This window comes from Nipponia nippon, unplaced genomic scaffold (assembly GCF_047370975.1).
Source record: "Nipponia nippon isolate SJK-2023a ecotype South Korea unplaced genomic scaffold, ASM4737097v1 scaffold_5, whole genome shotgun sequence".
Lineage (NCBI taxonomy): Eukaryota > Metazoa > Chordata > Aves > Pelecaniformes > Threskiornithidae > Nipponia > Nipponia nippon.
Genome location: NW_028262369.1, coordinates 76,407,198 through 76,695,555, shown reverse-complemented (window position 1 = coordinate 76,695,555; position 288,358 = coordinate 76,407,198). Strand labels below are relative to the sequence as shown.

At 40.6% G+C, this 288,358-nt stretch overlaps 6 protein-coding genes and 1 long non-coding RNA gene across 16 annotated transcripts; 3 read left to right on the top strand and 4 right to left on the bottom strand.

Annotated features, from left to right (window-relative positions):
- Positions 1 to 7,669: 7,669 nt before the first annotated feature.
- On the bottom strand, positions 7,670 to 111,643 carry OLA1 (Obg like ATPase 1). 2 transcript variants are annotated; one of them, XM_087733777.1, is made up of 11 exons: positions 111,512 to 111,643; positions 111,168 to 111,268; positions 109,170 to 109,313; positions 99,067 to 99,194; positions 61,155 to 61,330; positions 48,465 to 48,545; positions 48,104 to 48,201; positions 15,207 to 15,347; positions 14,418 to 14,514; positions 12,220 to 12,342; positions 7,670 to 8,194 (listed from the first exon to the last, which is right to left on the bottom strand). In XM_087733777.1, the coding sequence occupies exons 1-11, from the start codon at positions 111,617 to 111,619 to the stop codon at positions 8,093 to 8,095; spliced, it is 1,299 nt and encodes a 432-aa protein (XP_087589903.1). In that variant the 5' UTR covers positions 111,620 to 111,643; the 3' UTR covers positions 7,670 to 8,092. The 2 variants fall into 2 exon arrangements, with proteins under 2 accessions (XP_087589903.1, XP_087589904.1); XM_087733778.1 differs by having other exon boundaries at positions 111,447 to 111,581.
- A 30,214-nt stretch (positions 111,644 to 141,857) lies between these two features.
- Positions 141,858 to 144,131, top strand: SP9 (Sp9 transcription factor). Its single transcript, XM_087732704.1, has 2 exons — positions 141,858 to 141,991; positions 142,742 to 144,131. Exons 1-2 carry the CDS (start codon positions 141,971 to 141,973, stop codon positions 144,092 to 144,094), a joined length of 1,374 nt encoding a protein of 457 aa, XP_087588830.1. The 5' UTR covers positions 141,858 to 141,970; the 3' UTR covers positions 144,095 to 144,131.
- Positions 144,132 to 151,279: 7,148 nt separating this feature from the next.
- On the bottom strand, positions 151,280 to 173,983 carry CIRSR (corepressor of RBPJ and splicing regulator). Of its 2 annotated transcripts, XM_087733516.1 has the most exons (11): positions 173,825 to 173,956; positions 173,282 to 173,474; positions 172,867 to 172,961; positions 172,260 to 172,333; positions 171,040 to 171,053; positions 170,888 to 170,943; positions 170,471 to 170,519; positions 170,139 to 170,256; positions 155,528 to 155,634; positions 153,975 to 154,060; positions 151,280 to 152,237 (listed from the first exon to the last, which is right to left on the bottom strand). In XM_087733516.1, exons 3-11 carry the CDS (start codon positions 172,953 to 172,955, stop codon positions 151,508 to 151,510), a joined length of 1,323 nt encoding a protein of 440 aa, XP_087589642.1. In that variant the 5' UTR covers positions 172,956 to 172,961; positions 173,282 to 173,474; positions 173,825 to 173,956; the 3' UTR covers positions 151,280 to 151,507. The 2 variants fall into 2 exon arrangements, with proteins under 2 accessions (XP_087589642.1, XP_087589643.1); XM_087733517.1 differs by lacking the exon at positions 173,282 to 173,474 and having other exon boundaries at positions 173,825 to 173,983.
- Positions 173,984 to 174,004: 21 nt separating this feature from the next.
- On the top strand, positions 174,005 to 181,490 carry SCRN3 (secernin 3). Its single transcript, XM_009462094.2, has 7 exons — positions 174,005 to 174,226; positions 174,408 to 174,589; positions 175,364 to 175,563; positions 176,253 to 176,465; positions 179,098 to 179,260; positions 179,609 to 179,789; positions 180,593 to 181,490. The coding sequence occupies exons 1-7, from the start codon at positions 174,059 to 174,061 to the stop codon at positions 180,746 to 180,748; spliced, it is 1,263 nt and encodes a 420-aa protein (XP_009460369.2). The 5' UTR covers positions 174,005 to 174,058; the 3' UTR covers positions 180,749 to 181,490.
- Positions 175,593 to 217,651, bottom strand: GPR155 (G protein-coupled receptor 155). Of its 6 annotated transcripts, none has more exons than XM_087733513.1 (16): positions 217,017 to 217,651; positions 210,451 to 210,956; positions 203,185 to 203,584; positions 201,643 to 201,808; positions 200,209 to 200,364; positions 199,048 to 199,131; positions 197,604 to 197,718; positions 196,208 to 196,292; positions 196,037 to 196,127; positions 194,674 to 194,923; positions 194,004 to 194,105; positions 192,099 to 192,232; positions 190,449 to 190,544; positions 189,362 to 189,426; positions 188,480 to 188,617; positions 175,593 to 175,980 (listed from the first exon to the last, which is right to left on the bottom strand). In XM_087733513.1, the coding sequence occupies exons 2-16, from the start codon at positions 210,908 to 210,910 to the stop codon at positions 175,965 to 175,967; spliced, it is 2,358 nt and encodes a 785-aa protein (XP_087589639.1). In that variant the 5' UTR covers positions 210,911 to 210,956; positions 217,017 to 217,651; the 3' UTR covers positions 175,593 to 175,964. The 6 variants fall into 6 exon arrangements, with proteins under 6 accessions (XP_087589639.1, XP_087589640.1, XP_087589635.1 ...); XM_087733514.1 differs by lacking the exon at positions 175,593 to 175,980 and adding an exon at positions 184,276 to 186,300 and having other exon boundaries at positions 203,185 to 203,368; positions 217,017 to 217,642; XM_087733509.1 differs by lacking the exon at positions 175,593 to 175,980 and adding an exon at positions 184,276 to 186,300 and having other exon boundaries at positions 217,017 to 217,641.
- Positions 217,652 to 222,932: 5,281 nt separating this feature from the next.
- LOC148052343 (uncharacterized) lies at positions 222,933 to 229,939 on the top strand. The gene is made up of 2 exons (XR_015698813.1): positions 222,933 to 223,016; positions 229,722 to 229,939. It is a non-coding gene; the product is annotated as an uncharacterized LOC148052343 (long non-coding RNA).
- Positions 229,920 to 287,425, bottom strand: WIPF1 (WAS/WASL interacting protein family member 1). Of its 3 annotated transcripts, none has more exons than XM_087732034.1 (9): positions 287,258 to 287,425; positions 265,784 to 265,897; positions 246,645 to 246,733; positions 244,985 to 245,114; positions 242,547 to 242,726; positions 240,593 to 241,360; positions 237,642 to 237,854; positions 236,136 to 236,249; positions 229,920 to 234,818 (listed from the first exon to the last, which is right to left on the bottom strand). In XM_087732034.1, the coding sequence occupies exons 3-9, from the start codon at positions 246,693 to 246,695 to the stop codon at positions 234,763 to 234,765; spliced, it is 1,512 nt and encodes a 503-aa protein (XP_087588160.1). In that variant the 5' UTR covers positions 246,696 to 246,733; positions 265,784 to 265,897; positions 287,258 to 287,425; the 3' UTR covers positions 229,920 to 234,762. The 3 variants fall into 3 exon arrangements, with proteins under 3 accessions (XP_087588160.1, XP_087588161.1, XP_087588163.1); XM_087732035.1 differs by lacking the exon at positions 287,258 to 287,425 and adding an exon at positions 269,329 to 269,369; XM_087732037.1 differs by lacking the exon at positions 287,258 to 287,425 and adding an exon at positions 266,820 to 266,899.
- Between the last annotated feature and the right edge of the window lie 933 nt (positions 287,426 to 288,358).

The following is a 288,358-nucleotide window of genomic DNA, read 5'->3' as shown; positions in this document are numbered from 1 at the left end:
AGCGAGGCCACACCACCGCGCTGCTCGGGCACAAGCCTGAGCTACAGGCAGCCCTGGACGCCCCAGCTCTGTACCCTGCTGAGGGACCACGAGTTGGACACTCTGGGGAATTTGACTGAAACCTGATAAGCAAAGGAGACATCAGGGTTTGGCTGCCAGTCAGGCAGTAAAAACCTCTTTGTAGAAACTTTTTCACCCTAACACGGCAAGTGAAGAGGGACTTTAAAAATAATTTTTAATTTTGATTAGTCTTTATCCTTGCTTACCTCATGGTGTACCTGTTTGCGTAGCCAGATGGTTGCAACCATTTGGTTCATCAGGGTGGAGCTGCGTCAAGGGATGCAAGCTGTCTGTGCCGGAAAGTCTAAAGACTGTCACAGACTTCCCGTCCTTCTCCAGAAGGATTCCCACCGCTCTTCCCCCGCCACGACACTCCACAGGCAGATGGGGCGAAGGCTATTTGAGATCCAAGTGGTCAGAAGGGTTGTAGGTGACACATCAAATATCGTCTCCTGAAGTCTGGGAGTTTATACCAGCAGCGACTATTGTCGAGCAGCTGTGAGATTTACGCCACATTTCCAAAAAAATATGATTTCTCAGTGTGATCTCTATCTGAATTTGGCAGAAAAATATTTAATGGCTGGCAAAACATTAGTAAATAAAAGCAGATCAAGACGATGTTGTTACAATAACAGATTACGTTACCATTCTCTGTCCTTAGAAAAACCCTGATTAAACCAAGATCCTCATGGGGTCTTATGAATAAGTCAGGAAGGGGCTCTAATGACCCCGCGTGAGAGCGTACGAGCTGCAGCGCAGCCAGTGAGGTGCCAGGTGCCTCTCAGAAACAGGCGCTAGCCTGGATGACTAACAGCAGTTATCACAGGGAGTTTGTTGATTTTCCTTAATAATTTGGGCCAGATTTTCTGCTCGTATAAACTAGTACTGCTCTACTGAAGCCAAGAGAGTGCTGCCAATTTATATCAGCAAAACCTGACCCTTAGTCTATTTTTAATCCCTTTTTTATGCAAGTCTTCATTATCTTATTGAAGAATTGTACCTCAGTCAGAATATTCCCCACTACAGGGACAAGCAACAGACTTTTCTTGTTAATCCATGTATGGGAAACTCCAAGAGCTGAAGTACCCTTCCACCTTTGCAAGCACACCTAGCATTGATTGCTGATCTTAGATCTTGAATTGCATAATTACCAAACTAAGAGAAAATTACTTTTTGCTTGCGAGTTTCAGGACAGCTCTGAATCCATGAATGACTCACCCTCAGGCACTGGTGTTTAATTTATGAGCTATTTATCTCCTTGCACACACTCCAGCACAAACAATTATACTTAGTAATTTGTTGATCTTATCAAGGCTGTTTGATGTTACTATTGCTACCTCCAATAATGCTGCGCTTTGAAACTTAAACAGGATTTATAACCAAATTTGGATACTTCGCACACGATTCAGATTTCACAGAAGTTTAACTCTTTGGCAGCTAAAAGGTTTTGTGTGCAATTCTCAAAGGACAGCAAATGTTGCATCTTTTGCTGACAAATTTGGCGAGGTGGCCCTTCAGCAGCACCAGAGCCCCTGGTAAGAGCTAGTTCTGTCCTTGCACGGCGCGGGTGAGTTTTCTTGGCAGAGGAGGAGAGAGGGGCGTGGGTCCCTGTCCCAGGCCAGGGCACCCGCCTCACCTCCGTCCCGTCCGCGCTTCGGGCAGGCTGCAGCGTCTGGCTGCGGTTACAGCCGCGCGCTGGCGTTCACAGGCTGAGCCGTGGCGTCCCCCCTCAGAACCCGCCCTGCTGCTCCAGCTCGCTCCTGGGAACCCTTTTATGTGGGGAACAGCCTTCCTCATTACTGAACGAGGACTTTATTAACCTTTAAATTATTACATGTTTACCATAAATCCAACTGTATGGACCCCTCTGCGCGCTCTAGCTCTCTTTCTTTGGTGTCGGAGTAGGTACCATACTTGGGGCCACCCGCGCTTACCTCAGGCTGCACGTCGGGTGCAGGCAGCTTCGCCATGCGCCCGTGGCCGTGAGGTGGCGAAGGTCCTCACAAACAGGTTTCCCAAATCCTCTTCACAAACGTTTCTTTCTCCTTGCATGCTGCCATGATCATCAGGCTCACGGAAATACAGCAAGTGAACTCGATGTAAGAGGTACAAGCAGTGCAGGGGTTTAACTCTGCGCTTTCAAGTCCAGGCTTAAATCAGCCGTAAGGTCAGACCTGGAGGTGCTGCCACGGGCGAGGCGGAGGATTGCTGCCGGTGGCTGTGGCGGCAGGGGCTCTGCAGGCAGCACAGCCAGCGCACGCCGCACCTGGCTCTCCTTGAGCTGAAGGGTCTGGGTCACTGGAGATAAAAACATCGTCAACACAGAGCGGTACTTCTTCCATCCCTAGCCTCACCGAAATAGCCCTTGGCGTGCTATTTATCTGTGTTCGGACATACCCCCATACGTGATCTTTGCCTTTTCAATTCCCCTGTTGTGCAGAGTTCCTGCCCCGCAGGGCCCAGCAGTGCCGAAGCCAGAGACCTTCCCCTCCCGCAGCAGCGGCGGAGCCGCAAAGGGCAGGGAAACCCCCGTGTTCCTGTTCGGCCAGCTCAGGTCTGCCAGCCCGCATACTTTCCGAGACTCCGGTGAATGTTTTGTTAATTTACACATTGCATGTGCTCTTGCAACAGCCACAGATTTTATTTTCTATACGGTTTATAAAGTTTTTCTGTGCTGAGCACATACATTTTGCATGTAGAAAATAAAACGCTACAGGCATTCTGTAACTGCGCAGAGCCGTAATGAGCTCTGATGAGCAGGCACCTACCAAATCATCGGTTTATGACGGCAAGCACACACATGTAACTTATTTCACAATATGCAACACGCTGCCATATGTGTCTGTTCCCATGGATCGGGAATGGGCACTACCTGTAGGTAGAAGCCAAGAAATAACTGCTTCAAAGACAGCCTTGAAACGCAGAATTTACTTTAAAACTTTCAAAGCCCAACCAGCACACCGCTATTTCAGTCTGTTGGGAGACTGTGATGAATACCACTACTTTGATTATTATTTTTTCAAAGCCTCCGGTGGTTTTCCTGGTTTAATTGAAGCGAAATGGTGGATTAGCATAATCAAACATATGGAATTAGTGTGGGGGGAGTAAAAATTAAAACAAGTGATTATTAGTTTTAAACAATTACTAACTTCTAATGATTTCCCTTCCTTCACCCTCTGTGAGCGGAGTTCATGAGTGGAGAGAAATGTTAAAATTTACCTAAAGTTTTTTAAACTCAAAACCTTGCCATACACGTTGCTCTTTCAAAATGCAATTTTACAGTCCTACTCTGCACCTGGTAGAAGAAACATTCAGTGTTTAAACCACCCGACGGAACAGGGCATGCAGCATCGCTGCCGACCACCACGGTAAGGACCAACAGAGCTCTGCAAGGACGGTTGGAACAAGCCTGGCAGCCACAAGAACAGAAAACGCTGCACCAAGAAAGCACGTTGCTGACGCTTTTGAAACTACGAGGGTTATTTGCCAGCTTGCTGGCGCAGAGGCGGGAGGAGCGGAGCACACGGCCACCGGGCTGAATGCCTGGGGGCTGCCGCTGCCACCCGGCTAGGAGCCCCGCGCGGGGCTGCGCCGTGCCGGCAGGGCTGCCCCGGCCCACGGCAGGCACCGCCGGGCAATCGCCGGCAGCATCAATAAAGCGCCGGGAGGTGTTCGGCTAAGCTACCCCCGCTGCAGTGCAGCCACTCCAGCTGGAAACTTGTTCCATGGGAGACAAGGAAGAAAAATAACGGCTTACGACCTGGCGTTGTCGAAGCAGGTGCTCTGGCATACAGACTCCTTGACCAACCAGGCCCTGTGGTCTGGGAGGAGATCAGGGTGAACTTGGGCGATGAAGGGGAGAAGGTAGATGGAAACCTGCAGCGGGTAAGAAAGGATCCTTCAGGAAGGGTAAATAATTTAAAACAGTTACGATAATGTTACCATCTCTACAGGGCTGGACACAGTCAGTGACAGAGCAAATAAACATGCATTTAAGACAATACTATTTTTTTTTAAATAAAGATTTTAATCAAAATGCAGAACTGGGAAGGACAGTAAAGAGATCATGCTCTTTACTGGTGTTTGGGGATAGCCTTTGAAGAAAAGTTGTTTTGGAGAGGAGGCAAGAATGGGGGTATTGGGTCAGATCAGAGGCCCATCCAGTCCAGCATCCTGGTTTTTGACAGCGGCCAACAGATGCCTGACCGAGACAAGGTATACATACCAGTTTTTCTTCTCGCATCCAGCAATTTGTGACTTAAGGACACTCCCAGTGCAGAGGTGACCCCTTTCTTTTTAACAGTTTTTTTTTTCCCCAATCAGCCCCCTTTTTCTTCCCCCATGGCTTTGTCCAAGCATTTCTGAACCCTTGCCAACCTTCAGCATCCACATCATCTTGTGGCAAGAAGTGCACAGCTGAAACCACGTGAAATAAGTATTTGTTTTAGAGCCTGTCACCCACAGTAGCCTGAGCACTGAATTTATGAAGACATGGAAACCCTTCAATTCCTCTGTGGAATATTCTGACCCCAAAGATGCTTAAACGGCAGCCGAGAGATGGCCACCTACATCTTGGTGGCTCTTATCCTACTAAAATGTTTACATCAATGTTCAAACAGCCGGATGAACACACCTGAGTGTCAGGCAGTTAGCTGGCTATTTCTAGTTCATCGCTGGCCACTTGAGCACGCCCACTATCTGTTTTACTTTAGGTAACATACTATGGAAACAATATTATGTTTTACATGATACATTAATCCACACAGAAAGCCCAAGCCTGCTCCCCTTGTGTTGTTCAGGGAGACGCTGATTAGGACAGAAAACTATGTTTTACACGAGAGGTATTTGTGGGTAGAATCATCTTCAAAAGTTAAATTTCCATTCTTCCTTGTGCTTCCCAGTGGTCGGAAATGTCACGTATCGGGGTGCCGAAGCACATCACCTAGATATTGCTGTTGATGCTGCCAATAAAAGACAGCAGTAAGCCCTTACTTGTCTACAGCCGTGTTTTCATTTGACCAGGAACGTACCTTTAAAAGTGAATCTCCTGATCGCGCCTCTTCACGCACACGCACTCTCCCTGCTTTGCTCCGCGTCGCACGGGAGTCTCGCAGCAGGCAAACTGGTTATCCCTTCGGTATCGAAGCGTTTGTTTAATCCCAGAAACATGCCATCAACACCAGGGCTATCAGGCACTGGGGAAGGCAAGGTAGGAGGATGGGTCAGTGCTCCCCTCCTTTGCAAAACTCCCTACTGTCCGGATTTTGGAAGAGCAGTGCCTGCAATGTTTTCTCTCCCTTCTCCAGCTGGAGAAACAAAATGTCTCCTACTCACCATCGTCATTGCCAGTGAGTACAGGCCACTGAGACGGAGTGAAGAGCACGCAGGCAGATTTCACTTTTTTTTTTTTTTCTTAAATAGCAAATGTGAATAGGATGGCTACATTGCACCTGGAGTCACCTATGCAGGCTGAAATGCATGAATAATGTGTGCTTGGCTTCAGTTAAATCACAATTCTATTTAAAACAGGGTGCTTGAAACTTGCTACATGTCTGCAAGTTTTTAGGAGTTGTACATCTTAAATGCATAGACCCGCTGAGGAGAAACCCAGGCGGCACATATTTAACGTGGTAGTTGCCACAGGTCACCAGTGACAGGAGTAACAGAGCTTATCAGATTATTCTTTCTTTTAATAAAACTTGTTTTTATTCTGGAATAATTGATTAGCTTCAGTCATTAAAACAACAATAGTTTTAACTATTTTAAGAGCTGAAGAGATATACTATTCAGGCAAGTTAATAAGCTGAAACATAAAACGTTATAGAATATATATTTTTAAAGATAATGCGTCGAATATTTTAAGTTCATTTTCTATTTTCAGAATACTGTAATAACTTCAAAACCCTCTGTCTGTCAAGAACAACTTCGTTCAATTTTTAATTACTTTTATTTTTAGAACAGGGAGGTATCATGAGTACACACATTCAAATCTAAACAATTATGGCTTATTAAACGTAACTAAGAGATGCAAAATCAAAAAGCAATCCATTGTGCTGCCCTTTCCAACAACTTCTTCACTGACATGTAAAAATTGGGGAGCGTGGGGATACTTTGGAAACCAGGATGAGTTTCAGACAGGACAAGAGAACACGTTTCAGCAGGTATTAGTGCAGTAAAGAGGTTACTTCTCTTTCACCAACACGCATACTTACTCCACTTCTCTCTCACCTTTCATTGCGTCTCAAACCCGGCACGAGCCCTTCTCTGTTACTGGCGCCTTGCTGACTTCCAAGAAAAACAGGTAGGCTCTGTTTTCTTTTGGATTCGACTTTTAACACAAGATTTGGTGGTCCTAATCTCTTCTCAATTATGTAACATCAAAATAACGCCAAGAACAAACACTAGCTGCACCAGGGAGACGACACAAAAGAGAATTTCAAGGGTTCCAAAACATCTGAAGTCCTCATTTCCCTGCTTTACAATACTCTCCCCCCTCCTGCCACCATGAAAAAGGGAGACGCTCTTTAAAACAAAATCAACAACTACGTATTGAAGTCGTCTGCCCTCCCTCTTTCTCCTCAGTGCAATTAAAGGCACGATGCCAACTTTTCAACAATGAGCCTCGTGGCTCCGGCTGACCCATGTCTTACTCTTTCAGAAACAAGCGATGAAGCTCAAAGGCGGCGTCTCAAGGGAAGCCTTCGAGCAGGACATGACCGGCGCTCCAGATATCTTAAACACAGAGGGGAGGATAGCCAGCGATAAGTTGCCTTTTCAAAGTTTACAGCAAGTAAATTTATCACAGCGACGTGAGAGGTCTGGCACGCCAACGAGCCACAGGTAACCTCAGCATCTCTCCCAGCCCCGAGCCCACTGAATCTGTAGCTGAAACCACAGGCGCTTCAGAAAAAGGGAGGCTGTTTTAAATACATTAAACATACCGCAAGTAAGGGCAGTTCTACAGCTTGCATTAAAAGTACAAACTTGGTTTTATTTTTGCCAACTTCTTCTCCTGTGTTACCCAAAGAGACTGGCTCTCCCTCATGGTTAACGGGGTAAAAAGGACTCACAGCTGCAGCCTTATTTTGGCAGAACAACTTACCTATCCAGCACGGCGGGACCTCTTCCTTCACAACACTATCTGTGTCACGCTCCGCTGGCCTGAAAACCAGACCCGAGAGGACAACACACAACAGGCACCGCTGCTCCAGCCGCCACAATTTAATAATTTCAAGGCAAGAATGCAATACTTTTTCAAAATTATTTGAACAAAAAAGCTTCAGTCTCAAAGAGAACATGGTTTTTCTACATATACTTCCTCTCTCCAGTAAAAATCATTTACGCTGCATCGTTCTTATTATCCTTACTATCATCTTTCAGCGAAATGTCCATCTACAAATTCATTAATGTTTTTGAGACAAATCATTGGCATCCTAATCTGCTGATTCCCATGAAAGACTCACTTTCGAGATACAATTGCAGCTGCCCCACACTGCCAGTTACTGTATCATACACGTCTTAAAATTCTGTAATCAGCATCCACCAGGTGCCGTATCGCATTCAGCACACCACAGTCAGTCAATACAGACATCCCCAAACACACCAAGGCTGGTTTTGTCAAATGTTTTATTGAGTGTAGACATCTGGAGTACTGTAAAACATGCATTATCTGTAGATTCAAAAAGGAGCAAGCCACATTGTCCTCACTGTCAAACGTGTCAGGCTTGGCATACATGATGGAGATTAATGAAGTATCATGAGAGTAATATGGTTCCTGAAAAGCTTCCACAATTTGGAGTAGGGTCTTAATCGTTTGAAATGCAAAGCTGTTCACATTTAGTGAACTTGCATGTTCGCTGGAGGTGCCATATTTTAATTCAAAACAAACAAGAATAATTTGACTGGGGGGAGGGGAAGTTCCCTAGGTAGAAACTGTATGCTTTTTGTTTCCAGATATTCCATCCTAAATAAAAATTCGTATGCTTTTTGAAGCAGCACAGTTTATTTCTGAGCAACGGACAACATCTGATATTCATTTCTTCTTGGGTTGTTGAGGTGTATTAAACTTAAAGAAGATAATATCTCCATCCTCCACTATGTAATTTCTGCCTTGTTGTCTGTATTTTCCAGCAGCCTGTAAATGGGACAGACAAAAGGAAAATGGGTTATTTCATTAGACATTTTATAGTATTTTCAAATTGTACTCATTTAAATACATTTTGGTAAAGAAATGGTACTACTTCAGCTTCAGAATTTGACAGCCACAGTACTCCTCAGATTGACATGATTTGGTTTTACATCCATATAAAATATATACAAAAATAATTTAACCTCCACTGAATCGGTGGTGCTTAAATGCCATCGGCATTATGTAGTGGTAAATCTGTAAATCCTGGCAAGCCTTAAGATAAAGGACACTAAAACAACTCAATTTTTTTTTCCAGCTTTCAGGCTTTCTTTTTCTTCATCTAAAAAACCTGCAGATGGCAAACACCAGCGGCAGGAATCCAAAACAGTATTGCTGGAAAGGGCGTTCAACAACAGTTTGCATCATGGCTGCACGGCTATTAAACTGGTATACGAACTACTTCTGAGTGGCGCCAGCAAAGGACGAGCGAGTACTGTCAAAACTAAAGATGGGAACACAACGCGAAAGTCACAACTGTACACGCCTCGTGCTTCGAGCAGGGCTCTCTTGTCTGCTTGTGCCCAGATAATGAAGGGCTGAGGAGCACAAAATACAGGCTCCGTTTTTCTGTCAGAAATTTCCTTTAGAAGAAATTTGCTTCAGAAGGACAGATATAAGAGCAGATAGGCCGTGAAACCAGGATACAGGAGGAGGCATACAGACCAAAGACATGAAAAGGAAATTCGTTATGAAAATGCAGTACTTGAGGAGAGCAAAAAATAGGCAAGAAATCTATTAAATATCAGTACTCTCCGCATTAGAATTTATTATTATATTTTTCTATCTTTATCTCGTCATAATTAAACCTCGTATTATAGAGGCTACTAAGAAGCTGTGGTGTTAGGACTGACAGACTGGGCGGGAGGTGGTCTGCAGAAGCATTTATCTTGACAAGTGATCTACAATATGGAAAAGTTGAGAGCTTCTGCTTTAGTTCAATAACCATTCCTGTTTTGAAGTTTCCTCTTGCAGGAGAAAGTGCTTCCATGCAAGACCTCACTGTGCCATTATTCTCAATGACACTATCACAGTGGTGGCATGCTAAGATCCCATTACAGGAAAGCTGTTAACTAATGACCTTAGTTGCAGTAGAACAGATCAGATTAATGGTACATAGTTAACTTAGACACCTTTCTTTGACAAAACCTGCTCTGTAGAGCAACGTATTTCCCCATATTGCTGTCCAGGAATTCAGAGGCTCGATAACCTTGTTGCTGTCGTTCCTTATTTAAATGTTGTCACCAGTGATGCTAGCCTACAGAAAGTTGCAGATAAAATAGCCTCGACAATAAATATGTAGTGCAATAGCAATTGACCTTATCCCATATGACGCTATCGATAAATAATAAATAGGACTTTGCAAATGTTTTTATATCTCCCCCCCCCCCCGCCCCGGAAATTTGTTTAGACTATAAAAGGTTTACTTTCAAGTAGACTTAGTAGTTCTTTCCTTTGAAGATCCTAATAATGCTCAAAGTCAAGAGTAATTAGACTAATTGATGGCATAAACACTAATAAAACAGTGCTGTAAAAATCACAGGTACAGAGACATTTTACAGTCAAATACATTTATTACTTACAAATATTTGTAGAAAAAACTGACCTCCACAAAGTAACAATGCGGATTTTTTTTAGCACACTATTGCACGCTGTCAAAGTGGCATAGACTTGTTTAATTAAATACATTTTGACACACTAATGCAAGTTTATGTATTTTTGTTACCAGTTTACAGTTAATTAAAAGTGACAGTGTTCCTTTAAATTCTCTAGAGACCATTTAATCCATTTCCATTGCTATCAGAAACACTGGTTGAAAAAATCAATACCCATTTGTGAATCTTGAGTATGTATTAAACAAGACACGTCTAACCAGTTCATTTGCACTTGAAAGCAGCCATCTGTAGAAGCCAGCTTTGCCTAAGCAGATATGATTGCTAATAATGTGATATCCCTGTAGACTACAAAGCCCACACAGAGCTATTCAGTGTATAGTTCACAGCACTGGCATTAAATTAGTTATGCTGTACTGGTGTTAGACACACACAAAATCAAACTTAAAAATCGATCAACTTGATAACATACAAAGCAAGCAACTCCCATTACCACTGTTATTTCAGTTGACTCCTAAAAGCTCCCAAATTTAATTTTGAAATTTACCAGCAATATAAAAGTAATTAGTATTGTGTATGGCACGAAACATTGTATTACATGCAAATTAGAAAAGACTAGAGTAATATAACACATTTTTCTAAAAGCAAGGGTTTTTTTTTCTAATCTTGATTTAAAAACTGAGTAACAAATGCAAATATGCGTGTTTTACAGATACTTCAAAACAATAAACATTTTATCATTAAATATAATTTGAACACAGAAGCTTGACATCTAGAATCTTACATTGTGAAAAGCAGAAATATATAAGCAAAATACTTATAGATTAATTTAATAGGTATTAACTGATGCAGCTTCTCAGGAAAAACACTCAGATTTGAGCTTCAAAAACTGTTGCTGGCAAAATTTGAATCTTGGTTACATAAAGTGGTTTCTGGCTGCAGAATATTAGATTTATTTATAGCTGTGGTTTCACTTTACAACTACAACTCTACTTCCCTTTTCATAAGGCAGTTCACATGCCGCAACGAACCAATTATACTGGGATTTTTTTCCCCTCACTTCCTGGGGTTCAAACAAACCTATTAAAGTCCCGCTGCTCAGTATGATCTTCCTTAGTGATACCACTGAGAATAAGCTGAATCCGAAATCATAGTTTTGCATACCTTTCAAGCTATCAAATAGCAAACAATAAAGCTGAACCTTTTAAATTCTTTAACACATTATAGTGTGTAGGAACCTTCAAATACTGAGATTGATTAAATCAAACTAATGTGCTTTGTAATGGCAATTTTATAAAATACAAATCTTAATAAAACATCAAAAATGCCAAACGAGAAATCAAATGTGTATGAAATAAAGGGAAGTTTCTCTGCTTAAAGTAGGTGGAAATAATGCAATAGCAACACAGAGAAGAACAGCTTTTCTTATTACATTTATTTGCCATGTACAAGTTCATTTCCTATTTAATAACTTCAAATCAGATATAATTTGTCAGCTATAAGAAGGGCACAACTTTGGGCACCCAATCAGTCTCTGCCCTCTAGTGTTGAGAAAGCAGATAAACCTCTTCTTAATAGAAGTGTCACTACAAAGAAGTGTGAGCTCAAGAAAAAAGTTTTTCATTATCTTCACTGTCTATTCAGTAGACAGTAGCTAGGAAACTTTACCTATTGTAATATATTTTCATGGACTACATACAACTATTACTGGCACTCTGAACAATCAAAGTAAGGCATGGCATTTTTGAATAAGACAGCAAAGGGCGATTGAATTAAACGCTGGAATGGCAAATTTTAAGATTCTAATTATGCCTATCAGAGTCTAGGAGTGGAATCCACTCATCTTGGGGAAAAAAAGGTACACTTTTATAATATGATATTTTCTTAACCATTTGCATCTGACATTTGTAGTATCTTCACTGCAAACACAAACCAAGATGACACATTATTAGAAGAAACAGATTTTCTGTGTTTCTTGCATTTCCTTTTAGAGGTGATTCAAAAATATGCTATCTCATCCTAAAAATTTGCTTTTTCAAAAACAAGTTCATTTTAAAGCTTATGAAATTCTGAACACTAACATGTAAACAGAAAAAAAATTAGCACAGCATTTGGTCTTAGTGCCGACATTTAGTCCATAAACTATCGTATCTTGGATACTGAAATAGTTGCATTCCTGTTCAGTAAGTTGGTGCACTTGAATTCCTTCCTAAGTAAAAAATGAAAATATATTTGGTCTATTGCTAGAGGTGACTGTTAAGATTCACTTAGCATCAAGAACTTCTTCCCAGTGAAAAACAGACTTGAAATGGAAAAATGGCACATATGGAAGAAGGGAGAAGAAAAAGATGGGGAGCTCACCTTGACAGCAGCTTCTGAACCTCCTTCTTTAAAATCTTCATATTTCATTACTTCAGCCATAATGAATCCCTTTTCAAAATCTGTGTGAATCTTCCCTGCTGCCTGAGGAGCCTTCGTCCCTTTCTGTCAAAGGAAAGACCGGAAGAAAATTAATTGCATTTAAGAAGATTGATTGCAGGAAACAGGCTTCTCCTTTTTGATATGCTTTCAGGATCTGCTGAAACTTTGTTTCGTATCAGTTAAAATGTCACGCATACAGCTGGGTAATTCTCAGTATTGGGACATACAGATAGATGCCTTCGCCACAGATAAACCAACTGATATTAAAGAAGGGCAGCTTTGTTTTTCCTAATAGGTATCAACAGCAGTATTGATTTTAGAAGCTATGATTGTGTTTTGTTGTGAGATTCACTTCGATCCCTAGCTCTCCACACAGAAAGTGAGAAAAATAAAGATTTTTAAATAACTTTAAAATCTGAATTACTCAAGACTTTTACTTCTGTCCAAATAATTTCAATTAAATGATAACATTCATTAGCGAACCAAATTTGTAAGCAAAAATGATTTATGGATCTCAAGCCCTACACATTAGCTTATTTTTATTTCAGAAAAATTTTAGGAAGTCTAATATAGAACAAAATGAGTATTCTTACCACAATGTCAACAATTGAATCACTAAAAGATAAAAAATCACAGGCAACTGTTATAAGATAATTTCAGTTTATGCAATAGAGAAGAATGCATTATAACTGCATGCCTTAAATTACAAGGACATACATTCTGTGCACATACAACCATGGAGAGAAATTTGAGAAATAATGATGACCTAAAGGCTGCTTAATAAAGCATGTTAAAGTGCTAAGGAGTCTGACAGTGTAAAGCACAGTTTTTACAATAAAAGATGTATTGGGTTAATATGGCTACTCACTGATGCTTACCTGACTAAATATCTTTGCACATTAAATCAAAGATACTTACAATCAGTCTTAAGATAAACCAGCTTTCAAATTTTCTAATAAAGAGCAAGCATTTCTCCTACTGAAAACAGTGGAGTTTCACAATGTGCGTTTAAAAACCATGGCAAAAATCAGAACAACAAAACTTATGCTTTTATATCATTTTGGTAGCTATTTCAGGGACTTTAGCTAGCAGTTATCATGTAAAAGGAGATGAGATGAAAAGGTTAAAAAATAAACGTGCTTTTAGGAAAATAAGTTTAACGTGCTAAAACATATACACAAACATCTGTAGCAGTATTAATAAAAATATAAATTTACTGGAAATTATGTTGATTAATGAAAACAAATTAATTCCATTGAATGAAATTAAATGCAGCACTGAAATTCACTGCATAGCACTAAATACACTGATGCAAAAAATAAAAGCTCAATGACAGATTTGCACCTCCAAAAGTTGACATTTTTGTAATTTTTAAGATAGACTTTGTAACTACATGCATTTCAAAATATTTTTCAATACTAATCTTTATATTATAACATATTTACATTAAAAGGCAAACCACTACAGCTCAGCTCTTACTGTCCTCTGGGAATAAATTAGTCGATCTCTATGGCTATAATCATTCTACATCAATATTTAGAATACGTAATATAATTTTAGGCATTACATAAGTTCCCGGATAAACACACAAACTACCAAAATAAACTAGGTCTAAATATTAAAGTCAGTAAAAGACCTGAATTACTGCACACTGACTTTAGGTTTTTGAGCCCAACTGTGTATCCATGAGGAATATAATGATGTTATATTGCTTTTATTGCTGAAAATGTAATCCGAGCAGAGCAAAGGAGGAATGAACCACCCGCAACCCAAACAAACTTAGTGAATACAAAATGAAAAGCAACATCAATTTCACTGCAGACAAACCCAGTCACACAGATTAAGCAAGCACAATACTGGTACGTCTTATCTCTGACCACAGGAGGAGGGTAGACAGATTCTACAGGATGAAGAAATTCAGACTATGTAATAGGCAGAATCAATTGTTACCTGCCTCAATCAATGCAGCTCCACTTTCACTGTTCAGCAGCTCACAAATAATTAAAGTTATCCTGGACAAAAACCTCATCTGTAATGACTAGCTAACCGCCACCATGACAAACTTCAAAGTCAGTGATATCAATCTGAATTCAATAGTGTGGAACTGGATATAGCTGATGAATAAGTATGAATCTTACCCTGATGGTCCATGCACGCACTTCATCTGGGCCTGCAGTGAAAAAGTATTCTAGTTGGAGTGCTGCATATCCAGCCTTAATGATCTTTGCTAAAGCACTGAAAAAAAAAAAAAAAAAAAATGAATCCAGTTCATTCAACATATACACATAAAACAGCTAAATGCCCCAAGTAATCAATTTACATGGAAAGACATCACATATTTTGAAGACACTGGGTCTACTTTTAAACACAGCAATAATCACAGTAGCCTTTTTCTTTGAACTCTCTTCAGAAGAACTACTTTTTTACTGCAGCATCATAAAGACAGTATTTTGATTTGTTTATTCGGCAGGATACAGAAATACGGGATAAATTTAAATCACCCTATCAGGCAGCACTTTTGGTCTCATGCAATTTTCAGGACTCCAGGTCATGAAAGCATAACTGTTTGACTGAAATTCAATATTGAAACAATTTATTATAGTTCTTCAGAAAAATTAGGGCAATTTTTTCTCCACCGTCCCTATTCCCCATGGATGACGAAACAGTTTTGGTGATCATTCCTTCTCAAAAATATACATAACTAATACCTATGTTATAATTAAAACACTGTACAGAGATGACAGATGACAGTTAAAAACTTAATTTAAAATAAATCTTTTCACTCTGTCTCATGGTAAAGAAAGGAGAAGATTCTCTCTTTATAATGGTAATTACTCTGTCATTTATTATTCTATCAGCGCAAGCAATTAAATTACTGCAAGGAAATAGTTGATAATAAAGTGTAGGGAAAATGAATGCTAATTAACCTTTGTGTCATGTTCTCTTCCAGATACTTCTGTTTCTCCTCAGCACTCATATCTTGCAACTTGAGTTCCAAGGCCCCACTAAAAGGAATGACCAAAGCACCCGGGTCGTGCTTGTCCACCCACTCTTTAATTTTTATCAACCTGTACACAACAAAGGGCACAACATTATCTTGTAGTGCATGCATGGCTGTACCACATTCATTATTATCAAGTAGCACATACATATTCATAAGAATTGCACGGTTTTATGATGCCATCTTTTTGTGTATTGCTTTCCAAGGTCAAGGCATTAACAGGCAGCAATTGCTTCAGGTGTACTCCATTAACATTTCACTGTTTCTTGGTTTCTGTTTGGCATTTAATCTATCAGAAATAGGCATAATTTGAGACAATAACTAGGTTTTTGGTAGAGGTTAAATACTTGCAATCTAAAATGCTAACTGAATAAAACTTTGTAGATCTGTGGACGTACATTTTTCTGAGACTTCCAATAGTGATATTTATCAAATGCAGCAAAACTGGGAGTCTTCAGTTCTTCCTCTGACTTTTTTTTTTTTTTTTTTTTTTTTTTAAAGCATCTCAGTGGCTAGAGCAGCTGACATTAGCAGACGGAACAGAACACTACACTCCATAAACTCCTAGACAGCAAGCAGCACCCAGCTTTTTCTGGCTATTGATCTTGGAGTATGCATTGCTAGTGAATGCAGGGCCGTGTTTCTACTAGTTTCTCCCACCTTTCTACTCAGGACAAAGCTTCTAGATATTATACTACCATTATTTTTAACATAAAGAATTAAATTTCCTATTTCTCTTCATCTTCAATAACTGGCAGCATCAGTAATAGTTTGCTGTACATCTAATATTTTTTTTTTTTTAGTTGAACGAAACTACAAATTTAGAGCTACAGATTTATGGTGCTAGTTTTTGGATGTTCAATATCCTATTACAAATTAAGGAAATCTTTGCAGCAATAGCTGATGTTTAAACAATCTTTAAACACAGGCATCACATTCATGATTGCAAATACTATTTATTTTAAACTTAAGGGAGACATTCATAAATTACCTGTAAGGAGTTCAATGTTATTTATAGGGCACTATTTCTGAACAGGTGCAAATGGTAAGAAGGACAACTCTGTATGCTCAGCAAGAAAACACAAGAGGCATGGGAATACCTCCTGTACACTAAGACACAAAATACAAAATACAGTACTTTGGGTGCCGTAGATGTTTCAGACCTGAAGCACCCACCATACAGCACAGGGTTTTATGCTTGCTGAGTTCTTTTTCTTAGTCCTGCTAATCTCCAAGATTTAGACTAAGGTTTTAACTGCTATTATACTAAAGTGCTTTGAAACTGTGGCCTGCAAACCTTTAAATAATCAATGCAAATGTCACTTCAGAAAAAAATGAACTGAACCACAAGTTCATCAACACACATTTGTCAAAGAAAATAGCAGGGGATCAGAGCTATTATGAGATTAAGTGCATGGCCCACTGAGTAGGGTTTTAGATGGGACAAAGAATATAAAAGTTCACTCAATAGTTTTCACACGTTTGTTATATAAGGCTGGTCTTCTATCACTTACTTATGTAAATACCCCATCAGTGGTTTTCAATCCTCATTATACTAATCTTTTTTTTCCTCCAGATATCCAATGAAAATATAGTCTGGTATCCAGGACTGATATTGAAACACTATTGCCTTCAAAAACGCCTGAACTGAAAATCACAATTAAGGTGCATTTCTGAATGAGACATGTGACATTTAACAGCACTTCTAAAACTGACATTTGTAGTTAACTAATTTATTTTGGCTAACAAACTGGATATCAAAGTTCAGAGCTTATAAATGCCAACCTTTTACAGAAAATGGATCTGCTGTTCATAAGTGTACTTCAACATCTGTGCATACATCCTTTTTATTTTTTTTTAAGAAAGTATCTAACACTGGCCTCTAGACTAATTAAATGATGTATCAAGCGAAAGACAGAATGAAACCTGCAAACTTGAAAAAGTGAAATGAGCATGAAAGTAATGTCAAAAATTGGATTCAAATTCTGTTTGGTAAATATGGTCATCGTAACTAATAAACTAAGAACTATTGTGGAACAACAAGATAAGAAATAATTACTTTGGCTAAAACACCAATTCAGAATAATAATAGTCTTAGACTGTCATTTTAACAGCTTTTCTATTGAGTCCTTAGAGGGATTATTTGCATTCCTCAGGTATTCCATTGTACAATTCAGATGAATAAAGACTTACAAATCATTCCTCTACCGCCAGTGTGAGACTTTGATCCAGTGAATACACCATTGTACCTTAACTATAATTGGCAAAAAACCTGACAGTGTAGAGCATCACAAGCTTAATAACAAAGGAGAATATCTCAAAGTGTTGACAGATGATCTTCATAATGCAGGAGCAGAGCTGGTACATTTTAGCGATAAATGAGCACTGAGGTCTAAAGGTCTCTGAAGTGACTGACATCAGACCTGCTACAGCCTCACTAAAAGAATAAGGTACTGCATCCCACTCTGTACAGACAGTCGGGTTCTCTGCCTGAGTCTTTCACTTCTGTGACTTTCAATGTCACAGGAATTACTAAAAACTACCAAGGAATTCCCCTAATGGTGATCAAAATAAACAAAAAAAAGTAAATACTCAAATATAAATACTGATATATTTCTAAATGAAATTTTCCCCAAAAGAAAAATGCTTGACTCATAATCAATAAAGTAACAGTGCAAGTTTCTTTCCTGTTAGGGATAACCAAGCGTGCTAAACAGAACAAAATTCTCTTAACAAACGGTAACAATTAATGTCAAATCTGTTTTATTTGAGCACATAATTTTTCCACGGAAATGCTCTACGTCTGTAAAAGGACAGCATTAGTACACTCATTTGGGCCTGAGTTAAGATAAGCAAATCCCAGAGTATCTCTCCATTATTTCACGCTATACTTGATAATGAATGATGAAGGGTATTGGATTTTAGGCTGAGAGAAAAGACTATTAACACTTAAGAAAATCTCAGTTAAAAAAACCCAAGCCACTAAAATGCAACAAAACGAGAAGGAAAAAAAAACCAACAGTAAAACTGGCAGAACCAATGACCATGACTAACAGCTGAAACTATTTTAAGAAACAAGAAAGTATGAAAACGCTTCTTGACAAAGTAAACTGAAAACTATGTGAAAACAGTGTACACACTAAAAGCAATTAAAAATATCCTCTTTCGTAATTAGGTTTCTAAAAATGCCATTATTAGTAGAGTTAAAACTAATTTCTGATTATAAAACATAGAGCAGAAAGAAGAAAGGCTGCTTCTAGTAGTACTCAGTCATAAGCGCATAAGGCTCTCGGAGCCTTTCTGGACACCCAACAGCCTCCTGAGGTGGCTTGGTTCTTCCCTCCAGGTGGCTCTGTGGAGAGGAGGGGTGTGCCAACAGAGGGTTCCTGAATTGAAATTTGATTCTACTCACCACAAATGGACAAAATATCCTTTCTGGAAAAAGATACAGACCCAAGAGACAGTAAGACAACCATTCATTCTGTGTTGGCAAAAAGAAAATCTTAAATAAAAGTTGAATTGAAAACTCAATTAAAAAGACAACTGTGTAAACACCTGACAAAAGAACAAAACCAAAACTAGAACAAAACCAGATCTGAACAACTTGCAAGTGAAGGAAGCACTCAAAATTCTGACCATGGAAAACGGCCAAGACGAATTAAGATGCTCACTTCCCCCTAACACTGTTACTGTTGGCTGATAAGGAGATAAGGAAGGACAAAAGCATGTCAGCATATCTACTACTAATTCAGAAAAGCTGTGAAGACCGAGATGTTTTCTTGCCACTACTAGATTCCAAAATTTGAAGAAGACATCATTTAAGGGCATTCTAGTTTTTAACTCAGCATCAGCCTGACAAGGAAAAAGTAAATGAAAGAAGCCGGTGACTTCAAGTGCAGAAGGATCAGGACAACTACCAGAGTTAACTCCTGATACTAAATCAGGATGCAGAACAGACCTTGGAGAAAGGTTTAAAAACGAGGGCACTCACTGCAAAGGCCAATAAGCAAAGAGCACCAGAAGGAGAGTTGTGCATAAAGGAGTACCTTCACTTTAAAACGGTGATGGTTCCTGAAGCACAAGAAACCAAAACCTGCAGACAACCAAAATAAAGAGGTACAAAAGTTGCGGAACATACATTAACTACAAATCGATATTTGACAGAGTTTCACATGAGAGATCCAGCTGGGAACAGACAGAGTTCAAATGGAAATCAGAAGTAGTGATGGAAGAGAGAAGCTGCAGAGAGAACTTAAGCTCAGTGGACACCTGCAAGACAAGATGATCTGAAAAACTGACCCCTGAGAAGAAAGGTGATTTGTGAAAGTATGCTTTTGTACGAGCAAGACCAAAAAAAACCCCATCTAACTCATGGAAGAAAAACAATTGTTTTTCTGTTCTCCACCTGAACTACGAGTGGAAATCAGCAGAAACAAAACAGCATGGCAGGGAAGAAGAAAATACCGGGAAGCACCACAAGAAGGAAAGAAACAAATGTAGACAGTGAGAGAAGACCAGTAAGTGACCAAAACATACAAAAGACTGAAAAAAAAAAAAAATCTACAGATAGGAGTGAGAACAAGAGGACCTAGCAATTCCAACAGGCTCTTCTCCTTGGCAGTCTGAGCAACCCCAGATTTTTAAACCCTTCCCAACTCAATCTGTTCAGTGCTTTGTTTCCCACTGTTGAAAAGTTTTCCATATGTGTAGCCTAAGCCACCTTTATTTCATTTAAATGCATTAGTTTAACTGAGCCTATACACTATGGACTGGGAATACACACTCCCTATTTCTTTACAGCAGTGTTTTACATACTTAAAAACTGAGCCCTTTCTTTTTTATTTTGAGCTGTCCTTGTAAGCCATGTATTACTTCTAACCTTGAACCTTTTGAGACCAATTGGAGAGAGTCCAGAAAAGTTCCTGGAAGCACACAGTACCTAATGCACTCCTCTGAACTCTCAATAATAATGTCTTACAAGCATTAAAAATAGCTAGAGGATTAACTCACACATTTTTCAGGTGATTCTCCTGTTTATAAAACCCAGTATAGCATTTGCTTTTTTTGACAGCACTGCAACATTATCTCATGCTCAGTTTATAACTTATTGTATGACCCTACTTGACTAGCTATTCTTAATACTATATTTGCATAGCTGATTATTCCTGCATAAAATCCTTCTCAGAAGTTGCACCCTAGCTCTTTTTTTTCCCTAATGATTTCTTCTATTTCTTGAGATGCTCCTAAATTCTCATTTTGTTCTATACATACCTGGACATCTCCTAGTTTGGGGTCATCTACAGATTTAACAAGAATGCTCATCATCCAGCTCATTAATGGAAATACGTAACAGTAGTCAACTAGCAGCCGCTTCTGCAGATCTCATAATGAGATATTCTTCCATTTGGAAAGTGAACCACTGATAACTATGCTGTGTGTATTATCTTCCAAGCAGTCTTGCACACTCAACATCCAGTAATTTCCATTTAGCCAGTATTTCCTATCTCGTTTATGAAAATGTTGTAAGGCACTGAAACCTTTAAAGGCTTAATAAAAATCCCAATATGTAGTAAAGTATATTTTTTCACTATATGCAAGACCATTAAATTTATCACAAACAAAATATTAGAGTCATCTGACAATTTAGACAAGTAATAAATAGCCAACATGAAATTGTGAAGACAATTGGGTTGCTTCTAGGTGATTAAAAATGGTTGAATTGTTCCACCATTTTTCTTGAAATTAAGGGAAAATTCATTGACTTAAAAATGTCTTGTTTCTTCTTTCCTCTTTGTGGCTTTCTTTTGTCTTTTGAAGCCTCACCCATTATCCACAAATTATCTGAAATGATGACAAATTAGGCAACAATTACTTTTTTTGCCATGTCCCAAAATATTCTACTATGAGCACCACTAGGTTTAGCTGATTTGGTGGGATGGGAGAGGAAGATCTAAGTTACCTAAGCACCAGTATTGTGTGACACAGTTCGTAAGTGATGTCCTTCTCTTCTGTTAGCATGCACAGACTCTACAAAGATCAGGTCCCACTGTTCTCAGTGCTATACATAGAGAGATGAATATCTGTATGTATTCTTATATAAATAAGAAACATTCGCAGTCTCAGTAAGCTTTCATTCCAAATTTATATAACCAACAAAGAATGGAATAGTGGAAATGAGAAAACCAATGTATATAATAATTTTGTATCACAAAATAGGTCAGTGGCAGAAGTTAAGAAAGGGAAGCTGAAAGCAGAGGTGGTACTCTCCTGTAACAGATTAACATGCTGTAACTTTTATTGCTACCTGCCTTTTTTTGGGTATCCCTTTCTTCTTGCACTACATAAAGAGAAAGGAAGACTAAACCAGGAAAACATTAAAGAATAAAAAGGTACTTTCTTCCCCACCACGGTACTTTGCTTTTTATGAAGAAGACATATACAGAAGGCTTGGGAGTACCTGTTACTGACTTAGGCAATCCCATTTCAAATCATCAGTGGCATTTACAAATTTATTTTTTTATTTCCCATTCCCAGATGGCCAGGAGGAACACAGCAATCCTTAGATTTCAAAAGGCCCTTTCCCACCCCCCACCCCTCACCTGCAAATACTTTCTAGTAACACTTCAGAAGAGCAGCACTGCCCCCTGCTCCCTGGCCAGGAGCCTCCACTCAGCCCCTCAGGGCAAGAGCTTCAGGAACTCAGAACTTACTTTCTACTGTGCATCCTGAATGCTTTAAGTTCCTTGATACCTTCCTAGAGTCTGATGTCTGTATCCGCTCCAGTATTTAGTCATTGCATCCAGATGACCTTATTAAGGGACCAACACGGAGAACCTATCTCACACGTTAGACGTCACTCACATCTCCAACACAGACCGACTTGAGCCGAAACATTTTCGGGAACATGCAACACATCCTGTGATCCCAGGAATCTTATGACAGAATAGGTATATAAAGTATTACATTCCACCAGATCTGGATTTCACACTTAATTCATTGTAATTTCAACTGATACTGCACCAAGAAAAGAAGAATAGAAGTTCCTGATCAACACTGTCATTTGCCATTTATTATAGATGGGTTTCTAACTTTCCTTAACATTCTCCTTTGAAATGTAAGTAATCCCAGGCTCTCTGCCTCATGTATGTCAAAGCCAGTTTTTCCAGGGCCTTGATCTCTATCACAGCCATTATCTTAAATCCCCTATAATTCTGCAAAATCATTTGTTAGATGGGGTGACCAGTATTGCACCTACTATTTTAGTTCTTGTTGCGTCCCAGATTCTAAAAAAACATTTTCATAATATGGACATGAGCTTCTCATCCCATTCCTTATCCATCCAGATGTTACACTTGCTTTTCTCCTACCAGCTGCACATGGAACATGGACCCTACCAGCACTCCCTGCAGGCATACTCAAGCTGTTCACCAACAAAAATAACTTGGCAAAAAGCAGGTTTGGGAGGGAGAGAAAATTTATTTCTTTCATACCCCCCCTGCCCACCCCTTTTTTTTTTTAAGCTGGACCAATTCACTTTCCCATGTATCCTTACAACTGGTTGTGCCAATATAACTGAAGGGTGGTGCAGGAACAGGTGAAGGCTGTTAAGGTCGGGAGTGCCTTAAGTTAGCCTACCACCCAAAAGAGCAATGCCACACAGCCGAATTCAGTCAGGAATTTTGGTGTTTATTATTGGAGAATGCTTGTCTATGGCATGACTGCTGTGTAAAAATTATCCCATATGAGATCACTTAAAAATAGATTCTTCAAGGCAGAAAACAATATTAGTTGACAGGGGAAGAAAATCAAGGCAATATTCTGGAAATTCATATGAAAGCACTCCACGCCCTCAAGATATAATTCTGTTAACAAATTGTCTAACATAATATGGTAGTAGTGTACGGTTCTTGGTTTATCTGGTCTAGAAAGCTACCTGGAGATATTCTCTGTTTAATGGTATGTTAAAAACACCTAAGGATGTAACATTTCACTTACAACTTTATACTACTGACCACTTCCTGAACATATTTCATATAAACATTTGTCTTAACTGACATGAAACTTGTTTAGCTGTTTTAAGTTTGGAAGATGTTGGAACTGTGAAAGAAATAATATCAGAGAACGTGATATTACCTGTAAATGGAGCACAGGCAGCAGTTAATGGACAAAATACTTTTAAAACTAGGAAAAATAAAGCATGCATAATAGAAAAATCAAGTTGATGACCTACAACCAAGTTTGAATTAAAAAATATCAAGATGGTAGAAAGACAGCAAGAAAGAGGTAAAATAATCCAGAATTACTTTTTCTTCTAGTCTATATAAAGCTCCCAGTAAGAAAAGATTTTTCAGTACCTTATACAGCAAATTCCATCTAACAAAGGGTCAGTCAAGGTAACCCTATTTTAAACATTTGTAAGAAGCATCATTCATGAAGAATAAAGTTCTTGAAATCCATTTTTAAAACATTTGTTTCTGATCTAATTTTTAAGACGTCAGTAATACCTCTTTATCCAAACCATGGTCCCCATTAAAGTGATCAAAACCAATTATGACTTAAATAATAATGAAAACGGTACTACACTGCTGCCGTAGCACCTGCTGGTACGTGAAAGGCTTCCAGTCTCTAGTTCTCTTTGGTCTGCCAATTCTGAAAATTAATTCTGTCTTAACTCAAAAAAAAAAAAAAAAAAAAGAACGAAAAAGACAAAAAAACCAACATGGCTGTGGCTGTCAGCAAGGATCAAGCACAGTCAAGACTAAACTACTGATGAAACTGCATAATAACGCAGACTGCAACGAATCATGCACACTGCGTTTCACAGTTATAGGCATAACAGGCTCCACTTGCAGCACATATACTTTGGGCAGAAAAGATGCCTTTTGAAAGTCACATCTTGTCGTTCTTTCTTTGGAAAGTCACATCTCACTTGTCTATCATTTATAAAATGCAGAGTTTTGAAAGGTTATCTTGAAAATTATAACAAAATAATTTAACAAATACTCATTCATGAATTATAGCAGAAGCAACAAATCTCAGTCACAAGACTTATGTGTAAAACGATGATGACTGAGCTACTACTACAGATCAGTAGAAAGAATCCATATTCCATACTCAGGTTTACATTATGGCATGATAATTTTAACTTTTGTCTCTTGACAGGGCTTCTTATGTCACATGGAAAACTGTATTCTTAAGGGTCTTGTACAAAAAAAGGTAGGACAATTCATATCAATGCTATTAGAGCAAAGTCTCAAATATGTAATCCCATAAAAAGGAATTATAAGCCATGCATAAATAGAATATTTGACCAAAAGAACATGTGATGCCTTAACAAGAGAAACTTTACATGAAATGCACGATGGACAACACCATTTTAAATTTATATTCTTCGATTCTTTTATGTAATCTGTGCACACAAGCAAATACAAGGTCATACTCCAAAACAAAATATATGATCTACATAAAACTCCTGTGTAATGAAATAAATATATACTAACAACATTTGAAATAAGACAACATTTGAAATAAGACGCTATAAAGAGTAATTGGGAATATATTCCACTGGTGGTAATTAAAAATCTGCAATGAGTAACACAAATGCAAACTACAACACGTGTTAGTTTGGGCTTTCGCTGTCAAAGAACAATTTAATGAAACCTAAACAAACTGGGTCAGAATATTCCCCCCCAGTTCTCTTAATGAAATATCCTCTCCTGCTCACACATGATAGATGGAGACACCTTCCTCAGTTCTCCAAAATTAGTCTGTGTGATCTTAACTGCTGAGCCTCTGGAGACCACAGAATTCACATGAATGCTCTCTTTCTCCCTCCATCAGTTGTTAAACTATATAAGTATTAAAATTGCAAGAGTCAAATATTACCACAATAAGAGCATTAGATTTAAAATAGTAAACCCTGCTTATTCCCCCCACCCCCTTGGACCATTACCAAACACTAACGTTTTGTGATCACACAATACTACAAGTGACGTTTTAAGAAACAATTTTAACGAGACTAGTAATAAGAACCACAGAAGCTGGCAATACTGGACTAAGTTGTGGGGAGTTTTTTGATGAAGAAAAGATCAAACTTGTTATTAGGCTGGAATACCGTACTCAATAAATCAGAAATTAACTTTGATATTTATCCAGAGGGAGAACATCATCTAAACTCTCATTATAGCAATGAAAGAGTTATTTAGTTGAATGGTTAATATTCAAACTACAGCAACTCAAAGAATACAAGGCTTAATTTCAGACACCTGATTTAGATACCTAATCTCGCTCTGCTCCCTATATAGTTAATGAAGCAGGAGACTCTTCCGAGGGCAATTCAGAGCACTTAAATTATGGCTCCTGTTCTCACTTTCTTCTTAAAAGGCATCTTCTCTCACCCCTTTTCATAGGCTGCTTTAGAAACTAACCCTGACCTTAAGTGCCTAAGTTACTTATGTAAAATTATGTGGTGTGTCCCAGTCTTACCTCCTGCTGATACATTTCCCCAAAATACTGTCTAATAAATGCAACAGCATATACTGTACTGTCATATGAACATGTCCATGCCCAAGTAAAACACTAAATGCGTTAGGGATTTTCACAGTGCGCAGAGAAGCCTTGTATGAAATGCACTTCACTAATTTGAAAAGCTGTCACAAAAATGTGCAATTCTACAGACACAGTCTGTTTACCTGTCTAAACTGTGGTGAAATGAAAAAAAAATTAACAATATCTGAATCATCTATGAAAATATACTTGTCCTAGGGGAACACTAACTTTGATTTTTTTCAGAAGCAGGAATAAGTATCTGGATCAGTGTCTGGAATTATGCTCCATTTATCTGACGGACTGTAAAGGATCTGTTAGACATGAAGATTTTTATGGCTGAAAACGGAATGACAAAGTAAATTTCTGTCAGAAATAAATACTCTTATTCTGTGGGTGGGTGTGTACAAAACATTTTTATTTGCAAACACAAAGCTAAAATTTGATTTATTATAAAACTACTAGTTTACCTATCTTCATTTTCTTATCAACTATGGAACTAGGATGCCTTCAATGCCCCCAGCAGTTTTAACAACAAAAAATTATCTGACTGAAAAGAAGTTCCACCTTGATGTCACAGCGCTCCGTGGTATGTTTTACCCTTACAAACACTAGCACTAACAACAATAGGATCAAAAAGCCAAATCTGAAATGCAAGCTAGTTTAATTTTTATGACTTGGCCCAGAAATCATTTTTCAATAGAAAGTCAGAACATAAGCCCAAAAACATACTAATTCATGTTCAGTCTCTTCTGAGTAAAGAAAAGGCTCCATGTGTGGTGGCATACGTGATAGTTGTCAACATAAATGAAAATGTTCATGAATAAAAAACAGGCTGTATAAACAGCTAATTATAATATTACTATCAATTGCTAGCTTGCACTTGCAAATCTTTCATATCATATAAATGCATTGTTTTTGACATTTCTCTGTAGCTAAACATCACATCATTTCACTTTTTCAAAGTAGTTCAAATATGCACGGGATATACTATAAGGAATGTGGTCTGATCTGCAGTTACACTGAAAAAGAAAAACCTATGACCTGTGCATTGTCATTAAAAATTTATTTAAAACATTAATCAGCTCCCAAGTAAAAAAAAAAATCCTGACCTTTAACAGTCTCCATAAAATGATTTCTACTTTCTGTATATTCATCCTTTCTATCCAAAATAGCAGTTGAAAACACTTCACCCAATCATGCAATTGAAGACTAAAATAATACATACACTCAAAGCAACAGTGAAGTTGTGAATTATTCAACTTGCATCCAGATGTTTTCTTACCATTAAAAACACTGTTTATTTGCTTAAAGCAATCACACTCTTTTAGCACGAGTTGTAAGAAAAGTTTCAATAACCAATGAAAAGCACCATTCCTATTTTAATGCTCAAATGGATTCCTCTTCTATTTTAGAAGCGACACAGAATTTAGGTTTGGAAAAGGCCTGCTCAACAGGCAAGAGCCCTAGTAAGTAATATATGGTTAAAAGCAGACCTAGCCAAAGGAAAAATACTACAAAATCATAGCAGGCAGTTATTCTAGGACATGATAGTCTATTCATTTCTCCACCAAAGAGTCACTTAATCGATAGATACAATGCTGTTTTAGACTTAGTTTGGTTGAGCAATGACACCAAAGAAGAAATGATCACAGAAAATAACCTTGGTAAACACAAGTAATTTGGTTTAAAGGAAAAAATAAAGCATGCCTTGATAAATTCATTCTCTCATTGATATGTCATATGATTTTCTATGCAGGAGAAATACATCTATACAGTATTTGATAGTGTGCTGTGTGTGAAACTACTCATTCAGCCAGAGAAGAGGTGGAACTGGATTTGTACAGACTGTGTACTGAGTAATGCACTGGATCTGTTAAGAGGAGAACAAATTGGTGTTTAAGAATATCGTTAATGAAGTTTCACAAGGATCAAACTTAGGACCAATCTTATTTAAATACAGTAATGACCTTGACACAAACATTTAGCTGCATGCAAAGTTTACGTTCGATACAAGAGCAGCAGACATTTCCTCAAGAAAAGTCATCATCGTCATCATCAATTGGAAGTGACATAGAAGGGGGACCATGATGTGCTGGTCTTCTTCAGAGCAACTCTAAGCCACCAAGACAATGCAACAAAGGCAAACGTAATCTACAGATCCTACTGGAAATGCTTCCCTTTGTTCAACAGGATGCATTATGTCTGCATGTAAGGTATTCATGAAAGCGTGTGGACTACTATGTGCAGCTGTGGTCAGCCAAATTCAGAACAGGTCTAAGATTATCAGAAGAATGGGAACCTTACGTAAATGACAGAGACAGACAGAAAATTGGTAATGCCTGCTTTAAATAAGTACTGGAGGTAAACACCAATTAGATAAGATACGATTTAATCGACAGGACAAAGCTGCCAGATCCACCAATGAAATAAGCCAGCTGTGGAAAAACGTAGGCTGGAAATTAGCAGAACATTTTCAACCAAAGGCAGCAGCAAGGTCCTGTGAACAGCCTCCCAATACTAAGTGTAAAACAATCAGCTACTGTTAAAAAAACCCAAAACTTAATTAATTTATGAAAGTCATTATACTGTGTAGCTACCAACAATAACTGGTTCTATACTGAATGCAGAGGAGGGATGACAGTAATTTAGGGATTATCGTATAGTTACAAGGAAGCACTACACTTTGTGAATTCAGAAGTACATAAAGGCTATGCAGAAATGCAAAAGGGGGACAAAGAGGTCTCAATTTCATACAAATCAAGTTCCTACATGTTTTGTAAAAACCATGCCTCCACTGGGGAAAGGGCACGAAGAACTCAATCACCACGTATGCGACTTGGCTGAGGCTAGCCAGCTGACCAGCAGCAGTAGGTTGGCAGACTGATGATCATGCAGAAAGTCCTCCTGAGCCACAGAATATGATGCTACCTGCTGTTCAGTGCACCATGTCACTCTATTTTAAAGAGTGAGTATAAATTAGGAATCACTGTTGTAAGGAAACAAGACTCAAACTCCTGGAAAACTAGACTTCAGAACTCAAACTCTTGGTAAACTAGACTTTAATGAGTTCTTCTCTTCCAAAATAAAACGTAATAGTAGTCAAAACTATCCCATAATTCCAGGTATAGGTACCGGTACCACTCATGAGGAGAGCACGGGCAAGGCAGAAGAGGTGGCTGCAGTATTTGTACCACAGCTTGGCAGTAATTTATTTCAAGAGTTGGGCAAGGTACACATTTTTAAAATAGCACTAATGAGAACACTGGACTTCATTATCCTAATTGGTCATATGAAGAAAATGAAGAATATGATTATTTAAAAAATGTGTGAAAATTTTAATGGAAGTTTCTTACTTGGCATCACACACAGAAATCTAGAAGAGACAGAAGTAAAGTCCAGCTCTCCATCACCAAATCTCCAGGCATGTAAAATGCCTTTAACACAAAGCCATCCCTTGTCTTCCTCCAGTTCCAAGTCAGTATCAAGTTCTGCTCCAGAGGAAGGGAATCCCATCAAGACAAGTGTCCTATCCTACCCAACCCTACTGCATCCTCAAGAGCAAGCTTGTCCTTTGCACGGACCAAGACAAGGTTGGCTGTAAAGGAAAGGGATCCGTTCGGTCCACCCATGAGCAGACAACCCTTTGGGGCAGGACATGAATTCTGAAATGCATTGGCAACCTTCATTCTGACATTTTCTGATTTCAAAGTGTTTCCCATTACAACGTTAAGACCCTTAACATAGCTGTATGTAATTTCCAATTTCTAAAAAGCAACCAATAAACATGTTAAATTCTAAACTCAATGTACTCATTACATAGCCACTACGCAAACCTATCTTTGAGCTAATGGAGCTACAAACAGTGAGCATTTGCCCCTCAATGGACTAGAAGCTGGGAAGAGGTAAGGTGTTCTACTAGAAGATGTCAGGTACTTGCTAAGAGAAGAGAAACAAAGAGACACTACCTCTGAATTTCATGCTGTGCTTTGTAAGGAGAAAAATGTAGTGAGTACAGTCTCTTCTGACCCTTCTTCCTAAAATGCAGCCACTTTCCCATCCCATCCAACAGTTCTTTGCATTCTGTTGCTCACTCTGGTTTCTTTTCTCAGTGTCTTTCTCCAGCCTTCAAAGCTTTCCATCCTGGTACAACAGCTCTTTAGCAAGATGCTTTCAAATGCCACCCCCAAAACTTACACATCTTCATTCAATTTGCACCTCCCTCCTACCCTGGCTTTCAGTCACTCCCACACTCCTACTTTCTTTTATCTCATTTGCGGGGTTAACAGTTCTGGCCCTGGCCAGGGACCCACCTCCTACTCAGTTTCCTTCATTCCTCAACATACAGAGGTACATTTGGATCCAAATTCCTGTTAGGTCTGCTCAATTCTTAAATTTAGTAACAGCTATTTCAAAGAAAAATTCCTTAACCGCTGTGTATCTCACAGTATTTAGCACCACATTAAATATTTACCACTGCACTTCCTTACATTTTGTTTAAAAAATAAATCATACAAATACTGAAATTTTAAAATTTGTTCTGCACAAATCCAATGCATTTTAATGATTTTTCCCACTAGAAACAGGACAAAGTAATTATGTAATAAGCTGAAATGAACTAGGCTCAGGAACAAAATACAAATTTAAAAAACAAAAAAACCCAATCCACTGTATAGTTACTTAAGTACCAGAGACACAAAAACAATTTGATAAAGGAATTATATTTTATCAGATACATACAGTAGTATTTGTTTTAAAGAAGTATTCAACACAAGTCCTTCGTTAGAGTCTAGAAAAGCACAGAACATACAGTTGTACTTCTAGTGCCTCCACTTATCAGATGAAATCTTCTCTTTACACAGGCAGAGGACGAAAAATGGGAACCTAACTAGATAAGACTGAAACACGGTAAAGCTAACGAACATTGCATCTTTCCTAGAAAGAGAAATTCCTCTCAGAAAAAGATGCAGTTGATAGTTTTTCAAGCACATTCATATAGTTATTGTACGCTGTACTTTGGCACATACTTGTGGAGCACCCGACAAGAAATGCCAAGAGTGCAGGAGGATATGACTTAATATTCTAGTTGTAGCTGCACATGTCCTCATTTTGCTATTTGCCACATAGAAACCACAACTATACATTACAGGTCAATCAGAAAAAGGATACTACATTTTAACATGTTTTAATGAAAATAATGTGAAGTATGGAACTTAGCAGTAATGAGATGCCTAAACCAGAAGTAATTCCCCGGCTCTACAGCAGTTATAAAATACTACGTAATAATCCTTTACGGAGAAAGCACTTACTGAATTTGTGCAAAACTTACATGCTGCAATTTTCAGAAAAGCACCACACTACAAATGCATTTCACTCATTCAGAAGCAACCCAGATTCAGTACTATAGAAGCTGAAGGTACTGCTCAATGCAATGATTCATAGTTTCCCTAATAAAAAGATTCAGCAGTTTTCAGTCGAGACCTTTATTCCCTCTCTGAATAAATGATGCCTGAAATTTTTATTCTTGTTCTAATGGAATTTCAATGGCCTTCACTGCAAATCTACTGGAAATTTTCGCATATTAAGTGGAAAAAATTAAATGATGTTAACCACATTTTAATGTGATTAAGGCTGACAGGGTCATTATTTCTGCTAATCACTCAGTTTAAAAAGCTCAAACAAAACTTTGCAACAGCCAACGTTTTTTCTATTTTTCCGTATGTCTACTGTAGTTGAGAATTAAAGCCACTGTAGAACATGAAACACAGTATATATCATAAAAAGGATATATCAAGTGTTTTCTGCAATTTGTACATGGATTTCATTATAATTAATCTTAAGATTTAAAAAAGAAGGGGGGGAAGATCAATCTTACAATATGTATACACCTTTGCTTCTTTTGTCTTCCTCAATCAAGAGACAAAATAGAACAAGAGAATATATATATCTTTTCTTATAGCTCCTATTTACTAGTGAAAAGGGGAAAATATTTTTGCATGTCTTTACCGTGAACCAAAAGGTATGCGTAATCACTGAAAATAATTTCCTAGAAAGCGTCTGTTGGGCCCTGCAATATGGAGTTCTGCTTGTTACTATTCAGGTCGGCATAAGCTGGAAAATGGGCATAAAAAAGTGGAACAGGGGCAAGTGGCAATGATGAAGAGCAAACAGCATATAGTTTTCACAGTGTCTTGTAGTTTCTGCTCATGGAGGATCAATGATAGAACAGAAGATTAAGGAGACTGCTGCTACGGTCACTGGCTCAGCTTGAGAGCCACAGCCTTACAGCCAGCCCTGCCTGCTCTTGCTCAAAGGTCCACCACCGGCTGCAGCACTGAATCCCAATGGAGTAACTCCCCAAGATCAGTAACGGAACACAGAAGCCTTGAGGGTGACCGAAGAGGGTGGAAGGACTTTAATTAAAAAACAGTCATAAGTCTGTCTCATTAGTACTACTAGAGGAGGGGGGATGTTGTTTGTGGGATTTATTTTTTATTTCTTTCTGGCTGGGAAGGGGCTGTTCAGAGTTTTTGTTTGGCTTGGGTTTTAGGCTTTTTGCAGGATTAGCATTTTCTGTAAAGACCACCACTATAATGCTTATTGCGTGCTTAATAATTAATCCCACCCTCCGTGGATCCTTATTTTTGGAGGACCAATACCTCTCATGCCATGTCATCTCTCTCCCCACAAACCCAAAACTTTCAGATGATTTAAAAAAACAGGCAGAAAATGCATTTCAGCATCCAAATTATTTTTTCTATGTAAGTAACTGTGTTTATACTTCAGTTACTTCAGAAGAGAATGAACGTGCAGACAGACTGATTCACATTGATCATTCCCATCTGGTTTAATAGATACATTTCAGCCCTACTGAATCATTAAAAAATAAAGCCTGTATTATAGCAGCTTCTTCAATTACAAAAACCATTTAAAAAGCAGTAAACAAGATCATTACCTTCTTAACCTTAAGGTACATGAAATTTATCTGAAAAATATTTTATTTCCTTCCCATTCCTTGGCAAAGTATCGAATCACATACACAGATATTTTTAGATCTACTTCATGATTACAACAGAAAATGCTAAGAAAAAAGACGGTAATTAATCATACACAAGTCTTTCCATATAAGACTTCACTTCTACCTTCATACCTACATGTATTGCTAACTCTGTATTTCAAAAGCCAGCAGCTTTTTTTCCCTAAAGAACATTTGCTTCCCACCTGAATACTTTCCGTAACAAGAAAAAAAAAGTCCAACGACATTAGATCATTTACTATCAAGGAACAAACTAGGTTAACATCAATATCATATTACGGCTGTAGTTTGTGATGTTCTCAAAAAGAAACATTATTGGTATTGTTGGACTTTCTAGTTTTAGTGTGAAGCCATGCACTAGTGCATCAACTAACAACCTCACTGAATTCTTGTGCTCATCTAAGAAGGGACCCTGCTGAATGTCCTAATGCATCTTATTGTGAATCTTCAGCAAATAAAACTTCATGTATGAGCTCATGATGTGCTTTGCTGCTGGAAAGTCACAGGCTCTGTGGGAAGCTTTTTATCTTCCCAGCAGTCAGTTCTCTGAGAACATCAGTGCAGCTACTGTAGTTACCTGTAGATTACTTGTATTTTCTCACATCTGTGTCCAGCAATCTAAACCATGATGATAAAGGGTCATTAGGTTTTGAGTGAGGAAGGGGATGGACTAGACAATTTGCTCTGATAAGCTCCTTGTTGTGAGCGCCGGTTTAGAATGTGAAATGCGGGGTTATGCACATTCGCAACTCAAAAACCGGTGCTCTCAGGGCACCAATTAAAAATCATACTCAGCCCATCTTCAATTACACAAACACGTCTTACCTAAAATTTTTATAATTAATAATATTGCAATAAAATAATTCTGTCATGGTAAGAAGGACATCAACTGTCTATTAGCCACAAAAGAATTCAGGTACAATTACTAAGATAACTGCTGTTTGGAGCACAGCAAAGCAATTTCCCACAGTGGGACTTACAGTTCAATTTACCAGTTGGGCAAATATTTTGCACTCTGTAGTGGTCTACAGAGTTAACAGTTACCTGTAACATTTGAGCAGTGTTATACTTGGAGAAAACTTTCTTCAACACAAACAGGTGTTTCAGCTTTTTCTGTTCCCATGAACACACATTTTTTCCAACCCTGTTCTAAGAACTATTTTAAGGCTTTTCAATTAACATTAAATGCAAATTTATGAAAGAGCCAATGGCTCTATTTTCCCATTCCAAGCTACTCACAATGAGGTCTTGTAAATTATACGCTACTTGGAAGAGGGATGAGAATAAGTACAATGTCACCTATAAAATTACATTAGCCCTCAAGTAACTTGATGATGTGGTAACAGGCTATTTTTCCTTACGGGGTATTCTTAATTCAGTAAAATAATAAAAAAAAATGATCACATGAGTTAGACAGTACTGTCACAAGTGGAGAGACATGTACCCACAAATGGAAGACGACTCTGTTTTCATTTGCAGCAAACCCGGATCATACCATGAATACAGTATACAGTGAGAATGCTCCACTGACATGGGCAGTGATAGAGCTGTAAGAAGCCTTTAAAATATTTATAGCGAAGTTTTGTGTCAAACTCCAGAGAGTATCATGGTATACGTTATATCATGGTATTACGTTAGACAATAGACAAATACGTGGAAAGACAAAGGAGCCATTGAATATTTCTTGGTCAACACACAGTCATCACAAGAAATTCAGAGACTTAAAGAGTATGAAGATTGTAACTACTACACTTTCCTCTTCGCAAAATTAAAGATTAAAATAATTACCATTGAAACACTAACTCATCAGCCTAGATAGTTCAAAAGCGTTTTCCTCCATTGCCCTTGCAGAGATGATGATATCCTGCTATGTTGCTTTTGAGTCTTAATTTCAAGTCAGTGAAGAAAAACAGAAGACTGATATTTTACACAAAAAATTAGGTCTATTTCCAAAGTAGAATAATAGTAACAATGCATGCTCATAATGGATCTTCCACCAAGATTCAAAGAGAGCATTTGAAAAAAGAGCTTTTTAATTTTATCAGTTACTTTTATTTTATACATATACATCTCCTGGTTCTGACTTCTGCAAGAGGACTAGCTACATATACCACACTTGCATTTTTTTTACTACTACATGGCCTTTAATGAAAATGCAACATTTTGAGAACTAACATTAACAGTCTGCATCATCAGAGAAAATGAATCCTTAATAATTATTCATACACCAAGTAACTGTAAACCCAAATCATTTCAGAAGACCTGAATGTGTCAAGAACTTTGACAATTATGACTGGAGCCAGGAAACTGTAGCACTGCAGAATTTCTTATGAATTTTTCTAGTTACTTTTTATAAATGCTGTCCTAGATGACAGCTTAATGTGTACCACATGCAATATTTATTCTTTTTCAGTGTCAGACTGTCTAGCCATCCAAGGGAATACAAAGAATGTCACTTATTAGGATAAAAGCACAAGGAAGGTAATCAAGGACATATGTAACATCAGCCAATCATGCCCTATTTCAACATCCTATTCCATTCATAACAGTTCAACAATTATTTGCTTACTGATAACTTGCTTTCAGGCTGTTTGTGTTCCCCATAATGGTGGTTTGCATTTATTTTGCTCTTTAGAATTGGACACTTGCTGTGCCATGCACATTTGTCAAAACTTTATATCTTCTGTCAGAAATAGCTTTAGCATATCAAATCATTTCTGTTTGTCAGAAATCACTAATAGAACAATCTAGTTACCTTCTATGTCAATAGGGTACTAACATAACTAGAAATGAGAAACAAAAGGCTGTCACACAACCACACGCTAGTGCAAGACAGGCAGCTAAAACCATGTTTCTGTTTAATATACTTTGAGCATATAGCTGTATCTTTATGGAAAACCTAATAGAGAAATTAGACTTTGACTGGAATGGAAAAATATTTCATAAGTATACTAAGCACAAAGACATTAAACTTGTTTTTTAAGCCTGCATAACTAAATTCCTTACTAGTCCTCCATGTCTCTACCATATTTTTATGTACTTATTTATTTAACCAAACGCCTATCTGGAACACTTGCAGAAATCTAATCTGCTGATTCCAACCTCTCTGATGGATTGAGTTATGAAAAAGCATTAATTCACAAAGACAAGTAGAAACAGGCAGATAGAGGGAGCCAAAGACAAACATTTACCCTCCATAAAGTTATTTTTAAATAATAATAATAATTTAGAAAATCCTATGGGAAACTGAACACGCGTGCACATGCACGCACACTTCATTAATCTGAGTATCCTGGGACATAAAGATTTTATTAAATAAAAACAGGTATGGATTTAATGAGCCTCTGAAATAAAACATAAGCTGGAAGAACCATCACATGTTTTAGATTGACAACATTGTGCAGGTTTTCAATGTATTAGGTGCAAGATTTTCTTTTGTTTTTTAATAAAAGCCATTTGTTTGGATTTAAATACATTTTCACTTCAGAAGTGTAACACTGTGCCAGTGCATGAGAACAAGAGTAAGACTTGATATACAGTGAATCTGATTAATGCATTTTCATTGTTCAACTCAATGAAGTACAAAACCAGCACATGCACTTACTCTCTTTCAAATATTTATCTTCTAAACATCTCTTCAGGCTCTAGAAACTATTTCCAGAGCACAGTAAATCCCAAACATTATTTTATTTAACTTTTCTCCAAATTAACAATAATTAAGGTCAAGCACTGGTAATAACGGATAATAAGATACCCGTAACAAACGCCTCATTTGACATTTCTTCCATTAAACATATATAACCTACGAACTTTCCTCTCCAATTTGAACATGAAGAAGCACCTATTCCTGGTTTCAAAACAAGGATACATGGTTCTATTCATTGTAGAACTAGTGACTATCAGCATTTGAACATCAGTCATTAGTATTAGTCATTAGACGAAACTCAAGTTGTGAAAATAAAATACTCTGCCAAAATTTTGGAAGGTAAGCAATATTTCTTGGGAAAAACAAGCAGTTAAGTGTAAACATATTTCCATATACTTAATACATAAAATTGGGCTGTAAATAACTATAAAATTAAAAGGAAAACTATTTAAAAACCAAAACAAAATGCATCCCATTTTCAAAATAATCGTCAACGAAAAATGTGTCTGTCAATTGTGAAACAAAGAATTTACTTCAGAGCTTGAAACTCTGTAACCTTGAAAAATGGGTGCCAAAGCCACAGCAGCCTATATTTCCAATTGTATAAAAGAATTTTCCTTCTTAAACATTTTTTTTTCTATTTATAATGAATGATTTTTGATTGGCTGATGTTCCCATTTAGCCCCTATTTGTAGAAAACAGAATAATAATTCATACAATATTCCCCCAGAGAATGGAGATGCTGTAGACCATTCATGAAGAACGATTTCAGGATGAGTAGTGTTTCCAGACCCTATAAATATCTCAAATATCAACTTCAGTGAGATAAGGAATGGTAGGTGAAATAAAATTAACTTCAACTATGAGAACTTAGAGAGATTAACAGAATTCTGTAGCATGTGATAGCAAGAAACGTTTCAAGACATGATCCAGACAGACAAATTCAATGGGCAGAATTTTAGAGGTACCTACGTGTACTTGTTTGCAAACCACATACATCAATACTGAGTAACAGATTACAAAAGGAAACTTACTAACTTGGACATTGTTTAAGATACTATTATAGTGATACTGATTGCAATGCCCAATCCAAATTTCCCCATACAGATGTTTTTTGCAAAAGCAATACAAATAATTCTCTTGTTATTTCAGAATAGAAGGCAATATTATCAGGGGGGTTTTTTGCTTAAAAAAATTCTGAAGTGAAAGCTCATCTGCCAGTTAGTACAATGGTGGATGGTCCTACCATGAGACTGAAAGACTGTCTTTTCTCTCAAAAACTACTGGTTACAAGCAGCAAGGAGGTATCAGATCCTCACACAGAGAAGGAGCTACTCACATTGCTCCCATTGCACGAAATGAGACCACAGCCACCCGCCTCTCTACAGTCATTCAAAAGCCTTCATCTCCGTCTTCCAAATTCTCAATAGGACCCACACAAAAATAACTGGTGGTTTTTAAATGCCATGTCAGATAGAATCATAACGACCCAACAGATGTTAAAAGCTGGGGACACATACCCATAGTATCTATTTTCCCCTTGATTTGAAAGAGTACTTCATTTTCTTTCTGGACTATGCACAACTTCTGTTTCTATGTTGTCTTGTTGACAAAGACAGGCTAACAATGCTCATTCATTCCGAAAGGCACAGGGCTCAATAAATTAATAATAATCAGTAATAATAAATAACTTAATATACAATAACTTAAGAATAAACAACTGCTATCAAGAATAATAATCTCTTGCACAATTCTCTATCAGCTGATTCACAAAGCAAAGAAGGGCAAAACCCCCCTTTAAAAAAAAATAAAATCCTACTTTCTAGGATAAGACCTGCTCATTAATGGGACAAATTCAAGTTATTCTTTGAGCTCATAAACCAAACCATGGCATATGTAGATCAGTCTCTACCCCTCGTTCCCTGTCAAAATTCTCCTGAGGTTCCAATATGCAGAAAAAGGTAACTTGATTCAGTTACAGCGTATTAGCAGATAGCATTTTAACCGCAATGAGAAAAGTTTAACTGGACCTTTGTAACTTGCATCACAAAGGAGATATAAAATACTTGTATAAGTCAACAATAAACAGAAACATGCAGCAGAACAGAGCTCGTCTTCTCCAAGTAGATTTAGACACTCATTTTCAATCAAAGAACAATCTTTATCCCTGGGAAATTGAATTGAGTAGACTATTTCACCTTACTTCCTTCTCTTTCTCTCATCAATATTATTACATCCAAAAATCACTGCAGTGGAGGTGGCTGTGCTTGTAATACAACACAAAAGAGTAAGGAAACAGAAAGTGTTCTACTTCATTAGTAACGATGTTTCTCATCAGGAACTTGAAATGTGAAAGGGATTTTGACACAAACATCTACCGGCTTACATGCACAGCCAAACTGCTTTAGTCTAAAATGAGTATGACTGAAATCACTACTGAACTATTTACTATTGGAAGTAGGATTTGAAATCTGCATCTGAGGTAATGATACTGTAGAGGGATGACAGCACTGATACGGTGGTTAGTACCGTAGTCTTCTCCAAAATCCCTGAGGACCTGTTGATGGGGTAGCATTGATGATGCTCAGGACTAAAAACCCCGGACTGGAACATACTGTAAATTACCGAATCTGGTCCTCAATATAAAAGCTGGGTTCTTAAGTTGCTTACCCTTCCCCTTTCTTCCATTCTGTAACAAAGACAAGTGAGAAAAACATTGTTTCTCCTTCACTTTTTCCATTTCAGTGTCTAAGACTTCACTGGCTCAGAGTACTATGAGAGAGAGGTGCCTATTCTCCAAAACAGAAGCTAGTCTGAATCTAAAAACATAAGCCATAAAAAGCAAGATGAGACACTTCGAAGCTAAAAATCTCACTTGAGAGTATCAAAAAAGATATTAAGCTCCTGAAAATTTCCAAACTCATTTAGTAGCAAGTAAAACTAATATAGGTTGCTTGACTATACATTGCCAAAAGCTATGCTCTAACCTATAATAAACAAGAGGGAGGCATGCTAAAGAAGAATTGATTCAAAGTACTAGAAATTTGCATTCAGGCAAGCAAGCAGCAGATTGCTTAGCCAGCCAAGTCTGTGACAGCGGCGTTCAGTGAAGGACCACAACTACGTACAACATACACTTAAATCACTCCAAGCACATTCAGAAAGCCTTTGAAAAAGAGGACTGACAGAACACGTAGTTTCTTTGCAGACACGATTCAGGAGATAAATCACTGATACAATTCCAGAAAAAAATATGCAATTACCAGACAATATCAGTATTTTTATTGGGTAACTTGATTTTAAAGTAGAGAACATTTCACAAAAACATTTTGTCTATGGTTTCACCAGCACCAACGCTTTTAGGGAAATAGTAAGGAAAACTGAGGCATAAAGCACAAGCTTCCCGAACAGTGGAAAGTAAGTAGCAGAAAATAGAAGTAAGCCCTTTACACACCTAACTGGGAAGAAAGAAGAACAGTTATTTATTAGTCTCTGCTTTCTCCATATCCACTATGCAATAACGAAAGCTATACTCAGCCATATCTCTGCATCTCAGGTTTGTTTCTGAGCAGTTTAAGCATTCTTCAGTTTTAAACAGACTGAAGTTTGAAAGGAATGTTGTACCTCACGATGCATCCAGAGTCAGGAACATGTCGCATTGCAAGGATTTTGCGACAAAGTTTACATCATTGTCTTTGACAATGTCACCATATCCGCTTTTTCTGTGGAAGTCCTTCTCTTCACTGCTCATGTTATCTATACACCGAATGAAGCAAAGTTGTGTAATTAATTTGAAATCTAGTGCCACATTATTCCTTCCCCTAGTACTATATGTCTTAAGTAGCATGTGTTTATAAAGATGACAAAAATAATTACTGGAAAGTCCCAATTCCAATGAAGATCAGGAAGAAACAAAGTTTCTAAAGTGTTCGGACAGTATATACAAATAAAGATGCCCCTTCTTACCCTGCACAGGTTTGGATAACTTTATAAATAGTTAAGTTTTTGCTTGTTGAAAGCTAGCATCTATTGCTTTAGATTTTGCCTATGAAAATCCAAGTGTTTAAATAAAATATCACACAAATTACTTGATTGTCTGAACTGCCATGGCAGATGAAAAAAAAGTGTCATTAGCAGGTAGCAATTCATAAGACTACACAAGCCAACTATAAAACTGGTGGAGCATCCGAACTCAAAGCTGCGGTTGTTCAGTGTTACAACTGCACCCACAGAACTGTGTATAAACAGCTCAGAAATTATGGTGATGACAGCCAAAAAAAAATAAAAACACCAAGAAGAGCATCTGGAGAGAGAAGAAGAAAAGAAACAGAAGATGGGAAGCAAAACTGAATTGTTCAAAAGGAGGTTTGGTATGACATGCAGCTGGTAAGACAGGGATTATACACACAGCAATGAAGTTGGAAAGTTACTTATAGCTGCTTTCACTCAGCACAGCCTTACTGAAATGAAGTGTTAATGCATAGTTCTTTTGCATTACTCTGATAGTATAATCAGCTTGATGCACCCGGATGATCTCAGAGAATACAAGAGGCTCGCTGGGGCACGGCTGCGTTGGGCTGGTGGTGTGGTATGCTGGGCTGTCATGTATCGCTCACAACATTGCAGAAACTGTTCTTCATTACGCTGGTCATCCTGCTTTCTACAGTCTGCAGCCTTTGAGGAGTTGTAAGAATAGCTTGAAGCTACCTTTATCTGTCCAGGACAGGCCTTCCCAAAAACCAGGAGGTTCCCCTCCACCACTCCCCACTTTTTACCAGTTTCAAGACTCAATATATTCTAAGTAAATTACTGAGGCTTTATTTCCTGACTTCACAACCTACACTTCAGCTATTTATAAGTGCCATGTTGTAACCAGGTGGACTGAAATTTTTGAAAAAAGCTTCACCATACAGCATTGCCCATTCTTAAAACATTCCAGAAACATTTTATTTGAAAAATTTTACTGTTCTAACGCTTAGGAGCCAAGACTTTACGTTTGGCACAGAGCAAACTCAATATCAGAGATAAGCCATCGCACTTGTATGAAAGTCCATCCAAATCAGAAATTCATGTCCTCAGTAGCAAAACTGCCCAAATTTAACACTGAAGAGTCTCAGCAGTTTAATCTCTTTCTATAATCCACAGCACCTGCACGCAAGCGGAGCACTGGAGTGAAGCTAGACTTTTCCTGGAAGGTGTTTTTTTTTCCTGGAAGGTGGGGCGAGGTTACACACCAGAGCTGAGAGCAGGGACCCATCTTCCCCATGCTTAGAGACATGTCCCCAGCACGTGCTGTTACCCAAACAACACGCATTCACATTCAAACAGATGGGGGCAGACTCCAGAGCGGGAGGCAAAGGAAAGCAAAGCAAAGCAGGAAGCCTGGTGAAAGAAATCCTCCAGACCAAAGGACTGGACTGGAACTGAGCCAGCAAGAATGGGATGAAATCAGAGAAGAGGGAAAGACAATCTGGCAAAGACCCATGGAGAGCACATCAGCTAGGAAAAAGGTGGGGAAAAAGTTTGGGATAGACAGAACAACTGAATAAAATGTCACTGGAATTGGCAAGTCAGATGACTACAAGAAGTCAACTGGCAATGTCAGGCAAAGATGCTGGAAAGAAAAGAGACTGCCATTAGGCTGATGGATGATAAATGAATTTGTACTCATTAATTAATTTGTGTAAGACATAATAAAGAATAACTGTTTATTAAGCAAACTGCATACACTATCCCCTCTACAGTAGGTAAGTGCTCTATGGAAAACACATGCCATCCTCTAGTTAAAACAACCTGAGCCGTAAGGTACTCTCTCTCAATATCAGGCAGTAAAGGTGCAACAGGAAGCCTAAATTCTGTATCCTGTTAACTTTGAGTATCTGACTTCACAACTTGTGTGTGCAAAACTCCATTTACACACAGATAATATAAATAATCTTTTAATATTTTTTAAAAACATTTCCGTTGTAAGGCAGGAACAAGAAGTGCAACATATTTAAAAAATTACAATTTTCTAAATCTGTCAGCATAGAAGACAGCCTTAAAATCATTAAGTAGCTATGTCAAGAAAACATCTCAATACCACAATGGCATTACACCTTATAATTATGATTTAAAGAATTCTACATCAACTACATTCTCAAATATATTTAGAAGAATAGAATTTATCTGCCTACACATCCATTACTGTACAATCTATAGTATATTTAAATATACACTTAATGTAATTCAGCAAATAAATGTAATTCAGAAGCCGAAAACTGCATTCTGCCCTTACTCAGGTATCTTGCTACATGACTAATACACTGGTACTTGCAAATAACTGTTTGCTCCAAGTGATGTAATTCTGTTTGTCTCTGCACTGCAGAAGTTCATTAACAGCAGCATCCCTCCTTTTAGAAGAGGAATGACTTTTCGGTATTTGGTCCGAATGGGAATTTTTTTGCTATTAGCAAAATTTGCAAAGTTCATCTATTTCAGACAGCATTTGAAAAGGGCTGAAACGTGGACAGCAAAAGGAGATTGTGTTTCTGTGGGACTAAGATAGAGATGTTTCACACTTTTATTGAGTCACCATATTCCTAGTTGTAAAAGAGATGGAGCTGGCCTGTAGCTGTTCATTCCCTTAACTTTATTTCCTGTGAATTTATTTACTAAGATTCTTAAATATACATATGCTTATACTGCTTGTTAAATCATGTTTTGCTTCAAGGTATGTCACATTAATATTACCATTTCCATTAATCTTTATTTCTTTTGGTTTTTAAAACGTCCTTTTGAAAGGAAACTAAAATGCAGGTAAAATGCTAAGGAAGAAGTTTCACTTTTTTTTTTTTTTTTTACATAGAGATCAAATATTTATTGCTAACCAGTTTAAGAAGAGTCTGTACAAAAATAGTATCTCCAGGACCTCTCTAAAATCAGACATTATTTAAGGGTGGAAGGGGAGGTTTGGGAGTATAGAGCTTTTTTGTCGTTGAGTTTCTTTTCAGTTTTCTTTTCTTGTTTTTAACAGGCATACTGAAGCCATGAAAACCTTCTGGATAGCATTTCTTCTCCTGTCACCATCCTCTTGCTCTACCAGCACATGACATTGCCTTGCTCTTTTGCTGAGATGGTGAACACACAACTATTAGATCTACCACTGGGCATGTACCCACTGAAATACAACCAAGAACACCAAGTTTCCATTTACCACCAGATAATAACTTTCTTTCCTAACTAGTTTAAAAGTGAAAGACTGAGTGAAGCAGATTAATTCATACTCAGGCCTATTGAGTCTTCCTTGTACTTTATCCTTGATATTTCTTTCTTCAGGTCAGATCTCCCCCCCCGCCTTTTTTTTTTTTTTTTAATATTTGGAACATCTGAAGCAATATGGAAAAGATGAATACAAAAGGATTATTCACTCTCATACTACAAGATCTAAGGAGCATCAAATGAAATTATGATGTGGCAGATCCAAAACAAGCATAAGGAAGTACTTCTCCATATAGCACATAGTTAAACCGTGGAAGTCCCTGCTCCAGGATATTGGGATGCCAAAAGTATACTTGGGTTCAAAAGGTCAATGGCTAAATTCATCGAATAAAAATCAGTCAGAAATTATTAACCACAAGTATATCATATCTGGCTTAGTCAGTTCTACAATAACAGATTGCAAGAAGCTGGACGCATACACTCTGTTTGCTTAATCTGTTCCTATAATCTTCCCTGGACATCTGTTAGTGGCCTGTCAGAAACATGATACCAGAAAAGACAGACCTTTCATCTGACCTAATTATGCCTCTTCTAGCTTAAGAACACTAAAAATGCTATAAAAATTAACGGGAAAAAGGTTATTTATTATGACATATACGCCACCTTTCTAAATACACAGGAATAAGACACTTCAGGAGAGGTACCCTATCCCATCAACACCCAACTTAGTTTTGTTAACAGAATGTCTACCATAATATTTTGAGAAACAACCCCTTGAAAATAACGTTAACATACATTTGGATACTCAACAAGTCTGAAGTATATTCAAGAAAATGATGTTCAAAAATCTGTATCAAGTCTCAGACGACTTAGTTATGATGCTGTAGATATTAGAAAATCTTTAGCAGCATAATCAGCTCTTTAAATTACAGTCTATGCGTAGGATGAAAAAATTCACTTGTTTAGACACGAGAAGTTAAGTCAAAAGATCCGTTTATGCAGCTCTGACACATACAGTATTCCTGGTGCTCACTGCAAAGAGTAAGTCCAAAATACTGAACCGAACAGTATGCTACGCCTGGTCCACTACATCCGCTCCTTAATTAGCTCAATATATTTTATAATTGGAATCCATATTATGACCCGCTAAAAGCACCCTCTTTAGCAAGACTAAAATGTAACCCTTTAATTAGGTGAAGGGCTGACAAATCTCATGTCCTGGATTTATGTGACATCCTGTGACTCAGAAAGCAGTTTTAACTGAAAATTAATAGGCTTATTTAGAATACTTTAATGGTAAAACTCAAAAACACGTATACCGCATTAAGGTGTTAGATCCATATAAAACCACTAGGAATTATTAAAAGAAGGGCTCAAGCATTCATTTAGAGTACAGCAATATGTAGTAAGAATGGTTTCAGTGGATTCCCCCATACAACATCATGATTACTGTCATCTGATCATAACACAAGTGCGACTAACACAGCTGCCATGTCAGCTTCTCTTCAGGGGCTAGGTCTTAATCATAAATCAACTGAATGACTAATTCAACATTGTTAAAACCAGCAAGTAACTGCTTGGAGCCATTCCAGTTTTTACATCTTTCAAAAGGTCAATACACCTACTCAAACACACAATAGTCCTATCTTTCACTGTGTTTTCTTCTTTTCTGGGATTGAAAAATAACATGTTAGCACTTAAATGTAAGCGTGTTTTAACTAACAATTAAAATGTTCATTAATTCTGAAAGAGTGACCCAGTAAAACAAAGACAATTTTAGTTTTCCTCTCTACCCACAGTCAAAAAGCCTCTCCTCTCCTTTGCCGTTTTAAACACTTTTGTAGTTGTAAAAGTCTTATGAAAACATTTTACTGCTGAGTGTTTCCTGCATTAACCGTACTTTTATTATAGTAATATTATGAATTAAGCTCAGAAATAAACTTTTTCAAGTTGAACGACTAGTCTAAATGTGGCTTGCATTTCAAATATGAACCTCAGCCCCTCAAAATAATAACAAAAATCACAAATTAAGTGGCATCAAACAGTAAAATATATTCTAATCATTCACATCTGCTTGCACCACACAAATGACAAAAGCCTACCGTTAGCATCCTTCATAGAAAACATTTATTCTGCTCTTAAATATAAAAGCTATGTTGCATAAACAGAGGATTTAAAGCTGTGGCAGAGTGGCTGAATGAAAGAAAATGGCAATCTTTCTGGTTCTAGTAGATGCCTTTCCCTATCACACAATGTTTCCCACTCATAAATACATGACAAATACTTCCTCAATCATTTTTTACGAGCAGGGATGCACAGGGGGTAGTCAATGGCTAGCTTGAGGGAAAATAGGAACAGCAGGAGGCAGAAACTGTACTGAAAATGGCTATGTGGTAAATTCTCTTCTGGAACATCACTCAGCTACCCAGGCTTTGATCTTTCAGCTACAATTACACTCACATCCATGAGATCTGGGTATACTTTTTAAAAACTAAATCATTAATTGTAATAGAAACAGTTAAACCATTTCATTATATGACTCCTCAACTCAAACATCTGATTTTTTACAAATTAAAAATTGCAATTTATACAAAGATTTGCTTTCAATTGGGTTTAACTATGTCATCATCACAACCAGTCTCACAAAAAACATGGGGTGACTGGCGACAGCTAAATCACAGACTGGCGTCTCTTAAGTAGTCTGTCTACCATTAGGGTCTGGGAAATGGTATTTACTGTACAATTAGAGCCCGCGAGCTCTACCTGTAATCATCCAAATACAGGTGCGAGGATCCTTTTTTTGGAGAGGGAAACCGACTCATCCATTTTCACACAAACTTCCACATCTGTACTGTTATAGCAAACCTTAGGAAATCTCAACATTTGTACTTTGAAAAAAAAAAAAAAAAATCACCTGACGATAACAGAGCAAATACTACTATCCTGATTTTAAAGACTTCCTTGGGTAGAACCACTTTTAATGTTTAAATCGTCATACCCAAACAACATTCAAAGAAGGAACAAATTAATTTAAAATTATAAAATTTGGCCAAATATGAAAATCTTACATTATTACATTGATTATCAAGTTTATTCCCAAGTCTGTGTTTTGGGCTGAGAGGGTTCGCTATTAAATAGGTTAAATTTTGTTCTTTAATACTAACACAAAATGTCTTGGAGTATCAAAAGGACAGTTTCAGTTGCAGTAATTTCACAGAATTTATTCTAATGATTTATTGGAGTTAACCATCTGACATTAATTATTGTTTTGGCTTCCAGTCTATGAATGTTTATTTTTCAGTTTAAAGCCTTCTCACTCTTTGATATCATATGGAAATGAGAATTTTTAATGGAAAATTGAAACCATGTGCATCTAAGTACTTAATGAAGTACAGGGAGAAACAGAGGGTGTACTTTAGGAGAATTCAGATATTCCGCTTTAGATACTTTTGATTTGTTTGGATGAGTTACACGCATATATCTGTTCACAAACATACGTTTATACATCTTCAAAGTATCTCACAAGTACAGTGTTTAAAGATCTGAATACTAAGAAAAGGTTTGTTATTTGGTTGGTTTTTTTAAACTAAACGTACTGCTGTAGATTTTTTTCTTCATTGTATACTACTTAATATGTTCCCTCCTCCACAAACCAAATATTTATCCCATCTAGAGCTTCCAATGACATGCTAAATGCTGCAATTCTCAACAGCGGATTCCCACCATATGTCTACCATGTTAGGACTGGATCTTCATCCAGTTCATTGACTATCTGATAGATTGATTTCATAACCATCACGTACTTAAAGTCATAATATTGATGTCAGGAATACTTGACTAAAACCTGTGCTGTTCGTGGCATTAAAGCCCATCAAAACAGGCCTGTAAATCATAAGCGAAGTGCAAGCAGTGGCAAGGAAGCCAGGCACCCAACTGCAAACAGAAGAGTACTGTTAAAATGTGCAATTTTGCCACTGTTTGAAAGATTTCTGTGAAACTCACATAGCTTTAGTCCTCTGGCATTCAATTCATTCCTTTGGAATGAAAAAGATGTTGTTCAGACAATCAGCATTATATAACATGACAAAACCATATGTTTATTGAAATCAGTCCTTCTAAATCAAATCTATTTTCTTTACAGTTAACGGATTCATATAAAAATGTAAGGGAGGAAAGCATATTCTTTCCTCTTCTGCACTTTCTTTCTGGGTTTCACCATATACATTGTACTCAAGCAGCATGTCAACGGTAGAATAACAAAAGTAACAAGTGCAACATTAGTTTTTATTCCTATTTTAATTAATATCCTTGGTGATCTTAATGCGCAAGGAATTATTCACCATTAAGAATGTGAAATAAAACCACAAATTTAGATATTTAACCTGAACACACTCACCACTTGTTTTTCTTTCTAATGTAGTCTTTTTCAGAGAGGTTAACCAAGTAGATCATCGGTTTTGAAGTAAAAAACAAATGTTTGTTCAAAACATCAATCTAGAAGTGAAAATATATAAGGAGAATTTTAAAAACAAGTTATACCAACTTGAGTTAATTTTATGACCATTTTCCTCATGGCACGTCTGAGAAGGCAATAGAATTAAAAGTGTAATATATAGATCACTGATAAACACAGAATCGGCTGACGAATTTAACATTCAATACACTATGAAGTCTAAAAAAAAAAAACTTTAAAAAAAAAGGACAGTAACAGGTAGCAAAATTAGAAGTCAATTCATGGGATAATATTTATAGCCTACCTCTTTGTCATTCCAATCATGATAGAAGCGGACAGCTTTCTTTTCATCTATTACCCATGTCTTGATTTTGCACATTACGTCCTACGCAAGATCAAGAAAAAACAAAGTCAAAACCACAGCTGGATATCAGACCATTCTCTTCCATAAACAAGGCTTGTATATATTAAGATTCAAAATGTACACACAAATTAAAAATCAGATAATACCTTTTAAAAACAAATTTTTACTCTCCCAGAAAAATAGAAATTGCTGCTTTAAAAGCCACTAAAGAGCAATATCGATTATTAAAGCAATACAAATCCCATAATTAGGAAGTTAAACAGACAATACTCAAGTATCATCTCTCGCCACTACGAAAATTAGCAGAGCTCATAAAATCTAGGTAAAAATCAGTACATTTTAGGTTGCTTTTCAAACTCAGTAAGACGCAACATTTCAGCATCCAGCGGGAGAGACCACGTACAATATAAACATGCCATTAAGAAAAGGGAATGGGTGGGGAAAAAACACAGCAAATATCTTTTTTTTTAAATTGTGAGCAAAAGAAATTGAGCCTATTATTGATGATCCACCCTTCAAGAAATTAATTCAAATGGCCAAAGCCCTTTTTATTCCGCATTAATTTTTCGCCAACACCTTCTCCCTCCCCCCCAAAATGAAACCTGCCAAAGCCTCCATTACACAATGGCAAGAGCCTTGCACTGGTGACCTCCAACCAGCTGCATTCACTTTCAGAACATCTCTCTCGGCAGGAAATCTAAAGGCCTTTTAGTTAGCAAGCTAGTGTGCATTCAGAAGGAGTAACTGCAGGAAGAGCCCAATGTGCTTTGTTTCTCTGGCCTTTCTTCACAGAAAGATTAATCATCTGTGAAATGGAAACGGCAAACAGCAAGTGACACAAACTGAACCCTTCAAGCCTTTCCTCATCAGTTTTGTGGTCGTGAATCTGAAAGCTGCGTGTGGCACAGTTCTCCTTACAGGCAGGTGTTAATAAAAGGCTCTTGGGTCTGAAAGGTCAAACTCGGCTCTTCTAGGAGTAGTACATTTTAGAGTCGCCTATTTTTTGTTGTAGATAATTTATGATCATGCTTTAAATAATGCATTTTTTAGGTTATAATTGACGCAACTGAGAATTAAGATCTTTAAAATACAAGGAAACATTCCCTAGACCGTTGAGCACACAACATTTTTTGCGCTTAATGCTATGTGGTTGAAGTACATTTATAAACAACCACAAATAACATCCGTATTTACTACAGTCTTTTCTAGTCTTGCAGTTGCTTTAGTGAAAAACAAAGAAAAAGCTCTTCTAAGTCTTCAGATCCTGATTTGAAACCCTCCAGGAACAGGACTCCCCACGGATTTTAACAAGGAAGGGGCAAGCTAAAACTTTTAATGAAATCTAACATGTTCTGCCTAAGAATAATCACTTTTACTCTCCTATAACTGAATTTCACTCATAAATGTTTAAAAGTGGCTAATATAACACCATTTCCTACAAGGAGAAGATCAAAGTGCTATATTACAAATGCATTATGATTAAAAAAGCACTGTGCAGCTTTGCTATTAACTGTTCTTTAAACCCTAAAAGGCTTCCCATAGATCTCACTTGGCACTGCATATACAACCTTTGACAAGTAATGTAGACCATTTTTATTCATTGCCTAAAATTGTAGGCAATTATGTGCGTCACACTGGCCACCTGCAAATTCTGAATGCCTGCTCCAGTTGTCAGAGCAAAAAACTAATGTCGGAGGGGATTAATCTAGGGGGAGAGAGTCCTCTTTAATGGCTCCAGCAGGTGAAATGGCCCAGCTGGTTACTGTGATGAGTGGCCAGAACTGCTTATGTAGAGACATGCAACAAGATTACACATAAAGAAGAAAACAGTGGTACCATCTTATCTTTAACCCTATGTGCTTTTTATTTTTTAATTACTCAGTAGAAACAAGATAAGGGAAGCAATTCTACCAATAGGTACTTTTCATTTAAGATCTTCATCCTCAGCTTTTGTTTAAATAGATACATAACAATCAACACAACCTCCAAGGTTCCTGTTCAGCAGTGAAGGAATTCCAATTATACACTATTTCGGGTTTTAAACTAATTCTGGAGGCACCTACCACGTGGCTTTCAGCATTACAGTTCCCCCTCAATAGCAACGCATCATTGTGTATAAATTGGGGTCAATAAAAAATTGACAGAAAAAACATTATAGCACAAGTTGTCAAAGCCAATCTTTTAGGCTTAAGCAGCAATGAAATATTTTTTAATCACACCGTAAGGGTAGCTATGTAACGTGGAACCTCCAGAAAATGTCAAGCATTAACGCAGCAAATAAAGTTTGCTCTTTCTAAAGCCTGTCTAAGCACATAGTTGCCAATCAGAACTTCTCTTCCGCATTCAGCTGCTACCTACAGTGACAGATCTAAACCCATTGTGGCACAGGCCTAATTTTTCAGAGTTCTCATTTAGGTTTGACTTGGTGCTCTTTGCAACTGTTGTTCTAAAGGAGTAATTACACGGCTAACTTCCGCAGGGAAGGCTGACCACCAACCGAATATGCTGGGGAGAACCAACAGCCATAGACTTGCAATTTTATTTTGGTTTTACAGAGAAGGTGGCAAAGTATTGGATGGAAACTTACAAGCAAATATAGCCTTCATGTCTGAAACTGGTGAGGCAGTAAGACACAAAGAAAAAATTTGGAAATAATTATTCAGTCAAAGTCAAACTTTCTCTGATGGACTATCTGGGCAGTCACACCATGCAGAACGTAAGGCAGACAGTCCAGAAGCGAAGAAAAGGGACAGATGAACTCTGATTCCCCTGGGTCAGTGGCGGTGTCCCATTTAAATGAGATTTAGTATGATCCCTTAACAAGATCCCCTTGATCTTTAAGGTCCCTTCCAACCCAAACCATTCTATGATTCTATGATGAAATATTAACGGCAATATGAAGAAAGGCAACTATTTCCACATATTTCTTTTTCACTCGGCTGTCCCAATACTCTAAACAAACACACAAAAAGCAGATTATCAGGTCATAGCTCATGTCGCATCATTTTTAGTTTTGGCCTAGTGAAAGAGTATGAACTGACCTTTTTATCTTCACTATCACTGTAACAGCCATTTAAACACATTTAATCACTACTCTAGTTAACTCCGAGATGCTTAATAACAGAATACAGAGCAACGATCCACTTTGTTTCATTAGATCTGGCCTCCCCAGTTGCATACTTCGAGGTCAATCTGTCATCAGCAGAATGATCCACTTGTTTGATGAGAGGGGTATTCGCGTTCTGTTTTTCAGCTAGCAACATTATAGCAAGCACCATTTAAAAAGCCGCCAAAACCCCCTCCAAAATCCAATTTACTTACAGTTGTCAAGGCATATGAAATACAGCAAACCTCATGAATATCAAATACCACTGTTTTAAACATCAGTTAATTTCTGACTATATCCTTGGCAATATATTTAGCACATGCAAATACTTAGTATATTTAGCCGTATGCAATATAGCGATTTTAATTTATGTCCTGCTCTCATTTTCCAAAGGTGGCAAGTAGTCAACCCACAGATGCTAAGCAGGACTTTAACAGTGAGTCCCATCAGTATAAAATACTGTAAAGAAATACATTTAAATTGCATTTGGGAGATTTATCAAGACATGCTCATGAGACACTACTGTGTAGAAAAATGTGCATACATTAATAAACTCTCTGGATGGATGATAGTAATAATGTGTGCCAATGCCAAATTCTTCTTACAGCATGAAGGACTAAACTGAAGCTTGGAAAACTCAGTTGCCTACTTGGCATCAGAGAATTGTGAGTTTTTTGTTGTAAATTAGCAGGGCATGTAATTAACTTCCGCAAATTTAATAAAGAAGTAAGCAGTTGTGAGGATTATCACTTCACACTTCAAAGTGCAAGTGAATTCTCCGTGATCCTGCAGGCAGTGCAAAAGTCTCTGCTACTACAGAGAGTAACTGTGAGTACAGTAGGCTTTTTTCCCCCCACCAAGGGAGATGTTCCTGGGAAGTATGGAGTGTTTCACAGCACCTTATTCATTCCCTTCAAAACTTCTAAGATGTAATAACTGACCAGCTCTTCAAAAGCAGTTAAATACTTATTAAAATGTTTCAATTGTCCAAAATTCTGTCATTTTCACTGCTCTGCTTCTCAGAAAAGATACGAGTACCTAAAACGTTAGCTGTAGCTCTTAGTTAGCTCCTCTCATTTCATACAGCATAGCATATTAATAATGAAGGTAGTAGTGTATAATTAACATATTCAGACTTCTCTAAGGAATCTGGCTTAGTGACGTAAGGTATTTAATTCAAAAAACACTGCATACGCTAAATGGAGTCAACACCACCTAACCAGTTGGTCTCAGAATGTAACTGTAAATAGAAAATCCAGTGAGTGTGTTTTTGGTGGCACTCCAAACAAAGTATTTACATTTCACTAGTTATCATCTTTCATCGACAGCCTAAAAAAGACCACGTTAATGACACAGAATCTGAGAATAGTAAATTACTAACGACATGAATCATGTGTGTAGTGACCAGAACTGCTAGACAGATTTAGTGAAAGCAAACAGTGTTTTTCAATACAATAAATTCAAGTTCATACACCTGCTAGGTGGGGGACAAGGGAGGGTGGATACAGTATTTAGCGGGTAGAGGACTTCCCCCTTGAGAGAGTGACTGAGAAGGAACTGTACTGTAACTAAAAAGACTAATACAATCTTTGAGTATATAAATAGGCTAATGTCCAATGCGAGTAATTCTACATTTAGCTCTGTTGACATACTGAAAAGCTGGAGAAAAATAAGAGGTTTTGAAAAAGTGTTTATACATGAAGACCCTGTGCTTAAATCTTATGCTGTTTATTCTTATTGCATTTCACACACACACATATATATATAATTAACAAAAAACTTGCATAGTACAGGGTTTTTCACAGTAGCATACAGAAATCAAATGGCTGAAAGTTGAAGCTTGACAAATACAGACTAAAGCTGTGTCTTATTTCTAAACAGTAAAGATAATTCATCACTGGCACAGCTCATGCAGGTTACAGTAATTTACCTCTAGCTAGAAAATATTTAAATAAAGGTTAATTTTTTCCCCTGAGATACATTCTATTTTAACCACAATTGTGAGAATTAAACTGGGATATTCAAGAGATCAAACTAGATAATAATTAGTATTCCATCTGGCCTTCAAAATAGCTGTGATGGTTTCTCAGATACAGATAGAGAACTATGTATGCTATTTGAGGTAGAGTACTCATAACTAGCTCAACTGTGCTGCACCAAAACCAATTTATTGTGTGCACATCAATTTCCTTGTTAACACAAGGAATACGGTGTGCACTGTGCCCACAGCCCTTCCATTCATGGCTTTCCTTGGAAATCTTTTTCAGTTCTATTTAACGTGGCCTCAGCTCTCTGCTTTTCCTGGAGGTATTCTGGCAACTTAAAAGAGTGGGGCTGAAGTGACAAAGTAATAATTTATTGTACAAACAATGTTTAGAAACAGTGGTATTTTTAAAGAACAATTACGACAAATTTTGCAGATTAAAAAAAAAGGCTAGATCATGTTTTTCAATTGTGTTAAGTGCTTAAATAAGCTGTAGCAGCTGGGTGCAAGAAAGAGAACGAGTCAGGTACTGCATCAACTGGAGTGACAATGAGCTCCTCTGTGGTACAAAACAATGTCTAATCTCTTACAATTCCCTTGCTCACTGACTTTAATAAAAATACAATGGGAGACGTAATGGATTTAGGACAAGTGTATTACCCTTTCTCCTATTCAATACCTTCTAACAGAGCCAGTACAAGCTGTACATGATATAAGATTTACTCAGATGCCAATAATGTTTATGAACCACAGCAAGTACTTTCACCCAAAACATCCTACAAGCATTCCAGGCAATGTAATTCATGTCAATAATCCCCAAATTCTCCTGCGTGGGTCATCCTTGTGGGTTCTAAGGTGTTCTACATAAAATGACATAGTCACTTGTAGCTTCTCAAAGGAAAAAGCAGGCAGGAATACAGAAAGCAGTCTATCTACAAGTGATTATTTCTAGCAGTTCAGAAATTCAGAACAGGGAAATTGCACTGAAAAGTAAAATGAAACATCTTCTGTAGAGTTCCACTAAACTTTTCTTACTGATTAGTCTACACACACTTATTTCCAAATAAATCCATGTGTGAATGGATTTGTTGTCCTAGATGTGAATTAAGCCAATTGAAAAAGGTGTCTTTTTCAGAATACAACTATTCATATATGGACTTATTTTGGCATATGTATATACTATTTAAAAATTATACCATGGCTTGAATCTAGACATACCCAGACAGACATTATTTACAAAAGTAATTACTTTAAGCCACTGTTCAAATCTACACAGGAAAGATCAGTCTTGACAGAAAGTATTTAAGCATTGACTTCTTTGTCTACTGATAATACCGAAAGAAATCCAAATGTGTATTTACACATTATGTACTTTTAAGTCAGGCTTTACTACCGATTAATTCGCAAACATCTGCCATGAATATTTTCCTGTTACATGCAAAATGTTCTCCAGAATGAACTTTAATTTACTCTAAATACCACATTAAGCACAGTAAATGGTCCACTAAAGATTTTAGGCATAATTATATGCATTAAGAATATAAATATTTTCTTGATTCCCTATGATTTAACATTTAAGTTACTAATTGTAACAGCCATTGGCAGAAAGTATGTCAACAGTGTATGCTGCTCCTTTCCTTCCATCTCCAGTGGAACAAACTGGCCTCTCCAACTCTCCTCACAAAGGGGGACCAAAGAAACTGACAAAAAAAAAAAAAATACAATTCATTGCTGTATTTATCTTCAACTTGGAACGAAAGAGAGGTGAAAATTCCCAACTGACATCATCAGTTAGAGGAAATAAGAGTTCATCCATCCGTGAGATCTCTGGCGAGTGCTTGCAGCACGAGGTCAGCGAATTCTGCTCAGCACCATCCCATTCATCAGAATATTGCAGGAAGGAAAGATTATCACCGCATTTTCACCTAGTATATATTGATAACGAGAAGAAACTGAATCTACCAGCTCTCTGCTGTTTGTGAAGTATCTCCCACACCATATTAGTAATTTTAAATAAAAAAAAAATCTTCTAAACAGTTACTGTATTATCAGGACAGGACCAAGATGGAAGGGAGGAGGAAGAAAGGGATTAAAGCTACATAAAACATCATTAGGATGATTTGATTTTACTCCTCATAGTACATCTATGCAGACAGATACACTCTGTGCCTATGGTCACTTTATCAATTATTAGTTCATCACCCACTGCAGTAACAAAACAAAGCTTGATGCCCTTCTTGTAAGTTAAATATGCACTAGATGGTTCTGGTACTATTACATTAAAGAGGAGTCTCAAACTGTTCTTTTCATAACTGCAATTACTTTTGCTCTTACAAAATGTGTTTGATTTGAAAAACTAATCTTATTTTAAAATTGACAGACTTTAACAATGAATTTAGATATCTCGCAGGACTTGTAAAAGCACCCCTTTCAACTGAAAACTGGAAGTCCAAAAGCAGTGAACATTGATCCTGACCTGTAAAAGCTACCTTTTAACTGAAAATTGGAAGCTCAAACACTGTGGACATTGATACTGACCTGAAGATTTTGTCTTCATATCACAAACATCAACAATCTGCATGAACTCAACTATAAATAACATTCTTATGGTCAGATATATAAATCACAATGCCATAACCACCAAGAATTATTCTGTGCTGGAATTCAAGATTCGGTGCACTAACAAAGGGCTGAAGGAATAGCTATCTACTGCAGAGGGTCAGTCTCTAAGGACTAGAACTGAATCACATGGGAAGGGTAATGGAAGAGAATCCTGCAATAATGCTCACTTAACTATATTATATGGTATTAACTTGAAGACTTCTGTCTCCAGGACCGCAAATCCCATAAATTTTTTTAAAAAATATATATTTTTAAAACAAGTTTTAGAACTTGTACATTCTGATCTATAAATTCATACATATGTGAATTTTACTTTGCGATTTCCTGCTACCCAAAATGACAGATGAATAATAAGCTAATAATGAAGTTTAACTCAATATCTTTCTCATGTCTCTACAGATACCAGCACCAGACAGATTAAAAATGTAAAATCAAAATTACTCTGATTGCTTTCTGAAATGCTATTCGCACTGTTTTAATACATGCAAATAACATGGGTATTTTTATTCTATAATATCTCTTTAGAAGGTTATAGCCAAAATAATATTTAAAGGTATACTGAGTCTGAAAGAATAGTACCCTTAGTAAAAGCAGACAGTCACTTCTAAGAAGGCAGTGAGACCACTGGCAAAACAGAGAAAAATATACGTGTAAAGGTAGGTATTCCAAGCCTATGTCAACATTACACGTTGCTGATCTTGGACCATATTGTGTCATTGATTTTTAAGTAGAACTTGAAAATTATTTCATTGATGGCTCCTTAACAGCAGTTGGCTGTTTTGTTTCTGCTGACAGGGGACTGAGAAATCAATTTTCTGAGAGACAGGACGAACAGTTAACACTGTATTCAACTGCAAAGCCAGGTCACTGCACAAAGGTGAACTTACCAACTGTATGCAATGTAGGCTTACGTGAAGGAAAAATGATAATTAACCAGTTAGAACACAGGTGCGAGAAGGTGGGCAATCAAATACAAATTTTAGATTTAAGAATGGTTGACTGATACAGACTGACGATTTTCTTTTCTCCTCCTCCTAAACCTTTTCATACTATCAAGTTACAGTTGTGGAGGCTCACTGATAAAGAGAATCCTCTAGAGCAGACAATTCATATTTATGAAATAAGAAGAATGACTTCTACTTTCAGCTAGGTTCCATGAAACACACAGTGAAATCCCCTTTGATGCCAACAATAAGTTTACAGAGGTCACACGGAGATCATAGCCTCTCTGAAATCAGTAACTTTTCCTTAGCTTTCACATTAAGGTTATTTGTTATATTCTGCAAACTACCAAAGGAAAAACATACTTGACTAAGATCAATATTATCTCTTTTCTTTCCTCACCTTCTTCTTTCCCTAACCTTATATAGTGTTCTTCCTCAATAGATCTCAAAGTGCTCTCAAAAAAAGTGGAAAGAAATGAAAAACACAATTCAGGTGCTAGATGGTTTTGTTCAGCAAGCCAGTGAAAGGTCTGAAAGCGATACAGGTAAGAAAGCTTGCAATATCTTTATCTGAATGAACCACAGAACTTTTACAACTCTCAACCAGTTAAAACTCCTAAGAAATTCTCAAGCGTCTTTATCTTAAATTACTCCCAAAAAGCTGGGAAAAGGAAAACAATTAAAAAAAAAAAAAAAGAGAGACACTAAAATTTGAATATTTTGTCTTAAAAACAAACCAAAAACCAAACCAGCCTACAAATACCAAGTCTTTTCCCTTGTAACCTCCTAGTTTTCCTGAAAGGGAAAATGACTGGGAATACTCAGAGCACAGACAAGAGCCCTTTGTTGCACACCTCTGCTATGGAAAGAATAGAATATTAGCAATTGCTATGTATTATATTGGTAAATAACTTAAAAAGGCAAATCCTGAGAAGTTCTCTCCCAGCCCCTTCCTTCCCCCTCCCCCATTTTTGAAGACAACCTGTTTGAAAAAAAAGTATTAATTCCAGTGTACACTGTCTCCTAATGACTTTTCTGCCCTGGAGAGAGGAAACCTTGAACAGTAGCCACAAGCCGCATGGAAACATTACGAATTGTGCTGAACAGGGAACTCTCTCTGTGCCCAACAAGCGAACTGCAAAATGCAACAGATTCGTGAAGTGCAGAATGATCAAACAGCCAAAATACACTCCTAACATTCGGCTACTGCTTTAGGGAGGCATAATCTTTAACCCTTTTTTTCACCAATCCCATAGGGTTTCTCTCCTAGACCCATAAGTCATTTACTTAAGTCAGTACTGACTTACATAAGTCAGCTAATCATGCAGTACACTATATAAATGCAGAGAAGACCTGTGGTTGCAACACGAAATGTTAAAGGAAAAAAGGCAAAGCAAACTGTACAGGAGTGCCTCATAACCCCGTGGCTGAACATCTAAATAAACCCATCTAGTGGCTGGAAAAGCCCAAGAATTGGTGTTACAATCTCACAAGTACACAAATCTCTTTGTAGAAGCTGCATAACTAGGCCTAAGGATTGATTTACCAGGAAAAGAAAAAGTAACCAGGCAGAGATTTCACAGGTCTTTACCATTAAAAAAAAGTCCATTTTACTAAGGGCTACTGTCTACCTTACAATTCAAGCATACAAGTCACAAAGGAAGACAAGCAAAAAGGTCCAAGATCAGCAGGACTCACAGACATGATGCCCCACAGCACTTCCCTGAAGACATTCCCTGGTGACCGTAGTTCCTACGCGCAGCCTTTGTCTCAAGGGAAGCATTAATTTGTGCCTTTCCACTCTGTTCAGCCACCCCTTTCCATGAAACAAAGGAATTTAATGCCTTTGAAACCTCTATTGTTGTTGACAAACTCAGCTGAGACCGGTCAAATGTAACAGCTGTTACTGAGAACAGAACTGGCGGAGCAACACGACTTCAAGAACCTGGTGTTTTCTCTGTGTGTGTTCATAAAGAAAGGATTAAAAAACTCAAAGAATGACAGGAGTGTAAGTTACAAACAGAAGATGACAAAGTCATTTTGACAGGTGAACTACAGATGAAGTAATAGGAGACCAAAGAAAGAGGCAAAGAGAAGGATGAGAAACTGAAGCTGGGTAAAGGCAGATTAATAATGCAGATTTTAAAGTTTTCTTTAATTAATTTAAATTGCATTTCTAGATTTGAGGTTTTTATTTACTGTCCCCCTTAATTTGAGAATAATCTGACATTTTCTGTTTTCAAACACATACCAACGTACTCTAGTTAAAAAATTAGTAAGAGCAGCTCTTTCACCCAACAGTAACTGCAGCTACCACCCACTACAGTTACATGATGACTATTAAGAATTTTATTTAAAACACACTTCAGTTATGTCTCTTTGCAATCACAAAAGTGCTGACTTCTTCCTTAGCACAGGAGGAACAGAGTATGATATGAAACCCTCAAAGCATCCAGAGAGGTACACTCAAAAACTGGGCAAGAACGTCTCCATTATGAGAAGCCGAGCAAAGCTGTTCCAAAGACAGTCGTGCAAGAAAGTAAGCGAGAGAATAGCTCAGGACTTGGGCAGGACAGCATCACAACACTCCTCATTTTCATCATCTCATACCAACGCAAAATTTAGCCTTAGGCTGAACTTCGAATTCGCTATGGACAGGATTTTTGCTTGCCCCTTTCGTTAAGATGAATTAAAAGGTGAAAGACTGTGCGGGTGCTATTTGAAACTAGGCATAAGCTGCACTGTTCCTCTAAGCAGGGGCAACCTTTTGTAAAAGAAAAATCACTGCCCACATGTACCCAAGGCTGGGCTGACACATGTCAGATAAGACCTTGAATGAAACATACCTGTTTCTCTTTCTGGGTTTACATGAAAGCTTTCAAATAATCAAAAAATAGCTATTTTTTCTGGCTTTGACCAATCATGGAATAACATACTTTTCAAGCCAGATGAAGACTAGCTTTTCACCAACAGAAGCTACCAAAGAAGTGCTTTTTAACACTGCACCATGAAGATGAACATTTTGGAGAGGGATGCTCACTTTCAGTTCCTATTCACTTCCAAACACGAGGTAGGGACAACAAATTTCACTGCACTTCAAGGCCGATAAAATAAAACACCAGCACTGATATGACAACGTTTTTCTTACTACTTGCTATCTAAAAAGCCACGGGGGAAAACTATTTTTTACTACTTAATTGTTAAGCATAAATAGTCTATTTCCACACTGATACACTGCTGTAATAGTTAGAGAATGTGCTTTATATACCACCTGAAATACTTATAGAAGATTAATGAAATAAAGAAAAATTATTAACTAGACTACTGGCAAAGTGTAGCAGACTCAAAAGTCAAGTGGCAGTAAAATAATCATTTACAAAAATATACTTTGAAGTTGATAATTATTATACATTTCTAATTTACAAAGAAACACCACTACTACCCTGTGATAATTGAGCTCATTTAAGCAGCTTTCCACAACAACATTCTAAAATTAATTTCAACTAGCAGTCTTTATTTAACATGCACTAAAAGACACAAAGTGCAACAACACCAAGAAAATACATTCACTTGGTGGCGAGAGGAATACTAGTATCAACATCAGACTAGAACTTAAGAGCAAGAATAATTCAGAAGTGACTGCTGGACTTTGAATTACAACTAAACACTGATGTAAGTTTGACGAAGCATTGGCAATTCTCATATAAAGCTGCGTCAGCAAGAAAATAACAGTTAAATTTAAAAAGTTGCAATTAGCTTTCTCAGTGAACTCTTACACTGTCAATACAGCAAATAATCCGTTCTAATTTTTCAACTCATAATAATAATTACTTTAAAATACACATAAAAATAGTAGTAGTGCTTTGTACTATACATGCGGGAGATCAGTAACAAAACCCAACAACACAAAAATTTCAATTCAATACAGAGAGTACTTAATGACCTTCTCTTACAGGTCATATACTTATACTTACATATTCAGGTTTTAATTTCTTGTCTCCTCCTCTTACAGCTACTTTTTCAAGCTTGTCTATACTCTGCATGATCAGCTCCTCATCTTTAAGTCTAAGTTCCTCATGTATTATTTCAATGTCACGAACAGGATCTACACTTCCTTCAACATGAGTGATATCATCATCTTCAAATGCTCCTAAAACAAAAGAACACTTAAATTACATATTTAGCTAAAAAGGCAAGAAATATCTATTTACAACATACTATTAAGAGTCACAAAAGTTTGAGATAAAAAAAAAATAAAGTCAGTAGGTCTGTCATACTGCCCGTATACAAGTGTCACCTGTAATATTTTATATCATACTGTTTTACCCTGTTAATTTATGTATCAACTCCAGAATGCAAAGCTTTATACCGGTACATGCGAAGCACAGCGCTTTGCCATTTCAGGTGAGCACTTAACACATCTTTAAGGGTTTCTTCTAAATAGGAACACTGTATTTAACAGTATCTAACCTAGCAGTAGCAAACATAGTAGCTAAATTGAACATCGCAGAACATTTTAATACACGCAGTAATGACTAAAAGACTCACGGAAAGAAAACCTTACAAATCACCCTGGCAGCCCTCACTGGCCGACCAATTTCATGCATTAAGAAAAAAAGAAGTTCTAGACAAAGAATTCTGAAGTTCTGAACGACTCTCAGTGTTTCCAAGGGAAACGGGGCTTAGAAAAAAAGGCCTGAAATCATCTGGCAGACCTCGTCCCTGTTTCAATCTACTTTATCACTGTGGTTCTGACGGTGATTAGATAATGAACCACTCAGACACACAATTTACACAGCAGCTAATTTCATCGGCCTGATTTGAGGGTATGGTTTTTAGGGGGCCATCAAAGAAGCAGATGAAGGTGCATTTGTCATATATGAGTGACAACCATTCACACTATCTGAACAAAATGGTGCTGGCCCTTATTAGAAACACATGCTATTATCACATATTTAAAGTGCAGTTGAAGCCATAATTTCAAATTGCCAACTGGAAACATAAGGGTAAAACAACCAGATATTACTGAAGCATGTGTGCTGACTTCATGCCCTTCTGAAGACAATCTGGCAACATAATTCAACTAGGATTTAAATTATCAGATAAGCAGCATCACCAAAAAAACCCCCTCGCCCTCCCCAAAATCAATACATATTTTAAAAATAAAAAGATTAACAACTGAAAACAGTTTATTACTTATTCTTGGATCAGTTTTCAGAGTATTTGCATGCCTATCCTGTAACATTAAAGATATGCCTGAGAAATCAACCATGAAAATAATTTTATTTTAATATTACCAAAAGGAAAATCAACCGATTTTTTTTTACATAGGGGGGGAAAAACCCAAGGTGTTTCTTGTACTAAATATAAGACAGAAAACAGGGTAAACTACAAACAAATCCTTAACTGATATACAGAAAGTTGGGGTTCTTTGTTGTCATGCTCATCTTAAACTTCATCTTTTCTTTTAACTTGCTGAAAACAGTGGTTTTAGCCATAAAGATTTAACATCAAAACACGGAGTACACAGGTTTAAAATGTTGTTGACAGTCAAATATCAAAATCATTTTCACATAAACTTACGAAAAGTCCTTAAAACAGTGGTTACCAGAAGTTCCCTCCTCTCCCATCAGCTGTCTCTCTCCAAAGATCATCAGTGAGCTCCGCTGGTACAAGGAAAATCACCTCAGCAATAGATCCAACTCTGATGCTGGCCCTGACAGGAGAACAGGCTGCTCTGCCAAATGGAAACTCACTACACTAACCCATACCAATGCCAGGCAATTAAGGAAGAGATGCTGTAGCCTTTGCCTTCCATAAACCCCTATCTGTGCACCTGACTCAATGGGACACGGGCTGTTTGGATGAACAAATACTAGAAAAGATAATTTAACAGCTCTGTTCTGATCTACAAGGAAAATACTGAATAAAAAGGGGGGGGGGGGGGGGGGGGAAGTAGGAAGATGTCACCATACAGATCAAAGAAAAGTCTACCTGCCCAGCCTTCTGAACAGATGAGTAGTATTTATGCAGCTAAAAGTAAGAAGTTTACCTTTCTTACTTGCATCAAGAAAACAGTGTCCGTTACCATCTAAATAATACAGTCTCAAGTTGTTTACATCTTCCTGCTGCATTTGGTGTCCGTGGGTTTAAAAAACAACAAAACCCCCACACTGTTAAAGCCAGGAGAAAAGCTCCATGACTATAAAGATCTCGCATTTAGAGCGTAAAAATAAAAGTAAAGTAAACAGCTTCTTTTGGCCTTAAGGAAGAATGAAGTTTTTCTGGAAAAGCAAGTGTAAGATGAATTAGTCAGTAATAACAAAACACAGCTTATATATTAGTTATATTTTTCCATTTTCCTCAACAAGAGTAAAATACTTCTCCAGCAATTATCTTCATTTCTCCACATCTCCCTATTCCTTTTCACAAAAAAATCCAGTTCTTTATTCATCCAAAATCAATTAATTCAGTGTAATTCCACCCCTATAAAACTGAATCTATACATTTCACCTTCACTCTCTTCTCAGTCCACTAAATGCTTTAACCCATGGACAGTTCAACATTCTGCCAGAGATTTCTTCAAGTCTCCTCCTCTCGCCAGCCGTCCTCATGCCTGTGTCATGCAGCTTATTTAGGCAACATCGATGACAGGAGACCCGTGTCTGGCAACAGGCAGTCGCTTGGTCAGGTAAGGAGCCCCTCTACTGAGCTCATCGGTTCACCATTCAAGGCCACAATTTAGCCTTCTCCTCACTAGGTTGCTTGACTGTTCTCATGGAGGTAATGAACACTAGTTGCATATTCCATTAAGATGTTGGATTTTGAGCTTAAATTTTGAATTCTACATTTAGAGGAAAAGTGCATTTTCCTAACTTGGAAAGGAGAAAACCTACCAACAGGTGTGCTGACAAAGGTCATGCAATTCCCTTCTAAATAGATAGGAAGTTCATTAAATTAATCATGGCAGATTTTTTTTTCTTATCAGGAACACTTAGAGGAGAGAAATTTAAATATCTTCCCACTGAGAGAGCCACAGTCCATAAGGAAGCGGTAGGTATAAGATTTTGTATACACAAAACTGGTGTTAATGTCCAGATTTTGGCATAAACTGAGAGACTCTTCTTAGTAAGAAACAGGCATTGAGCTTTAACTGTGAATCTCATGTTCAGGGATTGTCAACGCTGACTTCAGTCATCAACCTAAACCAGACCAGCCTCTGACGGCAGCCTAGCCAGAAGCGAGACGATGCGATACTCAAGAAAGAAGGAAAGGAATAGGCAGAGAGACACTGCTATGATGAAAGAGCCTTAGTTATAACTTCATCTCAGTATCCCTGTGGGATGTATCTTGGGCAATCCGTTATGCCAGCCCCAAGCCTGCTTTGTAATGATCACCTAGCACAAATCACATTGAGCACTGTAGTGAATTCAATTCTGGTCTGCAGAGCTGAATGCAGACTTAGCAAGCAACAACTGGTGGTAATCTTAAGAATTATGCTCTGTGCAAGAGATAAGATCTCTTGGAAAGAGTACAACTGTGAGAAATTAACAAAGTTAAACTATCAGAATAACATTTTACCCAGTACCTGGTTTAAAAAACAGTCCATATAAAAATGTAAAGTAGTTGGAAAAATGGAGTTGTAAAACTGATTCAAGAAACAGGACATACCAGAAAATGTGTTTATTATTTGCAACTTAAAAAGATGAAAATAAGAACTATAATATTAATCTACAAATCTTACCTAATATAGATTGTTAACAGCATATTGTTATTTATTAATGTCTCTCTGCCTTTGCTTTATTAGTGAGTGAAATTCTGTCAAGCAAGGCCTTTAACTCTGTTTTGTTAGGAAAGATATGATAACCCCTTCTTCCCTCCAGCATAAACAGAAGCAAAACAGAAAGCTCAAAGGCTCTATTTTAAAATATAATGAATAGGGGACTAAGAATGACATCACTGTCCAATTAAAGATAGTGCAACACCTGTACAATGAACAGGATGCACAAGGTGGACACAGGCCATGAACCTTGAGTAAGCAGTAGTATAAGTAGTTGATATTGAGCACTATGTAGAAAAGCAGCCTGTTGAAAATAAAAAGGACCCACTAAACTATGCTGAACTGGAAGATGCAGGGAGGATGGGGGGTAAGTCTTGAGATGCAAGATGACAGCAAACGGATGAGACTTACAGTTTTCTGAAGGAACAGGTAACATTATCTTGGGTGTCACACAGAAAAACAATACCAGTTAGTTTATGGACACGCAGCTCTCTGAAGAAGGCAAATGAAAAATAAATATTGACAAAGAAATGCTGATATTGGCTTGGCTGATACTTAGAAAAAACTTCTTCACCAAAAGGGTAGTCAGGCACTGGAACAGGCTGCCCAGGGAAGTGGCTGAGCCTCCATCCCTGGAGGTATTTAAAAGAAGGGTAGACGTGGTGCTCGAGGACATGGTTTAGTGGTGGACTTGGCAGTGACGGGTTAACGGTTGGACTCCATGATCTTAAGGGTCTTTTCCAACCTTAATGATTCTATGATTCTATGATTCTAATCACTGATTACAATAGAATCAGTGACTAAAAATAATGAGGAGAGGGAGAAAAGGAAATCTGGTAGTCTTATTTTGATCTCAAGCTGATTACTAGCTCAAGAGAGCTTGGTAGAAAAAATGAGGGAGGAAAGGTTCCCTGAAATGATCCTAACAGGGCATCCAGGTAAGGAAGAACAGGACTAGAATGGGATAGTTGCAGAACAGAGAGTGCAAACACGGTCACCTGTCAGAGGTAAACCCCATTCTGATTATGAGCTGTTTAAATATGGTGAACGTCAAACACATGTGTCTGTCTTCTTATTGACATAATGAGGGTTCAACTTCTGTAAATACGAGGGACCTTTCCAAGGTCAGAAGCTTGTCTACACACTATCCTCTGCAGCATACTCACACCTGCCAGGCTACTGGCTGCTGAGCTCTGTGGTCTAGCTTCCAAAGTTTTCATTAAAAAACCCAATTTTTTCAAACTTGTGCTAAGAAATTTGTCTTAAAAAAAAAAAAAAAAAAGATGTTGTGATATTCTGGAATTTCATAAAACAATAAACTGATCTAACTATGACACCTTATTTATTCATTTATTATTTCCAGAAAAAAATAGTACTAATTAAAAAATATATTTAATATGAACTTCTTCAAAACTGGCCATACCCCTTCATTCTCAAGACAGTATGACCTACGGACAATGACCTTCTCCAATTAATGTAATGAAAATCTATTGTTCTTCCCATGTCTTCATCAACTGCCATTTGCTTTTAGAACAAAAGGACTCGGCATTTCTCAAACATTACCCCAAACCACAGCACCTCCCTTTTGCCTACTGCCTGAAGTTATACCGTCTGTGCTCCAAAACTGCCCTCCTCCTACTACAGGAAACTATAGCATAGTTTCTTACTACTGTAAGAGAAAAAAGGAATCAGTTTACCATATGGGGAGGAAAAAATATATACGTAAAACAGACTTACTCAAGAATCTCTCCAAAGAAGCATCTGTTTGTCAACAGCTAAGCTAAGCATACAGCAAGGTCAACTGGGAAACCCTAATCAGTAATTTCATTATTTACAAAAACTGATTACGACTTCTCTGGTGTCTCACGTATCCCACCAGAGGTAAAATATATTTTTATCAGAAGTTAGTCAAAATGAAGTTGAATGGAATCCACCTCTTTCTTTTAAGTATCCTAGCTATAAGCCTTTTTTCAAATAATCTCCCAGAAAATGCTGATGGATTTGCACTCTAGCTTGAAAGATACACCCCTGCCACTTCCTTTAGTGTAAAAGAACAAAGATTACAGAGTCAGAAACATCAAGCTTGCTGTAAGTAAACAAATCTGCTGTGGTAAATTCCCGTAATGTTTTAGGGGCATACAGATATTGCTATTAAAACAAGGCAAGGATTTAGATAGGAAAATAGTAAAGCATAACACAGCAGCAGAATTCATTTTGCCATCTAACAGCACCAAAAGTAATGACTCAACCTGAAATTACTAGAAATGAGGAGCTTGGAAATGACCACTGCCACATCCAGCTCACTCTTCTGTTGCCAGTGGGCGCAAACCTAAAGGATTCTTCAGTTTCAGGGAAGGATTTATCTTCGCTGAGCACTTTATCTGGGCTGTTTGGGTCCAAGTGTGGTGGGCCCAAAAATATTTTAAAAGCAGCATTAAAGAAGTAACGTGGTGATAGCTCGTTCTGCACTTCACAAGTGATGCTAGATAAAAAAGAGCCAGAAAACGGAATGGCTGGCTGGAGAAGATGTGAAACCTGACTCTGGTTTTTCCCTGAGGAAGAGCAGGAACTGTCTATTTGTCAGGTCTTGATGGCAGCCAGGACACACAGACTGCATCTTTTCTTCACATGCAAAAGTAATAGCAGATAAATATGTATACAGCACAGCAGTAACAAATGCCACATTTTAAACAGTATCATCTAATGGCATGCATGTTTCTTTCCATTTCTTTCAAGAATCAGCTTCAAAATTCTTTGACAAAATTTAACTCTCAGCCTCCAGAGATTTTTGCATTGCTTATGTTATACCTGTCAAGATCTGATGACTGTATGTTATGTATTCATCTGAACAGAACCACTACACTTAGTTACAGGCTATCATCAACCAATTCATTCTCTTGCTAAAATCAAGTCATCCAATTACTCCTTGACTAATCAAGGCTGTTTTGGCTTTTTCTTTTTTCAAAAGGTACTCAACAGCATAAACAGTTCACTTACAAGAAATGGAAAGGGGCTAATCAGCAGAATTATTGTTTTGCTGCCACAATTTGCAGTATTTAAATGTAGTTGCTGATTGGACTGAAAGTTTTACGATATAGCGTATAAAACTAGTTTGACATAAAAACGAAGCTGCCTATAGCCTAAACTTTATTGTTTCTGGCTGCTCCTAGCTGCCACCGAGATGCTAAAAAACAAAGCAAAATAATACTACTAGACTTATCTTATTCTGCTCCTAATTGCAATTATGGAAATTAATGAATATCTTCAAGATTAATTTTATTTGATATATCACTCGCTTCATTTCTTCAATTATCCTTATCCTTAAAGTAAAATGGAACAAAATATTTGGCTAATATTAAGCTCCACGTAACAGCATTTCAGCATCCTGTATTCATTTACAAAAGGTAATCAACTGCGTTGGTATATGTTATGCTGTAATTAAGAGGGATATTTACAATTTGATCAGAATCTGAACTGCACCACAAGCTGAAACTCCCATCGGTATTTAGGGTAATGACCAGCCTTTCCTGTCAATAAGCTATAAGAGAATGTTTAATAACACAACCAAAAACCAGACCTAGAGAATAATTGATACTTGCACTTCCTCTCCAGCATACATTCAACAACTATTATCAGAAAGAGCTGCTCGTCACAGGCTGATATGGCACATCACAATACACGTACATACCCAGTTATAAGCCCTGAAATAAATGAGCAATAATACCTATCTGGCCACTTACCGGGGTGGGAATGGGGGAGAGAACAAAAAGAAATAAAATAGGGTAACTTGGCTGGGGGGCTAGAAGCAGGGTATTTCTTGGAGCTATCAAAAGAAACAAGACTACAAGTGTCAAAAATCATTAAATTATAAATAATATCTGTACTTAGACTGGCTTGACATGCTATCATCAGTATAAAAAAGATTTAAACAGTAAAAGATACTGCTAGTTCTGACTGAGGTACAAGTACATTTAATAGTATTAAACTTTGATGATGGTACATTTTACTATGCATACTCATGATTAGAATGGCAAAAGAATACTGTCTGAGTCAACATTTTACAGCTTCTTAAATGTAGCACACGTTAACAAAGAACCAGCAAATAAAGTAGGTTTAGCATGTTTTCCCTTGCAAGCTAATTTCAAGTGAAATTAATCACCTGTAACACAAACCTAATATTCTTTAAGCAGAGTAATTTTCAGTTGAAGAAGGTGCACCTGCCTACATCTTCAACATAAGTAAAATCAAGTACAAAAAACATTAAATAAAGTGGTGTAGTAAACCCTGACTTCTGAAGAAAGAATTTTTTCAGACATCTTTTGTGGCTTTGTTTTGCGCTACAGCCCTTTAAGTTTTGTCTTCATAAAGCCCTAACTAGTTGTAATCACTCACAGTCTAATTGTGGACATTTATCTGCTTTTCTTATGCATAGAACATAGCTATTAAAGCTGAATGGTGATGGTGTGAAGTATAGGTTAAATTGGGTGAAATTAAAGCAAATTACTCTGGGATGTGGAACTCTGAAAATAGAAACCGCCAATGATTTGCAACCCTCTTGATGATCAGCTTCACAGAACCCTAAATGACAAGAAAACTTACATATTTTAAAGTTAACTAGATTTTTTTTAAATAATATGTAAAAATTTATTTAAAATGCAAGCAGTCACTGTGGCAATAATTATTTTGTTTTACCTGCATCGTAGAAATATAAGAAAAGGTTTTAATTCCCATTAGAAACACTTGTTTTTAGTCTCAAGTTTAGCTGATTTTAGCAACAGAAAAACAGTTCAGAATATTAGTTGCAGCATTAGTTACTTTGAACACAACATTACAGTTCATGTGTACCATATGGCTATACAGACACAGGATGGTAAAAGCAGCTGCTTTGGGGTCTCTTGACTGGTGCGGTATTAGGACTCAAATTCATTACTTACCTATATAAAAGATAAGCAGCTACATTTACCCTGCTGAGCCCTAATACCGTGCCAGTCAAGAGAGTGCAAATCAAGCACCCCTCCCCAAAAGTCTGAAATAGTGGCTGAATGGCAGTCCTTTCCATAACAAATCTATTGGGAGTATTTGACAAAAAAAGGGCAAGTCTATTTCTGCACTGGCAGACACACAATGAGAGCATGTAGCAGCAATACAGGATTTTAAATGACTGTAGTATCAACTTCTTGAGCATACAAAGAATTCACATTTGCATAAAAGTACTCGTCAAGCAAGTACTGCACAAGGTCAGAGATGAGAATTATAACCTCCCCGGGAAACACCGAGGAAAAGCAATTCACTTCAGGACACGTAAGTCAGCACAAGAAATCACAATTCTGTTCCTGGTGGAAGCAGTTTTAACAGAGAAAAGCTGTTACCAGGACAGTCACTCCAGTGAGCTTATCTGTAAAATCCTGTTCCAGAGCCCTTACCCTTGAGTCTGTCTGACAAATATTAGTGATTTATTTCAGATGTAAAATGTGTTTACTTGCCATTGCTCTTTCATCCTAGCACCACTGGGATGTAGTCAACACTCCGCAGGCAAAACCTTCTACCTGCTGAGATTTGCTATCAAGTTGGTCACACTGGGTAAAGAACATTATTTGACTGCTGAAGGAATAAATCTTTGAGCCCTTCATGCCTCCGATTGCAGAGGGCTCACTCTGACTGCCCTTGATCATACATTTGAAATACTATCACTGCACTGCCCAACAAATAGTGCTTGGGACAAACTCCTTGGTTACTCTTCTTGCAACACACTTTACCCAGGATCACAGCACATGGTAATTCACATGGACTCACTATCAGAAGACACTAGGAAGGGCAGCACTCTATGTAAAACTTTTTGAGATGGCTGACATACCACACAAATGGTTTAAAATAAGACTTCCCTAGGAAAAACTAGCCTCACCGTTCAGATTTTTCCAAAATACAACTGTGCTAATTGGAAGAAGGGGCATTTGGAACCTAGCCCAGACCACTGCAAAATGTCCAAAAGACAAAAAGGCTGAAGAATGCAAACATTCGCTTCAGAGACAAGGGCTCTTGTCAACCTGAGCTCAGTCACGCTCTGCTTTATGTTACTTTCTGTTCTAATGACTGAAAGCCTTCCTTTGTGAGTTTAAGTCATGAAAATAGAAGCAAACAGGAACAAGGGAGAGTCTCCACAATATCACGCTCCCTGGTAAGCGCTCCCATGGTAGCGCCGCCTGCATAAAGGACAGTGCACGCAGGAAGGTCTGGCCACAAACATCGGTGGATAACTTTTAACGTGCCTCTGTGTACCACACATCCAGGCTGTTCACAGAAGATGACAGCCCTACTCAAAAGTAGACTGGAACTCATGTATTTGCAATCTGATGGTGTCTACACTGTACAAAAACATGGTTCCTAAGCAGAAACCACTTGGAAAGTAGAAATATGCCTATATGTAGAACTGTGTATTCATATTCCTTCCATCATCACCACCTCCGTGGTGCATTTTACCCCTTCTTTCTGAAGGTCAGTCATCAAGGTCTTCTCTTTAGGAATACTCGGTGTCAGTTTTAACCGGAATCTCCGAGAGTCACCATAACAAAATAGAATTGCTAACAATAACTATTTTTAAGACAATATATTTACACAGATCATGAATAGCAACTAGCAGCCATCGGCAGAAACCCACAGGGCAGTTCTATCTGGCCTCAAACGACCAGATACACAGGAAATATTTTAATTATTCAGGGACAATTTATCTGGGTCACAGATTGACTACGCCAAAGATGCAGAAATGTAAGAAAAAACACATTTGAGCCCTGAAGTTTTTATTGGGTCTGGCACAGCACTGCATAGTGGTTACCACGACTGTACTCTTACTGAACCACTTTGGATACCTAATGCTGCAACGAAGTCCAAGCCACTGAACTCTGCTGAGCCCACCTTGCCTCCTGTACAGAGCCAGCTCAACTCTCTGTTCTCCATTCTTCAACACCTTGTAGGGTTATTAGTCTTTGTAAAATAATGAACAGAGAATGAGCAGTTCAGTTCAGCACAGAATGCAAAATTATAACCCCCCTGGAACCCACAACAAAGGGCTTAAAATTGTTGCAGTGAGGCAACTTCTCTTCAAAGACATTTAAAGCAATGTCTTAAGCTATATAAATACCTAGATAAAACTCACTAATGACAAGTTTTCAGCTTTGAGAGGTTAGTTATCTAAGCTGTTCCCAAATATGCCGAAACTTAAAAATTATATTGTTGTTACGATAAAACAAGAGCACTACAAAACAGTCAGACTACTTCTTGCAGTGCCTTACAAAAATGTTATAAAAATGAATTATGGAATTTGGCAGAGTGGAAAAATAATAAGTTATGTTTACAGATCAGTCATTGTTTACAAAAAGAATAACAGAGTTTATTTAGAAGAAGGGTATTTATAAAGAGTTGTAAACTCAGCTCATCACGTGTTAACAAAGAACCTTATTCTCCACATCTGAATGTTTCTCCTTTGAGCATCTATTTCACTGCACAACGGAGGCGAGGAGGAGTAAACACACTTGAGGAAAGACCAGCCAACGTATAACAAAAATGAGAGTTGATGAAGACTTAAACAAGCAAAAATTGTTTGATAAGTGCTATTATGTATGTATATGGCCTACATAAGTTTGTAATGAAGTGCTGTGTTGCTAAGTGAATAAAATATCTTTAAAAACAAAAGCAAAAAGCCTCTCAGTAAATTTACCTCATAAAAATGTGCCTCATCATACAGCCTTCCCTCTGGATATTATGGCCCACATTCATAACATAATACATAAACTTAATGCAAAAGTAGCAATCAGGTTCATCCAGATATACCCTTTGCAAATCAATTCAAATTTTATAAGAGTGCTGCCTATCTGGTTTCTATTAATAGAAATCCTGTTAATAATAATAAAAATTACATCATTTGCTGATTAAGAGACAGTTTGTTCTTCATACATGATTTTTCACATGCAATGACTACTTTTCAACGAATTAAAGATGATGTCACAGTTGTTAGGACCTTACATAACGGTACAGCCTTAGAATCACAAGAAATATCAAATGATCTTTTTAGAACAGCACCTGCAATACTGAAAACAAAAGGTAATATATAATTTACATCTTATTTGAGATGCTAGACCTGATAAAGAGGGTTTGTAATATTTCCTGTTCAATGTTCAAATGTTAATGTAACAGTTAACCAGACAAAACTCAATACTAATATTTTACTTTGGATGTTAGTCCCTTCCTCTTCCTTATAAAACTCAAAACAGCATCCCAACAGAAAACTAAGCATATTACTTGCTATAGATTGGCTGAACAGTTACATGGGAAGTAAAGAACTCACTATTTTGTACATTATTTCAGTGAAGGAATCCCTAACACTCAGGGATTTGCTTTTCTTTCTAGTAACATTTTACTTCAATGACAACTACATGACGGAACATGTCAGTTGTGTTCTGTAACTATCTGGCACCATCTAGTAGCCAGTGGCATCTTTTTTACTAAATCCCATTAATAGAACCTGTGACAAGGGTAGATACTGAATAGATCCGCAAGAAACAATAACACAAACTTCTTCATCTGAATCTCATATGGTCAAACAAATGTTTTATGCTGAATTAGGTACGGACAGCTGTAGTCAGTAGCTACTTGTACATTAAGCAAACACATTCTGCCTTCCTTGAAAAAGCACATTAAATACCTCCGTGTACATTCAAGTTTCCAAGTAATTTAAGAATCTGCTGGCAAATTTTAGCAGTCCTTGACAAAATGCATTGCTTTATGCATGTATGAAAACAGTTTCCGTTTATTCCCTTTCACTATCCTGAAAACACGCAAGTAAGTTAGAAACCAAGAAAGAAAACATATGCTTTAATTAACTTGAATCCTGGATATATAGGGTGGGTTTTTTCCATGATTGTCAAAGCACAGTGTGTCTGGCAGGCCCTAAAATTGGGCAGGGGGGGAGGGGCAGCAATATGAGCATATCGAGGCTACTTCATCATGTTCCTGAGGTCTGACTGGGTAGAAATCTTCATTTCCAACAGTTCTACTCCTTTAGCCTGTGAGCAAAACACAAATACATAACCCTGCCATTCTGCTCCTTGCAAAATAAATATATAAATGTGATACTTTTGCAACATCTAACCACAGCTTTTTAAGCTGAAACAGTTCTTCTCCTTTTACTTTAGATGTCAAATCCATCACAGAAAAGAATTTTGTTTTTAAAAGACTTCCTCAATGAAGCAGTTCATTTCTCTGCCATTTAGCTCACTGTATTTTTACAAGCACCAGGCTGAGCAAACTATGATTGAGAGAAGCCATCTTATGCACATTGCTGTTGTCCCACATCATTCAGAACAAACCTTTTTAGATCGTTAACTACCACAGGAGTGCTGATTACACAGGCACCAGCAATTTCCTAACCAATGACCACCTGAACAATGATGTGTTCAGCTTCTCAGACCCTGAAGCCTTTCAGAGGTGAATCATTTCACAGTTTGGAACTAGATCTCCATAGCAACTTCCCTTTGAGGGTTTTAGAATCACCATCCCGTAATTCTATGATCATCAAGCTCAACCATTCCCAATGGTTCTTTTCACAGCAGATGGAAAAGGAAGCCTTGAAATTTTACAGTCTATTTCAAGCAATTCATCTGGCAGCCTATTAGAATTCAAAATATTTCGACCTTCAATCACAAAGCATGTTATCTGAAGCTGTGGTGATCTCAAGTCAAGACAAGCAGACGTTTTAGTCTAATCATCCATGATGAGAAGAGACTGACAAAAACTCTTAATTCAACCACCATCAAAATGCTTATTTTAACTGCATGAAAGTCTTTCAACAGGCAATGAAAACACACCATGTACCATTTTATCACAACCTTCCATTCAAGGGAAATATGAATTCTGAATATTGGCATGGATCTTTGCACTCCCCGACTGCTTTTGAACAAATATCTGCTTCCTAAAAGTCGGTATAAATCCAATTCTACCACATTATTTTCAACAGCTGTCAAGAAAAATGATGGAAGCAAACTGCAATTAAACTTCTCACGATTGAGTACAATAATACTGTAAATGAGTTACTTATTGATGGATCCAGTTTGTTACAGGCATCTTCTAAGAAATCCAAACCAGTTACATCTGAGAAAATAAATACCAATTAAATTATGAAAACATAGCATTGGTTAAAACCTTGAAGCAAAGCTCAGTTTCATGATAATCATAATCAGAGAGGGGTTTAAAGTTTTTTCCCCCTCTGTTCCCAATTCCCAACTCAATTCCCTCTGTTTAGAGTTACAGAAACATTTTCCTTTTCTTAAATGTTTCAGTCAACCACTGAAATAATCCCATCAGGGGCACAAAAGATTTAAATTTGAAAACCTTTTCACCTAAAGCCCAGGTTGATTCATTCATAATTTTATCAACCTTAAATACAAGTTAAACTGAAATGTTTTAAAATATCAGTCATACACTACTATATTAATAATGGTGGTTCATCAAATTCCCACCTCTCCAAAAAAACCCCAAACAAACAAACAAAAACCAAGATACACCCCAAACAACTGTGTAAGGTTAATTCTAGAAATACTTTATTCTTGTTACTACATTGTCATCAAAGTACAAAGCACCAAAACGCAGTAGTGAATAATCATTAACTACGTAAACACAAGTTAACTGCTGACTAAAGAATTCAGAAGACTTGCAACTTTCCATACAAAAATGCCACCAATTGTATTTAGAAGGATCAGGAGTAAGTTTAGTTAAAAAACAAACAAACAAACAAACCAACCAACCATTACTGTTTGGTGACTTGACAGCGAGACTTTAATACTTAAAACAACAACTGCTGTAAAATACATCAAACTTAAAAGAAACAACTGACAGACCCATCTGTACCAAAGCCCCAGTGTCCACTATGAATAGTGAAATAAGGGAAATTAACAGGTATGTTACATTTTATAACATTTATAGAGGCAGGAACACTTAATTGTTTTATTTTCTTTGAATGAAAAAATGCCTCTTCAGTGTCCCTAAGCAGTTACTTAACTGCGAGAGCAGCCACAATTGAGACCCTCTCTACAGCACTTAAAATGCCACATTTTATTAGGCTACAGGGAAAAACCAACCAACCCCCCAGCTGACCTTATCCTCCTAGGTACCGACATTGTTGAGCCATACTCCTACTCTGCTTCAAAGAAAAACTCTTTAAAAAGATAAACTTAATAAAAAAAACCCCACAATACTGAAAGATCTTGAATACAATGATTTATTGACTGGTGGTTTATTGAGAGTTAATATTTTTGGCAAAGTCATTTTGAAAACATTTCTGTAAAAGAAATGATGACGAAAATCTTTGGGGGAATAAACTGGCACAATACAGGATTTATCTTCATATATTTTGCATCATTTGCAAAGTTAGCTCATGATCAGAGCTATACAGCTGCTTACATTGAACTTCTTGAAGATCTGAGGGGAGGTATGTGAACATAACCACAAAATTTAACTCGGGAAGAAGCTAGAATTTAAGATATAGTAAAGCAAATGAAAAAGTTATGCATCAACTGAAAATGTAAACTGTTTATTTCTATGTACAATCGACTGAAGCAAATATGGATTTTATTCTAGCAATCTGAGAAAGAAACACCATGGAAAAAACCTCTTGAGTATTTAAAGCACCACCTCCTGCAAAGACCGGAGATTAAGCAATTATACATGAACACTTAAAATTCTTAGTGGTTTGCAGTGTTAGATCAGTTACATTGATAGCTAATATAAAAACTACTGCAAATACCTTCCTAAAGGAGACAAAGTTGTTACAGGCTACATCTTACAATACTCAAAAATTTTGCTCAAAATTTTTTTTCAACTTTTTTATTTTAATATGGAAGGTAATCAAATGTATTTGTTATCAGAAGTTTTAAATCCTCTATAAAGCTTAGCTTACATTTTGTCTGTTAACCAAGCATAACATAACCATTAAGTACAATCTTTTATTTAGCATTGTTCTGTCTGAAATTGAAAATAAAACTGCCCACGAGCACCAAGTTATTTAAACATTTTGCTAATTAAAAAGTACAACTGTCACTGCAGCAATACTTACTTACATGTGCAGACAGAGCTACATACATGTGATTTATCTACTAGCAATGTAGTTATTACTAAATGTAATTTGAACAGGAGCATTTTTTAAAAATTCTTAAGTGATAGTAAATGATAAGTATCTTGCATTGTACAATTAGACTCTCAGCAAAGGATGCCTATTAGTAACACATACGCAAATCATCTGAGAGTTACATCTTTACAATCTATTCTATGATTATGCACAGTTATGATTCAAAGTATTTTCATGGTATTTTACCAGATATTTCTCGTAAATAGTAATTTTAAAATCTAGGAGGCAATTCTTAAAATTGTCTTCATATACTAAGAATGAGATTGCATTTTTAGCTTTTCCTCCTCCCAATATCCCCACCATCCTATCCGAAAAACCTCATCTTAAGCACAGTAGTTATATATTAGCTCACCGTTTAACAATCTAGAATAACCTTAAGTTTATTTCATAACATATAATCAAGCAACATACGGTAATTAAACCACACTGAAAACAGCAGTTACTAGCTAATTAACATTACAGAAACACTTTTCTTAATGATAGAAAAAGACAAAGATGTTATAAAGTGCCATAGCATAAGGAACAGTTTGTTATAAAGCTTTTTGTTTAAAACATTACAAACTTCAACTTAGGAATTTCAAATTACAGTACTTTATGAATTAAAAATGTCAATGCAAGTTGTGCACACTTAGGTAGGCGGTTTAGGGACCACCCTTTCACCACGTGGTTCATGTAGGGCAAACACCATTAATACAAATTGTTGCACCCCTCAGGACGGCTCACCATTTGCAAACACACCCAACCTTTATATTATCCTTATTCATGCAGAGTTAAAGAACTAATACAGTTTCACTATTTTCATGGCCATAAGATGTATTTTGCCATCACCACAGCACCTGAACTGCAGCTAGGAACAAGCAGCAAAGTACAACTCAAACTGTGACAACGGGACCCTAGGCTGGAGTTAGGGGACGCCTGCCAAGACAGCCGCTGTGTTCTTTCAATGCACTGGTTTGCAACGTCAGTTCAGCAGCATACTTCATTGTTTTATGTTTTTCAATTAAATTGCCACTTTAAAACGGTGGCAATATTTTACCTTTCATGCTATTTTTAAACCCACCTTCTATTTTTTACATCATATTTTATATTTCATATTTGTCTGTATTAACAGTAACACCTAAAAATGCTTGCTAGGTAAGACTGTGTACACACAGTCCTAGGAAATAGTCTCTTTGGAGACCAACACTTTCATATGAAACTATCTTCTGATATTTTTCCCCACTATTTGTATCCCACCATTATTCACTAGCTTCTATATATGCTTATCTCTTATTATTTTTATTATTTAACATAATTTTTCAACATCAGGAATTATTTTGCATCACCCACGTTCATGGCTAATCTTTCCAAACACAGTGCATACGAAGGTGTATTAGCTTTCCTCACAGTTTCACAATTACTAGATGGGCAAACACAAGGATTACAGCTGCAAATTAGTTGTTGGTTAGTAATAAACAAGATCAGACCTTCTGTAAAGTTTGGCACACAACCACAATTAATTTTGTGCTCACATATATGCACAGGACAGTGCACAAGCAAAAACATGTGGCCACCACCAACCGGACAGCAGGCTGCCTGTCTCAGTGGTATTGCTTTAGTTTCCTAGTCACTATGAGCTGGCAATAGTATGCACATCTTTGCAGGGTTTTTTTAATTTTAAAGTCCAAAAGAAGTGCTTATACAAAGATACACTCAAATTTTCAGAGGAAATAGCCATAGCTCTCTACATATCAATGTCAGTACGAACATTTGTATCATGCAGCAAAGAAGTCAAGCAGGCCACCAGAAATTGCCTTTAAGCACGAGGAAACATGTATCTTAAAACATTCCCTCTCCGATTAAAAAAAAAAAAAAAAAACCAAAAAACAAAAAACCACAAAACTATTTGAAATCCAAACATTTCAGAATGAAAAAAAAACAATACTAATGTTGTCATCCTTCACTTGACCACTGCCTTTTAAAACATCACCACTACTGCAGCATTTTTAATAGGTTGTGATATAAACTGTCAAACTCATGGGCAGGCAGAAAAGACTCTGAAAAAGACTATCTCGGTTGCTAATTCCAGCACGCAGCATCTTTTGTTCAAGGTCTGCTTTGACATCGGTCTTATCTTCCTGATAAAATAAGCCTAAAAATAATTCTTAGACAGAATGAAGATCCTCTCCATCTCAAAACACTCTGGCTTTCGAAGAAAATCTCCAGAAGAAAAGGACCATACTGGCCATCATACTTCTGGCAATTTTTGAGGTCCCTGTAAGAAAGTCCTTGTTCATCAGCACTTAAATCTAAAAAGGAAAAAAAAAAAAATCTTCATTCAACTATTGTAGCAAGGTTCCTTGCAATTTTTTCCCCAAAAGCTATCATGTAGCATTTGTCTTGGACCTTGTCTATCCTGAAGAGGCTATCATTTTTATAAAAATACATGGAATTATTTTAGGGTTTCTAAAACTAGTAGACTCTCAGTAGATGCTGAACCACAATACTTATACTTTTTTACATTAGATGAAAGATAGATGACAAAAAAAACCCCAAATTTCAAAGGACATGAAAAAGGGATATACAATATTTAAGCATTTACATAGATGCCTCTAACAGTACTGCTACAGATGACTCCCCAGAACAGCAAGTCAAGCACCACCTTCATGCAGTTTCCTTCAACTTGCAGCCTGCTCGCCATTTGGCTGTGGGAAAGAGGGCTGGCAGGAGCAGGAGCCAGAGGCCAGAACTGTCCTAGCAGACTTCACATCACCTGCTAGTTGAAAGAAGAGAATCTGCAGAAAAGATCTGGTAAGAGTGACATCCTATTTTTCAGTAACCCTACGATTTCAAACCAGTTTAACTTTGTTATGAAGACACAGTTCACTGTTCAATTTTTCCCTTTTTGTAACAACCCTGACAAAGAATACTATACATACCTTTTTACATAATGAAATGTTCTAACCTAAATTGGATCGGGGATAAAAAAATTCCATATCACATAACACAGAAAGAAAACATTGCCCATCTAAGATTCTTTCCCTTTCATTTGGCAGGAAAACCCTGATGTTCAGAGCTTATGAAAATATCATCCAGAAACTTCAAAAAGGTTAGGAACACACCACAAATCAACAAGAGACTTTTCTGCTACAAAAAAAAAAAAAAATGTTGAAGAAAGCATGGCTGCTGCAATGGTATGAAAACAGGCCACATTTTACTATTAGCAAGCCAGTGTTTACTCAATGCTGATTTTTCAAACAATTTGTTCCTATGAAATAATTTTCTGAAGTTTTATGAGATGTTATTGCAGAAGAGAGGAACTTCCAAACAGCTATAAAGCTGTTAAGTTTCTGTTCCATCATTTATTTAATAGTACATACATATATAAAATCTTTTTCTTTAAATAAATTGGTAGGCAGTATAACTAAGAAAATAACATGTTAAGTGAACAGAAGATGGATTACCTTAGACTAGGCTCTCGATCTTGGTGAAAAATCAGAACTCTGATCACAAGATAATTTTCTTTGTGGTTTGCTGATTACTAACCTTAAAAATGCTCTCTGAGTCATTAAAATCACGTGTTTCTTTACAATGTGCTTTCAGTTACTGGTTTTCAATTTTCAACACAACATTGCTGATAATATTACAATATCCCCTCCTCCTAAGAGAGGCCTTTAGAGCCTGTTTGCATTCCATGGGAAGAGAGATGCTGCCTTGCTCTCATATGTGGCTCCATCTGCCTTTCTCCCCCACACTGCCATCCACAAGCCCAGCTTACCCATCTAGTCACTCCATCAAGATACTAAAACTAGTGGCATACCATACATATGAGACTGATTTATCCATTCAAACTGCATCATACGAGTAATCTTCTCCCTTACCAAAGATTTCCAAAAGGCTCTTTCTTCTTAAACATGCTGAATATTTCATTCTAGTTATGTGGAAATATTTCTATGCAATACACGTATAATACAAAAATAATGCACTTCCACATCATCATGCTTGTTCTGAAACAAAGAACAGCTATTTGTTCTCCAAGGCAAAGTTTAAAACACAGGAGGAAGAAGTGACTTCGCACTGGTTTTCTGCGTGAGATTTGAAGTTTCTTTGTGTTAAACTGGGTCTTAACCTATCAAATTCTACCAAATTTAACATTTCAATTTAAAACAATTTTCCTATAGCTGCAGTGGTTTCAAAGATACCTTTCTAGTCAAGAAGCTTTTAGCTCTCTGAGACTGAAAACAAATTATTGTTTCTCCTATTTTCCCTGCTCTAGTACAATAAATTAACAACATTCTAGTAAACAGCACCACTGACGTACAAAACCCTGTTAACCAACGTCACCCTGCTGTTACATAGCAAGAAAACAAAAAGTAGAAAGGCAAAAAGCCCAAACCAGCAACTACTACCATGTGCAGAAGAATTCTGCAAAAAGAAAAATATTCCATAAACAGAAGGAGATGAGAGAAAAGCATAACTTGAGGTTTTTAGCTGACAAAGGCAGCGTTTCTCTCCAGCGGGGAGGGAATTTGTATGTTGCTTATGAGAACCAGATGAAGGGACAAGAAGAAGTAAGGAACCCTTGTGTGACTGCGACATACAAGCTGGAAACGATGGCGGTCTGCAACAACCTGTTGGTATGCAGGCAGCTCAGGCAGCCTGAAGGCACTTTCCGGGTAGGCAGCGCCTGCCACCCCTGCGGGCTCCCAGCATCACCCTTCCTGGGAATCCCACGCTCCCTCTCCTGAATATGGCCCGACGTGCTCCTGACACAGGACAACAGAGCAGAAATTGAGTAAGCCGTCCAGCCTGTAACAGCAAGGACCAAGCGCAGGGCAGACAAGAACAAGCTTGTACGCTGTAAGCTAATCACCCTTAGTATAGGGGATACAGAGACGCAGCACGAGTATGAGAAGCACAGTTTACATATCCAGACCCCACTAGTATACACTCTGCTCCTGGACTTAATTGGTTCCCTTAGTTCATTAAACAGCAAGCTGTACATTCCCATCTACACTAAGACCAGGAAAAGCCGTGAAATACTTGTCTGAAACAGCAGCTGATTAGGAAGATCAGAATTAAAATGTATGTACCTTTTGAAGTGTCTAATCCATCATATTATTCAACAACAATGCTCAAACATGAGGCAGTCAAAATATCTTAGCATGACAACATTACACTGACCGCACACGAGGAAAATGAGAACTTAATAATATCTAACATTTTAAAAAAAAAAAAGTATAGGGCTTTATTACAAACAAATTATTAAATAATTCTGAATATTTTTTTTTTCTTCTGTTAACAAGTGAAACCCTGCTGAGGTTTAGTGAGCAGGACACCTGAAAAGTTGAGTAGCCGATTCGGCCGGCAGGTACCTTTGCTCTGCTGGGCGTGCTCACACTGCGCTCTCCAGTTCTAACAACGGCTAAGGCAAGTCCAACAGTGCCACTGTAACACTTCTGCATAAAGGAAAATATATATGCACGTAATGAAAGTCCCCAATTATTTACTCAAAGAGTGTAACTGCATCCATTAATACTCAAAACCACTCACAGTGAAAACAGAGAGGGGAAAAAAATTCATTTAAACAAGCATACCAATGTTGTTATTTTATTTCAGTATGGGACAAATCAGCTACAATGAAACATTCTCTCTCTTTCCACCTGAATTATTCATTCTATGTGGCACAGATACATTAATGTCAGCCTGCAAATCTAATCAATACAGGAGAGGGGAGGGTGTTTATTTTTGGTTTTTTTATAAATATATACTGATTAGTTTAGGTTCAGACCAAGCCATCTTTATTCACGCCGAGCAGAACTTGACTGCAATTCATGGAATTTAAATCAGACACACAGTATGACTAAATAAAAGCATTGTGCCCTTGGAAAGGATATAGAAGTACTTTAAAAAGTCACTTTTGTTCTCTCTTCCTACTTGCTTACATACACATTCCAAGAAAAACAACAACAGGAAAACATGTGAAAGGATGAGAGCAAGAATCAGTAATTTACCAGTTAGCACCTTAGAATGATGTTGGAATAACAAAATAAAAAATATCATCTTGGTAAAGTGATTGTTGTTAATGGTTTATCAGTTTAAACATAACTCTGAAATGTGAGCATTAAAATAATCATATTCTTATCAAAGCCACTGCATGGGAAAAGAGACTATATGAGTACAGCTGCATTTTTTAATACTGTTCTGCATGGTCTTCAGCTTGCGTTTAGATCCTTTTCATATCCCATCACTACAGGATTATTGTTGGAACAGTGCTGTCATCATTATTCAACTGTAAGCTACTTTTAACTTTATTTTTATTTGTGGATTGGGGGATTACCTTTAAGTACCATTGCATATTTTTCCCCTTCCCTTGTAAAAGCTTTAACTAGTAAAACAAGAAACCTGTCAACATCATGATATCTGGTTTTAAGAAACTGAGTATCAAGCTTCAGTAATTTTTGTCCCAGTTGTGACCAGTACAAACAGACTCCTTGCTCCACCAGGGCCATACAAAGTAGCTGGAACACATGAGCAAATGGAGTTGGATTTATTTCACTTCACCATCAGCACAAGGGGGAGGTTTGAGAAAAAAAATGGAGTTGCTAGGGCAAGTGGCCCCTAATTTCCAGTATTCCTCAGAAGGATAACTTATTCCTCAGAAGGATCAACGGCACGTGAAAGATTAGGCAAGTTGAGCTTACACGCTCCTGTCTCAGTTCTTCAGGCCCAAGGAGGAAGGGTGACCGCTAAAGGCAGCCTTTAATGCTCCAGGACTAACATGCAGCCGCAGAGATTTTATCACAGATTCAGCAGAGCCAGTAACTCCTGCATGTACATTACTATAGAATTACACAGTTGTTATGTGTTCCCTACAAAAATAAAGCAATTTAATACAAAAATCAGTAATGATGTAGCTTTGTTATAGCCTAATTTCTTCAAATAGGAACTATGCCTCAGATAATTTTAAGTATATGGAAATTTTGAAGAGATGTTACTCCTTTACTAAGGTTATGAGGAACAAGACAGGCCTATTGCATACTTAACACAACCAACGTACAAAAAACCATACCTATTTTACCTGCTTTACTGAACTTTCCACAAAAATCATCCTTTATTCAAGACTACAGAATTTGAGGAGGACACAGCAGTACTTTCCAGAAATTTCTATAGCACTGAATATCTGTTTTAACACGACGAAAACAGCTTAATATTAAGAAATCATAACCCAGTCACATGCAAATTCTTCCCATTCACTTTGAAGTGGAAAGACATGTAAACAAAATAAAAATACAGCAATAACAGAGGAACAGAACATCACAGATTAGGTATTTCCAACAGAGAAAGCCATTCAGTAGGTATCTGTACAGTCATTAGTACAGTAGGGTCAGAAGCAGAAAACCCTGTGTGTGTTATCAAAACCAGGGTTTGCTTTTGAGTTTTATTTTACACCGCGCAAACCTAAACTATTCCGTTCATGTCAAAATGTACTCATATGGAACAAAACATCTCCTGCAGTCCAGATCACATTACTGCAAGGCTTTTTTTCCCTGTTGCAATATCATCATGTGCCACTAATTTGCTAGCTGGGAAAAAAAATACTGAAGCCTAACATGTATTTATATCTACTTGTTAAAAAAAGTAGGAGAAAAGCCTTCCATAATGGAGAAGGGAGGAGGAATGGAGGGGGTGGGAGACAAGAACAGGACACAAAAAAACACCTTTTCCAAAGATTGTTCAAGGCAAAAGGGACATGTCATGTTAAACAGTAGTCAATAGCTGTATACAACCAGTAAACAAATTCAGCTCTATGAAAAAAGAACTACATCACCATTTAGTGGTTGCAATTTAGATTATTCTAGCGTGTAATACTTTAATTGTATAAAACAAAGCTGATGTCACAAACACAAAAGAACTTCTTGCAAAGCAAGCACCACAAGTAATTTTTATGCTGCCACTGATGGCTGACAAGTGATGAGCACTTTGTTCGAATTTATATACTTATGCATCTAAGGCAACAGGTGGCTTATAAAAAGAAAACACTGAGAGCTTTTTAACTCTTCATTATCAAAATTTTTATAATATGTTTTATCATAACGACTAAACAATCTCTACAAATAAAAGCTCAACATACTAACTACAAAGATGAACTATGGCTCAGGTAAAATTATCCATTATTTTGATAAAAGCAGAAACTGAGGTAAGGTTCTGGATCCCACTGACTTGAGCTCTGCCTACACTCACAATGTTTTGTAATTGCACAAAGCACTCGATATTTAAACAGTACCTTGTGATATATAAATTAAATCCATTTAAGACAAGAAATTTTATATTTACTTGCTGACTGTCTTTTCTATATCCATCTCAAACAATAGCTGAATATTGTAGCACAGTTGGAAGGAAATTTTTACTTTCAGGTCTTTAAACCAACTGAAAGAGTGACGTGTTTCAGTTGTTGCTTGATGTAGTATTGGGCCAAGAGTGGCATTACAGAAACACGTTGGGTTTTTTTTCTAAATACTGCACAGTCCAGTTAACAGTTTTGTTTTCTTTAAGCACACAGAGTTATAAAAAAAATAATTAAAATGTCTACACTACACGGAATGCAGGATAACACTTCACACTTGCATTTAAGTGCGAAAGACTTCCAGGCAAAACAAAAGAGACCATGAACATACAGATAATTCAGATTAGAGTTAAAAAAAAAAGGGGGGGGGGGGGAAGGGGTGAACTTAGAGTGGTATTGACTGATTTAGTTACATTAAAAAAATTGGAAGAAAAGTTGAGAAGGCAAAAATGCAATAAGCATACCAAAATGATCATTATATTCTGCCTTGTAATTAAACTATGAAATAACCATCTGCTTATGATTAAAACATTCTAGTGTTTGCTGTTTGGGATAGATTAAACGCACATACCAAGATATTAGACTTTTTCCTCTGCATGGCAATTTTACCATATCATCCCTAACAATTAAAAAAATATGACACATCAATATTTTTATCTTGTACACTACACGTGTGTATATATATATACACACACACACACAATTTCTATGGTGATGTTGACTGAATTAATCTTTCTGCTTTATGACACTTCAGTGCAGTGCAGAGCAGCTCATCCCAGAGTCTTAGACTGCCTATCTTTCAGATTCCTTCTGCTTCTTTCCATATTTTCTCTGAAAGCAAGCAATCCCTCTCAGGTAGCCTACATTCTTGTAGCTATACATTTTCCCCCTTTTGCAACTCTTTCACACACTTGACTTCCCATTCCTACTACTATTTAGTTTTGAGACATCAATTTTTACATCAGATTACCAAAGCTTGGTGCATACAAATATTCAATAAGCCTCAAGGAACTGTTATCTCAGTAACAGCTATCTCAGTAAGTACTGAAATGCAAACCTATGCTCAAACACATTTTAAAAGTTTAACTAGTAAAGTGAGCTTGAGGTATGGAAACTTATCTGCCATCATCGTTACTGGGAGAAAAACCAGGGGGGGGGAAGAAGGAAAGGCAGGGGAGAATGAAGAAGGTAGACAGAAGGAAGGAAAAAGGCGTGTTGTTCGATTTTATAAAATAAGCCTTTTAAACTAACTTTACCAGAAAAGAAATTAACCATGTAATGCTTGAATACTCAGAAAATTAGTTCCATATCTAAGGATAACACTGAGGTTCTGAAGTGTCTTGTTGATGTTGTATCCAACAACAGATGAAGCCCCACTTTAACTGCAAAACTCAAAATAAGAACTGAAAGTAGCATTTCTGAGGTATTCCACAAGAACAAATGGGTGGGTTGGTAATTAATGCATTTTGTTAATTGCCTCTAGGCACTGAGGCTTCAGGATGTCATTTGAGGCTAGAGATGCCCTTGGCATCAATATTAAAACAACAGCTTTCAAAGCACCTCTAGCAACTACTGCTGACATAAACATCCAGCACTTGAATCCAGCCCAATGCTTAAGATTTCAGGATAAAAATACATCCTGAAATACACTAAAAAATATCTGGGAGAAACCTGAGAGTAGCAAATGCAAGACTGACAAACTTCCAAATAGAAAAAAAGCCAGATCATCAGAATTTCTGCTGAGATGCCATTGATAACCGATTAATAAATGATCATGTGTAAACCCAAGCAGGAAAGTAAAACTTCATCCTTAGCTAATGTGAAGCTGGGCTTCATCAGGACGGAAGAGAAGTTTTGGAAAGCACACTGGAAAAATATCAACTATCTTTGTTGAAGGCTCACCAAAAGAAGTCAGCAGATTTCCACATCCACAGTTTATCATTACAACAACAGCATAAAGGCACACCTGCGACCAACCCCTGCATCTCACTAACATCTCCAGCATACGTAACAGTCATCAAAAAGGCAGTTTTCCTCAGACTCCAGTGCACAACTGCAAGGTTTGAAAGAAAACATCCTTAAGCCTTGCAGACCCGGAAGAAAAAAAAAAAAAAAAAAAAAAAAAGGGGCAAATAAAGGATGCAATTTGCATCACGTATTTCCTATGGCTGCCTTTTTACAAACATTTTTCAACTTACTGTATCAGCTTAATGCTCCCTCAGCTAGAACAGCACGACTGTTTGCTGGATTACATGTTAAATCTGATTAGAGAAATGACCTATTTTTAAAATAACCCAGCAAGAAGAACATGGTTATTTTTAAAAACGAAAGCCGTTTTACTACATGGTTCTACAATCAGTTCCAACAGCACAGGAGAAAGCAGCAGCATATAGATGAGAAAAGGTGTTGGAGCACAGAGCTGCTTCAGTTACGAAGAGACATACTTATCCAGTGCACAAGTTAGGCACAAAGTATGACTTGGGAAGGGGCAGACACCTATTTTTCTAGAACTGCTCCAATAAATAGCAATTCTGAAAGAAAACTGAACTAAAGGTTTTTCTGTCAGTTTATTAAACAGTCTCATAGACTGAAAAAGGTTATATCTGAATTGGATTACTGAACAGAGCTTTTGGGTGTGACTCCTAAAGCCGTTCCTTTGGTACAGGTAGATACATTCTGCCGCTTTCTAACGTGCAGTAACTGCCGTCAGCGACTTTTAAGCACTTGTGGGACTATGAGCAAAGAAAAAGGAAGCACTGCAAACTGACACCCCAAGGATCTCGGACAGATTTGCCTGACACACAAAAAAGGGAATTATATTTTAATTAAGTCTTACAATTACGTATCTTAACTAAGCAGGGAGCTTTGTTTAGTTTGTCTAGGATAAGTAACTTACAGCCAGAATAACAAACCCAGACCCAGCTTCCTCCTGGTCTTCATTTGCAGTATTTACTCCACTGTTCAGCACACAGCAGTACCACATACGTACATCACAGAAGTACCAATACAAGAAATGCAGACGACTAGGGAGAAGTTAATTCATATACTTTGAGGGCCGTAAGACCTAGCAGAGCATGAAGCATATTCAAAGTAACTTGCAAGCATAAAGCTTACTATAAATGTAAATACAATGAACATATGACCAATGATGTGCACACATTTGGTTCAGGAATATGAATTGAACACAAGCCCATGACATGGCAAAGTTCTTTTTAATAAAATAAAATAAGCCAGGACAAAAGAGCACTCACAGTGCTCACCACTGCTCTTCTTCACAAGCGCTTCAAATATGTTTTATCCCTTCTTCAACTAGATGACTGTCATTCCAGATTTTTTACTTTAAATTCTTAGATTTTAGTTCCTATTTAAAGAGAGGAAGAGAAAAATCTTCAGCGTAACTTGGTCTCTTGCCTCAAGGCTCGAGAAGCTATACTACTTGTACCTGTAGCAGGAGCTGAAGCATTGGTTCCCCTCACCTGGAGGCCACCACTCTCACAGATGATGCACCACAATCACTTTTGCGAATGCTCCTTGTCTATTTTAATACGAAGTCACCTAATTTCACATCAGCCTCAGTGATAATTAAATCAGCTCATTTGATATTGTCACACTTGCATACTCGCTTGCCATACTCAACTTTGGAGCAATAAGGGGCAGTGATGAAGAGCCCCTGAGAACAAACAGTTAATTCCCACTGCTGTTTCCAAACCCAACACAGGTCTATGCTCTCAGCTGCGTTAGGGAGCACGGCCACCTACGTATAAGTTAGGAAACAGAGAAATGCTTCTAAGAACCTATCTCATTCATTTTCATTAAAACTCTGCACTAAAAACAAAAAAGAAACACCCAACAGCAACAACAACAACAAAAACATAACTCCCGGTCTCTTTTGAGGAATGCACTTTCGAGAAAGCAACTTTCTGAAAGGGAAGCTATAATATTCTCAGTCTACAGGCCACTCACCTTTCTGATGCAATCACTGCAGCTAATTAAAGTGATGCTGACAAACAGCCAGCCACTTATCTTTTTCTGTTGCCAAATTCTTGCAAAGAATTGTTGATCTTACCTTTTCTGATGTGGTCTTCCTCCAACCAAAGGACAACAGGCTTTTACATTTCATATTGCAACCAGAAAAATAAAAAACTCCCAACCTGCAGTATTTTTCCCTTCAAGCTTTCAAGAAAGTCCATGGCACAGCAAAGAAGAAATTACTTATAAAGTATTAATCTATCACTGTCTTAAAGCCAGGATACCCTAACCATCAGTAAAGACACCCACTCAAACAGGTAAACATCTTTCAGAAATAGTCACCTGAACATCCTCCAACACTGTCACATATTGATAATTTCTTTAAAGTATTACAGAGAAAAACTTAAGTCTCATCTCTATTGCCTAAATAGCAATTATACACTGCAATATGACACACAGAACTATAATAAAAGAAGTTGTAGGTCAAATAATAACAATGATTCAGTAAAGATAACCCGCCTGGTCTTTATATTTGGGGGGGGGGGGGGGGGGGTACTTACTGGTCAAGTACTTTATGACTCACAGTACAGTATATTAGAAATTTTCTACGTATTCTTTAGAATTGAGAGATTGCCCTCATAGCTCAGTAGGTAGCTCTCCTGTTTCTGGCCTACGAGGTCATAGCTTTAAGTCCCTGCTGAGGAAACTTAAGTTCCATCTATAAATAGAAGGGCATTAGATGCTGCTACTCTAGCAAGGGTGGTGGCCTTCAGACAAGAAATTTTTATGTTTTCACCTGTTCTGATAGGAAAAAGAAATTGGACACAGAGAAGCACAGTATATTAGGCTAAAGATGAATGACAAAGTGAGCTCCAAAATCCATTGTAACTTCAATTAGCATGAGACTTACAATTCCAGCATTATCAAAGTACAATAAAGGCTAGAGAAGAATGCAAGAACAATAGTTTTCCTTCTCAATGAGCATAAGTAATTAACTAATATTACAGACTTTACAATATTTGAGACTGAAAAGAAACCTCCTAGGTACTGCACAATCAAAATTCGACTTGTGACATCAAGAGGCAACCTCAATGTAAAACAAACTTTGGAGTTTTTGATTAGTAATAAAAACGTTTGAACACTCACAGCTTTCATCTTACTCTTTCTGAAGAAGTATAGTATATCCTTGAGAAACATTTATTTAATTATCAGGGATTAAAGTGATACCTCTCTGCAATGCATAAATTTTTTCTCCTCATACCCATATATTTGGGGAGACTTATTCAGCTCCCAGAATAACAATTACTTGTGACAAATTTAAGAATAAAGCCTATTTAAACCCTTATCTGAGTTTATTTGTGCTTTAAACTGCAGTTACCTGGCCTTAAGGGAATATGGATTAAAGCTCAGGTATTACTTTCACTGAGCCTGGCGATGTAATTTACTGTTCCATAAAGACAAAGGCTAACTCAATAGAGCGCTGACAATTTTCCAGCACCTTTTCCACAGTCTGCACCCACGTGCCCAGGAAAACAAATTCACTCCTCTGTGGGAGACAAAGCTGCAAACAGTCTTGAGGTACAAACCCATAAGTTTTGTTCATATATGCACACCAAAAGGAAAGAAACACCAGCAATAAAACAGGAGATGAGGGTGATTTTACAATGTGACTTCCTAGATCTCAGAGACACTAATATTACGCTCAAGTAAGAACAACGACAGGTCTTGCAAAATTCTTCTGCAACAGTTTAGCTTAGGAGGTTATTGTCCTTCCCATTTGCCTTAGTGAAAAGTATGATTAGTAAAATTTCCACATCTGGCATTGATCTACTGAACAGGATGTGGGTGTACAAAATGTCTCCCTCTTGCAGGTTTAGGTTTAGTGGTAGCACTAGTTGAAGCTGCACATCGAAATATTCACAAGAATCCCATCTTGGTCCTTTAATTCCGCTACCAGCATTTTGGTCAATAATGTACAACTACCCAAAACACACACGAGGTTCTTTTCTGCTCTTCAGGTGCTCCTACAAAATAGATTACATCAACAGACAACTGCTTTGCACCATCAGCCTTCATCCTAGGGCCCTATCCCACATCATTGTATTGAAGAGTAGGCACACAAGAAAGATAACAGCCATTGTACCACTGAATGGGATGCCCGGTCTCACCCCTAATCTACTCCCAATTTCACTTACATATACTGTCTCTGCTGCTGGATGCTGCACAAACGCTTACTCCAATCTTACCTGGTTATTTCTCAAGAAGCTTCTTTGAGCAGATGTCTGTATGAACATTTCCTCTCTCTACCAACACTTTTTCTGAGCAAAGACTGCTGTGCTTCCACCCTTGGATCCAGAGAGAAAAATCCAACAGCACGAGACAGCACTAGCTCTCCAAGATGGCTTAAGGTTAGTACATGATACTAATGACAACTGCATGTGTTTCTCTGCAACAAATCTTTTGTCAAGGCAGTACTTCTTGAAAATCAGTCTTCCATGACTCATTGCCTCTTCCAATTCCTTTTTTATCGGGCATTTTGTGGTTTGTTTTTTTTGCCTCCAACTGACTTCTGTGCCCAAAAGGAAAAAAAAAAAAAGCTTTATTCAAATATGCTTCCTTTTGGCTGCTTCACGTTATTTGAAAGGGGAAGGAAGACTTGTATGCATATATAATTCCTCTACAGAATGTTGTTGTTTGCTTCAGAACTTAACTTCATCTGTTTTCAGAAGACACTTTCCCCAGTCTTGCTCATTGACCAAGCGGTACAGTATCAAGAGAGCTGCAAAGGCCTGATAAGATTCACCTAGTGGTCATTACATGTGCATTCTGCTTCTGCTTGCAGGTAGAAAACCACTGTAAGAAGGAGAGGAGAAATCTAGCACTCTGCTGTTTCTGCTTGTATCATCTACACAAACAAAAGGTCTGAAATAAAATAAAGCTAAGCAGCCTCTGAAAAATCCTCCTCTCCTGCAACAAAAACATTTTCTTTTTACATGAGGAAAAATTAATGATAAGCACATTTGTATGCATCTCTGGGAATATCTTTATTAGCCTCCCTTCCCTTTCAAGGTGGTGGGCTTAGTGGGCTTAGCATCTGAATGCTGGGGTAAAATTCAAAGACAGATAACACATGGCCTAAGACAAATTATCCCTGGGGTTTTTGGCTTTGTTTGGTGGGTTTTGTTTGTTTGTTTGTTTGGTTTGTTTTTGTTTTTTTGTGACCCGATATTCTGAAATTGCAACATACAATGCAAAAATAGTCTTGCTAATAAAAATTATTTCAGTTTTGGTGATGATTTTGCTAAAAGAGGTAGAGGGATGCCATTTTCACAACTTTGTGATAAAAAAAAAAATCTCCTATGCAAAGACTTACCCAGAATCAAAACACTTTACAATACTTTATAAAAAAACAAAAACAAACAAACACCAAAAACCCAAGCATTAGTTAATACAATAAAATGTTTCACACTGCTGCAACTGCTACTTTAATTTGAAAGCTTTCACAATTTTGGGGTTTAATATGGAGAAGTCACTAATTGAAAGTTTAGCTGAACTGTGAGCTACTCCAAATATTTTATTTAACATTAATTTAGTTACTCTAACAACAAGTAAGAAGGAAGAGAAAAATCTCAGTAAGAACTATTATCTACTCCATGCAAACTACTTTTAAATTTTGGTAGCTTAGCAGTGAAAGGTTTGTATTTGTAAACTAGGAACCCTAACTTTTTTCTTTTTTAACAGGTGGCAATTACGTTTAGTAATATAAAACAAAACCAAAGCATCTTCAAAAAATTGAACCAAAATATGTTGAAGACAATAGAATTTTGTAAGACAGCTATGTTTACATCATTTCAAGGTGTTTGACACATTACAAAGATGAAAAAACAGCTTCAGATATTAGAAGTGACACAGCCAAGCTACAGCTGCATAAACAGAGCCACTATGATTCCCAATGCACGGAATACACAGGCTGAAGGGATGAGATGCAGCGCATACTTTGTTCACTGAAATGCTAGTGCAGTGGAGTGTGGGTAAGTGATATCATCATATGCCTCCTCTCTGTAGCAGTCAGCTTCCAGGAGCAGCAATGAGTAAGTATGATTTCTTCTTAGAGAACGTGGGGAAAAAAATGCATCATGCCTCAAGTATATAAAAGCTACAGAACGATTAGCATCTTTATACAGAAAATACACACATTTTTATAGAAAGTCAAAAAATGAAGTCAGAATAGAGGACGCATCTTATTCAGTTAAATAACTTTGTTATCACCACTTTGATTTTTGCAGGCAAATCAAAACACTGGCAGTATTACTGTGAGTTCCCAATAACCCTCATGATGATAAAAAATAAAGCCAAGTCAAATTGATTTTAAATGCTGAGCAAAAAATCAGTACAGATATTGTGAAACTCAGTTTTGATTAGTGTTTATCTTAAACAAGAATAAACCCCACTCAGGTCACGTGATTCATATCTATCAGTTACATAAAACCCTGAAGGAGGCAGAACCAGGGGGTATACTAAACATTTCCAGTTATAACAGACATAAAACTGAGGTAAAAGCAATTAAAGCTTTTTAGGAACCAATTCACATTGGTCACACCAGTCACTTCTATAAGACCGCAGGGGACGTTCACCTAGCTTCATAGTTCTTTCACTCTTGTCACAAAGAGCGACATTTCACGGATTACCAGTTACCGAACTCCCCATCCTGCCCCTAAAAGGCAGCTACAGCTCTTCCGCTGTGGAGTCAGAGCAACTTCCATGCAGAGGAGCAAAGCAGGAGCTCCCAACCCCTACCTGCCTGTGCTCCCCCAGCACCGTGTCACCACAGGCAGCTTGCACATTCCTCTGCAGGACTGGAAGACCAGGCAATGACGTGCAGGTGAGCTCTCAAGTTCTTCCACGAAAGCCAGTGTTGCCTGCCCTACTTCAAACATTGGGCATCAAACCCTAAGGTTTTTTATTTATTAAAAAGGAGCATTTGATAGCAATGTACTTTTACAGACAAATTTCCTTCCAATTTCTGTAACTTTGAAGAGAAAGACTGGATTTCATTAAAGAAACTAAAAATAAGAGAAAAATGTGGAACATATTCTCTAGAAAACTAGGACTGCGGGCTATCAGTGGGAAGACTAACTCAAAAACATGAAGAGCTCTGGCTGTTTAACATCCAGTACATTCAAAAACTTGACAGAGCTGTAACAGGGACTAAATACTGACATCTACCACTTTCTTCACTGAAGCATTATTTAAGAATAATTTGTAAATTTACACTTGTAACAAGGTTGCCATTTTTAGTCCACCATACAAAGAAAGTCATTTTCTACAAGTACTTGTGACTGATCTGCCATAAAAGTTGAAAGGTGGTTAAAGCCACTATTACAATCTTCAAACAGCCTGCCTTCTGCCACCATGAAAACATTGCTGCCTCAGTTAAAACCATAATACACCTGAAACATGGAAAACAGAACTGTCAGAAATGTTTCAAATTAACAGTGAAACTCGGAAGATGAACGAAACTATAACTACTTTAAAGCACGTGTCAGGTTACTCTGGTACTAATGCTGTAGGCGCCATTATCCAGGACAGAAAACAGTTTTAAAATTAAATTCCCCATTCACTCAGCCAATAAGTAAGCAAGTATATCTGTTTGAGGTTTTCATAACTGGATTCAGTCAAAAATAAAATATACTCCTACCCCTAAGAAACTGGAATAACCCCCGAAATATTTTTTTTTAAAGTATATTGAGTTCAAACGGTTTATTTTAAATATCAGTAATTCATTTTCAGTTTGTGCACTTTAATAAAAAAAAAATCTATAGGAATTATCAAAACCCAAGAATGTATTGCTCTATTCTGTATAGGAAAACTTACCTTGTTTGCTGAGCTATGAGAATCTACTTCAGGCTGTTACTAATCATGTACAAAAATACAGTGTGCTCAACACAAACTTACCTCTCCTTTTACTTGTCCTATTACCCTACCACATGCTGTTCTCACACATGTTGCTGTTTCTTTGGATATATTAAAATATACCTTAGACATAAAAACAATGTTTTCATTGATTTAATGAACAGTGTCTCCCAGGGAAAGCAACAGTGTATCTACGATATGGAAATTTGAAGGCTGAAAATCCATAACCATTTCAAGGTGGGGGTACTTTCCTTTTTTAAATGAAGTAAGGAAAGTAGAGAATTAGCCAGACAGAAATAAATCTCGTTTCTCCTCAGCTTTATGCCATGCAAGAAACAGTCTAGGTAAACGCCACACAGAACTCCCACAGTTCCAACAGAAATGTAATTATAATTACTTTGAGAGTACTACAGCTGCAGCTCACCTATGTGCCCTGTGGTGGATAAACTGACAGGCAACAGCCTTCTTCAAAAACCATCTCATAACACAAAGAGGCAATAACAGTGAATTCTCTTATGGCAGCTAAAAAAAACCCACAAACAAGCCTTTTGTCCTAAAGAAAACACAGTTCAACACATTCTCAATAAATAAAGAAAACAGGATCAAAACCTTTAGCCTAGGACTGTAAGATACCTTCAGTGAGATTCCCAAAGTTTGGCTCATCCTACTCAACAAAAGCTCTCCATTCCTAGATAGCCACTTCCTTGCCTATCATTACCTTAATTAATACAACTTAAGAGAGTTAATTCTCAAACTGCTCATTGCAAAAATACCAACTGAACCATGCTGAATTTTTCATGCTTTGAAAAAGCATGGTCCGCAGATCACTTCCTAGTGCAGCTCTTCTTAACAACATTTTTTCATTCTCCTCTTCTCTTCATCTTCAGCAACACCTCCTTTCCAGCTTGCTGGCATACAAAGCCTCACCTTCCAGTCCACTGCCCATACCCCTTTAACAGGAGCAACCTGTCTGGGCTCCTTCTAAGTCAGCTTCTACACGACTGCAGAGATTCAGTGCCTACCCACCAGGCTGAAAGCTGACAGCTGGTCTCAGGGCACTGGTTCCTAAAGCCACACAGTCCATTAAGAACTTGGACCAAACCCTGGTAAAGGGCAACAAAGAATCTTCATCGTCTCAGGGTCTGGAAAGTTTAGGGATTTACAAAAACAGTTTAGGTAGTTTCTATAACGTGATAGAAGCAGTGCAAACTCCAGGTATGCCACACACTCATAAAATGGGATTTTTAGATTGGAAATAATTTTGACAGGTGGGTGGGTGTAAAAACATTACAGCATATAAAAAAGGTTCATACCTTTTTATAATATAAGTTGGCATGGTATGTTGAAAACTTCAGGTTTTAACTACAGTTTGTGCTGTGTAACCAATAGATTTTTTTTTTTAAATTTACTAGAGGGCTATTATCAGCTTTTAGTGCCAAATCTTCATTTTTATAGTACTGTGGGGAAAAGAAAGTAAAACTAATATGCACTTTGTGGGGGATAAAAAAAAAGTAGTTTTACATCTCTCAACCACAAAATTTTGCATTAGCTTTTTATTATTATTATTCCTAAGTAATATTTTGAAAGATCTTTGTGTTTATTGAGCAATCAACACACAGAATTTCTACTTCAGTTCATCACTAGCTTGTGCTCTAGCTAAAACGTCTAGCAAGAGCAGCATAACAGGCAGGGTTAAGATTTTAGAAAGGAAAAAGTACTGTTTAAAAAGTGATTACATTATCTTTTTTGCTCCCAAAGAAGAAAAACAGCAACAATCATTTCATAAACATTACATTTCAGAATCCTTGAAAGAAACTGAAACATATAACAAGTAAATGCAAGACTAGACTAGAAGAAATAGATGTTAATACAAAGTAAGTATCCAAATGGTTTGAAAACCCAGAGTAGTCTCATTCCTCTTTCAGTCCCGAAAGAAAAATACAAATTAATCCTTATAATAGCTATCTGAAAACAATGATTAGGATTATTCAACATATAGATTAAAAATCATCTTCTCCACTGACTATATCAATCTGTTCCTTAACAAGCATTTATGATACAAGTATCAAAACAGAGCAAGTATAAAGAGTTTATCACTTGTTATCAGTTGACACCAGGCAAAACAGTAATTACAATCCCAGGATAGCAACTGATTTGGGGAAACTGATCCCCCCTTTTTTCTAGGGATACTGTAGCAATGGTTCTTGGGTAGTTACAAATATTTAAAATATACCAATGTATTAGTACAGCCTTCACGTATCGAACTAGTTCCTAAAATGATGCACAAGTTCAAAAGACTTACTTCACTCTACCCAGTAAGGATCTGGCCTCACCTTTTCAAAATGTCTTAAATACTATTAAGCTGCTTAGCTACAATCAATAGCCCATAGTTTTCTATTTTACTGAAAGTATGCGTCAAACGACTAACAGAAAATAGCAGTACTAGATATAAAAGATAAATGAGGCCAAGTTTTCAAAGGGGAAGTAATGCTCCACACATGCACAGTTTTAGATGGCTTCCAGGTACTAGAAGACTTTAAAAAAAGGCTAATGTTCCCAAATGTATGTCCTGTTTTTCAACAGTATAAGCCTAAGAACATAATACCTTTCCCCATAAAGTTCGTCTCACTTGATTGAAAACACAGTACCAGCACTCTGCACCAAGTCAGCATTTAAGTATTCTTGATGCATAATAAATTGCATTTGACTGAAGTAGCATACTTACCTATTCACCAAGCACGCAGACCGTAGAGGCACATCAGTTCACTGCTCTGTATAAATATGCTTCAAAAAACAAGCTTGTGGGAACAAGGGTTCTAAGCATCTAAATCAGTACTATAAGATAGTAATATTCCATGCCTTTGGGTTTTGTTTTAGAAACACCCTGCCTGCAAAAAAATTTTTGCTCCAATCACCAAATAAAAAGTATTTTTATTTTTTTGTTTATTTTGTTCTATTGTTTCATCACGCACTGTATAATAACGGGCAACCAAAAGACAGCAACAAATGTGTCCAGTTTCCTCAAATCTGCACAAACATTATTGAGCTCAATCTTTTCAGACCAGAAACCTTTGTCAACACTCAAAGTTTACTGCAAACCAACATATGCTTTCAGCAAGCTTTTAAGTGCCAAGTTTGTAAGTGCTGTTAATGTGACTCTGAAGGCCAGTTCTGTATTGTAGTAATAGCTGATGAAAGAGAGAATCAAAGCCCTCGGTCTAACTGAGAAATGTTCAGAATTCACAGAGATGGGGGGAGGAGGGGTGTTCGAGACTCAAAGTAAGTCACACAGAAATCAGGAAATGGAAAGACGTGGGGCTCGCCCTGTGAAGAACAGAATCCCAGAGTCTGCCACTAACTCCATATTTTCATTTTCTACTTCCATTTCAGCCTTTTATTATCACATTTCATTTCTCCTCCTTTATAAAACTAAACAAATCAACTGCCATGCACTGCTGGCAAAAGAAAACAACAAACCATTACTGCAGATTTCCAAAAACCCAGTTCCTTTCTAAGTCTTCAGCACAATGCCAATGAAGAAAGACGTACCCATTATATAGCAGAGGACAGGGATTTTCTTGGTTGGAAAAACCCAAAGCCTGATGACTTTGAATTAAATGGTAAAAGTTAAAATTGTAATGGATATTTGTTCCACAGTTCTTTTAATTAGAGTACAACAATGCTGTCCTTAAGCTATAGAGAGAACGTATAAATAAGTTTACATACGCATCAGATGAAAGATCCCATCACAGGCGTTAATATGAGACAAGAAGGAATTTCCTAAGCCTTGGCCAGTGTGGGCTCCTTTCACAAGGCCAGCAATATCCACCACATTCAGAAAGGCTGGAATTTTGCTGAAATATAAAAGTTAGAAGTTTCATTACTGAAGCATATTAGCCAAAACTTTTGGCACAGAAATAAATTCAGAACATGGAAATCCGATATTTCTTTTTTCTAGAACAAGTTATACATGACAATAGCTTTCTTCCTTATTTAATGTGCCATGTGTGAAAGACAAGATTCTCCCCTCCCATGTAAAACATCAACCATTCTTCAATTTCTCTGTCATTATTCATGTAAAATGAAGTAAACTCGTTTCTAAGTGTGGAATCATACTGACAGCTATACAAATAATCAACCAGGCCTGGAACACTGAGGCATGAAGTCAGTCATCTGTAACAAGCAGTTTTCATAGTACCAAAGGGACAAGACACACAAACGGCCATTGCACTCTGCTGTCGCACACCTCTACAGTTACTGTTTAGTTCAGTAAGTTAAGCAACTTTCTCAGAAGACAAGGGCACTTTTAAACACAGTGGTGATTAGAACTAGCAGTGATCAGGGTTATGCAAACAATTTGAAAGAAAGCAGAAAACAAGTTAAGATGAAGCTGGCATTATAATGCAAACAGCTGTGATGTTTTCCGCTATAGTTAACAGCAATGGGTTAACAGATGTGTCTACACAATATTTTATATAGCAACAGCAGAAGAGTCATGAAGTTCAAATTAGCTTACAAAAAACGGAAAAAAGCTTTTAGAGCTATGGGAAATGCATATGGCAATTTATAAACTGCAAGCCTTTTATCCTCTGCAGATTCTCAAGTTGTTTTAAAATGAGCAAATGACTTAATGGGCATTAATCTTTCCAGGTGTATTCTAAACCAATCAAAATCCAGCTGAGTCAGAAAAAAAACCCAAAAAACTAAAACTTTGTAATAAGGTGTTGACTAAGAGCACCTTCATATGGTCTATGCAAATGACAACACCATCATAAACAGTGGCAGAGACAGAACCACACTGAAATGCTGCAAATTCCTCACTTGCAAAAGACCAGAAACCACACACACCATAGTCATCAAGATCTCCAGCTTGATGGCTTCAAAATAAATAACTGGAACACTACTTAATTTCCATCACTTTAAATTATCACCACTGTATTTCATTAGCACTATGCTAAGATTAATACAACAGTTCACTATTTTACTGACAGTAAGTTTAATGGAAAATACCCAAATCCGTAGCTTTAATAACAACGATGAGAAGGGTGTGACTTATGCCATGAAGTCTGCTTGAGCATACAGTGCCAATTTGTGAAGTGGTGAAAAGCTTTCTTTTATGGTGAGTGTTCTTCAACGTGAGATTCAAATCGAAAGATACAAATTCTATGGTCTACCTTAAGATGTCTTTTCCAAAGACCTACCATTGCAGTGCTACTCACAGACAGAAGCAACCACATAGGTGTGAATGAGTGCTAGGGATGACCTAGCCAGTGACATCTTAGCCAACGCTATACCCTTCTGAAGTCTTTATTGTCCACAGCCCAAACTGAGCTTTATTTTTATTAGTGTGACAGCTTGCTGATAAATATATTTGGTTTTTCAAACATTGACATATTTAACAGCATGACTCCTATCAAATCTGTAACAGCAGAAAACTCCACTAGCATCAGAAAACCACCTTTCTCTTCTTACCCTGATGCCTCGTATGGCAGCGACGGCCCAGACAGAAAAATCTGTAGTTACGGAAATCTATGGATCATTGTCTCTGCTCAGAGCAGCGGGCTTAGGTGGAACAAAACAAGTTTCCAACTTTTTTTTTTTTTTTTTAGTGCCATCCCACTTCCATTTGACTGCAAATAACACAACACATAGTTTGCGGATGCGCTGCCTCACTTGAAATCAGCTCCCTAATTTGGGAAGAGATGATCCATTAGAGTTTGTCTTAGTATGCAACATGAATATTTCCGGAAGTGTGGTGATCTAAAAGCAAAAGATCTTATGTTGGTTATGTTTTCGATCTTCCTCTAACACTTCCCAAGAAAAATTATTTATTTCAAGTAAACTAATTTCACAATACAAGATTTTGACAAAATCTTTTTCTTTACCAAGGTGAAGTTCAAAGTATCACTAAACCCGTCAGGTGTAATAAATTAGGAACTTAATGACATGTTTCATGTCATTAACACTTTTTGTGATGTGCTTAGAAACAAGCATGAATAGAACACAACACCCAGAAGGGTGAGCTTAAAAAAATATGCAAGAAAATATTTACAACACAGCATGAGATACTTAAATTCAGGTATACAGTATGTTGACTTCTGGCTTTAAACTTCAGTAGGCCCATGAAAAGAAGGGCTCATCCTTGGGAAGACAGATGATGTGTACTGCAAGTTAATGCTGTTGAATGCAGTAGAAAGTACATGAATATAAGTACATTCTGAAGTAAACAAACTTTGAAAATGTCACATTCTTGTCCCACTATGGTTTTCTTAACAAACTATGGTTTTTTTAGCTACCAGTACACAAACTCAAATGGAAACAGCAAATCCTTAAGTTTAACACACTACCAAGAGTGACGCACATTCTGAAGACAGAAACCAGTAACTCTATTAATGCATTAACCCAATAGCTCCTTTTGCCTGACAGAACCACAGAGCTACTACATACCTCAGAAGAAACAGCAGCAACTTCCCAGTCAGAATTGTTATAATTCCTTGCTTTTTGTCACATAACTTAAGTCAACAGCAAGGTAGAAAAATGCCACTCTTTAAAGCACTTCTCCATTGTCATTTTAAACTGTGTTTTAAGAAAAAGAAAGGTGGTGTTAGAAATGTTCTCAGATGGTCCCCTCTCATTATTCTGGTAGGATTTACTTCCTGGCCAGCCATCAGAAGAATTCACACTTTCACTACAAAGATGCCACATTAGAGCAAGACCGATACCTTCATATGCAGATGGACCACTCTATCACCAGAATCAACCTCATTTGCTAGATAATGGAAAGAAAACTCCAGCACATTTATTTCACAGTTGACTAATACCAGCAAGAGACCTTTGAAGACCAGTATCCGGGTTTCCAGGATGTTTTCTCACCTTCACCTTGGGTACCACAAAGCTAACATTCCAAGCAAAATAAAACCATCCCCATTCTTGGCAGCCCCTTTCCTACACCTAAATCTTTATTTCATCATAGAAAGACGAATACAGACAAAAGCAGAAAAAGGCACAAACTAGCCACACTTGCCTATGCTCTGAAGGACATTATGAAACTAAACAAACAGAAAACACTGCAAAGAACGTGGGAAAGTACCATATATCTCGAGTGTGTTTTAATTCTTTAAATGTAGAAGACCTAACTGGATTGTTCTTTTTTTTTCCCCCCCTCCTCTAAACAGATTAATTTCCATTTCTTAAGATTCATTAGTCAGCATTAGCATAATGTCACTGAGCCTCAAATGATCATCAGGAACAGGTGGCATCAACTGATCATTTGTACAAATCAGTGCAACACCAATCTACCATAAAGCACGTCACAGGAATTTATAATATGAAACAGATTACCAAATCCGGAAGTATCTCTATATTTTAAGCATGGGTATAATCCTCGAGCAAGGATTTTTTACCTCACTTAGAAATACAGCAACGGTGGTTTTGTGTTAGCATGCTACCTTCACTGTATGAGCTACTGTGCAACAAAGAGCACAAGACTCACTGGGCCAAAAAAATCACAGTTCTCTAGTCCAGTGGTTAGGGTGTTTATTCAGGAATAAGAGACTTACGCATCCATAGGGTTATGCATTTTACAGGGGAGGAGGCCTATTTCTCACCAACTTTGTTTCAAACTTCTGTCCAAAAGAAATATTTAAACAGGCAAGAGGAGTTTCTTTACCTGTTTGTTCAGTACAGTAGTACTGAACAGTACAATGCAACCAGTTACCTTTTTTCTTTTAAAATGCACATACATACGGTATCTGCAATTTGTTATGCATATATATTTTTTTTTCCAAAACTTGAGCGGAAGAGGCATACATTTATGTCTCAAGTTTCCATAAGTAATTGTTTAGTTGAGAAACCTCGCAGGCAGCAGATACCTGAAGCTGTGACTTACACTGGAAACATCATAACCGAAATGCTGTTTCTCTCCCTGGGTTTTTATTCTTCTAGGTTTCCACAATCTCTCTTCTCCAATGAAAACAACACCCCATTAATTTCTCTGCAGCATTTACTACAGCTTACTGAAATCTCACATCCACCAGGAGACCCTGGGAAGCCACGACAGCTTCAATTAAGTTCAAAATGCAGCAATTTTCCAGTAAGTCTGGCTGATAATGCTCATAACACACTTGCTTTTTATTCATTTCTTGAATAGCTCGAGAAATCTCTCTCAACTCAAACTCTACCTGATCCTAGGTCCCACACACCAAAAAAAGACAGATTCTTCAGTATTAGGGTAAAATGTCCAGCTCCCCTTTTCTCTTTGGTAAAGCCAAATGTGCTACTCATCTCCTGGTTCCAGCACAGGCTCTTCTGCCTTTAAAAGCTGTTATTTGAAGCCTGTTAGAAAAGGGAAACTCTTCTTCCTTCCCAAAAAGTCACATAACTTAAGCAGGAGTCATCCATTAAGAGTTCATGAATGACCTGAAGTAAAAGTAGCAGCATGGAAGGAGAACACATATACTGTGACAACTTCTTAGAACACCATTCAACTCTCAGTCTGTCCTCACTGCTATTTTTGGCTCATTTCCAAACAGAAGAGTTCACAGTCCCTCCCTCTTCCAGGAGACTATACTCCCTATTACAGCTTCTGCAGTCAATCTTGCAAGCAGTTTTGAGCAACGTAAGCAAAATACCTCACAGGGTAATTCAAGGAATCTGCTTCTGAAGAACTAGGTACTGCAGACGAATGCTGGTCATTTCTATGCAAGAACAATTTCATTAATAGCATTTTATCCATGGTACTGACAAACAAGACTTCAACCTAATAGCACATGAACCAGAAGTGAAAAATCTGCTAATTAAATTTCACTTACATGAATTATAAAAAGGTAAAAGATCCAACGTGGGTTAAGACATATACTCAGTGTCCCATTTATATCAAATGCCTGCATTCTCAAACTATTCAGTAAGTTATTATACCAACAAAATACAACTAATTCAATTTTGCCTTCTCCCACCGGGCAGAAAAGATGGCTCAAGTCACTACAACTTCAGGTCTTTCGTTCACTGCTGGCAAATTATTCATTTGCAATGCTAGAACAAGCATCACAGCCAAGTTGATTTACACAGGCTCAGAACTAACTGAAGAACAGGCAGACTCAGTAACACCAAAGGAAGCAGCATATTAACAACATATACTTGCCAATTTTCAGTAGTTTTCTGTAAAACATGGGATTCTCTTACAGATACTGATATGCCAGCATTATATCCAGCTAAGTTGTTCATGTTTCACTCTGGAACTACAGGTGGTTTTCATTTACATGAATGCTCTTTTTAAATCTGGACTAAGTCCCACATGACGTCATTCAAGAAGTCCCACTGCTGATCTGGTTTCTAAGTAGTACTTTCCACCAACTGACTATGTAATTTTGACTTCAAAGCTTTATCAAGTATCTGAGTATGCTATCCTACAATAAGTTCAAGAGAACTTTTATTTAATATTACACAGGACTTTCATGACCTAGACAACAATGGAAGTTACTCAGATTTAGTTCAGTAACCATTGCTTGAGCACTAAAGATCTGAATGCATGAATTTTAACAATCTACAACGCCACAGAACAAACCAAAGCAATTTGCTGACAAAAAGGACAGAGATTCTGAAGTGCACTGGACAGTGCTAGAGCTGAAGAGGGGTAGCTGCACTTTACATTTTATCCACCTGCGAGATAACCAGGATTGCTTTAAAATTTAAGTTTGAAAAGGACATCCAAGATAGATTAAAAACAGTCTAAGTTAAATAGAAATGTTTGTGGTTGCAATAAGCATTGTGTTTTGTGAACACATATGTGCAAGGCAATGCACCTGCTTATAGATGCAAACGAACACGGAATTAAAGGAATACTGATAACTTGAGAAAGGATGAACCAAACTACTTACATTTTACTCATTTCTGCTTATAAACTCACTCGATTTTAACCAGAGGAGGAAGCAGAAACAGACTTTAAAATCACTGTTTTATTAATGTTTTCACACAGGTTGATTGCTATCAGCCAATACAGTCCTTCAGTTTTAACTACCAACGGTTAAAACATCGCTTAGGCTTCAATTGCTTCTACCTGAGTATTTCTTTTAGTTAATCATATAGTTTAAAGTAAATAAGAAAGAATGCAAATAATTGCAGCGAGGAGATTATTTAGGGCACAAAATAAAAAAGAGGAAATAGCAGTTTCCTCCACCCCCTCACTCAAAATCATTTTGAGGCTTGAATCAAATGTCACCACTGAGACATCTCCTGGTCAGGCACAGTACGCTGCACCTGTGGTAGTAGGCAGGCGGGACCGTACAGGCTAAGCCTGGTGGGTCAGAAGCTTTCAAGACATGTGTGAGTTATGACACAAATCACTTGTCCAAATGACATCAGTTTGACATACTTACACTAAAAAATATTTTTAGGCTTAAGGTGATTAAGCAGCATCTTAATGAAATTTAGAACAAAAATGCACGAGAATAGCTTTATTAAAGCTTTTATTAAGTTACTAAAATTTATTTAGATGTGCTACACACACAGTTCTTTGCTTGTGTAAGAAACCCATCACTTCTAAATACAAAATGTCCCATGAAAATATTAACTGCAGTTAACAGCTCAACTATTTCTAGCTTCCAAGTCCCAATTTTCAAGGCAGGAGCTACCTGCTGAGATGAAGAACATCTCTTTTACATCTTAGAATTAGCAGATCTCATCCTCTGCTACCTGCTTAAGATTCATAGATTAGGGGAAAAGAAAAAAAAAAATACACCTTTCTGCTTTAGTTCCTGCTGAAGTGAATCAATCCAAAGAAAATGTTCTCTTTCCAGTTACTAAACTGGAACTAATTCAATCATTAGTCTGTCAAAACTTGCCTGAAAGTACCCATGTTGGGGGTAGAACAACAAAATAAAATGTCAACAGTCTTTCCTTTCTGAAAAAGTTACATGTTGGCACAATGTAACAAATACGAGTTCTCACTGAATATTGTATAAAATTTAAAACAAACAAATACGTAGTTTAAATACATAAATTAAGTTAGTAACAGAATATAAACTAAGACCTTAAAATAACAAGAATTCAGAATTATTTTTAACATTTTAAGGTCTTGTCTCTTTTTTAATATCCACAATTTCATTCATACCAGAAAGTGAGCAATAGGTAACATTAAAGCTCAAGCAAATTTGCTCATCTAATTCATTTGGCACCAACATAGCAGTTTTTACTGGAAGTTCCTGGAGCCCACCTTCTGTGTACAGCCTATATCACTACGCTTGTATGTTGTAAACAGTCATATACATCATCTGCTGCTGCAGAAAGAAAAAAAGCACAGATTATAAGTTCTGGCAGCATACCTTAATCTATTATGTACAGATTTACCTTTATGTAATAGTGTCTAAATTGTTGCCTACATGATTTCATTTACAAACATTTACATTTCCAATTAAGTAATACCAGTCAGCTTTCAGCATGGGCTAGCAAATAACAGCACACCAGTCCCATCCAAGCTGATGCTTTCTTCTTTTGGAGACAGGAACGGATCTTCAAGCAACAAATGGTACCTGAAGAGCCAAACTCTTCCTCCGATGGCAGAACAGCCGCAAACTCGTACCAGCAATATTCTCAGCAATAGTTTGTCTCTCTGTAGCAGCAGCAGCAATCGCAGCTCAGTGTGACAGACAGCGACTGCCAGCCCGGCCCAGTCCCACTCTTCCCTTCCCTTGCTCACAGCAGGCATCAAGGCAAGATCACTTTGGCCTGTCATACATTATTTTAATTAAGACAAACTCCTCTTTTTTTTTTTTTCCCACCTCCCAACAATGACTGCAGTTATGTGATGACTAAGTGTAACATATGGGAAATAAAAACCTGAATGCTTTAGATTTTAAAAGACAAAATCTTGAGGCTAGACAAGAGTCTAATTTAAAGAGAACTCACTGTTTATAAAACATTCTGCGTGTGCAGACTGAATACATCTACTAATCCAAACAAGCAGAAAATTAAGACAAAACGTATTACATAAAGATGAAAATCAAGACTACACAAGAGAAATCAAGGAATTTAAATTACAATTCAGTTGTATATCTTCATGACCATGGCCTTCTTTTCCTGAGTTAGTCTCAGACAGACAAGCACAAACAGCCCAAAAAGAGCTACCTCAGCCTACTGTGCTACTGAATTATCACTAATTATCACTGCTTTGTTACTGTTATAGTGAAATATTAAAACCATATAAGCAGCATAAGTGAACTCAGGAGCTACAACTACCCACTAATCCCCATATCCATTGATTTTAAGTAACAAATACTCTCTTAAAAAAGTCAAAAGACCATTCAAACCAAAGCTGATTTACTGTTTATAACCAGCTTATTCTCTAATTCAGCATATTTACTGACTACAGATTCAGTAAATATATTATTTCCATTAATATTTAAGGGTGATTTTTCTCCAGAGAGTTTGCAAGTCAGAGAAGATGCATACAGGTATTTACAATCTTATTTACAATCTACTCCTTTAAAGGGTAGATGGCCAAAGGCAGGATGAGGGGAGAGGTAATAATCTCTTTGTCACTTCAACTATTAATTTAGAAGTAGCCAGTCATAGCTAAGCAAAAAGAAAAAGAGATTATTGATGTGGCCAAAGAAGCAGTAACACTACGATTTAGAAGAAATTTGTCAATAAAACTTAAAAGCCACACCATTATCTCTGCACAATCAACAGCCAGAAAGTTTTGTCTCAAATTCAGCAGAGTTTTGTTTTATGATCCATACAGTAACAAGTACACTTAATACTCACTTGAGCAGGGAAAACAAGATAACATGTTGTAACAATCCACCTAAACAAACAGCTCCATATTAATGCATTTTTCAGTATTTAAAAAGTGCACAGGAATTACAGACAGAAGCAATTTGTTTGGACCTGAAACTTAAGTTAACAAATGGATTTTTGATGAGTGACTAATCAATCTTCTTTTAATTATGGGTGTGATTTGGCTCAAACTGAGGCCCAAGTGCTGAAGAAAAGCACAGACGTGCATGCTAATTTGCCCTATGATTTATGTACACTCACTTTATTCAAGATACCTCTCCAGTAACTGCAAACTGAAATTAACAGGTCACAAGTGTCTATTTAAGTTTCTGTTTTCTGAAAGCACCTTAAATTCTGCTGTTCAAGCAAAAAATCCAGTTCCCACACTGAACATATAGAGCAGATTACAGAAACAGTCAATAGCAAAAACCATCGATGTGACAAAATTAATACAGCCCTAGAATAAGGAAACAATTAGAAGAGACGTATTGTAGGAATATCCCTGAATATAGCAGGTAACAACTAGCAGAGCCTATAAAAAGGAGAGGAAGAGTCAGGGGAAGAAAGGCTGCCCATAAACTTTACTGACAAAAGACTGAGGACACAGGTATGTTGACAGATATTTGTTTGGCTACCTACAGCATATACAATATTCTAAATGATAAAAAACACAGGGTGGAAATTTTACAAGTGAGCAACCTCATGACACGTTAGGTACGTCCACTACTGTTCATTTTCCAAGTCTCTTCAGAAGATCCTCCGAGTCACCTGGGAGCCACTACCTTCAAAGACAGGAACACCAAGCCCCAAATGGTGGTGAGCAATGACTAGCAGCTCCTAGATTTCTCATTCTCATACCACGAAGGTCATATTGGGGGGTGTGTGGGGGGGTGTGTGTGTATAATCCAGGTACATACATAATTTCACATTCTAAAACAGATGTCAGTAAAAACTTAATTAAAGACATTATAGTTGCATTACACTTCTATGAAAACTTTGGGTTCAGTAATGCTATTTCAGCTGCTTAACTGAAGAAAAATATTAAGAATTTGAGTTACCTTGGAGGTTTGTGATACTGGCATAGGAAGTCAAATCTGTCATCTGGCACAGGTACTCGGCTCTCATTTGGATCAATAGTACAGAAAGGAAAATTTTCTGCTGCCGCTTGACTCTTTGTTAATACATTGAAAAACGTCGATTTCCTATAAAGGAAATACACATTCTTAATGAAGTTCACATCAGAAGCATTTAAAAGGGCTGGATAGAAACACATCTTATTCCAACTCAAAAGCAATACTCCACTTTCCCTTTACTTCAACAACAGTGATCATTTCCCTGATTCTAGTACAAGACACTTTCAAATATGCACACACTGAAACCCAATGATGTTTACCTCCCTTCCCTGCCCTTGAAAACTCCCCTAAGTGACTATATTGCACATGTCAGTTAGCAAAGAAATTTTAAGTCAAAGGCAATGCACAGCTCTACTGGCCACTACTCATCTTCCTCAAGCACAAAGTGAGAAAACGACAAGGATGCTTGAAACTTATTATGAGTGAACTGGTTTTGCCAAGACTCACCAGCTCCTTCCACAACTGTATTGTTTTTTCAGATTTATTTATGTATTAACACGATTTCAGTATCTAAGCAATAAAAGTAAACAATCAAAAGAGAAAAAAGGGGCACAGAAAGCAAACCACATCGGTTAATCAATTACAAGTAATCTGTTGTGCATATGAAGATATAGTTCTACCTTACCAAACATTTTTTCATCCATGTTAAATATCAATGGAAAAAACCTGCAAGTGGTATCAGGGGAAAAAAAGAACATTTTCACTTAAACCAAGTAGCAGATTATTTTGTTAGCTGGCATTTATTAAATCACAAGAGAGCAATTCTTGAGTTATTGCTAAGAGAAAGTTCTTAATCAGCTTCTGAATCTTCTACCATAAATATTCTGGGTGGTGGGGTTTGGTTTGGGTTCGTTTTATTTTTTTTTTGTTTCACATAACTTCTCAGCCACTGGAAAAAAAAATCTGACAGCTGCCCTGCATACAGCCAACATGCTCAAAAGTCAGTCACAATTTTCTTTGAAAGTTACACCATAACATAACTGCAAATGCTATTTTTCCCCCATTGACAAATTATACAGTGTTACTGCTAATTATTTCCCTTCTGGCGTGCAACTTACCTACACCCTGAAGAACAAAATAAATGATAATGAAAAGACAAGAAAGCAGTACTTACGGGTCTGAAACATGCTCAAAAACTTCTCCTCTAATTTTTTAAAGATTTAAAGTTTGAGAATGCTGAGAATTTCTTTTAGTAAATATCATACACAAATTAATACCAGTAGTTTCACACAGATGTTCTCCAGGTAATTAATCATCCTCTTCAAGTGCCTTAAGTATAGCTCCTTTGAGGAGCCATAACAACTACAGATAAGAAGCGTGACAGAGAACAACTCATCTTCCATCACCTCTCCCAAACTGTAACTGACACAACTTTTTTCATTACAAACTCTGAAGAAGTTTCAAGAATGGAAGTCCTCTTCACTGCTAATGACACTTATGGTATCATTAACCCCTTCCTGTGCACATCATCCTCTCCAAAAAAATAAAATATGAAAGGAATTTGTATGCACATGCATATGTATTTGCATAAAAACGTGCATTACACATACACAACAGTCGAAGTAAAGAAACACGGAAGACGTAGTATTTTATAAAACAGCAATTGCTAAGACTTCTTTTTTCTTTTAGTTCTTCACTGTTCTCTTGTCCAGACTTGTACATACTAGCGTCACGCCACCTGAGTGTTTTACATCGCTCCACCTATAAGCAGCTCAAGCTGAAGGTGTAAGTCTATCACTGAGCAAAAAGACTTAGATTGTATCCCTCAGCCTGTATCCGCACCTACAGGCGTCTATCTTCGCCCAGAAACCGTGGCAGGTCACTACCTGGAGTAGAAGCAAGCGCAGGAGAGCGGGGAGCCCGGGCCTGCCGGGCGGTCCGGGCCTGCTCCTCCGCCAGCCCCGCGCTGCCCTTACCACCTACCCCACGTTGGGCAGCCCGACGATCCCGATCTTCAGGGACGTCCCGAACCTTCCGATGATCGGGTGCGACTTCACCCCGTCGCCTCCTTTTTTCGGGGGCATCTGAAAGCACAGAGCAGGGCACGCTGAAGGCCCCGCGTCCCGCCGCGTACCCTCCCGGCGAGGGAAACTCCCGGCAGAGCGCGGCGGCCGAGCCGGGGCCTCCACCTCGAAAAGGCCGAGGAGAAACACCCGCCCCGCGCTGCCAGGCCCCGGCAACCCCCCTCACTCCGGCCCCTACCGTACTCCCCAACCCCAGCCCGGCCAGGCGGAGCGACGCGAAGAGAGCGGTGGGTCTCGGCTCACCTCAGCTGGCGGAGCCGGGCTGCGCGGCCCCCGCCTGAGAGGAAGAGGAGCGAGCGGCCCCTCGCACGCGGACACGCCGGCGGAACAGGCGGGGCCGAGGCCGCCCATTGGTCGGGAGCGGCGCGAGGGGAAAGGGCGCCGCGGGAGGGCGACGTTGGCGGGAGGCCCCGGCGCGGAGCGTTCGCTCCGCGCCGGGGCCTCCCGCCAACGTCGCCCTCCTTTCCTCCCTCTCTTAACTCCTCCAGACCCGTTCCTAGACGTCCACGGTCTTAACGCAAGGTCTAGCGCTGACGGCGAAGATCGTCATTGAAAAAAAAAAAAAAAAAAAAAGCGCGAATAAACGTTCTTCAGAGACACCGCAACCGCATGGAACCTGCGCGTCCCGAATAAATTACAGTGCCTGTAGGACGGCAGCTCAGCGAGCCCTGAGGAGAACACCGGCCTGGAAGGGGTTGTCCCCCCTTTCTCCATCTCCCCTCCCAAAAATCGGCGAGGCGCAGAGCCGTGGCTCTGGGAAGAAGTGCCAAGCGGTGAAATTGGTCAAAGAAAGGTGATGGGGCAAAAAACAAACGCCACCAAACTGGGGCTGCGTGAGGTGTAAAACCAGTCTGAGGAATCCACGGGGAAAAGCAGCATCCTCCCAGGGTTCCTCACCCTCTCCCGCCATAGGAGCAGGACAAGGCCTTCACCGGCTGGGTTACCTCCAGACGACGGGTAACAAACCCAGTTGAGGTTTACTCTTCTCGCCAGTGTGTGTAAGCCTTTCTCTGAGGGATGGTTCCCTCGCAGTTCCCCGGCAGGCACACGGTGTGGCAATAAGCCACAAACAAGATAGGCCGAAGGACTCTGCAGCCCTGAGCGCCTGGTGCAATGACCCATCGGGGGGTTTTTTTCCCCATAACAGCTTGTAAGAGTTACCTGGTGCCGTGGCTTAACCCCAGCCGGCAACTAAGCCCCACACAGCCACTCGCTCACTCCCCCCGCGTGGGATGGGGGAGAGAATCGGAAGCGTAAAAGTGAGAAAACTCGTAGATTGAGATAAATGCAGTTTAATAGGTAAAGCAAAACCTGTGCGCGCAAACAAAGCAAAGCAAGGAATTCATTCGCCGCTTCCCATCAGCAGGCAGGTGTTCAGCTGTATCCAGGACAGCAGGGCTCCATCACACCTAACGGTTACTTGGGAAGACAAACGCCGTCACTCCAAACATCCCCCCCTTCCTTCTTCTTCCCCCAGCTTATATACTGAGCATGATGTCATATGGTATGGAATAGCCCTTTGGTCAGCTGGGGTCAGCTGTCCTGGCTCTGCTCCCTCCCAGCTTCTTGTGCACCTGGCAGAGCATGGGACGCTGAAAAGTCCTTGACTGGTGTAAGCACTACTTAGCAACAACTAAAACATCAGTGTGTTATCAACATTATTCTCATCCTCAATCCAAAACAGAGCACTATACCAGCTACCAGAGAAGAAAATTAACTCTATCCCAGCTGAAAGCAGAACACCTAGTTACCTGCTGTCAGGACTCCCAGCTACTTTACAGAAGTGAATATTTGCATCCTTTCTATACAGAAAACTGGAAGGAAAAGTCATTTCATTTCCCAGGCCCAGTGACTCAGAGCTGGAGGCAAGAGCAGAACCCCAGGGACAGTTGCTGCACATGAGGAGTCCAATCCCCACCTCCAGAAGAGGAGCACCAAACCCTGCTGTGGTTCTTCTGTCCAGCAGAATCCGCCAAAATGGGCAGGAGGAAGTAAAAGGAGTCGGCAAGAGTTTACAATTGTGCTAGAAAAATTATCTCCACACAGGGGTTCCATTTAACCTGTAAATAGGAATTTAGCGTAATGAGCAATCATTATCATAATAACCTGCATTTTTGCTGCTTCAGCAATGGCTGCGCAAAATCAATTTTGCTGTCCCTAAGAAGAAGAACGCAGGAATGCAAAGCCTATTTATTCAGTCTTCAGATGCAAGGCTCAATTTGACCCTCAGGTCAGTTCTGGGAAGAAGTGACCGGTTTCAGAAGTCAGTATTTCTAGAAGGTATTAGGTAACACAGCACGTAAATTTAGGGCTACACTGACAGTTCTCAGAATAAAGATTTTTTTTCCATTTGCTGTTTCAAACAAACAAGTATATAATTTTAATCTGTAAACAGAATGAGGATAGTTAACCAGCTCTAAGAGTCATTAAGATCACCAAGTCCCCTGCATAGCATCATTTTGATTATATAATTTGTACAAAAAAAAGATTTTAAATTAATATGAGTCAATAATGATTACACCTTGTCTGCATTCTGTGTCAAGATCAATTTTTTCTTCTGTCATAAATCTGTGCTAATGTTATCTTCAGAAACTACCAAGAATGTAAATACTTACCTCAGTTGTATGTGCATTTTCCTTTTGTGAGTCTTTTAAAATATTTTAACTGGAAAAGAATTCCTTTTTCATCTAACTTCATCCAGGTTCCGTTAAAAGACTTTGCCAAAAATAAATAAATAAGTCTTCAGCAAGAAAACAACAATTCTCTCCATCTAAATTGGCCCTGTCAAAATATGTGATGCTGTTATTTAGGATGTCCTTCTCTATAGGCTTTTTTAGTGAAGGTGTGCTCCAAAAGCTTTCTGAGATGATTATGGCTTGCAAGGAAACCGTGAACAAGAACCTGGACCCTTGTGGAAATAATAACATAAATGAAAGGGAAATATCAAGGCACAAAGAGTAACACTGCTCACCGCAAGTAGAGATGTAGGCTCAAATTTCCTGGTGTTCTGTTTCCCAACCCAACAATCCTGCACCAGAGCGGGAAGCACTGGAAAGGTGAAATACCCAGCGCCCAGAGAAGTGCCCTGAGCATCCGTATGCTTTTTGGATTCAAAGGAGTGCTGGTGGCTGGGCGCACTACTAGATTTTTGTTCATGCTTATCTAGATATTTATAAAGATGGCGTATGGTCAAGAGGAGCCTATTGTAAACACATTGGGATTTATTTATAACAATTCGCGTGGCAATTTAATAAATAATCATCATCCTCCTGAGAGGATGATCTGGGAATAAAATAGAGATTTCAAGAAAAAAAGATGAAGCATTTAGAATCTATGAAAAATTAATCGTGGGATGTTATAGAAGTCAGACCAGGACTCTTAAAAAAATTAAAGACATTTTCTTTAACTCAGGCTCTGCTTCTCTGAACCATTAAAGGCAGGCACCATCAAGTGTTTGCCTGCTAAGAAAATTGAAGGAAAAAAGGCAGTAAAAACTGTTCTTATAGCATGTCCTATTTTAAGTCCATAAGATAAAATTCTGAAAACTTGAAAAACACCAGAGTGAAGGAGTCAAGGTGAGAGTATCATCAGATTATATATCATCTCTGTCACAATAAAAGGAATATAATCTTGAACATTAAAAAAAAATTTTTTTTCTTTTTTTCTGAGAAAGGACACTTTTACTAAGCCTAATTTGGAATTACACATAAAAAATGGCTATTAATTTTTTTTTTTCAGTGACATGAGATTTTTGCAACAATGTGGTTGAGGAAAAGAATGCCGTATCTCTTCAGAGCTTTTCTATTAGTATAGCAATAATCAATAATATTCAGTTCTTGCTGGTAACATGCTTATATGGTCTTTCTACTGTCTTAAAATCTAACACTATACATTTAAGAGATTAAAAAAAAAGAATCTCAACCAACTAATTCAGATTAAAATATGAATGAAGCTAATGGATTACTACAACAAACATTCAGAAATATTGAAATTAACCAAAAATATTTATAAATAACTGCAGAGCAGCCCCTCTGTCCTTCACATCCCTAAATTACAAACTTTAGTAACCAAAATTAGTTTCCTTTTCAGGAATGGAATAAACACCTCTTAGTTTTCCACCCTTCTAAAGTTCAAGACAGCCCACTTTTATCCATACTTGTCCTGAAAGCAGGGTTATGCAAGACTATTTCACAATAACAATAAGGGATGGATTTGCCTGGCTCTATTAATAAGACCACAAACTTTCTGAAAGGCTACTTTTGGAGAGCTTTTCCATTTATTAAATTTTCTCACCATCCTAACATTTTGTCAGACAATTTTGTTGTCCATCTTTTTAGTGCAGGCATGATAGCTCTCAGAAGAGAAACTTTTTTACTGTCTTCTTAAAATAAAAATATTTAACTCTGCTGAATATTTGTCTGTGACCAGAAAGTTGGTATTTACCTGGCAGGCAGTTGTTGGTTTTGTTGGTTTTTTTTTTTCTCATCAGTTCATAAGCACAATACAGGCATAAACAGTTTGCTACATGAAGTAAAGGAGTGTGTGTGTGTATATGTGTATAAAAATAATAGAGTCTACCATAGGTATAATTCTGATTTTAGCTATCTGGGAAAACAGCTGAACTCTGGAAGAGAACAAGAAATTGTTACGATCCTGACTACTTTTGTTGCTGATGTTGCTGTATGTTCAGTGTGTCTACATATGGTACAAAAGTCAGTGCTGTGTGTGCAAAAATTTGCAAATTTGAATATAATTTTTTAATTCATGCTCTTCATACAACATACTGTAATAATGCCTCCCCCCCATTAATCTCCATATCTAATTTACTGCTAGGATAGCCACTTCACTAAATACAAATACAGGACTTTAAAGCATTTGATTCCTTCAGCTAGAAATCATCTCTTGGCAATGTAACACTTCATCTTATGTGCTTTTGATTTCAGCTTGCTTTTAGAGTCGTGGTTTGCCTTACTTGGTTGAATGTTTCTATCCGAATCTGTCATAATAGTGAAAACCCCATTTTAAAATGGCATACATAGTTTAAACCATAATAATCTTAACCGTATTACATTGAAAATGTGTTTTATAAGTTTAATGGAAAAAAAACATCTAGAGAGCAGTCATGTCAATGTCAACTTTCCAACACAGAAGTACCGCACAAATACAGCTTATTGTACAGCTGGAACACGTGCAGAACTCAAACAGCCCTGGAGCAACTCTACCTGATTAAAAACAATGTTTAAGGGAGAGTAATAAAACAAGCACCTTGTGGTTTGTGCCACCAACGTACTCTTTGCTTTTTGCTGCCCAGAACATATATTTACTGGAAAGTCACCGTTAACTGCAAAAATAAGTGGTTTTGTAGAACTGAAAGAATAAAGACAGAGCCCCTGATCCTTGCTGTGACCAGGCAATGTTCAGTGCAACCCAGGGGGTGAGAAGAACACAGCTGCTTTTGCACACCACTGCTCCCGAATTGCCTGGGTCCGTGCCACTTGGAGGGAACTGGATGGCTCCCAGTAATAAATACACTCGGCGCTGAAAAGAAACACTACTCAAGGGCACGGTCTAAACTAAATGGTGTTCATTGAGTTCTGTGAAGTTTAAAGGTAGTCATCACCCAGCTGAACTGTGCTTTAATACAATATTTTTGAACGTTATGTTTGGTAGGGTTCAATAGGGTTTGTTCTTTTAACTGTGGATGCATCCAGTTTCACAGAGAAGCTAACCTTATACCGTTCTTTATACGCTTGAATTCATACTATACTTTGCATTTTATATTTACTCATTTTCATGCTTTTGTATTGTGCTAACTATCCTTGTTTTAAGAACGGTAACGGGTTGTTAATGATGTTAGCGCTGCTCCAAAGTCGGTCAGGATTGCTGTGGTGGCGTAAAGCATCTCTCACCCCTTTCTGCAATATCCCAGACTTTGGCAGTCTAGAAGCACATAATGCAGAACAGTCTGATCTGCCACATATTAATAATATTTCTAGATCATGAATCTGGAAGTTTCAGCTGAATTTCATAACTTTAACATGGACGATGTCACTAACAGGCATAATGCCTACTGAGATTTTCATAGTGAGAATAGTGAAAGATTCACTCACAGAAAGAGAGAGAAAGCCAAGAAGAGAGGGGTACTATAGTAGGAGAATTACCTGGGAATTATGAAATTGTAGTTCAAAAATGACAGGTCTACTTTGAACTTTTCAGTAGCCTAGCAAAATGACAGTGCAAAAGCAAGTACCAATCTGAAATAAAAATACTTCTATGATTACTACTAATAAAAACAGAGGAAAGTATCTTAAATTGGGACTGATCATGGAGTGGGCAATACTAGGTTTTTTCTAGGCTTCAAAGATGCTAGGACCATTCTAGCATGACCACATTTTTTTTTCTACAAATGAAACCCTAAGACATGAAAGGACTGTTAGAAGAAAAGAAATGGTAGTGGTCCAAGAAAAAGGTTTAGATTTCATTCTATTTAGTGCTGGGGACGGCGGCGCTGAAGAGTGGATTAATCAAGATGCTTGACAGTTGAACAACTAAGTACGAGAAAGGAACGTGAGTGTACAATACTCCTTGTGCCTTGAAGGGTATTGTTGAACATGGAAGGAGATGCTCTAATCTACAAGTAGGGAGACTTCTATCTCTGAATTTGGGCTATACCTGTATATCCATTAAAAAAAAAAAAAGCAACAAACTGCAAGAATGCCGACTAGGAACAAGCTCACAGAAGGACTTCATCTGGAACCTGTTTTCTACAAATCTTTGGGCATGTTCAGCAGCTGAGGAGATACCTGCAAGGAAGAAACTTATTTTTTTTCCTATAACTTGTCTCTACCCTCTAGATTTTGTGTGAGGTGTGAGTTTGAAGTTACAACGTAGAAAGCTAAAATAATATAATATTTGGCATTTAGTCTAGATTTTTTAACTGTGTGCAGTTAAATGTCCATGCAAGAATAGTAGACTCTTGATAGCTTTCAAAGACATTTCCTGTTTCTCTTCCAGGGCACAAAAATGTTTGTGATGTAATATTTTTATGATGGATTCAATGACTTCATTTTGTTTCATATATTGAACACAGGACAAAAGTGTATTGAGAGATCTGGATAATCCAACTCAAAAATGTGTTCTCAGGGAAAAAGCCACAAACCTCATTCTGGGCCTAGCCTAACGCACATCAAGCTAGTTATTTTCTAGCCTGATAAGATACAGGCTATTTTGATGGAAGAACAAGACGAGTTATCTAATAAACTACATAAGTAAAATGAAGACTATACTTTTTATACACTACATATAATTTGCAAAATTACTGTAAAATGAAAACCAAGCAAAACTTTGAAGGACGTCATGCAGCAATTCTTGAAGTGTTTTAGATTTTATTTATTTTACTTTATAACTTTATAAAGTATTTTATAACCTGAAGAGTTCAGATAAAACTCATTAATACTATTCATCTACATTTCTAGAGGCTGGGAAAAAGAGTTACTCGTGGGCAATAGTTAGGACACCATTTGCAAAATAGCAAAGAATTCTTTAATCTCTGGAAAACCTGCAACCTTTACCAGGTCAGTCAGAGTTCTCACAAAAATTGCAACAGCTGCAGCTCTTGCTACAGTAATGGTGGAGAGGAACCGGCTGGATGCCGAGCCCAGCGCAGTGCACTGAAAGGGGCTGTGACCTGTTCCTCTGGGCTCAGCCACTGAAGCACCAAAGCACGTGACACCTGTGCACGTAGAAAGGTGATAACAGGGATGGAGTCTACACCTTCAAGATGAGATTGCATATGAAAATGTATAAAATTTCAAGCGTTTACAACAGCAATCACCTAGAAGTTTTGCCTCATGACGGTACATTGTTAGGATGATCAGATGGGTGTACACCTCAGTCCAATTCAGAAATACTGTGGTGGCACCGCACCCCTAGAGAAGGTGGGATAACGGTTTCTGTTCTACATTAGGATTACAGTGACCTCTGTAAATACAGTGGAGATTTATTCTGTAGAATGCTTCGGTTTACATGTAAATCCTAACGGCAAACTGCTGGTATTGTATTCTTGTGGTTATGATAAGAATCCAATTATTACTTCCTAGTAATTCAGCTACTATATTATAAAAATCCAATAAAAAACGCAATTTAGACCTTGGATCATATATATATATATATATATATTCTGTTTCTTTAATTTCATGGTAGCGTTCTTATTTATAAGGAAAAGTCACAACACAATTATGCCTCATTTAAGCGTTCAGGAGAGGACCTCTTAGCTGCTTTGTAACTTTGTAATTCTCTACGTGGAAAAGCTTAGCAGTTCAGCAAAGCTTCACTCACCACCAATGTTTGCCCCATAATTTACTTACAAATTTGTTCCTAACTTTCTATTCCAAACCATGCAGTATTCTGATCTGTAAACGTGGGATTTTCCACGTTGAAACTTAGGAAACGACTTGTATATGCACAGTGTTGGTGGTGCCAGCATAAACCAAGCGTCCACAGCAACTGCAGAGATCCAAACAGTCCTCATCTCTACAGGTCAGTAACAGTCACAGTTGCCTTGCAAGCACCATCATCTGGCAGCAACCGTCAAGGTGCCAGTGCAGCTGAATACAAACCTATGCTTAGGAGTCACCTTCCCATTGCATCCCATGCCCTGTTTTCCCAAAATGAGAATTGCATTCACCTCAGTAATAGGAGGAGATCACTGTCCTTCCCTGCTAGTTGCTGGGATCAGCCGACAGCCTGAGAACGCCTCTCCGGAGGAGTTCTGCAAAGGCAATGAAATCCTGTTACTGAACACTGAGAAATTACTGATCAAGTAAGCGGTGAAGTTTACTATCACCGTGTTAAGAAATAAAACATCATCACAGAAATCCTGTTGCCTCACAATCCTAATATTTTTGTGGGTACAACCAAAGTATGACTTAACAGCGTGGATGCTTGGATACAGATTTTGCTAATGTGGATTTCAGAACCCAAGTAAATTCTGCACAGGGGTTTTCAGCCAGAGTTTAACTATGGGCTGCCACTATGTAATTCCTGCCCCCCTGAAGAAAGATGAGAGTGTGGCCTACCACAAATAACTATTCTTCTGCCAAACGTAGTCTACATCTTTGTATACATTTATGCCAACATTTTATATCCCAGGCACCCTTTTAAACCAAAGCTTTGGCTTATAAAGTATTTTTATTCCTCTCAATAGCTTTACTTAGATTATTACATGCTTACTACAATGTAAGAGAAAGGTTATTGCATTTACAGCCAATGCAATGAGAACCCTGCAGTAGAGAAGCCTACTGCTGCTAAGCTGTGGGAAGGCACTGAAATAACATCAGCGACCCGCTACGAGAGGAAGGAAAAACATGCGGCCAATCTTGTGTCAGATGCAAAACCTTTAATAGTTTAATTTGTTACATAAGTGAAACAGATCAATTGATTGTATCTCTGTGACACTGAAATTTTGCCTGTCATGAGGAATTTTCATAGGGAAGAGCAATCTTTATCGGGAAAGGTATTCACTCGCTCTGCTTTCTCACTAAGGGAGATCTTACGACGTTTGACATGCCAGTTACAATTTACAGGACTCCTGACAACATCATCTGAGAAATTACACATTTGTGACGGTCTTTTTTAGAAATCAGGTTCTTAAAGTGTGACCCCTTGTTTCTAACCATAGGCTATCTGACGAGAAGTGAGTGCAGTTGTCAGCTGGTGGGGCAGAAATTTTTAATGTCAAGAATCCGAGAACCTCTGAAAGCTCCATAGCCTGTAGTCACGGCCGTCTAATATGAGTCGGTAGCTTAAGTAATTTGGGAAGAAAAGTTTATTTCCTGCCTGCACAGAGCTCTGACTGCCAACCTATATGTAACACATATTTATTCTTCTTTCACTTCAAGGTAGGCAATAATATTTCCTTGCACATTATATGAACTTAAAGTGGAATACATTACTAAGGATTTGAGGTGCCTAGCTCTCTTAGACTGCTTGAAAAAAAACCAAAGACTGGTACCCGAAGATACGTAAGATCCCTTTAAGACATTTATAGATCATTGGATATCAGAAAATACTCTTCTCCTCTCACTTTTCTGAATATCTCATCTATAAACCATCGTTTTAAAATAAATGTATGCACTGGTAATTAATATTTCTATAGTTCTTTTTTAAGATTTATGTTGTGATTGTTTATCACATTTCCCATAATGACGTCTTATGAATTCTGTTCATTTTTGTGAATGTCTCGTGATCCAATCTCCAAACCTATTTAAAAGAAAATGCTTTGTGTGCCGTTTTGTACTCGTGGTCGTTTGGAGTTCTATTTCAGCTTCATTAATATTGATGCAACTTGTCTCTCCACTCATTCTCAGCAGATTCTTTGAAATTAATCTTCAGCATTTGCTGTGATTTGTTTCTGTTTTGTGCTTCATCCCCGAGTCCAGCTCTTCTCTAGTTAATTTTGTTTTCTTTATTTTTATCCACTTGCTATGACTGTTCTACTACTTGTGCCACTGTGGTGTGTCAGTCCTTTATGGGATCCCTGTTTCGTCTCTGCCTTTCACTGTGATTTTCCGTCATTATGGGCCTCTTGAATACAAATGTAGCCCTTGTTTCTGACAAAGTCCATGTTCCTTTTCTTTTCTTTCTGTGTGATTTTCCATCATTACAGTTCTTAAATTTCTTGAATAATGATATATACTATGAACAAATGGATGGAGCAGTAATGGCTTCATCAGTGTTTTCTAAAATACTTCTGCAGCTTTTAGAGCATACAGTGCTACAGCGGAGTCTGTGCCATATTTGTAAAAGCATGATTTTAAAAGTGTATTTTGTAGCCTATTGATGACTATGCCGCTCTGCATTAATAATTCACCTTCTTTCTAACATTATCTACTTCTCAGGATAGTGGTTCCAAAATGATATTGAAGTTGAGGAATAAGTATTAGCACTGCGCGTCTTCGAATAAAATGGTGAAAACATAATCACTTTGTGATGTTCACAGCAATACCACTCTGTTACAGGATTCTTGTTAGGCTTCTACAGGCAGCATGTATTAATAGATTTCAGAATCCTTATTAAAATAAGTCAAGGTTCTAATTCGAAGCAGTGTATCATAATAAACAAATAACCAGAATAAATGCTTTAAAAATCTATCTGCAAAAATGTGATAAATGAAAAGATGTACTTCAGTACTAATTAGTTACATTTGAGCTATGTCAAATACATGATGGAAACCAAAAGTGTGAAAACATTTACAGTTAAAATCTCAATGAATAATGTCAGTTCACTGATTTGAACAATGGAAATCTTTAATATGCTGTAATGTAAATTGGGGTAAAAATAGGGATCAATATATGATAAAATATTTCCTACCTTATTTGATAGTAGTGGCACAGTAACTTAGTCCACAAAGTCCTTTAGTGATTGTAAAGGGGGAAAAAAGTTAATTACAAAACAATAACCAAGTATATCAATGACATTAGTTTTTTTGTTGTTTTTTTTTTCACATCCTCTGTTAAATAATACCCATTAGTGTTTCATTTTGGATGACAGATGGAAAGCTCAAAGGTCTCAAAGATCTGGAGTGGCTTGCAGAAGTAAACCATTGTTTCCACAAACATTTGTAATGGTATTTACAATTGGCTGCAGTCTTTCCCACCAAAATAAATGGGTCTTTTGGTTTTAATGAGAGAAAACCTGGTTCCTACGTGCCCTCTTCTCTTCCATTTGAATTACAAGGTTCCAAATTCCTCGAAGTTCTCTAAGGGAGCGAAACGTGCCAGCTGGTGGGTCTGGCTCGCAACCCAGGGGCTGGACACGCTGCCCCCTTCCCACAGGGCAGCTGGTGGCCTGGAGCGGGCGAGCTGCCCGCAGAACTCCCGCCAGGCACTCAGCGTGACAGCAAGGCCAGCGGGAGCAGCATCCCCACGGTACCCGAGCAAGAAGAGCAAAGCAGGTTTGGTAACGGTAACCGGGATCAGCCAGAAGTCCCGTAATTGCCAGAAGAGCCCATGGTGACAAAGCAGGCCTGTGGTCGAGCTGCGTAGCCAATTCAAAATAGGTTGGAGACTGCATCACGAGACCTTCACAAAAGGTCACAGGACTAGGGGCAGGCACACCTACAACCTCACACCTGAGCGTAAATGTAGCTCTGGAGCACGGACAACAAGCCCCCAGCGAGGCTCTGTCTCACAGCCCTATTCACAGCACCCCGGTGCCAGGTCACACCCCTCCACCCCACCAGAGCTGCCCCTGGGCGGTGGGAAGAGGCTGCAGCGCCTCTATGCTGCACTCGGTGCCCTGACTCAAGCAGCTTTCAGTCACTGATGCTCCTTACCTTGATTTAGCCTGAAACATACAGCTGAGAATGCTTATATATCCCATCTGGTTTATCTTCCAAAGAATCAGCGACTGTTTAATAACGTTTGTATTAACGATTTCCTCTTACTACACTCCCTTACAATGTGAGCTTGGTGCCTCAATGACAGCTATTTAGCTGCTCTGCTGGTTCAGCGAAAAGCCTTGGGAAGATCACTAATTTATGATATGTATCTGCCAAATGATGATCCCACTCCAATTTTCTTCTCTCACAGTGTTTTGTAGGTTGTAATGCGTAGGTAGGTGGCCAACTTTGAATAGCTGTGTTATGTTAGTTTGGTAACGATGAAGTGTCATTATTTTTGGCTAATGCTAGAGCGTAACTGGTGTATGGCCTGACAGACACATCTGAAACATTTACAGCCTCTGGAAAAGAAATCTACACAGTCCAGTCATTCTAACAAGAAGACAGAGATTGTTTTGCAGCACAAAGTGGGAGAAGACTTAATAGAATCAGTCACAGTTTTAGTGGTACCTCTGCTTAAATACCCAATTTGTGTCAATTTGTACCCAATTTCCTAAGTAGATGGTTGAGAACAATATTACTATTTTTTATCTTCCAGGTAAGGGTATTTCTTTTTTCATTTTAGCTGGGATAAGTTATGAAGTCGTTTCTCAAATACAAGTTTCAGTCCATCATTGAATAATAACTCGAATGATTGCCCCTCTTTTCTTAACCCTTAGACTGAAAACATACTATCACAGTCTGAATCTGCAAGTTTCAGGCCTAATCATTCTTTGTTTCAGAGAAGTACTGGCAAAACTAGTATTTGACCACTATCCCTATCAATGTCAATACATATTTCAGCCCAAAAGTTATAAAAGGTTTCAAATGTTTGTACGTTGTTTTCTCTAACTCAGCAGACTCAGGGATGAAACTTCATGGTGAAGGCCTTGATTTTGTTACACAAAGAGCCACGTACAGCCATGTCTTGTTTTCAAAGCAAAATGATAATTAAAATACACAGAAGAGAAAAAGGCTCACAGCGTAAAAATATTGCAGTTAAAAATGAAGAAATTCAGTGATTAAGAATTTTGCCTCAATAGCCACTATACTTTGGAACAAAAACAGGAGCTCACACGTTCATTGTTTATTTCACTGGATAAAACTGGAAATCCAGATGACTTCACAGCTGAATCTTAGATAAAGTTAACCATTTTCACAGCAATTATCCGTGATACTTTTCATGTTGGCTAATGCTTTCTGCATGATCCCAGCAGAAACACAGGTTACTTTTAAAGGCATTCAACAATCAAGAAAGATTTTCTCATTGGAAGTCCACCCCAATGCAAACCTCAGTGCACTTACCAACTCACAACACTTTCTTGTAGGAAACCAGTAATGATATTCTGCCCATATCTTCTGCACATTTGTGAGCTGTTAGCATGTGGCAACACAGGAGATCTCCTATCAGCTCACTTTCAATCTCATGGATCATGTATTCAAGGGAATTAGCAACAGCAACTTTTGCAAACTCGTCCATCTGCAAGGCAGAGTAAGAACTCCTCTTGGTTCAGGCCAAAGGTGATCTTGAGTTTCTCCTGTTATTTCTTCTCTCATTTCTGCTTTTTTTTGTTCGGCACTTGGTGTATCACTGGAATTAGATGAGACTGAAATACCATTTGCCTCAGGATTCTTTTGAGCTTAAGATTCCCACTTCTCTGGAGAGGTGTACTGTCAAGCACAAAATGCCTAAGAACAGCATTCAGTCAGAAAAGAGATGGTGGTCACTAGTGCCAGCATTCATCTCACTGCTGTGATAACATGAGGGGCTAGATGACCTCCACAGCATTGAAGCTGAAGTTATGTCTGCTGTCAGATCATCAGCTATGCTAGCCACAAAAAAAAAATCTTTAATAGCCACATTTGGTAAAGCACTTGGTAAAAAACCCACATTGTTTGTATAGATCCTACACAAAGCCCAGCCACCTCCCCAGTCTGTACCTGGAAGGATGAACAGCAGAGTAGTCATGATGCAGTAGCCACTTCTCAAAGCTGGGAGAGGAGTAAGGCAATTAAAAACCCAAACTGTTCTCTTACCTAGCCTGGTTACACTTAGCACTTGCTTGAATGCCTTCCACCCAGCTGAGAAACATCAAGCTGTTTTAGAAACACCCAAGCAAGGGCTTTTGGGAAACAGCCAAAGCTTAAGGACCCTTTGGCACCCTCAGGGCTTAGAAAAGAAAATCCAGAAAGCTTCTTTAGTGTTTCAGGAAACTGCAAGATGAGTTAAAACCAATAACTGCGCAATTACAGGCGATGTTCTGGGGATGAACCTGGTTTCTCAGCCATTTTTCAGAGATTCCTTTAGGAATAATCCAAAGGTCCCAGCAGCCTGTGAACCACAAACGCTGTCTGGGAGATGCTATGTCTAAGAGTACCCCGTGAACAAATGTTTGGGGTTTTTTCTTACTTCAGAGGTCAATTTCATCAATATTATCTACTACACAAGGTAGTATTATATGGTATGCACTGAGATTGTTTATAAAATAGTTTCAAAAGTAGTTTTGCTTCTTTTATTTTCTCTACTTAAGGTCAAATAAATATGTATGCACTCAACCTTCAGCCATCACAAAACTCAAAAATCCCCCAAAGTTGTGACTTTGACTTGAAAATAATAAGAACGTGTAGCGTTTTGAAGGAAGGGAAGAAAGGTAAACCAATGACTTAATATTTGATTTTTGCATCTCTAAGGAGAGCTGATAACTCCTCTTTAAAAATTTCAACCTTCAATAAATTTATAAATACGCCTGGCTGCAGCTACAAGTGGGATGCAGAAGCTGCAGGATACTGAAGTCACTCCCATAACATTTAAGCGAGGGTGTACATCAAACCGGGAGATTTATAGTAATCCCCTGCTATTAGACACACTTTTCCTGAAAGTTCCCCTATTAGCTGCTCAGCAGGAGACTCCATTTACCCTGCAAGCTTCCTGAAGTGGTCTGAGGCATGCAAAATGTTTAAATTTTGGGAGAACCACAAACAGCAATATCTCCAGAGTACAAAACATGACCTATTTTTTTAATTGCTCACAAAACAAGACACATCCAAAGTGACATGGATACAAATAGCTTAACTTGAACTTGCCCAGACCCAGCTCTGTAAATCACACACTGTAAGAAGGATTTGGTTGTGAAGCCTCCTCCTCAGTTAAGTCAACAACCCATCAGGTGAAAAACTGATGCTCCAGTATCTCAGAGACCGGCCTCCTTGGAAAGAAGAAATTATAACAACAAGGAGGCTGCCTCAGGCTTTGATTAGTCTTCCCGCACCTGACAGAGAGCCCACTAGTAAAAAGCATTTTGTCAGCAACATCAGTACTGCAGTTTTATATTCCTGTAATTCCTGGAGACTGCAAGAGTTAAGCATTTTCAAAACACTTGATATCTTAAGGCTTTAGGGTCTTTCTCCCTTTTTTGGTATGTACCTTTCAGCATTATTGACTGGAGAAATACCAGCCTACTTAATTTTGAAATGTGAAATTGTGGTAGATTGTGAGCTGCAGTAGGTATGTGCATCTACAGACTGGGAATTCACCCAGGGAAAGCACCTAGAAAAAAAAATGTCCTGATTTAAAAAGCCCTAAATACCATTTCTTATGGATACTCACTAAAATGTGCTTGTGCTTAAGGAACTTGAGAGACTCTCTTATGTTTAGCTGAGATTCAAGATGGTAATCTAAAGTCTCAAAATGCCAAATCACAAAAATTTGTCACATTCCTGCTTATAAAAATCTTCTATTAAAATCTTTATTATATTATCTCTGTGATGGGGTGAATGAACACTAAAAAAGAAGTTCTGTAATTGATTCTGAAGTTAGATTCCAGTCATTAGATAATAATTTGGCTAGGTATCAAGGCATTTGATTATAAGGCTTTTATTTATTATTTACATTTTATTTTCACAACATCTAGCTTCAACTCTTCTGAAAGAGATTAAATGGGGACTATTTTTAAATTTGATACCAAAAACTGCAAAATAATCCTTGAGGTTTAGTAATACCAATCCAGGAATGCTTACAATTAAACAATTTGCAAATGCGGGCTAGATATAATTAGTACGGCTTGCTGAATGAGCTCTTTTCTTCGCATTTTTAACAGTCATGGCTATGTTGATCTGAAGACAGAATCAGTGTAATGTCAATGTCCAATTTAGGCGGTAGTGCACTGCTGAAAGCATGTTCATATTGTGACCACTACCCATCACTAATAGAGAACTGCATTTGGAAGGATTTTCTTCAAACTGAGAGATCAAATGTGAAACTGCTCACAAATGCAGGTTATGAGTCTTTTCCGTTGTACATATCTCTGTGGCTACATACTACTTCCAGCCGTTATAAATGAAAAAAAAATAAATGTTGAAATCAATAAGAATTAGAGGTACACTTCATCTTCTGACAGTGTTATGTCTGGACAGTTGCAGCATTGCATTGGCGTGTTAAATGGCAACTTGCATATTCACAATGTTAATGTATTCACAGCAAACAGCTAATTAGTTTGCATTTTACTTCCACCATAGAAAAATTGATTTTTAAAAAATCAGTGCTTTTGGCTTTTTTTTCCCCCGTTGGCTTGTCCCAAAATAGAAATAAAAGTTACAAGTTTTTTTCCTGTTTCGGAATTTAAATGGTATATATGCAAATGAGGTATAGACATACGATGCCAGAGTTGGGCAGGTCTTTTCTCCTTTTCATTTGATAAAATAAATACTTGTATGCAAACATCAGATCTCATCCTAGAGCTAATATATACAGCTAATATATAATTACTATGAGATTAGATGTGATCCTAATCTAGTAGTAATTAGGGTATAAATGAGGTGGGATTTTAAAATGAACCCTTCAGTGTAGGCCAGTTCAGTATCTCCTAACGTCAGTTCAAGTCCTTTCATTGGAAAGACTCCAAATGCAGTAGTATTTTACTTCCTTAGAGTAAAACTTGTTTTGGCAGAGTAAAGCTTCTTTTATCGGTAAAGTTTCAACATTTGATGAGACTGTGAAACTATATAGGAATTTAACTGCAGTCAAAGGTTCTGAGGCCCTATGACTGATTTCCCTGTGAGCATTGCTCTTCAAGACAGTTTCCCTGAGTTTACTTAGTATTATTCATATATGACTGTATTAAGAAATTTGGCTAATATCCCCAAACTGTCCTTTGCCGGGAAGTCAATGTTAACCAAAGCCAGGGTTCTGCAGACTCATACACAATGTGGACATCTGAAGAACAAAGCAATGGTAACCAGAACTCCCTACGCTGCTGAAGGAGCGTCCTTTCCAACCACAAAGCTAGAGGAAAAGTTTTGGCGCAAGTACAGACAACAGTTTAATATATTCCTAAAGAATAGTTTAATTGGCTTTGTATAACTATTTCCCTCCTGCTCAGATATTGGTATGCCCCCATTCCTATTCTCCTAACCATGTGGAACACATACTCTTCTGCCACATGTGAGATTTCATACTTTATATTATTTAAATACCACAGCACTGTGTGTTATTAATCAAAATCTAAATATTTTGGAGCTATTTGTTAAACAATTTTCTAGTATCAAAACCTTGCAAAATCACAATTTGAGATACTCAGCTGCCTTGAAGCTCTCTTCAGAGAACACTTCAAACAAGAAGCCTTTTGTAGAGGTCACTTAACTATATTGAACCCTATAAATGCAATGAAACATTTTTTGTTTTAGAAGTTAGAAAGACAAAATGTTATGTAATTGTTTTAAATTGTTGGACTTTTTAAAAAGTCATGTTAAAATAGTTAAGCTCCATGATGAGACTTGCCTTATAACTTTTGACATGCATAAGCTGTAAAGCATGCCTATTATTAATTTCAGAAATAGTTTTGGATACCTACACTGAATTAAACTGTCACAGTTGATGTAATTATTAAGCAAGATTATAGACCATGCTCAGAAGTTCAAATAGTGCCCATTTCAAAAGTCCCCTCGGTAGTTATGGGTCCTAGAGCAACCTACAATGACTGGTCACACCTGAGCAGGGTATGAAAGCTCTTTTTGTTTAAAGGTTGTCTTCTCGATCCTAGTTACAGCAGAGTGGTGTGAGTGCAAGAGATTTTCGTGGTTAATAAATTTAATACATCTCATTAACATTTTTTTGCATGCACATACAACCAATCTGGAGCATAAAAAAGGAGCATGTAGTACTTGCCACTTGGTTTCAAAACTGCGGATTTGTTGCCTGTATGAAATGATCTCAGACTGAGTAACCTCACTGCAGCACATAAAATCTAGTGGACAGTTGTGTGGACGAACATTCTTAACATTATCAATCACATTGCAGGCGTCTGTAGTACCACTTTCACCTTTTTATATCAAGTGATGTGTGATGAAGGAGTGTTAGATCAACCCTGACATAGCTCTGTTGCTAAACCAGAAGGAGATACTCCAGCAGACAGTCTAATGCCGGACCTGCTGCATTCTTGAACGCAGAATTAGCATTCTTAAAAGCGGAAATACATCAGTGTGTGTACGCTTTTAAACACACTGAAATGTGGGGGAAATTAATTTACTTACAGAAATATTTTCAGCTACACATTAGGAAAAAAAACTGAACTACACAGGAAAAAATTGCTATCTATTCTGGATTTTAAATAGAGCGACAGGATTTGTGATGCTGTTTTCAACACTGCTGTTTTCGGGTTCACTGAAATGTTTGATACCTTCACAAACTACAGAGAAGATACGATCTTATGGCAGTGGTCTCACTGAAGCCTTATGATCAGATAACTACTTCATTTTACAATGTCATTTATACTTGCGCAAATCTGGAATATCCTCTCTGGAATGAATTTAAACTACTCTTGTGAATGCAGATTTACGGAAAAGAGTATGGAAATTAAAGCACGTTGTTTAGCAACACTTTTTACTTTTAAAGATTTAAAAATATTCTTTTTAGCTTGTACAAAGGAAGCATGGGCACACATGCATGCATATGGCTGTACACACTTGCACACCTTCCCTAGAGAAGTAGCATGCCAGTATTGGCTGGCTAGCTGCTTCTCGTTTTGATCCAGGTAATCAACATAGAAATAACATATAGTTAAATTTTCTTCTCCTCTGAGAAATTTTAGATAACAACATTAGAAGTAATTCATGGAACCTTTTCTTATTCTGTGTTAACTGCTTAAAAAAAAATCAAACAGCTTACACCAGAACATGGTTCTAGATGATTATAATATTATAAAAAGCTGATTATAAAATAAGCCTTGCAAAAATACATAGTTTTGTCTGTGTTTCCAGAAACAAGATGGTACTAGCAGACAAATTATTACATATAATAATCTGGATATGTTTGCCACTGTCAAGTGTGCGGAGGGCCTGGAAAAGTGATTGTTTCTTAGTTATGCAAATTACTTGAATCCAAAATAAAATTGCCAGTGTTTCTGGGGCAGCATCAGTGTTTGAAGTGGATTCCTGTTCTTTCGCTTTTTCCAATTGTTTTTACAGTAACTTTTGTTTGATTGTGATAAACCACTCTCATCTACAGCATTTACCTTAAGAGTTTAGCAAAATATGTACTACAGAATAGAGAAAAAAATACTGGCCTCCTAAAGGATTTGTACCTCCTTTCCTCCTCCTTTTCCTTTTGTTGTTGTTGTTGTTATATATATGTCTCTAAGGTCTATCTCTTGGTATTTGGTACACTATTGCTATGTTAAAGGAGAATCTTTACAGTTTGGTCTGATCTAGTTTTTCAAGTGTGGGACGCATTCCGCTGACAGGTATCAAGCGCCTCGTCTTCTGGCAAATGATCAGTTCTGAATCCCACCCTAACTGATACTTGCTCTTGGGGGATGGAAAAAAAACACAACATGTTTTATAAAGCTCAAATTGGCCTTATCAAACAAAACGTCTGCTAGATTTGTGAGTGACTTGTGACAGCAGGAGACATCAGCGCTGGCCTCCCCAGTAGAAGTCACTGCAGTTAATGGAAGCTATTATGGAAGAATTCTGGCAAGAATTTTTTTTTTCCCAAACAGCTAAAAAAAATTAAAAGAAAAATACGTTATGTTGTTATGGTAACAGCTATTTGAAAAATACTGTAACAAAAGGCAATCGAATGTCAAACTACCAAGCTGCTAGTTTGACTCTTTGGTTTTCTTTTTAAGCAGTTGATTTACAGAGATCCCCTCCCTCTTCCTTACGCTGCCACAAGTGTGAGTGTGCATGCTCAGGTAAGACACCATCTGCAAATAGTTCGCATTTGTAGAATTTCAGTCTCGGAGCTGCGAAACTCCAGATAGCGTAGATTTTTACACATGGCTAGAACATCCAGTGTTATACGGGCTGAGTCCTTCCCTCGCATGGCAATAAAACCACATTTTGTAGCATTTCCAGTCTGCACTTTTGGCAGAAAGAGAAGTTCCTGCCCTCCTACTGCTTCATGGGATATGGCTAGTCTCCTTGCGGGTACCACAGCCACTCCCTGAAACAGCACAGTATCGCGTCTCTGCGGTCTGGGAATCAGCACCTTCCCAACTGCTGGGAAAACAGGGTTCCAAAACAGTCTCGGGAGTTCAAGCAGAATGCAGCAACATACCCTTTCAAAGCCTGCAATTGTATTTTGCACTTTACATTTTTTCAGAAAATTTTCTCCGAACAAGCACAAGTTTTTACATGCGCTAACTTTAACATCTTACTTCGAATAGGAGCACGTCATCCTCACTCAGATACAGCTTCTGTTGAAGTTAGTGCATAACAACTTGGGTAATGACTGAAAGGTCTGGCTACTTGATTTTACATACTGATGGATGTACAGCGAGAACATGAAAGAGCTGGAGGACACTGCCACCTCTTCCTCTTAGACCTGTGCTTTCAGCCATCACGTTTACAAAAAAACAGACAAACAGCCCACGTTTTTGTGGTACTTGTCTCAGGCTGAACGAACCTAGAAGCTTTGCTAAATTTCCTCCAAATTGCATAATGGAGGATCAAGTTACACTGTGTAAGTGCTGCATAGGAATTGTGACCATCCTATTTCTTAATACGGAGATGAGATTTTAGAAATGTGAAACTTGCATTTTGTTTCACTGCTTTCAATCCCTCTGAGGTGTCTAACGGTCTGCGTTTACAGAGTCCCGTTTTAATGAGAGTAACTAACATGGTTTATCTAACAGGATTACGAACAGTGGGGAATGGGGCGGTATAGATGTTGGCTTCTAGTTGTTTTGCTGTAACTGGGAATTTTGTAGTCATGTTGTTTTCTAAATAAACAAATGTTTGTTCGTGTCAACACTGAAAATTAGCCATGTTTGTGTGCAACAAAAGCCACGTGAAATATTAGATAACAAAAATCCGCAACAGCTTATATTGCATCACTTTGCAAAAGAGAAAGTGAGCTATCTGTTCTCTGTGACCATCCAAATTCAGCAGCAATGTGCTATATAGGTCCTGCTGACACTCATATGTATATACAGGACTGCGTTTGGAAACTGAATGCAAATGGCGGCATTTTCTAACCCACCCAAAAGTCCCTTGAGCATTTCAGACATTCCAGTCAAAGTGATTCTTTAATGTGGGACCTACTTACCACATTTGTTTTACATTAGAAAAAGCTGTATAGGTTGTTTACATTTGGAAAAGTCAGTGGAGAGGGATTTCTGTAAGTGTTCTGAAAGAAAGATTGCACCGTTACTGTAACAAGGACAATTACAGACAGACACAGGTAATAGCTGTTTAGAAAATGTTAGGAGCATTATTGTGGATAATAGACATCCTTTTCTTAGCACTGCCCTTGCGCAGGTTTCATTTTCCATTGGTGTTGTCTGCCTAGATCGCTTAAGACAGCCATAGTCTTCTCATTTACATTAAGGTAACAAAAAGTTGACTGCTGGGTTGTCCCAGACGGAGTTCATCTGTACAAAGGTCTGAATCTGTGAGGGAATACCTAAAATGTCAGACATGTCCAGTACCTAGTGCTGCTGCAAATTACCACCTCTTCCAGGTCAGAAAGGCCAAAATAATTTCCAGCTCTATTTTTCTAAAAGCCATTTTCATTTAATCTGTCCTTTACAAATGGTAAATTTAATGAGAACTTCAGGAATAATTCAAACTAAAATTAAGAAAAAACCTTGATATATATGTATTCAATTCAAATGTATTTTAGTAAGCAACAACCTGGCCACTATTGAAATAGTTCTGAAGTACTATTGAAATAATAGATATGTTCGCAAAGGAAACCTGCTTTCTTTTAAAGCAACTGTATGCATTATTTCAGCTTCTTCTGATAATGGCACATTTAATACCAAGGCCAAGATGCAATCAATCTTTTTTGTTGGAAGAAGGTGTTATATTGTACCCGCGTGCTTATATTCACCTGGCAGTTTCAATCCGCTAAGCAGCCTGAAGTTCAGCAGGGCTGCTGCATGCTTGGCCGCCGCTGTATTCCTCTTGCCTGCTTTGTGGGGCCGGGGGAGCAAAGGAGGTGAGAGTGGGACCAGGGAAAAGGAAGAGGTCTGTCTCTAAAGAGACACTGAATTAGACTGGAGTGAATAGTTGACGTCCTCTGTAATTATACACACATTGAACTCTTTACAGTTGACTTAAGTTACTTCGCACTGCATTGGTGTGGCCCTCCGTATTGATTAAAAGCAGCATCTGTTTACCTTAACAATAAACGTGGAGATTAGTAAAAGTTCACTTGATCACAATGAGAAGACTGATAATTAAAGGGCAACGCAACCCAGATGGAATGTAAGTGCCTGAAGCAGCATGTTAGGGAGCACAGGCTGCTTTTGTACAAGAGGGTATACATGTGTAGGTTAAGGCTTGCGGAAAGCTCCTTCAAGTAGACAGTTTTTGCAGAGATACTTAAAGTAGAGGAAGGCCAGAACCTGTCCTGAGAAGGCTGGCCCAGCAATTCTCCTCGACAAAGTGACAAATACAAAGCTCTGGAAAAAGAAAAAGACTTTAAAGCACAATGTGACTAAATGCGCAATCTCTACAAAACCTTTGAAAGAGGCCCCCAGATCTTTTATTATTCTTCTTTCACATCTCCTCTATGAGAAAGAACAAGTTTAAGGTAAGCAGGACACACTGCTGATTCTATGGGCTAAGCTCTTGATGGCGTAGGGTCTATAAGAAAGGGAAGAACTGGGTTTAGTATGTGACATACTCAATAGAAACACTCCTCCTCTCGTTACGGGATCTCCTGTAGGGAAGGGGGAGGACAGCTGTTATTCCTGTTGCATCTATCGTTCCGTTTACATGGTAGACATTGCGTTTTAGTAATCCCTTTTTATCAAGAAAGCAAGCAGCTGACAACTAGAGAAGTAAGTGAATAGACTCAATCCCATATGGACAACTTGGAAATCAGATTCTGAAGTGGTCCTATCTGCGCTTTGTAACGAAAGGGTCGTATCTCTTGATAGGACTTGACACCCATCCCTTGTTTCTTTTCTTTGTACCGATACTGATGCGCTGTGTGCTTACCTCCTCGCAGAAAATGACGTGATAAGCAATTTCCAGAGACCAGAATGTGGAAAATAGTAGACCAGACTGTTACTGAAACACAGATGATAATTGGGATCTTAAATTAATAACATTCTCCCTCACGTGATAGCTCAAAATAAATTTCCAGCTGAACTAAGACTTACAAATGTTTTGGGGTTTTTTTGCTAACAAACACCGTCACCAGTTACACTGGTCCCATCAAAGTCCCGTTTTAAAGAACGGCTTAGTTAGTTCACATGTGTGGGCTTTTTTCTCAGTAGTTTTGATTCGGAACTTGTCAGAACTGTTCAACACCAAGCCAGAGATTCATTCAGTCACTTTGTAGCTATAGAGAAGACAGTAGTTTTGCAGTGCTAAGTAGTAAGGTAAATAAGGCTGGCAAAAAGGTAAGCAAAACGCGAGAAACAGAGGCCGTCCATTGAATGAATGGCAAAGGGTGGTCCTATTCCTTCCGACCTAAATCTCTGTACCCCTAACAAATCGCTGGCAAGCGCAAAGCCACCAGCTTCTCCCAGCCCCTCGCTTGCCAGGAGCCGGGAGGAATTTCCCAGGTGTGAGAGGCTCCCTGGGTCTTCTGAAAGGAGACAAATACAGACAGACCCAAGGCCTACAGGGCGGCTGCTCTGGCTTTGCTAGCAGCTGGTATTTTGTAATTTCTTCGTTGTAGAATGGTTAGAATAATTATCCACGGTGAAGAAGGCGGCGCGTCCCCCCTTCCTCCACCACCTAGCACGTCCCAGCCCGCCCTCCGCTCCATAGCTGCCTTGGAACTTCCAGGGCTCGTGGCTCTGTGTCCCCGATGTCATTAAAAGGCTACAAAAAGCTGCCCAAACACTTTGTTAAACACACGTGTAAGCCACTGCTTTCCTCCTTGTGTTGCATATGCACAGCAGATTAGGGGCTTGTTTAGGAAGCAGTCAGGAATCTCTTTGTTTCTTTCTTTCAGGTACAAGGTGAATTAATCCGTTTGGAAACCAGCAAATCCACCCCTCCCCTCCTCCCCCCATGTGCCTGAATTCTTCCAGCCTACATCTCTTGACAATAAAGACAGATAAAGCTCGGATACCCTTCCAGATGAAGGAATTGAGCCTGTTTCTTTGCATGTAAGTTTTCTAAATAAATCGCTTTTGTCGTTTAAGGCTGTGATGAATGGAGACACAGGGCCAGGTTGGTGGCTGGAACGGTACAATGGATGTAAGAAGGTTTTTTTCTTTGCCATATAAATCATTCACATTGTTTAAGGTACATTGATCAATCTAATGGCTTGTAATAGGCTCCTAATTGCCACTAGAAAAGTACTGCAAGCTTGCATTTGAACGTGAAATGGTTCATGATCTGAGCAGAAATTCACCTTAAGCCTGAGCTCCAGTAATTACAGAACACAGAAGGAGCACAATGAACGGTTCCCAGTCTTTCCTCGCCCTAATCCCAGGACAGGGGGAGGGGGGAGAGGAGGACATACGAATGGGGGGTCCAGCGTATTTTCCTCTTCCAAACCAGCCATTCATTAACGGGCGAAACCTGCGGGAGGATTTATTGGTCATTGTGGACCGAAGAGAACTTTGTAACGTCAATCATCCTGCCTGTTCCGCTCCCACATATCTCTATCTGCAGACAGACAGCTTGCTTAATCACAACCAACGTTCTGAGTCACGCCTGGCTTAGAAAATGCGGTAGAAAAAGCTAGGACGGCAGGAGAATGGGGATGGCAGGAGGAACGTGGGGACGGGACTGCTCTGCGGTGAGGATGCTCCGGCGAGGCAGGCGCCGGCTCCCCGCTCCCCCCGCAGGGCGCCGCCGCCGCCGCCGCTCGCCGTGGCCCCGGCCGGAGAAGCCCGGGCCGCCGGGGAGCCGGGCGGGCAGGGACCCGCCGGGACGGACGGACGGACGGACGGACGGACGGACGGACACTGCTGCCGGAGCATTGCCAAGCTCACGCTTGTGGCCGCTGCTCCTCCGCTTAAAACGGCAGCCCTAATTACCAAGTCATCAGAGCTTCTTTAATAGACTTGTGTGAAAAGGCGGTTTTACGCTCTATAAACGCGGGTCCAAGCGTTTACTAATTAAACTCCTTCTATTTAGAAACACCTTCATTTTACGAAAGCTTTATGAACGCTAGCACTGGCTGAATTTCAAACCTGCTGCAGCCTGAGCTGCTCGTGTCTAACCCATCTCTCACAGCAGCACTGGAAAGCATGTGAACCAGGAGAGAAAAGCCTCGCCCGCTGTTCCTCATGCAATGTTCCTCAGACTTTCCTACCAAGGCAGAAAACAAATCTACGATGCTGTTGAATAATCTTCCAATAATTGTAGTAATTAAAATCATCATACAGTCTGCAGTCACCTTCCTTCCTCTGACACTAGTCTTCCCTTGAATTGTTAACGTGTCTTCGGCGGAGACAACCAGAACAAGGGAGCTTCCAAAGACAGGGTCCAAATACATTTGGCGGAAGGGAATGAGTGCCCCACACCCGATTTCGCCTGCGCTCGGTAGACGAGAGGCTCCCTAAACCCGGCGTGCAGATTTCTTAAAGGCAGGGTAATATGGGTTCGCCCTGTTACCCCCAAAGGGTGTCCCCTTAAAGACCGGGGGAAAGACGAAAGCCCGGTCCGGTGCCCCAGCTCGGGGCTGTGCGTGCCGGGGGCAGGCGGAGGGGGGAGTGCATCGTGCAACAAACATCGCTTGAAAGCCCAAGCAGAAATTGTTGGAGAGTGCCATAATTCTCATTTAATTTCCATGATCGGTGTGATCCCAGTGCTCATTCCCTTTTTATTAAGTATAAAAGATTTCCCTCTAATCAAAAGCCGCACTTGATCTGTACCCACGAATGAAAAACTCTACAGCAGAAAGAATTCAGTGGACTCAACAGGCTCCAGGGGCTGTATTTAAACACCATCTCTATATATCCTTCCCCCTTTTAATATCTACTCTTGGGCAGAATAGTGGGGAAGCCTTTTCTTAACTGAAGTTATTAATTTATCACCAGCTCCCCCTCTGCGTTGCCCTGATAATCAGTGGTGGTTTCTACATCACGTAAATGAAAAGTGTAAGGGGGGGGGGGGGCGGTGCGGGGGGCGATCGCACGGGAGTCCCGTTGCTAAAAAAAAAATAAAAATAAAAAAAGCCCAAACAAATCTGGCAGGACGCAGTAGTTTGTCTCGGCGATGAGCAGTTTGCCTGCTCCCTGCCCACGTCCCTTCTGTTTGGCAGAAAATGAGGCTGCTTCTCTTGAACTTGGAAGGGTTTGCCCCTTTCCCACCCGTAACATCCATGTGCAAAACTCCGTGCCCCCCCTAGGACTCGGGGGCAATTGTACAGCAACCTTACATTTAACTGCTGTTCAGTCGATTTATTTGGAAAATATTTGGCAGCTCTTTCCCAGAACCCCGTTTGAAGAGAAGAGCCATTTCATCTGACGCTCTTGAATATGAACCCAGGAGCCTCCCAATCAGCTTTAATGAACGAATTGTTTCCCAGCTTTACCTCCTAAAGACAGCAACTGAAGTAGTTGCACAGATCAAAAGCCACGCGTGAAGGGAAGACGGGAAACAATACTGTTCAAAGGAAGGGAACTGTTGCATTTCATTAGGCTATTCTTCTTTATTAGTATTCACATTGAGATCTTTTTTTTTTTTTTTTTAGGATTTCTGTTGATTTAACGGTAATGTATTTATGATGTAAATATATTCCGAGACGAAAACGTCACGGATCAATTGTAAAGGACCCGGATACATAATTTTAAAAAATCAGTTTCAGTTTATATGAGGTTCTCACCCCACTTTCGCTTCTTAGTCAGATTTGTTTATGCAGAATCGACATTTAATAGTGCTAATTGCACTCCAGTTAAATTGCCCTGATTGCAGAAAGGGAAGCAATTTTCGTGCTCTCTGTCTGGGTTTGGAAGAAATTGTTTTATATTCACCTCTTTATAAAGAAGTGGAGATAAGGCACCGAGCCTTTGCACAAATTGCACTTACGGGCTGACTGGCAGCATTCAGGCGCTATAATAGAGCATTATTTGGCCGTTTTGAATAATGTAAAGCATTTGCTGAAAGCTATTCTCCTGAAAATTGCTTTAACTTTTAAAAGGGTGATGATTCACTCCAAACCAGGCCTTTGTTACGTTGTCATTATCCCCCCAAATGTTTTAACAGTCAGCTCAACACTTTAGCATAACACATTGATCTTTGTTTAAAAACTCGATTTTTGGAGTACGAAGAAATCTGCCAGGAAGCCCTTGACCCCCTCGAGCCTGGCGCAGCCTCGCCCCCGCCGCCGCCGCCGCCGCGCTCCCGCCGCTTTCCGCGACTTTTCCGCTGACGAAGGGGGCGCGGAGAGGGGCGCGGAGCCGCCCGCCTGCCTCCCGGCGCCACGCGAGCCCTCCGGTCCTGCGGGAGCGCCGGCGGGCAGCGGATGCCTTCACTCGCTGGCGCAGAGGCAGCTTTTTCAAACGTCACGCTCGCCAGCTGCCTTCCAGCTTATTTTATTTATGACTTTCCCCGAGGAGAGGGGAAGGACCCTCTCCCCCCGCCGCCCGGGGCTGGCCAGGAGCGCCTCGCTGCCACTTGACGACCCCCTCGGCAGGCTCCTGGGAAGGAGCGGGGTCCCCCCGGAGGAAGGAAGGAGGGAAGGAAGGAGGAAGGAAGGAAGGAAGGAAGGAAGGAAGGAAGGAAGGAAGGAAGGAAGGAAGGAAAGAAGGAAGGAAGGAAGGAAGGAAGGAAGGAAGGAAGGAAGGAAGGAAGGAAGGAAGGAAGGAAGGAAGGAAGGAAGGAAGGAAGGAAGGAAGGAAGGAAGGAAGGAAGGAAGGAAGGAAGGAAGGAAGGAAGGAAGGAAGGAAGGAGTCACCTGTTGGGCGATTGCTCCCGGGTGCCCCTGTCGGACTCCTCGCCTCGCCCGCGGGGTTTATGTCGCTCCCCCCGCCACCGCCTCTCAATCGCCTCCGCCCGTCGAGCGCTACAGCCCCCCTGGGTAAAGCCGCCGCTCCCGACGTGCTGCAGGCAGCGCCTGCCGAGGCAGGGCTGGCGGGGCGCTGCCCGCACCCCGCGCTGCCTGCGAGGCCACGGGCAAGGAATTAAGCGCAGAACAGCGTTTCCTCCTACTGCCCCGACGCTGTTTAGTACGCGGCGACAAAAAGGCGAGCGCCCTTTGAAAATAGCCTTAGACGGTTAAATAAAAGCTCATCTCCAGGGACATCCTTCCCTAGCGTGGCAGGCGTCCCGCAGATTGCATAACACAATGCCCAGCAAAACGCAATGCCCGCCTCATTTAAGCACGGGGAAAAAAAAAAAAAAAAAGCTCAAAACAAGTAAAGAAAAGCGAAATCCTCTCAAATTGGCGGGTTCTCCATCTTGCTCCTTAGCGATGCCTATTTTGCATCTGCTAGGAGGTTTTACACTGGATGGCTGAGGCGGCACGGAGGAGAAGGAAATGTTGACTCAAATGCAGAGCAAGCCCCCGGCGTTGCTTGAACGCACTCCTGTTTCTTGTTCAGAACTGTACCCGGCTGCACTGGGGCCGGCAGAAGCTGAGGGAAAAGCTCCTCTTCCCCGCCTTGCCGAGACGATCGCAACGGTGAAAAGTTGCACGCCTATTGAGCCTCCGCGGACACAGCACGGGCAAGTTCTAGGCAATTACTTAAGAAGCCTCCAATAATTACAAATCAAAGGGACTAGCTTGCAAGACGTTGAGGAGCCGAGGTTTGGACTTACATTTCGCACGTGCAGAGAGCAGGTAAAGTCTCTGTCGCTCACTGGGCGTGTGGAGCGTGCACAGTGCAGAGGCCACAGGCAAGGGCTGGGGAGGCTCGTTTCGGCAGCGCCCCAGCACTGCTAGCAGGGAGCAAGCCTTCTGCCATTAGCAGCACCGTTTCCACGAGGGTATATGAGGCTTGAAAAACGTGCTGCGGGCTGCCAATTTGACTTTCAAAGTGTTTTGCCGGGGATTACTCTGTAAAATAAAATCCTCTCTCTCAAGCGACAGGATGTCGTACGCCCCCCGTCCCCCCGCCCGCCCCGGTACGGGAGCAAAGGGATGCCTGTCGGTTCCCTGCCTTTGCGGTTTTTGGCGCTTTACGTAACTAACGAGCCTCCTCCGTTCCTTCGGCAAAGAAAGTGAGAAATACGTTGTGCCCGGAATCGCTCCTACCAGTTAGCAAAGCAAAACCAAAAACTGAACGTGTTTTCGTAAGATGTCATTAGGCGCTGACAGGTTATTTGTATCCAGCACGGACAGCTGCCCAGTGGCCTGCAGCAGCAGCAAAGGGCCTGCCGAATAAAGGCGACGCAGGAGCCGTTTACTGGGCGCGAGGACCGCAGGTGACGGAGCGAGCAGCGGGGGATCTAACACCTCCCGCGCGGTTTGCCGGCGGCGGCGGCGGGCGTGACACCGGCCCTCCGCCGGGGCCGACCCCCGCGCTCGGCTCCTGCCCTCTGCGGTCGTCGCCCCCCCCCCCCCCCTCCCGCCGCCGGCCGGTGCCGGGGCAGCGCCCCCCCGGCCGCCGGCGGCCCCCGGCGGGAGGCGCGGCGCGGCGGGCGCCCGGGGCCGGGAGTTAATTGCGGCGCAACCGCCGCAGTCCGGCGCGGGGAGTTTTCTCCCCGCGCGCTGACTGGCACGCGCCCCGCGCCCCGGCGCCGGCACCTCCGCGCAGCCTGATTGGCTGCCGGGCCGCTCCGGCCCGCTCCGCCCGCGCCCTCATTGGGCGAGCGCCGCCGCCAGCGGTACTTCAAAGCGGGCGCTGCCCGCACTTAGGCAGAGTTTAGCCCCGCCGAGCCGGAGTGTCCTCAGCGCCGCCGGGCAGCGCGGGGCGCACGCCGAGCGCCGTCCCCCTCCGCCCCGCCGCCCAGCCCAGGGACGTGCTATGGCTACGTCTATCCTCGGGGTAAGTCGGCACCGTGCGGCTCCGCCGCCCGCCGGGAAAACTGTTGCTGCTGCTGCTGCCGCCGCCGCCGCCGCCGCCGGTGGGCTGCGGCTGACCCCGCGCTAAACCGCGCTGACCCGCGGGCGGCAGGCGATCCCGGCCCGCCTCGGGGGACTTCGCCGCGGGTTTCCCGTCGGGGCGTTCGCAAAGAGTTTAGTCTGAAAACTCGCTCGGCCGCAGACGAGTCGGGCTGCTCGCGCTCTGTTTTGCTTTCTAATATTTTTTTCCTTTTTAAACTCGAAGTGCTGCGGTAAATTTCCAAAGGCTGCCGCTAGCTCGGCTTCGCGGGTGGCGCCGGCCGGAAGGCTCCGCACCCCGCCTGCCTCCCTGCCGTCTCGGGTTTTGCTCCGCCGCTCCTGCTCGGTGGCTCGAGGAGCCGCCGCAGTCCGTTCCCACGGGATTTTGGGTTTGCCGGCGGCGGGGTCCTGCAGCCCGGCGCTGCGCGGGGCGTCCCCAGCCGCCCTCGGGGAACACGCGTGTCGCTCGTCCCCGCCGGGATCCGCTTCCGATGTAAATCCCTCGGGCGCCGAGGCCGGTCCCCGGCGGAAAACGAGTTGTGCCGAGCGGGGCAGGGCTGGAGCCCTTCCTCCAAAATAGGAGCTAACTTTTCCGCCGCTCCACCCGCGCCGCCGCGGGAGCCCGGCGAGGCGGCGGGGGCGAGGCTGACGGGCCGGGGTGAGGCTGACGGGCCGGCTTTGTCTCTTCCCGCAGGAAGAGCCGAGATTTGGAACGACTCCCCTGGCCATGTTGGCCGCCACCTGCAACAAGATCGGCAACACCAGCCCCCTGACCACCCTGCCCGAGTCCAGCGCCTTCGCCAAAGGGGGCTTCCACCCCTGGAAACGCTCCACCTCCAGCTGCAACCTGGGCTCCAGCCTCTCGGGCTTCACGGTGGCCACGAGCAGGGGCTCCAGCGGACTGGCCAGCGGCACGGGCACGGCCAACAGCGCCTTCTGCCTGGCCTCCACCTCGCCCACCTCGTCGGCCTTCAGCAGCGACTACGGCGGCCTCTTCTCCAACTCGGCGGCGGCGGGCGTGTCCCCGCAGGAGCCCGGCGGGCAGTCGGCCTTCATCTCCAAAGTGCACAGCTCGGCGGCCGAGAGCCTCTACCCGCGGGTGGGCATGGCGCACCCCTACGAGTCCTGGTACAAGTCGGGCTTCCACTCCACGCTCTCGGCGGGCGAGGTGGCCAACGGGGCGGCCTCCTCCTGGTGGGACGTGCACACCAACCCGGGCTCCTGGCTGGAGGTGCAGAACCCGGCGGGGGGGCTGCAGAGCTCGCTGCACTCGGGCGCCCCCCAGGCCTCGCTCCACTCCCAGCTGGGCACCTACAACCCCGACTTCAGCTCCCTCACCCACTCCGCCTTCAGCTCCACCGGCCTGGGCTCCACGGCCGCCTCGCACCTGCTCTCCACCAGCCAGCACCTGCTCACCCAGGAGGGCTTCAAGCCCGTCCTGCCCTCCTACACGGACTCCAGCGCGGCGGTGGCGGCAGCCAGCGCCATGATCTCGGGCGCCGCCGCCGCCGCCGCCGGGGGCGGCTCGGCCCGCTCCGCCCGCCGCTACTCGGGCCGCGCCACCTGCGACTGCCCCAACTGCCAGGAGGCCGAGCGGCTGGGGCCGGCGGGGGCCAGCCTGCGGCGCAAGGGGCTGCACAGCTGCCACATCCCCGGCTGCGGCAAGGTCTACGGCAAGACCTCGCACCTGAAGGCGCACCTGCGCTGGCACACGGGCGAGCGGCCCTTCGTCTGCAACTGGCTCTTCTGCGGCAAGCGCTTCACCCGCTCCGACGAGCTGCAGCGGCACCTGCGGACTCACACGGGCGAGAAGCGCTTCGCCTGCCCCGTCTGCAACAAGCGCTTCATGCGCAGCGACCACCTGAGCAAACACATCAAAACGCACAACGGGGGCGGCGGGGGCAAAAAGGGCAGCGACAGCGACACGGACGCCAGCAACCTGGAGACGCCGCGCTCCGAGTCCCCCGACCTCATCCTGCACGAGGGGGTGGGCGCCGCCGCCCGCGGACCGGGCAAGGAACCTACCGGGGGGCCCGGCGACTCCTAGGGGCCCCGCCGCCCGGCCCCCGCCCCGGCCCCGCCGCCCAGCCCCGCCCGGGGCGCCCCGGGAGCCGCCCGGACTCTGCTCCGCTCCGCTCTGCTCCGCGCCGGCCGGAGGGACGCCCGCCGCCGACGGCGCCCGGGGGCGGGCGGATGGCGGGGCCGGAGCGGGGCGGCCCCCCCCCGTCCCGTAGGTACCGAGTGACACTTTCTTCCGTTTCCTTTTCCTCTTCTCTTTCTGTTGGAAGGAAAGGAAAGCATCCTGAGAGAGGCTTAAGGTGAGAAATCCAACTGCAAGTCCCAGGTGGTTCCTCTGTGTCTCATAAACATCTGTATAAATAGGGTTCGAAAAAGAAAAAGAAAAAAAAAAAAAGAAAACCAGATCGTGTTCGCTTATTTTTCTTGTAAATGTTGATCTGATAGGGGGGTTGGGGATTTCCTTTTTTTTTTTTTTTTTTTTTAATTGGTGAATTCCTGAAATTCAGGGAGGTTTTGGGGTTTTGGTTCTTTTTTTATTATTATTTTTTATTTTAAATTTCTGATGCACTTTGTGGAAGTCAGTATATATGTAAAAGATATTTAAAATGTTGAGTTAACATTTCACTCAAACACACGTAAGTTAAGGTCTCTTAAAGAAATTAAATGCGTTTATCTGTATGGAAAAAAAATCTTGACATATTTTCATTTTGGTATTATTAAAGGACTCTGAACAATATACTCCCGGGTTTGTTCTTCTTCGTGCCCCCTCCTTCCCCCTGCCAGCCCTCGCAGGGGTCAGGTTTTTAGCGGGAGCCCTCGCACCCCTCCCTGTCCCCCTTCCAGTGACCGTGATTAAAACCACGGCCGGCGTCGATAGCCGGGAGGGGAAGGAACCGGCCCCCAGCCAGGCGCGCCGAAGCGCTCCCGTCGCTCTTTACAAACCCCCTTAGTTTTGGGGTTTTTTTATATATATGTTTTTAAAGCAAATTTAAACCGAGTCCGAGCTACGCGGGCCAGGACCCGTGCCGAGCCCTAAGCGCCGCTGGTGAAACCGGCCCCAAAATCGAGAGAAACCGAACCGTGCTGAGGAACTATTTATTTAATTTAAAAAGCCTTCAGCGCCACAAGGCTGCCTAGGTTGGGAGGTGATCTCGGGGGAATAAATCGCTAGAGTCAATACTCCGGAAAAGACATTTCATGCCTAAATGAAAATCTTGTTAAATGTTATTAATTTTGACTTAGAGCACACAGCAGCCCCCTGTGCCTTGTATTCCCTTATTAGGGATTCATGTCTTATCAAATATCTAATTAATCTCCTAGACATCATTTGTTCTGGCCAACTTTATCTCAGCTGGTCCACGGGGAAAACTCCGAATATTCTCGGTGACAAAGCTCCCTTGAAGATCCTTTTAATTGTCCAAATTAACTGCACCAAATTTGCATGTCAAACGGTAAAGGGCAACCTGAGATAAAATGTAAACGTTTTAAAAGCCCCAAACTAAGCACTTGATTTGATAACTAGGCTTTTTAATGTTATGGAAGACAACTGCTCCTTTCCTTTTCAAAGACAGTTGATCTATGCAAATAGTGAATTGGAAATGCTTATGTCCCCATGCAGTCAAATGGTCCTTGCATGTTATTTGAATATCAGTGGCTCTGCTATTGAAAAGGTTCAAGGATGCTCTCTGACTTCTTTGTGATTACTCAGTGCAGCGTCTTATTCTGAAGAAAAAAAACTCAGGAATAATTAAAGGCTGGGCTAAGGCCTGGGAACACATTTGGGACAGGAATCTCATTTAGACAGGCTCTTTCAAAATAAGGCACAGTTAAATTGACCAGAAGGCAATTATTGAAATGAAAATTATTTTCACTCCCTTTGTCTCCTGACCACCAACCTAACAGCCACAGTATTTTTTTAAAGGCAAATTGTTAAATGAGATAATTGTGTTATTAAAAAAAAAAAAAGGAGGGGGGGGAGGGAAAAAAAAAAAGTTAATGTAGTCTGCCCGGTACAGATTGGAGGAATACAAATATTTTAATCCTCCATAAAACAGGGAATGCAAATAACATCGGGAAACGGATTCTGCTGTCGGCCACCAACAGGAATAAAGACGTTGCGTTAAAGAAAATACATCTGCCGTGAATACTAATAACCGCGTCCCACCTCCTCCGCGCCGCTGTTGCACAAAAGCGAGCGGGCAGCGCCGACGCCGCCCCTGCCCCTGCCGCTGCCGCTGCCCCGGGAGCCCGGCGGGAGCCCGGCGGGAGCCCGGCGGCCCCTTCCCGGCCGGGGCCGGGGCGCCTCCCGGGCGGCGCACCGCGCATGGGGCTGCCGGCAGCACCCGCCCCGGCAGCCGCTCCGGGATCTCTCTGGCCGAAAGCATCCCGGCGAGGTGCCGGCAGGTTTCCCGGCGGGCAGGGCAGGGGAGGGCGGGCGAGGGGAGCGGGCGAGGGGGACGAGGTAAAATAACCAGGGGGCCGGGGCGGCGGCTCCCCTCCCTGCCGGGGGGCGGTGGGGTTGCGGAGGAATGCACCCGCGCGGGGTGCTGGGCAGGAGTCAGCTTTGTTTTCGATTTATAATAAAACACATCAAAGGAAACCATCCAGGTCCAGTTTCTGCCAGGCCGGGGTTACAATTCTCAGCTCAGTGATCAAGGACCTCTTTGCATTGCCTTTGCCCCTTCGGGTCAGAAAACGTCCATCACTTACAGACTCCCCAGAAACGAAGAAGGGAGCAGCTCTGGGCCGCAGAGCCGGTTCGTTTAACCAGGAAAATAGAAAGCATGTCACCTTTTTAAAAATAAATGACACCATTCTTTCGTACATGTTGGCGATAATTATATGGTCTGGGGAACTTTTACACAAAGAAAAACTAAAGAACAGGCGGCGTGAGAACCGAAAAATAAACCTGATTTCACTTTTTGAATCCGTAGTTCAGCAGCACCTCTTCGGGGGGAAGACGCTAACCCGAGAGCAGGAAAGCACCGGGGAAGAGCGAGCTGCCCTCCCGGGCTGCGGCGGAGGGGGAGGCGGAGGGGGAGCGGGTCCCCGCCGCCTCGGCCCCGCTCGCCCGGGGCTCGCCCCTGCGCTGAGCCCAGCTCCGCTTCACCGCTCGCTCGAGCAATCGCTTCCCACTCCCACGCCCCGCCGACACCGGCTTCGCGCCGGCTCCTCCAGGCCCCTGAACCGCGGCTGAAAACCAGCCGGCGACGGCGACCACCAACCGGCGGGAGAAGGCACAAACGCCGGGATTCGGTCCGCGCCGTTCGACCGCCGCGTCCCCGCTCCGCGGCAAGCGCGTCCCCTGCCCCCCGCGGCCAACCGCGGCCCTAACGGCTCGTTTTACACTTAAAAGGTAGCATTAATGTTTTTGTTCTAATGAGATAATATATAAACACCCGATCCCGTGCCCGGACAGCTTCTTAATTGCGTCTTTCAATTCAAACGGAAACTTTATCTGCGGGAGCTGTAATTTATTTGCAGCCATTATCTGTGCGCCAGGATCCTCTCCCACCCTTCCAAAAGGCAGATGAAGGGAACCTAACAGAAAGCCCGCCCCTTTGGGTAATTGGTGCACTAAGTGTTTATTTTAAGTGAGAATAATTTAGCTACAAATTTCCTCAAGGAATAACATTCTTAACACGTTTAAAAAAAAAAAAAAAAAGAAAGAAAAGAGAGCGAGCCCGACAGCGGGGATTTGCGATCGCGGCTGGCGCGGCCCCAGCCCGCGGCCGCACGGCGGCTCCCGGGCGCCACCTAGAGGCGCGCCCGCGGCCCGGCGGCAGGCGGCAGGCTCGGGGGCGCGGCCGGAGCCCGCCGCGGGGGGCCTCGGCGCGGAGCGGGCCGGGCCGCGGCGAGGGGCCGGCGGCGGGAGCGCGGGGAGGCCGCGGCGGCGGCTGGAGAGGGGCGGGAGCGGCGGGGCCGGGCCCCCGGGAGCGGGCGGGCGGGCTGGGGCGAACTTCTGCGGGAGACGGGCCCGCGGCGGCGGCGCGCACCCACCTGAGGGGAGAGGAGGGGCGGAGACGGCGGCGCGGCGGGGGCGCGGCGGGGCGGCCGGTCGCTTCTGCAGCTCCTCCGGGGCCGTCACCTGCCGGGGCGGGTGCGCCGCACCGATTAATGCCGGCACCCCGCCGGGGGTGGGTCACCGCTCCCCGCCCACCGCCCCGCTCCCCGGGCCGGCCCCGCACCGCACCTGCCGCCGTCCGGGGCGCCGGGCGCGGCTCCCGGCGGGCAGCCGCCGGCGGGCACCGGGCGAGGCACCGCCGCCGCCTTCGCGCCGCTGTTGTAACACAAACCCGCGGCAGTGCCTATTTCCGAGATGTGCTAATTGCTACTTGGGTGGCAGGGCGCGAAGTCCTTGTCCGTTCCCTAGTACAAAGTAGGCTGCTAGAAAATTTGAAATTGCCTTTCAGCCTAAAGCTGCCTTACCTGAATGTCATAATTACAGTAATTATGTACATCCAAATTACATGCTAATTAAATTAGAATCAAATCGTTCTAAATCGAAATCAAATGAGGTAGCGAGAATTAATCAATGACAACATAAATAGAGAGCTTCCTTCAGGGATATTTATTGTAACGATCCAAGCAGGAACCTGATCTGGAAGTCACCTGTTTGTTTACTTGCGGAACAGTAATGATTTACGCTTCAGCATTAATTTTAAGCGATCGGTCCCGCGGGGCGGCAGAGCCGAAGGGCGGCCCGGGAGGCCCCTGGCTCTCCGGAGGAGAGGACGGAGGCTCTCCGCCGCCCACCTCCAGGCGAAGCCCGGCCGCCCCAGGGCCACTCGGCGGGGGCGGGAGCGGGAGCCCGCCCTGCCCCGCCGCCGCCCTCAAGCGCGGGGCCGAGCCCCTGCCCCTGCCCCGGCCCGCCGGGGCCGTGCGGCGGCAGAGGGGCCGCTAGAGCCGCCGGCCCTCCCTCGGCTCGAACTTCTCCGGCTCCGGCCTCGGGCAGCCCCAGCTCCCGGCCCCGGCGGAGGGCTGCGCCGCCGCGCCCCGTCGCTCCCCGCCCGGCTGAGGGAGCCACCTCACGGCGCCGCGGTCCCCGGCCGCGCAGCCCCGCCGTGCGGCGGCGGAGGGTTAACCCTGTTCCGCGTCTTTTAAGAGAGAAAAAAAAAAAGAAAAAAAAAAAAAAAAGAATAAAAAGAGCCGCGCTTACCGTCATCCGTGAACCGACAGCACCTCCTACAGGGCCCCGGCGCGCTCTGCCGCCGAGCAGCCGCGCGGAGGGCCCGGGGCGGCGGCGGCCCGGGCGGGCTCTCAGCCGGGCCCGGCGGCCTGTGCGGGGAAAGCCGCGGAAACACCGCCCCGGCGGCCCTCGCCCTTCTCCTGCCAGTCGGGTTGTGAACCCGGCGCAAGGCCGCCAGGCCCACGGGGGTGAGGGAGGCCCGTCCCTTCCACGGCCGTCTCGTCCGAGGCTGGGGCCGCTCCTCGTACCGGTGAGGCGGGACAAACTGCCCTAAGGAAAGCACCGAGAGCGGTGAGCCCCTTCCTCCGAAGCCGCACCCCAAGGCTGTCCGGGCTGCACTGAAAGCGGGACAGGCGTCGCAAGGATGAGCGTTTCGTTTCAAAGCTCTTCAACGGGCAGCCTTTGCGACAGATACATCCAAAACGTCATTATTCTTCTGGTTTAACGTCCATTCACAATGGCCATCCGTCACAACAGACCCATGCCGCTTGCCAGTCTTTTCCTGGGTGAAAAGGCAAGATGTACGTAGCAGTTTAACTACATGCAAACGAATAAAACGCAGAGCCCACAAAAACGCCTAGAACTGTAGGCGTCGAGCTGTCCTTCCTTCGTCAGGTTGAAGTCAGTTGCCTTGCAGTTGGCAAGACCCTGGTGGGCAGATTCCCGTGCCGCACACGCAACAGTTGGACAGACCTGTGAGCAGGAGACCTTTCTTTGGAGTAGAGGCACCTTCCAGTACTTACCAGTCATTCCTCGCATCTCTCACGCTGCGCTTCACAGGAAAACGTTCTACCAGAACATGCCTTTTCCCCTATCGCGTTATTCCGTCTGCCCTCTCTTACACAGACGGATAATCAATTCTTCACGAGAGGTTTTGCTTAGATTGTTTGTACAGGTGTTTTGGCAGTCCCCTCCTGTTCTTTCTAAATCCGAGCTTCCACATGCACGATAATACGGGGCCTGACCCTACTGAATTGTGCACGCCCTTGAACTCCCAGCTACTTCAGCAAGAATGCCGGGAGCAACCTAATGCAAACGCATTTAAAGAAGAAGGTGACATCCCTTCATAGCTCACCCTTTCAAACACATTCACATGTGCTCAAAAGACAAGCCAGGTCACTTCCACCATATGTTATACGCCATGTGATACTGAAAAACTTCTGAGTGACCGTTCTAAGAAGCGGTCTGGTAATGAAAGAAAGTCTGTTTGTCCCGTGAGTGAGGAGAGGAAGAAAGTTGCTTGCCAGAATACCGAGTATGGTGACGCCTCTTCACCTGTCCACCACCTAATGTCCTTCCATCTGCCACCCTGAAATGGCAGAGAAGCATTTCCTTTGCAATCAAAACCTTGTACTGATTCAGAACTCTGGAGAAGGCGGCAATTCTTACTGTTTTTAAAGAATAAGGTGTTTTATTATGGAAGTTCATCTTCGTAACAATGTGTGCAGAAAATGTCTGACAATCATTGAAAAAAAAAAAAGTTTCATGAAAACAAAAGGATGACTATTTACATTAACTTTCTATCACAATGAAATACCTGAAACAGTTGAGGCAGTAAATACTCTTTTCATGTCTTGAGAGATTATTGAACAATAACTTGACATTGTACTGACACACACCAACAGGGGTTCGAGATGTTTAGATAGCCCTGACCAAGCTGTACACTGCAGGAGGTCAAAAAATGTTGGCTACACACTTATGTGAACTATGTCTCTCTGTTGTTTTAACTCATGAAATTGATCTCTTACAGGGAACTTTAGGAAAAATGCTTCAGTATGAAAAAAAACCCCACCCTCTACAATACAACGTTTTGATATCTGAAGCAGTGATTTTATCCAGAACTATCTCAAACGTTTGTTATCATTTGACATATCCCAGGACTCTTCCCAAATTACTCTCCGCTTCCCCTCACAGTTGCATCCAAACAGACATCATCACTGACAAAACCAAGAATATCACATACAGCTCTGAAATATTTTAAATCCCTAAAATCAGGTCTATGAATTACTGCATGTATACAAGAGGTATTTGCCAACAAGTATATTTATACAGTGAGAAAAATACCATAACATTTATACCTAATTTACAAATATTATTTGTAATTATTTGTACATTATAGAAATGATGCTGTTGGCTTTATGTAGGAAATGCTAGTTACAGAGGCTGGAAAATGAACAGCAACAGATAATTGAGCCCTTGTTAAAGATATTCATCAAAAAAAGGAGAGACTCTTGTTTGCACCTGTCCCCTACACTATCTGGTTTTTTTCCTCTCTCTGCTTCTGCTTCTACTGCGTCTGCTCCTTTCTCTGTGTTCCACTTTACTGCACTTGTCCCCATGGCTCTCTCTGCATTTTTTCTTTTCTCTGTGCACATCTGTGCTGGGGCTTCTGGTGTCATTTTTCCTGTGCCACTCTTCACCAGGGCTTTGACTGGGACTTTTTCGTATTTGCCTTTGCCTGGAACTGCTGTGACTTGTGCAAGGGCTTCTCCTGCTCCCCTCATCCATGCTTCGGCTTCTACTATCCCTCTCCTTTCTTTCAGTCTCTCTCTTGTTGGTGCTATGGTATCTGCTTTTGGACTTTCTTTCCCCCTCACAGGAGCTCCATTTGTTGTTCTCCGCAGAACTATCTTGCTTTAAAAGTCTGTACTTCTCCCTATCTTTGTCCTTGTTACCGTGACTACTGGAGAGATCTTCATAAAGTTTTTCCTTCCTTGTCTTTGCCTTTCCTTCTGAATCGCTGCTGCTGCTGCTAGCCTCTGAAAACTTGTCTTTTTTTCTTTTCTTAGAATACATCTTCTTTTGTGCTGCTTTATCTCTGCTGTCAGTCTCGCTATCACTGCTGCTTACTGAAGTCTCACTGGAGGATGAGGAAGAGGATCTCATCTTATGTTTCTTGTGTTTACTTTTGCTTTTTTTCTTTTGCTGCTTTTTCTTCTTTCTGTCTTTCTTTTTCTTTTTCTTCTCCAGACGATCCAACTTCCTTTTATTTTCAAAATAGAAGAGTACCGCAATCAGATGTGTCAAGATATTCTCAATTACAAAGTCATTGTCTTTAAAGTTCACTACTTCTGATGACCTACACCGTAAATACACTATTTTCCATAAAAACATGTTGAATTCCTCTCCTCTTTCAGCCAAGTATTATTTTTAAACTTCTAACCTGATGTTAACCACAGTAAGAATCCTCCTGTAATCCACAGCTGCTCCCTCAAAACAGGAAGAATATGATTTTTTAATTCTTTAATTTTAAAAAAGGTAAGTAAGATATGTCAATGTTGGCCTTGTAACTAGGAATAAATACATTCAGTAGTGCTTGTTTTTCCTTGTCAGCCTGCTCTGGAGACTTTGGAAAATCATTGCTGCTTTTGTTTGTGCATTTTTATAAGAGATTTTGAAAATGAAAGAACGCAATTAGCATTCACTTTCTATTAATGATGGAAACTGAGACTCTAAAGTCTACATCTCTGAATTCTCCAGGCAAATAATACTGATCTTTTCAATAACCTCTTCTGTTGCAACTAGAAATTTACATTTCCTAGCCATAAGTACAACATTCCATCAGGCACACGCATTCACTGCTATTTGACTGCTTCCACTTAGTTTTTATTTTGCTCTCTGTGTTTATTCTTCTCAAAAAAATAGTGACTGAAGAGTTAAACTACTTTCAGCGTATTAAAAAGAAAAATCCTTCAGACTAGTAAAATCTAAAGGACCCAAATATTTACTGAACTTCAACTTTCAAAATATAAAGTGTTATGATTTCACTGTGTTGGGCCAGCAGAAGTTCAAACAAAATACCGTTTTAAATTACCCACACTATATACACATTCCTTACTTAAAAGGAACATAAAATATGCCAACTATTTTCAGAGAATGATTTATTACATATGCAAATACCATATGTACCCACCTACTTATGTACCTGCTTAGCCATTCGCCTTTCTCCCCTCCTCCCACTCCCCACATACAGTGTGTCTTTTGACCTAAAAGGCCATTTTTAACTAGTGAGACTTGTATGGGACCTACCAGGCAGTAGTTAATATTTTTCATTTTAAACATTTTCAGGTAATTTCTAGATTATGTTCCAAATCCACAGAGAAAAAAAATTTAAGCCACCTGACATCTGAAATCAGTAGGACAGAAGCAAAGAATTAAAACCTCATTAACTTTTTCTTAGAACTACAAAACCATGGGGAGCTCCCCCTGCTGCAGCAGCAAACTATAACCCCTGACCCGAGAGCAGCGTGGAGGCTAGGCTAACCTTGGCCCCGGGCTGCAACGTCAGGTTCAGTTTAGCCGCACAGGAGAAGATAACAAACTCTGCCAAGTTGTAAACCAGTAAACTGGAACATAGAATTTTTAATCCTGGAAGAAGATACTGTAAACAATGGAGTGCAAAATAATATTTTAAAATAGGAATTGACAGCATCTTCAGTGAGCCAATTATTATTATTTCAGTATTCCAGTTAAACTGGAAATGAGCCCCAATGCAAAGGTATCACAATTAGATTAGAACAGCCAGATTAAAACAAACCAACCGGATTAAAAAACCATGCTGCATAATGCCATTTGTGGTCAAGTGTATGTTAAACTAAGCTGATTTCTTCTGTACTGACGGGGTGCTAAATTCTTCAATGGCATAGACGAGTTCCAGGGACAATCATAGAGTCAGAACTACTGGCGATACAGATCCCCTCGGACTAGGTACCACGCTTACCTGAGAAGTTTCTGTTTTTGTTTGGTTGACAGTGATTTTAAAAACTCAACTTCTGGATCATCATCTCCTTCACTTGCAACAAATTCCTAGGAAAATGTGGTAAGACGTTAAGTTCTTACATAAAAAGAATCTCTTCATTCAGATTGCTGTATTAAAAGTGCTGCCTCTATGTACCTTATTTTTGCACAAGCACAAATATATTTGTATTACTAAGTCAGCTTAAGACTCTCTGGAAAGAGCAGCATACTTGCTACAAAGCAAAAAAAACCCCCACATTCTCTCTCAAAGCTGAGTAGGTGTTACAAAGTGGGTGTTATACAACAGGAGTTATTAGTTACATATGAAAAAATCACTGCTAGGGAAAGAAACATTTCTGAAATAGTTAACAAAAATGAGCCAATTTTGGAGCCCACATGATTCCCCAGGATAAGTCACTCCATTGTTATCATGCTTGGATGAATAGGTAAGATGCTAGTCCTGCTCGAACCCAGAGTAATTTAAGCAAATTACTTTTCTGTCTCGGTTTAGTCATTAGGAAAATGGGTATTAACACATCTACCTTACTGTTGTGTTATTAGTCTTTAAATGTTCATAAAGTGTTCTAGCAATGCAAAATACTGTAATCACATAATCTACATACAGTAACACAATCAGCAAAGCATAGCGACTTTGAAGACCCTGAATTCTTCAAATTACGTGCATCTGGTTCACTACAGTCCTCCACCATGATGTTTTTAATTTTAGCCACGCTCAGGAGGGGAAAGAAGAAATAAAGATTAAAAAGCTCTTCCAAAAAAACCCCACCACACCTAACATAAACCAAACATGCTGGTATCACTGCGATTCATTTAACAGTGCCCATATGCTACATTTTTCTGGGGTACATAGCTTTTTTAAATGCAAAGGTACATCCATCTGTGGAGACACAATGAATTTTTGATTTACTCAAGATTTCAAGACCAGCTGAGGGCCGTCGTCCCCTCTTTACTAGTGGTTTGACTATCCTGCCGTATGAACAAAGGTTCTTTCATGGTGGCTCACTCAAGGAGTGTATGTGAATTTTTCACTTTACATTTTTATTAAAGCACCTCAATTAGAAATGTACCTTGTGCAGTCTAAGTAAAGCCAATTAAACATTTTCACTTCCAGAAATAATAGATCGAACAATAGTCAATCAAGTAAAAAAGTCTTCAGATATAGCATTCCTGGCAGCACTTATTTGTGCATACTCCCTCAGACTTCATCCAAAGGCTAGCACCACTCACAAGTATGTGGCAAAACCCCTAACCATCCCCTTTATGAAAAATTCAATTTCTAGTCACCCAGAGGAGGGATTTAATTTATTATATGTGGTTTTAAAAGAAGTAATTTATGATTCACCATTCTGACTGAAACAAAGCTGGAAAACAGTTAAGTTTTTGGACGTTTTTCTACTGGTATAGCTATTCAGCTTTCCTACGGATATGCATATTTGAAAACATTAAGTAGCAATTCACAAGCAATCACATTTAGATTTATAGACATTTTCAGCTTACTGGTAAAAAGATCATTACCTGTGATGGATCATTTGCGGTCAAGTTTCTCCCCAGTACATTTTGTTTCAGTGCAAACCCACTGTTTCTCATCTCCGCTATTAGCTCCGAGGGGTGCATTGATGGCCCTGTTCACAAAAATCACAGTTTGAATGTATCATTTATATCTCTCTACCTTTTTTGGACTCCACAGTAGGAATTCAGTTGAAGCTTTGTTAAGTAAAATCACAGGTAAATCAACTCAATAATCTTCTGCTGAGCAAATAATCAGATATGATTTTCTAAAACAGCAGTCTGGAGATTCAGAATAGAAAATAATTGCATTTTTCTTTAAGTACAAGGGGATTCTCTTATGTAACTTTGTCATGTTGAAAACAATGTATTTAGGTGAGTCTAGTAATATATTTTTATTATAGTAAAAAAGCACAGGAAACCTAAAGAAAGCACATTAAGTAAGACTTCTGGGTGCCTCCTCTTCCCTAAAACAATGGGAAAATGCACTTCTAATACGTCACTAGTAAGGCATTTTTCATAATGACACAAATTTTTTAACTTAAATGTAAAAACTAACCATGATTAGAAACTCAATATATACATATGGAAAATAGACAGATACATGAAAAAATGATATATGTCCTTACTTACTCCAGGGACCCCCAGATACCCAGATATGCCGGGTCTCTAGACTGTTATCTCCTAAGAGATTTCTGTTTTATCAGCTTAAAAAATACACTATATATTGCATTAGACTAGGTGTTTGGGATTAGGCACATATTATCTCTCTTTGCAAATATCTAACAAGGAGTAAAATACAGGATGTATTTTGGATCATTCAGACTTGACTGCATAATTTATAAACCCTGTAACTCACTCTCTGACTGAATACCTGTTTCTTATTTTGCCAGGCAAAATAATTTTCCAATGAGATACCTTTTAGTCTTGAGTTTACATTTTTATTAAGTAGGGGGCTATTCCGCCCCCCCCCCAATATATTTTACCAAAAGTGTTTTCTCTTTTTATGTGTTACAGTGTAAACGTAAGCTCACTGATAGTTTAGAATCATAGAATCACTTAGGTTGGAAAAGACCTTTAAGATCATAGAGTCCAACCATTAACCTAGCACTGCCAAGTCCACCATTAAACCATGTCCCTAACTGCCACGTCTACCCGTCTTTTAAATACCTCCAGGGATGGGGACTCAACCACTTCCCTGGGCAGCCTGTTCCAGTGCCTGACTACCCTTTTGGTGAACAAATTTGTGTGGGCTCCAGTGTCTACATTTTTGTTTATTTCAATTTTAAAACCTTGCTCTGCTTGCCCAAATCTACCTAACGACAGAATTTGGTACCAGCTGATGTCTTGATTCGAAAAGGTCACATAAACCAGCCATACAATTCAGTCAAATATCCTGTATGAGGAAGCTGAATGGAGACAAAATGTAGAGTTATGAAAGAAGATTTCACCATACCAAAGAAACCAAAATATGTGACCAGATCGAAGCCTGGAATCCCCCTGTTATTCAAAGGCAGTAAGAACCACGGTCTAACAAAGTAACCTAACTTAGCAGCTATTCCCCCTTCAGTGTCTCAGCACTGTACGCATCTTGATGTGTACTGGATACCTAATTATTCTCGTTAGCGTGATTAGATAAATAAAGGAACACAACTTGTCCAAATCTATACAGGAGATTTGCAAAAGAATTAAGACAGAAGCCCTAACTTTGTGCTTCCATATGAGGACTGAACAGAGACCAGAGAGGCATGAAGGCATATTGGCCTTCAAAAGCACAGCTCAAAATTATTTTCTAGAAACAAACCTTTCAGGCATTCTTTGTGCATAACACTAGAAAGAAGTAAGCAAAATCATTTCCCCTTTTACATACAAAGCTTATAATGAAAGCACAATACTCCTGATTTTTGTGCATTTGTGCCTCGTGGATGTCCGTTGTGCTGTAATGCACAGATCAATACAAGCGAACAAGAGGCCTGTCGGAGTGGCTCCTCAAGCTGGGATCCAACACACAACCACGTGCAAACTTTTGAGTTAGCTTCCATATGATTTTTAGAGGTGAAATCAGCATTAGGTTTAAAAAATAAAAGCACAGGTAAGCTTAGAAGGAAAGCAAGCCAGGCTAAAAATAAATTTATATGACTTCTGTTTCCTTGTTTATTAATGACATCAAGGAGACATTCATAGCTCCATCTACAATATTTTAGCTGCAACATGGTATTACCATGACAAGGAGGGTTAACGAATCACTGTTATTTCTCTTTTGCAGATGTATACAAGTTACACCAAATGCACCTACAGAACCTTGAGAGTGGTTTATGAAATAAATTATTCCTGGTCTGGTCTCCCTTTAATTGTGGTGAGGGAAACAGTAATTTAGGTTCAGCCTAGCCTGTGAGGAGATGCGAGAATCTCCACAAGGCTTTACTACATACATTATTTTTACTGTAATTAAAGGTTTTAGAAAACACTAGGAAATGAGATTCAGAAAATAAACCAACCCCATAAACGAAAGTAGAGTCCAATCACAGTCCTATTTCACAACCCTTCTGCGTGCAGACCCCAGCCAGGCACGACACAGGCACGCTGTCCACTATGGTTGATTATGGAGGACTCTCTTGCAGCTTGTGATCTTTGCAGTTTAAAAAATATTAACATTTTTGAGAGGACGACACAGGAGAACCCGCTCACGCTTTTTTTTCTGAACAGCTGATGCCACTGAACTTCTGCTGCCCGATGACAGCAAGACCGCATCGTGACCTGTGTTCAGGCAGCAATGCTAGACCACAGTAGGGAGAAAACAATATCTGAGCTGGGAAGTCTAAAGAGACTGTTTTCTGTCTGGTTACGAGTCCAGGCTGAGAAGTTCAATGAATACATTATATTTGACAATGGCTGCACAGCTTAATAGCAAAACTCTATTACTATCTACTTTCCGCAATATAACAACGAGAATCAAGAAAATTTTTATTCTCATAATTAAACTCCTTTGCTTGGAATCAAATGCTTGGTGACTTTCTTTCCCCATCGATGCCTCAACAGACTGCTTTTGATTTACACTTTAATGATTTTGATAAGGAGAGCTGATTTTCTTTGAAACATCAGTGACAGTCTGAGATCTTCCAGGATTCCTGGGCACAGCTATTTTATGTGACAGCATTGAGGCTTGTAACACACTTCTTTTTGGGGTGCTTCTTCACAGAGTCTTAAAAGATGTAGATGCTTAAATGTGTGAGCAAACAATCACATTCCCATTTCCACACTATAAAATTAAGTAGGGGATTTCTCCTGGCTCATACAAACAAGGGAGACCAAAACTGTAAAAGAAACCCCAAACACTGAACCTCACTTAACAGAGGTTTGAAAAACTCGACTTCTCCTTATCTTCCTTAAACTCGACTTCTTCCTTATTTAGGAGCTAAAGCTTAAACCTTGGAGCCACCAGTACACGGGCTGGTAGAGAGCCTCTTCCTTTGTTTGCCGTGAATTGATTGTGGAGTCCTGCTTGTTGGAGACGTGACTATGCCCAGCGCAATCAAACTTGGTTTGCCTGGTAAGCCAAAGAGGTAAATCTTTTCAGCCTGGCTTTGGCTTATGATTACATTTATGTCATCACCCTCCAACATCTTCAGACAAAACAGTGCCAAGTACACCTGATAGCCACCTGGTTAAGTTCCAGTTAAGTCATAAACTGTAAAACAGATGGTAAGATTGAGCTGAGAGGCTCTCAGTTGGCTAAAATCTTGGGAACTGACGCTAGCTAAGTATTCTTGAACAGCACCCATCAACTTGCAAAACATCGCTCCTACATCAGGCGTAGAAAAACACTTTGTGTACTATGAAAACTGATGCCCTCATATATGCATTCCTTATGGACTTGTGAGACAGTCTGTGAAGAAGCTACCTGCGTGATCTCATGCAGGTGAAAACATCTAGAGATGTCACTATGCCATGAGTTGACAGAACGTTAGACACAGGAATCTTGTAAAAATAGCTGATTGCTACAACTTCTGACAACTAGTCTCTCAGCATTCTTCCATCAGCAAACTAAAAATAAGTTCAAAGTTACAATGTTTCATCATCTGTTTCTTATTCTTTCTGAAAGAAGTCAAATACAGTACCCTTGCTATTTTTGAATATGACTGTCAAGCTTATTTTCTGGAATTTACATTTTGATAGGGAAAAAAAGAAAAGAAAAAAAACCTTTAAAACTTTTCCAGATGACACTTGTTTAAAACTAAAACATTTACCTGCTTTAAAATTAATTCATAGTCTTGGAAAAGCTTTTTATCATCTAGTGGAATTAATTGCATGCTGATATCATACTTATTTTTATGCATTAAGACAACTGACAACTTCTTAAGTTTTCTACAGCTACAGGTACTTAAAATTATATTAAGGGCTTGCACAAAAGAGGCTCCATAGTTAAAGAGCCACCAAAGGATTTTTAAAAATATTTTTTCAAGGCCTTTATAATTCTCAAGAAATAGTGTTGTCAAGCAAATAGGCTACAGTTTCTTCCTGCTTCTTACTTCCCACAGAAGTTCTTACTGCATTAATTCTCTCTGTTATCTTCTGTTTAAGATACTATTTAAGGAAAAAAATCCAGATAGCTCAGTTGACTCAAAGAATTGGGGCACAAAATCTGGAAACGCAAACCATTCAATGAAGTGTGAAAAGAAGGATTTTAGTCTTCACAAAGTACAACCTGAGTGCAACCTTCGCTTGACAGTGGTGCATCTTTATAATATTCATACAATTAAACAAACAGTAGAGCTGTAAATTGATTTTTTCTGAAGCCTGTATGAGCATCAATTATACCGGATTGCAGAGGGATATCTTACTAGGATTTCTACAACATATTGTAAATTTGCTTTTTTATAACAAAGAGCACTCCAATTTCTTATCACACTTAACTGAGATCAATTTAACAGAATCAGTTCTGCCTCTATTAAACAACTGTGGGGGGGAAATACAATTCTGGATTTCAGTAACTTAAATGCCTAGCTTACAGCAAGCTCTCCCGCCCCACGTTATTACCCCCACTCCTGTCCCAGAAACAAGAGAAACCTATAGCTGCAATTAATTTTTGGTTCTGTCTGTACTTCTCTTGAGGCTACAAATGCAGAGCGTACGTAACACTCCGGTGTTGCCAGAACGTTTCCTCTAAGAGGCACGGGCACAGGACTCCTCTTCGGAGAACAATGCTAGCTGTAACACACCATCCAGCAGGCCTCCATTAAAACGTCTAAAGCACATTTTTCAAATTATCCAATATTAGAGAACAGTATGCTAAAACCTCTTTTCATAACGACTGTGATTAAATACCACTTTTTCTGCAACAGTTTCAGTGGCAGTAAGGACAGACCATAATTTTATGGTTGCCAGTATCACCAAAAATAGCAGTTTTACTTCTATCTACTCATGATGCATAGTCTTGACAGTATCTGCTGTCACCAGTGCAGATGAGCAAACTGAATTGTTCTTCGCAATCAATTAAGTTTTAAATGGATTTTTACTGTGGAATACATATGGAAAGCAAAGAGATAAGAAGCAGTAACAGTGTAACCACTATTCCCACCTGTGGCAAGGGAAATTACAGTAACCAGTTGTAGACAGTGGCTGCAGTTATGTATTGTTATGAAATGAAACTCAATATAAGAGTTACTGAAAAAGGCAGTAGATTCTTCATGGTGTCATTTTAATTACAACTTTTTTACCTCTATTTTAAGTAATGCTCATTTTGTGTATCATCAAAACAGAATATTTAGAATAGGGCTTTTCTAGAGCTTTCCCTTCCTAAGAACGTGTTCTGGTGTGGGACATCTTTTAGTTTACAGATGTGATCATTTTAATCTAAAAATATCACCATCACCATACCATCAGACTTCTCCCGACTTGACAACAGAGAGATAATTTACATGAACGTAAACAAAGCACACTGGCATATCTGCTATCAGTTCATCAGTATACGTCACACCTGGTATACTCCACTCTACCATGTTTAAAAAATAATTTATGAATCAAGGACAAGATACTTTCAAGGCTTATCCTTTATTACTACATATTTTTTGTTAACAAAGGAGGCCTAAAGCACGTTGTCTTTTTTCTTTCCTGTATGCATCTTGGACAAGATGAATATACTCTGAATCCAGAATGCTGCTTTCTCTGGGTGGTAGCAAAGGCATATGCAACAAGGCTTTTTAGGTTTTCTTTTGAAAGAGAAACTAACTTTAAAACTAGCACAGACAATTTAGTCAATACATCCATATACATTTTTTGTGCTCTCCACAGTGTTTCATATTTTTTTTTATATGGCTTAAAAGAAAACTGAACAAAAATGGAAAAAAATTACAGACTGAGCCTAATCACACTGTATCATCTGTGAACTTTTATTGTAGATGTGACAGAGATAAGAGTAGACACTTACTTATCTAAAGGACAAAGAGCTATTATCAAAATTATGTGATCATGATCCTGGTCATGAAGAACGTAGCAAATTTATGCTGCCTCCACTAATTCAGAATTGATCGTTTTTTTACTAATAATTTTTTTATCTATTTCAGAGATGACTGCATTCAGACTGTATTTACACTTCAAAGCAACTGCTGCAGTTGGCACTGAGAGAAATCAATGAATAAAAAACCTGGCTTTTAATTAGCTCTTCTTCAGAGGGTCTGCAGTTTAACTGAATTTAACACTTTAGCACAGAATTTCAGTATAATTTGCCATGCTTTTGTCATAGGGTATTTCAGAGAACCCCGAGTTTCCTTTTTACTTTTTTTGAGTAGTAAAAACCATTTAACATTATCAAACTGCTATAGGAATCCATATTTATTGCTTAAATGCCAAGCACAAGACTTCTAATAGAAATCTGTATTTTATGCATTCACACCAAATAGAGAGGCTTCTGAAACATAAATGGATGATTATTCTAAAATGTGACAGTTCTTAAACTATGTGAAGATTTAGTTAAGGTTCCTACTGTTCACAATCAAAGGTCTCAGCTGCAGATCATAAAGGAAGGTTTCATACACTGTATGTTTCTACAGATGACCATTTTATACAAATATTCACAGTTAACGTATTCAAATACCTTTTCTTTGTTATTATAGATTCAAGAGAACACTTAAATCAATTCCTGCATTCCTGATACAATGCAGATTTTTATCTGTTGGGAAACAAAAAAGTACCATATTTGTCACTGAGAAAATGCAGCGAGATATAGACATAACATAGACATAGATTTCCTTTTTTGCTGTCTCCATGTGACTGACAATTTCAGTGATTACTATGGAAAGGAATTTCACCCAAAAGTGAAAGATCAGCTGAATACACTAAGTGACAGACTGATGGAAACCACAACCAGAATTAGTTTATAAGCACTCAGGTGATGAAAAGAGAGGGCACAAACTCTAGGAGCTGATAATGAGTCTTTAGAAGGCTGCATTTGCATAGACATCCCTAGAGTTTCTTTATCTTCGAAGACCATAAGACACTAGATGCACATACATGTTGCTCCATTACATTTTTACCATTATTTGCCTGAGTTTTCCACAACATACTAATCACTTTACAGAACTCTTTCTTCTCAGTAATTTCACTGGCTGAATCACATATGGAGCCAGTCAGCTGTAAAACAAAGTAGTCCATAGCAGAGAAGGATGCCCAGCACTCTCCAAGTTTAGGTTTCATACGTCAAGAGCATAAGAACCTTTTTTAATCTTAGCATCCCACTTCTTCTAACTACACCATTCATAAAATTACCTCCCCATTTGAGACACTCGCCTTATTTCTTAAGATAGTAATACCTTTCTTCATAAGATAGTAATAGATTCCTAGCAAGTTATTTGTTCTTAAAACATACGATAAAAGCTGTAAGCATTTAAGCTTTCATAGCTTTTTAGCAATTCCCTCCCCCAGCCCTCATTGAAAAAGACAGATTGCTTACGGCGGGGGGGGGGGGGGGGGGTCAGGGGAAGAAGAGGTATTTAGTTTGTCCTAACTTTACCTGACCAAGAAAGTTGCAGGCAATTTTGAAGTGAAATAACAGTATTACTTCAAAACATTTTGCACAGAAAATGTACCAGTCTCTGTTCTAGTAAAGTCAAAGGCTTTTTGGACTTCACAAAAAAAGCACAAAAATCAACAGATGCTGACGGTTAATGATAAAAAAGGATTGTAAAAACAGGCAAAGTTTTAGATGCTAGTGACCTGGGGTTTTTTTGCTGGTATATATTACCTATTTTATACATGCATATATACACAGTGGCACATAAACTCAGAACCACAACTGATATTTTCATCTTGTCTGAACTTTGAAAGTTAGGATTTTATCAGTAAAAAACCCTGCAAATCAGTTTAGCCCAAAGAAGCATTTTGATTGCCTAATTTAGCTTTGTAAAGGAGAAGTAAATCTTATAAGTTGGTCTCTGTAAGCCTCACAGCTGGAACATTCTAACACTACTTTGCAGTTTCCAGTGATCAAAGTAAGTTACTTTATATCTAAAACTAAGAATTTCATAATGGAAATAATGCAACACCAGGTGGTGCAGTTATCATGAAATAATTACACTCCTGGGAGATTACAGACAAGGCTGTACCCCAGGGGTGTGATTATCCCATGATAACCACATCCACTGAAATTGCCTTATTGCAAAAATAATCTCTATTCACTGGTGAGATATTATTCAATAGGCGCTTTTTTAATGGTAAGATTATTATTTTTTTTGTATGAATTACCAGCCAGAGTAGTAAAATGGTTCCAGAAGCAAAATAACCAAGCCACCATGCCTAAGTTAAGGTACCAATTGTAACTATTTTTGTTTGCTGAAGCACTGCAGTTTATGTCAGCTCTTGAAAGACAGCAGACTTTTCTCACAGAACACAGTTCTGTGCCACAGACATGCTTTTGCCCTGCAGCGGTTCCACCGGCGTAAACTGAAGTCCGTGACTGGTCTTTGCGTACAAGATATTCAACGCTGAATCCAAAACAGCAATTGCCAATCAGTTTGTGTGCAAAGAGGAAGATTACAATGTCATCTTCACATAAGATTCAAAGACTAGTATCCTTCTGCTGAAATAAGAGAATCACAGCCTACAGAATTTATGGGAAAGAAAAAGCCTTTACTGGTGGTTGTTTTATGATGTGAAAAAAATGTACATAGGTGATCAATAACTCTTCATTTTCCTCACAGAGAAACAGAGCAGGAGCTTCAGATAATGCAACTAAATCAGACACAGGAGTTTCATTTTCATTCATTTTAACTCAAACATTTCCTCTGATGCTAAAAAAAAATAGTCCGAGTCCAAATCAAACATTTTGTTTTGCTCTCCTTCTTAAGCAGGAAAAAATTAGAACAAAACACAAACTGAACTTGCATCAAGTGCTCTTGAATTTGGCTTCTGCATTGCTTAAACTTTTTTTTCATTCAAATAAGGAGTCTACATCCTACAGAAACCCACCAATTCAGGCATTTAAAAAAACAAAATACATTACTCCCTGGGCTTTTGTTGAAATCACCATTCAATTAAGACCTTTGAAGGTACCCAGTTTTTGGAGGAAGAAAGGGAAGGATGGGGAAAGGCTGCTCTTGCTATTTTTAACTCGATAATTTGGTTATCCTAATAAAACAATTTTTTTACCCTCATTTTCTGTCAAAAGCTTTTGCTTTTGACCAAGGAGAAAGATGAAAATGTCCTTCCAATTAGGTAAGTGCCAATCCTTTATGCATGCATAAAGATTTGTTAGCAATACTGTGACTACCACTGTTTGTACTGGTTTTGGCTGGGATAGAGTTAATTTTCTTCATAGTAGCTTGTATGGGGCTATGTTCTGGGTTTGTGACCAAAACAGTGTTGATAACACAGAGATGTTTTAGCTACTGCTGAGCAGTGCTTGCACAGCATCAAGGCCTTTTCTGCTTCTCGCACCACTCTGCCAGTGAATAGGCTGGGGGTGCCCAAGAAGCTGGGAGGGGACACAGCTGGGACAGCTGACCCCAACTGACCAAAGGGATATCCCATACCATATGACGTCAAGCTCAGCACGTAAAGCTGGGGGAAGAAGGACGGACGGGGGGTGTTCAGAGTGATGGCGTTTGTCTTCCCAAGTCACCATTACGCATAATGGAGCCCTGCTTTCCTGGAGATGGCTGAACACCTGCTTGCCAATGGGAAGCAGTGAATGAATTCCTTGCTTTGCTTGCATGCACGGCTTTTGCTTTACCTATGAAACTGTCTTTATCTCAACCCACGAGTTTTCTTACTTTCACCCTTCCGATTCTCTCCCTGATCCTGCTGTGGGGGACTGACCCTGTCTTCTTTCCAGGTTAATTAACTGTTCAGTAATGTTCCTGAGAGCAGTTACCCTTCTACACTAGAGATTTTTAAAGACTTCAAAGTTATTACATGATGGAATGCAGTCATGAGTCTAATTAGTATATAATAAACTTCTCCTGTGGTTCCTAAACTTGTATGTATGAGATGTTTCAGTCCTTCTTTACAGCAGAGCATCTGAAGTTTCTACCACCTGGATAGAAACACATTTGGGTAAACGCATGAAGACAGCAGTGAACAAAAAGTCATCCATTTTCCTGTGTGTTAAGTGTGCTTCTCTAAAGCAAAAGAGCAACAAGGTTCAGAAGAACAAGGCCTGTCAGAAGTCTCCTACAGGGAAGACAGACCATTTCTTAAAAGCTACTCCTGCAGAAATTAGTGATGCCAATGTCCTTAGAGTATCAGATTCAGAACCATGAGGCCGAGGGCTCCCAAGCAGCGATTGCTTAGAGATTCACTACCAGCCAGGATGCTTTGCAGCACACGGACTAGCGTCTTCCAACACTGTGCTGATGCATGGTGTGCTCTAACAAGGGAGAGTATTTTCAAAGTTTGAAGAATCCTAACCTAAATTTAGGTAGTGTAACTACCACGCACTGCCTAGAAACAAATTATTCAGTTCAGTTTGCAAGAAAAGGATGCGAGATCATCTTTTATTAGGATGAAAAGACTATAAATCAGAGGAAATAAAGTGCTACCAAGCAAATCACTTCAAAGCTCTTTTCAAAGACTTTATAAAAGAAATTCCAAAGATTTGCTCTTTAAAAAAAAAAGTTTCAATGATTTATAGCCTAAATTTGGTCTTTCTAATACAATTAACTTCATAAACTAATTGGAGTCCTGGTATATTGACTACTGTACTATTTTATTCTGGTTTCACTGTTATGCCTTATTATATCTATGTTTCTCAGATGTACCCTTTCATTTATGAGACAATATTTATATTTCAATTTCCTGACACACAAGCTAGGAACAAGCTTTCGAAGATGACTTTCTACACATGGAATTACTTCACGACCTTTAAAAGTATTATTTGCTTTAATAATTTAGCCCAACATTTTTCAACTCTTTCTTGAGAGCTGGTTGAAACATATTTTTACACGTTTAGCTATTAAAAAAAAACCAAACAGTCAAACAAATTAAATACAGATTCCAGACTTGCTGTATACTATAAGCAATCACTCCCTATCCTTGAAATCCCTATTCATTGTTCTCTTCAGAGGTGCGTATTTTCTTCTACATTCTAGAAACAAACAGACAGCTTCTGAAAACTGTTCTTTGGAGTTCAGACCTTAGAAGCCAAGTGGTTTTGTACTTTTTTTTTGGTGCTGACAATCACAATAAATGAAAACTCTGGACTATTTACATGGTTTCTACCAGTTTTCTAGCATGAGGAGACACTTATTTGTGACACATGGCATGGGGGGTGTGCGGGTGGGTGGGAAGCAATTCAAGTGCTTTTGGTTTTTTTTTAAAACCTAATCATCAGTTCATGAAACACAGAAAGGTTTCATAAAAAGATGATATCATAAAAAGTCTCTGTCCCTTACAAAGCAGGATTTTCTGCAGTTCTAGCCAATCTAAGTAAGAACAGTGTGGCAACGGACAGTTTTGCAGTACTATAAAATAATCAGAAAATAATTAGGAATTTAGTCTAGAGACATAAAAGCAGCTTAGGAGTGCATGCAATTGCTGACAAAGCAAAGCAGGAAGAAGCAGAGCTTGAGATCTGTTATACAGAGGAAGAGAAGAAGGTTCTTAGAGGTGGATACTGATTCAGCATTAGGGATCATAACAAAACATTAAGTAGAAGTAATGAGAGGAAACAAAGAGAATAAAGAGAAATGGTCAAGACGAGATTATACTGTTGGGGGGCGTTGATCAGAACATGATAGAATTTGTCTTTTTAATGTTGCAGTGTCTTGTTAGGAAATGTTAAAAACACTGTTTTACTCTCAGCGTAGGTTAGATCTGCAGCACCGTAACAACTGGGTAGAACTCTCAGCAAGGCAAAGATAATTACTTACATTACTTACTCCCATCTCAGACAACACAGGACTGGTGTCAGGGTTTAGTTAAAACAAATCAGGTGTTTGTTTTTTTGTTTGTTTGTTTGTTTTTTCATGTGTGACGTAAGCTTTAACACGCCAGGTGGATGAATTATGAGTCTTAAGAGAATCAGTGAATTCAATAACTTGTGTTCTCACTTAACTGTAGTGATTCATTTACAGACATGGAATTTCCAGAAGTCATCAAAGGAGCATAATTTAGCTTGTTATTAAATCAGATGAAGTTTTAGAAAAGTTGATGAAAGGATTGTATTCTTGAGGTTAGAAAAAGCAGACAACCTTTTATCTGATGATCTAATTAATGATATTACCTCTTCCTATAAGCCTTGTATCTGCTATTAAATCAAGAACTTAAAATTGTTTTAAACTTTACCTACAGTGTTTTTACATACAGTTTCCCTGAAAGAGAGAAGAGAAAGTAGCAGTATCATTACAGCTGACTATTCAAATCCAAGAACAGTGTCTTACAAATTATATATACAAACCCTGATCTGTCGCCCACCCCTACTCCCTGAAATCCTTCCTCAGCCTATAAAAAAAGTCTATGCTGAGCATAGCACACCGTCTTCTAAGTTCCAGAGCTGAAAATGAGAGGGCATTGGCGCAGTCTGAGAACATCTCAGTAGTTTTACAGCACTTTCCTGCATGCAAGATCCACCATATGTGCTAAATCCCTTTCTTTAGGCTTAGAAAGATGGTTTGGAAAGCTACTCGGAGAACATCTCTCTGAGTAGGAAACACCCATAGCAGTCAAACGTTGCCTACACCTAGATAGTTCAGTTAGGTTTGAAACAAGCAGTTAGTCTTATATTGACACTGCAAAGTGTCCATATTACACTGTTGCAAATAATAGGGAGTCCATTTTCAAGTCTGTGCAAGCATGTACAAATACTTTCTGCCTTCCCAGCCAAACACTCCTAAAATTTATCCACATCATTTGAACTGGGGGGGGGGGGGAGGAAGAGGAGGAGGGAGGGGGAAGCGAGTTCTGCAGCACAAAAGTGAATCTGACATGTAAGAACTGCACGATATAATTCTACCACCACCAAACACTCCAAGCACGATTTCTTCTAAGGTAAGAATGAGGCAAGAAAATTATTTAATGTTATAACCTACTGAATAGAAAGGCTGAGAATGTCAACTACAGGATGGCTAATACAATGGTATAATCATCAGACAGTGCCTAAAAGCAGAGGAGTGTAAGAGGCACTATTTCCTTTAACTTAAGTCTTCCAGGCCTCATCTCAAAGCAGTGACGTATCTAGGTGATCTGACTCTGAAAAGCAAGATTGTTCGTAGGCTAAATATGTCACAAAACTAAGAGCTACTACAAAAAACGGGTAACCTGAAGAGAGACAGAAGAAAACCAGAGGTTATCAAGTGTGCAATTGTAACGGTATCCCTGCAAAATTGAATACACAACACAGCACGTGATCTTAAAGCACAGTACAGCAAGTCTGAAGACTCATCCATGTTACCAGGTGTTTCTTTAACATGGCACAATTTTAAGAATCTTAGAAGTGTTACAAACTAGGGTCAATTCACAGAAAACAAAAGTATTGTAGGCAAAAAATTATTCAATTTGAATGTTTATATCCACTTCTTTAAACCTCATCTAACACTAAATGCTGTGGAACTTCAAGTAACAGGAAAGCTAATAGAGGAAAAAAAACGTAGTTCAGGAAGCAACAAGAAACCAGCTGAAAGGAAACCAGGCATTTGGAAATCTAGGTTTCAATTGCTTGTCCACTTATAGAAGCACGATTACATATACAAAAAACCCAAACCTCTCCTTTTTTCCAAGTGATTAACAAAGATATACTGATACATTCCAGCTTTTCCAAGCAGTTTGCCTGAACCTGAACTGGGATAGTCTCTGACAATCCATTACATTAATTTTTTTTTTTTTTGGTGACACAAACATTGTCATTCTGACATAAACAATCTCGTTGCAGCTTCTGAATTTTTGCCAGAGATAGAATCAAAGCAACAGTCATTAGGGAATCTTTTTTAAATGTGTTACTAATTAGAAAATTACATTCCTGTCATTTGAAATAATTAACCTGAAATCCTGGATCCTACATTTGGAATAAAGAAGCGTTTTCCCCATTTCATCAGCTCTCGGAAATATGATAAACTTAAACCTTCTAAAACTAAACGTGATGAGTTCCCCCACAATTTCTAACAAGCACCTTTAAAAGACATTCACTGCCTACCTGAACCATCACTGGAGACTGAACTCGCGTTAATTCCAGAAAGGCCAAATAAGGGACATTCTCGATCAGTGTTTACATGACCCCACTTGTGGCATTTAATACACCTCACATTCCGCACCTAAAAGAAAAAAAAAAAAAAAGACAAGACATAATTTAGTTAACAATATAGCTTAACGTTTACAGAAACGTCTTTGTTATTAGGCCTGAGAGAAGCTTTTAAACTCACTGAGAAACAGATGATAAAATTAAGAGAGTCCATGTGAGTGTTCTGCAGTTAGATAATATTTGAAATATACCCAAGATATCCACAGAGTGAAATTTATGTAACTTGCCTGGATACCAAATGGCTGATCTCTGATATTCATATCATCCTTAGCATATCTGTTACACAAACACAAAAGAAAAAAATACTTAATTCACTATTGTTTTTTAAAACCATCGTATACAAAATTACCTTTTATTGTTAAGTGTGTACCTGTTTCAGAGATATACTTCTGGTAAACGTTAGTTTTAATGTGTTTTCAAATACGGATATAAAATTCAAACAAAACCAAAGCTGATCAAGGAAATAATTCCAGGTTTACAGGTTTTACTAATTAAGTGCCAGGACATGAGAGGATTACACAAGTGACCTGCTCAAAAATAAAATGGGGGGGGGGGGGGGGGGGGGCAGGGATGACCAAAAGGATATGAAAGGTAAGTAAGAATTTAAAAAAAAAAATCATTCAGAGAAAATTCAGACATCTTACTTTTCTCTAGGGGCAACTTTTTGCCATTCAAATTTGTATTCAGTCTCTCCTTCTTGCTATAAAACAGAAAACATGGTGGTAAGTTTGAAAATTTTTTTAATACATTTTAAATAAGTAGGAAGAAAACATAAAGAAATGATGTAATGAAATACCTCTTTAGCTTCCTCTTTGAATTTTCAGAAATCATGGAAAGAAAAGAAATAATACATTAATTATACATGTAAAATGCAGCTGGTGTCTAAGCTGGAGACAAAACATTTAATGGTTTATACTAATACAACAGTGCAAATACTCAGAGAGTAACTTTATTTAAACAGAGCGCACTTATAAATGATCAGCCTCTACTATATGGTTACAAATCCTGTAAAGCCAGAATCATCTTTTAAAATTATATTGGGTTGATATACAAATACAAAAAACTTTAAACTTTTTTTTCCAAAAGTAGCAACAATACTTAATTTTAAAATCTTAAACAAAAATATTTTTTAGCAAAAATCACTAGTTTAAAATTGCATTTGCTCTAAGCTCAAAGGATTACTTTAAGAGCTTCTAAAGTTAAATAATTGCAAAATTTGCTCTACAAGAATGAGCCCATCCAAGCATTTCCAAGAGTTTTTGTACAAATAGGAAAGATACATTTTAAAGGGAATATGTTTTCTTCATTCTGTGCTTACATTGAGATTTTGCTAAAACTAAGTAACTGATATGAGTACCCACCAGGTACTTAATAACTTCTGTTTATGAATCTACTAAATACAGTCATAGTCAGACCCACCAGAGTCAGGTCAGCCAGTACTTCTGACTACGGATTCTCAGTATTTATTATTTATAAAACTTCCACTAATTAACTTCTTGCTTTGGTATTTCCTATGCTTGACATGCATCAAGCTGAACTATGAGCAGAACTTCTAAGCAAAAGTGACCTTGCTATTTCTAAAAAGGTGAGTAGGCCAAAATACAGGTTTGTGTTGTCTGCGTCATTACCTTGGTAAGGTCTAGTCCTCCTCACCCAATGGTTTTATAATTGCCTAAAGAAACACCTTTGGTCACAGACAGAATTTCTGCTGTTGCCAGGAAAGATATTTTATCTGTTTTTCCCTTCACACTGAACTGTTGCTTAAAAAAAAAAAAAAAAAAAAAAAAGTAACCATTTTCAGTTTGAAAGAAATGAAAATATTGTGAGATCCAAATTACTACATACTATATATCTCTGCATATTCGCACAGGAAGAACTGAAAATCGTACCTTCTAGCATTACCTCACTATAAAAACATTATTTTAAAATAAAAGACACTATGCTCACTATGCTTATTTCTTCAGAGGGTTTCTAGCTTTACAGTACCGTCTGCTCATGCTCAGGAAACCAGAATACCTTTCTTTGCTCCAGGTGGGGCCTCATACATGAAATTAAGACCATTCTTCACACGCTCATCACCCATAAGCAATCTAAATCAAAAGAACAGAGTTTGGGATGTTACACACAAAACATTCACTTTGATAGTACTTATTTTAAAAAAAAGTGCAGCAGGAAATTGTGATAATAACTGGCGTTTTTTTCATTTGTTAATTTGAGTACCAGAAGTTGAATATCAGAAAACCTAGGAGACCAGTCAACACTTTTGAGTGCTCCATTGTGTACCAAAAATCACACATTTCAGTCACAACTGAAACATAACTGTTTCCATAGAATTATGGAGGACAGATTTCTCTTTGATCCAAATATGTTGCTATACAAGGTTATCTGCTCTTCTGTGCAACATAACATATTTTGAAATTAACTACATGACACACACAAGCCATTTGAAAGAAGTTATTGTGACCTCTGCTTAATCAGACATCAATTTTATGAGTCGCTGTCCTCTCCTACTACTACGGTCAGCGGGAGACAGTATTTCAAATAATTCACAATGAGATGTCCTTCACCGCCATGAAAACAAGAGGTAGCAGGGACAATTATGTGATCTTATACCAATTCTCACCGATTATCATAGGATTCCTGTTCTTTAAGATACTGTTGCATTAATTCTTCTTGTTTCTTCTTATCATATGATATTTTCTGTTCCGCCATCCATACCTAGTTAAAACAAATAAGTTTCTACTTTAACCAAATACAAAACCTACCACAAAATGCATTAATGTATAAAAACTTAACTAGCTTAGTCTATTGAAAATATTTAACAAGGGAAAATTCCCATTCTAATCACATCAAATAAATTATTTTCATCCAGCATTTCAACAAACGAACTTGACGCAAACAGCATTTTTGATAGGCTAAAACTCCAACCAACATTTAAGAACTGACAAGACACGGTAAGTTTAGCAACGGGAAGGCAAAGGAGGCTCAGAAAACACCCTGGGTTTGCCACTGTCCTCCCCGCAGCGACACTGCCTCACCTCGGTCTCACCAGACCCCAAATCCCAGGTTCTCCTGGAATGGTATGGCCCTGGGAAAGGAAGGCCTGGAAGCAGGTCACGGCAGGTGTGAAACAGTGGGAAAAGGCGAGCACACCGTGACAGATGGGGTTGGTGTGGACGGTGTATAGTGCCAAACAGACACCACTTATCCAGAGAACCAGGTGTAGAAAAGCTGAAGCCAGAACAGGCGATAGTTATACGCACCTGTGAGCAAGTAAACCTGACGCTGCAAGTATTATCTTAACTTTCTTTCCTGCCTCCTCCTCCCCCCGTGCCCCAGCCCCGGTCCCACCACAGAAGGCGGACGTGCCCCGCTCATCCCGCTGCGCTGCCGGGAGCCCCTCACCCGCCCGGGACGCGGCCCGGGACACCGCCCGGCCCAGCCCCCCGGGATCCCCCGGTGCGCGGCGGCCGCGGCCTGACCGACCCGCCGGCCGGCTGAGGGGCCGCGGCGCCTCGCCCCAGACCAGCCGCCCGGCAAGGGCCGCAACGGCTCCCGCCGCCGCCGCCCCGGCCCCTCACCTTTTTGATGTTGGACTTGGATGCGGGGTGAAAATCCTTCTTGCACATGAAGTTGGCGAACGACTTCCCCATGGCGGCGGCGAGGGAGGGAGGGAGCCCCCGGCTCCCGGCACGGGCCCTCAGCCGGCTGCCTCGGCCGGGCCTTCCGGGTCGGCGGGCGGGCCTTCCTGCGGGCCGCGCCGCCGCCGCTCGGCCCCGCCCCGCCCCGCCGCCGCCGGGCCCCGCGCCGCCAGCATGTCCCCCCGCCCGCCGCCCCGCTCCTGCGACACCTTCGTGGCCCTGCCGCCCGCCGCGGCGGGGGGCCGCGTCGTCTTCGGGAAGAACTCGGACCGGCCGGCGGACGAGGTGCAGGAGGTCGTGCACTTCCCGGCCGCCGCGCACCCGCCCGGCGCCGCGCTGGAGGTGAGGGCCCCGCCGCGGGCCGCCACGACTCCTTCGGGAGGCGACAAAAAAAACCACCACCACCCTTTCATCCCGTTGTCGGTTCATTTTTAGCCCGCGGGTGGGCCGATTAATGAAGGGGAGATGCTCGCCGAAGCGACGGCGTGAAAGATGATTTGTCGTGTGCTCTGACTTCTTGCAGTGCACCTACATCGAGATTGAGCAAGTGGAAAAGACCCACGCCGTGGTCCTGAGCCGCCCCGCCTGGCTCTGGGGGGCGGAGATGGGGGCCAACGAACACGGCGTGTGCATCGGGAACGAAGCCGTGTGGGGCAGGGAGGAGATCTGCGACGACGAAGCTCTCCTCGGCATGGACCTCGTCAGGTTTGCACAGGCTCTTTTGGTAAATGGTACCGAATTCGGAATTTAATTTAAAAACATTTGGGTTGAGTTACATGGGGAAATAGGTGCTTTCACTTTCAGAAGACATGATGTGTCTCTTCTGCTGTTCTAGACATGGTTAAAAATAAGTGTTTCTTGGCACAGGCGTTAGATCTCTGCCAGGAGCTGGGAGCCCGTGGGAGGTACCAGGCGCTAGAACAGAATCTGCCAAGGAAATCACCAAATGTTTTTCTCTCTACAAAGTTTATACTAAACTGAGACAAGAGCCTTAGCTAGAGCACACCTGGACTTCAGGAACTAGTGTTTCTAGGGTCTGTTCTCATTTCCTGCTTCCCCCATCTTTTACACAAATATTTTTAAGTTTCAGTCTTAGCTACACATCTCCATGTAAATGACGACAGCTTCTTTTGCCTGCTGTCCTGGGTGCCTGTGGAACTCTCATTAACCTACAGCAGTCAGTCAGTTCTTCTTGGTACTGTTTCCCCCCAGCCCAATACCCACACGGGTCTTGAAGGCATTTCCTAGGAGCCCTCTCCCTGCCTTTCTGTATTTCCATTTGGTTGTTTTTCCCCATGTCAAGGACATACAGGACCTGCTTCAAACAAGCCCTTTAAATGACTTACTCCTTTCTCTTACCAGATCATACAAGCACCAGGTACATATAGAAATAGCATTCCAATCCAATTTGAATACTCAGGCTGAATAGTTTTATGTAAAGTCTATAGTTCCAAAAATAACGTGTTCCTTTCGTTTTAGGCTTGGACTTGAGAGAGCGGACACAGCTGAAAAGGCTCTTACCATCATAGTTGATTTGCTAGAAAAATACGGACAAGGAGGAAACTGTATGGAGAGCCACATGGCATTTACATACCATAACAGTTTTCTGATAGCCGACAGAAAGGAAGCATGGGTGCTGGAGACATCAGGAAAATACTGGGCAGCAGAAAAAGTAGAAGGTAGGGATGACGCTCTTTGCTTTAAACATTTCAAATGCAATGACAATTAGCAGTTCTCCACTCTTCCTTTACCATGTCATTAAGGCATCAGACTAGCCTCCAGATATGTACGTGCACCTGTAAACATCAGGAGTTGCTTCCTAGGGCATCAGTGTGGAGAGGCTAGCAGTTTCACAGAGGAGCTGAGTCACAGGGGGCCTTTTCAGAGTCAGAGATGACCACTTCTGCACTTGGAAAACAGAGGACAGCAAGGAGGTCAGCATGAGAATGACAGCAGTATGTATGGTCTTCAGGATGGTGGCAATCGATGACAATTTCAGTTGGTGACAGGGTAATACCGACAGGATTGATGCAGTGGGCCCTGAAGTGGCTGATTCCTCCAGTGGACTTAGAAGGACAAACTATGTCTTTGGAGGTCTAAGAGGAAGAATGTAAAGATGGGAATAATCAGGACAGAACCTGAAACATGATGTTGGCAACAGAAGTAAATGAGTCGGAGCTGAATGGCAGTGGAATTTCAATCAGAAGTATACGTATAGCCAGAGAGGGCCAAAAATAAACCACAGGACTTGCAGACCTTGTAGGAAACTCTTCAGTGCACAATTTGCTTCAGTAAGATAATTGTAAACAAAACACCAAGAAAAAGCACTCGATGTATTAAAATGATTCTTTCCTCATCTTACAAACAGGAGGTGTACGAAATATTTCCAACCAGCTCTCTATCACAACCAAGATTGACAGAGAACACCCAGAATTGAAGGAATACGCCAAAAGCAAGGGCTGGTGGGATGGGAAAAAGGAATTTGATTTCGCTGCCACATATTCTTATGTAAATACTGCCCGAATGACCACATCCAGAGGCCGATATTGTGAAGGCTATAAACTTCTCAACAAACACAAAGGTATCATTTTTGATATTTTTTCTTTTTAAGCTATGCAAAGCATTTAGTGAGCTACATTAAATCATAAATGATTAGACATCTGATGTGGGCAATCATTCACATGATTTGGTGAACCAGAACTTACTAGAATAACTTTTTGCCTAAAGGAAAAACACTGAACTTGAAGTCTTCTACCCATTTTTGCCAATTTGTTGATGAGGAAAAAATTAAAACAAGGGTCAAATATCGAACCCACACAGATGCAGTAACACCGAGAGGTCACATTATGACCATATCGCTAAATACTCCGTAAGACCTAGCTCTGAAACATTTTGATAGGCTATATATTATTACTGTACCTCTAAGGGAAAAAAAAACAGAGACTAAAACAGACTCCTAGTGGCTTGCAGCCACAAACAGAACCCTACAAACAACTTCAGTCTGGTACCGTTCATATAGGCCTAAGACAACAGCACAGCATTTAGATACATATCTTGCATTTATTTTTTGAGATTGGTTTTTAAATCTTTGTAGTTTCACTACAACTGCTACTCTGACCTTGTGTAGTCTAATAAAACACACTGAGAGCAGAATAAAATAATTTTCTGTACTCTAAGCAGGTGCTCCTAATCACTAACTTATTCACTTATTTTTCAGACCTCTATAGAAAGAAGGTATTACTTTTCTTTTAACTGCATCCACCTGGCAGGTTTTTGCTGTGTCTGTATTCACTTGCTCATTTGAAGTGATTATTGTGAACCAAAATTACATTGCACCCCTGTGTTTTTTTATTTATTTGGCTGAGCTCTGCCAGACCAGGTTTAGCATTTAGTTAATGCGTCAGAATGAATTACCTTTTGCTATCCTGCTCTAGTGATCACGTAAATCCTGCATTCATTTTGGGAATTGCAGGTTCTGAATACTGAAAGCATTTTCATAATACCTGTATTTACTTGTATTATAACAATGCTGAGATTCCATCAGTGTTTTCATTCTAAATCCCCATTTTCAGGCATTTACCTGAGCCATTTGAAAAATCACACTAGGTGTTCAGGTTATCAGTCTCATATGGTTTCAGTTTGTTTAGATTTATTTTAAATAGGTGCCCTAACTAAAAGTTATTTGGTTTATAGCATCAGTAAAATCACTGGTTTCTTCACCTACCCTTCCCAGCTTTTTCACACAGTGGCATTACAGTTTTTTTCCAGGCTGCCTACCATGTGAAGACCATTTTTAGATAAACATTATTTATATTACAAAAAACAGGGAATGTATTTCAGGAACACAAAATAATAAAGAAGTCTAGTGGAAAATATGCAATACCTTCTTTCCTGCTGGACAAGTTGCCAGCTTGCAGTTGACAAACTGACTGTTGCTTCTTTTAATTTCTTTGATTCATCTAGCTTGCTGATTTCTTGAATTCTCTGACTTTCCCAGGCAACTGTGGGAATACTTAAAGAGTGTTTCCTTGCTGAAATGTGGTGCTGCATGCCTGTCTACAGGAAATTTGAATCATGTATAAAAAAAATAATATTGGAGACATCTGAATTAGCAGCAGAGTGATTATTTTGAGAGGAAACAGCAAGGGAGTTTAAAAAAAATCTTTATGCAGCTAGAACTTCACTGAGGGAAACACTAAAAGATTAAGTGATAGATGATACCTTCAAGTAAAAAAAAAAAAAAAACCAGTGAATGAAATAATGTTTTTCTGTCATGAGCATACGCTCAACTGGTACACCAAATTTTAAAAGAAAACTACTGCAAGTGCTGCCATATTAGAATATTGGATTGCCTAGTGATAGCATGCCAGTATTTAAGCTTCAGTGTACACTACACGAACAGCAATATCATTAGAACGCTAGATGCAGAGGCATACGTGGAAAGGGTTTTGTTTGACCTGAGAATTATTATTTTCAGAGACATTTGGCACTATACCTCACATAGGTAGTTGATTAAGGCTTGTTTACAAATGGATGTACTATTGCAGTTTCTGTTGATTCTGAGTACAGAACATGTTGTTACTCCAGTGCATCCTTTCAATTGTCAACTTGAAGCCTAAGTGCTTTGGAAGGCCAGATGATTAAAATAAAATAAAAAAAAAAAAAAAAAGAAGAAAAAGAGAAGTGACAGTCTTGGTGTTTCTCATTTTCAAAGGTACACACAAAATCCATGCACAGTTGTTATTTTTACATTTTCAAAGCAATCTAGTGGTATTAACTGTGTACAAATACCAATAACTATTGTACTGATTTATCTTAAATTCCACACAGTGCTCAGAGAGTTCAGCCTGTAATTCAAGCTACTAATTTTCATCTGAAAAGTTACTGTGTGAATGACCATTTGCTAGCCATATGTATTTTACCTTTCTGGGAGACATTGTGTGTTGTCGTCCTCCCCCTTTTCTAAGTCATAAATGTTACAGATCATTATCACCTACTCTTTGAAATAAATACTTTGGGGAAAACAATAATATTTTTAAGTGTATTACGTATTAAGGTATGCTGTTAGGATGATTTTTTTTTTCTGCCAGCATGGACAAACTAAAATTGACATTGCTTATTAAAGGAAAAAGCAGCCAGTTGTAGAGAACATGCCATTTAGTTGGTATTGTAAGTAGCGCTGTGTGTAAATAATTGTATTGTATCTTAAATAGGATCTATCACTTCTGAAATAATGATGGAAATTCTTCGTGACAAAGAGAGTGGCATTAATATGGAAGGTGGATTTATGACAACTGGAAGCATGGTGTCTGTACTGCCTCAGCAGCCTAATCTGCCCTGTATTCACTTCTTTACCGGAACTCCAGATCCTGCGAGGTGATGTAGCAGCAAGTAATTAGGATAAAAAGTTGCAAATATCTAAAAGTGTTTCAATTTGTCTAATTATATTCCTTTTTGCTTTGCTTTTTTTTTTTTCCTCCTGAAAAGGCACAATCAAAAAGTAGGAGGAACATAATGTACATTATATGCATTAATGCTATCTACCAACCTACTTAGTGAAACACTGCTGTGACACTGACTTAAAAAATCTCCTAACTGATGTTTAAGACTTCTTTCCTAAAAGAAGGAATTAGAAGAATGGGAAAAAATACAGCAATCTACTGAGTCAACAGTTTTAACAAAACTGTATCAGTAAAGGATGTCTGTTCTATTTTCTCTTTCTAGGTCTGTATTCAAGCCTTTCATTTTTGTGCCCGGTATTACTCAGTTATTAAAAACTTGCTCCCCTACATTTGGTCATAATGATCCAGTTAAGAAGCAACCACGTTTTCAGAATAAGCCAGATCGAAGACATGAGCTCTATAAAAAACATGAAAGTGCTGCTGTAGTTATGGAAACTACCGAGGTACGTTGATTAAATTAGATTTCAATGCAAGCAGGTGGTTTATATAAGCTCCTTGCTCACAATTTGTTAATGTGATACCATTTAATGCCCTTTGATGGATTGTGAAGAACATTGTAGCGCACCAGAAGCCCATCGTCTTGGCATCTGGCAGGCATATGTTTCAAACACTAAAAATTGCAACTAGCACTTTGCTGTACCCCAAGGCCTAGCCCCAGACAACTATCTGTACTGCTTGTCTCACAGAGCAGCAGACCACACATACTCCCGCACTAGTCAGGTAACGGGGAAATGCTTGAGCAGCCACAGGCAAGCATACAGCTCCTGATAAGAGAGCACTTAAAACTCTTCAGGACCCTGGTCTCAGGCAGTGAGGGGGGCTTGCCTTTTATCATTGCTTGGTATGGACAGGAAAGGAAACAAGATCACAAAGATAGCTGGTCACAAAGGTGAAGCAGAGAGGTAGTTGCTTACTTTTAACAGTAGCATCTCTCCTATTTACAGATACATGTTCTAGAAAATAAGACATATGCCCACTTAAGTTTTGGTAGCACAAATACCTAGAGGAGCTTGAATTTTGTTTCTTTTCAGTCCATCAGATGAGGATGCAGGGAGATGAAGTGAGTGCGAGATATTGGGAAAGATATCTAAGAAAACCTGTCACGGTGCTAACTTCTACCAACACAAGCTTGTGCCCTAGAAGCTATTAAGAGGTTAAAATAAGGATAGTAGAGCAGAATTTTTTTAGAGTGAACACTACATACTCTGTATAGTTTTCAATGAAATACAGAAATTTCTTTTTGCAGGGCAAAGGTAAAGAGATGCTGAAGGAGATACAGGAGTTGGAGAAACAGAAGATAAGTGAAATGGAATCAATCCTGCAAAACGGATGTCTTGACATGAATGAAGTGGTTAACCTTTTTTCACAGTGTGTAGAAGAAGAACTCAAAATATATAGCTAAAACTACTATTCGAATGTGATAAAATTCAGTTTCGTGATTAACTTTTCTAATGAAGCGACTATATAGATTACGTCTTATTTACCAGTTAGTACGGGCAGTTTTAAAAAGGTGGATTCATATTCAGGCCAAACAGCTTTTGGTTGTATTAAGCAATGCTGAAAAGGCTCTTAAGAGCTCGGCAGTGGCTTTGTCTGTATGTGGCATAAAGCTGTCAGCAGAGTTTGATTTTGTCAACAAACAGATGCAATTAGAATATAATAGGTTGACTAAATTGTGGAACAACCCCATCCCTGGATGAAGAACACAAACTCAGATTTGGAGAACTCACTTCTAGTGTACACACATGTAGCTTTTACAGTCAATATAATCGTAGCAGAATTTCACATTGCCTGAATTAAAATGGCCGTGCTGAAGGACTTTCTAAAACTAGAAGCTATTACTTGCACTGAATAAAAAGGAAAGTGATGTGCAAGTCAAGTAAGATTGATATCAGTTGTTTGATAAAACCATTCTAAGATACGTTTCATATATGGACCTTCTACTCCTTCAATGTAAAATGAGGGTAAGAGTTCAAGGTATATTAAAACCAAATCACAGTTACAATTTTACCATGATTTGTTGTGAAATCTGATTACATGGAATTCAACAATGCAAGCATCCTGCAAGTTACCACACAATTTTCACCTCCTCGTCTATTTTCCCTACCCTGATACCAAAAAATAAATTAACTTATTTACATACAGTATGATTATTGTCAAATTAATTCTGCAATACACTTTATAACATCATGTAGGAGTTTTTTAATGTTCTTGAATTGTTACTTTTTAAAATCAGGCAACTAGAAAGGAAGAGGTTGGGGTACACAAGTATATACATGTACCGAGCAGGACACTTAAAAGTCCTTTTAAAATTTTTTCACTTCATATAAAGCCTTTTAACCATGACTTGTCTTGCCAAAGTTACTAGACTATGGAGTTGATTTAATTAAGCTTTTTGCCCTGCCAGGAACTCTTCCTCCCTGATGCTGTTTAAATGTAATGATCAATATGTGACACTACTTTTATTATATGTGGCAAGGGACAAACTGAGCAAACAACAAAGAAAGAAGATTCTGACTTCACTACATGATCGAGCAGGATAAAAAGGTATTACTGGAAGGAAAAAAAAACCAAACAGCACTTCTTGCAAACCTTCAGAAGAGAACATGTAACATGAAATGGAGCATTATAGCAGCAGCAGCAGTATGTGACATGACACAGCACCCCCACAGATTTTTCTATATTTAGTTTCTAGAATCGCCTCAGATGCTAAAGATGGAGCTACACACGTGCAGTTTTCTCATTTTGTAAACTGTTCTATCCCCCCACTGGTAAAAAAACCTAAGTACAGGCAAACAAAAGAAATCCATATACAATGAAGTTTGCAGACTGAGTAAGAAAATTACGAGCTTGGCAGAATTTGTTCTTCCTGACCCTACAATGAAAGTAGAAGTTAATTTGGGATACTGCGTTCACATCCACAGCAAGAAACTAACGGGTCAGGAAAGGTTCTTGAACGTTCTAGTTCTAGTGATCCTATGTGTACCAAGTGGCACTAGCAAGTAAGACTGAGTAGCAGGTAAGACTGAAAATAAGCTTGAGTTGATTGTGAACCTTTTGTACCTGTGTTGCCAACAAAATTTCTTAGAAGTTGAATAGTACAGTGGATGTTCGTGAACTGGAAGGTATATTTAATAAGATTTTGCTGTATTTACCTGTTTTCCTCATGTATGTCTATATTGACAATCACGTGTATCTTTATCCTATTTTGGATCATCACCTGTTCCACACTAGCTCTTTGATAACTTCAAAGCAACAATAAATGCCAGGCAAAACTGTGCTGGAAACCAAGGTATGAGTCAAGTTTGCAGGCAGCATAGCAAAACAAGAGAAACAATTTTATGCTACCATGCAAAAGTAGTGAAGTTACACAGGAATGAAAGTAGTGAAGGTGGTGGAGCAAAGCTTTAAGTGAACTTCTTGGCTGCTTAATCGTGGGTGGCAATTAACCAGGTTAAGCATATCAGTGTTTGTAATATAGACAGATACAGTCCAACTGTTCCTCTAGTTTCTGTGCTACAGGATACAAAGTAAAAACAATGGGATGTGTGGAGATAGATCAAATGATGGCCAACAGAGTACAGGATATTTTGGTACCTTTTTTTCTGGGATTTCATCCTCCTAGAACACATGCAGTGTAAAAACAGAAAACGAAGATGAGGTCAGGAGGAACAAATAACCCTCCCTCCCACAATCATACATTAAAAAAAAAAAAAAAAAAAAATCAGAATGTCCTCTAGAGGGCAATCTTTGCACGTATTTCATCTAGTACTACATCTTGCAGCTTATTTTAAAAAGGTCTAGAGCTTTATGAAGGATGATTATTTTTAAAAAGTACTAAAATTGCTACCTAGAAAACTAAAAGTTTGATATCCACCCTGTTCAATATCACAATTATTTTGTGATTAGTGCTAGAAAAAGATCCAGTGTTTCACTGGAGACTCCCCTGGACTTACCTGTTCCTGTTCAGTGGATGTTTTCATGGAACTATAACTTCCAAGCTGACTGAGATTTATCCCAAACTAATTCACCTTCAAAATAAAAGAACTCATTGCACCACTGACCAAGTCTTTAAGGAAAAGTTATTTCTAACCACCAAAAATTCACATATCAGTAGATCAACTATCAACGTACATCAAACCGTTAACTGTCTTAAAACTTGCGAGTGCTCCTTGGCAGAAGCAAATATTTATCAGATAAAAGAGTTATTTAACTTTCTAAAGCTATTCAAAGTCTATTCCTAGCTTCCAGAAGTACACAGTGATTTAGAAATAGATTATAATAACCCGTATTCCATTCATAGTTTCTTTAGTCTATTAACCATCATAGACTCTCATCGGACTAATGGGTATATCAGCAGTCACAATGTTGTAACAGTTAATCTAACAGAATTTGGTGTCAGTTGTCAAGTAAAGGTGTTCTTTTCATTAGATTTGTAACAGGGATCCTTCTCTAAGCAGAATTTTTGAGCAATTTCTTACTTAAAACATGTTATGTTCAAATCTAGGGAATAGCAGAGCCATTATAAAAAGGGAGGCAAGGGGACGACTTTATGATGAAAATGAGAAAGACAAGAGTGCAAGAACAATGACTATGCATAGGACTGTGAAACTGACCTAAGATCAACTTCTTGAACATTTGAAGAATTAAAAAAAAAAAAAAAATTGTATTTGGTAAGTAATGATAATGTGAAATGTTCCTAAAGATCTGTTTAGGCTGTTAGACGAAAACTGGTATCTTTGTGTGAACACCCATTAACAAGTCCTCTGCCTACTTAAAAAGCATCAATGGTGGATTTGAGAAATACCAAATTTGAAACCCAAGAGCCACTTTAACAAATCTGTCAGAAGAACACATTTGTCATAAATTTTGACAGGTACACATAACCCTCCCACACCTCATATCACATCAAAGCTCAGAACTCTGAAATCAAGTAACAGATTTATTGACAAGTTACAGTATTTAGAAGCCAGACATACTCACGGCTTCTGCTCTTAAGCCACATGTATCTAATTATTCCAAAATACTTGATGTAGTCATCTTCAGCAGTTGTAACGGAAATACACTATTGTTTTCCTTTGTGGCCACAGCCTGATACAAATGTCAATTATTTTGTTGCTGGAAAACATTAAAATGTCAGTTTGTATAGCATACGTATGCAGTAGGTTGTAGTTACGTTTCTGTGCACACTGCAGATGTGCAATAAGACTAACAGTAAAATGAATTATTTTTCCAATATCAGTCTTGCATGGAGTTACAGCTACCATAAAACAACTGTTTCTTGAACAGTAGTTTATACTGCTAAAATCACTTAATTCTTAATACAAAGTAGATGCATAAGTAGCTATAATAAAAATCTGTGTGCTAAAAAAAGGGAAAGACTTTTTTAAAAAGGATGAGAAGAGTTATTCATATGCTTGAGCAAATAATTATTTTAATACCTGGGTTCCTTTCCCTTACTACATAATTTTTTTTTATATAGACATACAAATGCTGTTCGTGCAGTTTTAAAAAGGCAGCATAATGGCTATCAGATACTATGGTTTGTCTTTAACCTTTTCAAAATACTGCAGAAGACACGCAGATTCTCAGACTCTGCCTTCAGTGCACAGGAATCTGAATGACAGTAGAGTAACTATTTAAACATTGTAGGGGGATACCTGAGGCTTATTAGAATCCTGTGTTAGGCAACCAATACTAAAATTTTAGGATTTTTAACTCCTCTAAACCCTGACGTGGATGTTCAGTTAAGACTCTTTATATAATAGGTTTAAAAACCACTGTATTTCATTTAAAAGGTTTTATGATTTGATAAAATATTTTGGCTTGACTTGCACAGGTATCCAAGGCTTCCATAACATCTTTATTTGAGGCTAGCACTTCTGAATTAAACTGGAAAGGCTTATTTCAGAAGGCAAAGATCTACTCTTGACAAAGCTGTTACTACCACCATAAGGCAAAACTTCAGACCAATTGCTTATGTGAAATTCCATTATACCATTTCCTAATTTGGGGGAGCAGTGGGTATTTTTACGTGTTTTTAAGATTTGGTAAGTTTGTAGAAAACCATTATTTATTCCACTCAATATTTCCTCAGCTTTAATCCTCTGACATCAGAATCATCTTCACAACAATTCTACTGTTGCAAATGGAGGATTTTATCTTTAAGGGAGAAACAAGCCACCTGATCTGAGGTGTAAACAGCTAGAAAAAGTTCCTGCTGCTAGACAAGAGTAGAGTAGTAAAAACTGGGGTATGATAGAAGAAATCCTACTTCTGTGAGGTCAGGGGGAAGCCTGACCATAAACAGGAATCAATATTTCATCACACTAAAATATGGAAAACATACAGCAACATGAAAAATATCTCTCATTCGTGTTGGTTTTTTTTCATTGTGGCACCAGTCACTAAAGCTGCTGTTATAATGCCTCTATAATACGACAGTGACAATTACCATTTTACTATTTGTTTTGCTCAAAATGGAAAAAGTGCTCTAAATCCAGAGCATCTTGTTTTGTTCTAGTTGCATTCTGGTTGGAACACTCACTAAATATCACTGCTACCATTTCCTTCAGAACAGACACAAGTAGAACCACATCTCTTAAGTTCACAAGAGAGAATAACAATTCTCTGAGAGCCGTGAGAAAGAAATACTTCCAATTTCAGTGGTGAAGGCAGAGGGGACGGTCACATTCACCCCTAACTGCCTGTCCTCTGCCTACATGCTCAGGTCAATGGCTCTCGACTGCAACTGATCTCTTAGGAATAAAGCGGTAATACAAATATTCATCCCGAAATTCAAATTCATTCGTAATATGTTGGATGACGCCTCCTTTCATCAGTCTGTCTCCATACATCACAGCTTCCCCACGGTCAGAGGCAAGGCCAACTTGCATGAGCCAGTTCACCAGGTCACAGCCAAAGAAGATGCCAGTGGAGATCTTTGCACCACACCTGTATGTCAAAGGAATGATTCACCCACATGTTCTGTAAATCTGGTATCACCACTGCACGATGGGGAAAGGCAAGGAAAAATAGCAGGAAACAAGGAAAGACATCATGATAGTTAAGAGCATGTTAGAGGAGAATTTGCAAGTTTTGCATATTAGGGACATGCCAATGTTCACTACCTTTTCCTACAGACACTTCAATGAGAAGCAACATCTACTTACAGCGTTGTTTTAGGCTTGTGCAAATAAACTTCAGTGAACATAAGTAGCAATTTTCCTAAAAACACACACAATGTAATTCTATTTCTTGGATACTTACTTCCCATGTATTCATTAACATGACCATTTCTGCAACAGGATATCTGATTTGAGTGCAGCACGCCTGCAGCAACAGCAGCTCAATCTGCACTTTAATTCCATTTTATAATTTCTCTATAGCTTTAAACAGACACTAAGTGCTTACATCTATTGTAAACAAAAACCATTTAACTTGCATATCCGGTTAAATATTAACCACACAGGCAGTACTAAGAATAAACAAAACCTTTACAACAAGACTAAACTAATTGTCTTTTACATATTTATGAGGCAACGTCACTACCATCTACCTAGTTGCAGTGAAAACACCATTCAGAAATTTACCTGCAGCAATGAATGTTTCTGGTTATCTAAATCTGCTCTATGGAACCCAAGTGCAGGGTTTCTGAAGATGATTAACAGCTACACAGCAAAAAACCAAACTTCTTCCTCTTTTTTTTTTTTTTTTAAGTTAAAAACAGCAGTAACGCAGAGCAAGTGTTAACATCTATTAGCAGAGAAGCAAAAATTAAACTAAATGAAAATCCATGATTGCAAGGTCTCAGTTACAGTATGTTTAAATCAAAGAGGACAGGATCAAGTTAGATGAATATTTAAAATGAGAAGATAAAAGCTTTCTTTTAACTCACAAGGAGAAATGAGACATGAAACTAGTTCCACACAAGCATAATATTGAAACAATGAAGCAACAAATGTCAGATTTTGATGTATTCTCAGGTAATATATGATTAAAAAAACCCCACAAAACCCAAACAAATGAACAGCCCAAAGCCCAAGAAACCACAATAGCAGCAGAGGCACAGGAAACACAGCTGTAAAACCTGCTCTATTTCAAAACAAACATTTTCTGATACATGTTTTCTGTCTGGCATGAAAGAAGCAAGTCCTTGAACTGCCATAGTTCATTTTTCCTAAATGGATAACTTTATTTCTAATCGAACATTACTGATTTCTGAGGAGACTGAACAAGTGATGCTGTCAAAAAAAAGTTCTGGAATGTGGTTTCGGACTATCTGACCATTAAAAGACCACCCCATTCCACCAAACTAGACCTACTTAAAAGCTCACATAACAAGAGAAGTAGAAGTGTCCTGTTAGAACAATTCTTCATGTCTCCATTTCATACAGTAAATACTTAAATAAAGGCAGAATCTTCTCCTTGTTCCTGCTGCTTCTGTCTGCATTTCTCTTCTCATCCACCTACACATACCTGAATACATAATCCTTGATTTGGGTATCATAATTTGCATCTGAAAGCTTTGCTGATCTCACAAATTGAGGATTAGGCCTCATGAGAGGCATGAGCAAAAGAAATTGTATGAGCTCAGAAGGTGTAAAGGTCCTAAAACCACTATAATCTCATGTATTGAGTAGCCTCTGAGCACACACTGACATCAGTTGCAATAGTTTTGCTTCCTGTAAAAGCTATTTATTAGTAAACATTCAGTCACATAAATACTGACACCTTCTTAATCTCAAAACAAAACAAATGAAGGGTCTCAAGTTTGACAAAACTCAGACACATGCACTCTATTACAGGCATTACCATATACATTTCTTCAGAAAGATTTTCTCTTCTGAACTCCAGCTAAATGCAAAAAACTGGGGAGATGCCTTAATGATATGAAACTTTTTATAATTTATATAAAACCTAATGGGATAATGTGATAACTTGCACCTCAGTGTTTCAGTTTGAGACTAGAAACATTTCCCTGTTACTGCTAAATTCTTAATTCTCACCTTGAGGTTTGAATAAATATGCCACAACAGGAATTGCCTGCAGACAGATTAATCCGCATTTCATTATTTCCAAAAGGTGAGCTATGACCTTTGTAACAAGTTATATGTGCAGGGAGGAACCTTACCTTCTGCCTCTGACAATGCTTTTGACACAGTGATCCCTATGATAACGAACAAACTGTTGACAGGTCATCCTGATTTCCTCAGGTACAGAGGGATCTGTATGCCCTGCTGCTTCTCTTCCTCCCCAGAGAAATTCAAGTCTTAAAAAAAAGAAAAAGACAAAAAAAAAAAATAGAAGAACAGCAAGTCAACCAGAGGCATTTTTAAGGAAACTGCAAATAATAAAACAGAACTCATAGGAAGCTTATCACAACTGTTTCACTGTGTTTGTGCCCGATACTTTATATACAATCTTCCTAATAAACTTGTATGGCTTTTGAACACTGAGAGGTTTTATTCTAGGCTCAGGCAGAAGGAACGACAGAGAGCAGTTGGGAGCCAGCTTTAGCTGCTGGATTCACACCGCAGCCAGCTAGCTCTAAGTTAAAGACGGCTTTGTACAACTTACGCCTCCACAGCGAGGCATCAATGAAAGTGTCCATCCACACAAAGCACTTGGCATGATGTTATGAGTACAGGACTTTAAAACAGTGATGATAGAATCTGGTTCACCATTTGCATCTAAGTTTTAACTTATCAGTTGAAGTTATTTCCTAAGATCCATCATCTCACTGATCCAATCACATACTTTGCCACCATTTGCCAAAGATCTTGTCTATAGGGAGCCTGTGGGATTTTCATCTTTGTGAGCGTCATTAGGACAGCAGTAAAAACTCGTGCACAGTGAATTGCAATTAGCTCTCCACAACTGGGAGAGAAAAAGAGATTTGGAAGATGGAATAAATAGGAAATGGAGTGCAATGGCACTGAACACTCAATACCCTTTAAAAATTATTATCTTTAATAACTAAGTTTATAGGTGTAAGTGTAAAGATTCTGCTTACCTTCGCTTGAACGGTAGAATGATTAAATGCTTATCTAAGCCAAAAATACCAAAGGAAATGAAGCCCTGCAGGAAAAAAAAATATAGAAAAAGCAACATGAAGCAAAAACTTAGGTTTCTAAAGAACAGAAATAAAATGTTAAAAACTCATTGCCAAAACACACGTGAGAAGTATCCCTCTTCTCTAGATATCATTCAAAACACATTTTGTTTCTGCTTTGATTTTTCATTTGGGCCTTAAAAAGACAGATTAATACGTAACAGTCCACCGAAGAAACTCTTCAAAAAACAGTTCAGTAAACCTAATGCTGTGACATGCCATCTGACTCTTAAAACATCGGTATCGTTACACAGCCAGTTATTTAAATCTGTCTTTGTTAACATCAAGCAAACAACTGACTTATTGTAAGTTGAATGCTGGAATGCCCTCTCGTTAATTCATTTTTCTGTATTGCTTTTGTATCGAAACTACTATCATTACTTGATACTGCACTGCATCTTGTAGGCACACCTGTCCATGGATCTATAAAACATTCCTCTAGTATGTGTATTAACACTGCCTTGCTTTCACCTTCATAGATAACAAAGGTATCTTGTGTCAGTTTGCACTGAAATAGGCTATGTGCAGCTGGAACAATTACACATCTAATTGTCAGCTATTAGCTAATGGTGCTGTAACTGAAACTGAAGAGATAATACCTTAAAGCCTTACAGTGAAAGTATCCATGTAGCCATCTTGCACCTATTTAGTTATACTGGTGTAATTCTACAGAAGTGACACTGGTGAAACTTTCTGGTACAAATAAGGCTAAAATCCTACTCAGTTTCCACAGGCATTTGGCACTCAGTTGTCATTTGTACCTTTGAAAGCGTTCACGCACATAAAACATGCTCATGCACATAAAAGACATGCATTATGGTAAGAAACCTTTCAAAGCAAAAGAAAAAGCTTGAGAAAAAAAGGCAAAACAACACAAGGAGCTGGTGACTTCAGCATTGTTTGAGGACTTCAGCTTACAGTGCTCGTAACAGCATGTGCTGCAACACCCACTAACAAAGTCATTTTTGGAACAAACACTGGTAAGTACCTGACCAAAATTAAACACAGCACAGAAGAACTGCAGTTCCACATACAGCCTTCCAGGCTCTTGGTTGAACAGCCACCACAAACAACTGGAAAGATTCTGTTAAGGAAAAAAAACACAAAAAACCAACAACAAAAACCACATACCTAACCTGGCTGTTAAAAATCAAAAGCACTTCCTTACTCTTCACATGGTAACAGATTCTTGCACAATTTTCACTGCCTTCATTTAACAAATGATTCAGATAAAGACAAATAAGAGGGAATAAACACCTTAAACTTCATTCTAGTTACGCTTAATAGCTGGGGCAGGGGAAGAGCTTGTTTGGTTTTAAACCAAATAATGCAAAACATACCAGTGTAGAGGTCCTGCTCCTTTACACGTTTACGTAAGGAACTTGCCTTAAGCATACTTAGGTATTCAACCTAACACAGACAATATTAGCCCAGACAGATTTGCAGTATTTGTCTTTAGGCCTGTTTAGCTGAGACCAGTGCTTTCTACATATTTTCTGCATAGTTAAGATTGCGTTAAGCTGAAGCACATACCACTTCAGCTATTTTAGATGCCTGACAGAAGGAAAAAACCTCCAAAGTTAACCCCTTTGGGTGTAAAGGCTAATTCTTTAATGTGACTGGTCTCATTTCATAGTATCTATGTAATCATCCAGATACTACTAAAAGAGAGGCTAACATTTTGGGACACCTCTTAAATACAGAAGATTTAAAAAATGTATTAGCATGGAATATTTGATACAGGAAATTTGAGAAAGGGAAAACTTCCGTTTTGTAATTTAACAGGACCTGAAAAGCAACAGTAGTGACTATTACACTACATAGCTGTGCCACATTGTCCTGCTTTGCTGTATTACATATTTGTGCCATAGTATTTTCCATTTCAAACAAAGATACTTCCCCCCTAATTGTCATCCACAAGAAGCTCAACTTTGAGCATTACACTCAAATAGAGAGAGTTGTTTCTCATATTTGTCACAGTTAAAAATTCAAATTATATCCCTAATGCATTACATTCTGGTATTTCACACTTTTACACAGGAGCAGCCACCTTCACAGCTGGGATCTAGTCAGTAATGATGCTTGGCAATACCAACTCAGCTATGTTGCATCCAAACCACCACTAAAAGCAACAAAACTGCATTTTCCCATTTCAAATAAAGTCTTACATTATTCTTCATTACTAAAACACCTCGAAGAAGTCCAAGTTCCAAATACAAGCATGACCAGATAGAAACAATCTTTGTACAGTCTCCTTCAGAAGTAGAACTCACTTTATATTTTTAATTGATTATTGTCTTGGGAATAAGATTAGCTCTTGAGAAAAATGGGAAGAGGGGCAGCAGCGATGAATTAATTACCAAATTATATAATTCCATTTTTTTCCCCTTAGGGTTCTCTAGTGTGGCTTGCTCACTAACATCATGAATCTTAACTTGCCTTTAATTTATGGTGTGGCACAGAAAAATTAATTTTATGATATCCCTCTTCCAGTAAAGGAACAAAATAAAGCCTCTAATTTATTTAATGAATTGTTACATGAGGAATTGGAAGATTTTTACTGGACTGTCTACATAGCTTTCCTAAAAATCATTCCACCTCAATCAGTTAAATAACATGGGGAGAAAAAAATATTTACAGCAAACAGGCCAACAATAAGAAGTAAGCATAGCAGCACATGTCTGGCCAGCTGTTTGTCTCCAGTCTGTAGAAGCTGTTCTTCCTGAGCCAATACGCAGGTTTGAGCACTGCAATGACTCACACACTGATCAGCTGAAAAACAAACCAGAGTTTTTTATTAGGCTTCTAATGAAAAACAAGCCAGAGTTTTTCATTAGGCTAACTTAGGAACTCCATGAGCAAACTTGTTAATGTAACTTGCTGAGTTAAATTACCCTGTATCTGTAATGAAGTCACACACAAAAAATTTAATATTAGCTTCGACAATAACCTGTTCAGACATCTATTCTCAAATGAAGCAGTAGTTTACATGTGCTCCTAAAATGAAGAAACTTTTTGCAACAGAACTCTTCTTTCAAAGGTTAAGGAAACTTAAGTTTTGGCTAACATTTAGAAAACACTACTAGAAATAATGAAAAAATAGCATTTTCTCAGAATAGTTTTTAAACTTAGAATAATTTCTGGAATAAATATTTCAAATATACCATCAGCTCTAATATTTTTACTCTGTATCTCAGTGTTGTTGACCTCTAGATCAGACCATCAACTGTATCGATTTCAGTTATGTGACTGTATTTTTAACATGGTATATCAGAACACTGTCATAATCCTATCAATCAAAAGAGCTAAACACACAGAGAATGAATGTTTGTCTTCCAGCTGCAGAGTTCTAAGGAATTCTGAGTATCTTCCTCTAGATGGCAGTGAAAAACTTCCTGGCAAGGACATACCTAAGTATTTGCACCAGATACCTGTCATAGCAGTTCAATGGGATAGTAGAAGGATTAGTAATTATTGCAGCCAAAGTTACACAGGTGTATCCATTACAATTTCCTTTTATTGATTTATAGTTTTGAAGTGTTCACTCAGTAGGTCGAAAAAATTTCCACTCAATCGTAAGATATTTTCTACTTTATCTTTTAGGATAAGAAAATTAAACTGGTCTTCTTCCATCACTGGAAGACATTCTTATGATGTTTGTCTGAATTACTTAATAGGTAAAATAGTTGGCAATAGGTGGAAAGCTAGCATTTTATCAGAGGAGACATAACTAAGTATGTTTCAGTGTGAAATACTTAGATTTGTTGGAAGTTATGCTGCATCCAAACAAAGCACAAGGATATGAACTTCCTTGTTAAGGATGCAAAAAGCAAGAAAAAAAAATAGGAAAAAAAGAAAGGTTGCACTGCAGCTAGCTTTGATTATTGAAAGTGATGTACGACGAGAATGGGCTGAGCATGCAGTTTTCCATCAGGTGCTGAATGGTCACTTTGATCCATTTTTTCTATATCAGTGACTCCTAAGGCCCCCTTACTCAATTTTCTCCATCTCTCCCCTAGACATGGATAATACAGCAGCATGGACATTTGATCTAATCGGCAGTAAGTGCTTGCTCCTCTAGATCTGAAGTTTCTCATTCAAAAACCTGTGCATGATTACAACAAAGGCTTCAAAGGCCTTTTTAGAAGACACAAGGTGTGAATGTAAGAATGTAAAAAAGTGTGTTTAAGTTGAAAATTTGAGGCAAAGTAGGGTTATGCATTCAACTTCCCAGTGTCCAAATAAGGCAACAATGGAGACTTCAAGTCTAAATGCTCAGAAGGACATGTTAAAGTAGCTTAGTGGTAAAAAAACCAACCCAAAACAACTGTCCATCTTGAGCACCTAAAGATTACTAATAACTATCAGGCAGAAGAGAACAAACACCTAACATATTGCCTAATACTTGAATTTAGTATGAAACATAAGTTACCTAGGTAGAGTTGAGAGAACAACAGCCCAAACAGTTTCTTTGTGAGAACAACACACATAAATGTTGTGGAAGAGCTTGTAGTATTAAAACAAGGAGACACTACCGCTTTACCTGTCTCAATTGGAGGAACCTTGCTTCCAACAGCATTTGACGCTGCTTTGCTCCCTCTAGCACAGGATAATTCACCATTTGTTGTTTGACAAGAACAGCAACCTATTAAGCGTATACAGTAACAGGATAGTTAGCTTCCTTCACTACCATAACATATTTTCCAAGTATAACAATATATTCTATACAGCTTCAACTATTATGCTCAAAAATAACCCAAAAGGAGAAAGCAGACTTAATTTTTCCAATTTGCTGAGAGGGCAAATGGATTATACTACTAATATATAGAAATATTTAACATAGCACCATGGAAGCAACACAAGCACTTTTAGCTAGAGGGAAAACATACCGGAAGTGATCAAAAAGGCTATATACAAACAAGGAGGACTAGAAACGCATTGAGTAGCAATGCTGCAGGCATACAATTCATTCTCAGAGAGACAGTTTAGTGGTTGAACAATCTAAGATGCCTAGTGGACTTACAGTGATAATCATCAAACTTTTCATAGAAACATAAACCTAAATCCTTGGGCAGCTATGTCTAGATTTTCTTCTGTCCTAGCATAACACTTGAAGGTGTAAACAACTGTCCTTCCCAGGTCAGAATTAAATTTGGAACATTATTTTATTGTATCCCAAGCCATTTATTCTTTTACAAATCTACTTTCCCTACCTCTTTCTGCAGATGGCTGTGCAGAAGATCCTGGAGAAGGCTGTGTAGAAGATCCTGCAGAAGGCTGAGGCACAGCAGCTGAAACTCGATTCCCCTCACTCCCTTCCACTTCAACCTCCTCCACTTGGCTACGTGGTGAATATGGGTTCAATACCTCATAGCTTGACTCTTGCCTATTTCTGTTCATGCACATAAGTGAGATACCTGCCATCAATATACTGATGAACAGGATCACTGCTGTGGTAATTATCTGTTAAGAGAGCAAAGAAAATGCACTTAAATACAAAATAAAGGAAAATAGTTGCCTAGATCTGTCTTTCTAACTTCTGTACTTTCCTAAAGATACTAACAAATGCATCTGAATAAGACAGTTTTCTATATTTACTGCTCTTGCATCTTGTGGCATTGAAAGAGCAATCAGTACACGAGACTACTTTTCCTTGCCTGAGTAACTCAGCTCTTTTTTTTTTTTTTAAGTGGGGACCCCTATTTCCCATGCAATCCAAAAACATCCCCTCATCATCATCATGTTTCCCCTCAGAATCATTAGTTTTGTTCAGAATCATTTAAGTTCTGTTCAGTCACCTTTTAATTCCAAAGAGGAATGTGCTCTTGTCACCCTCTGGCACAGCTCTGATTTCCACGCTTTCTCCAATAGGAAGCATCCCATTAATTAACCTTTCCTTCTAATCATCTGCCACTGATACCCAGAGTCCACTGTGAGGCTATTTTAGTACTTGTGAAAGTGCCACATGAATAACCCCGAGAGACTCATAGCCTCTCTATCCATAACAAAGACAGAAGGAAAACACAACAAATATCTATGCTAGTGCAATTCACATCCTCTGAAAAGAGGAGCTATTTATTGGTAAAAACTGTAGTTCATGCTCAGGGACTTGCAACCCATGATTGTGCAGAGAAGTCTCCCATAGTGCAAACACTTACTGCTACACATGTAAAGTAGATCCTATCTATTACAGACCAAAAGCCATTAATTAGTTATGGGATGGTAACAATTTTAGATAATTATCAAGTGAGACTACAAATTAGTCACCAGGAAAAGGTGGCTCTGCAATTCATTACCATTCCTAAGCCTTTTCTTTAGGAAGCCTACTCCCTCTTTTTCTTAGTCATAGCTGCCTAAACGTGGAGGTCCTTGTTCAAACAAGTTTCCCTAATGGTTCATTACAGAAATACATTTTTGTATCAATCTACAAGCATTCTAATTCTATAATGATACTGTTACTATGGTAGCCTGTACTTCGATTGAAAGCTACTTACATAAGAAGCAAAGAATGCAATTTCTCAATAATGTATTGGATATGGCAGAAGTCTGAAGTGATGAGGACAGAACATGTCATACCTGATGTTTTCCATAGAAAAAGGCAGAGTCAATACTAGTGCTGTTACGTTCACCGACAATTAGTAAGATTCCCACCAGCAGTGCTGGGACTCTGAAAGAGCAAAACCGAACAAAGTAACATATTTAGCATACTCCCACTAATTCTACAGGGAAACACCTGAATTAACTTACCCCCATCCAGCTATGATAACAAATCCAATGGGAATCTTTACTGTTTCTCTCTTCCTCAACAGAAACAAAGAGAAAGATAGAAAACCTACAAAAAAAAACAAAAAAAAAAACCAAAATAAATGCCTTGCTTATTATTAAAAAGGGAACTGATAAATACAGAGTCTAGAAACTCCATGATGTGACCTGCTCAATAACTAAGATATTCTTCTCAGACCTTCAGATAGTCTAAAATTGGTTTTCTAGTTGTATTCTGAGAAAGTAAAATAGAAACACATATTATCTTAAAAAAATCATATTAATAATGAAACATTGAAGAAATTTCAGGACATTTTATATTAAACATCCACTTCTAAATGCTTGGAAAAGTTCACAAGCGTATAAAAGATGTCATAAGAACATATAAGACACAAGTAACTAATTTCTTAACGCATCAACAGCAGTTGTTCTAGACTGACAATCTTAAGTAACCAACAAATAATGTTGTATTCTGTTGTAGCATTTCTTTAAAAACTGATTAGTCCTTTATAAAGTCAATGATAAATTTAACAAAAAAACGTTTTATGTATTTTTACATATATAAGTATATATGGCAGTATCTCCTGGAACTGCCTATTCTATTCACAACTCGGAAGCTCAGCAACATTTCCCATGCTGAAGCAAAGCTAGTATTTATGTTCGGCTATACTAATCATGAGCTACCTATTTCAGCTAAATACAAATCCAACTGACTCCACAAAACACCACAGGAATTAAACCCTTAGACTTCTGGACTCAAGAACAGTATAAAAAGTCTCCTGAATACCCAAAGTCTCTTTTTTAATCATACAGGTAAGGTTCTCCATGCTTCTTGATGCATCTTTCAATTCTGCCTATTTCAAGTAATCCCTTCATTAATCATCTACACCTGCAGAACACACACACATTGTTTTTAAAAATTGCAATTGCCAGCGTAAAGAAGTGGTAAAGGTAATTTGGTATTTCCCTTCATTCTGTATTTCCTACTTTTTTGAGGCACAAAGTTTTTAAATCTACTTAATGCTGAATAATTACAACTTTAAACTCTGCATTAATTAAAAATCGCCAATAAGATTTTGACTAGCTGAAGGGCAACCCACCACATTCACTCTATTTGTAATCACTTCTGCCTTGAGAGCGGGTTCTTGTCTTTTGTTACAAGCTAGCAAGGCTGCTGTATATAGCAAAGACCTACCTAGGTATAAGCTTTCAATAGCAGAAACAGTGCCTGACACTGAGCCCTGTGTTGCTAGCGCAGCTCGGCACAGCTTACAAGTATGCATATTTGTAGAACTACATGCATGCGAAAGGAACAATTACTCTGAAGAATATAATAACGTTATTTCAGTACGTTAATCTTTTATTACTAGAAAAATCATACCTGTCCACAGGTAGGTGCTATAAAGTGAGCTGTAGAGGAATATAAATACTAGGATCTGCATGGTGATGTCTTTAACAATGAAATTCCATACCACCATTCCAATGCAAGCAATAAACTGGAAAGAAAGGTAAGATGCCATCATTGAAACTGGGAAAGCAGGATGGCAAGAAAAACTGAACACAGTGTCATATAGCTATGACAAGCTTCAAAACTCCACCCCCAGATTCACTGGAGTGTGATTTTTATGAATTGGATAGTTCTCATAGCAGTAAAGCAGTGCAGCAGTAAACTCAGTATTACAGTTATGTCACTGACTACAGTACCCTATTTTCAGGAGAGGGTTTTTTTGACAGCAATTATATAGCTCAGATAAACTGGGAGTAAGGCAAATCAGAAAAAAATATATAATATTTATCTATCTTATAATAAGTAAAATGTAAAGCTTTTGTTAAGTACAAACCATTTATCTGAAATGATTTGGACAGGAGGCTGAGGTCAACAGATGTTTGTTCAGCCAAGAATTATACAAGTTTTCACCCAGTGATACTGCATATATGACAGTTTTAGTACTGAAGGAATCTGAAAAGAAAGGCTGAAATATTATGAAAACAGTAATACAGTAGTTCAGTATTTTTAAGATGATATCTAACTTTGCCGTTATAGACAAGAAGCACCTGCAACTCTCATACATGACTTTTTTCGAATGTGACTCCATGATCAGACCTCAGAGTTTTCTCTCTCTCTCTCTCTCTCTCTATTTTTTTTTTAAACTACAGAATACTTCAGAAAGCACTACCACACAGACATATTGCAAGCACAGGCTGCTCTCACTGAATTTAACATCAGTTGTGCAGTTGACTTCAAGGGAAGAAGGAACATGTACTCTGTAGTTTTCTCTCAGTTTAAATAACAATTAAAATTAATCCAGAGCTATTTAGTTTTGCCCTTCCCTAGCCACCAGCCATGCATTCCCACACCCCTGCCTTGCATCAGCACTGGCACATGTCTGATCCCTCAGCGAGCCACTTCAGGGAGCTAAACCAGCATGGGGATTAGTTTTCTATTTAGCTCCTTGAATCAAGCCACCATAGAGTCAAACACACACTGCTGCTGATCCTGGTATTGCTGACTTCAGATTGTCATAAACTGATACAGAGGTGCACTCAACAGTGTTAGGCAGTAACTTATAATGCTAAAAATATATTTCAGAAGCCACTCTCCATTCTGATTGCTCATAGTTCTGTTTGAAAACCATACTATCAGCATCAACTATCCTTTTCTTCAAGGGTGTATTTTAAGGCACAGAAATTGTTCGTACAAGTCGTACATTAGATTCCCCTGTCCTCCATAGATGGCTACAAAGATATCACTGTAGAAACCAAACTTGTAAAAATGCTAAGAGTTTAAAAAAAAAACGAAACTCACACAACAGCATTCTTCTTACCTGAGCAACAAGTAGATTTGTTGTAATCATATGAGGAAGCTGTTTGTATTTCTTACTCAGAAGAACAACAGTAAGAGACCAGATCTGTAACATACAAGAAAAAATTTATTAAGAGTAAAACAAAACCCAAAAGAAAAAGATGAGTATTCTGGCAGACTATGGTGAAATTAAATATACAACAAATCTTGAAAAGTTTCTTAGCAACGTGACTACTGTAGTCAGCTCTGCACCATCTGCTGCCAGTCCCTGTGCCTGAGCAACTACAGCCAGAAAAAGCAATGCATCTTTGTGCTCTCGTGATTGTGAAATATTTCCAGGAAGCACCAAGAGCTTGCCTCTAGTGCGCAGAAACCTGATTGTTCCTCAGGACATAAATGACCACAGACTAGCCTGCCAATTTAGAATTTAAAATTCCCCCCCTGCCCCCCCAATCTCCCCAAATGATCTGTGACAGCAAGAGGCAGCATTCACTTGTGGCTTCCCTTGAGGCACAGTTTCAAGACAGGAGGACTTCAGTAAGACAACAACTTAAGAAAATTCCAACTCCCTCCAACGTGGATGTTTTTATTTTAAAAAAGCAAACAAACAAAATAAACACACTATCTGTAGTGCCTATAAAGCCAAAACACAATTCACATTGGACTTCTGGATTATCAACTGACTTTTTAAGAACTGTGCATCCAGAATTTCTAGGAAAGGAATTTGATAAAGCTATTAAAACTTCCAAGTTAAACATTTTCATTAATACTTCATTAAATAAATATTCACGGACATTTCTGGAGCTCAAGTTTGCACACAGCCTCCATTACTGTGATATCCAAGCACCTCACATGGCTTGAGGTAATTATTCCCTGAGGTGTAAGCTAGTACTGTTATTCCCCCCCACCCTGTTATTTAAAAAAAAAAAATAAAAATTGAAAAGGACAAACTCTTAAGCCCTGCACTAGCGCTCTAATTCACTTGCCTATCTTTCTCTACAGTGCAGCCTTCCAGCTCACCCACTGCTAAATCAAGAACATTTTTAACTCCTTCCTCATCCTTCTGCAACAGGATATGACGAGGAAATGTCAGTGATCTTATCATGGCTCAATTTGCTGCTTATGTACTAACGCTACCCTGACATGACAGTGTGCTTTTGTATTTCACTTCATGAACACCTACCAGAGAAATGAGGCTGACAATACTTATGTCAAAGCTAACATTTTGGAGTGCAGATGCCAGTGGGTTGGGGTCCATAGATGGAATGGTCAACAGCCATGCAGAAACATACATAATAGGTGCAGACACAAAAGTGCTAATCACCATGCCTGAGGTAATCTGCAAGAAGAGTCGAACAGAAACAACAACAGAGTTAATCAGATCTCAAGCTAAATAATCTGCTTTCAGGAATATAACTACTGGCAAAACCGTACTTTTGAATTAACAAATCACTGAGTTATTTCTGTAACAAATTATTTAGAACTTGAGCCAGAAGGTATCCATTTTACACATACAGTTAAACTGAAAATTTTAACAAGCTTCTGATATAGTAGGAATAGAAAGTTCCCTACTGCAAATTCTCACAGAGCTTTTTCATGGCTGTCAAATATATTAATGACTACAGTCTAGGGGTGAATTTACAATGTCACAATTTACTTTTGGATGCAAAGTTTCACACCACAACTAAATAAGAAAACATGTAGTTATGCAAATACTAATATGCAACAATTCATGAAAAGAAGCCATATATATTTACATTTAAGTGATTTCTGTTTTGGCTTCTCATTGTCTTTCTGCTTTCTAGAATTTGCACAGTGATGAAGTGTGAATTGTTACTTATACTACAGATCTCTCTCTTTAAGAGATTTCCTGAGTTTGTTGGGCACAAAATTCTATCTTGTAAGGTTTACTTTTAGCATCCTTTTTTTTTTCAGTCTTTTCTTTAAAAAAAAACAAACAAAACAAACAAACCCAACTAAACAAACCAAAAATAGATAACATTAAAAACAATGGAAGTCAACAGGAATGTTTTAATGTCGCTTCAAGCAGAAGAAAGGAAACAGTTATAAAATTTGTATTTTAAGTTGAAAAGATAATTGATACCCTCTACTATAAAAAAAGTAAAATGCATTTCTATCGCAAGATTTAACTGACGGGCAACACAACAGAACCAGTTAAAGCATAAATTCTTCTGTAAGTTTTCAGCATTAAGCTAAAACTGTTCCTATTGAAGTCAGTAACATAATTTCTGTTTTTTCCTACAAAAACAGTAGCTCAAAGGTAAGGTCTTTGAAAACAAACAAACAAAAAACTACAAACCCACAACAAAGCTACAAGTTCTTTATATTTAAAGTTATCCTAGTTCTTCCTATGAGAGCCACAAATAAGAAAAGTATGAGGACTTATTGATGAAAGTGTAGTATCAAGACACTTGAGACAGCAGGAAAGAGTACTTTGCTTAATTAATAATCTGAAATATAATTTATATTTGAGATCTAGGGCGTACAAGTAAACCTAAGGAAAGCAAAGTCATCAAGCCTACTTATTTATTTAAGTATTTAAACAACAAAGTTAAGTTCAAAGTTAGTACACGTTTGGGAAAAGCTAACTACATACAATTCCTACTTCCATATTAAATTGACTTGCAAATATTGCGACACCAGGTGCTGCTGGAAAAACTCCATAAAGAAACGCATAGTTTGATAAACTTGTGTGGTTGACTGTGCTGTCGCTCTTGTCCAAGAGTTCCACCATTTCTCTACAGAGAAATGGCATCATAAGTCTGAAAAGAGAAGGAAAAAAGTAATTAAAAAAAATATTACTCAAGCTATAGCAATAGACTCCTCTTTACATAGAAAATGAACCAAAAGAAAATATAAGGCTTGTTGGAATACTATTTATGAAAAGCAAAATACTGACATCACTTTGAATGATTGCCTTTACTGTTACCATGACATTTACCAGCTGCTTAAAAATTTTGTGTCACAAGTTAAACTACAAAAAACCCATACACAAAAAAAAATGGTAAAAGTGACAACAAACTCAGGGATATAAGCACATTCTCTGATTGTGCAGACATGTTCCCTGTATAAACCTCAGATTTAGAAAGGTAAAACAAAACAAAACAAAAACACCTCATTTTTCAACTGTTAAAGTAATAGTAGCTCTAAGCAGTCAGCAGCTTTGAAACTTAGACCACCTTTCTGCAAGCTGTCTGAAATATAACAAGAGCTCAAGCTTAAGCATCCCATTCTGAAATTTTTGGCCAGCAAAAAACCCCCTGCATCAATGCTAGTCTGTTCACCTTTAGCAGTACCCTAGATCTCACACAGACTCGCTATGTAAGCCTTACACCGGTTAATTACATAAACTCATCCGTAAAGCAAAGTGGTAACATTAAAAACCATTTTTTCTCATGTTCTTACAAAATTTGTCATTGAGCTGGTTTACAAACTAGGTCTTTAAGTTTGTTAAGTTAGTTGTACTGATATTCAAATGCACCTTCAAATTTTACAGTATAAACTTAACCACCAAACAATTGTTCTATTATGTGAATTGTAGCTCCATAGCAAATAAAATATTTAGTTCACTAGTAACTGAGATATATTCAAGAGAAGATGATGGCAGAAATTCTAAATACAAATCGTCATTTATTCATGCTTAAAAGTTAGACAGTTTAATAGTGCAAAGCAACCATTTTTAAGCTCTTCCAATATAGCAGTTTCAGAGATTTATAGACAAAGCAAGGAAAACCAACTAATTTAGAGATGTATTGTGTAATCCAAAGAAAATACAAATACTAATGAAATAATACTTAAACTCACTCTTGTCTAACTTTCTAACTAGTAATTTTAATTTAAGCTAGTAATTCCCCAAACACCCAATTTGTGACAGGGTGGCCTGTGGGCAGTCCATACAGCCACAGCACCCCTGATTTTTTTTCTCTGCAGAGCCTGACAACAGGTTTGTGGTGTGCAAAATTTCTTTTAAAAGTTAACAGTTGTATACTATCAGAGTTTGGGAAGCACTCACCCAAAATACTGGAAGTGAAACATACTATCACTATAATGATTTTGAGAGAAAAGCCATCTGACCAGTATATTCAGAGCTTAAAACATCTAGAGAACAAAATTATAAAAGTACATAAATCAAACTTACAGTTTAGCTGTGATGAGAAGGATCAGTGCAACAAACATACCCTTTGTCAGTTTCTTTGTTTGTCCCACCATAGTTAGTCCAAGGTAAAAAAGTGCGGAGCCAGAAAATGAACTGCCCAGTCCATCAAGGAAGTTTTCAAGGTATTCGGGAATTTTCTGGCCAAGAATAAAGTTTGAGGCAATTCCTATGAAGACCATGAATACAATTGGGTTCTGCAAAACTCGAAGGAGTGCTAGGCCCACTATTTTGATTTTGCTGTGTGACACAGTGCGATTATCCCTCCACTTCTGGATTTCACAGAAGATAAACCCAAGAGGGTTTAGCATCATAAGAGATATTGGAGCCACTAGGTAAATGTACTGGAGATATTCTGGGTAAGTGGCTTGATATAAAGCTTCAACTAGAAGACAGGAAATGAAAAGTCATGAGTGATAACATTTCAGTACAAAAATACATTAATATTGAAATTAGGTTTTGTTGTCTGAAAACTAGAGAAAAATTATTTCATTATCCTTCAGAGATAACTGCATTTACAATCAATGTAAGATGATGTCGTAAGAAAAGTACGCCCAATCACCATTAGGCCACAATCATCTAATGAACACATTAAAGATCAAAGATTAACTATCCAACACTATGTAATGATTCTATGAATATTCAACATTTACAGGAAAAAAATAAAATAAGATAACAATCCCGCACGCCCTTTGAGTCATCCCAAATGCTGAAAAAATTGTTTTTGCTGAATTGCTTTTCCTCCCCAGAAACATGAGAGTCGTGGAGAATTACATGCACCTTTGCAGGACACAAGTTGCTTCTCATCTTAGGGGAGTGTCACATCTCTGGAATTTAATCAGTTTTCGGTGGGTAAATCAGGTGTAATCTTTCTACACTGATTCCGTACAACACAGCAAAGCAACAACCAAATAGAAAATACATTAGCACATAATTATTCGTTCATTTTCTGGCACTACTCAGGACAAGAGTTATCGCTGTAGTTCTGGTCCCTCAAGGAACTTTAAATGATGAGCATTTGTTTTCATTGCTACTACATACTTGTGAGTCAAGGTAGAACTGCTTCTTACCTCAAGTTTGTGCTAACAGCACTTCAAAAATCATGAAAAGACTCTGGAAAGATATACAAGATTCTATCCTAGGGTGAATTAAAAAAAAAAACCCACAATATTTTTTAGGTAGGATTTTGCTTTCTTTTAATCCCAATACCCTATATTAAGGGCAGAAAAGTCACTTATAAAGCTGTGAAGTCTTGAATCCTGCAGAATGCAGATGGTTTTGGTCTCCCTATCACAATTTCGTGACTTCATATTGAAAAATGGAAAAGGAGAAATGATGCATATGAAGCACTTTCTCACATAAGCAGTAAAATAATGTTTAAATTGCCATGACTGCTTCCTGTTTGCATTTTAAATGTGTTTTATAAACAAAGAGTTCAAGCGAAATTACTTTATTTTAAAACTTCTAGGTCTATACTGTTGTATTTCCTATATATTTATTAAATGATGAATTAAATCTACCAAAATTGCTGTTTATCTGGGTAACAATACAGAGTTTATCTGTGTAAGAATGCCACACTACCTTTCCAAAACCAAAACTTGTTTGGAAAGGTAACATTTACCTTTTACCTGGCTTATAATGTTGTTATTTCCAATAGTTTTCAGAAATATGCAAGGTGATGCTTTCTATGGGATAACTTAACACTCTTAAAGTGCTAAATAAAGTTTAAGATCACTAAGCAGCCAACTGTTGCAGGTATTTCCATTTCCCCATATATTAAACTTGTTCTTTTCCTGAAAAAGTTTTCCCTCGTGACTATGTTTTTCAAAATCCAAAAGATTTTTACCTTCATATTAGCTAAGCATCTGCAATGACAGGATCTACTAAGTGCTAAATCAGCATTTACTATAAACAGCCTCCTCTTTAGATTGAATAAACTGACATTTGCAATTAGTTCATTTCCAACATGTAAGAAAAAGCACTAAAGGTGCTTTTCGTCTTACAAGCCATGATTAAAGTACATATAAAAGACCTACCTGCCCTAAAATCCTGAATAAACTGCTGAACAGAACTACCAAGTTTGTGGTTAGTTACTGCATTTAACAAGCCAGTTTTAAACACTAAATATATTAAACATGCTGGACACTTCTTATGTAAGTCAAAATTTTCTAAAACCTTAGAGCAATGCTTTTATGCTACTTTATATAGAATGCCCATTTCAATCAAATGCAACTCAAGACAAGTCACATGTAAACAATGTCTGAGTGAAAAACATAATAAATCATTATTTTTTGGCAAAGTGAAACTGTATACTTAATATATTATACTAAGTTCTATAAGTAATTTAACTGATGTATGAAGTCACAGTGCATTTTCCTGGGTAGCATAAAGTGGAACCAATGTAGATTGCTGAGTCAGTGGGGAAAAAAAAAAAAAAGAAATCACTCTTAAGGACTCATTAAGACAGTGAAAATAATTCACAACTTCTATCTCCAATGAAAAAATTTCTTTTTATTTAGATCAAGGTGCCTGCTTGCTGATCATAACAAAAAAATTGAAAGATATTCTCATACTTAAAAAAAAAAAATCAGTTTTCCACATCCCAGCTGCTCAAAATTACATATAAATCACACACTAGTTGTCCATACTTAATAGAAGTAGCACCATTGAAGCCAGGGTAACTGAGCCATCATCCACACAACACTTCTGCTACACCTATGCTTTAACAATACAGCACTGGAGAGTAGATGAAGCTGTTCCGTCAGAGTCGTATCATCTCACCTAGTAATAAAAACCAAATAGACAAAGCTTTCTATCATAGTAATTCTACCTACATCAGGGGGTCTGCTAGCAAATCTCTGTAGCAGTTGTTTTTCACTCCAAACCAACATCATGGTTGTAGTATAGAACTGTCAAAACAGTGATTAGAGAAAATCAGAGTGGTGATCTTTGAAAATTTAATCTGTATTTTAGTTTTCCTATGTGCAAACCTTTGCTCAACAGCAAAAAATAGCATAGTGGTTATTAACAAAAAAAAATTACATGGGATGAAAACTCAGGATGTTATTTATCTATTTAAGAGTTCAAACTGCCTTTTTAAATAGTGTTATTATAATACATAATTTGTCAATACTGATTTTTTTTCCTTTACAAATTTCAACTGAAGCAGCCTTTAAAAATATATTTCCATCAAAAGATCAGGTTTTGCTCAAAACACTACTTATCACCATTTATATAAAGAAATAAGCAAGGCATTCTTTGTTGCTTAGTCCTGCAAACACTTCAGAGTAGCCACTACCAGTAAAAAGTTTCCACACCTGACAGCATGAACCAAACACTGGTGAAAGTCTGGGGATGGGAGAAGGGAAAGGACAGGAAAGGAAATAAACAGCTCTGAGGAATTAACAACCGTAAGCGCCTACGGTCTTATTGTTGCATTAAGCATTCCGGTAAAACTCTTAGTGAACTAAATGTTGTGAATTGGGCTAGATTGCACATAGAAGAAATGAGAGTCATATTTTATAAATCATTAAATACTTGAAGAAAAATGCAATCTGACAAGAAAGTCATTCAAAGTAGAGGGAATGTTTTAAACTAGAAGGATACAATGGAAGTATGTTCAGACAACCTCAAAATAGAAAAAAAAGAGAAACCCTAACTGGCATTTTAATCCAGTACCAAGAAACAAAGATATAATTCCTTACAGCCTTATTTGTGTACACTTCTGATTTCTCTCAAGAGTAATAAATCTCAGGAGACGCAACTGAGGGAAACAAGGTATTTTCACCCAGGGAAGAAAAGTTTGCAATTGCATTTGTCTATATTTTATACATACCCAGCAAACTTGAAGAGAGTAAGAAAGATTCAAGATTCTCCTGACCATGCTGCCCTGGAATAGGGAGAGTAAAACTGCCAACTCCTCAAGTAATCTAAAATATGGAGCTACTAGAACTGCATGTTTCAGCTTCCTTTTTGTAACTGTATTTTCAATTCTGTAACCAAATATCTTGCTTTTTGCTTTGCTAGAACAAGCTTGCTTTCATTTTTTGTTCTTAACCTTATCTGGATGATAAGGGTGATCTCAAGAGAATTTGAAAGGCACAGAGTAGAATCATAGAATCGTTAAGGTTGGAAAAGACCCTTAAGATCATCGAGTCCAACCATTAACCTATCACTGCCAATGCCACCACTAAACCATTTCCCCGAGCACCACGTCTGCCCTTCTTTTAAATACCTCCAGGGATGGAAGCTCAACCACTTCCCTGGGCAGCCTGTTCCAATGCCTGACTACCCTCTCGGTGAAGAAGTTTTTCCTAATATCCAACCTAAACTTCCCCTGGCGCAGCTTGAGGCCGTTTGCTCTCGTCCTATCGCTTGTTACTTGGGAGAAGAGACCAACCCCCACCTCACTACAACCTCCTTTCAGGTAGTTGTAGAGAGCAATAAGGTCTCTCCTCAGCCTCCTCTTCCCCAGACTAAACAACCCCAGCTCCCTCAGCCACTCATAAGACCTGTTCTCTAGACCCTTCACCAACTTCATTGCCCTTCTCTGGACACGCGCCAGCACCTCAATGTCCTATTTGTAGTGAGGGGCCCAAAACTGAACACAGTACTCGAGGTGCGGCCTCACCAGTGCCGAGTACAGGGGCACTATCACCTCCCTGGTCCTGCTGGCCACACTATTCCTGATACAAGCCAGGATGCCATTGGCCTTCTTGGCCACCTGAGCACACTGCTGGCTCGTGTTCAGGCGGCTGTCAACCAAGACGCCCAGGTCCTTTTCCGCCAGGCAGCTCTCCAGCCACTCCTCCCCAAGCCTGTAGCATTGCATGGGGTTGTTGTGACCCAAGTGCAGGACCCGGCACTGAGCCTCGTTGAATCTCATACAGTTGGACCCGGCCCAATGATTCAGTCTGTCCAGGTCCCTCTGTAGGGCCTTCCTACCCTCCAGCAGATCAACACTTCCACCCAGCTTGGTGTCATCTGCAAACTTACTGAGTGTGCACTCAATCCCCTCATCCAGATCATCAATGAAGATGCTGAACAGGACCAGCCCCAACACTGAGCCCTGGGGAACACCACTTGTGACCGGCCGCCAACTGGATTTGACTCCGTTTACCACCACCAGTTTTTAACCCAGCGCAGAGTGCACTTATCCAAGCTGTGAGCAGCCAGCTTCTCCAGGAGAATGCTGTGGGAGACAGTGTCAAAGGCCTTACTAAAGTCCAAGTAGACAACATCCACAGCCTTCCCCTCATCCACTAAGTGGGTCACCTTGTCATAGAAGGAGACCAGGTTAGTGAAGCAGGACCTCCCTTTCATAAACCCGTGCTGGCTGAGCCTGATCCCCCGGTTGTCCCGCACGTGCCGCGTAATGGCACTCAAGATGATCTGTTCCATGACCTTTCCCGGCACCGAGGTCAGGCTGACAGGCCTGTAGTTTCCCAGATCCTCCTTCCGACCCTTCTTGTAGAGGGGCATCACATTTGCTAACTTCCAGTCATCTGGGACCTCCCTGGTTGACCAGGACTGCTGATAAATGATGGAGAGTGGCTTGGCAAGCTCCTCTGCCAGTGCTCTCAGTATCCTTGCATGGATCCCATCTGGCCCCATGGACTTGTGAGCATTCAGGTGGAGGAGCAGGTCGGTGACTGCCACCTCTTTGACAACCGGGCCTTCATTCTGCATCCTATCTCCATCTCCCAGCTCAGAGGGCTGAAAACCCCGAGGATGACCAGTCTGACTATTAAAGACTGAGGCAAAGAAGGCATTAAGTACCTCAGCCTTCTCCTCATCCTTCATGGCAAAGTTACCTTCCGCATCCAACAAAGGAGGGAGATTCTCCCTGGCCCTCCTTTTGTCGCTGATGTATTTATAAAAACATTTTTTGTTATCTTTAACGGCCAGTGGCCAGTTTCTGGGCCTTCACCTTTCTAATCTTCTCCCTGCACTCCCAGTACTTTATCTTCAGGGAGCAGCAAACAAATAAAACATAGTCCAGGCATCCTCTCCAAATGCCTTCCACTCCAGGTGTATTTTGAAGATCCTGATACCTGCAGCGTGCATTCCCACACCAGCCACATGGGTCAGCCTGGGGAGAGGCAGCACTGAAAGCTACATTGACACAAAAGAGCCTCCCAAGGCAGGTAAAAAGCACTGCAATTCAGACAGTAGCAGGTGGGAGAAGCCTGCTACAACTCCAGATCACTTCCTGAGTATCAGAGTATGTATGGCTGAAAGCGTATTAGCATACCATTAAGAAAACCTAGAAAAAGGAAACAGAAAAAAAAAATCTTCCTTAACAAAAGGAAAGAAAATAATAGTCTTGCAGATTGGGATAAAATTAAGTTTAATAACTGATATTGCTTGGAATTCAGAATATAGGCTTACAAGAACAAGAGTACAGAGCTATACAAGTTATCCTCTGAATGCCTCTTCGTTTTTTGTTTGTTTGTTTTTTAGCTCCACTGGACTAGTGGTTAGTTACACATCCCAAGAATGGCACCACAGCTGCATAAAATTCTGATTTGAGATACACAAATGCAAGTTACCATAAATCACGCAGCAATCTTGCTTTTAAAAGACAGACTTCTTCCAAGACTATATCCTAAAGCATGTCTACTGGCCACAACAGAATAAAGATTAAGGGATGAAACATGATTGGCTACATAAATTATGTTAAGCAGCACAAAAATTAGAAGTTTTTTCTGCGCAGATTTCAAGTTTGTCACACACACACTCCACAACCAGGAGGCACCAACATTATGGAGAGATGTTTTCTTTGAGCTGAACCCAGAGGTAATGCCAAATTAGTAAAACACCCACTACAGCTACTTCAGAGGCCACAGGTACAGGCTCATACTTTGCAAAGCAAGAAATTTTGGTCGAGGGAAACTCTGGCAATTTCCCATAAGGGCATTCTGAACCTGCAGTAAGTATAAGGTAATTTATACCAATTTATACCAATTTTGAAGTTATATTTTAAATCCTTTTTTTTTCCCTCATCTGTTTAACATGACAGGATCACATAGACAACAGTAGTTGAGTTGTTTTAAATTCTGCCTTATTCATACCAGCTGGCAGTTTTCTTCCCTTACATGGTCTAAGGTCAAGAAATGTGACTTGAGAAATGGCTTAGATAGCTCATAACTTCAGTGCAGAAGTCAATTTCAAATTATGGAAAAATAAAAGCAAACATGTCTAGAACACTGAAAAATAGTTTTAAAGAAGAAAGCATAAGGAACTACTTACCTATTGGATATCCCAGTGCAAAGTCATTGCTTTGTGTAGCAAAAATAGGGAACAAACCTGCTTTGCTAAATCTATTCTCAGGACTGGCTACCAACAATGTTAAAATGCAGACTAAGAAAAACACAGCAGCTTTGGCAACTAAAATACTGTACAGGAAGGACCAATTGACATTAGAAAAGTTAAGTACCACCATGTTTTTGAACAGTAGAGCTGGGAGTGCAAAACGGGACACAAAATTTCCCAGTCCTTTGGCCTGAGTTGTTGTGATAATGTTGGCTCTTCCAGCTATGTAGCCACAAAGAATTATTCCAAAGCATTCTAACAGGGCTGGGAAAAGCCTGCTTATTGACATAGAAGGAGTACCACCGGTGGTATTGAGTCCAACTTGTCCAGGCAAAGAAATGGACATGTTAGCTGAAGATGAGAGGTTCTTTGTATTGAAGTCTGAATAGTTATCCATTTCCTTTGACCACCTCTTCCAAAAAAAGAGCTTGAAATGATCTCATCTGTAAAAGGAAAAAAAAAAAAGTATTTATTTACTTCCAAAAGTGTCTTTGTGAATATTTACGGTATCAGGCTTGCTGACAGAAGAGTTTACACTTACAAGTGCATTACAAATAAATAATGAGACAAATAACAAGTAGCTACAGAGAAACAACCCTGAGAAAGAAGAATGCTGGAAAATCATTCCATACACACATCATCATCACACAACATCTTCTCCCAAGTCAACACAATTGAACAAGACAATTGATAAAGGCTAAAAATTCCCAAAGAAATGTGAGGGTAACACTGAAATATTAAAACTGAATGTAGTTTGGACATTCAAAAAGCAAAAAATCCGTTGGAAGGAAAGGTGATATAACAAGGATCTTTTTTGTTATTACTCTAGGATCTAAACGTCATTTAGAATAAATTACAGCCCTTCAGCACTTTCCAGTCATTGTTTCAGAAAACAGTAATTGCTAAATTTTCAGTGTACATTCCTTGCTTTCCTGGACTACCATTACAAGCCTAGTTAACTCTCTAACGGGAAAGCATGAGACTCTTTACATACTCATTAGCAGCTTGTAACCTTTCTTACCTCCTCAGCTCACTGTCAATTCCCAACAACAATTCTCATACTCTTTGCTTTCAACTATCAAATTGTTAGTTTTCTTTTCTAACTCCTTTTGCTTGCCCCAGGACATCTTATCTCAGGGTCCTCCCTAAACCATGTCCTACTTGGTTCTTTTTCCTTCACAATAAAAATACACTTTAAACTCCCAATATTAAAATCCCACCCTTGAGCTGCCTTTAACTACTGCTGTTCACCTCTGCTTCCACATGCTCAGCTTTGCACATGGTCAGGAGTCCTCCTTCACCTTCATCTATAGATCCTATTTAATCCAGGTTCTGCCCCTGAAACAGCTCTTACCAAAATCCTGAAAAGCCAAAATCTTCTTAAACTCTCAGAATTGGTGTTCCATTTTCATCCTTTGTGACCGTCACACACCTTTATCATAGTCACCATCTTCTTGAAATTTTGCCCTTCCCATATCTTTTGTAATTACAGCTCCTCCTAATTCTCCTCCCATCTCTACTTTTTCCTATAACATTTACATGGGAGGATCCCTCTAAATTTCTGTGCTTATAGGGCTCCTTCCTTGTTCCTCTTTTGTCTCCCTACATCCTCTGCCTGAGTACTTTCATAAGCACTTATTCAATCATAAATAGATGAGTCATAGATCTCTCTTTCTAATCCAGACCTATCTTCTTCTGTTAAAAGTATCATTTCAGCCTGTCTCCAAGATCTCTCCTGTGAATATCCTGCTGTCAATTCAAGTCAAATGAGCCTGAAACTCTTCTCCTATTCTCCTGAAAAGATGCTCCCTCAGTTACTCTGTGCCTTGTATCTATTTTGTTAGAGGCAAGTGACAAAGGTTACAAAATCCTCTAATTTAAGGGCAATGCAAACTTACTAAACTCATATTCATCTATAACTCTGTTGCAAGGAAAAATCTTCATAGTCTATCAGTATCAGTTCTTTTTTTGTACACTCTTTTACAGACTCATTCTCCACACATCAAAAACCCCTTGCTTTCATATTCTTTTACAGTCTAAGCTTATGCCCTCTTAATCTATCATGGAATAACAAGAGGCATAGCCCTTACAAGAACATGAGCTGCAGGCAAGGAAGATAAATTTGACCAAGAATTGTAGCTTCTCCACCCTGTCACAAAAACATTTGGCAAGGCCCTGTCTACCTGCGAGAAAGACTGAGAGATCAAATCACTGTATGACCCTTCAAGCTTGTATCTTGCTTTGTGAAACTTTGACCTCTCCCAGTGTTTCAGTATCATGTGCCAATGATACACTTCCAGTTAGCAAGGGATCCACATACGACACAGTGGCCAATGATCTGATTCATCACACTGTTGCTTACCCATATTCCTACATACAATTCTTTAGGCCCATAACAGTGACATTGAAGTATGCATTAAGTGTTTATGTACGTCTTGTGACTGCTGATCTTCACCTGTTACCAGCAATCCCCTTTGAAAGGGCTGACTATAACACAGCAGGTTCTATACGCAAGTAGACATGTAAAGTCTGCAAATCAGATGAAGAGAGAGGACATCAAACACTAATATTCAGTGGTCAATAGCGATCTGCCTTGCCAGAAATGGATATGGCTTTGGTGATACAGCTCTGAAACATGTGCAGTCCATCAGCTAACTCTACATATAAAATTTTGACATGACTAAGTCCTAAAGTACTCCGGAAAGGACGTCGAGATAATTTACCCCATTTTGTAGAGATAGAAACTAAGGCAAAGGTGGACCGATTTGCCGTAAGCCATTTAACATACCAGTGGCAAAGCTGAGATTCCCAGTTCCCAAACTAGCGCTTTGTAGAGCACAATGGCTAGATCTGTGCAAATTAACAACCGGTTTAAGAGTCTTCCCAGCCTCTTTGTATCCTGTCCTCAGGGAATAGAGAACTCGTAACAGCCAGGTAAATAAGCAAGTAAATCAAGTCAGACCAAAGGCGAGATCTTGTATGTTCTATTTCACACCCTGGCATCCAGCACACACATATTCACATGTAGCATAAACTCTTTGACTTGTTACTGTTATTTATGCCTGAGGCTTTTAGTAAACAATCCTACAATGTTATTGTAATTTATCTGGACTGAGCAGCTGCATCATCCAAATCTGTCCAGTAGCCTTGGCTACCTCTTCTCCCAAGGCAAATGAGTCTCACTCCAAGTAGGACTTATTTTAAAGGTTGTATTTTTCTTACATTATAGATGGTATAGTCACCTAGATGTATTTGGACCAGGAGCCCAAAGTATTATCTAGCATAGAACGATGGAAAAACTTGCAATAAATAAAGCAGACAACAAACCATTTCTTCTACTAGCAAAACTTAAGGAAGTTGTTGGGATTTGCAAAATGTCCAAAAGAGGATCAGAGACAGATTACCAACACTGAATTCTTGAAAGAAGCCAGCCTCATTCTACACTAGCTGCAAGGTGAAAAGCAGGTTTTTGGTGCAGCCCCACCTCAAATTCTTCAAGGTTGCAGCACTGTATAGAGGTAAGGCTCCTGGCAATGCAAGGTGTTCAACCTACTCCCTGCTCTGCTGAAGTATTTTTTCAGCAATAAGATAAATGTGAAGCTTTTTTAACCAAATGCGACATTTGATCTGTAGCGGAAGTCTACTTTGGCTGTATCTATCCTTAAATTCTGCCATTCCCTCTCATCCCCCGTGCCTTCTGATCCAAGGCTGTATCTTCTACCACTGTGTCAATACTAATGACAAAATTCATTTTCTGATATTCTTACTCTCAAAAGCCACAGTCTACATAGTTATATAGACTTTTAGCACTATAATATCTCCTTCCTCTCTTTCTCTCCTGAAAAGTAGTTTGAGCTATCCAGGCTTTTTGCTTGCACACACTAAGCCTTCACAGGCGAGTCTATCAATATAGCTACACAAGCCCACACTTTTAAACCAAAATTGTGCCTAAATTAATTAAACACCTCTCTTCTCTCTGTACTAAAATTATTTCTCCTCATAAAATCACTACAAAATATAGAAGTGCCCTTGTCCCCATTTTGTAATTCAGAACTTAAATAAATATGCAGAAGACTGACTCTCTAGTTGTATCAGTCAGTAGCACGTGCTAAATCCTGTATCTTCCTCACTAGATCAAAACTGACATGGATATACACCCACACATCCTACAACCATCTTTTGGAAAGTGCCACAAATACTCCTGCAGCCTTCCTTCAGGCTATCTTCACCTTGAACTTCATTACCAGGGGCCTCGTAAAGTCAGTCAGGCCCAATTTTTGGTGAACCACAGGAGTTTCAAAGAGAGAAACTGCATCACAGTAAAGCTGCTACTGGCACTCCTCAGAGGGCTTTGAGTGTGAATCATCTCTTCAGCTCCAGAGATGCGCACATCCCAAAACATTCACATTTAACAGATTATCTATCGCAGAGCTGTGGGTATTTTCAAGAAACACAAGCTCTTGCACAGCGTCCTGCTTAACACAACGAATACATCTCTTGGCCCCTTTTGCTTTATGGGATACACGCACTTACGTAACTGTTGTGAGATTATGTAATGACTAATTGCAGATTTAACATAACAGCCTTATCACACCTGGGGCTTAAACTAGCATCTCACGTGAGTGAAAATGTCTTCAATTCACAGTTCTTAGTGAAATCAAAGAGAGCGATCTTTGGTTTTCTGATGCAAAACCAAAACCTTATATATTCTACACAGAAACTCACCTGTTCTTACAGTAGATGTAACAAATTAACTAGTCAAATGACACTACAATAAGAAAACATAACACAGTCTCAAAGGAAAGCACTTAGCTTTGACTCCATAGGACGTACGATTTGTGGTTATCCCTTGAGGGACTGAGGATTGAGATTTGAATCCCTGCAAACTCAGACACAGCTGCATTGTTGGGAACTGCAGGCCAACGAAGACAAAGCTTTTAGGAATAACGCTGCCAATAACACTGCTGTCGACTGTGTCAAGCGTAACTGCTTGCAGCCAGACTGTCAGCTGGCATTCATAAGGAAGGACAGTGCTGCCAGCACGAGAGGAAGCCTGATATGAAGACCGACAATAGACAGAGAGCAAGGAACAAGTGCAGTTTACAATTCCCTCGAAGCAAACTTGAGCACTCATATTTGCTCACTTCTCTCGTAGGTTGTCAATATTTGTAAAGGGTTAAAATTCACCAGACCAGAAACTCAATTCTCCAGCAGCTGCAAGTTAAGCAACATCAGGTTCCTCTCTGATTACTGAAATAGAGAAGTTGTCTCCTTTTCCAGCAGGAAAATCCCTTTCATCTTCTTTTTTAATGAAAGTCAAAGATGGTATGAGAGAATAGAAGAGATACCTCAATGTACATCTTCTCTCTGGTCTCTCACTCTCAAGCTTTCAGCTGATAATCACTGTCAGGATAATTCTGGTGACACCGGCAAGGCTGTGCACGTTGTTCATAAATTACATCCCACAACGTGACCTCATTTCCTACTTTAATGCAAGGTAGAAACATCCCAAGGATGGCATATTATTTTATTCAAGAGGCTGCAAGTGGAATCAGGGCATGAAGAGTTACCATTATGGCAGCTCTAGCACCTCATCCTCAGCTCAGATAAGAACGTACCATATGCATGTTCACGTAAAAGTCTGTACAGTAGGTTAAAGAGGAAGCAAATTTAGAGGGTTACAATGATAAAAGTAGGAAGAAGTGATTACTGCAGTTCCTATTCCTGAGAGTTAACCGCAATTTTTACTTTTCTCTCTGCTGGGTTAAGAAAGCAGATACAGAATAATATTGTAACAGCAATTAACGCCAGGAGTGGGCCACCACTAGCTTAAAATCCAGACAACGTGAGAAGAAATATCAGACCGCAAATGTCTCTGAGCAGTTGTTCCTCAAGATCACATTTCCTTTTTCAGTTTTTCTTCTGTGCTGTCTTTACAAGAAAGCACCTGCCAGCGGAGAAGGCGCGTGCACAGGAAGGCCCCCAAAGCCCGGGCCTGCCCCGAGCAGGCGACCGGCCGAGCTCACAACAGCAACGCTTAAGGCTACGTCAAAATTCGTCCGTGCAAGTGTTCAGACAAGACCAAATGAGCAACAGTTGCCGACAGCACAAAATACCAAGCCAGAAAAATGAATGGAAAACATACCTTCCCTTAATCTTCAATTAGGCTCATCTTAGGGCTTGTCAACAGATAGGTACATACTAAATACAGATGATGTTCCACCGTCGGCACCCCTTAAGAAGCGCCTGGCTTACCTCACTTGCCTAATAGGGATGAAACGTCCTTTGACTCACAGCGAGAAAGCCACAACCAGACGAACGCCTCTCGCCTGCCCCTTCCCTGCCCGTCACGGCTCTCCTTTCCATGGCCACCCCAGCCACGAGCACACAGCATTTGCACCCAGAAACACCCGAGAGAGAAAAAAATAACAGCGCCGTCCCATGTGACGGCTGTCTCATTAGAACACAAAGCTAGAAGTCGGGGGAAGGAGCGGAGAGCTTACCTACTGAGCCTTTGGCAGGCGCCTCCGCACAAGGGTACGTATAGAGGACCTGTACCCTGCCAAGGTGAGAGCCTCCCCAAGGCCGAGGCCCAGGAGGGGAGGGGAGGGAAGGGAAGGGAAGGGGAGGGGAGGGCTGGCCCGCCCCGCCTGCGGCAGCCCGGCACTCGCAGCCGGCTCAGCACCCGGCGGGGCCGGCACCGGCGCCTCCGCCCCGGAGGAGCGCCGCTGCCGCGCACCGCCCCCCGCCGCCGCAGGCCAGGCCCGGGCCGGCGCCCAGCCCCGCCGCGCAGGGCGCCCGGTGGGAGGGATCAGCCGCAAGATGGCGGCGGCGGGCGGCCGGGCCCCTCAGCCGCCGGGCGAAGCCCTCCGCGACTGCCCGGTGCGGGCAGCACTCGCCGCCTCCTCTACTCCCAGGGCTTCTCCCGCTCTCGGAGCCGCCCTCCCTGGCGGGAGCGGAACAAGCCCCTGCCGCCCCCGGCTCCCACCCAGGGCAGAGCGAGTTGCGCGCTGCCACCTGCCCTCAGCCGGGCCCGGCCCCGGCGCGGCGGCGAGGCGCTGCCTGCCGGCGGGGCAAAGAGGCTCGGGGCAGGGCCCCGGTCACGGGTGCGCGGCAGAACACGGCCCCGGCCCGGCCAGCGCCGGGCTCACCGACGTTTATCTGCCCGAGCCGGGGCTGCCGCCCTCCGCTCGGCACCGGCAGATAGCGGGGCTGGCTCCCAGCCCTCCGGCCCGGTGCCAGCGCAGCCCCCGTCCCTCAACTTTATACGCTAATTTCAACTTTTTTGAGCAGTTACAGTGCTTAGGAACAAAACCAGAAGTAAAATGCCTTGTTTTCCACATGGCATCAGCTCCTCAAGGCTGGTCAGACAGTGAGCGATTTCCCCGGTAAAAACTAAAAGCTGGTAATAGCCAAAGGTTTTCTTGCTGAAACCGAGGATCCAGCTTTCTCATGGCTTGCCATCTTTAATGCAATTGAGGAGAGAGCGGTTCAAGCTGCCCATTTTCTAGGAACCAAGCCAGATACTGCTGCCGCAAAGAGAAGAAGTGGGAAATTCTGTCTATTGTATGCTTTCTTCCATACTTTATTTGACCCAAACCAGCTTGTCTTACTTGTTCAGTGTGGCAGACATACGGCAATACGAGTCCTAACTGGAGCAAGTGAGCTTTCCTGGCAGACGTGATGCCATCCAGAGTCTGCATGCTCAGTAATTTCCCCCTCCAAACTGGGAACTTTAAGCAAAAAAAAAAAAAGAACCATTCCTCTTCCCCTTTCACGTAACACCCAGAGGAGACCAAAACAGAGGGGAAAGGAGAACTATCTCAACCAAAAAAGATGTATGTAATTGGCAATTTATAGAGCACTGTCTTAGATATGATCTAATAAATGCACCCATAGTAGGTTCAGTTTACAAGATCTAGTGTCAAAATACCTACAGAAGCCTTACTAGAAACAAATCAGATACTATATATAAAGAAGAGCAATATCAGTAGTAACAACAAAAATAACGCTTAAGGGAATTAAATGAGAGGCCAGGAAAGGGTTAAGAAAATCCCATAAAGAATGCAGACAGGGATAGAAACTTGTGGGGATAAAAATGACTGTTGGAAACTTTTAGAAGGTACTATATTGTTGATATTGTATGTCTGCTTTCATTTTAATTTAAAGGTACTGATGCTTAATGAGTTAATTTTTGTGTTGCTGCATTAAAAATGTAGACACTTAATACAGACCCCAAGTGACACTTAGCAGCAATGCTGATGCAGAAGTCAGTGCCTGCCTCCTCTTTGCCTCTCATTCCTGCCCCATCCTGTCTCTACACTGGGCCAAGACAGCCCAACCGAAATATCAGCGAGGGCTTATACCAAAGCCATGCCAACAAATGTACATTTATCGCTGGAAGGTGGTACAGCTTATTAGATAACACTTGCCTGCTGTAACGTTAGGGTGATACTTTTTTTTGGTGCAAACACTATTAAAGACGACTCTTTTGTTAATTTATTCAATGTTAAAATTTCTCTGCTTGGCACCTGACAAAGGCCACTTTGATTTGGATTCGTTTTCAGAAGTACAGTATAACAGGATCTTTCAGATTTTTTGGCTTTCTGCCTTGCCCTCTTCCCTATAGAAATGACATGCCTTAGAGGCACATGCTCTGGGGAGCAGCAAGGGAGGTGTACCAGACTGCACTAAGAAATCTTGGTAAGAACTTATGCCTTCCCTTCTCTTGAACTCGTTTCTTCCTCTTAAAAAGATCACTAGTGATTCAGCATTAATAAAGTATTTTAAAATATGATCATCCTTCAGTGCGTTATTTTACAAGAGCATACGTTTGGCTGGATGGGCTACTGATTGATTGCTATTGATATCCACCAACTAACAGCATGACTTTCCAGGGGATGAGCAGGTACAGGGGGGAGGGCTGTATTTCCATCTCAGCTCTAGCACGTACACGCTCCTAGATCAGGAAAGTGCACTTGACCTGGGTCTTGTGTTTTCTTTTGGGGAACACCGAGGAATGGAAATACTCAGAAGTATGAAATTGTAGTACCAAAGGCACATGAGGAGATAAAAAATACAATAAAATTCAATTCAGAATTTAGATTATTTTAAAAAGTTGTGTGAATTATAGCTGCTGTCTAAGAAAAACTAAGGGAAAATAATATGCAAGGAAATAAATAATTAGAACTTATATAGCATATTTCCTCTCCAAGATTTTAATTTTTTTAAACATCATATAAGCAGCCTAGCAACTGTCTGTCATTGACATGCAGCCATTTCTGAGATAACAGAGAGGAGCAGCAGGGTTTGACCCCATACCCTGTTACGAAACATGAAGTCATTATTAACCAGACTATCACACCAGAACAACACCAGGAGTAACTAAAGCACTGGATTACAGGACCAGTTCTCCACTTGTTTGGGAACTGTTAGGAACACAGTTTGTTAGCATGTTTTGATGTGGATAATTAGCAATAATAACAATGTTGGAGTCAAGAATTCTTTCTAATGAAGTACTGAATATGCAGGATACTCCTGCATATTCCCAAGAACTGTACAAAGTCCTTCTTCCCAGAACAGCAAAGGACAGTATCTTACTGTTTGACACCTCCTCCCCACTCACCCAATACTTAATCAAAGCTCTGTAGACTTTTTCTTTGAGCCACGTGTTCCCCTCTGGCCTTCAATGTACCTTTGTTTTGAGAGAAGCCTCTTTGTGTTCCAGCACCCTGGGTTTATAATAGAGTTTCCTTTCCTTTTAAGATGTTTGTAAACTAAGGGTGACAATCATGGACACCAGTTCTCATGGAGTTTCACCCAACCCATAGAAATATCAAAAAGCCCCCCTGCATTAATAAACAAACCCAACATTTGGACTAGCGATGACCATAGCTATAATAGCATGACTAATGTATGGGAGAGGCAAGATTTTTGTCTATAAGCTACTGAGAGGACAGATTTATACAGTCCATCAGCTCTTGATCATAGCTATCCTCCACCACTGGCAACTCAACTTCAGCAGTTAACTGTAGATCACAGAAAACACCATTACTGGCATTGCAAAGCCAAGCTTTCCAACAGCTACTAAATAAATATAAAACTGAAAGTTGTCGCCAAAATATTAATTTGATCCTCTTGAGCATTCCCATACCACCCATTACATAATCATGAACTGCTTTCCCCCTCAATTTTTGTTCTGTTTTCACTCAAATCGGATGTTTCCATCCATCTACGTGCCACCAAAGTAGTCAACCAAGTGTATGGAAGAGATGGTTCCTGCTTTTTGATCTGGACAACAGCTCAAACAGCAAAAAGCAGTTGGAGCAACCATTACATGAGTCGCCCTGCTGACCTGTGGCTTTCATCATACCCATTTACCTACGACTATTACACGTATACAGCCTGGCCCCACGCAGGAGCTGCAAGGGGCTTAACCCTTTCAATGAGAACAGGCTTCAGGTAATTTAGCTTTTAAGATCTAGCAGTGACCACATGCAAACATATTTTTCAAAGGCATACAACTGAGCCAATTTGGACAGATGACAAATGTATCTTTGTACTTGATGTGAAGGCTACTTTACTGGTAAACTGCAAGTGCTTGTTGCAAAGCCTGAAATGCTGGAGTATTCTGAAGAAAAGGCCTCAAGAATTTACTATAAGCAAGTACAATTCTCCAGTTTATTTCTGAAAATACTAAAAGTAATATTTGGGTTTTTTTCTAGAAAGAGTCCGAGAGCTAGCATGGAAGTTGTAGCCAAATTGTTAGGGTATGGTGATAACTGAAAGACAACATTGTCTTACAATAGGAAGTGTCAGGTGAGCTTCAAAGCAGCACCATTGATTGAAAATGTACCACCACCATCTCTCTAAATAACCTCTCAGTAGGATTTTACAAAAAAGTGACTTTTCCAAGAATAAACAGAAATAAGAATACAGATGATGAGCAGACAGCAAGAATGTTGGCAAATGCATCAGGATGAAATCTGTCTGGAGGTCTACAGGTACGGTGCAATTTCCAGATAGCTGTGCACCTAGTTTTCAACAGCATGGAAAAATCTAAATATCTTACTAGCACAATAATTACAACAATGGGTGGAGAGACTAGCACTTAGGTAATCTCCTTATATTCAGTTACAGGAAAAGTACTTACTCAATGCTCCTTGGTTATTGACAACAAGCCAAATTTCATACGAAAATTGGAATTATGCCTACAGACAACATGGCCTTGTAACTCTAGTACTGTTCTCATACTGCTCATTGCTTACCAGGTAAATGGACAACATAATGCACAAGGCAGGGACCTGTGCTCAACGTCTGTTAAATTTTCTTAGCTGACTCCATCTGAAAATGCATGTCTAACTTTGGTTATCTAAAAATGTAGTTCAGGATTTGCAAAGTTTGTTGTTTTCTAATGTCTGTTCTCTTGCAGTTGTGCATAGGATGTTCAGGAAGAACCTGAAGTGCTTATCTGTATCTAGATGCGTCTGATCACTTACACTGACTCACATGGTTACCGGAAAATAAACGGTAGCTTGCAATATACCTATGTTTGATGAGGCAGTTAAGCAACAAGGGAACCTGAGGAAAATTAATCTGTAGACAGGCAATAGGGCCCTGGATTTCTTCTCTGGAGGGGGGTATCAAAAGGTAAAGCGCTTAACAGTCTCATGAAAAAAATTCCCAAACTTTTGAGGCTTAAACACCATGAAAGATCCAGCATCTGCGTCCCTGAGAGCAATCTAACCCAGAGGCTGGGAGAATGCCTAGCCAGATGCTATTACCCATAAGCTTGAAGCTTATTAACCCAGAAATGGTGAGGGATGCACTGGATGTTTACATTCACTTTGATTACCTTGGAACACTTTTGTAAAACATCTTCCTTCTCAAGAAAGCTATTTATCTGCTCATCTGCAATTTTGCAGTAGTACCCTTCATTATCTATGTTTGTTACAAGAACTTAATTTGTATTTTTGGTATAGTATCTTTTGTAAGACAACGTGTACGTTCAAGCTGATGTATATACGTCCGTATTTACTGTACCATACTCGCTCACTTCCACTTTGTTCTGTGGCTGGGACAAGGGCACGTGTTACTGGTATGTCACAGAGCTGTAGGTGCAATTACAGTCTTCAAAATATTGTATCCATCAAAAGAAAATACACGAAGCTAAGACAGTCAGCTTGGAGAAAGTCAAACTAAAACTTCAGCAATGATTATGTATGTTTAGGTCTGTTGAAATGGACTGCTCTTGTAAGCAAGAGCAGTAAACGTCGTGCATGGTGACATTCACCTCTTTAAAGCAAAAAGTAAAGAAAAAAGTTCAAATTAGATTGCACTGGCTTCAGTACAGTTCAGAATAGCCCCATATAATTTCCATACTATGAGATTTTTTTCTGAAATTGCTTTCAGGGGAGACAAAACAATGTTGCAGAGACCTCCTAAATGTATAAATTCCATCATTGGTGCTAGGCTATCAACCTGTTACTTGGCCCAGCAAGAAGGTAAGTTTGCTGAAGTCAAATACAAGTACTCAAAGAGGAGTTAACAAGTTAACCAGTCTGACTGGGGGTGGGGGAAAAAAGTCATGCAAAGAAATCACTATTTTAATGTAGTGGTTTCAAATGCTTTATCTCCAAAATGATTGTCAAGTCTTGTCCTTTTCCCTCATATTATGGTTAGAGCTGTATCTGCTCTGTGTAGACACTCAAAATATTTTTTTTTTTTACCTTTTCACGTACCCATATGACTAACAGTATGTGGTGAAATTATTAAGAACAGGACATAAGAGTTAGAGGTCTTTCTTAACCTAGGAAAACTCATTCATTCATTTTGACATAGGCAGCTTGTTACTTACATGTTCTCAGTACTCTTGCTGCTCAGTTACTGCAAGACTACTCAAATCCAGTCTGATTCCTCCGAAACAAAAAAAATAGAAGAGTTAGTATTGCACCCAAGTTAGTAAATGCTGCCTTGCACGTTAAAAATTGTGTTAAAGCAAGCAGCACTGATTAAATAAGCCCTTTCTGATGTGTGATCTGCTGCACCTGTTGCTTATTCAGCAAGCAATTGATTAGTAGAAAACCCAAACAAACAAACCAGCCCCAAAACAAACAAATAAACCACAAAACCAATCACAAATTAAAAGCTTTGGAAATATGTTCAGAATACAACCCAAATCTCTGTAGACTCTCTCCACTTACTAAGTTTCCATTTGTGATCACATCATATCCCACCATTTTTCAAGCCACTATTTATTACTTACACGAACACAGTTTAAACATTATCCAACAAATGTATCGATTGCAGTGTATTGTCTCCTTTGGCAGAAATCCAGTAGTTTTTTGTTCATTTATTATCTTCATTTCACCACTGCTATAGTATTCAATCCTTTCTGTTACTTTGCCGCAGGATATCTATATATATGTATACACCCCCCCTTCTTCCTGAATTCTTCTGCATAAAGCTACTGTACCTATACTTTTTTCATACTTCTCCCCGTGTAACCTACAGATTCTTGCCTGACACTGTTTCTTCCTCATACCTTTTCCTGATTATGTTCAGCAATTTGGCATTTCATTTAAATTCATGGCCAATGTTTTAATCTCGTATGGACTGCCAGACTGATTGTGTTTTCTATTTCTTCGACTCACAATACAAAGGCATTTCTTTCTTCTGTTAAATATTTGAGTAAGCATTAGTTTTAAGACTGCAATATTGTCAGAGTGGCTTTCTAACAACTCTCTGTTACTTCCACTTGACACTTTGAATAAAAAAGGTATTTTGTTTTAATTCTTACCTTCTTCTCCAGCCTCAGTTAAACTTTATGTGTTAAAGACTTTATTTGTTTAGGTCTAATAGCACGCTGCTCTGGGTTGAACTGAAACAGAGTAGAGTCAGACATGTTACTCTGTTGCATCATTTTTATGCCAATACTGGAATTTTACTTGCCTAAGAGTTGTGCAACAGGCCACATACATCTGGAGTGCACACGCTGCTGTACCAACAGTGAAACAGCCTGTAGTGCTCCTAAAATGATGAACTATACATTGCCATATGCTCAAAACCAAAAACCATACAATCAAACTTGTTGGTAGTTAAATACTAGGACCACAGCTTATGAATTGCTTATCATACAAGCAATGAAACATTTCTAATGGACATAGTCCCCAAGTTTTGACATTGCTATCAAAGACGCTCTCCTGGCTGGGAAGTGCAAAATTAAGCAAAGCAGCCAAAAGTGCCACCTAGTGCCCTCCCTGAAACATGCCACCCTTGCTGGCCCAGCTAGGAAGCAGCCACTCCACGAAGAAGTTCATCCAACCTCCAAAGAAGGCAGGGATTCAGCGCCAGAAGCGAGTGGGAAGAGGAAGAAAAGGTGGCCAGTGGGCTAGCTCTCGGAGCTTACCTGCGCGCTGCCGAGCGGCCGATGGAGTGAGCCACGGTGATTTTGAAATGGGCTCCTCCAGCTGAGTCAGCGCTCGCAGCCCTGGGCCCGCGCCCGCTGCCCGCAGCCGGTGAGCGATGCCCCACGCCAGGGAAGCCCTCATTTCACCCGGGTGCTTCAGCAGGGCTTGGCACACGATGCCATTTGGACTCATAATTGTCATCTGCTGTGGAAACTAGAGCCTTTCATAAAAATAAATAATTTCCTCTATCAAAATAGGAGGGGAAATAAAAGCTAGTTAAACGAGATGATCGCAGGGAATGTTCTTGTTGTTATTTGACTGTCTAACATGCTCTTCCATAATGTATTGAGCCTCTGATTGCTTAGAATGCAAAATTTAGATAACTTGCAGGACACAAAGCTTCTCTTGCATCAGAGGCGGAGTATTTCTCAGCACGAAGAGAAATTCCTAGGCTGGAGGTGCATCATACCCATTCCCACCTGCTTAGTTAAAAGCAAACACAAACATACAAAGTTTCTCATTTTTATGGGGCGTGCTTGTACTTGGACTTATATTAGAAATGTTTGCAGCTAAAAAATGGATTTAGAATTCCCCCCCAAGCTACACAAGTGGCCAGTATGTGTGTGAGAGGGAGGAACGAAGGTCCTGGCATGGAGGGTATGTGGTGATTCTTAAAGCACACAGCAGGATTTTTGGTTTTAAATCAGCAATAATCTGGAGCAAACACACCAGCCCCACAGCTGATAGGCGTTTGGATGAAGGCGCAGCAGCAGCCCTGCAGGTGCAGTTGAGGAGAATAAACTATATATTTGAGGAAATTAACAGGATATCTATATGTTTTCAAACAAAGGTCCCAAAGTTTCAGAAGTAACCCAAGCTACTGGCCAAATAGCAGAAGTGAAAGTTTCTGTTTTAAATGGGGACAAAAAAAAAAGTCAACGGAAGGATTTGAGCAGTCTGCGGCAAAGGCTGGCGTTTGGGCAGCACAGAAAGTACTAATGGGCTCTGCAGTCTCTGACAAGCAGCGCAATGGACATTATTTACAAGGTACGCTGCTTCCAGTATCAACATACGTGTAACAGAGGCTGGGTTTTAAGCCTAGACTTTCACATGTAGCCTTCACCTTGCTCTCTTCACAAGCGCTCTGAGTGCTTCAGCCGCCTTTTGCTCTCATGGCTTGGGAGTGCTCGGCCCTCAGCCACATGGGCCTCCCTGTGCCCTCTGCTGCTCAACAGGGCACGCGAGGGCTCACCCCTAACTCTGAATTCACTAAAATTTCTGCTAGAATGGAGGACAGGAAAGACTCATTTTTCACATGCCTCCTTCAAGGCAGGTAGGAGGTGAGATAAAGAACTACCTAAACACCCATCTTTGCATGAACACAAAAACATTTTCAGAAGGGAGTTGGTTATGCGCCTTATCGGGTACAGTGTTCGCACAAGCCTGGAGCCAAAGAATTGTGCACACAAGTAAATGAAAAACGTAGCCAAAGCAGTCCCCTTTGGGAAAGGAATGGTTTTGAAAAGGGAGTCGCACGGTGATGAAGCCCTGCCCCAGCTGCAGGGAGGCATCAAGCAGTTCCCGGTTTGGCCAGAGGAAGGATGAATGGCACCCAGCAGCCCCTCCGGCCTCAGCCCCTCTGCCTGCCTTTACCTTACAGGTGCTTGGGCACAGATTTCTGCTGTATTCTAGCAAAAAATTAAATAACAAGAACAGGCCCATATTCAAAATGAGAAAGGTATTTATGTAGGCTAAACCCTAGCATTCTTGAAGAAATAACTTTTTTATTTGAGGAAGAAAAAAAGAATGGTAAAAACAGAGAGGAAAAATTATGAAAATTAAAAAGTGCCCTATTGTAGTGGGGTAGAAAGTTTGACAGTATCATATGGATGGCATTCATGATAGATTTCTATTTTACATTTTAAATGTAGCTTCTGCAGAAGCTGTATCTTAAGCCATAAATACGTGCTTTAAGATTGAAGTAGTGATTATCTGAACTGATGTTTTTGTTCAGTAGACAGACTGATGTTGGACATAGGTAGCATTAGCAGCAGCCACCCAGTTTATTCTCTGTGTTTTAATCAAAGTATTTTTGTGTCAGTCATCCTTTCCTCAGGATTATTTCTGTAGCTGGACTGCTGTTGAAAATTTTAGATAGGTTAAGCACCGGATTGCTAATGCAGGAAATAATAACAAAAGTGTGCAGGCTCGTAACTGTTTCAAATGATGGTGTCCTAATTCTGTTGAAATGAAGATCCTTGGGTATCAAAATTTTAATGTGTAAATATCTGGTTCCATCACCTATGAAAGAACAAAATAAACCCGGACCTTTTTTTTTTTTTTTTTTTTTTAATTTAACAATTGAAAAAGCCACTACAGAAGGAGCCCATTATGTAGTCTTTCCCAGAGAGTTTTGACCATTGAAACTGAAAGTTTAACACAACTGAGACACCGTCTTTTCCATTAAGCTGCCACCTTACAGCCTTTGGGGGCTGTAAGATAGACAACAAGCAGTTTTGCCTCATTTTGGGGAGGGATAGCAGGGCTGTTTACCGTGGGTCTGCTACATAAGAAGAGTGCCCTTACATTGCTAGGATGCAAATGACTGGCCTAAGGAAGCTTGTATTGGGAGATTTCCTAGGCACAAGAAAGGCAATGGGAGGGAGTCATCAGATGAGCAGCTTCTGAGACTTGCGGCAGCATTAATGAATTCTTAGAGGAATGCTTTCAGAAGTTACAGAAAAGACAAGTTATTATTGCTGAAGTACGTCATCCTACAATGTGAAACATTCATTCTGCTCAGAGGTGTCTTTAGAAGATGTGTACATTAGTCAGTGGATGATCTGTGTGTTTAGAGGCACTTACTAGCTCACATTAGAGACAGAAATTATTTGTATTGCTTTTTATTCCCAGTGCTACCGCAATATCTACAGTGTGGAGACAAAGTGCCATCCTGTTTACTCTTATGCTGCACCAAAGTTTTTCATTAGCCATCTGTATTTGTGTAAACACACGCAGACCAAGCAGCACAGATACCCCAAAGCCATAACACCCAGCAGAGTACAGAAAAGGTTACCGAAGCCCTCATGTGCTCTGCAAAATTTTTATTGTGATATAATTGAAAGGCGGAGTGGAGCCCAGGCCCAGCTCCGGTTGTAGACAGAAGTTAATGTGTATGGGGAGAAACATTTTTGCCTATGAAAAAAAAAATTGATTCTAAAGTTGGCGTGCCACTGTATGTACCAGACCCTCACAGCTTGGTATAGTATGAACTTTTTAGGAGGATTACAGAGCGTCCTATTCCACAAGTGAAAAGGATGAGCTCTTTTAAAAGTGTAAACCACACAGTTTTGTTATGTATAAAATAAAATTTATAGGACCTCTAAGAGTGTAACAGAAAATGAAACTTGGAATCAAGCTTACGTCACGTTACATATTTGGGTAATTCTCAGAGAACCATAAGATCGCAGAAACAGCTGTTAAGAATTGCTCATTGTACTTGCTATTAGCCAGAGATAAAAAAAACCCTGAAGGCTCTTGATGTATGTTGTTAGTTAGCCTAAATAATACGTTCATTGTTGTACAGAGATGTATGGGCCAATATTTAGCCCCCAAATCAATAACTGGCTAGGACCAATTTACTATTTTCAATGCAAAACGGAGTCAGCCGAGGGGAGAGGGCAGGAGGGAGCAGCCTGTGCTACAAGGCAGGAAGGTCACTGGAAATTGTTGAACCATGATCAAAGGAGTTGGATATTTTTATGTGTGCCACGTGCAACACGTGAGCCCTCCTGCAACTGCAGGGAGCAGTCAGAACTGTTCTACAGTGTAGTCTGTGGGTTTATTTTAAAGCAACAGCATTTTTTGAGTTAAATGGAGGAAGGACTATGTTGTGGTTACAGCTAGGTCACAGCATGCTCAGTTCAGTTCCCTCTTCCTGAAGTCAAGCAAGTCATTTAACTTCTTGAAAACCAGAAAGAACCGTGTTTCCTTTGGTAAAACATGAGATAGACAGTCCTACTAGCTGATCATTAGGTTCATACCTCTGAGTTCTCGTTCAAGGCTACTGCCTCGAAGGATCTGCAGACAAAGGTCTCTCATCCTGCTGAGCCAGCTCCGTTACAGCTCACAAGCTCCCAGCCTCTGCCCTCCGTCATGGCTCTTCTATTTACATAGCCCGGGCACGGGGACCGGTGGGCTTCTAGGCTACATCTGGGCCATGGCTGTCTGTGGCCTTTTAAGCAAGTCGAGGCCTCTGTCCCAGTCAGCCTGTAAAATGAAAGTATGAACAAGCAGTCCCCATAGATGTCAAAGGATCCATCATCTGAGTAAGAGTAAACCTGCTGCTTAAGTCTTTGCAAGTTACAGCGTAGAGCTTTTTAGCTCGGTGTTTTAAATGACCTTTGTGATTTCTGAGGAGAAGCTGGAAGCACAGCCTGAATGTGAGCCTCCTTTGGACTTTTATCAAAGGGCCTTTCTGTGATGAACCTGGTCCAAATTATCTGAAAAGGTTAACATCCAAGATCAAGAACAGGGCTCCAAAGTCAAAAGGAGGGTTTCATTTGTTTGATATTCTCTGGCAGCCTTCTGCCTAGTGAGTGGAGATAAGAGGAACAAAAATCTGTGCTTAACTACAGTGATTTTCCATATCATCTCCCCATGGCAAGTGCCTAGCTGCCTTGCCAGGAGCCAATGCCCATAGCTCACACAACAGCCATCTACAAGTACAGCATCACTGACCACAGATTTTTCAATCGTTCTTTATCCTAAACTAAACTCATTATTTCTCCTTATCTGCAGGTGTCTAATCTTCACTGTATGGAGGCCCAAAGTCCTCTGAGCATTACCGCTGTGCTGCTGTGCCACGGCAGGCAGGAGGGGAGAACAACCCGCCCCAGCTCCCGCCAGGCTCGCTGCTACGCTCCTGCTAAAGCCAACCTGTGTTTCTGTCAAGGAAGCAACCCTGGTTGTTCTCAATGTAACAGTCTGCACCAGCAATTAAATAAAAGTAAAATTTATTTGGCATAGGACAGAAAAATAAGGAGAACAAAATCACATAGAAAATAAATGTTAAGCAAAAAAATATTCACAGAACTAGATTAATATTTTATACAAAGCTCAAACTTTAAGCATCCGATAAAAACATTACTTTCTGCTCAGCCTATGTTTTAAGTTATGTTTCTCTCTCTTTCATAGTCTTGTGTGGCTTTGGAAGTCCAAATTTAGAGGTTTTCCTTTGCATGCATTAGTTTACACTAAAGAACATTTATCATAGACAAACTGTATTTCAAAATGGCATCATACTGAAGGGTTACTCCCTTTTTTAAGACATGCGGTTTCCCTTTTTTTTCTTTTAGTCAGCCTACCTACCTGCCACATACTCACTCACTGAGAACATTTACATGTGCCCTGCTTCTGCTGAGTAACTCCAACACTCCCCTTTTTGCCAGTGCTCCAGGTTTACGTTTTAACTGAATGGTCCAGACGCTTCCACCTCACAGGCTAAATGATCCCCGTTTTCTCCTAATGTACACAAAGAAGCATTCCACAAACTGGCTACACTTCATGTGTTACCGGGTATCTTAGGTAGAGATTCTCCTTATTTTCTGGGGAATACCGTTTGAAAGATTAAAGTTCATACAATGTATGTTATACAGAGTCTATGTACCGCCATACCAGGTTGTTCACACCTGACTGTGAGACAAGGGTGTTCACACTATTGCGATGTGGTATTATGTACATGCACATTTTATATCGCGATTTGTACTCTAGTATCGGTAGCAACATTCAGCCAATTGGTTTCTATTTCCTTGAGCACTCTTCTCCTTTCCAGCGTCCTGTGGCTGAGGGGCCCTCTCTAGGTCTCTTGACATTTGACATTCTGCTTGAAATAATCCCAGTTTGATCATTCAACCCCACTCTTCGCTTCCAAGGCAAAAGTACCCTTTCTATTTGCATACTTTTGCACAGAAAATTGTTGTGTTACAATATATGCAAAGCACGATAGCAGTTTAGTTCCCTCATCCTCTGCTCCAACAGAGACCTACTTCTACAAGTGACATGTCAACAGTTGCTGCTGCAAGGAGAAACTACTGTCCAGTTTTTTACGTGACTATTTAAGGAACTTCTTTAATAGTTCAGTCTTGCAGAAAAAAAAATAGTTCTTATGATTCTTTTAGTGTTGGGAAATGCTGGCTTCTAAACAAGAACTTTGCGACCTTATTTAAGAAGTAGTTAATTTACAGAAATACATGCTTCCTGAATCACAAGCTGCGTTTCCTTTAACAATTCTGAACATTAATCACTGTGACCTCTTCTCCCAATGGCTGATGCAGAAAGTCATAACAGACATAACATGTGCTTTTCTTCCAAGAATACTGAGCAGAAATTATCGCCACATGGTACAAAAGTTATTGCCATTTTATTTACTGACTTGAATTAAACATAAATGAACATCTGTGGCCGTTGTCACGCAATGTGAGTCTTAGTGATGACAAAAAGACAGTTTGAGGTGTGAAGGTTTATAATACAGTGCCATTGAAACAAACCCACTAAATCTTATATGCAAGCAGTGAATCAAATTTAGTCCTCTAATAACCTATGCCCCCATGCCGAAGTCAGCTGGGCTGTATGGACAGCAGAGTGAGACACTGGTTTTGGGAAAGATTTACATTTCCAGAGCAATACCAACAACTGATTGTGAGGTTAACCGGTGCCCACCTACAGACTGATCCAATAGTCTCTTCATACGCTGAGCTCAATCTGAAGTTAGCAGGCTGAGCACAGCACAACAGCAGGACTTGGCTCAAACACTGCATAATGCTACTGTTGGCACAATTTACATTGGGCTTGGAAGAGCAACACCTATCCATTTTTCTAGTGAGACACAGGAAAGTTGACTAAAAAAGTCATAAGGCACCACTGATTCAATGTTTTGCATTCCTCTTTTTTAACACTTCATAGTGAAATAAATACTTTAATACTGATCATATTCTAATTAGCTACTGATACATGAAGCAATATATTGAATGATAAAATGCTGCATTGTTCTGGAATATATCTAGGAACTTTTATAGCAAAAGATATAAATAGTAAAGTTGTTAGGTGAAAAAATACCTCTTTCTGCATTTTTAAGCTATTTTACATATATGCCAAACATCCATTCTAAGAGGTTTCTATTGTACAAAGAAGCGCTAAAACCGAAGCAGCTCAGGTTTCTTGGCGTGTTGACTGAGGGCCTTTTACACAGCACATTTTAAAGTGAGACTGAAGCTGGTTTTCCAAGTCTTTGGTAGTGGTCCAGAATTTCTGGTCAGAAAACCTTACTCAAAAGATCAAATATAGGATATTTTGAATGATGCAGAGAGTTGGCAGAACAATGTGCAGCATTTTCATTGACTTACTCAAAGTAAAACAGTTTGGAAGCAGGTAAGTTACAAAACAGGTAGAGTTTCTGGAGGTTTTTTTTTTTTTTGGCTGCATAGCTATTTGGACATTAATAAGGATTTGGCAGGTCAAAGTACTGAAAATACTGTATTCTTAAATTCAAAATGTTGTTTCTTAAAAAGTTATAAGTGCTTCAGTTTAAAAACATGAATACAATAATTTATCCTTTAAGTTATTATGCTAAAAATCTTATCTGGACTTCCATTCACATAATAATATCCCAAAGAGACAGGCACTTTGTTTAAGTGACATCCATAAAATACATACACAAATTCAGTATTGTGCTAGGTTCGATCCCAAGGCGCACCTGTCACATGGAGGTCCCACTAACAGCTGTTTAAGAAACTCTTACAGCCACGATCCTGCAACTAGATGTAGATACATCCCTGCGCCTGCGCATTAATTACAGGTTCAAGACCATAAATAGTAACTTAAAATAGGTCATTAGATATAAAAATGTAAAAAACAGGTACATAATCAAATGCTATCACAGCTAACAAGATTTTGTAAACAAACACTGAAAAGGCCAAATTAAATTTGATCCGGCCAAATCCAACTCTGTCTCATCCCTTTCACTGTGGCTGTCCAGGCTGCTGGGCAGAAAGGGGATCTGCCCCTCCATGCCCCCTGACAGAGCAAAAAGCCCTACGCACAAACACTTCAGTGGCGTCCAGACTCTCTTCGGCTAAATTCCCTAGATTTTCAAGGACTGACGTCATTCTAGCCACAGAGCGTACTTAGGATCACGTCTCCCATGCTAGAGAAACATTTTCTTAACCTACATGACTAGTTTTCTGGGTTTTGGGGTTTTTTGAGCAACAACCTGTGAAGCATGGCTGCTGATATGGGCTTGGTAGGGATCCCAAGGAGTAGGTTGAAGAAACAGAAACTGTTGAAGAGACAGAGGAGAAATTTTTCAGAGCTAACCTTCAGAAGTCCAACTAACAAAGAGCTATCATTCAGCAATAGCTCAAATCCAGAATTATAATCTTCCTCTAATTTCCGAAGGCATTCTATGTTTGTTTAGATCCATTTGTAAAATGCACTCATAAATGAACTCTTTTCTCATATACAAAATTTAAAAGCCATTAAACATACTAACCAATTGTCACAATGTTAGAATACTTTCTCTTCTAGTAACGTAAGCCTTGCAGCTCTCTGCGGAGACTCCTTTCAGCAAAGTTTAAAATGACAGGCTTCATGGTAAACTCAGAAGGCCAAATCTTCCCCTTTCTCTTGAACCAGTGCAGACAGCAAATTTTGGAGCTGATGCTCACACTTAAACGCACAAACCCCAGACCTCCTTCGCTACAGCAAAGGCCTTTCACTTACACACATTTTTGACCTCAGCTGCTCTACTGTAACGCAAGTCAAATACAATCTCTCCCAGACTTGTGACCTAAGCCCCAGGAAACTTTTTAAGTCAAAACCCATCATTTAATTGTACCAAAGAAACAACTGGAAAGCAGTCTGTGGAGCACTGGTGTTAGCAACGCTTTACAGAAGGAGCCGGCAACTACAAGAATCGCTGCATTTGCACCAAGACTACTTCCTGAGGACTCTTCCCATGTAATCTCAGGTAGAGAGCATTACAATAACCCAGGACACAGATGACTGTGGGTTGGTCCACATCAGAGTAGGAAAGAATTAGGCGACTAAAAGCATAACACTATTAAAAAACAAGGAAAGAGGGATTAAAAAAAAAAGATATTTTTATGCTGCCGAATTCTTCACTTTTGCTTTTCCTTGGAAGATTCTCCGCAGATAAAAACAAGGCCAGACGCATCCCATCCTCGGGGCAGGATGTGCTATCTATTGTTTAAAATAAGATTTTCTTGGCTAAGCTGAAGTGAAAAGGTTTAGGATGAACTCTTGGTCACCATGTAGTAGGTTTATGGCTTGCAGAAGGAGATGGGCCAAGTTAGGCATGCAAAGAAGGATCCAGGGGACTCTTGGCTACACCGTTTTCCCCAGCAACTGTTTCTTAAACAGAAAATAGATAGTACTTTATCATACAAATAACATGGCCACTGTACCCAAAGTGAATGAAACAGCTTTGTTCCAGCTCTCATGAAATTCAAAGCCAGATCTCCTGTAGAGTTCTCAAGGGGACAGGGCTGGACACAGTAAGCATGATGCACGTATGTTGTGTATGGTCCACAAAATGCCTTTCATGACAGCCTGCAGTATAAGCAAATAAAATTTATAGCTTTGAGCAACTATAGTTCATAAGCTGCATCTATTACTTCTGTAACAGAGACTGAAGTTTGTTCCAGCTGACAAGCCAAAAGTGGAAATAAAGCAAAACAGACAAATTTCCAATGATGTGGACAGGAGAGCTGACTTGAAGGAAACTTGAAAACAGACGTCGCCCAAAGATGGGCCAGAACCCATTTCACCTTGGTATAGGTGGAAGCGGGGGGGCACCTCTTTCTTTTCGGCCAGAGCCACCTAAAAGAGAAAGAAAGTTTTTTGTTACTCCTCCGGGTTTCTTTAAAAGTGGGAGTTTACATCCAAGGCACTAATTCAGTAACTGGTGAAAATCTACTCATTTTCTTGCCTAGCCATTTTACTGAAAGATCTTCGTAGAGTTTCCGGTTAGTTTATTAAACAACATCAGAACTTCAAACAGTGTAAAAGAAAGTTTTTAACTAACGCTATCCCCAAATGTCTGGAAAGCATATGTATTTTAGTCCTTTGCCCCCTTCTCAAAACAGACTGATAGCTCGTTAGCCTTACTATTTTATGTGAACGCAGACCTTCTCAGTGCTACTTGCAACACATGCAACTTTCAATGAAAGTGGCAAGCTCTAAATACAGTAAAATTTCAAAGCTCTTCATGTTTTTCCTATACGAAGATTTTCATTGCAAATTCATGAAAGGAAACATAAAAAATGCATACATTACTTTCCCTTTCTTTGTGGAGTAATACGAATGGGATGAAAGCTAACAGGGCAAAGTGGAGGGTCAGAGACTAACAGGAATTTCTGCTCCAAACCAAAACCTCACCATTTGGAAACAGGAGAGAGAGAGAGAAACATCTGAGTGTACAGATGATTACAGGATAACTATGAGCCACCGATGTCACTGGTTGTGAAAGAAGTAAATTGATCCTTGGGTGTATCAGGCAAAATACCACTAATGAAGATAGCAAACATGTATGCTGCTCTAGAAGACACGGTTGAGACCTGAACTGGAACAGCACGTAACACTGATTGGAAAAGACAAAATCAAACTGAAATGTATACAGAAGTAACCCTGATGATCAGAGAACATAGCTTGGAAGCAGAATGTAGTACATCCTAATTTAATCAGCCCAGCAAAACAAAAGCTGAGAGGAGAATATGATTGTTGTCTTAAAAAATATTAGGGGTTTAACACACCAAGGAGGGAGGATAACTAAACTCAAGGATGATGTTGGCACAAGAATAAATGAGTCGTGCATGAATTTAGATGGGAAATGAGGACGAAGTCCTAGGGGATTTTGTGGTTCTGGCTGCCTGTAGCAGAAGGGCTGACTATAATGGCAGAGGTGGTCTCTTACAATACATGTTCCAACTTAGAAACCAAACAATTCCCCCCTCAAATACAAATTTAAGAGGGCTTGTGCCTGCAAACCTGCATTTAGCTTTTTCTGTGTGGTGGGAAAGGGTGACCAGGCTGTTACTCTGAGAAGTTTTGAAACCTCAGCACCCAGTCTCTTCCCCATCCGCATTGTTTTTAGGATGATATGCTGAAATTCCAACAGCAGAAGTGGAACAAACTTACCTCTACTTTCATTTCTTGCTAGTTTACTGGGATAACTTCTGTTCACGGGTACATACGGCTCTGGAGGTGGCAAATCAGATATAGGATGAAAAGAAAATCTGCTTTCCCATTCATCTGAAAAAAATCCCACACAATTTACTGATTAGTTTCGTGACAAAGCTTTGGGAAAGTAAACTGACATTAACATCATGTTTAATACATGTTTTATATCACAAACTGCTTACATAGCTGAGTACTGAACCAGCATCCAATTGGGAAGTCAGGGAAGAAGATGCTTTACGTTAGTTTGAGAATGAAAATTCTTATTAACTTTAACCGATCACTTAGCCAATTTAATGCTAGTGTCAAAAATGGAAAAATACATCACTTGAAACTATATCTCTTGAGACTACAGGGGCCCTGTTGATGTACTTACTGAGTATACAGGATTCTAAAGAATAAAGCAAGCTGATCAGTTCCTTCATTGAAATAATAGGAAATGTTTACGGAGCTCTGTTCTGCACGTGAAGTTGGAGGCCCAAGGAAGAAAGTGTGGGCTATCTTAAACTTTGTAATTTCTTCACTTGGTTGCTTCAGGACTTCGCAACCATAATTTTCTTGCAATACTGTTATATTTTATTGCCTAATGTAATGAACAGCTGAGTAAGTTTTGCCTGGCAGTTGTACATGTGGTTATTTGCTGGGATCCAGTTTTTCTGTGTTTACTCCCAATGGTTGCAATTAGAAACCAGTGTGGAAAGGAGCTGCAGGTTCTGAACCCTGCAAATGACTTGTGTAGGAAAAAATGTGTCTGTGACCCACCTGCCTTATCTGATGTGTGAAGATGCTTCAAAAGCATGAGTTACAGTTTTATTTTCTGCTTGCCTTTTCTAACCTTATAAATGTCAGAAATACCAATTTTGGCCTCCCATAATTAGCTGAAAGATTTATCTGTCCTTTGCAAATAGAAAGTAATTAAAAAGAAAAGCATGATGAATCTTTAAAACACAGCAATCTTGGACCTCACCTTTTTAATAAACACTAGCAAAAAGAGAGATACTTGACATCTTCAGCAGCGTTTTGACAATCTCTTCCCTCATCTGTTTTTCATCTTTCAGCTTTTGAGTCATCATCTGACTTGTTCTGACTTCCAAAAAGTCTTAGTTCTGACTTCCAAAAAGTCTTAGTGTAGCTATGGTTTGAATTCATATCAGAGTCAGAACAATCCTCTTAGGCTTTATTTCTGTATTGTAGCAAAGCAAAGCATGGTGAATACGTTTCTCTTTTTCAGGCTGTTTTTCAAAGGGAGACTGCACTGATGACTTTGCAGTTCTACTCTATGTATGGCATATTTACTCCATTATTACTTGGCAGGGTTAATTGAGACCCAAATGACACCTCTGCTGGTCAGAAATCAAAGGTCTGCGCTAGAAACACCACCTCTATCCCAAACCTTTTTTGACGTGTTAAGGCCAGAAGCCACTATGCAGTGTCTACCAAAGGCAAACAACTGGGAGGATGGCTTACCATCACCTAGATCCTGGAAGCCGTTTCTGATAGCTGATGAAGGTGGCGGTGGCGGCGGCGGCGCTGCCGAGCCTGGCCGGTCTGGGGGAAGCGGCGGTCGTGGTCCACCTCTCTGGTTGTCCAGCCCTGCCCGGGAGGGCAGCTGGGGAGTAGCGGGCAAAGCCCTTGAAGTGCTTCCATTCCTGCTTATGGGAGGAGGTGGTGGGAGAGGGCCTGGAGCAAGACAAGAGGCAAGCACACAAACACCGTTTGCACCAGGGGTTTTTCTGCCGGTGGTAAGCTGCTGCCTGTGTCCCACGGCCTCCCGCTAACAGACTGGAGCAGCCCCGAGGGGGAATCACCCTCAGCACCCACTTCCCTGCTCTCCAGGGCTCTCTGGGGAGTTGGTGCTGATTCGAAGAGTAGAGATCAGGGGAGCAGGGTATATCTAAGCATAAATACATCTCAGTGCCCATATTCCCATTTCCCTCAGCTGTAGAGGTGCTGGTCCTTGAAGCCACTTTTAAATTATGTTGGCCACAACGAGCAGAAGTTACAGCTGGAGTTCAGGGTACTGTGGAGGTCCAAACCATAGCCCATTTCCTTTCCATGTACCATTGCAAGGCAAGAGGATGTGTAGCAGAAGAGCTCTGCTACCCTCAGAGGCTCTTTGTCTATGGGGTGGTCCCCTCTGGGTGTCACGGCCAGGGTCTGCAGTGCCATGCATGGGAATTCAGCCCAGGAGTGGCAGTGCTAAGCAGCATGGCATCAGCTCACTCATTTATAAACATGTGCCGCATGCCAGGTTTTTCAGTAGTTGGAGCACATCCACCCCCCGCTAAACTGGAAACAGACCTCACACGTAGACTGGCATTCCCAGTGTCTGTGTATCTGACTAACTGGCGCGGTGACACGACAGGTCAAATACGAAGGCACAGCCCATGTAACACAGGACCAGGGCTGTCCTGACGGCACGGGAAGGGCACTTCTCCGAGAGGAGCCGGTAAATAAAGGCAAGAAAGCTGCTGCTGCCAGAGAGAGAGGTACCCGTGGTTAGGACACGAGGAGACGAAGCAGAGGGTGTGGAGGGCTATGTGTGTTCAAAGGTCTCGCTACCTCTGTTTGGCACAGTTGGGCAACTGACAATTATGTTCATTTTTATTACATGCTTCCTTGTCCTGATGAAATCTAGCTACAGACATGCATTTTGAAAAAAAAGAGCAGCAGATACTGATACTGTGACTCCAGCAACAAGCATTGAAACATGCTTCAAGAAACATGCTGCATTTTGTGGTTTTTTTTTTCTTTTTTTCCCTTTTTTTTTCTTCCTTTTTTACAAATTACTAAAGTTTGCCTCCAGGGAATGGTTTCTAAGAATGAGAAGCATTTAGCAACTTTCAGAATAGTTTTGCTTGCTCTCTCTCTAAACCTACCTAAACCCCATCATCTCTATTGAACCACTGCAGAATAGGGGTATTTAAGTTTCTAATATATTGCTACGATTTCCTCTACTTATTAAGCCGACAGAAAGGTAGGGCAGATCTGCTAAAACCATCTGCCTCAGAAGAGAGCCAACCAGGAAAGCACCGGTGGAAGCAGAGGCCATCACGGACGAAGCTCTTGGGAATGTCTGAATTATTGCAGATGCTCTCTGCAACTATGATCCACACTCCCAGTCAACCGTGACAAGATTTCTCTGATTTATTTACTGGAGGCTGTGCTGGCATTGTGCCATCCTTTGGGCTGCCAACCAGCTCCACAAAGCATGGCTTTGGGACCAGTATTTTCTGTAGCTGCACGGCTGCTGGAGGTGCTGTGCTATAGGGGATCCAGGCTGGTTCAAGGAGCTGGAAAGCAACGCGGATGGCCATCGCCTATGGGAGCTCCCACGACATTCATCTCTGTTGTCCAGGACTGGGAGGGTTTGAGATGATTCCAGATTTTTATTCCAAAGGATGAAATGAAAGGCTTTGGAGCTTCCCAGCGTTGCCTTCTGTGCAATGCTTCTCCCTTCCCGATGTTACAGGGCCTGGCTGTTTGTGCCTAAATTCTTTCATCTCCTAAGGGAGGACCATCAGGTATTAAGAGAGCTAAGCTACAATGTGCAATTGTTAAAAGTTATGAACAATAGTTGTCACAGAGGACAAAATATATTATGAAATGACTCAAAGGAGACAATTCTATTTTTAGCCTCATTTGAAATCTGCATACGGTAAGTAACAACAGTTAGTCACGCTGTAACAACTGCCATTATATTTAACAACTGTTGGCCAGGTCTTTTATTAAAATAATTTGTATTTGGCTGTTAAGTGTTCGTGTCTCCCAACACGTAGAAGGTCGGGTTCTGCAAACCTCCATTCACGAGAACGCCACCATTAACTCATGCTGGTTGACTCAGGAAGGCAAATGCTGTCACCTATCAGAACCTAGATAAAACAGCTTCTTTGCATGAAAGAACATAATGGGGAAACCCCCTGCTTGCAACCCTTTTTAACTACAGTAATTATAACGAAAGTTGCTGAGATCTGCACAAGTACACGTGAGCAGGCCGGAGGTGCACAGTGACTTTCCTTACGCCACCGTGATGCCCGTAAGTCCTCACTTCCAGCTGCAGAATCCCGTGTGCGTAGCGGCACCGTTTCTGGCCCACGCAGAGCAGGTGGGCGCACACGGCAGCAGCACGCGGGGGAAGGCGCTGCCCCACGCCGCATCGCGTCCTCCAGCGCTTCTGCGCATCGCGCGTGGCGAAAAAGCGAGGCCCCAGCCGAAGCCGCCCGATGATGCTCCTTCTGGGCCGCAGCAGGTGAAGCACCGTCAGGGCTGCGTCACGGCTGCACGGCTGAAGATTTTGGGTGACGCTCCGAGGGGCACGGCCCACGCCACCGCTGGGCGAGCCCAGAATTCCCCCTCGCCACGCAGACCCGCCACTGCGACCCACCGCCCCCAGCACCCGCAGCCCGCCGGCTCCCTACCTGATCGGCTGGGGGGGTCTCTGACGGGCGGCGGGGGCCTCTCGCTGGGCGGGGGGGGCAGGGGTCCGGAGCGGCCCCCCCCGCCGCCGGGCGCCGAGGAGGACCCCAGGGAGATGTTCCTCTGGGGCAGGCGCGGCATCTCGTCGCTGCCGCCGGGGACGGGCGGGACGGGGGGCGGCCCCGGCCTGCTGGGGGGCGGCGGGGGCGCCGGGGCGCCCAGGGCCGGCCGGGGGGCGGAGGGGACGGGCGGCTTGCTGTTCTGCGGCGGCGGCGGGGGCAGAGCCGCCTCCCGGGCGGAGGGCGGCCTGTGCCCGGCGGGGGGCGGCGGGGGCGGCGGCTTGTCCTCCGCCGGCCGGCCCGGGGTGGGCGGCAGCGGCGGCCGGCCGGAGAAGGCGGGCGCCGCGCTGGGGCCGGGCTGCCGGAGGGAGCCGGCCGGCCCCGCGCTCCGGCTGCCCGGGAACGGCGGTGGCGAGGGCCCCAGGCTGGGCTGCCGGCTCACGCCCGGCGCCGGCTGCGACCCCCTGTTGTGCAGGCTGGAGGCGATGGGCCGGGGCGTGCTGGGCACCGGGGGCGGCACGGCCTCGGGCTTGGAGCCGACGTCGGGCCTCGGCGGCGGCGGCATGCGGCTCCTCTGCGGCTCGGGAGCGGAGGTCCGCGGCCCCGACGGCGGCCCCGGGAAGCGCGGCGGGCCGCTCGGCGGGGAGAAGGGCTTGGCGGCGGCGGAGCGGCCTCCGGGCGGCAGGGCGGGCGGGCGGCCTCCCCCGGCCTCTGCGGACACAGGAGAGAGAGCAGGCATCAGCACCCATCGGCAGGGCGGGTCCCGAGCGGGCCGCGTCCTGAGGCGCTGCAAGCGCTAAGGGGGTCAGCCCCGGCATGGGGCACGCAAGCCTTCAGTGCTCGGCGCCCAGAAACAGCCAGAGCAATTCTGATAGCCTTGGGGAACCGCTCCAGGGTGGCGGGTTACATCCTGACAACGCTTCTGAGCGACAACTTGTGAGAGACCAAAGTGGCTCAAGGTAACACAACTGATGCAGCCATCACGCAGCAAGCAATAACACAGGGAGGGAAGAAACAGTGAAGAACAAAGATTGGATACCATCAACCCGAAAGCAAAGAAATCTTGGCTTTTAAATGATATTTAACAACAGCAGTCCAGCAAAAGGCTCTTTTCGGCCCTTTCTAGTAGCTGGTATCGAAGGATGTACTTGTGCACGTCAGGAAAAAGGCGGCCAGCCTTGCAATTGAAGAAGCGCTGTTCTGTGATGCCAGGAACTTTTGTATTAATACAAGTTCCCAAAATAGACTGTGACACAATAGAAAATACCAGCTCTGAGAGACTGTTTTGTACGCATGTGCTGAAAAAATACGTTAGTCCATAAAATATGTAAGGTTCATAACACCCTACAACCCTCATTGCCCAGTCCTCCTTCAGCAAGCGTGAAATCCTACGTCCTTAACCTTACAAAACTCACTGCTCCCAGATCTCCTTTGTTTCAAGGGGCACAAGGCTTTGGGCAGCAGTTTTGCCAGCCAGAAGAATACAGTGCGTGCCCCAGACAAGCCTCCAACCGCAGTGTGCGTACCAGCCAGCTGGGATGCCTCATGCACTCCCTCAGTGGTAAGTCACGCTGTTGTGGAGCTGACGCAGATGTACTTTCCATTTGGAAAGTAGATCCTTTTTTCTGGTGCACAAGGGAGAATTAACCTGGACTCCTCTTATGCTCCCCTCTGGTCCTGCACGCCCACAGCTAAGGCAGGATCTAGTCTGCTTGACTGTACTTTGCAGGTAGCAATTCAACATTGCTAAAATCTTTAGTTTTCATCAATAACTAGGAGGATGGGTGGAAAGAGGAGTCTCACTTCTCCTTCATAAAACCTAGCATTAAGAATAAAACAAGATTCAAGCTGAAAATTACACTTCATTTTCACACTGGAACTGCAAGGTCTTTCTTACCAGCATCTCGACTCGCAGCAGATCTGAGCTTTGGCATTCCTGCTTGAAAAAGGCCTCCAAGGCCAGGTGGTCCACCACCACCGAAGCTGCCACCACCTCCGCCACCACCAAAACTGCCGCCGCTGCCACCACCACCTCCTCCAAAGCCACCGCCGCCACCTCCACCAGGTCCTTTGGGTTCTGTTGGGAAAAAAATCCCCCACGTTAGGCAGAGAAGAGAGACTGATCCTGCAAAGTCATCTCTTTCGTTGGAGCAACGCTTGTAGCTGGGGAAAAATGGATGAGCTTTCCAAACACACAAGTCCTTGTTCAGGTTGGATCATCACAGCTACCATCACCACCACTATTGCACCATGGAAGAGGTGGTGCAGTAAACATAGCCACTGTTTTATTAAGCCATCACTTTCCTTTGCTCTGCTCTGGACTGGAAAACAGAGAAACAGTCATTATGGAGAATTTGGAACTAAGCATGGATGGGACCTCTGAGAATATCACATTGTCTTTGTTAGCATCTTTGTAGCTGCTTCCCATTTCTTCATACCTTTGCTCTCTTATCCTTCCCCTCCACTTCTCCATAAGCAAACCGAGAGACAGGGCAATCTCACGGGAAATGAGGAAGGAAGGAGGAAGACAGAGGTATCCTTCCTCTTGGAAGTCTCTCTGTGATCACTTCTGTGAACGCACAGAACTCTTGTCACTATTGATGATTTTGCAACATATCTCCTTACTTAAACAACGCCTACTGGGGAAAGAGGTTTCATTTCTGAGTACTTTCCTGTAGGTCCAGAAATGCAGTGACAAGATCATTAGCTGCTAATTCTTCCAGCAGGCAGGAATTATTTTATCAGCGCCCCCCCCCCCCTTCCTCTCCCATTTCTCTAATGTCAGTATTTCTGCTGTGACAACACTGAGATGCTAAAAGTAAAATGAAACTTTTTCCACAACTAGAAATACAGAGGAGAGCCCTATTCAGAGCATCACTGCAAAGTGAGCAGGCCCACAGGTTGGGATATCTGTGGAGATCAGCTCTCAGATGATGGGCTACGTGGCTGAGGATCAATTGCTTAATTTCTTGGCATCTCGATTTCCACAGCTTGGGGTGGGTGAAAATTTCACTGACTTTAAAGTAATTAAAACCCGTGGATGAGAAGCACTTCCAATAATCCCGCCCAGAAAAAAGGAGGAAGAATGTGTTCGTGGGGGAATGTTTCACATCATCCTTCTCTTAGGCATGTTAGCTTAGTTCAGCTCTGACTCACATAGGGTGTGAACCTCTGGAGAAATGCTGCTACTATGGTTTAGTCTTTCATCATGATTTTTTAATTCATGTGAACAAGATAATAGGCCGCATCATTTTAATCTGTTTACCCTTCCTTTAATCCCCTTAATGCTCTTCTCCAGCTCACTACAATAGCTAGAACACGTAACTGCTTTCAGAGATAATACTCAAGTGTTTGAAACAAGTACCTGGCTGACTGCAGGACCGTATCTATTTTTTTTATTCTTCTTATTTAGTCACACTCCTTTGGGCATTTCCTTCTTTCCTCATCATTTTCCTATCACAGTCCAGCCTTTAATTGCATGGCCAGACCTGGACTGAGTTGTATCACATTTGCTAATCAGTCTGTAGAAGTGTCTTCTCTCCCTAGGCAATAAACACTGTTCCTCTGACAGAGCAGGCCCTTGTTCCTCGCTCTTCTCCTGTTTCTCTTCTGTCTTCCCAGTACTTTTGCTATACAGGCTTTCCCAGCCTCCTCTCGGCACTTGCCGAGACGTCCAGTGAGACACAGCAGCAGCACAGCTGGATGGAGACCTTGTCTCCAGTCAGGTACGTGGAGCTGCCTGCCTTGTGCCCGAGCACGGCGGGCAGGCTGAGCAACAAGGCTCAGCCAAAAAGATCCCCCTGAGTCACTCCATGAGTGGCAAAACTGCATGCAGCGGAGTGACACACAGGTGGGGCTGTGGCTCCTGGTTCTGGTTTTGCTTTAAGTGGTACTGGGGCCATTAATGAGCAAATCGTCTTGTGCCACAGGTGCCTTTATTTTTATACTGTTTATGCAAAAGTAGAATCTGAAATTCCACTTTATTCTCTCTGTTCTCCTCAGTCCTGACGGGGGTTTTGTTTGCCTGATCTGCTGCAGCTCCTCAGCAGAGCTCTTAGTAGGGTTTGCATAGTTTTCTGATTTAAGCAAATGAGAAAATGAACCGCTTTATGAGAATAAGCAAACAAATTAACACTCACATTTCATAAGCAGTACTCAATTTCTCATCTGACTTAATCCATGATGAACAGAATTTATTTTTATGCATGCCAGCTTCTGGAATTTTATTTTACCTACTTGGCAGTTCATCTGATAATATATAAAATAATTTTCTGCATTGAGATATGTAGAACCACTCACACATACAGAAACTCCAACATGCGGAATCATACTTACTGTCTAGAATCGGAGCACTTCTGTCATTAGTAACAGTCTTCTTTAGCTTTTTTCCTTTGGTAATATCAGATAATAGAGCATTTCGCCCTGCTTGTTCTGATCTGCTTAGGGTTGGCTTTTCAGTATTTGCCTGCAAAATAAAATTAAAAATGAGGAGGCAAAATAAACCTCAACTTCTAGCTACAAAGTTCTGCTCAAGTATGGTAGTTACTTGAGACCTCAATTTCTGTTTTAACAGTACTGGAGTGGGTAGCATGCCACGTCTGGTTTTGTGAATGATGTTGTAGGTAGCCGCCTTTGTTACTGACTCGAGGCCTTGAACACTGCTGCTATTCTAACCCACACTATTCACTGAAAAGAGAACACTTTTATGTGAATTCACATTTTAACTTAAGATTTAGAGTCTCTGATTTTTTAAAGCCGAGGCACATCTGTGGCAAATTGCCATTTTGGAGACCGAACAGGAACAGACTACACACATAATTTGATTACACAAAAAGGTGGATGTTCTTGAAAGTTGCAGTGAAAACTCTTAATATACAAATTCTGGATAAATCAGAAGAAAGATGGAGCTTTATCTACTATTTTAGTTTTGATAGAAATACTTTAAAATGGCAATCACCACTTCAACAATCTAGACCTCTTCAAATAGATCCAATAAAACCCTTATATGCATGAGGTTTGTCTCAATGGTCCTCTCTTTGCAGTTTATGTTTTGGTGACACAGATTTTCAAAGAATAACAAAAAAAAAAAATACACACACATATATGCACAGACACACGCTTGTATATATGATTATTTCTTCTAGAAAATGGTGGTTCCTGAAAGGCTTTCTAACTTATCAGATCAGGGTTTCGGAAATTTCCTGAAAGGTGGTGAGAGTTGCCATGGTGGGACCAAGCAGAGAGTCCGTATCTTGCTTGTTGTGGAAAATGAGGGAAAGACTCTTCAGTGGCACAGCCCAACCTATCTGTGTAACCAGCTAGGGTTTTGCTATGAAAATATCTGAGTACTTTACAACTGCTTTTCAAAAGTCTTTTCTTGCTTGTCAGTGAGGTGACTGACTGTCGCAGGGCAAACACAGCACAAGCTCTACTCCAGCTTAGGCTGACTTAAGTTAGGTCCGATGTAGTCTCACCCACCACGCTGTGCCAGCAGTGGATCCTGTGCTCTGATACCACAGGCTGGCTGAGGGAACTATGCTGGCTAAGAACCATACCAAATTTAAACACTAGGATTGATTTTTTCCAGCTCGGGTCGTGGAAGTACTAAAGTAGAACAAGGGAGAAGGTGGGAGTACGTGGCTGGAGAAAGGCAAGGGAAGAGCAAGACTTCAGTTCCCCTGACTTAGACAAGCTGTTGAGGAGCTGTGCGCCACCACCCAGGATCCCTACACCAGATCAAACCACCAGTGTGGGAGGAAGAGGAGGATGGAGAGTCAATGTGGCTAGTGACATCCATATGGGCACTGGAAGGGAGTGGAAGTGACGGTCCCTCTTGTAGGATCAATCATCAACTGTAAACAAAATGTCGGAGAGCTTTCCCCAAATATCATGCATACCGTCGTCCACACCTCAATGCCTCTGGACATCCCGTTCAATATGACAGGCAGCAACAGAGGACAGTGTATACGGTACATTTACCTCCTGTAAGACTTACCAAGGCCAGTGTTGGGGGCGGAGGGGGAGCTGGAGGGGGAGGCACGGGCATGGTGGAAGGCTGAGCTCCGTCTGGGCTTGCTAAGAAACCTGCACAGCAAAACACAGAAACACACAAGGCCCAGAGATTGATAAATCTTAATAAATAAATTTCTACTCAGCTAAAAAACATCCTTGCAACTCACAGGTTTATCTGCTACATTTTCTAAGTCTAAATAATCCGTAAAAGCACTTCATGTTTCATTGTATGGAAACCAGCTGCATCCTTAAATGGGGTTAACGGTTGGAGTCGATGATCTTAAGGGTCTTTTCCAACCTTGACGATTCTATGATTCTATGAAAAATGCAGTAACAAAATTGAACTCTGTTTAATCCAACAATCTTGTTCCTGTGGAAGTACTTCAGGATAATCCCATAGCTATACCATCAACACTTACTTCAAGAAGGCATCGTCTTTTTAAGATCATACTCAGAAAGAGATGCTGACCTTTTAAAGCCCTTAAATTGCTGGAAGATCCCCCCCACACTATTTTGGGTAGGGTGGAACAGCAGAGCTCTAAGAAAGACTCACGCTTTTTCCTTTCTCCCTGCTTGCTCTGAAGACTCCAAGCTCCATCATCACCTCTGAATGCACCCTCCTCCTCCTCAGGAGCAGCACATGCAGTCATGCTTGTGCACTTTCCCAGAGGAGGAAGAGCAAGCAGGCAGCCTGGCCTCTCAGCCGCAGGCTGCTGCAGAGGGAAAAGCCTGGCTGCCAAAGCTCAGCTTTCCCTGAGCTTTCCTACCAGAGACCAGGTTCCCGCTTTTCCCCACCCCAGGCAGAACTTCCAACCTAGGGCAATCCTAGGAGGGCTACACCTGAGACGTAGAACTTCACTGCAACGAAAATGTTAAACAAAAAAAAAAAGAAAGGATGAGCATCGAGGAATTTTTTTCAAGTCGCAAGGGTGTTGTGTCAATTTGGCATACTGGAACTGTACCTATCGGAGGCTCCAGGGCTTTTCTGATGGTGCTATGGCATTTCAGCATGTGCTGTGCTCTTGCCCATTCACCTGAGCCAGCTTTAGTAACAGTGATTTGCCACCATTTATATGTTTGCACAAGACAGGTAAACACAGTGGGAATAGGAATAAAGGTTATTGTCCAGACAACCCCAGGCTAACGGCTGAGGTCCCCGAGGGCAGTTGTTTACAAGAATACACAGCTCTTCCTTTCTGAAGTCACTTAATTGTTTTTGATAAAACCAAGGAGAACTGTAATAGCACAGTATCTGCCACATCAACTTCATGCTAGGTACAGTACCCTTACAGTTTAAATGAGCATTAGGAAAATGTTCTGAATGGAACAAAATGAGGGTTTGAGGCGAGTCACTACCTACAAAGTCTGTAACGGCTCTGAGATCATCCATGATATGTGTGTGAGAAAAAAACGGTTAGAAGTACAGATTTATCTCATCAGATGCTCATGCTTCAAAACAATTAGAATACAGCTATAAACCCCCCCACAAAAAAATTGCTGAGCTACCTTCCTCAGCAGAAAAATTCTGTGAAATAAGACTTCAATGGATTTTGTCTAAAATGTTCAGGGAGGAAAGGGCTTGGAAAGGAGTCGGACACATCACCCCTAGCTCTGGCTGACTATCTAGAAAAAAACATGGGGTTCAAAGTGGCGTGAGGCACTACCACTGTCTCTAGGGTTTGCAGGTTTTCTTCTGCCGTACTGCAGAAACTGTTTCTCTTTCCGGTTACTGCAAAAGAGCAAGCAGAGCAGAGGGGAAGCTGGCGGACGGACAGACTGACTGACAAAGAGGAAACTGTGTGAAGCCAAGCCTACGCAGCACTGTGCAAACACACGCGTTCACAAAGTCCTGCAAACGGACCGGCGTGCTCTCATCAGTCTTCGGATGTGTTACTGCGCATCTTAATGGCATCTCCAGAGAAGTGCCAGCTTCACATTCAGAGGATCTGCTTGAATTCAGTTATATTCCTGTCTTCTGAATTTCTAGCTCTCACTTGTTACCTAAAACTCTGCCCAAAGCCCTATCCTTTCCCAATCTGCTTATCCTAAATGCAATATTGAAATCTGAAGCCTATTAAAAGCAGCAAGACTAATGCTGCTTTGTTCTTCAGCTTCCTGTTTAAAAAAATAGTCAACAGGAAAATTATTTCTTACAGCAGACCACAACCATCCTGTTTCTTAACACAGCCTTTTCACAGCTGCAGTTGTCTCTAGCGTAACTGTGCCATTAGGCTATTTCACCAAGCTTTTAACTCCTTCAGCTGTTTAAAAAGAGAAATTCTGCTCTCTGCACTGCTTTGATAAGAGGCCAAAGCAGTGGATAACGTGCCGTGAGTCTCCTCGGCACTCCATATGCCATGGGAAAGTTCTGGAGCAGGCAGAATAAAGTTTGGTTTGATATCAGACTTTTAAATGAATTCCTTAAGGCAGCTCAGACCTGAATGCCTCAAGTGAGCCAGCTGGTCTATGAAGCGCTTTCTCTAAAAAGCAGTATTTTGCAAATGCCATAACTTGTCTACCTCCCTGTCAGTTAAGCAATTGCTTTCTGCATGCTTGTGCTGGGCTGTTCTACTTTTTTTCCTTTTAACTGGGTTGTTTTCGATCAGCTTCTTAAGGAACTGGTGGGGACAGAGGGGAAGCAAGGTAATGCTCAAAGCCTGAGTTTGCTAAGGGGAAGCCACTACCCACAGACACATCCAGCCTCTCCAAAACCCTCCCTGCACACGTTATTTACAAGGAGGTAAGAGGGAGAAAGGCACTGGGTATCCCTTCTTTCCCTATCCCATCTTCCAGAGGGATGACATCCTCTGATGTACCTGTAGTGACCAGCTGCACACTAGCTAGTACCTCTTCTGGTACTGAAGGGCTTTCTCAACAGGACAGGAGTGGAAATTAGGTACACAGATGCACACTGGTGAGCTTAACATTTAGCTACTGCTGAACAAGCCCTATAGCCCCCAAGGCAGTTACTAGGGGTGTCTGGAAAATGGCATTTTGGAAGCACAGGACAAGCTTCTGTAATAGGCCAAAGTCAGGCAGAACTGGCTGGAAGTTTAATGCAAGCACCCTGCAGAGCTATTTACTCATGATGTTCTAGAGCACACGCTTCCTTGAGGAGCCATCAGAAAAGATGCCATCCTATGGCATGACTTAGAAACCCGTGTGCCCACACACAAAAGTATAATGCATCCAGTTACAGAGCCAGTAAAACACCCCAGTTTGTAAAATTTTAGCTTAAAACACAAGTTACGACACTGCTTCACTCTTACTTTTGTCACTCTGACTTTGCTCCTGCTGCTGAGAATTTCAGAAACTCAAGCTGAAACTTTGCAGCAAGAAACGGCACCTCTGTCTTTGAAGCTCTAACTCACCCTTGTTGTTCAGTTGTTAGAGTTTGTACAATCTAATTCTTTGTCTGACTTTTTGTACGCAAAAAAAAAAAAGGCGCTCTCTGGATTTTTAAATTGGATCACTATAAGCCTGTAGGAAGAATAACAATGTACTGAAGAGATGCAGCAACCTGGGAGCTTGCCCACACACCACAGCGCAGTGCTGGGGCTGACCCTTGGGATGAGCAGCACCTCTCGGGCAGCAGAAGCAAAGCAGCTGAGTCAGCACAACGCTGAACTTCAATTCTGCAGCTGCTTTGTTCATCACCACTTCGCAGGATTGCTGTTTTGCGCAGAGCATAGAGATGTCCTAAGATGTTAAGCGTAACTCTGCAATTAGAGGAAAGCTTTGGTTACTGTCCTACACTTCAGCAATGGACTCAGTTCATTATTTGCTCTTGGTCAGTGGGAAAAGCTGCATGTAAGAAATGGACATTATGTTCAATTGCTAACAGCTGACACTATAAAATACCTGAAATAGTAACCGATCCACCCAGTAATAAATTTTACCTACCAAATCTGTTAACAAGTTGCTTATAACGCTCAGTGCTGCAGGGTGGTGAAAAGGAACCAGTTCCAAAAGACCAAAGTTGAAGGCATATCGGTACTTTGAAACCCAGGACACACATCCTTGCTTATTTTCTAGGCAGTAATGTAAATTACCACAGCTTTTAAGAAGCTACATGGAAATGTTATATCTAGATGAGCATTGGTGGTGCAGCAGAAAGGATTACTAACCCGCACACGTACACCACAGCGTGGGCCCCCGAGCCCCAAACACAAAGGTCTGTATTGTCAGCAAGAGAGAAGGATTTCCACAGCTGGCAGCGGCAGCAGCAGCTGCTCTCCCGCTGCGAGGCAGGCGCCAGCAGCACCGTGCACACCGCCGCTGCCTCCGGAGGTCCAGCCCTGATCGGGGCTGCCATCGCTAGGAGCAGGCACCCCACCGCAGTCCTCACACTTGCTCTGCACCACCTCAGCTACAACCCCGGTGCCAGGGCAGCCTCCCCACAGACCGCAGGCAACCTTCTTGAGGGGGTGTGCACACAGCCTCCATCTGCTGCCTTTTAAGAAAGTCACCCCAGCCGTTAGCAAACGAGATGCCCCAGTGCTGCCGGCCTAATCCCAGGTAAATCGTATGATCAGAGCTGCATAAGGAAGCTCTGATTTTTGCAAGCTACCAGGCACATCCAGCAGTCACTATCAGAAACGGTATTAAAATATTCTGATATGCAACGCATCATGATAAAAACGAATTTCATTTTAAAACCAAAATAGAGGAGAAAGTATATGTTGCGTTCTGCAAAGAGCGCCTTGCTCTGTGAAGTAATCCATGAAGAACAGTGGATTAAAAGTGGCACTAAACTGATTTCCGTGAAACACAAATTCTGGGCATTTCAGATTTAATTTTGTACTTTAGAAGTCATTTCAGGAGCATTACAAATGCGAAAAAGAAACGTGACATTTAACGTGGGATGGACATTGTGAACAACTGGACTGCAAGTGCACGGTTTGCATCTAGTCAGCCATTTTGAGCGGCTTCGAGGTGCCCCCTCTTAAACACATTGAGTCAGAGGCAGACAGACAGCTCGCTGTGGTTAATCATTTCCTGCATGATTAATTTCCAGGCAAAAAAAGAGGAAGGAACAAACAACTGTAGAAATAAAATAGAATTGATAGAACTTAAGGGGAAAAAAACCCAAAGTTGCCAATTAAAATGCTGATTGGCCCTCTATGAAAAAGGACCTAACTTTCAAACCAGTATTAATTTGGTTCTTTCAAAATCCATTACTTCCTGCTACTGAAAGAAGGGAAAATTTTTAAAAATCTGAATTTAAGGAAATTGGGCTAGGTTACCAAGTATTTTAGTAAGGTAGCTCTCAAAACAAAAAGGACATTTAACTATAAACACATTACAAAGTAGTTGGAAAATCGATTAAAATCAGTTTCATACAGACCACAATATTTTTTCATGAGCCATTTTTTAACAGAGTACAGAACTATTAAACCATTTTGATTAAAAAATGTTACCATGATCTCATGAAAATTGTTCGAGTCCCCCTGCTCCCACTTTCCTTGGTGGACCCGAGTCATTAGTAAGTCTACTACCACGTTCCACCACCGTATCCTCCAAAGGCCAGAGGGGCTGTCTGCATTAAGAGAGTCAGTGCGGCAGCGCGGCAAGGTGTGAATGAGAGCTTTAGGGGATGGTGAAGACACTCCTCCCATGCAACACCATGCCAGTAAATCCCATCTGAAAAAAAATCAGGTATTTTTCTTCTTCTCTTTTTATTAAAGTTTCTAAATATGTAGAAACCTATAAATAAATATACAGATACATAGTTTTAAGCCCCCAAAGAATTTAATAAGGGCACCAAACCAAACCCAGTGCAGCATGAAGAGGAATTACTTAATATACTGAAGAGGAATTCCCCTACAGGGTGAAGAAAGAATATTTAGGAGACTCTCTGGCCTCAGTCACTCACACATAGAGGAGTGAAAAGCCTGACAGGCACTAAAGTAACCTGATACAACTTTTAATTGAGACACAGGGGGGCTGCTGTATAACTACCCTATACTCAGCAGGAGAGCCTGGATTTTCCTCCTCCTAACTGGGATAAGCCTTTCGAACCTGAGGAGCTCTGGAGGAAGAAAGTGACACCTAAAATGTTACTCTCAGTATTTTTGGGTCTTTTAACATCAGTGACTGGTCTTTTAAGGATGGTTTCTGGCTGAAACGACACTCGTTTTGGTGCAGGGATTACAAGATTTTGTGGCCTGAGAAAGGACGTTACAGGGGTGTGAGAATGCAAATTGTCTTATCCTGTCCAGAGGAAGCTGTGGTAGCGAAAGGGGGCACTAAGGTTTTACCCTTAAAACCACTTGCAGAGAACTGGACAGCCGAAAGAGGAGAAGTTCCTTTGGATGCAGGAGACCCAGGGAAATTCTGGGGAGCTGCCGCTGCCAGAGAGAGGAAGCCAACTTTATTTGGGACTTCTCGCATTTCAAAGAAACTCTCCACAGTACCTGAAATGAGTGGTATGAGTATGACTTTCCACCCAGACTGAAAAATGCCACCCCCTACGCAAAATGCCAGGGCAGAGAGAGTGGCCGGTACCAGCGATGCCGAGCAGCTCTTGCCCGGACCCCGAGTCACAGCTTCCTTTCCCTTTCCACAAACAGCCCTCGGAGGGGTGACAGATGATGGGCTTCATTCATGGAAAAACACGTAAAGCGGATGAGGTCTACGTGGCCCCAAAACAGGACTTAGCCCAACCTGAATGACACACAGGAGGAGCTGGCAATAACAGGAAGATCTGCCACGGGGAACTGCACCTTTACAAACTCGGTAGTGACCGACTTGGGGGATGCAACGCCATCCTGCTGTGGTCAGGGGCCAAAAAGGAGGGAAGAGTAAGGCAAGAGCCTGGAGGTTTCTGGCAGGATTACCCAGGGCAGTTCTTGAGGAAGAAACACATGTCAGGCCAGTATCACAGTGAGCATTTTTTCAGCCCTACTTAGGCTGCAGAGAGATGATATATATTTTTTGTTTTGTTTCAGACATACCCTTTTCAATAAATTGCAGAGTTCTAATCTTTTACCTCTTACAACAGCGTAACTAAGCTATGTGAAAGGTGCAGGTGCTGGGGGGCTAGTGAGGAGCAGTAAGGTAAATAACCACAATAGCAAACAAAGCACAAGACTAGCTAGAAAAAAAATGAGAGGATGCCGTGACGTGCTTCCATGTCTCTGTGTGTGTTATCCCAGGCACCCGTGCCCTGCCAACCCTACAGCATCTCCATCTTCCTCCACCCCTCATGCTTACCGCCCTCATCCCTGAGCACCCAGCCAACCGCAGTGACCCGGCAGGCAGCACTGACTGCAGCTCACACTGGACAATTCCCCAGAGTCTTAAAACCACCTAAACACTTCCGATCTACTTTTTACCATCACAGGAGAACAGTAACAAAGCAGGTTACTGTGGGGTGTCAGTGACAGGTGAACTATCAGATCACTGAGCCAGCACATGACCGTGGGGCGCCAAGAGCAGTAACAGCCAGATTCACTCATGGTCCACGGCAAGTTGCATCCGGCAAACCTCATCTGTCAAAGGCAACCAGGAGTTACATGGCAAAAACCCAGCAGTGCTGCATCCATGGAAAATTACCGCTAAGAAATAGGCCGCTATGGTGTTAGAATGTTGTTTTAATCCAAGTATTTTAAAAAGTTTGTTTTTTTTTTTTTCTTTTCAGTGACATATTTTTCAAGATATGCAGAGGATCATAGGCAGTGGCTAGCTTTGGAGGACTGCCCCCAGTCACCAATATAGTCACTATTTGGAAGAAGCAGCAAAGCTTTTAGTCAGTTTAAGTGTTTGGATGTTGACTTGAGAAAAGCTGATAATGTAAGAGCAAATATAGCAGAAAGTATCTCTCTGACTCACTGAAAACAGAAATTGCTTCTATCCAATCCATGCCCCTATAATTTCTTTCAGCCAGCGCTTTCAGAGATGTACAGAAATATTCCTGCCTGCTCAGACTCCGAGCGTTGGCTCACACCCCCCGCCACAGCGACCCTGCCCTGGGGAGCAGGACCTCAGCCCTGCAAATGGCGCCTGGAGCAAAGCCCCTGCAGCAGGCGCTGCGGGAGGGAGTCTCGCCGGTGTTGTAAAACAAGCACGTGTGTGTCATTCCTCAGCAGGAGGTCAGGGCCAAACGCAGCAGAGAAATCTACAGTTACTGGGCTGTATCCCAGCTCTCGGGACAGGAGGGCACAACTTGAGACACTGCAACCTCCTACAGCTCCCTCCCCACTCCTGCCTCCCTGCCAAAAAATAAAAAGCACTTCCCCCAACCCCTCCACAAAGAAAAGCCCTACAGCGAACAGCTTCACCCTCTCTCCCAGGCAGAAGTGATGGTTAAGGGCTGAGCTGTTTGTGCCTGAGCTCTCACTTCAGCTGTCCAGAGCACAGCTGCCTGCAACATTCGATCACCTACCATCCAAGGCAGCCTTAAGTCAACCCGAATGTTTGAAACAACGCGCAAGGCTGTGTTATCCTAGGCATGCTGCCCAACACAGCCAACGAGGGATTCACCCAGGCTGGAGGCGACCTCAGCCTGCAGCCCTGAAGAAAGGGACCCTTTTTCCAGTGCTCTGGAGAGGCTGTAGGGACAACCTCCCCACATAGGGACAACATACCTGGGGCAACAAGGACCTGATGTCTCTCTCCATCTTACTCCCTCGCCTTTTCCTCCATGTGAACATTTTGTGTTCACAAAATACCGTTCCTAATTCATAGCCCAAGAGCTGCTCTCCAATGGGACTGCTTTTTCCAGTGTCTCATTACTGCAGAGGTGATCAGTCAGTGTCATGTGGCTGTTCAGCAGCACGCACTTCGCTGCACAGCTTTCTCCCCAAAACTTGAGCCATCTTAAGCTCTAGGAGCTGTTGGTAGGGTGAACAGGCTAGTTCAGAAATTAAGGATTTCCAAGTATTGCCTCCAGCTTATTCAGTCCTAAATCAGAACAAAAAGCATTGCATTAAGTTGGAAGAAGTCCTGAAGAACAGGACTTTTTCCAGCAGCTTATCCTCACAACACAGCACCGCTCAGCTCTCTGACCGGACAGGGTCCTTCGTGGCCTGACGGTGGCAGGCAGCCTGCACGAAGAGGCAGGAGGAGGGCAGGAAGGGATCTTTCCCGCACCTCACACGTGGTGTCCCAGCGCAGAAAAGCATGGGCTGGCCCTCGGAGCCCCCAGCTTTTTACCATGGGAAAATAACTTTTGTTCACATTAGCATCTCTGCCTTTTGCCTTTCCACCTATTGCTCCATAGGTTTTTTTTTTTAGGATGTTACAGGTCTGACTGCTTGTTTGCTTTGTGTAGCATGAAAGCAGTTCTGCCATTTGAATCAAATTGACAGAAGTCTGGAGGATTTTTTTTCCCTTCTCTCCACTGTTTTATGGCATAACAGGCCAAAAAGTATCAGAAATTAGTCTGAATGGTTTTTTTTGGACACTTGAGCTGTTGCAACTTTCAGCCAGCGTGGAAAGAAGTCATAGGAACCAAATTTGGTGAGTAAGCCCTGGGATTTTGCTGGTGGACTTCTGCTGCCCACAAGCTGCCCACTGGTGTGCCGTGTGTCCCCTTCACAGCAGTGGTTATAAGGAGAGGGGCTTCTCTCTGCAAATCCTGAGGCTGGGATGAAAAAAACCTGTTTGGAGCCACAGGTTACATCGTGGGAGTTCTGGGACACCCCACACCGCATCCTCTCCACGCCTAGGGCACTAAATTAATAATGTTGTGACCTGCACAACGCCATTGCTGAATCTGTCTTCATTCACCTTTCTCTTCTGACCGACAGGACTACATGAAGCTGCAGTCAAAAGCATTTTCCTCTAATAAAGGCATACAGAAAAGGATCAAGAATCTCACACACTGTGAGATTATTTTACCTGTCAGTAGGCATAGGTTTAGAATTCAGTTGGCTTCAGCATTCAAATAGGCTTTTTTAACACGAAGTGTTTTCTTCCTCACAATCAACTAAGTCTTACTAAACCCGCAGTGAACTGTGACTGGTCTACTAAAGCCAGCATCTATAAAATAATATTAAAATAGCGACTACCTCTAAAGGGGAAATCTGAGGCATATGAGAGCCAGACATGTGGAATGAATTTAACACACCATTTTCCAACCCTCCCTCTTGTAAATATTGCAATATTCCTATAAGAATGTTGAAAAACTACAGTGCACAGAGATTAGTTCAGGTTTCACATCAAAAGCCTAAACAAAAAGTTAAAAGTGGCCTGGGCAGTCAGCAGGGAAAGAGCGACTACACAAGCAAGAGTGCATTAGAGTTTTTACAGCCCAGGTGTCGACATGAATTAGAGAGTAACTTGAATACCTGTCATTAGAGGGGCAATCAAAGACTGATCTGCCCTGAGTGAGGGAAAAACAAAACAAAACCCAGCCCCAGATCTGCATAATGTAAAGCAGCCTGCTCCACCAAAGACAGTTCAGAAAAACGAATACCACCTCAGAGCCAGGTTACTGTCAATAAAAGCCTCGGTTCAGTGCAGCAAGCCCCATAAATCAGTTTTGTGAGAAAGAGGCAACCAGGTCTGGTAGAGATTTTAATTAAAAAGAAAAAAAATCTCCACTAAAATGGGTGGAGATGGAGAGTCTGATAGAGTTCGTGGAAAGGCTCAGGCCAGTTTTCAGAGGGGACTGGATGAGACCCATTGTACCTTATGACTTTGCTGAAAGTGTTTGAATTATTTGGGATGATCAGATTTAAAGATTAAGAAGAGTGCATCCTATAAAGTCCCTTCATGTTTTCTGCTGTGCAGGGTTTGCACTGTAGCTCGAGATTAAACCAGATCATTTGTGAGGCACTGAATCATATGTGCACATAGTAATGAATTCGAGGAGTGTCACAGTCAGCAGTCGAGGTTGGTGTTGGCTTCCAGAACACTGTCTTTTGGATGCAGAAGGCTGGTGGAGCAAGGACCGCAGCCACAGTCTGCACAGAGATGCCATCACTTGTGTTCAGCTCTGCTGGCATCTTGCTTCATGAACTTTGGGAGAACAACTGGCAAGATATACTGTCATCTGTCTCAAATGACCATGACCTATTGAAAAACTCCCCATAACTTTCCCTCTGTGCCCTGCTCATAGACCACAAACTGAATAGAAACTGACGTCAGACCTTACAAACTGACTAGATACTAAATGAGGACTCATTCTGCATATTACTTGTATCCCCTGTGTTCGTAAACCTTCTCTGACCTCCAATGCAAAAAGCTATAAAATAGCACTTGATCTGCCATTTAAATGCTTATTTCAGTAATGTGGCCAGGGAAAGTTAAGTTCTTTGTAGACTCTGCTGGGCTGTTACAAAACGATTACTTTTTTTATAATTCACATTCCCAAAGGAATTAATGCAAGTTTGCAAATAAAGAAATGGAAAATTTTCAGCTTACTGAGGTAGAAATGAATATATACAAAATATATATACCATTACTTTGCATACTTAAAGAGTTTTTAGTATATACTGTGATTGGTATTTTATCATAGATCCTCCTCTGAGAACAGCTACAAAATGAAACTCTCTCTTACATGATTTATAACTAGTTTACAGTAATTAAAAATGAGTATCACTTTCAAAGCCCCAAACCCCTGACGTCTGTGAAGCTGGGCAATGTACGCTGGGCATCTGCACATGCAGGGAGTTGGACGACAAAGTGTCCATTTGCACAAGCAATCAAAGCAACTCGCAGCATCCGTTCTTGCTTGCTTGGAAGAGGGCCTCTGCCCTCTGAGGTTTGGCCTGCTGTGTAGTTCATACTGCGTCTCAGAAAGCTTTCAGATGGGCTGCTATGGTTTCAGTAATTATTTTTAAAGGTTCTCAGCAATATAAAAACAAATCTGCGCAAGAGATTTTAAAATCAGGATGGAAATAATAAAGGGGAGGGAAAAGAGGAGGCAAAAAGTAATCTGAAACAAACAGAGGGTCTGCTTCAGCAACAACCCTTCCCCTCCCCAAACTCCAGGGCTTCAATCGCCCCCTTCTTCATGTCGGAGCCAACCTCAGCTCACCCCAGATACTGTGGCCAAAAGGTGATCAAAACCTTTAGAAACTGCATCCAAAGCAATACAAAAAAAACCCCAAACCCAAGGTGAATTAAGGATAAGAGATTCATTTTAATCTTAAATATCCTACTGTACATATTTTGGTTTGAATTTGATTCATTTAAAAACAACAAAGAAAAGCAACAGTGTTACTGAAAACAGATTATTTCACATGTGAATTTACACAATCACCTAATATCCTGGCAGTACTGGCAACTGTCTTGTTCTAATCCATATTAAAAACAAGTCCAAAATGTTACGTTCCTGCACCACCAGATTATTCGCCTGTTTGGAATCCAGCAAGAAACTTCTCCTGCAACTTACTTTAGAGAAATAGATAGAGGAAGCAATACATTATTGCTATTAAAAATTGTCCAATACTACAACTCAAAAACTATCTTTAGATGGCTTGTACAAAACTAACAGACCAGATAACCATTAAGTAAAGCAGACTGAAGGTTGCCATTATCTCTATATTGTTTGCTCCTTTGTATCGTATATAAAATCTACTAAATCAGACCATCTTTTTCTCTATTTTAAAAAACATAGATTTTATAACATACCCATGTTAACTGTGTTGATCCATCACCTTTATTACTACAGCAAGAAAAGCTTAATTTTAAAAGTCTAATTTTTTGATGAAAGTAAAAATATGTATCAGCTGTCCTTAGCTGATAGGAACTGCTCTAGTTTCACTCCAGACCTACGAAGTCTTCTACCAGAGGAAGATATGCTCCAAAAGTAGTAATGCGAAACTGTAAGATAAATGATGAGGGCTGCCAGTTGAAGCTCTAGGGCTAAAGCAGAACGACCAGCAGGGAGGACAAAGAATTGTCTTTTCCTCCTGCAATACTGAACCACTGAATCCATTGCATGCCTTATTCTGAGCTGACCAGCACTTCCCCGCCTCCAAGACCAGCTACTGAACGAAACAAGCTGCTACCTAGTGGAAATAGATATAGAAACCCTGCAAAGGATCTCCTGCTCTAGACTCACTTCTTGGGAAGAGCAGCTCCAAAGCAAATTAGTGGTTTGGTGACGGCCCTGCAGAAGGTCACCTCCAAGCGAGTGGCCAACCAGAGGGATGGGTGGAGGACCAAAGGCAGGAGGGAGCTTGGAGACACCCTCACTTTTTGGCCAGCCTGGAGATGAGCTCTAGATGAGCCCTGTGAATTGAAACCATGTGAGGGAGGTGGAACCGGTGGACTGGTGTTTAGAGAGATCCCCAGGCAAGGAGCCTGATGTCCTAGTGGCTGCTATCTCAGGGCTGGAGCAGTGGAAGGACAGACCTGAAATTCTGCTTTCTCCGGATTTAGTTCCGCCCTTTGCAAAGCAGTAAAAATCTAATCCACAGTGCACTGAATACCTCTCCATGCGTAATAGGAGAGACCTTAGCCTTCAGCATCTGAGTTTGCATGTGTGCAAGTCACTCACGGTGCTCATGCACTGTTCCTATCACCGAAAATTTCCATTTGGTCCAATCTGGAAAACATCCTGAGTAATACAGGGATGAATTTTTCTGTTAAGTATTTCCAACACTGCCTTTTGGCAAGAAAAAATGTCAAAAGTCACTTGGAAAAGAAAGGTACAGCTAAGAGATGTTTCAATTATTTCATAAAAAAGCTGCTAAAATTCAAAGAGTAAAATCCAGGCAATACTAATATCCTTCATATTTATACCATTATAAGCTAAGCAGAGATTGACCAACAACAATTACATTTTATTTCATTTACTAGAGTAGTGCTACAACAAAAATTAAACTGAAAATAGCTTTGTAAAGCCATTTTTACATACATCTTGGAATTTTGTCTACTTTTGCAGCAGGAGTTGATATTTATGAAATATAGGTGAGATAACATTGAAACAGAGGGTTCAGATTTTGCGTCTCGCACTTTAACTGAAGACTCAGCCTTGATATTGGGATTATGAAATTTGCACATATGCATCTGAGTACACAGTACACATCTGCAGCAGAGGATGCCAATTTAAACACCCGTAGTAAGGGCACACAGTTAAGCTGTCCATACTTAATCTAATGTTTTCATTGTCTAGTTGAAAGCCCTATAATTAAAGATATTTTCTGAAGATTTCAGAAATATCCTTCTCAACTTATCTTGGCAATTATCTAATATACGGCAAGGTACAAGTTCTGTTTTGCATCTGTCTGTAGTTCTTTTAGACTCAAAGTGATTCTAATGTTATATTAAAGACTAAGTCTAGGAATTTAGATTCCCTGTTCTACCTGGAAAGGCACTAAAATTTGTGCATGTTGGTATACTATAGGATTTAATAACGTGGGTTTGGGATTTAAAAAAAAAAAAAAAAAAAAAAAGAGAGAGAGAGAAGTGGGAAACTAATCTTATGTCCTGTCAAAGTTTGAGACATGAAGAGATTTCTATTTCAGTCAAGATTTAAAAAAAATATTTTCAATTTAACAAAAATGAAATTTTACTCTTTTGTTCTTAGACGTGCAAATTTCAGCAGAGCCTACATTTGCTTTAGGTATTTTAAATTTCTTTTAAGAGATAATTTTAGAACTTCCTAATTTCTGAAATTTAAATTTTGTACCAAATTCACCTTCAATTTCAGGGAAAAAAGAAAAGGTTTTGATAAACTGATGGTTTTAATTAGAAAAGCTTTTCAATAAAAGTGTCCTGAAAAACTATAACTGTAATCATTAACTTTGATATTCAAACAGAAATTTTCCAACTTAGGCATTGAAATCCTATTGATAGAGGGTTATGTCTTCCTAGCTTCGCTACTGAATTGACATGGCGCTGTTGACCCAGCACAGGGCGCTCTGACTGACTCCTGACTGCCTTGGTCATCGCCTGGTACCAGGAGGGACATGGAGCCAGCTGGTGCCACTAGAGCTAACATGGAAGGACACAGATGTGGACAAGCAAGGGGGCTCAAAGTCCTATAAAGGGGACTAGTTTAAAGCATGGCACAGATCAAACCAAAAGCAACCAAGGACAACAAAGTGAAAACGCCCTTCTGCTTTCTTCCACGTCTCCGATTACAGAAGTTTTGCTCCAATTTATTTCTCTTTGGAAACAACTTTTTACAGCTGCACATGGCAAGTACTTAGCTAGCGAGTGAAGAAGAAAAGCTGGAAAGAATGATTATTAATGGATCTTGCCAAAAAAATAGGCAGGGCAAAGTCTTTCGTGGCTTAGCACAAGAACGAGTTGATCTTCCCCTATGCAAAGAGAAAGCATGTCCTGTGTTGCCTTCCTGAGACGAAATACGGCGCAGCCGCATTGCCTTCTGCAGCAACCCAGGCTGGACCCTGTGGAAACTTGCACTACCCCCCACTTTCTACTTGTGAAGGTGATTGAGTCCACACACATTAAAAGAAAGCGTTTGCCCAAGTCATTGTTAATTAAAAGAAAAAGATTCCGTTCAGCTATCTGCATTTTATTTGAAATATTTATATCTCCAACCATTTCCCATGACCTTTGACAACAAAGTGTTTCCATGCAGCAAGTGTAGTCAAAGGCAGTGTGCCATGTTGGTGCCAGCCCTGGAGGGCAAAGGTTTACCAGTGGTCTCAGGGGGCTGTAGTGACATCACACATGATGTCATATCTAGCTGACTGCACAGGTCAGACCCAGGCGGACGTGCTAGGCAGGTGAATGCACTGGAGGGACAAATCCACATCTTGCCAGAGCTCGGTGGGAGCTGCAAGCCATTGCTCGAGGAGAGACAACCCCGGCCAGCTGCTCTGGGGCCGACAGTGGCTTCTGGCTCCTGCCGGGTTTTTGGAAGTGGTGCCCAGCCAGCATCACATCTCCGTTGAGCTGGCAGCTCTGAGACAGCAGGCTCCACAGGCTGTGCAGGAGCTCATTGGGAGCCCAGGGAGCAGCTGGTTTTGGAGGTTATTTGCCTCCATGCAAGCCAGCAGGTCTAGCTGAGCTCCTGCTGGTATTCTGAATGCAGCTTTTTGCATAAAAAGTAGCAGTTTGGTGCTGTTTCATCTAAAAAAAAAAAAAAGTATGTATGGCATACCACTGCCATGAAAAAACATACCCACAAAACCAAAAGCAGCCACATACCATCATTCAACACTTGCATTTCCTCTTTACAACATTAATCGGCAAGTCCTCTTACTCCACAGGTCTGCTCAAATTTGTCCTTGCTAATGCCAATCTACCAGAAGCTCAGAGCTGAAAACAAATCGGTCACTGCAGGCTGGAGTGCTCAGTGCAGGTGCCCTGAAACAGCAGGTATTGCAGGGTGGCAGCCAATTTCCCCTTTAATTTCTTTGTAATGAGTGGTTGTCACAGTTGTTAAACCCTAGCTAAAGTTAGCATCACATCTGCTGAATCCTGTAAATACGGCTGAAACCTTGATCAAACTGGCTGAACGGTTTGGCTAGCTTGCATGGGTTTATTTTAAGTAAGTTAGAAGACAGTGTAGCGTATGGCAGACTGAAATACGACTCTTAACATCTCTGCTTTCAAAACCAGAATTGGTAATTAAACAGAGAGTTAAGAACCACTTCAAATCTGAGGTCACAAGCTTCCAGATAAAAAGAAAACTTTTTCCGAACTCAGAAAGCCGTTGTATCTGGATCAAACCCACAGCTGAAAGGAAGCTTTGCGTTGGTTTTATCGGGTCATAAGACATTCTCACTCTCACGAAGTCGACTTTCTCTCTTAAACTGCAGTCCTGCTGACTGGCAGTCCTCAAACAAATGATCATGCAAGGATCACTGTTTTCTTCTGTATCTGCAAGGCCTTTATAAGCAGGCTGGCTCACAGGGGGCTGGGTTACAGGTGGTGCCAGTCCAGGCACCACTGCGCAGAGAAAAAGCCCCGCTTCTGCGCAGAAGGGGTACGGCAGCACCAGGGCCCGAACTCGGCAGCCAAACGCTGCTTCAGGCGAGCCCTGATCCATCAACGCTTGCTATTAGGAAACGCTGTTCAATGCGGACCAAACTGGTTTTGCGCGGCCAGTGTGAATTTCAAGTTTGCTATTAGTAGCAGAGTTTTGAGATCCATGATAAAAATGAGCAGTTTTCTGTCTTCCCACAACCGTTCACCTGAGAAAGCAGCACAGCCTGCCTTTTCAGGTCTCCCTCTTACGCCGGGAGCAGACCTGGTCATTACCTTGCCAGCATAATGCACTCATTTTACCTGATGACTCCCAAATTAGAAGGGCAAAATCTCCTCAGGAAACTCAGGAACAGCATGTCACCTTCCCTCCTTGAAAAATGGAGTAAGTATGGGACATACTGTACCATACATATGGAAGTGTTTATTGTCTTTAAAATAACTATTCAGCTTTCATCAATAACCAAAAAAATTTAAAGTCACTGTCAACAAGGAGACTGAAATACAGAATGATAGACAGCAAGGCTGGAAGAGGGCATCTACCCTTCCCCTGAGTCACTACTGATTATATCATTCCTGGCAGGTATTTCTCTCTTCTCTCCCTAAAAATCTCCAGTGACGGAAATTCTGCAATATCCCTCAGTCATCTACTTTGTTAGCCTTACAGCTAATGAAGCTCTTCCCAGTACCTAATCTAAACCTCCTTTGCTGTGATTTCATTTGCTATTTCTCATCCTATTTACAATTGATGTGCAGAATAATTTATTCCTTTTCTCTTCGTGGCTGTTTGAAAACTGTTTACATGCCCCTTTGATTTTCTCTTCTTTAGACTAAGCAATCATATTTCCTCCAGTCTTTCCTCACGGGCTGTATTTGGTCCGTCTCTCATCATTACTGCTGTTCCTAGGACATTCCCTAATCCCGCATCATATTTGAAATGGGTGAGGGTGACACAATTCACCATCTTTATCTCAGTATTGTATTGTATGTTCTTTTGCGGCATCCAATTTACTAATTTGAAATAAAATATGTCAATTTAAAAATACTCCTATTTTCCCTATATGCATGTCTCCCTCCTGCAAACAGGCCATCCTTTCTATCCTGCAGTGTCCAAACAGGTGTGTTTAGCTACTGATCACACAGTAGTACTATGTTTTTTGGTCCTCTAATGTGGAATAACTCACCAACTATTAGGCTTTGCACCAATCCTCATCCTGGCAGCAGTTCATCATGCTCGGTATGAGTTGTGGACCCATGAATGACGTGAGACATTTGTCTGCTCCTAGGGCTAATTCTTCCCTCTCATATCTCCCAAGCCTGGCACCCAGATTTCTCCAGACTGTGGTTTCCAAGGCAAGCACACTGCTGGAACTACACCAAAGCATCAACCCACATGGACCAGCAATAGACCCTATCAAGAAGAAGCCCAGAATGGTTTTGTGCCCATGTCTACAGACAAACAAAATACCAAGCGCCTCTGGGACCCTCCCAGCATCAGTTTCTACCTGACCCACTAATCACAAGGAAGCCACAGTCAGGGCTCACAACACAGTGCATTTGAGGTGGGAAATACTTGATCTGCTGGACTGCACCAGCTCTAGGTCAGCACGTTGCAGGCTATCTACAGCACATGCTTTCTGCTTGAGCCTCTGCTGCAATCAAAAAAAAAAATTAAAAGTAAACTCACTGTTATTTCTTTCTTTCTGATTCACTGTGTGTCTCAGTGGACCTTTTCATACTATTTCTGTTCATTAGCACTGAACTCTGAACATTGCAGCCTTCACTGTGCAGTTTTCAAATGTAACATCATTTCCTCTAAGTCAGGACAACTACAAATTCACAGTGCTTGGTCAAATCATATCTTAGGTCTCCTGACCTACTTGTGAAGTCTTAAATCCCTCCACTGTTAGCCCTGTGCTACTGGAATGAAAAAAAAGCCCAACAACCAAACCACTGCACACGTTAAAAGCTTGTGGACTTGGCAGAAAATTTGACATAACCTAAGGCACCTAAATCTGACATTAGGAAACGTGTGCCACATCAGAGCATGTCAGTAAACTGGCATTGCCATTAATCCTGCTTTGGAGAAGAATGACTCTTAGATTGTCAAACTGCAAATCAAGACAGGAGATGGCTCTATGCCTTCTGACTCTCACAGGCCAGGGATGACACGCGCCGGAGATGTGTTTCCCTGTGCTGCGGCTCACACTGTGACTCCTCCCCACTCCCGTCCCTCTCCCCGTGCAAACCCCGCGGGCTCTGTACCTCCTCACCAGCCGGAGAGATGCTTGCACAGAATAGGAGGCCTGGCAAATTCAATCCAGAATACACTTGCTGAAGCTAATTAGAACGCAATAACATTTCCCAGGTTGCACATTCCTGCAAGGAAGAAAAAAAAAAGAACTATTAATTGCGAAACCGAAATGTTGGGGACCACAGATCCTGGGTATGTATCTGTTATGTATCTCCTTGCGTAAGTAGAAATTCTGCATGAGAAACCAGCAGCATGTGAAGAGGAGCCCGCCTCCATCTAAAGAAGAATCAGAACAGGAAAGTACACTGACTGTGCCCTCCATATCAGTCCCTGAGGCCAAAGGGCCCAATTTGTTCTCAAACAAATTCAAGATCATTCCCCTGACTTCAGCATAGCATAGTAAAAGCCAATATAAATGGTGGAATGAAAGCAGAAAAGCCTAAAAACATGTGTGGATGGATGTAGTGGTAAGATCGAAAGGAGTTATCCACTGCTACAGCTGCTCCTCTTAAAAGAGCCATGGTTCACCAACCAGCTTTGTAATAAGGAGGTTTCTATAGTTTAGGCTAGAGAAAAATGCATGCACAAGCTGAAACAAATCAACTAAACAAAAGTAAAACTAACCTCCTCCAACCTCTAGATGCTTTTACCAGCTAATTACAGAAATGATTTGCAGAACTTGCATTCAAGTGGGAGGGGGGGAAGGAAGGGGGAGGGAACGGCCAGCAAGACATGACAGAGACGTGCTGCAAATAATGTCCCAGCAAAAGATACCCTTGTCCATTTGATGCATTTAATATTAAAAGAACAAAATGTCTTTAACAATCAAGTAAATTTAAAATAAAATGTAAGAACAGTAACCATTCAGCATTTTATGGATTTACTTCTATTTAGAGATCAAAGTCTCAAGACTCCAATCCCTCCCTGGTATGAAGCCTTTGCATACACTGTGTGGTGAAATGAAACCCACAAGGGGATCCCGCTATAAACTCTCTGAAGCTGGCCTATGCAGTTCAGGTTTGCATTAGTTGGTGTTGCACATCTTACCTCCAGTTTTTTCCCTTGCAGATAGCAGGACAACCCTGTGCTGTGGATCCAAGTGCGCAGCAGACACAAAGTCAACAGAGCAGTGCAGCTGAGTAGCTTTTGCGGAGCACAACTGGCCAGTGATTCAAGTGGTATTCTGAGTGGTTTATTTGGTTTGTTTGCAGAATTAAGGATACTTTAAAGTTGCTTTCATCTAACTTTGAAGCTCTCTCAAACTTACAAACTTTTACACTAATACTGCCCAAGGGAAAGAAACCAAAATAATTAATTAAAAAAAATCATACAGGAAAATTAATTTTTCTTCCATAGATGCTATGAATATGTGCAAACACATACACATATTCTCCCCTCCTTCTGAAGTTCAGTAAAAGAGGAGGTCTTTTTCCTGAGCACAGAATTTGTCCCCATCTGGTTCCATTTTTTACTATTTTCTTTTTTTGGTTTCCTTCTCTCTCATTCCAATCCATATTTATGTCCTTTTGTTTAGTCTGTACTCTTTATTCCCTTTCCTCTTTTTGCAGATTTCCTTTTTAATTTGTTAGGGAAAGAAACATTCTTTCCCTGGTTTTCATAATGCAAGCTGGTGGAACGGCCCATTCAGAAATTCCCCCTCTCCTACAGCCTCTCCCGCTCTTTCCCTCTTCGTTGTCTGTGCTCAGTCCTGGTAGCAGAGTAAAAGCATTAGGCTTTATTTATTTAGGAAAGTGTATCAGTTTATTTTTTAATTCAATTTAAAATATCTGGCACAAATGACTGTGTGGAGGCTCAAATATATTATTTATGAGCCATTATATTTATCTTAAAACAACTCCTAATCTATTTGAGATGAGACGCTATAAGGCAGGATTAGGCTGAAATGAAAACGTCTGCAGTGGGATTTTACTAAATTGCTTTTAAATCACATTCTTAGTTAAACAGAGTTCACAGTGTTCTGGTGAAGGCTATAAACACTAATAATGCAGAAAGGCTGATTTTGGGCAGAACTCCGGCTCTCTTTGCAAAACTTGCCTGTTTTACAGAAGCGGAGAAGCCCAGCTAAGGCCAGAGCCTTCTGCGTGTGAAACTCGAAAGCTCAAAACCCAAGAGCAAGCTTTGCAAGGCTGCAGATAATGAGAGCTGCAGAGCTGCAAACTGCCAAGACGAGGGCCCTGTTATTCCCAAATTGCTGAGACCCTCAGCGCCTCGCGGCAGAGCCAGAGCCAGCATCCGCCTCCCCAGGCAGGAGGAGGTGAGGACTTCCCTGCTCGTGCAGCCTGGTCCTTCCTGAGCTGCTGCGTTCATTTTACGTACTTGTTTTTATGCTAAGATCAGGACGAATGCACTAGGCGATGTGACGAAGGTAAAACAGCAGTGCAACTTAGTCTGTTTTGCTACAGATTCAGGGAAATATTTTTTAAAAGAGTTGAGAAGTACAGGCAGTTTTAGGAATACTTGCCTGACACTCAAATATCTGATTTTAATCTCTGGCGTGCCCTTGGTACAGCATCTGTCATCCCCAACAGCTGCATTTCATGCTAGATCGTGACCACTTCCACTGTCCAACTCCCTCCGCCTGGCAAGCTGGGGCCCTGCCTGGCGAGCCAGGGAGTCTGCATGGAGCAAGCACCTCCGCCTTCCACCGCGGCTGCCGGCACAGGCTGCGCAGCCGCCACCTCCTCTTCCCCCCATGCTCTCATAGCACCACGTGCGCCTCGCGCTGGGATTTAGTTTTAGTTCAGATTCTGTGAAGCACTACTACTATATTCTACATTTTATCACCCTGAAGTTTATTTTCTTTTTAACTTTCACGCTGACTTTGCATTCAAAATTCTTAATTAATCACAATTGTCTGGTAATATTTAAGAATAATGATTTTTTTTTTGTGTAGGACTACAAAATGTACATCCCATTAAACGGCCTCCCTCCGAGAGCTCCAAATTCTCCAGCACCAAACTGGTGCTCTTTCATTCCTGATACGGCGCATTCCCAGGCCAAAACCCTTCAGCACAGAAAAGCTGGGATGGAATTCCTCAACAGAAATCACCAGGAATGAGATAAAACCTTAACAAGAAACTATACCAATAAAATCAAGCAGAACAGCTATATACTCAGTTCAACCAAAACAAACAAAGTGAAGTTCTCACTATGGTCAATAGCTTTAACCTGTGCTTGGAAAGGCGCTTTCTGGTATTTATCAACAATGAACACTACTATTAAAAATCCACACCTTTTGCTCATTATAAGAAAGTCTTAACAAGATGGAGATTAATTCACGCTTATAAGGTGATTCAGGTCCACACTGCCGTTGTACAGCAAGGCTGGCTCCAAGCTTCTCACAAACCGGGCTAACTCACAGAAGAGCTTCCTATTTTTGCCCCGTAAGGTCCTGCTCCGAAAGCCCTCGTTGCTCACTACCGGCTAACACAAGTGCCATATGGATCACTTCTTATCCACCTCCATCAAAAATACGTGAAAATATGTATGCAGAACCGCTGCAGGATGCTTAAAGAGACATTTTAAGAGGACTAACCTGTGCTATTTGAATCCGTTGGAGGTCACCCAGTTCTGAACTTCCCCAGCAGCTTCAATCTCGTTTCCTGTAGCGCGGCATGTGACACCACACTTCCTCACCGCACCTTGCTAGACTCGCTTTGCTCACTTTTTAAAACCAGATGAAGAAACTAACTGCCCCTCACAGCATGTTTAAGAGCTTTCTGCTCTTGGACCACTGACATTTCTGCATAGCCAGAGAGGCCTCCTCTGTTGCCTTCTGAGTCACTCCATGATTCAATGGACCTTTTTGTACTATTTCTTTGTATTAATACCAAATGCTGAATGTGATTCTGTTACAGTATGGTCAGTACCCCCCCCCCCCACCCCTTTTAAAGAGGAAACAAATACAACAGTGAAGAATGCAGTTACGCTGCAGGCGTGGGAAATTTCAGTTCAAGGATATTTGTTTATCAAATTTTCAGAGTAGTAATGAATTGATCTATTTGAATAGATGCAGTTATCTGCAATTTTCAGAAATATTTTTCATTTGAACATGGCAAACAGCTTTCACAGGAGTTTGAGTCCTATGAAAAATAGTTTATGACTTCAGAAGAGTAGAGGTTCTCTTCTCAGTTGTAGCAGTGTGCATCCATATAGTGTCATCTAGTGATGGGACAAACAGGCCTGAACATATGTCACAAAAGGAAGGACAGTCAAGTCCTGGATTAGAAGAGTATGTTTACAGGATTAGTCAATAGGTGGTGCTTTAGCAGAACTATATTTTTTGAAGACATATGAATTTTGGAAAGGCAATCTAATCCTAAGTGGTACCAACACCAGAGAAGCTGACACAGCCTAGAATTAAAGTTTGAAGACTACTATATCAGAGAAGAGGCAGAATGGTCTTACCAGGGTCAGCAAGGAGATACTGCTGTGCTGGAAGATGCTCCTTGTGGAGCATTTTAAACATCCTTCAATTAGGCTAAGGGGGCGGGGAGCAGAGATCAATTAAATGTCCCTTTATTTAGCGAGAGCTGAAATAACAACAGCCAACGCCTGGGGCAGTGATCAGCCTGGCAAGGGCTGAGTGAAGGCAGATGGGTTACACAGCCAGAGGGGTCCCTTGGAGACTGATAGCACGCGTGTGTTGGGGCACTGATCGGACGTAGCTGCACCTAAGTGTGAGTGTGAAGAACCTGAAGGCAGGAAGAGAGCGAACAGACAGTAATGCTGCACATCTGGGATGCAAAGCTTTCAGCAGCAACACTCATTTATGGCTGTCCTCCCACCATGCCCCATGGCTCTTGGGCGTGTTGGCACAGTGCCTGTGCCATGAATCGTATTGAGGAACTGATCTAGTGTTCAAAAGTTATTAGTTGTTTTGTTTTTTTTCTTTTTCTCACTCTCAGGCAGCAGGGGACAACTGCTAGCATGAAGCTGGCTCTGCTTCTACCCAGGCTGTAACACAAAACCACAGCTTACCATGAGAGGCCCAGAGCAAACCAATGGGAGCTTCTTCTTTGCCCACTGGTTGATGCATTCTGTGTCATTTCTATGTAAATTAAAAGGTTTCCACTAAAAATGCCATCTTTTAAATTAAACTGTGCCAGATGAAGACATCAGTGTTGTGACCAGCCTCCCGGTGACCACCAGCCAGGGGTTACCTCCCTGTCTGCTGCCTTGGGGCTTCCTACCACCACTCGCTAGTTTACTACTATCAAACGAGCCAAATCAGCTCCAATAATTTTTATCAGTGGGTTGAAGTAATCTGACTGATCCCACTGGAAATCAAGTGGCAATGGTTTGGAGGATCCCTCCTACCCACAGAGAGGTGGGAGTGGTGACTTCTGGCAAAGAGGCAGCAACAAACAAGAAGATTTCACAGAGCAGCAGGTGCCTGCTGCCGGGGTCACGGCTGCCAAGTTCTGTGCTTATGCAAGAGTAACCGCACAAGGATAATCCTACCTCCCCTGGAAGTTGGCAGACACAGTATAAAAAGTTGCTGGATAAAGGGCCAAGCTTGGGAAAGGACAGGATCCGTTCAGGCTGACAAGGTGAGACTAGCACAAACCTTTCCAATTCAAGGAACTTCAGCAGCTAAGTATTGAACAAATCACACCTATCTAACAAGAGATATAAGTATTTTAAGTCTAAACACGCAGAGGATACCCACACAAAAGGAAATACACGCACGACTGGAAAAAAGACTAGTCCACAAAATGGATGCTTTTGCATCAGACTCCTTTTGGGCACGCGCACGCCTACTTGTGCACGCATGTCAGCTCCTGCGGTTGTAGCAGGAGTGCATGCGCAAACACATGTCCACAGATGCACCTGCTCTGCCCCCATTTAAAGTTTTGGGCCAAATGGCCAAGGTATTATTTACACTGGAAGACACTCGCGAGCACTGCGAGACGCAGGCAGCTTCAGCCTTTTCCCCTCGGTAAGCGTGCAGAGACATGATACACTGGACCCCGCGCTTCAGAGGCGCCGAGGGGAAGTTGAAGAGTTCAGGAAGTGGCCGTGTTTGCTCTCAGCACACTGCCTCTTTGTCCTCCCCCAGCTGCTCGCCCAGGGGCTTCCAGCCAGCCCAAGCCCCTCACAAGAGACGGGTTATTTCTCTCCATTTTAAGAAGGGGCTACGTTTACAAAGTCACTTTTAATGTGTCAACCGCCGCGTGAGGATCTAGCCGCGTATACTGGACCGTGCCAGAGCTGTGCTGGGAGTCGCCGGTGGGGCAAATGTACTTTTACATCCCCCCAGATGCTCCGGGTTGTTCAAGACAGGAGGAATTTGTTCGCTCAGCAGGTAACTCGCAGCAGTCTCCCAGCTGCTTTTAAGCTACGCCCAAGGAAAACGGCCTCCCAAGGTGTTGCTTCAGCCAAGTTCAGAGTGCAGCGGCACCTTGGTGTGCCCTTCAGCAGGGCCACGGAGAAGGCACTGCAGGGACAGCAAAGACAGGAGAAGACACTGCAGGGACAGCAGAGGCAGCTGTGTGACCCGAGCCATGTCCACAGAGCCCTCACGCAGCAGGGTTTGCTGAGCCACCACAGACACCAGAGGATCCGTCAGCTCTGACTACGGACCATTAAGACATGAAAGGAAACATCTGAAGCCTGATAAACTCTGTCCTCTGTAAACAAACTGCTTATTTCTCCATCCTTGTCACAGATGAAGAATCTGTTGACTGGCACCTTCCAGAGGACTGAAGCCTCAACAGGATTTTCGTCAGTAATCTTAGGTGATAAGCCAACTGCTTGTAACTAATGCTGTATCTCACCTCGCATATACACAAGACAAAGCCATCTCTGTCTTCTGAGTGGAAAGCTGAAGCTCTTCCTTATGTACACCTGGGTACCTAACGGAGATGTGCTAGTAACTCTGTAGATGGCACAAGTTGTTTTTAAGAGCATAAATTGACTTCCCCTCACTTGCCACGAGATCAAACAGCATTTGATTTATGGATAAAGGACAACCCCGGCAGCAATAACAAGTTGCACAGTGGCCTGACAGATAAGCTACACAGGGATGTTAGTAGACACAGCTGTAAAGCCATTTACACAAATAATTTGCTGTCCTGTGCTATGGGGATAAAAAGGCTCTGAGGTTTTGGGTTTAGATTAGAAATGTGCACTACCCTACACCCACACATTTGAGTATACTGGACATGGTTAACGGAGCATCCTGAATCCCAGCATTCAAAACCCACACATACCACTTGCCTTATAAAAATGGGCCCTATTTATTCATTATATGGAAACTCACGCCCTTCACTGATATGGCTAAGGCTATAACACACACACACACACAGAGACACACACACACACACAGAGAGAGACACACACACACACACACAGAGAGAGACACACACACACACACAGAGAGAGACACACACACACACACAGAGAGAGACACACACACACACACAGAGAGAGACACACACACACACACAGAGAGAGACACACACACACACACAGAGAGAGACACACACACACACACAGAGACACACAGAATAGTGGGTATGGTGGGGACTGTTTTCTGTCAGGTACCTGTCACCAGCAAATATGAGCAATTAACATCTCAGTGATTGGGCAAAACAATCTGTACTGCTCCTGACCTCGAGCAGGCACAACACGTGTGAGTGCAAGAGTAAGCCATCGTGTGGAGCTGCTAATATGCAACTACAAAAAAAAAACCCAAATCTGTTCGCCAAATCACCAGAGCCAAGCACTAATACAGAGGTGTTCAAACTTCAAAGCAGGACCACAGTCGGCAAGAGTTTGTTGAAAGAATTACAACCAGGCATGGAAACTGGGACTTCTCAGTAGCATATAATCCCTGCTGTTTCCATTTCCTCTTGCTCATTATCGGCACAGGCGGGGGCTGAAGATTAGTAAACAGTGGGTGTTTGGGGTGAATTAGAGCATGTGTGATGTAGAGCTAGGTATCCTGGTGGCATCCGTGTGACTTCGTAGAGAGATGTAAATATTTAATGTTGCCCACTACGTTTCTTCAGAACGATGAAATATTAACATGTTACTTGGGGGTGGGAGAATCATGAGATAAAACAAAGTTTATCGTGACCTTCATCTGGGGTGTGAACAAAATCTGATGGTCAAAAATTTTCTGGCAAATCCCCCCTTTGTAGCCCTGTGCATTTTGATGAAGAGTTTTCACACTGCTCCAGTCCTGTCTGAAACAAGAAAAAACAAATTCTGGGACAAAAACCTTTATGCGGCTACATGCGTATGAGACATTACTTCTTCAGCTATCTCCCTTGGATTTAGCCACAGGTTACCCTTTCAGAGGACAGCCATGTGAATAAAAGCCATTACAAAGAAAACGTAATATGCCTAGGAACACCTATGAATTTCTTGAGTGAAAACTGCTGAACTGACAAACCTTGCTCTCAAAGAGTTACTTGTCCTCCCTGCTGCAGTAATATAGATATTAACAGACTCCTGAAGAAAAGTCCTGCACTGCACGTATATTATAAAATATATCATAAAATAGATTTCTAAAAGGAGAACTCCATCTTTGTGAAAGTCTCTTCATATCATTATAGATATTTCAAATAACCTAAATTTGTTCTCAGGAACCAAAAAAGAACTTCTATTAAAAGGAATGGCACTGGTTGTTGCTTACAATACTTAATTTCCCATAAAGCCTAATTTCTAGTTTGCAGCCTTTTTGCACAATAAGCTTGAGACATAGTTTCTCTTTGACCTGATCAAAGAATATGAGATTACTCAACAGGTCCACCAACATAAGAAACAATGTATGCTATCTTTCCAAAGAATTATTTTCAACAATTTATGCTCAGTAAAAATTGCCTAGCTGTTTTTCTAGAGCAGTGTTTGTTATACCTTGCCAATCGCATGCCTAGTGTTCAAGTATCTTTTTCGACATGAATATTGCTATGATGGTGATATTAAAAGATATTTATTATTGAGCGATTTGTCTTTAGCTATTAGGATGAGTCTTAAAGTTTACAAAGTTTCAGGTATGAACAATACAATGAAGAGTTTTTATGTACTTGCTTATTTCAGTAGAAACCATCAACTGTTTTAAAAGATCACACTTAAATCTGAGTAATACTTTATGCTCAAAATTCCCATCAGGATTTGTGTACACACACGCACATATGTACAAGTGAAAAAAGCTGAACATATCTGCACCTTAGAAATCATGACCTACCACAACATCCACACATTTTAAAGCCGCAGAAACAATATTCATTGACAAGAGCAATTTTTCATCTGACACAGGCCATACAGTTCCAAGCTGCTACTTCTGCTCAGTTTATTTCCCCTTTACACTCTGAATTTTCATACTGAAAGCACTGAAAACTTGCTATTAGGTAGAAAATAGAAAGGGAGCTAGCTACAAGCAGGATAATACAGGAGTATATATTGGCATGATTTCACTGGAGTCAGAAGAGCTGTGCACCGTTTTATAGTAGGAGCATCCTATCCAAAGCTCATACCCTTTTACTTTTTTTGTTTAAAAGGGAAAATAAGTCCCAGTCAGTGGGAACTTTAGTCCATTTCTTGCTTTCTTCCCATGGGTGGTATATTCCACACCAGGAATATTTGGATGCTGAATATGGACACAGATCAGAGTCTGCTCATACTTGCTGGGCGATTATAAAATAGAAGCAGCTTCTCTGCTGTGTAACGGATGAGATCTTTTATTCCTTGCTTAGGTTCAAGGGCCAGCAATCCCATACTGACTGGAACAACGGCCGAGTAAGGTGAGCAAGATCAGATCACGCATTTTTCTTTCATTAATATTTATTGAAAACAATATTCTCCCAAGAATAAACAGGAGAAAGAGAGCCTCAGTATATGAATATGTATATCCACTGCATGCCACATTCTCATTTAATTATCTATGCAATTACTATGAATTAGGAGAGTTTATTACTATGAATTAGGAGAGCAGTAGTTAAAAAAACTAACAGGGAATTGCAGGGTCCATGAAAAGCATCCAGATGACAGCCTTGGAGACTAACAGTCTCCATTTCCTTAGACAGTGAAAAATTCAGCCCTGTTGAGAGATTCTACATCTCACTCACACGTAAGGGGTACCTACACAGAACGCATCCAAGTGAGATTGCTCACACCACTATGCCCAGCATTGGTCCTGGTCTGAAAGGATCACTTGCTAGCCATCAGGGAACAATTTCGATCCTCATTCACCATCTGACTACTTCGCGATGGCTTTCAGCGTGGAAGTCATTCAATGCCATTTTGAGCAGGAACTTTTGTCTTGTAGACCTGGGACTCATTGCATTTAGACTACGCTAAACGTGATAGAAAGCAATGTTTAGTCACAGCTCAGCTGGCTTAGAGTTAAGCTGCTGATCTAGAAATAAAATGCCCTATATTGCCAATCACCAAAACCTGGTTTCATCAACATGCTGTTGTCCCCACAGCTAGCCAAATAAAAGGAGCTGGGCTTCTGATGCCTTGGCAGTGCAAGCCCCCACAACACGCTTGGGAACTGGCCATCAGGGTGAGCCCCTGAATGTGCCAGTTGAGACTGAGAGTGGAGGCAGCAGTTTGGTATTCTGGCTCAAAACAGCTTGGCACCAGATCGCCCTTATTAGCAGAAGCTCTACACAAGAATATAACTGAACTTGTAATCATCTGTCTGTATCCGACTGTGCATGCATTCTTTCCCCTCCCCATAGCAAAAGGCCAGGTATTCAGTAGAGAACAGAATAATTAAATTTATAGCAAAGTATATGGCTTATGGCTCTGAGGGTGTTACCTATGCACAACAGAAAACCCCATCTCTGTGTATTTTGAAGCATGGCTCTCTGAAAAGCTGCTGCTAACGGAGCAGAAATGCTTTACAGTCCAATTTCTAGACTATTCAGGAAAGCTGGCTGGCTCCCCTGCAAGGCTATGCCGCAGCAGGGACCTAAGAGAACAGCGCAGAGGAAAGTGACAGGGGCCTCCTAAAACCCTCCTGCTCGGTCTGAAAAATTACGGCTGCCCTAGAGTAAGGGGGGGGACTACAGCATGGGCCCCTCGGGGGAGACGAGAAGATTAGTCACGGGCATTTTGGTAGAGCCCAATGCTTCCAGTTGGTCTGTGGGCTGCATCCCAGGAGAGCCAGCACGTCCCGGCACGGTCCCTCACGAAGGATGAATTGTGAGCCAATACTCCCCAGCTCTCATCGGCAATGCCGTGAAGCATCCCCACACGCTGCGGGAGTCTAAAGGTGTTTCTTCACCTGCTTCCCTGTCGCCACGCACTGCCAGCAGGGGCTCGGCTACACCAGCTGTGATACAGGCTGTTTATACCTACTTGAGGTTTCATGATGTTAATAGTTTGGATTTAAGTAAACTTTGTGACATGTTTAACTTTGGGCTCTTTGCTGCTAAATGGGACAAAGACCGGTCTCTCAACTTCTAATGTCAAACCCAGCACCTCGCATCGCTCTTGGGAATTCCGGTTTTGAAGACCTTTGATTGTCCATGAGGCTATTTCCGTAATTATGTCCTTAAGAACTATTTAAAAAATCCCTAATTTTATACTTGCCCTTATACCAGACAGGAGTCCTCAGTGACAGGGTCTGAGATCCTGCACTGATGCCCATTACAGAAAATGACAGCGATACCAGGAGTCACGTGCTCCATTCAGAAATGACGAAACCAGGACCTGAACATGCCAGAGTTAAATACAGAGAAGTGAGACTGCACTTTGTGACAATTTCACTGGATAGAACTGAGGTTTATTGCATCAAACATGCCTGCAGATACTCTGGGTTTTCTCCTCCCTGGTACAGTCACATCACAGCGACCCTCCAAAACTAGAAGAAAGATGCCAAGGGCACTGGAGCTTTGGAGCAGAAGAAAGAGTGATCCTACCTTCAGGATGGTGATTTCCAAAAATAATCAGCAGTGTCCACCAGAGAACAGGAGGAGCGCCTCCAGAAGCCTGAAGGAAAACAGCCCAGAGGAAAGTCCCGGGAAACACTGTCCTGACATTGCCCGGAGCAATCCACCTCCACTGGTCTCTTCTCAGCACCGATCCCCCCCAGCAACCTTACATCAAGGGCAGGACTGGACCCAGGGTTGCACCTACCAGCCCTTTTGCTAGTCCAGAGTGATATTACCTAGCTAAGAAATAGCAGTGGGACAGTTCCTTATCTCTGTATAAAGGGAAGAAGGTGAAAATACACTTTTTTTTTTTTTTTTTAACTTTCCCTTCTTGCAGGGTTTTCCGTTCTATTTTCGTTTGCTTCTGTCCATACCTTACAGCAAAGGCCTTGGAAGCTGTAAATGCTGTGGTATCATATACCGTGTGGTATCATTACCATGGTTTCTTCAATGCCTCAGTCTCGCTGATTAGTGAGTGGATGGTGAACAAACATATTTGTGAGAAGAATAAAAGCTTTCAGTCTAAGCAAAAAGGAGCAGTCATATACCACTCTTACTGTAAACAACTGTAAACTCCATTATTCCTCCTAAGAGGAAATTTTCTTGGGGGACTTTTAAAGTAACACAAAGCAGAAGACAACAATGACAGTTCTTTCCCTTGGAAGCACAAAAATCCCTCAGTGTTCTCATTTAAGTACTGCACATGATGACATCCAACTGGGTTTTACCCTGCAATTCACTCACATTATCAGGGATGTTCTGCTAAACAACTGGTGCATTTTAGATTAATAAAGAGGGAACTTGTCCAGTCATCTCAAGCTGTTTGTCAGTTATGGAACACTTCATTTTCTAGTTCCCTATAGCAGCTCAAGTTAATTCGTCTTCCTCTTGACTCCAGTCAGCATGCACACTTTTTTTAAGGACGCACAAATGAAAAAAAGATAAAGCTATAATAAAACTTGAAGACACTGATCCTGCAGAGAGCTGCTAGGAAGAGGATAACCAATAAATGAGGAAATAAATATTGTTCTGGTTCCAATTAAGGGGACAGGTAAGCATAAGTATGCAGCAACTCTTCAGACTAAGACGCTTCACTTTGAAAAGCATCATCTTATTTGAAATTAAAACTAAACACAACAAGAACATGAGTTGTTCATTTACACCCAAGGGACACTAGTCAATTCAATTAAGAATAATCTGTTTAAAGTAAGTTGTGCCATGAAACAAGTTTTCTGTCCCTCCCTAAGCCACTTATTCAGATCAAATGCAGAACTTGTAGTTGAAAACACAGTGGGAAGGTCCAAGGGAGAATTACTTCCTTGTGGTTTGTTGCTGCCTAGTATTAAAACAAAGTTTTGGGGCTGTCTGCTGCCATTTGAGAGTTTCAGGTTCCAAGACGCCGCCAGAACCATTGATTGGAAAAGCTGTACATTTAAGGAATATCTTTTTCTTCGTTGCAAAGTAGTATTAGTCCGAGGTAGTTTGAAAATGCAACCTGCAGACAGGAACAATGATACACTGGTAGGTGTTGCCTCTGTGGCCTCAGATGAATAGCATTCTCTCTAAAACTGAAACAGTCATACTTGCATACCTTCCACCACACCGCATTGCTGTAATTTGATTTTTCATTTCATCCCCTTGGAATAGAAAATGTATTCTACTGGGCATTGGTCAAATGCATTCCTTATTCAGAGGCCTTAAAATCAAAGACAAGATGTATGACCATAGGAAAAACAAGAAGGAGCATCTGACCAAACAGAGATACATATAAAGAGCTCAATACATTGAGTCATACAAACTCACTTACGTGCATGAGCATGTGGTTTGTTTACTTACAACATATGCAACACACGGCACCCTTTATGGTTTACATTTAATACTTCCTTTAAAAACTGTTTTCAGTAGCTTCAAATGCTAAAGTAAGAGTGAAAATTCTTTATTTTGCATTTCCATTCCAGAAAAAAAAAACTTTAGGAAATACATTAGGCAAAGTGGGTCAGTCAATGTTGGGTAAATTGGGACATGAGGAGAGCAGTGACTGATGTGATGGCCATGGGAGGACTGATGAGTTGGGGTAAATTAAGAGAGGACTGTAGAGCTTAGTACTGCATGGCTGATGCTGTGTTTGCCAAACTGCAATCCAAATTGATCCAAAAGAGTGTCGAAGTAGTATCCTTGAATTACTAACTGAGGAACATTTCCTCAAGTAGGAGGTGAGGGAGAGAATAAGCAATCCTATCCTTCCCCCCCCAATATTTTTCATCATTCTATGTCTTTCTATCAAAAGGCTACCTAGCTGATGCTAGTTACACAAAACCAGTTACCATCCTGTTTAGACTACTCATAAAAGGAAGGCTCCTGATTCAGTGCCACCCTCTTACAGTTCTGGAGTGCTACCTCAGCACTGGAGCTTGGAAGCTGCCTCCAAGCACCCACATCTTTCCTCGGGGACCAGGGTAATTTGAGGGCAGCTATAAGGTCCCACCATTTTCAGAGCCTGCCGGTGAGGTGAACTAATGAGGCACCATCTGTTGTTCCCAGCAGAAATAGCAGAGACACCACTGATCTAGGGCAGCAGCTCTCAAACTTAACTGTTCACATCACTGCTTTAAAAATGCAAAAAAGGAAAAGAAAAGAGAAAAGAGCTGGGGAGAAAAATAGAAGCTCAGGCAAACTCGTCTTTCACTTCTTGAAAAAGGGGCCAGGGCACAGCTCTGAGCCACTGAGTGCACAGACTAGTCTGGAGGGACACTGTATCTGCTGGAACTCATTTTACCTTCTTAATTCCCAAGAACAAGTATTTTAAGGATCGTATTTTGCACATTTGATAACACTGCACTCACCTTTTCAGTCTCTCTTGCCTATTGAGATCTTTAAACCAGCAAAAGAGAAGACAAAAAAAAAAAAATCTGAAAACAAGACCAGGGTCTGGATCAGAAAATTAATTACATAGCCCATGATTTAATACTCAGGACTACAGGAGATTAAGTTTTATATACCCTCAATGTTCAGTGGGAAGAAAGTCATGCTGCGGTGCACTGAGCCGGTGTTATAAACCTGGGGGCAGAGTCTGGACCTGCCAGCCTTGGAGTGTCCGTGCCAGCACGCTCTCATGTGCGCTGCAGGTATTTCCCTTGCCAAGAAATCCCAAGTTCTCAGCTCTACACATGCCCCATTGTAAAGGCACCTTTTCTAAGGTTTAAGACAGTCTGTTGTATTCAGCCATATTACTGAGCATGGCTAATTTGGAATACATTCACAAGCACTCACACTTGTCTTGCTTCCTCTGCAGCCAGGCATAGCACCCATACCTATCTTCCAAGCAAAGCTGCCCAGACAATTCAGCTTTATGTAGCTGGCAGGCTCAGCTGTTTCAGGGCATTACTCTGACACACAGCTCTCTTCACAGAACAGCAATGCACATGTATAATTTGACAACAGGTTGTGGTGACAATAAAATAACACATTATCATATCTGATTTCTATGACTTAAAGGATTTCCCAACTTTCCATGCCTGCTGATGCCCTCTTAGTATTTAGACACCCGTGTCAAGTGAGTTACAAAACCCATCTGTTATTGTGGTGAATAAGTGATGGACAGATCTGCTGAATGATGCAAGGCTCCACTGACTTTTAGTTATGCTTATGTAACTCCATAGTTTCACAGCTGCTAATAATTAGCAGATGACCTGCATAAGTGCTAGACAAAAAAAAAAAAAAAAAAAAAAAGATGGGAAAGGAGAATCCTGCTTCATCACTTCAGAAACAAGCAACCAAAACAAGAGTAGTGATTTTTTTTTTTTAATCTGCCATGATTTCCTTTTTCTCCTCTCAACAGAATTCAGACAAACACAGCATAACGAATTCAGCATAACTTATAACTGAAGATCTGAATGGTGCCTTGTTCATAGCATTTGGATTTGAAACACAGATGCAGTTAACTCACAGCTTAACTCCTTCCATGGTACTCTTTAAAATGCTGATCTGTGTTCTTCTCAGCTTCCAGATTTAAAAAAGTTTTTTTCAAGTGATTTCTATTTTTTTTTAAACAAAGAGAGATTCAAACTTGGATTCAGTATACAGCTTCCTTTGCTCTTTTCCTCTCTTAAAAATAAGAGATTAATTGTTATGCAGCAAACTGGGAATAACATCACTTTCTAAAAATTTCCTTTGCAGCTCTTGTCTTTATTTCACCAAATTCTTTTCCAGATCTGATGTTCTCAGTGTTTCCTGAAAAAGTCAATGCAATAAACTGTTCTTTAGTACTAAAAATCCCTATGAGTATGACAGATAAAAGAAAAAAAAAGAAAATTATTGTTCAGAGGGTAAAAGTAGTCTCTGTTGCTGAGTGATGTGAAAGTAGTTGAGTAGGGAAAGGAGATGGTTTTATGTTTAAAGACTACATCTTTTAGCTACTAAGGCACTAGTCTGCCAGTCAGGAGATTTATGATCCTCTCCCAGCACTATTACTGACCTGCTGCTATGAGACTTTGGGCAAAGTCACTTCCCTGCACTATGCTTCTCTATGCACTTGAATTTTCGAAGCCTGAATGAAGACTTCTCAAAGCCATTTTTGGATGTTTTGAGACCACTTTTATTCCCAGATGTTCCGGGGACAGACAAAAGCAGCCATGCTTATCCAGTAATGCAGAAACATAGCATACAGCCAGCTGGAAGGAACTGCTAGATCTCATCTGGTTCAGAGCAGGGCTAACCTGGCTTAAAGCAGATTGCTTGGGCCTTGTCTAGTCCAGTTTTTAGACCAACTCCAAGGACAGAGACTCCACAATCTCTCTGGACAACCAGTTCCAGTAGTTGGCCACCCTCACCACAGAGACCTTATTGGCAATTTTCATAGGAAGCAGTACAAGGAGCAGAGGAATGCAATTTCTTCTTAGGGCTCACTTCTGGTCCTGTTAAGTCAGGGTCCAAGAGAATTCAGAGAGAAGCCTGCTCCGCACTGCCTGCTCTTCATGGCAAAAGGATTTCAGCACTCAAGCACAGCATTCACCAAAAATATTAGAGAGAGGGAGGAAGAGGGAATCACCCTACTTCCTGAAGGTATCACAAAAGAAACATGCATAAGCTATTTTGGGCTTGCTGAAGCTGCTAAGAGCATTTATTTTAACTTCTGTATTACTTCCCATTAAAGAATATCCTGTAGTTTCTTCAGCAGGAGATATGTACTCAAGTTTAGCTCAAACGAGAAGGAGAGCCCTCTCATGGAAACATGCACTGGAGGACAGGAGGGCCCTTCACATGGACTTTGTCCCAGGAAGGAAATGGCAGGAGCTACACACACGCATGCACGCTGCAGTGATTAAAGATGAGGGGTGCCACATAAACAGCTTAAATCTTAGGAACTTTTGCTTCTGCAACATTAGTAGTTTAAGGAGTTACAAAATTATACATTTTATCTCCAAGTGTACTTATGTGTAATTGGAACCAAATGTAGAACACTAACAAGGTTACAGCAGAGCTAAGTGCTACAAAACAGACTCTCAAACTACTCCTTGTGCTTCCCATTTCTCTCCTTCCAGGAACAAGGAAAAATTTTTATTCTGAACTCCTTTGATCTCTCAGATTTAGATGAAACTGCTCCCTCGCCACTTGCGTCTCCAGCCTTAGAGACACTCTTCGCTGATCTTTGTGAACTGAGTTGGATGAGGCCCAAGGACAGCTGCTCTTTCAGACCTGAGTGCCTGCAAGGCTGAAGAGTGGCTGCAGTATCTTTCAGAGCCCTGACGTTCAGGGTTATTTCCACTGAAAAAAATAATCTTTTCACGATTCAGATTTCACTTACAACTCAGCAGCAGTGGCATAGTGCTTGCAGAGAATCACAGAGTACTAATGTAGTAAACAGTTCATTGATTTCCTTCCCCTTCCTCCTCTTCAGATATCTAGACTACGCGTACATGTAGCTGGTGTTACATGAGAGCCCTACGCTGTTACCATACTGATCACCACAAGCATCCAAAATACTTTAAACAAAACCTTCTACTAAAGCAAAATTCTAGATATCTTTATTGAATTTAGTTTTTAATAATCCCTTTTCTGGGCTATTTGCCAACTAACAGTTCAGCAGTTGTTATTATTAAGTAACAGACAGATTTTCCTGTAAATCTTTGAAGTAACGCACTAAGCAACAAGTACATGTTAGCTGCACACCCAACGACACACAGAACAAACAGCTGCCTTGAAGATTTGTGGCCACTTCCAGTATCCTCATCTTTGGTACTACCAAGATGTGTTCTACCAACCCAAAACTTAACTATCTCCCCATGTAAAGAATGCTCTCCCCACCCCTACTCAAATACAGCTAGCACCATGGATTTTGAGCCAAGATACCTTACAGTCCCTTTTCATAACAGATCCAACAGACCAAGTATTAAGAGTCCACTGCACAAAGAAAAGGAGAAAGTGTCCGCATTAGAGCCAAGAATAAGAGAAGTCAGTAGAAAGAACACAAAAGCATTTAATTAGATTTGAATTTTGATAACACTTCATTGTTGTGAAGAAGCCACAATTAAGACATGTTTACCCTGGCAAAAGCATAAACTTTAAAGAAATCCTCTCCCCTCTGTTGCATCACTATTTCTCATGGTTTCTATACATAAGTCCATTATCCAGATGGAGACTCAATGTAGTTAAAAGCACAGAACATTTCTAAAGGCTGCTGTGTAAAGACATTTTACTAAATTGTATATATACACACTAAGAACAACATGTGTGCCTCCAAGGGAAACCTACGAATTCCTGTTGGTGTTGTCTAACAAACGTGACACGAGAAACTCTTTCTCCTTCCAAACTTGGTACAAGCAAGGCAGAAAACTAATAGCTGTTAGAACTTTATACGCTGTAGGTAATGGAGAGCAATACTGCAGCGTGTTCCCTTCACAAAGGGATTAGCATTGCTCGTGCTCCTCAGTGGCCTCTCCACTGAAGAGAGGCTGGAGGTCATCAGCTGTAAAGGTCATACCTGTTGTCACAGGTGGGAAATTGCTCTTTCTATAGCAAATACATTCTTCTAGATGCACACTTTCAATTCTGACTCTACTGCATTAGTAAAAGCACTGAAGCCCTGATGCAATTTTGTGATAACTTTGGGTTTCTTTTTAAAAGAAAAAAATAGTCCAATAGTCTTGTAGCAATGCAGCCCCCAAAGACAGCACCTTGCTACCTAATGCCATTCAGAAAGTAGTGTAATGCTGTTAAAGTTAGCATGTGGAAGTTAGAAGTGTACTTTCAGTAGAAATACTAAGGCGGCAGCAGCAAAAGTTAGGACGCAGCTAGAGAGCTTCAATTGTTTTAATTCCCATTTGCTGGGGTGAGTGATTTCAAAGCAAGAGGCAGGCGAGAGGCAGCACAGGGCTGATAGGGGACTTTTGTACAGAGGGAGTAGCTGTTCCTCCTCCCCTCTCTCCTTTTCCAGATATTTTTAACCCAGATTGCTGAACCTTTCAGCAATTCAGTTTACAGCATAACCCCACAGACAACTGGGAGAGGCTGAACGAGCCGCAGTATGGGGAGGGGGGGGAACAGGTGAGCAGCAATAAGAGGCAAGAGAAGGGTGGGAGGGACAGGAGCGGAGGCAGAAACCCCTAGGCTGCAAAGCGCACTGTGTAGAGTAACCGCAGCCTCTAGAGCACAGCCCCTGCCCCGAAGAGCTGGCACTCCAGTCAAAGCCAACCACAGGAACTGCCGTGCCTCTCGCTTCACATTCCTCGGAAACTTGCCTTAACCAACTATGGAAATAATTGTTTCATGTACAACATGGAGAACTACACATTTGACAGGCAGATGCTAAGGGCAACGTCCTGCTTAGCTTGAGGTCAGAGGATGCTGAAGAGCCTAGCAGAGTGAGGCAGAAAGACACACATAACACTTGAGGAATGAAAAGAGAGGAACAATAACAGGGACTCAAAAGATACAATCTCATATTTTTAGGATATTTGCTCTTGCTAAACAGATCTTTAAACAACATTTGTGCACATATAAAAAGCTTTTCCTCTCCATTCGCAGCTTTTCTCTGCCCCCCCGCCCCGATTCTCTCTCGTACTCTCTTCCTCAATCTCCCTTTCTGTGCCTGTCCTCCCCTCACGTGCTCCCGCTGCATGGAGGGCAGAAGCGCTCTGCAGCAGCTGTATTTCCTCCTCGCATGCTCCTTCCCCTCGCCCGCTCCGGCGGAGGGGAAAGTACACGCCAGCTCAGCGGGCTGGCGGCGCAGGTACCTCCATGGCAGCGCTGCCATCCCTCCTGCCTTTATTGAAGGCAAGGGGCTCCCGAGCTGGGCACACCGTCGGGAACATGCAGAGGTCAAACAGACTCCGAGAGGACCCCTTCCTTTTCACACAGCCTCTCGGGCCTCTGCACTCTGCTCCCAGATTGGGCTTGGAGGAGCTAATGGACAGAAGAAATGGAGAGAAAAGTAGAAAGAGAGTGAAAGAGGGCATGAACGAGGAGCAAAACACACTGCTCATCCTCTGGAGGTCAAGACAACTGAGAACAGCTACTTGTTACAGCTGCTTATTACAGCCTAAGACAGCAATTTAAAAGTACCCCACGGTGGGTTCCTGAGCAAGCACCCCGTAGTGCCAAAGTGCTGCAGCACTGCTGTCAAGGCCTGAGCAGGGCATGTGGCAGCAGCAGCAAAACACCTGCTCTCACAGAAGGGATATAGTCCTGCACTGCAGAAGGTGTTTGTTAAAAGATGAAGCACAGCCATTAGAGTAGCAGAGGCAAACAAAGGGGAAGACAAGCTAAAACTTTAAGACTGTTTACTTGAGGTTTCCAAACTTCACTCCTTCAAAAAGCCCCCAAGAGCCAGCTCAGAGGGCAGAGACCTGCTTCGGTTGCCTCCACCATAAAGCCTAACTACAAGGCTCACCTCGACATTTGCTGCAGATTAAAACACTTGAGGGAAAAAAGCTGCAGCACAAACATCTGCACAAGCGCGTGACCGTAATGGCACCCTGCTTGGGTATCACACGTGCGGGCAGCGGTGTGTGCCCCGGCCCCAGCGTGGCTCTTCCCACCCTGCCACGCCAGCTGGGATTTCACAGCCTTGGCCGTACCACAGCAGGGATGGACGTGGATGCCACCAGCCACCTCCTTGGAGGTCCGGGCAGAGGCACGGTCAGAGCTGCCAAGAGGGACCGGGGGCTGCGTCCGGAGGCCAGCGCCATCCTCCATCCCGGGCACGCACCCAACCCCGGGGAAAGCGGGAAAGCGAGGGAGAAGCAGGGAGGGATCCCAGCCCCACGAGCACGGCTTCGGAAGGCAGGAGGAGCGCGTCCCAGCCCGAGAGAGAGCGGTCTGGAAGAAAAGAGAGAAAGAGAAAACAGGCACGAAGCGAGACCCGGCTCCCAGGGCAGGGGCAGCCGCGGACGCTGCCCCGCCGGCCGCCCCAACCCTTGTACCGGCGGGGCCGGGGGGTGCCGAGCCTCCCCAGCGCGGCCGCCGCCGCGGCCCTGCCCGCCGCGCACGGACCCCCCCCGCCCCGCCGGCAGCGGGAAGCGAAGCCCCGTCCGCGTCCGCCTCCCCCCGGGCGCCGCCGGCCCCGCGCCCCCTTACCGCGCTCCGGGCGGGCTACGCGGCGGGAGGGGAGTGCAGCTGCCGCCGGCGCTCCAGCCGCTGCGGCGGCCGGGACATGTTGGGCCGGGCGGCTATTTATAGCGGCAGGAAGCGGCGCAGCGGCTGGGCTCCGGGGCTCTGGGGCGCCGCTCCCCCGCCGCCCGCGCCGCCGCACATGCCCCGGCCCCGCAGCGCCGCGGGCGGGCGCCGTCAGCCGGCGGTCGGTGGGTGGGTGGGTGGGTGTCCGCCCGCCCGCCCCGTCCCGTCCCCCCCGTCCCCCCCGCCTCCCGGGGTCGTCGGCCCCGGCTAGCAGGCCCGGCCCGGCCCGGCCGGCGGAGCCAGGCTTTGCCGAGGGGTGGTCCTGTCCGGGCGGCGTGGGGGTGCTGGTGATGGCCGTGCCCCCCGCCCGTACCTGCGGTCCTTCTGTCCCAGGTGTTCAGTGGAACAGAACCCAGTCAGAGTTAACGAGATAGCCGCATTACAGGGAAAGGTTTTGAGGGTCCCAAGTGCTAACGACCCGAACTGTTACTGTTGGTAGCTTTTCCAGGGATTCATCCTGTTCAAATCCTCATCGGTTCCCTGGCTATACCCATTACCGGCAACTCCGCTTTCTGTGACCTCTTGGCCTCCGTTGCACCCGCTGGCAGGCAGTGCCGGCGGGAAGAGGTGCGCTGTGCCCTCCCGCTCCTGCTGCCCCGGCCTTCTGGGAAAGCCGCAAGCCCCAAAGGCCATTAAGCAGGGCCTCCTCTCACCCCGGCTCCCGATGCTCTGTTTGTCCGCAGAGCTCTCAACGTGCTTCATTTTCCCTACCTGCCTCCGATGGCCTTGATAGCAGCCAGCAGGGGAGAGGTAGTGGAGCTTGGGGAATGGCAAGGCAGCAGGCAGAGACACACATTGTGGAGTAGAAACGTAATTAAACAGTAGGAAAGAGGTACTTGCTTTTTCCCTTTTAAGGTTTGCAGTATTCAGAGGTGTGGGAAGGTCAATTACCCCTCTCTACATGATGCCCCAAAAGGCATTTGTGCTTCTTATCTCAATTAACTCCTGCAGAGATTGCTTTGCCAGACAAGCAATAGATTCTGCTTCCTTTTCCCTCTCAAC

Bases quoted from the DNA above. Each gene is read 5' to 3' on its own strand.
- OLA1 (XM_087733777.1), bottom strand. From the start codon at position 111,619: ATGGGCGGCCTCGGCCCCGCCTGTTCCGCCGGCGTGTCCGCGTGCGAG. The intron at 48,202-48,464 runs GTAGGCTATAAA...TTTCACTTCTAG, and splicing joins ATGATTGGAATGACAAAGAG to ATTGATGTTTTGAACAAACA. The intron at 15,348-48,103 runs GTGAGTGTGTTC...TGTTGTGTACAG, and splicing joins ATTAGAAAGAAAAACAAGTG to GTTGATAAAAATTAAAGAGT.
- SP9 (XM_087732704.1), top strand. From the start codon at position 141,971: ATGGCTACGTCTATCCTCGGG. The intron at 141,992-142,741 runs GTAAGTCGGCAC...CTCTTCCCGCAG, and splicing joins TGGCTACGTCTATCCTCGGG to GAAGAGCCGAGATTTGGAAC.
- CIRSR (XM_087733517.1), bottom strand. From the start codon at position 173,896: ATGGGGAAGTCGTTCGCCAACTTCATGTGCAAGAAGGATTTTCACCCC. The intron at 172,334-172,866 runs GTGAGAATTGGT...CTTTTGATTTAG, and splicing joins CAGGAATCCTATGATAATCG to ATTGCTTATGGGTGATGAGC. The intron at 152,238-153,974 runs GTAAGCGTGGTA...TGAAAATAAAAG, and splicing joins CAAAAACAGAAACTTCTCAG to GAAGTTGGATCGTCTGGAGA.
- SCRN3 (XM_009462094.2), top strand. From the start codon at position 174,059: ATGTCCCCCCGCCCGCCGCCCCGCTCCTGCGACACCTTCGTGGCCCTG. The intron at 174,227-174,407 runs GTGAGGGCCCCG...GACTTCTTGCAG, and splicing joins CGCCCGGCGCCGCGCTGGAG to TGCACCTACATCGAGATTGA. The intron at 179,261-179,608 runs GTGATGTAGCAG...TTCTCTTTCTAG, and splicing joins GGAACTCCAGATCCTGCGAG to GTCTGTATTCAAGCCTTTCA.
- GPR155 (XM_087733509.1), bottom strand. From the start codon at position 210,910: ATGGATAACTATTCAGACTTCAATACAAAGAACCTCTCATCTTCAGCT. The intron at 200,365-201,642 runs GTATGTAGTTAG...CTCTTCTTGCAG, and splicing joins TTAATATGGAAGTAGGAATT to ATTACCTCAGGCATGGTGAT. The intron at 199,132-200,208 runs GTAGGTGTTCAT...TGTATGTTACAG, and splicing joins TTGTCAGCCTCATTTCTCTG to ATCTGGTCTCTTACTGTTGT.
- WIPF1 (XM_087732034.1), bottom strand. From the start codon at position 246,695: ATGCCCGTGCCTCCCCCTCCAGCTCCCCCTCCGCCCCCAACACTGGCC. The intron at 245,115-246,644 runs GTAAGTCTTACA...TTTATTTTGCAG, and splicing joins CGCCCCCAACACTGGCCTTG to GCAAATACTGAAAAGCCAAC. The intron at 241,361-242,546 runs GTAAGAAAGACC...CTGTGTCCGCAG, and splicing joins TGCTGCGAGTCGAGATGCTG to AGGCCGGGGGAGGCCGCCCG.